Source organism: Dermochelys coriacea, chromosome 10, assembly GCF_009764565.3.
Source record: "Dermochelys coriacea isolate rDerCor1 chromosome 10, rDerCor1.pri.v4, whole genome shotgun sequence".
Classification (NCBI taxonomy): Eukaryota; Metazoa; Chordata; order Testudines; family Dermochelyidae; genus Dermochelys; species Dermochelys coriacea.
Genome location: NC_050077.1, coordinates 231,837 through 483,515, shown reverse-complemented (window position 1 = coordinate 483,515; position 251,679 = coordinate 231,837). Strand labels below are relative to the sequence as shown.

Here is a 251,679-nt window from a genome sequence, read left to right as displayed (position 1 = left end):
TCACAAACCACCCATTTAGCACCCAGTGTGGATGTTCTTAAATCCTGTTACAAGTACATAAAATCATTGTCTCTATATTTGATTTGTTACTGAATTGAGCTACACTGATTTCAAAAACTTTTAAATCAGTTTCCGAGTATCCACGCCAGAGGGTTACAGATTACACTGCACTGATTTAGTTAAATGGGTGCCATTTCTGTGGGTAGACAGAGCCGAAGGAATAGCTGTGTGACGCTAAAGAAAAGAGGTGGCTTTGCAGGACAACACACAAAATGTCGTGAAAAGGGAACAGGAAAAGAGACCAAGCCCAGCCTCACACCCGCCTTTGCAGATGAGTCACTTCCCTAAAGCCAGTCAAATTCAAGGTTAGAGCAAGATTACAAGATACAGGCTATAGAAGTCGAACAGAATAGGACATTGACTGTGTATGGCAGCAGGCAGACTAGCGGTGCTTAGACTACCGGGCACAGTGTGCACCATTTAACACCCTCTGGCTGAGAAGGGCGAATGGGAACTTGGGACTGACATTCTTGGTGTAAACTGCCTGGCACAGTTTGCACTCATTGGTTTGGCTGTTTACCTTCTCTGGGGATCAGGCCGCTCCCTGCCTCCCCCGTGGTTGTCCTGCATTGTAGTGACCAGGGATTCTCTCTGTGCTTCTGTGCCCCAGGGTAAGGGAGTGTCCCAAATGATTCTGTTAATGGCTTGGAGAGAATATCCAGCTGGTTGAAGGAGCTCTGAGGAGGATATGTAGAGGTGGGGTTTGGTTCCAGGTCCTGGGCCTGAATCAAATGGCATAACTGACCTGCAGGGAGAGGCCTGTATTTGAAAAGACAAAGAACAAAGTTGAGTGTTTCTGCCAGAGGGGTTTCAGCAAATCTACCCTTGTTAACAATAACCTTGTAACCCCCTGACCCTCTACCCTTGTGAACAAGCACAGGGCGCCTGCCCTTCTGAGCCCCACTGGAGCGTTACTCCACATTCTGCTTTACACATTTACAGTGTATTTCATTCCTGGTTTGAGAGGACATTACGGAGCAGGTGCTTGTGCCTAGTTTTGTTTCTCAGACCTATGTGTCCTTTGGACCCAGCACTAGTTCCAAAGCCATTATTCCTTGTTCACACACAGTCTGACTTTTCCTTCAGCTCCTTCCTCTCCAAATACCCCCATTCCAATTTCTCATTCTTATGTTTCAGTGAAACAGGAACATGCAAAGCTGGTTCTGGAGAAAACAGGCGAGTTTCCCCAGGTAGGCACTGCCTCTTCCCATTGCTGGGAGGCCATGGTTCTCACAAACTGCTTTGCCTTGGCAAAGGTAATACCCAGACCTTTTATTTCCATTTGATGACACTGTCTCTTCAAAAAAGGCACCTGCAGTGCCAGCTCTGCTCAGTAAACAATAAAAAAAGGAGTACTTGTGGCACCTTAGAGACTAACAAATTTATTAGAGCATAAGCTTTCGTGAGCTACAGCTCACTTCATCGGATGCATCCGATGAAGTGAGCTGTAGCTCACGAAAGCTTATGCTCTAATAAATTTGTTAGTCTCTAAGGTGCCACAAGTACTCCTTTTCTTTTTGCGAATACAGACTAACACGGCTGCTACTCTGAAATCAGTAAACAATGTTGCTTCATTAGAAATTCACACTTGTGCTGAACATCTGCCAGCAGAAGTCTCCTTAGCCTTCTCTTTGTTCCTGGACTTTGTCTGTAGAAAAACCCTTCCAGCCTGGGCTCTGCAGAATGTACAGCTGCCAGGCATCAAAGACATTTCTGAAGTGTATGTTTGGAAGGCATGGGGATTGCACAAGGGACAGGTGTTTCCAGCCTCTTCCAGGGAACGATACTCCTGCAATACACACACATACACTGAGGGACCGTTCCCCCACCTCTGCAGATTGTTCCGTTCAAATGCTGCATCATATGACCATTTACTGCCCAGAATTCTGTCTTTTATCTTGTTCTGCAGCGTCCCTAGCCAGACGGTCAGTTCCTCCCCTTGTCACATGCAGCGCAGAAGCCACAGCTCACTGCTCTGTGGTGGCAGGGAGGGAAGTGGGGTTGTGCGTGAACTTGCTGACAATAAGCGTGTGTCATGAGAACAGTCAAGCAGTCCAGATGTCAGCGGCAGGGTCTTTACTTCTCAAAGCAGATTTTGCAGAAACAAAGGAAAGAGACTCAGCAGACATGGGGAGGGATATGCCTCCATGCACTCATTGTCTCTCTTCTACCCTCAGGCTCACTTGGACCCTCACACCAGTATCCCTGTACCAGTGTTTCTCATTAAGGTGTATATACATGAGTTAGAAAGGCTGGGAAGTGTGCTCATCCGTAGTAGTGTTAATTCACTAGATGTTGACAGCTCGTACTCTGTTAGGTCTGCTGAGATAGGGACTCTGAGCTCGTAGTCTGTTTGCATATGTCTTTGCTTCTGCACTTCTGTGGGTATCAGTGCTCTGCTTCTCTGGGTGACAGGGGAGGCTCTGGTCTCCACACCTTGCCTTATCTTGCTGTGTTGGAGATTCTCTCATCCAAAAACTACATGTCAGATGAGGTCTCTAATCTGCGAGAGAGGGGGAGTGGAGAGGACAGGAGGTGATTTTCATAGCCATCAGTTGCCTGCATTGTGTGCTCTCTCCCTCCACATCAAGAGTTCACCATTACCTTCCACACACTGAAAGCAATAACCAGCCAGCCCCTGAGCCCAAGCACCCTTACTCACGCCAAACTCACTGACACCAGCAGGAGCTTAGCCTGAGGGATGCTGTCTAAAGGCATCAACATATGGCTGTACACATGAAGCACATCTGCCTCACCAGGGGCTGGCCAAGCAGGTGCTTTAACAGCATTTCTCATTTCCCCATTTCTCCACAGTCTCCAAGTAGCTTCTCTTTACAGATTGTGAAAAAGGCAGGAGCCAGGCTGAGTGGAAGAGTCTTGGAGAAAAGAAAAAGCTGTAGTTCCTGATTGTGGGGCTAACAATGGGGCTCATTAAGGAAAAGCCACAAGTTGTGCAGTAGGTGAATTAACTCCTCTCAGCTGTCCTCTCCCCCTGCTGCAAGGGGGAGCATGGCCTATGAGCCCCCCCGCTGTACAGCTGTCAATGGGCAATGGGCCTGCTGGCCAGTCTTTTAAGCTGAGAAAGGAGATTGTAACAGCACTGCATGGTGCTGCCACACTGTCTTTAAAGGGGTGCCATGGTGGCCCTATTGCAGCCCCATCTTCATGTCCCCATGTGTGACAGGCCCTGTGCTGAGCCTCACTGCACAGATCCTGCCAAGCCTTTTCAAGGCAGGGTTAGCTGCCCGATAACACATGCCCATTCCCCCCCTCCTTTCTATGCCCCCATGCACATGTGCACAGTCTCTAGGAAAGCATGTGGGGTTTGTTCCCCAGGCTGGAAGGTGACGGAACCAGTGACTAACGTGCAGCTGGGACTTTCCCACATGCTGCCATTTCGCCCGCTCTGAGGCATGGGGAATTTACTGTGGGCTGGGGGCGATGTGTGGAGGCAGCCTCTTACCACTTCAAGCACGGCTGCTTTTGTTTGTAATAAGCCACCCACCTGGCAGAGGGGGTTACAACATGCTGTAAGGAAAGCACAAAGGTGCCCATTGTGGGGAGAATTTCCGTACTTGGCTCAATATTGTAACTAAGTCCTGGACATCTGGCACGTGCTGGCTTTCACCAGGGCCGTGCAGCAATTCACCATGACAGCAGGGCGAGCCTCCGCTCCTCCTGCCACAGCACCACAAGAAGCTGAAGCCCTGGCCCTGGCCAGCTCCGATTCCTCCCAGCAGAGGGCACTAGGAGACTGCGTCTCTAGCAGGCTCAGTCTGTTGCACAAGCCTTTTGGGTGCCAGGGAGCCCGGGGGATGCACGGGGGTCTCGGTGCAGGCCACAGCCCTAGAATAACGTCAAGAGGCCCATGCTGGAGTGGGGCAAACATGTGGGGAACATGCGCCATGTTCTCTGCAGCACAGAGGGAAGGGGCCACGCTAGGGTGACAGCTTCAGTGAGCGAAGGACTTGTTTCCCCTGGGAGGGCAGGAGTTTGGGCTCCTAGTTCAACTTTGTGCTCCCCACAAACCCAGTCTGTGGCCTGATCCTGCAAGATGCCGAGTACTCATCGCGAACGCGTCTTCCCGATTCCTGCTCACTCCAGAGATGGCAGCAGCAGGCGCCCCGCCTGCCACAGTTCAGCTCCTGCAGTTACCCTGCATCACTAAATACTGTGTCTTAGCTCTTCTCCCTGAAGCTTGGAGGGCCTAGATCTTGTACCCTGTACCTGTACATACTCACCTGCAAAGGGGTCGTGCTGGCCTCTTCCTTAGCTGTATAAAACGCATGCATATACGTCACTTTTCATTTCTGTATGCTTGGATCCTGTGGGAAGGGGAAGGGGTGTGAAAGCTGTGCTGTATGGAGCCACTTTTGTCCCAACCACAAGCCAGAAAAGAGCCCATCCAGACCTCTTCCTTATTCCACTGAGGCCCTTGTTCACCGCCCATGTCAATGCTGCATATGGATCCCCAGCCCCTGATTTCTGTATGGCCAGGAGACTGACCGTATCCACTGCTGGTACTGCGGGGTAAGGACTACTTCCCCTCATGCGGGGTGGCAACTGGCGCCGTTCTACACTGTACAATGACATGAATTGTTTAGACTATTCCATCAGTTTGATAGTGCGCTCCTGTCCACCATTGTCAGAGTTTGCCCCTTACTGGTACCCACTGGGGCAGCAGCTGTGCACCCCCACCATCGCCCCGCCACTGCATCGTGCACCCAGCACAGACATAAAGGGCAGAACTGCCCCCGGCTTCCCTCAGTTTCTTCCTTCTGCCCGTGGCAGTTGTTAGAGGTCCCATTCTACAGTGTAAGTCCTTCTTTCTCCAGGAGCTACTGTAGCTAGTAGCTAGTGTTGTTACAGATGAGTCTGTGTCGTTTATTTAGCTTAGCTTAGCTTAGTTTTAAAAAGAAAGTGGTTTGTTTGTCACAAGTTCCCATCTGGGTAGCCGTGTCACTGCCAGAGTTCGGCCCCATTCTCTGGACTTCAAGCCCTGTCATTCTATGCCGGTTAGTGACCTGCACCTCAACTGTCTTATGTGCGTGGAGGAGGCTCATGTGAAGGACACATGCAGTATCTGTAAAGGGTTTAAGCCCTGATCCAGAAAGGACAGGGCATGCAGACATAAGTACCTGCTATTGGAATGGCTCTCGGCCCTCCATTGGAGCCATCTGGCTCAGTCTGGGTGCCAAGTGCCTCTGTATCATTCAGCCGTGCTCCTCTGGTCCTGGCAGTACCGAGAGGCAGACCAGTTTCACCGGTGCCAAAGAAGAGGTACCTCAAGTCATCTAAGGACTCCGTACTGGGCATATCAACATCAGAGGTGAAGATGTTAAGCTCTACCAAGGACTCAGGGATGCACTCAGAAAAGAGGCATCCCCAGAGCACACCTCAAAACCAGGGAGTTTGTTGACTCCAGACCCTACTTCAGGCCTGTTGAAACCAACTCCCAAAGGGCCAGTTCTATCACTGTCACCTCAGGTCAGATGTCACAGGAGCAGAACATTGCTCCAGCACCTTCTGCTCCTGAAGCGTCTGCAGCTGTGAGAGTGTTGCTGAATCTCTTGGTACCACATTCCCTGGAAATTCAAGATTCTCACCTGGCATCAGCACCGAAAGTAACAACGCCCACAGCTTCACCTCTGCACTGTGTGGGACTCTTGGGTTCTGCTATTAATGTACCAATTAAACCAGTACTATCCAGGGGAAAGCCACAGAAGCTCTTGCCACTACCCCTTTCTTTGGCGTTGGAGCCACCTCTCTGGTACTGACTGGGATGGCTCCTCCATGGTCTGAAGAAGCAGACTTTTCTCCTCTGCAGTCCAAAGTGGGTTTCTAGGGGTCTCAGCCTGAAGACACTTGGTAACCTGTAAACGGTGCCTGCCCATCTTGGTTTCAGCCTCAATTCCAGAATGGAGCATACCACAGGGACCCAGGGTCCATACTCAGTTGGAGACCAGGGCCATTTTAGTGGCCCTTTTGGAACCCATGAGAGTTCCCCTTCAGTCAAGAGCATCTCCACATCCTACTCCCTCTGCTGGTCATCAAGAACATCGATGCCATAAGCAGCCCACCCTTGGTATCGAGCTCAGCACCGTGCAGGATCAGGACCCATCTCACAAGCTACATACAGAGGAATTGGAACAGGATCAGCCCTGAGAACCGTTGGCATCCTCTTACTCATCCTGATGAAGCTGTCGTGGTGGTGCCTATGTCCCCGCCACCAGATGATTACAAAGCCCATCAGGAGTTCTTAGGAAGGATGGTTTTGGCTCTGGACATCCATCCAGAGGAGGGCCAGGAAATATGCCACAAGCTTGTGGACATTTTGACATCAGCAGTTCAGCTGAGGGTAGCTCTGCTTATTAACAAGGTTATTCTAGAACCTACCAAGGTTCTTTGCAGACCCCCGTGAGCCTGCTACGTCCTGTGAAAGGGACAGAAAGGAGCTACTATGTCCCTTCTCAGGGTTCAAACCTTTTTCCAACCATCCCCCTGGAGTTCCCTGATCGTATCTACAGCTAATGAAAGGGAGAGGCAGGATTACCAGGCATCAACATCGAAGAACAAAGAAGCTAGGAAACTAAACTTGTTCAGAAGGAAGTTATTCCACAAGAGGGTTACAGATTCGTATTGCAAATCAGCCAGCTCTGCTGGGGTGCCATGATTCTATCCTGTGGGATGCAATTTCAGAGTTTAAGGACAAGCTCCCAGATGACATGTTGGTTTCTCTGCATGCTGGTCTAAATGCAGCTGATTCTGCAGCTTGCTGCATGGCCTCTGCCATTGCTATGCGATGGTCTACATGGTTGCAATCTTCTGGTCTCTCTGCAGAGGTACAACAAACAATGCAAGACCTCCCCTTTGAAGGGCCATTGCTTTTCTTGGGAAAGACTGACGAGACTATGCATAGTCTAAAGGACTCTAGAGTGAGTGGGGTCTAAGCCCAGTGGAAGTGGGATGCACCCTTCAATTTCTTTCCATCTCCCACTCCCATCCCCCTTCTCTGTCCCTTTTCAGGGACACCTCTCATGAAGCTGTGTTGCTGAGAGAAATACAATCACTTCTTCTTATAGGAGCTATAGAAGAGGTCCCGCCACTGCTCAGGGAAAAGGGGTTTTATACCCGTTACTTCCTGATCCTGGGAGCAAAGGGGGATCTCAGGTCTATTTTAGATCTGAAAGAGTTAAATGGGTCCTTAAAGAAATCAAAATTCTGGATGGTCACTCTAGTTTCCATTACTCCTTCCCTGGAGCTGAGGAACTGGTATGCTGCTCTCAGCTTAACGGACACTTACTTCCACCTGGCAATTCATCAGAGCCACAGAAAGTTTCTAAGATTCACAGTCAATGGGTTCCCAATTTGCAGTTCTGCCCTTTGATCTGACAGCTGCCCCTCATGTATTCAGAAAGTGTCTGCTGGGGGTAGCAGAAGGAGGCCATATCTTCCCTTACCTGGATGACTGGCTAATAAGAGGTCCTTCCAGGGCACACGTGTTGCCCAGAGTAGACATAATCCGGTCCACATTCAATGCATTCAGCCTGCTGATCAACACAGAGAAGTCTGTCCTGTCTCTGGTAAAGAAAATGAATTTATTAGAGCCAATCCATGACAGCCAAGGCCTTCCTTCCTCCAGAAAAGTTTCAGACAATGCAAAGCATCATTCTAGACATATCACCTCACGAATCCTGAATCTTGGCAGGGAGTTAGGCGAGATGACCCTTGTGGTCCCTCCTGCCCCTGTGGTTCTGTGTTATATGATTCTATGATAAGAAGCTGTTTGAGGCTACTAGGGCACATGGCAACATGAATTTATGTAGTCTAATATGCCAGACTATGTTTCAGAGAGCTACAGGGCTGGGCAGCCAAGGTGTATTCACCAAGGAAGCACCATATGGATGTGATAGTTCAGATTATTAATCGAGTTTAGGGTGACCAGACAGCAAATATGAAAAATTGGACAGAGTAAGGGGGTTAATAGGTGCCCATATAAGAAAAAGCCCCGAATATCAGGACTGTCCCTATAAAATCGGGACATCTGGTCACCCTAATCAAGTCTTACCCTCTCTAGACTGGTGGACAGATCCTGCCACTGTTAGCAAGGAAGTTACCTTCACCCTGCCTCAACTATCTCTCATCTTAGTCACAGATGCCTCCAACTTGGGATAGGGGGCTCACTTGGGTCTCATGCAGACTCAAGGTTTCTGATCTCCCCGAGATCTCAGCCTGCAGATAAATGTCAGGGAATTGCAAGCAATTTGATTAGCTTGCATGGTGTTTTTTCCACACAGCAAGAGAAGGGGCTTGTTGAGTTCTGACTGACAATACAATGGCTGTGTTTTATGTAAACAAATGAGGAGAAGCCCAAACTTTGCTGCTGTGTCAGAAAACAATTCTAATTTGGGACTTCTGCATTGCCAATTCTATACCTCTGAAAGTGGCTTACCTTCCAGGGATCCAGAATACTCTGGCAGACTGCCTAAGCAGACTGTTTATCAATCACCATGATCGATCCCTTCAGCTTGTCATACAAGGTCCATTTTCTAGCTCTGGGAAACTCCCCAAGTGGATGTATTTGCAAGAAAACGCAACAGAAAGAGTCACCAGTTTTGTTCCCAAGCAGGCCAAAGCCCGGCTTCATTAATGGATGCTTTTCAACTGACATCGTCAGATGGTCTACTGTATGCTTTTCCTCCTATCCATCTCCTGCCCAGAGTTCTGTGCAAAATAAAGCAGGACACGGCTTAACATATATTGAGCACCTAGCTGACCCCTCAGCACTAGTTCTCAGAGTTGTTAGTCTTGTCAGTCAGCCCCCTCTATCGCTCCCACTACACACAGACTTGATTTCACAGCATCGTGGTCACCTCCTCCAGCCCAATCTACAGATCTTTCATCTGATGGCTTGGAGGTTTCATGGCTGACGTCTGCAGAGGGGCCCAGCTCTAGGGAAGTCCAGGAAGTGCTGCTGAATAGTAGAAAACCATCAACTAGAAGTATTTAGCTGGCTAAATGGAAGAGGTTCTCCATCTGATCCAGACTGAAAGGAATTTCCCTGGTCCTCGCATTTATTCAGCACATGTTGGACTATCTTATGTCCCTAAAGCATCAAGGGTTAGCAAATACTTCAATCAGAGCACACTAGTGGCTATCTTGGCCTTCTACCTGCCTACTGATAACTGCTTGCTTTTTTTCCCAACCCAATATCCATGATATTTCTGAAGGGCCTGGATAGACTTTTTCCACAGGTGTAGGATTCTGGCTCCCCATGGAACTTGAATCTAGTCTAGTCTTAGCAAAACTAATGCCCCCCCACACACACATCCTTTAAGCCTCTAGTGACCTTCTCCCTATGAAGGGGGCATTTCTGGTGGCTATTACAACAGCCAGGAGAGTGAGGAAATTGAGGGCAGTAGTATCTGAGCCACTATATATAGTTTTCTTCACAGATAAAGTTTATCTTCATCCTCACCCAAAATTCCTTGCTAAGGTGGTTTCCAGTTTTCATATTAACCAAGCAATCTCCTTACCAACCTTCTTTCCAAAGCCTCCTGGTCATAATGGTGAGGAGATGCTTCACGCTTAGACATTAAAAGAGCATTAGCTTTTTAGCTGGATTGGGGAAAGGCTTTTAAGGCTTTGACATAAGTGTTCAGCACATTTGCAGACTGAATGAAAGGCTGTGCAGTATCCACTCAAAGGATCTCAACTTATATTTTCAGTTGTATTCAGTTATGCTACCAGTTGGCTCACATCCTCATATTTGACATTTGCAAAGCGGAAGCCTGGTCTTCATATCATTTGTTTGCCTCTGACTATGCAAACCCCCAACAACCTAGAGACGATGCCAAATTTTAACCAATCAGTCTCCAATCCCTGTTCAATTAGACTCCAAGCCAACCTCCTGTTTGGATGTCACCTACACTGAAATGGAGATGTGTAATCACTCCAAGAAGAACAACAGTTACTAGTCTTTCTATAACTGTTGTTCTTTGAGAAGTGTTGCACATGCCATTCCATGACTCACTCTCCTTCCCCACTCTATCAGTGTTTATCTGGCAGGAAGGAAATGAGGGAGATCGGGGCAGCTCCCCCCTTTTTTGCCTGCATGCAGTGCACAAGGCAGTGGGGTGCCTTTGCCCCACCCCGATAGGTACCGCTAAAGGAAAAACTCACCAACAACTGTGCACACATCTCAAAGAATAATAATTACGGAAAGGTTAGTAACTGGTTTTTGGTGGTAAGAAGCAATTCCAGGAGACATAGATAGTGGTGATAATGGGCAGCAAACCCAATATCTGCTTGCAACATGATACTGGCAGAGTGGGCATCCACAGTGCTGTTATCCTAGACCTAGACATAGGAGCAGGCTAGGGCCCATCGGTGCCAGAACAAGCAGGTCTGTGCTGATCTGCATGAGTTTAGAGCTGTGCAGGGGCAGAGAAAGCAGCTTATTATTGCCACCTCCATGGGCCGAGGCAAGTACACCTGGGAATGTTCTGTGGGTTGCTGTCCTCACTTAGCATCCGAGGGGCAGTGTGAGGATGAGGGTGGGGTGAAGGCTGTGTGGGCACCAATCTAGAAATCACAAACACAAGTCGGCCTGCCTGGGCTAAGTGACACCAAGAACAGGGGCCAGTCTGAAATCAATCACTGCGGGGGCAGCGGGGGGCTGCTCGGGGGGAGCAGGAGGCACCAAGAGGACAACAGGGTTGAAGAAAATGAAGGAAAACATCAGTTGAACAGCAGGGGAAAGTTTCTGATGTTGAGTCTGTAAGGCTGTGATATAGCCCCACTGGGGAAGGGGTGGGAGCCCCTTCTCTAGGGGCAAAGCTCTAGCAGACATGCTGAAGACCAGTCCTGCTCTGTGAGACTGGGCTAGGTGGGATCCAACAGCTTTCTTCCATCCTCTGATTCAGAGTGAGTGGGCCACACAGCCTGGTTATGGGCAGTGATGAGCTGCCAAAATCTGAAGAACCAGTTCCTTCAGTCGCTCCAGGTCTTCGGCGGCACTTCAGCAGCACAAACTTCACTCACTCCGGGTCTTCGGTGGCACTGAGGGACCCGCCGCCGAAGTGCAGCCGAAGACCTGGAGCACCACTGGGTGAGTAAAAAGGGATTCTCAAGGGGAGCCTCCCCAGCCGGGAGCTCAGGCGGGTCGGACAGAACAGTCCTGCAGGCCAAATGTGGCCCATGGGCTGGAGTTTGCCCAACCCTTTAACAATTGGTTCTAAACCGGCTTCTAAATGTAACAACCGGTTCGCATGAACTGGTGCGAACCGGCTCCAGCTTACCACTGGTTGTGGGGAAGGCTGAATTAGCTTGCATCAAAAGGAGGGCGAGGTTTATCTGCTCTGAAGGAGTTGACGTGACTGGGATCAGGCAGCAGCATGGGTCACGTTTCACTGCCACAGGCTTCACTCACAGCAAAATCACAATGGGGCAGCAGCCGTATGTGTCAGACAGGGCAATAGGGATAACCCTGAGCCAGGCCGGGGGTTTCTGTTCCATATGGCCCTGGGGACACAATCGTTCAGTCATTCCTGTTTCTGTTCACTAGTTTGTGACATGGTGCTTTCCGAAGAGAAAATGAAAGTGTCTCCATGTGACCCCTCAGAAGCTGCTAGAGCGAGGCACTCACTGCTCTGCTAAGGTGCCACAAGTCCTCCTTTTCTTTTTGCTCTGCAAAGGTAAGTCCTCTTCCCTCTAGCGTGAGATGAAGTGTAATCCCCTCCCCCGCCCCCAAGATCCTGGGGTTTCAGTCAGGTTGAATTCAGGCCTAATGCACATTCAGAAAAGAAATGCATTACGCAGGGGCTGGACCCGAACTCGTAGTGTCAAGTTGGGCGCTAGCCAGAATGAGAAGGGTGGGAGGGTAGGCTGTTTGGGTTACTAAGGGGCTGGGTGGGGACACCTGCTTTACCAGTTTGAATTTTCACTTTTAAAATGGTTTTGGATGAAGAAATGCAGATTTGGTGCAGGGAAAGGAACAGGGCCTTGGTGATGGACACATCATGTTGGGTGGGCTTGGTGCTGTGCAGGGAACCGCCCTGCACTGTGGTCACCAAACAGGCTGCCTCGTCCACCTCTCGCTCTGGGACTGGAAGGGTTACTTTGAATGAAGCCCATGGTGCCAGGCTTGGTACCTGCAGTCCCTGCCCCAGTCCAAGCCTGGTTTTCAGGGATAAATCCAGGTTTCACCGTTTTCTGCGGCAGTTTTCCCAGCTGGTTGGAATCCCACAGGTGCTGTTTTCCATGAGCCATGCTGGCTGCACCTCCTCTTACCATTTGGTCTATATTAACTAGTCTCCCTGCCTGGCTTTGTTGTTTTCTTGCATGTGCTTTGCTGACTAACACCTCCACATTTTGCAAGGCTCATTCATATTTTACCTTATTTCCTGGGCTTTCAAGTGGTTTCTTCTCTTGCTGTTTCCATCCGGTGGAAGAATGTTACTTAGCTCTCAGCTGTTCTGCTGTCACTTTACCTCATTATTTTGGTAATATGCAGATTATCTTCCTCATAAATGTAAAAAGAAAAGGAGTACTTGTGGCACCTTAGAGACTAACAAATTTATTTGAGCATAAGCTTTCGTGAGCTACAGCTCACTTCATCAGATGCATATGATGAAGTGAGCTGTAGCTCACGAAAGCTTATGCTCAAATAAATTTGTTAGTTGCTAAGGTGCCACAAGTACTCCTTTTCTTTTTGCATATACAGACTAACACGGCTGCTACTCTGAAACCTCTCATAAATTTAGAGATGGTTTGACTCTAGGGAGGTAGTGCTAGGCATGTAACATTTAGGAACATGATGGTGGCTTAGCAGATTGTTTTATTTCCATTGTAACAGGCAGAAAATATGGAGAGCTATTGTTTTTCCATATCATGAGCTTAACAGTTAGAAGCATTAATTAGCAAAACACTGTAGAGCAGGAAATTGTCAAAGCCGTGATTGCACTATTTATTGTACATATTTGTGCTGGTTTTCTAATTACACACAAATAAATGCCTATCTCCCAGTTAAGAGGCCTCTGCCAAGACTCATAGAGCTAGCAACTCTACTAATACACGTCCAGCAATCATAGAATCATAGAATATAAGGGTTGGAAAGGACCTCAGGAGGTCATCTAGTCCAACCCCCAGCTCAAAGCAGGACCAAACCCCAACTAAATCATTCCAGCCAGGGCTTTGTCAAGCCTGACCTTAAAAACTTCTAAGGAAGGAGATTCCATCACCTCCCTAGGTAACGCATTCCAGTGTTTCACCACCCTCCTAGTGAAAACGTTTTTCCTAATATCCAACCTAAACCTCCTCCACTGCAACTTGAGGCCATTACACCTTATTCTGTCATCTGCTACCACTGAGAACAGTCTAGATCCATCCTCTTTGGAACCCCCTTTCAGGTAGTTGAAAGCAGCTATCAAATCCCCCCTCATTCTTCTCTTCCACAGACTAAATAATCCCAGTTCCCTCAGCCTCTCCTCATAAGTCATGTGTTCCAGTCCCCTACTCATTTTTGTTGCCCTCCGCTGGATGTTTTCCAATTTTTCCACATCCTTCTTGTAGTGTGGGGCCCAAAACTGGACACAGTACCCCAGATGAGGCCTCACCAATGTCAAATAGAGGGGAACGATTATGTCCTTCCATCTGCTGGCAATGCCCCTACTTATACATCCCAAAATGCTATTGGCCTTCTTGGCAACAAGGACACACTGTTGACTCATAGCCAGCTTCTTGTCCACTGTAACCCCTAGGTCCTTGTATGCAGAACTGCTGCCGAGCCATTCGGTCCCTAGTCTGTAGCGGTGCATGGGATTCTTCTGTCCTAAGTGCAGGACTCTGCACTTGTCCTTGTTGAACCTCATCAGATTTCTTTTGGCCCAATCCTCTAATTTGTCTAGGGCTCTCTGTATCCTATCCCTCCCCTCCAGAGTATCTATCTCTCCTCCCAGTTTAGTGTCATCTGCAAACTTGCTGAGGGTGCAATCCACACCATCCTCCAGATCATTTATGAAGATATTGAACAAAGCCAGCCCGAGGACTGATCCTTGGGGCACTCCACTTGATACCAGTTGCCAACTAGACATTGAGCCATTGATTAGTACCCGTTGAGCCCGACAATCTAGCCAACTTTCTATCCACCTTATAGTCCATTCATTCAGCCCATACTTCTTTAACTTGCTGGCAAGAATACTGTGGGACACCATGTCAAAAGCTTTGCTAAAGTCAAGGAACAACACGTCCACTGCTTTCTCCTCATCCACAGATCCAGTTATCTCATCATAGAAGGCAATTAGATTAGTCAGGCATGACTTGCCCTTGCTGAATCCATGCTGATTGTTCCTGATCACTTTCCTCTCCTCTGAGTGCTTCAGAATTGATTCCTTGAGGACCTGCTCCATGATTTTTCCAGGGACTGAGGTGACACTGACTGGCCTGTAGTTCCCAGGATCCTCCTTCTTCTCCTTTATTAAAGATGGGCACTACATTAGCCTTTTTCCAGTCATCCGGGACTTCCCCCAATCGCCATGAGTTTTCAAAGATAATGGCCAATGGCTCTGCAATCACATCCGCCAACTCCTTTAGCACTCGCAGATGCAGCGCATCCGGCCCCATGGACTTATGCTCGTCCAGCTTTTCTAAATAGTCCCGAACCACTTCTTTCTCCACAGAGGGCTGGTCACCTCCTCCCCATGCTGTGCTGCCCAGTGCAGTAGTCTGGGAGCTGACCTTGTTCGTGAAGACAAAGAGGCAAAAAAAGCATTGAGTACATTAGCTTTTTCCACATCCTCTGTCACTAGGTTGCCTCCCTCATTCAGTAAGGGGCCCACACTTTCCTTGACTTTCTTCTTGTTGCTAACATACCTGAAGAAACCCTTCTTGTTACTCTTAACATCTCTTGCTAGCTGCAACTCCAGGTGTGATTTGGCCTTCCTGATTTCACTCCTGCATGCCCAAGCAATATTTTTATACTCTTCCCTGGTCATTTGTCCAGTCTTCCACTTCTTATAAGCTTCTTTTTTGTGTTTAAGATCAGCAAGGATTTCACTGTGAAGCCAAGCTGGTCGCCTGCCATATTTACTATTCTTTCTACACATTGGGATGGTTTGTCCCTGTAACCTCAATAAGGATTCTTTAAAATACACCCAGCTCTCCTGGACTCCTTTCTCCCTCATGTTATTCTCTCAGGGGATCCTGCCCATCACTCCCTGAGGGAGTCAAAGTCTGCTTTTCTGAATACTGAACTAGAAGGTTGATTCGGCATTGCATTTCCTATTTTCTTATATTTTCTTCCTGAGTGAGGCAGTTCTTCTGTTGAAAATCACAAAGTCCATAGCTTGCATATTCATGACAGTACTCCAGTCATGTGAGTTATTCCACCAAGTCTCTTTATTCCAATCACATCATAATTCCTTGAGTGTGCCAGGACTTCCTGTTCTCCCTGCTTATTTCCCAGGCTTCTTGCATTTGTGTATAGGCACTTGAGATAAATCGCTTATTGTACCTCTTTCTCAGTATGAGAAATCCCCCAAACCTCCCCTTTCCCACGGAAATAGACACTGCAGCACAGAGATTACAGCCCAGGGTAGTTTGAGGCACAGGAATGTTTTCTTGTCTTGCATCTGAGCTGCTACAAACTGATATCAGGGAAACTGCCTGACATCCCAACCCATCACACTTGGAGGCTTAGGTCTATATTTCTGAGCCCCGTGCACCTTTTCCTCTGTTGACTGTGTTATTGAGTATGGAAACTCTGATGCCTTTGGGGCAAAAGAGTCGGCGACACCCACAGCTACAGTGAAGAGTCTCTCTAGACTGGTGTGTGCTGTGGTGACAGGCGCAGTGTTACAGACATAGAGTGGAGCTGGAACTTTAGGCTTCACAGGACTTGCCTTGTCCAAGGCGGGCGGTATCTCTGCTGACTGTTTCACACAGCACAGGCAGTGGCAGAAATAGGGGCTCTCAGAGAAGCTGTATATTTGTCCCTGATCCCAGCCCCTCATGGGCTTGGAGGGTGCAATGCTTTGTGTGGAATGCTGCAGATAGAAACTCTGCAGCATTATCGTGCCCCAGGCTGATCCTTGTGTTAAGATGCAATGATCCTGGCACTAATGGTCCATGAGGCACTCACTGGCAGCCTCAGGGCCCAGCTGCGTTTGTCCCCACTTCAGCATTCACAAGAGCTACTCCCAGATATGCAGCAGAGACACAACAGATGAGCCTCACCATGCCACAGAGATGCACAATATGCACCAAGGGCATTTCCCACTCTCTGCCCTGGGCCTGGTCCTGAAAGCTGTTTTTTCCCTGCTCCGCCCTGTTGGCAGGAAAACCCCACCATGTGAGCGTTCAACAATTGCTAAAAAACAAAATACACACAACTGTTCAGCCAGCCCCTCCTCACCCTGCCCTGCCTCAGCCACCAGCAACAACCCACCACTATCCCAACCCACTAACCAACTCCGTCCCCACCTGTCCCTGTCCTGCCCCAGCCGCCAGCAACAACCCACCACTATCCCAACCCGCTTACCAACCCCGCCCCAACCCTGCCCTGCCCTGCCCCGTCCCAGCCACCAGCAACAGCCCACCACTATCCCAACCCGCTAACCAACCCCATCCCCACCCAGTCCTGCCCCAGCCACCAGCAACAACTCATCACTATCCCAACCCGCTAACCAACCCCGCCCCGCACCCTGCCCTGCCCTGCCTCAGCCACCAGCAACAACCCGCCACTATCCCAACCCGCTAACCAACCCCGTGCCCACCCTGCCCTGCCCTGCCTCTGCCACCAGCATCAACCCACCACTATCCCAACCCGCTAACCAACTCCGCCCCCACCCGTCCCTGCCCTGCCCCAGCCACCAGCAACAGCCCACCACTATCCCAACCTGCTAACTAACCCCACCCCCACCCTGCCCTGCCCCAGCCACGAGCAACAGCCCACCACTATTCCAACCCACTACCAACCCCGCCCCCACCCAGCCCTGCCCTGCCCCAGCCACCAGCATCAACCCACCACTATCCCAACCCGCTAACCAACTCCGCCCCCACCCGTCCCTGCCCTGCCCCAGCCACCAGCAACAGCCCACCACTATCCCAACCTGCTAACTAACCCCACCCCCACCCTGCCCTGCCCCAGCCACGAGCAACAGCCCACCACTATTCCAACCCACTACCAACCCCGCCCCCACCTAGCCCTGCCCTGCCCCAGCCACCAGCAACAACCCACCACTATCCCAACCCGCTAACTCTTCACCCATCCCAGTACCTACCACCCCATCCTTCTCACATGCCAATCACTATCTCAGCCCTGGCCATACCCCATCCCCATAAGTACCCCCATCTTTCTCTACCCCATTCCTATAACTACATCCCTGCCCCACCCAACAAGTACAATGCGGCTACAGTGCAAGCAGGTGGAGGGAGGGCAATCAGGGGCTAAAGGGAAGAAATCAGTTCACACGCTTACAGTGGGACTGATGGGGACCATCAGAGCTGGTCAAAAATGGTCTGCCAGTGGCTTCAAGTCAGCAAATGTTGCTTAAAACGTTTAGCAAGATCATAGGGCTTCATTACAAGTAAGGGAGAAAGGGAATTGATCAGATAGGGGGCACACGCTCTGCTTTCCTTGCACTGCTGGGACCTGCCAGTCCCCTGCCCCCCAGAACTGAATCACAGCGCTCAAGATTCATAGAGTTTAAAGCAAGAAGGGACCATTAGCTCACCTAGTCTGACCTCCTGCATATCACAAGCCATTAAATGTCACCCAGTTCCCTTGTACTGAGCCCAGTAACTTGTGCTTGGCTAAAGCATCTCTTCCAGAAAGGCTTCCAGTCTGGATCTGAAACCCTCAAGAAATGGAGAATGCACCACTTCCCTTGGTAGCTTTTTCTAGTGGTTAATCACTCTTGCTTGCAAATCATTGTGCCTAATTTCTCTTTTCAATTTGTGTAACTTCAACTTCCATCAATTGGGGGATTTTATTCCTTTTTCTGCTAGATTAAAGCATCCTTAGTGCTCGGTATTTTCTCCCCATGAAGGTATTTATCACCTTTTCACCATCCCTTTTAAAATGTGGACAGCAGAACTGTACACGCTATCAGTCTCATCAAGGTCATATACTGAGATAAAATCACCTCCCTACTCATACCCATACTCTGGTTATCTATCCAGGGAGAATATTAATCCTTTGTGCCACAGTGTCACGCTGGGAGCTCATTTTGAGTTGTTTGTCCATTGTGACCTTGAAATCCAGAGGTGAAAGTAAGCTGGTACAGTACGGTATGGCGTACTGGTAAGAAAGTGGCTGCTGGTACACAGCCAACCGTACTGGCAGGGCCGCTGATGGGGGGGGGTGCAAAAGGGGCAGCTGCCCCAGGGCCTGGAGATTTAAAAGGGCCTGGGACTCCCAGCAGCGGCTGGAGCTCCTGGTCCTTTAAATTGCCGCCGGAGCCCCGGGGCTCCTGGCTGCCACGACCCCGGGGCTCCAGTGGTGATTGAAAGGGCCTGAGGCTCCCAGCCACCACTGCCGCTACCACACCAGCGGCTGGAGCCCCGGGCCCTTTAAATCACCGCTGGAGCCCTGGGCAACATGGGCTGGGCACCGCTGACAGGCTGGCTGGGGGAGTCTGGCCCTAGCCCTGCCCCCTCTGCCCAAGGCCCCGCCTCTGCTGGGTCCCCAGAGGAGCCCCCCCACACCTTGCCCAGGACCCTGGCCACCCTGCATACCAGTAAGTCCGTTAAGTTACTATCACCCCTGCCTAAATCGTTTTAGAGTCCCTGCTTCCCAGCATACAGGCCCCCGTTCTGTAGGTACAGTCTGCATTCCTTGTCCCCAGCTGTGTAACTTTGCATATGGCTGTATTAAAACACAAATTTTGTCAGCAGTGATTTTATATTTACTTCCAGAACATTGATGAAAATGCTGAAAGCATTAGGTCTAGAGCGGATTCCTGCACTACACCATTAGAAACCCTCCCATTAGATGATGATTTTCCATTGACAACTACTTTTTGCAATCTGTCAGACAGCCAGTTCTTAAACCATGTAACATGTGCTATATTGTTTCCCTAAAACCCAATGGACTGGCATTAATTATTTATATATCCTTTAATTCTTTATCAATTAAACCTCATATTAGCTTTTCCATTCATTTATCCAGGATTGACATCAGGCCACCTGGCCTATAATCATCCAGCTCATCTCACTTCCCTTTTGAATTTTGGCATAACTTTAGCACTCTTACAGTCTTCTGGAATTTCCTTGGGAACCTAAGATTTATTAAAAATTAACAGCACAAGTCAGAGATCTCAGCCAGCTGCTTCTTTCCAAACACAGAACAGAAATATTATTGACCACGTCTGCATCACTATTAACAATTTCACCATCTCCATCTAGTCATGGGTTGATACCATTGCTACTGATCCCAGTATATTTTAACAACTCCTTCTTATCCTTAGCCCACAAGCCAGGAATTTTTCCTGATGTCTTTAGCTTCCCTTATCAATTTTTGAGCACCCACCAGGCACCACAAGGGACCTCTTCTCCACTCCTCCCCTGTTCTCCTCAGCCCTTGCCTTTCTGTGTCTCCAAACCCTTCCCTTTTCCTTCCATTTAGCTAATCTCCTCCTAACTAAATGCATCCCCTACCCCCAAAATTTGGCACTAACTTGATGTTTGCCACATGCACTGTTACCGCTGCAGTGTGTTACAGCCCTGCCCCTTCCCTGGGTCTGTCAGTTCCTCAGAGCAGAGACTGCCTGTTACTCGGTGTTGTGCAGCATGTGGTACCACGGGCCCAAGCCATGCCGGGGCTCCTCGGTGCTGCACTAACAGAACGGGACTCATGTACAGCTGCTGGGCTGTCCAGGCCTCTGCACTTCTGCCCAGGCTCTGGGCGCCAGCGCAAGGGGCAGGGGGTGCCCCAGCGAGCCCCACGCTCAGGCCTGGAGTGGGACCCAAGGACAGAGCAGCGGGCTTGGCAGCCACCTCCCACTGCAGGTTCACACAGACAACCCTTACAGTCACCCAAAGCACCTGTCCCCGGTGAGCTGAGCTGATAGAGGATCTGAGTTGTTGGGGAGTGAGGGGTCTGGACTGATGGGGGACTGGGTGGGGGTATAATTCATTGCTGGGCAGGGGACAGGCAGATGTGGGGTAAGAGCTCCTGCTGCGAGGCCAGAATCCCCTGGCCCAATGAATATGAGAGAGTGGACAATGCTGATTGTCAGCTGTACACAGGGGTGGGCAGGAGGAGTTCAACAACCACTGGCCAGACCAAAAAACTCACTATAGGCTTTACAAAATCTCATGATTTGGGGGTCTCACTCATGATTTTTGATATGCTTGATATTGACAATACTGCTGGGATCCCCCAGCTCCCAACACCCGCCATGCTCCTGACCATATCCCACCACCCGAATACACACACCCAGGATCCAAGACCCCTCGCAACACCCTCTGGCTGCCCCAGCTCTCTTCACACCTTCCTGTCCTCAAACAACCTCCCTCCCCCACAGCCTGCCTTAACTCTCTCCAATACCGTGATCCCTCTGGCTTCTCCAGGCCTGCTCAAGCTGTCCCTGGTTCTGCTCACCCTCTCCCCCAAGTCTGCTTCTGCGGGTGTGAGGAATAGGCTCCTATCTCCCCATGTCTGCCCCTCAGCTCAGGGCACCCTGCGGGGGAATGGCCCATCTGTCGTCATGCTCCTCTGCACAAAGAAGGTCTGCCCACACCTTGGAATCTTCAGCTTGCCTCGCTGGCTACTGCCAAGCCACGGACAGGCAGAGTCAAGGCACAGCATCTCCCTGTGTGGCCAGGACCCAGCGTTCGTTCTCTGCCCTGCCCTGCACTAACCCATTGCCCTTCAGTCTCAGGCATTTCACCTCCTGCTGCTGAGTCTGTCAGGGATTTCCTGCGGTTCTGCTGCCAGCAGCCCAGCAGGTGCAGCCAGAGGCACTGAGCATAGCTGCGCTTGGCTGCAGATGGGCCCCTGCCTCTGACATGCCAGCATAGTGGTTAGCCGTGCATGGCTGTGGAATTAATTACAATGAACACTTCAAGTCTAAGGGTCCAGAGCTGATGCTTCTGCACTGCAGGTCTCTGAATCCACCATCCCCACAAAATCCCTTTAAATGACCTTTTAAAGTGTGGGTTTACTCCACTTCTCCCACCATTTTCTCACATGTGAGCATTAGAGAGCAGAAAAATACAGCCCGGAGCACTGTGTGGGTGTCGGAGTCATGAATTCATTGCGTTAATGTACTCACCACATCCTTCTATCTGCACAGTAATACTGATACAGAGCTGACGTCAGCCACCGTATATCACTGTATATTCCAATACATTACTGCTCTGTATTGCTCACAAGCAGATTTTTAGTTTTCACTCATTCGGTGCTGATGAACTTCGCCTCCTTGTCATAGCCTTTGCTTTCAGTGTCTGCAATGTCAGTAACATGTTAACCAGGCAAGTGCCCTATGGATTTTTGGGAGGCTGAAATGGACATCTGAAAGGATGAGGCAAGGTAATATCAGTGATTCTACCAATTCCCATAGAGGTTTGTTGCCAGCTTGAAGCAGTTTGTTAATGCCTCTATTGATAAGTTTGACTACATTTAAAATCTTTCCTATAGACAATACTGTACTTGCCCCTCTGGTGACATCCATATTGACTTTCATTGTACAGAATAAGGATTATTTTGCTTCCGTTCTGATTTACCTGTTGCTTTAACCCTATGGTCAGATGTTTTTTGATTATTGCTGTGTACAGTAGTTGTCAAGCTCAATGCTCAGGGAAGAGCACTTACTGTGCATTTCACTGAATTAGCTTTAACCTCTGTAGACCTTCTGGTCTTTTTCCGTCATTTTGCTGTACTAAGAAATTATTTTCTGTGTTTGGAAATTTTATATTTTATCTTTATTTCATGTTAGTTTTTATAACTGAGTTCTTAGACTTTTTGGAGAATGTTTACATAAATATATACGTATACAATTCATGTAACCATTTACAAACACAGGGTTAGACTAGGTAGACCCAGGCCCTCAGACTGCTCCATATCTCCAGATGCTTAGCACTATGTGTCTTTGAATATGCCATGTTGGTACAGGCTCCATCTCTCACACTGTAGTTTATTACAATTTTTAGCACTGCTTTCACACTTATATATATATAAATTACTAAGTCAGTACCAGACATCTTTATTTAGTGCAGTGCTTTTCATACAACCTGTCTCTTAAACTGCTGTACAGAGGTTAAAAGAATTGTGCTTAGCAATTCTATAGCACTTGACATATGAGCATTCATGAATTGAGAACTGTATCCAGTTCTGGTGCCCACAATTCAAGACAGATGTTGATAAACTGAAGAAGGTTCAGAGAAGAGCCATGAGAATGATTAAAGGATTAGAAAACAGGCCTTAAAGTGATAGACTCAAAGAGGTCAATCTATTTAACTTAACAAATATTTGATAATGGGCTCTTCAGTCTAGCAGAGAAAGGTCTAACATGATCCAATATCTGGACAAATTCAGATTGGAAATAAGGTGTACATTTTTAACAGTGAAAGTAATTATTCATTGGAGCAATTTACCAGGGGTTGTGGATTCTCCATCACTGACAATTTTAAAATCAGGATTGGAAGTTTCTCTAAAATATCTGCTCTAGGAATTATTTTGGGGCAGTTCTCTGGCCTGTGCTATACAGGAGGTCAGATCAGATCACAATGGTCCCCCCTGGCCTTGGAATGCATGAATCTACAAGCCTCCCAAATTGCCTGGGAGCTCAGTATGTATCTTTGTCCTCTTTTTACAGACAGGCAAATTGAGCCAGAGAGAAGGGACATGACTTGTCTGAGGTTACACAGTGACTCCATGGCAGATTTGAGAATAGAGCCTAGGGCTCCCAGCCTGTTGCTCATTGCTCCACACCATGTGAACTTTCCAAATTAGCAACAGACGTGAACCAACAGGGGTAGGGAAAGGGGGAGATGTGTTTTCTGATTAAAAATTATGTGGAAAGTCAATGAGGCAAAGAAGGGGATAATCTTAGTCGTACCCAGGGACTTAGGGCCTCAGCAGGCCTTGGGAATAGAAAAGGCCCTCGGCTGCATCTCGAGCCTGTTCAGGCGATGTGATCATCCAGCCGCAAAGGGCCATAGTGACACCTGCTGCTCCTTGCCCTTGCTATTCTGCTCTGGCATGTGTGTCTCAGCACAGAACCCAGGGCAGAAGCAGAAGGATCTAGGGAATAGGTGCCGGCATTCACTGGCACGCTTGTCCTGACTCTCTCAGAGCAACAGTTCCCCCTCCCTTACCACCCCATGTCAGAAAATTTGGTGGAGGAGAGAAGGTTTTGGGTGCCACGGAGAGAGAGATCTGGGGCGCCCTGGCAAGAGCAAGAGGTTGAACAACAGAAAACATGGGACATGAAAGAAACAACGAAGTCTGAGGGGAAAGAGGGTGCTTCCCAAAGAGAGAATGAGAAACGCCAGGGAACAGAGAAAACATGAAAGAGAATGAAGCAATGGAGAGATGGGATGATCACTTGGCAGGATTATCTGGGGATATCTCACTTAATCGTTTCCATGCCATTGCAGGGACATTAGGCACTGGTGCACCTCAGTCCCTCCTGTTCTCTGCCTGTGGCACATCCTCGATTCCAGTATACCTTGGTCTAATTCCAGTTGTTGGGTTAATGTGGAGGTGTTGGGTGGTTTTAGTGGCCTGGGATATTCAAGAGGTCAGACCACATGATATGGTGATCCTTCCTGGCCTTGGACTCTGATTCTAAGAGCCAAAGGGGAGAAGCAGCGAGAGACATTCACCACGCTGGGATTAGGTAAATGCATTGAGTGCATTAATTTGCCTACATTCTATTGCATCTCTTAGACAAAGACCTATATCCCGTGTTTGGGGAATGCTATGTAACTACAACAGGAATAGTGCAGGGGCCTCAGATTCACTCCTTGCAGGAGTCATGTTCTTAGTGAAAGAGATCATAAAAGCTAGAGGTGGGATTAAGTCCCATCCAGCCCACCCCACAAGTCAATTCATGATTATTCTCGTTGTGCTAATATTTCGCCCAGTTTAGTTTTAAATATCTCAGGTGAGATGGTTTCGACCCCTTCTCTTAGGAGATAATTCCAAAGCCTAACAGATATCAGTGCTGAGATATTTTTTCTGATATTCAGACTAAATTTTTCGTTTCTTAATTTCACCCCATCACTCTTAGTTCCACCCACTGTACTCCCTAAATGATTCTTTGAATATTCCTAGCACAGCAGTGGTATTAAATGCAAGGATATGATACACAAAAGGTAGAAGGCAGCTAGTTACTAGAGCAGGGGTGGGCAAACTTTTTGGCCTGAGGGCCACAACAGGGTTCCAAAAGTGTATGGAGGGCCGGATAGGGAAGGTTGTGCCTCCCCAAATAGCCTGGCCCCCACCCCCCTCAGAACCTCCCACTCATCCAACCCCCCGACTCCTTGTCCCCTGACTACCCCCTCCTGGGACCCCCTGCCCCTACCTGCCCCACCAGGACCCCCACCCCCTATCCAACGCCCCCTGTTCCCTGTCCTCTGACTGCCCCAACTCCTATCCACACCCCCAGCCCAGGAAAGGTTCCTTGGGACGCCCACACCTATCCAACCCCCCCCCCCCGCTCCCTGTCCCCTGACAGCCCCCCCAGAACCTCTGCCCCATCCAACCGCCCCCTGCTCCCTATCCCCTGACTGCCCCCCGGGACCTCCTACAACCCTCCCACCCCCTTACCATGCCACTCAGAGCAGCAGGACTGGCAGCTGTGCTACCTGGCCAGAGCCAGCCACGCTGCCACGCTGCCCAGCATGAGCCTGCAGCCCCTCCACCCAGAGCGCTGGCAGCATGGCGAGCTGAGGCTGCGGGGGAGGAGGGACAGCAGGGGAGGGGCTGGGGGCTAGCCTCCCAGGCCAGGAGCTCAAGGGCCGGGCAGGACGGTCCCATGGGCTAGATGTGGCCCGTGGGCGGTAGTTGGCCCACCTCTGTGCTAGAGAAACCAGCACAGTTATGGAGGCAGGTCTGGGAAGGTGGCTCGGTATCAAAGGGTGCGTTGGGGTCCAGGAGAAAGAGAAACAAAAGGAGCCTTCGTGATCAGAGAGGAGGAGCTTGTTCATCACATGGCCAGGGGAGAGCAGTTTCCATGCTCTGGAAACAGGCCAGGACACTGTTGTGAGAGCTGTGACTGGAGAGATGAGAGAAAGCGGCTTTTTCAGGAGCTTTGTTGAGAGCGTGAAGATTGGCAGTGGGAGGGTGGAGAAGGGAAAGTTAGGAGCTGAGGGAAGGTGTAAGAAGAAGGTTGACAGTGGCCCAAGTTTTAGAGAACTGGAGAACGTTCCAGAGGAGAGAAAGGTAGTTACAGTTATGTAAGGAGGCATCATGTCCAAGGGGTTCAAGGAAGAAAGGGAGTTTTTTTAAAGGACTGGATGACACAAAAAGATTCAGGTGCAAAAAAAGAGAGGGGAGAGAGAGAGGAGAAGAGGACTGGGGGAATGTTACCCTGGAGTCAGATATTAATGGATGTTAAGAAAGGACCGCTACAGCCATCTCGGCTGAGCCCCTGCACAGCATAGCACAGACAGTCACCCACTGATCTCTGCTCAAGCCCAGTAACTTATGGTTGAATGAGAACATATTTTATTGACAGAAAAACAGTAAAATGCTTACACCTGGAGGTCAGGTTTGGGCCTTGTATCCTACTACCACATTACTAGCTGGGATGTGGAGCTGCACATGAGAAAGACATTTCTCCTGCCTTCCGAACTGGCCTGCTAACAGTTCAGCTATGAGCATGACTTGATTATCTGACCCTGGTGCCACGGTTCAGTGAGAGTCAGTCTCTGAACTAGCTCAGGAGCCAAAGGGGCTTTTTGCTGGTTACTAAAATTATTTTGCTTTCATTATTTGAGTAAACCTGGAAAGTTTTTAAACAACAAAAATATTCCCCAGGTTAGAAGAGCTTAGTTGGTGTCCTCATCACTGAGTGATCATGTGGTGCATGTGCTTCTGGAGAATGGGGACCACTGAGCATGGAGGGACACACAGGGATTCTTTGAGCACTGAGCTGACCTCTGTTCAGGGCCATGCGGAAGACATGCTGCAGTAGCTTCATGCCCTGCACCTTTAGGCTTCACTCCTAGCATTCTTCCTACAGGTGCCACTTTGAGCCTGGGTGGCCAAAGTGTGACCCAGCCCAGCTGCCTGAGCCTGCCCCTCTCTAGCCAGCAGAGACCACAAGTCCTACCTCCTGTTGCCTCAGTTTGGCGTTTTTCACACTTTCATGACATCCGTGACAGTGTTGCAATATTGTAATGCAATGTGGTGTCTTTGCCTCCCAACATAATCTGACAACGCTGGGTAAGAGCATCCTTCCATTGTAATGCAAGCTAGCTCCCTCTGCAAAAACCATGTGCCCCTGGGACCCAGAACCTCCTGGTATATGACTCTCCCTGTTCCTTTTGGGGATCACTGGCACCTTTTGGGATGGCAGTGTTATGCAGAGGGTGAATCTGCAGTGGGTATTGATGATGGCTGGGATGATTTAACTGGGACTTGGTCCTGCTTTGAGCAGGGGGTTGGACTAGATGACCTTCTGGGGTCCCTTCCAACCCTGATATTCTATGATTCTATGATTCTATGATGGGGAGCTCCAGCCCAAACCCTGCAAGGATTTTATTTTTCACTCTTTCAATGTATACCTCTATATTGGCATAAAAATAAATGTTAGCCATTCTGCAAACACAAGCTTAAACTATGTGTGCCACATGAGTACCACAGGGGTTAGTTTCAAAGCAAGAGCCTTTGCTTTTCATGGCTGAGCAGAACAGTGACTTATCAGTGTCACTGGATTATCACGTAATGGATCTTAACCAAAGATCTGATCAACCTCCTTGTTCCTGACAATCAAAAGATTTTCGTATAAATGCTCTTCAGCCAATGGTGTCAGAACAGCTTTTCCTTGAATGAATGAATGAATGAATGAATGTGTTACCAATGTTCTGTGATGCAGGAGAGATAGGCTTTGCTTTACTTCTTTATTTTGTTCCATGAAGACAGTTCTGCTATCCTATGTCCAGGGCCACAGCCCCACATGCTTTCCTGGGGGGTCATTAACAAGATGCTAGTGTTTGTTTAAACAAAGGAGGAGGCTTTTAGGGAGACCAGATCCACTTTCTCCATAGCCGATGTCTGTCTGCTGTGTTTCTATAGGGCCTAGCACTAGAATCTACACAGGTGCAAGCACCCACATTAGGTCCAGCAATGTTTGTTGCTCGCTGTTGCATAACATTTCTAACCATAGGCACCCAGCAGTGAGCAAGGACTCTAGTTTAGCCTGAGTGCATGTGCTGTAATCTGTTTACTTATTAAACTACAATACAGTGTTGTGTGAAGCTCCCTGACATCTCTCTCTCTCTCTCACACACACGCACACACACACACACACACACGATTTGGTGGCTGGGCTGAGCTCATGTTTTGTTTTTCAGGACGGTCAACTGAAATCAACATGAGGAACAAATTGCAGCTCCAGGCAATTCCCTTCTTCCTTTTACTTCAGCACAGTAAGTTCCCAGGTTTCTTTCCCAGTTTTTCAAATTCAGAATTCTTTGGTCTAATGTTCTGCTGATGCTTCACACACCCAAGATTAGTCTGGGAGGGTTACTATGGAAGCGGAATGATTCTAATATAATATTCAGCATTTACGTAATCTTTGCTGATGATTGTTTGTACTGTGGCAGGGCTTAAGGGCCTCAGTCATGGATCAGGCCCCACTCTCGGTGCTAGGCACTGTACATACACATAACATAGAGACTGTCCCTGCCCTAGGAGCTTCCAGTCTAAGTATGAGACAATAGATAACAATAATACTGTTATCATCCCAATTTTACAAAAGGGGAAAATGAAGTGGGACAGCAACTTGTTCGAGACCACGAACTAAGTTGGTACCAGAGCCAGGATGAGAACTCAGGAGTTCCTAGTTCTCAGTCCTGGACCCAGGCTGCTTGACTATGCTGCTGCACCCTATGGTCTGATGGTTAGCCCCCTGCCCACCTGATCCCAGCTTGGTGATCCAGGGTCTCCACCCAGCTATAGGTTAATTATTAGAGATTATAAATTTTCCTTCCTGGTGGGTGTTGTGAGGATCCTCAACTGTCCTCTTTTCCAGTCAATGCCCCCACTTCTTTTTAGAGTCTTGCATACCCCTGCAGATTGGTGCCCTTAGGCTGCTCCTGGAGAGCATACTGTAACCTGATGGGAGAAAAAAACAGACTAAAGAAAGGGAAGCAGTGGAGCAAAGTCAGGGGAAAACCTTAGGTTTTCTTTCCCTTTGAGCTTCTTCTTCTCAGTCAGAATCTCCAGCCTCAATTGGACACACAAGTCAGTGCAGTGTTGCCCTAAAATAAGCACATTATCCTTGTGTGGGGGAGGGGGGTTGCATTTGATATGAAGGTGGCTGGACATGGCGGGCATTTCTGGCTGATCTGACAAGTGGATAAACCACAGTGCAGCCTGCTGCATTCTCTGTCAGTTAGCTCTGGGCAGGCAGCTTTCACTTCAGCCACACTCTGAACCCTAAATAAAACTGAATCTTGTGGCTGTTTTGAATGTTGGCTTAGGTCTTTCACACACTGCAGCTTCACAAACAACTGCCTGGATGATAAAGTGCACACAGCCACAGAGATGCAGCTAAGAAGTGCAAGGGAGAAGGGAGCACAGCTCCTGGGGGGAGGGAAGGGGAAGTACACATCTGTGCTTTTTTTAACATCAAGCACTAGCTTCACCATCAGCAAAGCTAAAATGCAGGATCCTTCCTCTCTCCCAAGAAGAACAAGCAGTGAAAGAAGCAGACCTTCCAGCTGGTGTAGTACGGACAAGACTTAGGAATTTTGCAGCAGCTGATTTAAAAATTGTATTAAAGCTAATGTTAAAATTATATAAGACACAGGTCAAGGAAAAGGACAGAAAGTCTGTACATCTGTCTGTAGTGCTTAGATTATCCAAAATGACAAAGGTTGGTTTAAAAGTCATATAATACATATGGTACATAATCAGCAATAACCCAAATTTAGATTAATAAATTTAAAGATACAGTTCAGATATTAGTATCCAAATATTTGGGTACATCACTCATGAAAAGTTATACAGCAGAGGTGGGCAAACTATGGCCCACGGGCCACATCCGGCCCACGGGACCATCCTGCCCAGCCCTTGAGCTCCCAGCTGGGGAGGCTACCCCCCGGCCCCTCCTGTGCTGTCCCCTCTCTCCCACAGCCATGCTGCTGCGCAGGCAGTGGGGCTGCGAGTTCCTGCCGCTCCGAGTGGCATGGTAAGGGACCGGTGGCGGTGCGCGCCTGGTGGTGAGGGGGTTGGGTAGGGAGTCCCGGGGGGCAGTCAGGGGACAGGGAGCAGTTGGATGGGACGGAGGTTCTGGGGTGGGGCGGTCAGGGGTCAGGGAACGGGGGAGTTGGATAGGGTGTGAGAGTCCTGGGGGACCTGTTGGGGGTTGGGGGGGTAGTCAGGTGACAGGGAGCAGGGGAGTTTGATAGGGGGTGGGATCTCGGAGGGGGCAGTTTGGGGCAGGTGGTCCTGGGAGGGGGCAGTCAGGGGACAAGAAACAGGGGGGTTGGATGGGTTGGAGGTTCTGAGGGGGGCAGTCAGGAGGCAGGAAGTGGGAGGGGGTGGATAGGGGGCAGGCGCCAGGCTGTTTGGGGGGCACAGGCTCCCTTACCTGGTGCTCCATACAGTTTTGCACCCCGATGTGGCCCTCGGGCCAAAAAGTTTGCCCACCCCTGTTATACAGAGAGTCCATAAAACTGCAGTGACAGCAGTGGCTAAACTCACCTTCTGAGTGACTGATAGTGGGACACACGACAAGAATGCCCCTAGCTCAAGTCCTGAGGCCACTGAAGGAGGAGAGGATCTTACTAGGGGCCACAGTCTCAACATCTGCCCTTGTGTAATGAGAATTTTGCTCCTTTCAAACAGGAACAGGCTGAAGGCGGAAGAGACCAAGTTAGCTTAGAGTCTTCTCCACCATCTGACTGTGGGCATGATCCTGAGGGATTTCACCATCATACACTTGTTGTGTTTCCTGCAACAGCTTCATTACTCTTTATGTTTTTTATATTTATTTATTTATTTGTTATATATTCATAATATTAATTTATTATTTGTTCTGTGGTAGCACCCAAAAGTCTTAATCAGATCAGGGCCCCCTTGAGCTGGGGGGCTATACAATGTACACGCTGGTTATTGCTAAGTTAGCACAGACTACTAAACTTTTTATCTTTCCCTTAGCACAGTTAGCAGTACACACGGCTGAGGTTCACAGCACTGCTTTACTCCTTTATTGAAATCTCTCATACCTGCATCACCCCATGGAGATATTGTCTGGGTGTCATGTTCAGGACTACTCAGGATCCAATACTCTCATAACAATACATTTCAAATGCTAACATCTGACCAGAATGCTCAGCAGAATAATGTACAGCAGCATCAAATGCTGCTATATGTCAGTTTTCAACTACAACTCAGAGCACTAACAAACCTCAGCATGTAATTTCTTGACATTTTTCTCCCCTTTGTTAGAAACTTGTTTCAGTAATCTATTTAAAGGTTTATACATCATGCCTATCATTTTGGCATCTCGACATCTTACACAGATTATAACAAATACAAAATTAAAATATCTTTGTGCCAGGATTACAGAAAAAGCTTTTTCCAAACCTCTGGAGCCAGATATGAAAAAGAACTAACAATGCAGTTGCTAAGCTGTCAAAAATCATTAACAGAGAGAACTGAAAAGAATACGTGATTAAAAGATTTTTTTCTACAAAATAAAAACCTTGGAAATGCTCTATACAAAAACCATTAAAAGAATGGTACAGTTGCAAATTAACGCGTTCATTAACGCGTTAGGTAATGCCAGAATTGTGCATGATACAGTCATTACATGGTCATAGCCAATCTGTGTACTAAGTAAGTCAGGGCTGTTGCAGAAATAATAGCATGTAACTAAAGAGTGTATCATGATGTGTACATAAAAGGGGGCAGAGTTAAGGTTGCACATTCAACCATAATTTGGGCATTTCCTGACTTTTCAGTGCTTCACTTGCAGCCTTAATGTTCTTTAATGGGATATTATTAAAAACAGTTCTGGCTTACAATGGTTTACTAGCTGGGAACCCTCAATAGACATGAAGCACTGTGTATTGAGGTGAACTAGCACCAAGAGCAATCTGTGTCATGTTGCTGTGGCACGTGCACTGTTGAGGGCTGAGTGTGATGACATGAAGTGCAGTTTGGTCTGAGCTGTTGCATTATTCTCTCTCCCTGAATTTACAGCTACATGTTGTGAAGATCTCCTTTGTTCTGTGGACTATGTACAAACTCTGACGTGTATCCGGAAAACTGACCTCAGTGAGACTTTGTATAATCTCACTGCAACTTGGTATGTATTAATGAGCAAGAGAACAACAATGAAATTAGCTGTGATTTGCCGGAGGCTAGAGTGTTGTTCTCCTTCCCAGGGCTAGGGCAGAGCTCGCTCTCTCTCTCTCTCTCAGTGCCTCGCTCACTCATGCTCTCCAGCTCTCCCACTCCGACTCCAGCTGCCGGCCAACTACCCAGTTAACAAAGAGAGGGGAGTTCATGATTCCTGGCTTCCATAACAGGGCTGTATTGCCCTCCTACCCACAGCCATACTGACACTGCTCTCTTCCTTGCTTCATTTCCTCTCCCCCACCCTGGAAGCTTCTCTGTCTCCTCAGGGCTGAGGCTGGATCTGTTGCTGTTTAACAATGGAATTACATGGATCTGGAGCAGAACGTTAGGACTCAGCCATCTTGTTCACAGACATAAATAAAGCTACTGCCCACTCCTTGCCAGCATGTGGGTTTATTTCTGGCCAGATCTGTGACCTTGTGCCTCCCCTCCTACTGTAACCCTTTACCCTTCTCTGTCTTTGCATCCTATGAGAGCTCACTTATAGAAACTTCCCTGAATGAAAGAGACTACACAGCTCATATATAGCCAGCATAGTAACCTATAACACGCTATTGACTTTGAAATGTCCTAGCTCCCCTATGTACCAACACCTCGGTGCTGTTTTATGCTCCCTGTAGTCACAAGATTTTTCTCATAACTCTGCTTAGAGCTGAGTAAATAGAAGGAAAAGTTTTTCTGCAAATATTTATTTGAATACAGAAGTCAATTTCCATTTGAAAATCTAATTGTGTCCCTTTTACTTTTCATGAACTTCTCTGCTAACTCATTTAGTTATGTGCTGTTAAACAAATCACAGACCAGCCCCATTAAAACATGAATGGATGTGTATTTGATTTTTAAAGGTTCCTTGAAGAAGGGATGAAAATTTCTGAGCACTTCTGCAATCTCCTCCAGTCGTCCAGAACTGCTACTCATACTCAGTACACGTGCTCCATGGACCTGAAGGAATTCAATTCTGATGACAAGTTCAGAGTAGATGTAACAAAGCTAGCTGATGGGCAATACACAACTTCCAAAGCATGCAGGGAATTTCTTCTGAGCAAAAATAGTAAGTACAAGAAATCATGAGCCTGGCTTTCAGTACTTAGATCCAGGTCCCTCTGGGCATATGTAGCTCTGAGTCTTCTTTGAGTGCATAAAATAGCATCAAGGGTTTGTGCATGCCTGTTGCTAGGTAGGGGGCCTGCTGCACAAGGATACTAACCCACTGTCAAGGCTGGAGTGGCATGCATGTGTGGGTCCCTAGATATCTCTTGTCCCTGGAGTATCAGGTGACTTGTTCCCACCTCAGATCTGCTCCAAATCCAAATAACTATGATGTTAATTATTTAGCCAGAATCAGACGTGACAGTGAAGGGTCACTTCCATTGAACATATCACAAACATCCCCTATACAGGACTGTAGCAGCCTTTCCAGTGGGAAATCAAAGAGCAATTTGAAGTTATTGCCCTGTCTGGTGGCATAAAATATCCCTAGAATAATGCAGGCAGGGCCTCACCCTCTTTCCTGAGTCACCTCTTGTACAGGGGAGTTAGTCTTCCTGATGGGAAGTTCAGGGTGGATTCTGGCATAGCTTATTCTGCCAGTTCACACAGCATGGTGCTGAACCCTGAATCCTCCAGTAAGCTGTGAGGTTAATGGGTGCCCAACTAGACACACAAAGGCCACAAAGGGCTGTAACCCACAGTCAGAGTCTCGGGATTCGGTTTATTCTGAAAATGAAACTTCAGGTAACAAGTGTCTAGATGAGTGTGAAAAAGATTACAGGAAAATGGACTACATTGCATGGCCATGAGTAATAAGTAATTGATGCTTTCAAAGCCAATTCCAGTCCATTGCACCCAGACTGTGCACCTCTCCTCGGGGCTGGGAGATCTCAGGATAATAAAAATCGGCACAATTTGTCTGTCTGTGTTCCCACCCACAGTTAAACCGTATCCTCCGTTCAATCTGACTGCCGTGTTTTCAGATGGATATAATATCTCCTGGAAAACCATCTATCAGAACTCTCTGTATTACTATTTGGATGATGAGCTGGAATATGAACTGCGGTATAAGAAGAAGAGTGACACCTGGGAGGTAAGAGGGAAGCAAGGATACCCATGAAATTGCATGTGCCAGCAGAACACGTGTGCAGGCATGAACCAAAGCAGGAGAAGCCCAGGAACTTGTAAAATAATAACCCCGAGCTCTGATGTGGGTGGTTGAGGAGAAGATGTCCTCAGGGTGTACATGGTGTTTTCATTTGATTGTCTTGGCTGGAAACAGAACTGAGGTGGAAGCAGGATTTGGAGATCAGGATAATTTATCCTTGTGTTTGAGAGGCTCTGTCTTTTGTAGGCAAGACTTCTAGCTCAGGCCTGTCCTACACCAGATGAATCGTACACCAGGCCAATGCTGCAGCCACCCAAGGATTAGCCTAGGGGCTATTAGATCCTATGCAGAGATCCAGACCCTGGCTGCCTGGCTCCCCATCTGCCCTAGGTACTGCTAGGTACAGACATCTCCGATAGAGTTACTGCTTAAGGCAAATTGCACTCCAGACTCTGCTCCCCCGGAGAAACGGACCGGCCGTGTGCCCCTCTCCCTCAGCCAGAGGCATAGTTTGACTACTATATTTGGGGGGGCAAGGGGTGGGGGGTGAGGCTTTGTGGGGGATCCGGGTGCATGGGGGTGGAGCTCAGCAGGGGGGCTCTGGATGCAGGGGGTGAGGCTTGGCAGAGTGGCAATTCAGGTGGGGGAGCCTGCAGTTGGGAGTTTCTGGGAGTGGGGGGGGTCTGGCTGCATGGAGATTAGGCAAATGGGGGGCAACTCCCCGTACAGGAACCCCTCCCCCTGCAGCTGAGGAGTGATGGGGGTAGAAAGCAGGGTGGTGGGTACAAAGCTTCCTGGAGCGAGGAGAAGTTCTTGGGGGTGGGTCTGACCCAGCCCTGGTGGCTCCCTGCAGGGGAAGTCCCACCGTCCTCTTCTCTTCTCCCCCCGCCTCCCCCACACAACCAGGAGTAGCAGCTGAGCACTCGTTTGGGTTGGGAAGCAGCTCAGCCACCTGAAGCTGGAGCTCTGCTGTGAGAGTTGCTGCTTTCCTGCCCTCCCCTCCCCTCACACAGCCCACATGGGGAAACTGACCAGCAGGCCCAGAGCTCCTGGCATCACCCCTCGCCCACCCAGCGTTCCTCTCTGCCCCCCTAGGGGGTCGGTGGGGCAGTAGCAATGCCAGCCTCTGTGCCTGCCGGTCAGTCTCCCCACATGGGCTGTGTGGTGAGTCATCAGGAGCTTCTCTCCTGCCCTCTCCTTCTGCAGACCCCTGTGGGGAAAACTGCTGTGCATGCACAGTGCTCCTGGTGTCACCCTTCGTGTCCCCCCCAACATTTCTCCACGGGGAGGAAGTAAGACCAACTACAAGGGAGAAATCTGGGTGCCCTCCCCCCATGCGTCGCCTCTGCATCGTATGCAGTTTGGGGGGACAATTTCCCCCATGCCTACCCCAATCTGAGCCCATGCCCTCAGCCTGCAAAGCAAAGCTCCTGCCTTGTGGCTGTAGAGAGGAGCGTGTTATGGAGTGTCTCTGCTCAGATGCTTACTTGTTTACTTACTTACTACCTTACTTGCAGCTCGCTCACTGAGGTCCCCTGCTCCCCTCTATTGTGTAAGCAGCAGGCAGCACATGGCACCACGTGCAGTGTATGTAGCGAGGCTGTGGGTGCTCTCAGTGCTTCTCTTAGCTGAGATCACAGGGACATTTTCTAGGATGTGTTCAGACCTGTCTAGCTACCAACAGTGCGACAGATCAGAGCATGGCATTTCAGAGGGAGCTGGGGGTCAAAGCATCGCCTTCTGCAAGGAACTAAGGAAGTGCTAACCCATCAGTTCTGGAATAAAGATAGATGGACTCGAAAAACCCAGACCTTGACACCCGCAAGACTTTGGATGCTTACAAGCCAGATCTGTTTTGTGGGCTTAGGCCTGTCTCTAGTGAGATGTCACTGCTTTTCAGAAGGCAAAGCAAGGGGATCAGATGGTTCTAAAAGGTTACAGTTAGTTGGTCTAATATTGAAACTGACACTTTCTTAGTCAGAAACAGAACCTTTGCAGGTGGGGAGCGAGAGGGGGCTGGGAATGAACCCTCAACTTCTGCTAAAAGCTGCTTTGGTGTTTCACTTTGCACAGCATCAGAAGAGTAAAGTGATCCCAGAGGACAAGCGAAGCGTGGTGCTCCTGCCACTGGAATTCCAGAGGGACACGGACTATGAGTTCCAGGTGCGAGCCAAGCCCCGGCCTGGCTCTGACTACATTGGGGTTTGGAGTGAATGGAGTTCCCTGCTAACCCTGAAAACTGAACCTGAGGGTAAACAGAGCATCAGCCTCTCTTTGCCTTCCTGTCCTTGCTGCATCCTCCCCTGTCTGATGTTAGTGAACAGTTCCAGAAACTGTAGTTTATTAAAACAGGAGCCAGGACCATGGCTGCAGAGTCACAGCACAAAGCTCAGCCCATTGCGTTGTTCAGCCCTGGTCTCTAAGACACACTGCCCTGGGTTTTAACATGCAGGTAGACATACCTCGGGAAGCACCATCACCTGAAGACAGAGCAGTGAGGGCTATTACCAGTTCTCTTTTAAATGTTGGCCTTCCAGGATCCTGCTGGCTGATAATTTTCAGAAATCGGGACAGTCTGGGATGAGCAGGTTCCATTACTAGTGTTCAGGGTCCCACATTCAGATCCAGGGGTTGGGTTCGAGGAGCCTGCTTTCAGATTTGAGTTCAGGGCTCTGACTTTTATGACTGAGGAGTTTATATCCAGCTTTGACACTGAGGTTTGGTACAGCGATCTTGCATTCACATTATACAGCATGTGATTCTGACTCATGCATGGAGCTCATGCATAGAGCTCATGCCAGTGCACAAAGCAACATAGGTAGCATATTTGGCCAAGTGGGTAGAGGGTGCTTCCACCAGAGGAGTATTTCCTCAAGTTGTGCAGGGGGAGGGACTAGAGCTATTGGCTATTGGCAAAGGACTTCCACCTGCCGGAGCTGGGCTGTCCCCGAGGCATATGCCAAGAGTGCTTTCTGCTCTGTGTTGTAGGTTTATGTTGTAGCTCAGTCCATATGATGTCTTTGTGTCCCTCCCCCTGCACCCCAGGCCTACCTCATCATCCAGGCCCCCTTTCCTTGCCTACTTCTGAAGTCCCAGGGAGGTGCTAATCAGACACAGCTGACCAATACCAGATCAGGGGTCCTTGGCACACGGAGCTGCACATTGAGTCCTGTGTCTCCTAATAGCAAGTGATCCAAGAAAGTGTGATGTCCGCAGGATGCAACTCTGCCAAAGCTGTGGACAAACATCCCAGACTGCAGTCAGATTCTGGGCTGCCCATACCCCTGCCATGGGAGCAATACCATCTGGGCTCCCAAGGAGGAAAAGAAATGCCTGACCCCAGCTCCAGAGAGCTGTGCTGCAGGCCAGCACCTCAGAGCCCACAGGAAAAGATTTGGGGTGTAGAGATCCCGGTGCTTTTCCACCCCTCCGTCCTTGACTTCTCCTGCTTTCTCTGGCATCTTTAGACAGAAGCTGAAATGCAGGGTAAGAACTGACTAATCCTGCTTGGTTCTCCCTCAGAGAGCCCAGGAGTGCGATGGCTGGTGTCGCTGCTCGCCTTTGCTCTGGTTGCTGTCTCCATCACAGTGTTTCTGGCCAGATACCAGAGGTAAGAGCACACAGGGGGTGCTGGGAAATACTCTGCTCGGCATCTGCTCTATGTGACTGCCCAGTCCCAAGGTTTCTGACCCTTCTCAGTCCAAGTCAGCAGTTAACCAGCGACAGTTTGCACAGCGCTGTTCCTCTTCCCAGAGAGATCTGCTGCTGCCTGTGGCCAGCTAGCTCCTGGGCCCCGTTAGCACGCTGACTCCTCAGCCCTCTCCTTTCTGAGGGGACTCTGCCCTCTAGTGGAGCCCTGCTTCCAGTGATGCTCTCGTGGGCTGGACTTTTCTCCTGCTCTGCTGAACTGGGAGCACAGCTAATTACTGCTTGTGTGAAACCCACAGCGCCGGGGCGAGGTGAGATACAGTCTCTAATGATCCAGACGGGGGCACCTGGGAGCAGAACCCAGACCAGGCAAAGTGTACCTGCTCCAAGCTCTTATGAGCTCCAACCTCAGGCTGGATGAAGGAAGGGTCCCTGGGGTTTGTAGCCTCCGAGGAGCCTGGGTACTGGGCATTTCCAGCCTAGGAGACCATGTGTAGGGTTGGGGGGCGAGGACCACAAAATTCTGGGGCAGAAGCTGGGAGCCTTTTTTCAAGACAAGCCTGGGGCCTGAGCATTTCGGGAGGGGGTGCTGAGCATTATGGGAGGCAGGGCTCCTGGCTCACATTTTTGTTGGGCAGAGCCTGGAGGTCACGCCAGTCAAAAACTCCATTAGCCTGGTCCATCCTGAGATATAGGAGGATGGAGTATTACCAAAAGGGCAGATCCGTCCATTTTCTTAGCAGAACCCACTCAAGGGGAATTAGGCTCCCAACAAGGCCTGGGCAGGCGACTCCAGCTGCTCAATCCCAGATGCTTTGGCTTTGGACTGTGAAACATGCCTGACACTGAATCCTTGCTCTTGCTTTCTCTTCCAGCATATGGAAAAAGCTGGGGGTTTTCGTCCCGGATCCTGCTCCCTTTTTCAAACCACTTTATGTGGTACACAACGGAGATTTCAAGGTATAAATGGAACAAATCACATCCATAAGCAGAGGGGCACACTGCAGAATTAAAACAAATGGCCCAGCTCCTTCACTCAGGCTGGGGCTTTCCAGAGGAAACAATGGGAGGAGGAGTCTATTGCAAGAGAATGTTAAGTGACACCTGGGTGCAGGTTTGAATTTACCAGTGTGTCTACCTGTGGAAAGAGCAGGCCTGCTGGCCAGCTTTGGGGGCTGTGGAGAGAATAATTTGGGAGAGTCTTTAGCTCTGCACTTTCATTTTCAGTCTTCAAATTCTTGGCCACTTTGTCATTGTACCCCCTTGGAGCACCTTTTACTGCAGTAGCACAGCAGATTCACTCACAACCCTTGGGGAGCTAAACCAGCTCTGCACAGCCTCTCCCTGCTGCTTTGTATTTGGGCCTCTATGTTTGCACTGCACCGGAATATGGCTCTGGTGTTGCACCTTAATATCATAAAGATGTTACACCCAGGACATAGCTGGCCAAGCACTTTCTTGTATACCCAGTAGCCATCTGAGTGCTCTATGAGGTGCAGCCTAGGACCATCCTCATTCCAGTCTTCTACTTATGCCAGGAACCCAGTGTTAGCCCTAGCAACCCCTCTAGGAAATCTTTTAATCCAGAGAGCGGTTGTAGGTAACAGCCTGGAAACATGGTTAGAGCTGGAGGGGTAAATAACCAGCCCAGTTACATCCATCAAGCTGCAGCTATCTCTGAGTTAGGCATGTATCCTTCTGAAGTCATAAGAACGTAAGAACGACCATACTGGATCAGACCAAAGGTCCATCTAGCCAATATCCTGTCTTCCGACAGTGGTCAATGCCAGGTGCCCCAGAGGGAATGAACAGAACAGGGAATCATCAAGTGATCCGTCCCCTGTCGCCCATTCCCAGCTTCTGGCAAACAGAGGCTAGGGACACCATCCCTGCCCATCCTGGCTAATAGCCATCGATGGACCTACCCTCCATGAACTTATCTAGTTCTTTTTTGAACCTTGTTGTAGTCTTGGCCTTCACAACACCTTCTGGCAAGGAGTTCCACAGGCTGACTGTGAAGAAATACTTCCTTTTGTTTGTTTTAAACCTGCTGCCTATTAATTTCATTTGTTGCCCTCTAGTTCTTGTGTTATGAGAAGGAGTAAATAACACGTCCTTGTCTACTTTCTCTGCACCAGTCATGATTGTATAGACCTCAATCATCTCCCCCCTCAGTCATCTCTTTTCCAAGCTGACAAGTCCCAGTCTTATTAATCTCTCCTCATACTGAAGCCGTTCCACACCCCTAATCATTTTTGTTGCCCTTTTCTGAACCTTTTCCAACTCCAATATATCTTTTTTTGAGATGGGGTGACCACAACTGCACACAGTATTCAAGATGTGGGTGTACCATGGATTTATATAGGGGCAATATGATATTATCTGTCTTAGTCAGTAACTTTATCTAGTTACCCTGATTCTCTTTTCACTTAAAAACAGCCAAACTCTTTTTTGCTTTAATCCTTAACGTTTCCCTCTCTGGCTAAATGGCATGCAAAGAGCAGGATTCACAATGGAATTCTGATGGACTTTAAAGTGAGGGGGAAAAACTGTAAATTCCAAGTGTGCTTTTCAGTGCATGGTTCAGAGGGGACCCTGCCATACAATGGATGAATGGGGATAATGCCAGTGTCCGAATACAGATTTCGCATTACCTCATCTTCCTTCACAAAACCTGTTGTTAAAACCAGGTCTTATTAGAGGCACTTCAAAAGCTAGTTCTTGTTTCTGTTTCTTCTCTGGCCCCCTTGGGAGAAACACCAGCTGCGCCCTAATGTAGAGACTTTAGCCAGGTGCCCAAAGAGACTGTTGGTTAAAAGGGTAAAGTTTCATATTTTCTGCTCATGGGTTCATGCAGAACAAAATAAAACATGCCTCCAATTACAGTGCCCCTCCCATCTCCTCTTCTGCTCTCTGCTCCCTTCTTCCATTTCCACCTTCTTCCCTTCTTGCACCTCCACTAAACGTAGCAAGCCTTTCACGCTCCTCTGACCTCACTTATTGCTGAGGGGTTTGAAACACGTTTCTTTATTCCTGGCTGTTTCTCCCCGAGGCTGACCAGCCATGGCATCTACGCCAGGGACTTTGCCATTTTGTTGCTCTCATTGCAGTCATTCTGATGCCTCAACATAAACTGCTTTCCCTGCACATGACCCGCCTTTACTGCATAATAGTTGAGTGGTTACCCAAGCCCCAAATCCAAGCAGCAGCTGACTCCCACAACGAGTTCCCAATTTTGCACCATGAGATGCTAGCTCAGAATTGCAGAAAATTACAATATATAAAAAATGGACTAGAATAGTATACTGAAAATATTATAATGCCATCCCATAAATGAATGGTAGGTCTCCACCTGGCACACCATGTGCTGTGTGGTCACAGCATTTCCAAAAGAACATAGTAAAAATAGAAGGTGTTAGGAGACAAAGAAGTAAATTGATTACAAGCCTTGAGACAGTGTGTATCATGAGAGACTGAAAAGACTGGTGTAATTAGTTCGGAGGAACCAAAGAAGAAGGGACTTGACAGAGGTATACAAAATACTGCCTGGTCTAGAGGAGAATCACTGCACACTCCCATTCACCCTCTCTCATAACACAAGAGCAAAGGGACCTTCAAGGACAATGAAAGGCAACACACTTAGAATTGATAAAGGAAGCAATTTTATGTAAGTCATAATAAATATGTGGAATTCACTGCCACAAGATATCATTGAGGCCAAGGGCTTAGCAGGACTCTAAAAGGACCGGCTGTGAATCTGTCTAAAAGCACATGCACAGTTACAGTAGAGAAGATAAACAATATAAATTTATATCTCCCGTTTCAGGGCATAAGCCAGCTCAGCTCTCTGACAGGGTAAAGAAGAAACTCCCTCTCAGCAGTGTGAGGCTGCTGAGGTCTCTGACTAACTCCCAGAAAGGGACCCTCAAGTGCTTCAACATCCCGCCCCTCTGGTGCTCTTAGCCCGGGGTGGGTGCCCTTAGCCCAGGGGTGGATTAAAACAGCTGGTGGGCAGATCTGGCCCACCAGCCGTTTTAATCTGGCCCTCAAGCTCCTGCTGGGGAGCGGGGTCTGGGGCTTGTTCCACTTCGGCACGCCAGCCGAAGAGCAGGGTTGAGAGCCACTCCACGCGGCTCCTGGAAGCAGTGGCATGGCCCCACTCCAGCTCCTTCACATAGGGGCAGCCATGGGGCTCTGCTCTGCATGCTTCCCCCACTCCAAGCGCTGCCCCCACAGCTCCCATGGGCTGAGAATTGTGGCCACTGGGAGCTGCAAGGGCAGTGCCTGCAGACGGGGCAGCGTTCAGAGCCACTTGGCTGTGCCTCCACGTAGGAGCTGGAGAAGGGACATGCACTGCTTCTAGGAGCTGCTTGAGGTAAGTGCTGCCCGGAGCCTGCACCTCTGAGCCTCCTTCCATGCCCCAAACCTCTGCCCCAGCCCTGATCCCCCTCCCGCCCTCTGAACCCCTTGATCCCAGCCCGGAGCACCCTCCTGCACCCCAAACTTCTCATCCCCAGCCCCACCCCAGAGCCAGGACCCCAGCTGGAGCTCTCACCCCACCACGCCCCAACCCCCTGCCCCAGCCCTGATCCTGCTCCTGCTGTCTGAACCCCTCTATCCCATCCTGGAGCATCCTCCTGCACCCCAAACCTCTCATCCCCAGCCCCACCCCAGAGCCAGGACCCCAGCTGGAGCTCTCACCCCACCACGCCCCAACCCCCTGCCCCAGCCCTGATCCTGCTCCTGCTCTCTGAACCCCTCTATCCCATCCTGGAGCACCCTCCTGCACCCCAAACCTCTCCTCCCCAGCCCCACCTCAGAGTCCGCACCCCCAGCCAGAGCCGTCACCCCCTCCTGCACCCCAACCCTAATTTTGTAAGCATTCATGGCCCGCCATACAATTTCTATTCCTAGATGTGGCCCTCAGGCCAAAAGGTTTGCCCACCCCTGTCTTAGCCAGAGGCTGAGCCAAGTCAGACGAGAGCCTGGAGCTAATCCCAGCCATGGTTCCGAGGCAACTCAGGGAGGCACTGCCAGCTGGGAGCTCAGCAAGTGCAACCAAGTCTACTTACTACTCTGAAAAGAGGGGGCAAGGCAGGGGCCGTGCTGACCAGCCACTGAGGTAGGGCCGGTTGGGGAAGTAGAGGGGCGGCCTTGGGGGAACTGTGCTTTCCTGTTCGTTGCATGGAAGGAATGTACATTTGGAGACGTTTGCTGATTTGGTGTCAGTTTGGGTTAAACCAGCATCCCTGAGATAACTCCTAGCCCCATAGGCGATAGGTGTTCAAACTGCAGTGATTCTTTCATTGTCTTCAGCAGCCTTGCCCTGAGCATTGCTCATCCCAAAGGATCTCTCAGTGCTCTGGACAGAGGTCACTTCCTGCTCTGAGGTAGAAAAGTGACAGCCATTCTCCATCAGACTGGGACAGAGGGTTTTGCCCGCTCTGTTCCTCATTAGGCTGCTGAGATGGAATGAAAGGTCATTCATTTCTAAAATGGTGAAGCTGAGAAACTTCTGGGAAATTAATAAAGTTGCAGAATAAAGCAACAGTCGCCCACACAGTTATCAGCCGCAGCACGAAATGCACAGACAAGGGTGCTACAGAGGATGTGGTGACCTTGCTAACACCTGAACAGGGACTTTATTACCAGCTGGCAAAAAACAACTGTTCTAGGACATATTCAACCACAGTCTGTCTGCACAAAACCAGGCTGCTGAGGTATTCTTCTTGCAAATAAGCTGGAAATTCTCTTCAGGTAGTACTGAGGGAAAAGGCAGTGAGAGCACAACACTCAGTAGACTTGTCCCTTCTCAAATGCTTTGGAGCCTTGGTAGCCGCTGTGGGTAGTGAGTGCTGAGGGTGTAAGGGTCAGTTGTGGCATTGTTTTCACTTACTCTTTACTTTGTGAGGATTCCTCCTTAGCTCTCTGCTCTCCCCAGGCAGGGGCTTAGCCCAGAAAGCGCTCAGGGCTGGTTATTGTCTTTTTTTAATTATTATTTTTAATTCAATAAAAATCTGGTCAGTAATTTCTGAGTTATGGAAGAATGAAAAATACCAGCTCCAAAGCGGTTCTGTTTACAGAGGGTGGTATCCCAGCACCTTTGGCTCTCTAGGCCAGGGGTTCTCAAACTGGGGGTCCGGACCCCTCAGGGAGTCGTGAGATTATTACATGGGGGGTTGCGAGCGGTCAGCCTCTACCCCAAACCCCACTTTGCCTCCAGCATTTATAATTATGCTAAATATATTTAAAAGTGTTTTTAATTCATAAGGGGGGGGTCACACTCAGAGGCTTGCTGTATGAAAGGGGTCACTAGTACAAAAGTTTGAGACCCAATGTTCTAGGCCCATTTATTCCATCATGATTCTCATACCAGCCCCGTACAGAGCTGGTGGAATGAAGGGTGTCTCCATTTTTGTCTGTGGATGTGCCTGGCATACTCTAGTCCTGGATCTGGCTGGCAGGGAATAAGTGATTCCCACTGTTAAGTGCAGACAGCATTGTTAGAGAACATATTGCAAGAAATACAGACAGAGATGAAAGCAGAGTAGTATTGCTTACTAGTTATTTCGTACAATTCTTGTTGTACTCTGAGTGGAACTGAACCCTTGGGAGAAGGAGTGAGAGATAGCAGGCAAGCAGCAAGTACATTCTGCCTGTTTAACTCTAAGAAAAGGGATTTGCGCTTTTTTTGTAAACAGCCTTTTGCACTGTCTGAGCACCTTCCCATTCCTACACTTTACAGCTCAGAGATAGCCAGGGTTAAAAAATCAATTAATCAACATAAACCTTACGATTGCAGCTTTAAATGTATGTTTTCCATGTCACGTGTGAGACGGTAACAAGCAGTATTCCAAACCTGACCCCCAACATTTCGCTGCCCTGTCTAGTTAGACTGAGAGCAATTTAGAGCAGGGACTATGTTTGTCTAGATGTCTGTAGAGCACCCAGCACAGTTTGTGCACTTCTGCAATATAAATGATTGATATTAATTAGTACAGGGCCATTGGAACAACATCTGGTTTTAGCTAGGGCTTGTCTTCACTACCGCGCCGACACTATGCTGACGGGAAAGTGCTCTTCCGTCAATGTAATTACTCCACCACAACAAGAGGCGGAAGCTATGTTGGTGGGAGAACGTTTCCCACCAGCATAGTGTGGTGTGGACACCAGTTTAAGTCATAGATTCATAGATATTAAGGTCAGAAGGGACCATTATGATCATCTAGTCCGACCTCCTGCACAACACAGGCCACAGAATCTTACCCACCCACTCCTGCAAAAAACCTCTCACCTGTGTCTGAGCTATTGAAGTCCTCAAATCATGGTTTAAAGACTTCAAGGAGCAGAGAATCCTCCAGCAAGTGACCCGTGCCCCATGCTACAGAGGAAGGCAAAAAATCTCCAGGGCCTCTTCCAATCTGCCCTGGAGGAAAATTCCTTCCCGACCCCAAATATGGCAATCAGCTAAACCCTGAGCATATGGGCAAGATTCACCAGCTAGATACCCAGAAAAGAATTTTCTGTAGTAACTCAGATCCCACCCCATCTAACATCCCATCAAATACTGGTTCTAACCAGGTTCAAGAGGCACCGTAGTGAAAGAATGGGCTTTTGGTAACAAGGGGCAGCCTGAACTGACTCAGGGTCCCTCATTTGATCCTTGAACTCGTATGAGACTATAACCGGGAGGTCAAAACACTGTTGGAAGAGTTTGAAGGACTGTGTCTCCATGTGGTAAGCTTAGCATGAGTGTAGAATATACTGGTTTGTATTTTTTTCATGTAATGCTTTTGTCCTAAATAAATGTACTACACTCTTAAAGCTGGGTGGTCACTCTCATAGTCCCTGGGAGATAGCAGAATGGCAGGAATAAGACTATGGTCAGAATTGCTGGGATAAGCACAGTAAATTGCAATAAGACTGCAAGCGTGTCCACCCCAGTCTGGAGGGATATGAGTCCCTGCCTATAGAGAACCCATGGCTGGAGGCCTGTGACCTAAGGAGGCACCCTTAAGGAGACCATGGAGGGAGAAGAGGTGCAAGTCGATGTAACATGCATCGCTCAGGGGGGTAGTTTTTTAACACCCCTGAGCGACGTAAGTTACATTGACCATAGCAGTGTAGATAAACCCCTAGAAAGAGAATTAGAGGATTCAGCCAGGAGTGACGGCTGAGAAATAAAGACAATGAAGTATTTATTCTTCTTTGGGCCGTGCCCAATGACCATGACAGATATGTCCACTTCAGACAGATATGTCCCAGCCGCTAGGGGCTTATGGGCTAAATCATAATGTACATAGGACATGACAAGAGCAGAGGGGGATGTACTGGGGCTGGGCAGGTCACACAAAGAAACTCGGATCATGTACACTCCTAACGGAGCAGAGGCCAGAGCAGTGCTGCAGCAAATGAGGTTTGGGGCGTTCTAGACATCGGGGGCAGCATGGCAAGCATGCAGAGCCGTGTGTGTGAGAGGATAACAGAGAGCACTAAGGCTGGGCTTGCTGGGTTGGATGCAGCAGGAGGCAGGGTCCGGTAAAGGGGTAGGTGTTGTGTGATGAGGGAGCAAAGGCCAGGCTAGGAGCTTGACCAGAACAATCAGAGTACAAAGACAGGGACACACTCCAAGCTTGAAGGGCAAGTACAAAACAATGAAATGAAGAGCTAGATAAAGCTACCTAATTGAATTGACTTACAGATAATTCTCCTGCAGCTGCAGGGCCTGGCAATAATGCCACTGAAATTCTTGCCATTCCTGGTCGGTTAGAGTCCGATTTCCCTCTGAAAAACAATTCAGTTCCTTGGGTAGCCGCAAGCGTCAGCCCCGCCACCACCTCATACCACCCCTGCCCATAGGCAATGCGATTTGCTAGCTGCTGGCCACCACTGAGTGCAGTTCTAATAATTTCTCTCCTTGTGTCTCTGTGCAGAAATGGGTTGGTGCATCCTGTACCAAAGCAACACTGGATTTCTTTGAGTGGGGAATTGTCCTTCCAGAAGTTTTAGAAGTTTACAGCAAACACCTTTCCCACAACACTGCAGCTGAGGAGCTGAAAGAACTCAAAGATCACCCTTGCGAGACTTTCATATCTTGCCTGGCCATGCATGGTCAGGACAGCCAGTCCCATCTGTCCAGTTTGAATAGTAGGAGTGGGACACAGGACCAGTCATATGGTCATCTCTCTATTGACACAGTAACTGTGGCTGATGAATTTACACCTTGTTACTCACAATGCAACTGTAACAATGCTCACCGGGATCATGAACATCTGGATGCTGATGGAGAAGATGGCTACCCCAAGGTTAATCTTGATGGTGACAACAGTGAAATTTCCAGCAGTTTGCCTCTGGCTGCCCTGAGTGCACAAGATAACATAATTTCCTCTGGCTCTGTGTCTATGGAACCCTCATGGAGGAGTGCAAGTCCCTCGGTGCATCGCCCAATGGCAGAGGCCCTGGGAGGAGGGATGGGGAGTATTTTAGAAGCCCTTTGCCTGCATCATGAGCAGTGGGATTTAGAAAGTCCAGTTTCTCTGCCTTCTCCAGATGGTGAAAGTGTTTCCTATAGCGATGGCCCTTATGACTTTTTCTCTCCTAATACACGAACTGGTGATGGTTACCCAGCAATTTGCCTAGATTTAGACACCATTGACAGTGGATTTGTGGACTCAGATTGTGGGAGTCCAATCGAGTGTGAATTTGAGAAAAGCAGTCAGACCAATTCAGGCTGTACTTCTGGATCCATTACACTCAAAAATGAAGGAGAGGACTTCCCGCGGAGTTATGTCAAACAGTGGGTCTCCTGTCGCTCTGCCACGCTGCCCAGTGGGACGCAGACAAACTGAGGACTCGTGCTGCACAACAGGAAGAGACCAAAATGCTGAGCGCTGAGCGCCAGCAGCCTGTATTTCATGCAACTGAAATGAGCAGCTGCCCAGAAATTTGCCTTTCCCTGCTGCTATACACCCTAGGTTCATGTCACATCCAATTTGACAGGATCAACTTTTTGACAGCTTCGCTGGTCAGAATGGTGCACACTGAGCCATGGAATTTCATTTCTTCCATGCAGGAAAAGCAGCTGCACCCTGGGAATGGACCTTGAGCTTGGGGAAATGCACAAGATTTTGAAGCCATGTTTATAAAGAGAGTATGAAACTTTCAAATGACTCGCTCTCACTAGTGGCAGTTGGCCTGAGAGTTTGGTGGCATTTAGAGCTTTTGTAAGCATCATCACCCAAATTTTAGTGTGCAAGAAACAGAACAGAACTCAAGTTTCAGGGCTAAGTTCCAGTCAGGCTTGACAGTATATTCTGCAGACCAGAATCTTACTCCCTCGTTCTTTGAACCTACATCTTAATGTAATAGTTTCTCAGCAAAGCTACAACTTCCAACTCCAGACAAATTCTCACCGCTTTCGGGGCTGCCTCTTTAAGCAACATCTTTAAAAATACCTTCTAAGCACGTTAATTATAGCATTGTAGTGGCTTGTAGATTTATGCAAGAAATGCAGGGACTATGTGTCTGTCTGTGTGTCTGTCTGTCTGTCTATAATGAAGCCCTGACCCGGGCCTTTGGGCACTACTGCAGTATAACTCTTCAACAGTACTAAACCTGGACTGTTCCTGCTTGTAATAGAGCCACTCGTGACACATGCACTGGGATCAGGAAAACATTTGCCTCCAGCTGTTTTGTGACTGCATTTTGTGTTATTTAGGATAACTGCATTGTAAAGTTAATATAATATTGTTAGTGAGTGTAAGGGCCCAGGCCTGCAGCCTGCTGCATTTCCAGTGTAATAATCCTGTTCTGTCTGTGATACAAATAAACTCCTCCTGCCCCCCCCATCCCTCCTGTTTCCTGAGATTCCTGCAGCATCAACAGTTCTCCTAGGAGAGATCAGGCATCATCCAGTGGACAGCATCACTCACCATTCACAAGCACAGAGTAAAGGATCAGTGATCCAGCGTCAGGAGGAGACCTGTTCTGGGCATGCAGAGTATCTCTGAGCCAGCAGGGAACCTCTGGCCCAGGGGCAGCATACCTGGGCCTCTGTTTGTAGGAAGTGCCCTCCCTGCAAAATCTTCAGGTTGGCTTGCTCACCAGGATGCAGAGACTGAGGAGAGCCCTGGCCGTGCTGTCTTCAGGCTCACCCCTACGATTCCTCCCTGAATTCTGGAATTGTATCAAGCCAGGCTTAGAGGCAACTTAATGTCTGCCTTATGCCCCTGGATGTAGCCCCGGACTTCCGGGCAGAGCCCCCTCCTCTCCAGCCTTAGCCCCTCTGCTGGATGCAGCCCCCTCTTGGTATAGCTCCTCTGGCCTCATCTGTCTATATCGCCGTGTGCAGCCTCCAGGGCCCCACTGCCCCCTCTGGTAGGGCGACCAGACAACAAGTGTGAAAAATTGGGACGGGGTGGGGGGTAATAGCAGCCTATATAAGAAAAAGACCCAAAAATCGGGACTGTCCCTATAAAATCGGGACATCTGGTCACCCTACCCTCTGGCCCCAACTCCCTCCCCTCTGCTGCTCTGCTCCCCTCCTTGGGTATGTCTATAATAGCCGCCGGATCGGCGGGCAGCGATTGATCTAGCGGGCTTCGATTTATCACATCTAGTCTAGATGCAATAAGTCGACCCCCGCGCGCCCTCCTGTCAACTCCTGTACTCCAGCGCTTCAAGAGTCAACAAGGGAGCGGCAGCCGTCGACTACTGCAGTGAAGACACCGCGGTGAGTAGCTCCAAGTACGTTGACTTCAGCTACGCTATTCATGGGGCTGAAGTTGCGTAACTTAGATTGAGCCCCCAGTGTAGAGCAGGGCCTTGTCTGCCTCCGTCCGTGGGGACACGTTGCAGCCTCCTCAGGTCCTGAAGGGTGTGCTAACCCCCGTGCCCTCGCGGGGGCAGCAGAGGAGCACATAGGCTTGCTCCATCTCTTGTTGCTCAGCCGGAGACTTTCAGCACCTAGTTAGCTCGAGGTATTAGACCATTCTGAACTGACCCTGCACAGGCCCCAGGGAGGGAAGTCCATGCAGAGATAAGACATTTAAGATCTGCAAAGAGGGACTTCCCACTACGGGCCCCCTCTGCCACAGCATCACCAACCCTAAGTGTCAAAAGTTACAAGCTAGGTCCCAAACAAGCATGAGATTTTTACAAACAATAAATTCCAGGTTCTTATTTCTTACCAGCTAGTTGCAAAGCCCCCAGGCTGCACTTGGGTCACATTTTTCTCCACAGCCATGAGGGCTGCCTAGAAACTTACCTTTGATTGCTTTTGAATGAAAGCTGAAAATTTTCATGTCATCACATGACTCAACGAGCCAGGGCTTTGAGAGAAATGTCTACCGCAAAGCTAATGCCAGGATCATGAGAGTTGGCAACCCTGCTACTGGCGGGAGGGGACTCCCAGCAGAGACCAGTTCAGCACGGCCGGGGGAGGGGCACTCCCAGCTGGGATCAGCTCAGCATGGCTCCTACCTGCTTGGCTGGGGAGAGACTCCCTTCCAGCTCATTTGGTAGAACTGCTGACTGCCAGTTAGGAGGGGCCTAATGGGTCTCAAGCATGGCATTGTGGCCAGGAGCTCTATTGTACCTCCCCCTCATGCCGAGAGCTTGGCTGATCTCATGAACAAAGTAGGATCAAGATGGGTTTGTATTTTGATGGGAGCCATCCAGGAAAAACCCAGGGCGTTGTGGCATTAGGGACTGAGGAAGGGGCACACGTCCCTCTGAATCAGCCCTGACCCTGGTGCCTCAGCACAGCGTTAAGGTATGCTGCGTGCATGCTCCAGGTGGGGGAGTCAATCAGGCTGCCTTGCGTTCTGGGTTAGTTGTCCCCGCAATGCTCCAGTGCGGTGCTAGGGAGTGCTGGCTTCCCATCATCATGGAACACAAAAATAAGGATGTGGTCCCAGTCTCTTGGCCAAATTGCTTCTGGCCTTCCTGCTCTCCAATTGCTGTTTCAGTTGGAAACAGGAGTCTTCTGCCTGACCTGGTGTGGCCTGGGAAGGAGCTAACATGTTCCACTCTAGCCGGGGATTGCACCGAGCTCCAGTCAGGATGGTCTGTGAAGTGTTTCGGGGCACATGTGGTTAAAAAGCAGCGGCATTCCCTTGTAGAGGACACACAATGCAGGACTGGGCCAACTCCCTGGGTGAGCCCTAGTGAAGGCAGAGCAGCAGCATAGCAAGACCAAGACAATCTGTGATCACAGCAGAGGCTAAACTGCTCCACAGCTCAATTCCCATTTGGAGAATGGCCCCATGTTTTCTAACATGAATATCAAATGAAACTAGGGAGGGTGCATCAGTCTTTTACGAGCTGGCTGCAGAGCTCCTGAGTGCTGGTGCTTCCTTTTCAGCTGCACATTGGCTTAGTCATCAGAGCTCTTGGCCTTACATGGACCCCAACACCTCCAGAGTGATTCACAAGCCACAGTGATGGGGAAAGGCCCTGAACGTAGGGTCCCAAGTCCCCTCACCAGCAGAGGAAACAAAATATGTCCAGTTTCACTTTATGAAGCTCTCTGGGGCCTCCTGCTCTGAGTTCAGCTGGCTACATTTGTCTCAGGGTGACCTTTAAGAAATAGCTCCCATTTCAGAGGCACTCTGGTTTTTCATTGTCCGATTTGGAGGGTTCATGTTTAGAAAGCAAACCTGCACAATGAGCATGAGGGTGACATTTCCCAAGGAACGTGATGGTGGCCTCACTCCCCCATTAGCAGCAATGAGAGTTTTACAAGTGACATCAATGGGAGCAGAGCTAGGCCAGTGCTGAGCATGTTGGGAAATCCCACCCTAAAGCTATGTAGAGGGTGCACACACAGAGCAACATTGGGGAGCCCACTGCTACATACAGGGCTCCCATAACTAATATTCCCAACTTCTCACACACACACTCCCTGCCTGCCTCACCCTTCTGAAGTTAATGCCGCCCAAACAGATTATTGTCACGCTAAGCCTTGCTTCACTGGCTTTAATCTCTTTCTCTCAGGCTCTCCTCTGGTTGTTGTGATGCATCTCAGATACCACTGTGTAAATGACTGTGCAGGTAGCAAAGCTAACAGTAAAACTACTCCTACCAAGCCATGGTCAAGTTCTTGACTGCTTTTCTAGGTCTCAGATAAGGGAAACCCTCAATAAGCCAGAGCTCAATGTTGGGCTCGATACTTATTATTTATGCAGTGCCCAGACTTTGCTTGGTACCTTACAGAGCACAGAATAAGATAGGTCCTGGTCCATATGCTTCAGTGCTCATGGCGTACAAATGTATCTGAGCCTGGGGCATGAGGATGACAGCAGTCTCGCCACTCACACTCAGGCAGGGCTAGGAAGTGTTTTTAGGTCACTTATAAAAAGCTCTTGTACTCATTTTTTTAAAAAAAAACTCTAAGAAGATATTTTAAGTCATTCAGCAAATAGTTCAGTCTCAGTAAAGTTAACCCCTTAACGTAAATTCAGCAATTGCTCCATCACTAATGAGTAATTGCAGATGTGGCTACTTCATATCAGTCTGATAATCTCAGAGAAACTTGTCATTGGTTATTGAGACTAGCTTTAAAACAAGGCACAGTGAACTCTGCTTTATTATACCAGAACTGTTGCTGCTTGGTGAACTAACCACACACTCTAAACTATCAAGAAACAGAGGAGGCATGAAAATTGAAGTTTGATTTGTGCTGGTAAGGAGACAAGCTATTGCTGTGCTTTGTATTTTGCTGGATAGTGGTAGGAGAAATTATTGAACTAAGATGTTAACCAATAATAAATAATACTAGGTGTTCAGCTTTATAGTGTTTCTTGTACTATAAATCTGTAATGATCCAGATCATCGCTGCAATTTTGTTCCACTAGCTCCCAGAGCACAAATCTGTAGTTTGCAGCATACTGTTGCCAATAGAAGGTCAATAGAGAGTGCAAACTGCCCACTGAGAAAGAGTTTATGCTTATGCTACACCCAGGGTTGGGGCTATGCTGGAAGGAAACATCACCCCTAACAGCACATTTCTAGGGAAAACCAGCTGAGGAAAATTAAGGCAGATTAATGAATGACTAGCTACAGCTATCCGTGAGCTGGATTCTGTATAGATACCCATCTGCAGAACATGGTGTGTAATTGCTTTGTGTTATTATTGCACTATGCTTTTCACCAGTGAAAAAAGGCTTTTCACAGCCTCCAGAGTTTAGGGCTGGCAGATTTACTGCAGGCAGCTGTCACATGCATCAAGTTCTAGGAAAATGTCCCTCTGAGGTTAACGAGAGGAACAGACTAATCATTTTGGAGGGTTTGTTACTCTGTGGATATGAGAAAATCTCTATTACTTTTCCCTTTCTCCTCCCCCTCTGCACATTCTCACCCTTTATGTATGTGTGTGTGTGCGCGCATATTATTTATATACTTCTGCTTGTCAACTGATTGTGACATGTATTTTCCTGAATGAGGGAAATGCCAAGGGTGAGTTGGCCCCAGCCCTTGATTATAGCTGAGTGCCAGCTCTGCTGTGCCTACGGATCAATGTTCTTCTCCCTTCCGCTGCTATTCAGCACTGAAATGCCTGTTGCTGGTGCATCTTGAAGAAGCTTAGAGAGGATCAGAAGGTTCTGTGCAGGGAGGAGTGACCCATTTACAGCTGGGTGTTAAAGGAATCAGAGCGTTCAATGAACTGGTGAGTCCCCACTGCCTGCTCTCACTGGATTCCACTCGTGGTGCGAATTCATAGCATAGCCCTGAGAATAGTGCAGGGGCTCCAGTGGCCTCACTTTGCAGATGCGACTCCCCCAAGTTAGAGAGGAACACAATGGCCCATGTGCAGGAATTATAATGGGGAGAAATAACACTGATATTCAACAGTCAGAGCATGGCCACACAGCCCGCAGGAGGCTGGCAGACTGGGGCTACTGCGGCTCACACTACTGCTCTAAAAACAGCTGCATAGATCGTGCTTTGAAGTGTGGCTGGGGCAGGAGCTTGGGCCTTGAAGTCCACCCTGCTCCAGTCTGTACAGTGGGGGGGCTGAGAGCCATTGATAACCCTGGATAGAACGGAATCCACTTCAAGCCAAGGGGTGCGGCAGCCCACCCAGCACCCCTCATTCCAGCATCTCTGCTCTCCTCTCTTGGCTACAGAGCCCAGGTTCTAGCCCAAGCACAACTTCAAAGCGCCGTCTACACTGCTCTTTTCAGAGTGCTAGAGCGAGCCCTCCTAACCTGAGTCTGTTGACCTAGGCTGGGAGGTGCCTTCTGTAGGCTGTGTAGACATACCCTCAGTGCCCTAGCTGGGAATAGAACCCAGGAGTCCTGGCTCCCAGTACTCTCCCCTAAACAGATATTTGATATATTGCCAGTCTGCAAGTCCCTGGACTCTGCACACAATATCCCTGTGTGCGGCAAAGGGGCCGTTAGCACTTCTAAGATCCTCACCCAAACATTGCAAAGTATCATCATCCTTCTCTTTAGCAATGACCAGTGCCTGGCAGGAAGACTGCGGCGCTAATTGACACAGCCTTGTCTTCCTCAGGGTGTGATTTCTCCCCTCACTCCTAATAACGGGCAAATCCCATGGGGATTTCTTGCCAGTCACCCAGAGGTTGGTACCATTGCAGAGATGACCTTTGCCATACTGAAAATCAGCTGAGCTGCCTTGTCACGCAGTGGCCATGTGTCCCAGCTGCCCTCGTCCCACAGCCATGCTCTGCTCTTATCGCTCTGCGCTCTTGCACGGAGCTGGATGTAACAGTGGTGTTTGTGCTTCCGCCCACTGTTCACTGTCCGGTTGTGATGTTGATGCATTTTGACTGGTTGTCTTTGATTTCTGATTGGCTGTTGCTTGCCTCTTGTTTTCCTGCTGCTCTGGGTCAAACTGCCAGTGCCACTAAGAACATGTCCCTCGGTGGAATGCAGTGACGGGAGTGCTGGAAGCTTAGCATTTCATCAGGAAGCCTGTCATTTTTAGATGCCCCTGTCCTTGCTGACTGATGTTGCTGGACAGTTGCAGGGGGTTTTGTTGCCTTCACACTTCCTCACTAGGGCCCCTCTTGATGGCTTCTCTGAGATTTCCAGAGGAGCTGGCTGGCGTGGAGGAGTGTGAGTAACTCCCATGCTGCCTGGGTCTGCCGAACAGGTAGGGAAGCTTATCAGAGCAGGAGCCTTCCCATGGGATGGCCAGGACGTCTCCCCTGCGGTCAGGCTGAAAATGCCACCAATATAACCTGCCATGGTAAGGGACTGAGCAGCCCCCACAAAAACAGAACACGAGTGAGGCAGGAAAAGCTCTGCTGGGCTTCAGTTTGTGTTCTGGGTGCCAGCCTGCCCCAAAGACCGCTGTAGAGACCAGCAGCAAGGTCTCAGTGCTGCGTTCACAATGAACTGAGAGGTCAGCACTACTTGGTGATGTAGTAAGACCTACAGGGTTACCCTGTAGAGAACCTGGCAGCACACAGCCCACTACACACCAATCCCTCTTCAGGCTTGACCACTTCGTAACAGACAGACTGGCCGAATCCAGTCAGGCATGGAGACAGCAGCTTTCGCAGGAACATTTGGGGGATGGAAAAGACTTTCAGACTCTGGGCCTAAGATACCAAGGAAGTAGAAAGCTACCCCGGGGGGCCAAATTCACCACTGGGATAAGCAGGTACTAATCCACTGACCTCCATTATTATGGCCATATGTCTGTAGCCAGACGTTCTCTCAGGAAATAAGGAGAAAGTTGCGATTCGCCTTCCTCTCAAACAGGGAGTCTTGGGAAATAGCTGAGAAGCCAAGAGGCCACCCAGGCAAGCAGTGGCTCTTGTAAGGCACTTCGGGATTAAAGTTTGTGGGGGTGGATACTGCAGGTTTAAAGGCCAGAAGGGCCCACTGTGATAATCTAGTCTGACCTAGGGTGACATATTGGGGCAGAGCATGGGGTGTGTAATTGGGTCCTATACAAGACAAAGCTCCAAAAATCGGGACATCTGGTCATCCTAGTCGGACAGCCTGCATAGCACAGAACACAGACCCTCCTTCAAGTCCCCCATCCAGCTCATAACTTCTGTTTGAGTAATAGAGACTCGTTTACCAAGACGTCCAGTCTTGATTGACAAACTGAGAGTGCTGGAGAATCTCCCTCAGCCCTAGGTGAGCTGTTCCAGTGGCTAATTCCCCTAACTGTAAAAAATCTGCACCTCATGCGCTCCCCGACTCCGCCAGCCTCTGGCAGCACCAACATGGCCAGGCCTTCACAGGCCCCGCTCTCTGGGCAGGTTAGTAATAGGCACACACCAGTCCCTGAGCATGCCGAGCATCTTTGCCACTGGACACCCAGAATTCACAGACCTGCTATTCTCAAGGAACACGCCAACTTACCAGTTACACTGCAGGCTCACCGCTCCACTCAGTGCACAGCATTTAGCTGGGGTTAGAGAGAAAAACAAGACATTTATTTAACAAAGAATAAAGATTGAGAAGAAGCAAATTGAATTAAGGGAAACAAATGGTGACACATAAAATCATAACACTCTTTCTAACGCTTAAACTTAACTAACAAGACATTCTGCTGTCTCACAAAGGTTATTTTGCTCCAAATTTCTTTCCCAGCATCAAACAACCTAAACCAGCTGTGATCTTCTGTTGATACGACAAGTTTATCTGCTTGGAAGTGTAACTGGGTGTACCCTGCACTAACCCCTCCCCTATCCCCCAGCTATAGGTCCAAAGATCCATTGTCTTCACTCGCAAAAAGGATGTCCTCCTGCTGGTTTATTTCTTCTTATAAATTCCCTCCCTGGAAGGTTTCACAATCCCTTGTTAGCAATCAGCTCAGACTGTAACTGGGTGGCCAGTGTGACCTGTACAATACTCAGTTTACATGTAGCTAGACAGATAAACAGCTTTTGCCTGAAAGAATCTTGTTGAACACCTTTTGGTCACAGACCTGAAGAACATAACTTGCAGTCTATATACATAACTCCTTCCATATTATCCATACATACATTTCACAATGATGATGAGGACCAGGCTTTCAGTAGAGACCTTGTATGACACTCTTTGGTGAACTAGTATTTAGATACCAGACCCACAGGATCCCCTCAACCCTATGCACCCCACTGCCAGTTGGCACCAAGTGATCCTTGGGTCACAGCCTTTTCTGGGACGAGCTAAATAGATTGATCTTCTTTGTCTCTTGCTGCAAGGCAGGTTTTCCAGGACTCATACATTCTTTTAGTTGTTTTTTTTTGTTTGTTTGTTTGTTTTTTTAACATTTTCCAATGTTTTAACCATCTTTTTGCAATGTCGACACCAGAACTGGACACAGTATTCCACTAATGTCACATGCAGGAGTTATAACACATCCCTACTTTGGCTCAATATTCCCCACATTATCTATCCAAGGTTTACATTAGTCATCTTAGCTACAGCATTGCATTGTGAGCTCACGGTCAGTTGGTTACTTGCCTTTACCACAAGTCCATTTCTGAGTCTCTGCCTTCCAGAACAGAGGCCCCGCCACCCCAGGTGTGACCTATGGTCTTGATTTCTAGATGTGTGATCTTACTATAGCTAAATGCAAAACTCATGGTTTTTAAGTGAGCCCCACATACCCTGTGATATCTGATACAGCTAATACATTATAGAACTGACTTGAGAAGTTTTCTGACAGTAACCTAGAAATCACAGGTTTCAGAGTAGCAGCCGTGTTAGTCTGTATTCGCAAAAAGAAAAGGAGTACTTGTGGCACCTTAGAGACTAACAAATTTATTAGAGCATAAGCTTTCGTGAGCTACAGCTCACTTCATCGGATGAAGTGAGCTGTAGCTCACGAAAGCTTATGCTCTAATAAATTTGTTAGTCTCTAAGGTGCCACAAGTACTCCTTTTCTTTTTAACCTAGAAATGGGTCTCTTAATTATTCTGATCTGTGTTTGCCAGTTGGTGTGTGTGTTCAGATATGCACATGTATGTGCCAGAGTGTGTGTGCATTCCTGCAGCTTTCTGTATTTCATATTTAGTCAATCTTACAGCATTTATCACAGAGAGTCAGCACCCTGATTAGAATGATAAGGAAGAGATACTTAATCCTACTTAGCCGCCCTCGGCTGATGTCAGTTAATTATGAATTTCCTCTTGTCAGCCCCAGCTCAGAATAAGATCTGCAGCAATATATAGGGTGGTAGTGAGACATCCTCTCCCTGCCCAGGGGATGAAGCCTGATCCATTTCTTAGCATCTGCCTGTTTTATTTTCAGTGTTTCATTAAAGATAAGGGAAGCTGCAGGCAGGCAAAGGTGTAGGAAAGCGAGATTATTAGGTACACTGGCAGGTGCTGAGCTCTCTTCAGCTGTTTGCTTGATAACAGGTCCTTTAATAGCTATTTGATTTTTTTAATTAATTGGGTTTGGCTGAGTTTGCACCTTATGCTCCATTTCTCCAACACTCTGGTTACTGCACACCTTCTGGTCTTCAGACTGGTTCTCTGCCCCCTTAGAGCAGCACATGGGCTACACTAGACAATGGGCTTGTTTCCAAAGACAGGGTGACACCCACCCTGTGAGAGTTGGAAGCATCTCACAGGACACCACTAACTGCTGACTTCAGACCTGTAACCACAGATCAGGCCAATACCAACTGAGCTGAAGGACAAGGTCCTGCAAACATCGGCCTGAGCTAATGAGATGAATAGGGGGCTTAGATGGCTAAGAGAAGGGACAAATAGGAAAGAGGCATTTAAGGTGCCAAAGGAGGGTTCAGGTGAGTATGTTCACAGCAACAGAGGCTGTAGTGCTTACAGGCAGAAATGAGAAGAGGGAGAGGGAAGACAGTTGTTAGGCACTCGAGAGAAGAAGAGCCACCATTAAAGACAGACCAGTGCCTACAATGTGCGTGGTTCTTTACAGGTATCACTGTACATGGAGGGAGGTCCAGGAAGGAGGGGGGAGGAAGGAATTAAAAGCATCATAGAAATTAGAGCTGGAGAAGATTTAACTGGGACTTGGTCCTGCTTTGAGCAGGGGGTTGGACTAGATGACCTTCTGGGGTCCCTTCCAACCCTGATATTCTATGATTCTAAGATGTCGTAGGCCGTGTAATTCCTGCAGTGCAGCCTGTGCTCTCAATTCCTTTGGCTGCAGCATGTTAGCTGCAGGGAGGAGGGCAGTTCCGGGGCTATGCCATGCCTTTCAGGGGCAGGGGTTGGGCCAGTCCCAGCTCCAGCATGGAAAGATGATTGACACACTCTGCATGTTGCCATAGAGACACCCAAAGCCCTTTCTACTCGTAACATACTTTGTATTTCAGACACATTTACAATGGGAAAGGACATCTGGCGAGTGTGCCTCCAACTCTGCTTTATTGCCATTGTGTTCTCCAGAAGAGAGGAAGGAAGAGGTAAGGGGGAGAGGAGATTGGGGGCCTCTCTCTTACACTCACTCACTCTCTCTCTCTCTCTCCCTCCCTCCTCCCCACTCCAGGAACTGAACAAGTCAGAGGGCAATATGGGGCCCAGGGATCAGGGAGTTATTATTTCCCATCCCCAACAATATGCTGGGCAGCTAAGAGAGCAGGTAAACTGCACACATGCGCCCTGCTCCCAAGAGTTTACAGTCTCATTTCATACAATAAAGGGCCAGCTAAACAGTGTGGTGGGGCTGGGGGGAAGCTAGATCTGTCCCAGTAATAAATGGCAAGGCTAGTGCACAGCATCGCTGATGTATCGGGGTTTGGAGCCCAAAGGGAGGCTGTTGGCATTAAATAACAAATGGAGTTAATTTCTGAAAATCTCGGATCTCCTTCCTCAGCAGAATTTCCTGGCAACCTGAGCTGCCTGAATAACTACCTCTACCGAGTAGACTGTACATGGGAGACAGACGGGAGAGTGGGGGATGGACCCTTTCACGTGCATTTCACAAAGTAAGCTCAATGCATGCTCACTGTCTGCCACACTGGGGCTCTGGGTCAGACAGGAGGGCAAGCAGAGTAACAGGGCAGGCAGAGCTCTCTGGATTCCTTGGCTCTGAACTCTCCCCAACAGTCAAATCCTAGTGGTGTCCTCCACATCCTCACTTGTTGGCTTGGCTTTCACCTGCCATCCCTTTTCAGGGCAGACATATAAGGCACTTGCTGGAGCCCAGGACTGCATTTCTTGCATTTACACACTGGGAAGACCCCAGTTCTATGAGCCCTGTGCAAAGTGACTCTCCTGTGTGGTGACTGGCACTCCCACAAATAACTAAGGCTGAACTCTTAAAGTAATTAAACCCATTATTCTCTCCAGTATAAGACAAAATTTCAGCCCCTTGGTTATTCTAGCGCCGTCATGCTGGATGAGAATTACAGCTGCACACTGACTGCCAGAGACGAGCTGCACAGCCAGCATCACTGCACAATGAACATGGCGGAGAGGTTCACGCAGCAGGACAATTACAGCATCTCGCTACAAGGCGGTTTCTCTGGGAGGAATCGTACATACATTGCTTTCCCAGAATATGAACCCAGTCTGAACAGTGAGTACCACCCATTGCAGCTATGGGACAGGGGCCAGCTGATCCCTTTGGAATGAGAGTGTTTGGCCTGTGAAGCTCATTGAAGAGTGAGACTTGAGTGGCAGCAAGTGAGACTGATGGGGATGCAGAGCCCCCACCCTTGGGCAGCATGGCCTGTACTTGTTATATAGGGGGGCAGCCCATCATGCCCCTCAGGACTCTCTCTAGGTCTCTTATTCTTCCACATGCACCCCAGCCCATCCTTAGGGGTCATTCTGCCACCATCCTCCCTTGCTTTGCTATCTGCCTTGGGCAACATCCATCAAGCCATCACTGCAGTTTGAGCCCTGGGGGCTCCCCCTGCTGACAGCAGCACTGTTTGCTGGGATAGAGGAAGGACTGGGGAGCCTTGGGAAAGGTGAACAATGGGCCTGATTCTCAGCCCCACTAAGACCACTTCACAATGCACAGTGTCACAGAGGGGTCAAAGCTCCCTAAAGGGGATAAAGAGGATTTTCTCAGTTGGAAGGAAGCCTGTTTTGCAGTGGCCCCTCTGGTCTCTGTCCCCAGCACAGAGCATGTCCGTGCGTGTTCCTGGTAGGGAGGGCTAGAGCATAATCTGTTTTGTGATCCCTTGCTGGCATAGCAGTCCCTCAGGGTCCGTTATAGTTGGTGTTACATTACAGAAGCCCTGTGGCTGCTTTAACTTGCACTGGGGGCTTATTTGGTCTCCTGCTGACCCCAGGATCATGGGATTGGTAGAACCACATTTATGTCCCCTAGCTGTGAGCAGCCTAGAACTATGCTCTGTGTTCTGCACGTCTCTCAAAGCCAAGTGTTTGGAATAATTCCTCTCTCTGTTTCCAGTTAAGTGTGATCCCCCCTTCAACCTGCAGAGCAACATCAGTGCCAGTAAGTGCCAGCTCTGGTGGAGTGTGCCATGGAGTCTAGAGAATATTCTTCAGTATGAATTGGAGTATAAGGAACACAACACATCCTGGGAGGTAACTATACCTGCTCTCAGCCTGGAGGAGCTATACACAGATGCCTGCTACCACAGTTCAGAGCAACTCCACTTGTGTTCCCCATCCGTGGCCCACCAAGGGCACCCAGACTAGGCTGCCAGCTCCTTAGGCATCACCTCTCTTGGGCAGAGACCTGTGTCTCTCTCCCTACTGACCAGGGGTTTTCTAGTGAGTCTGCATTGTTTCCTGCTAGCACTGTGATACTCCCAATAAGCCATTCTTCCTAAACAAACCAGCATCTACACTTTGCTTTTTCTCCAGAAGCTATGAACAGCTGTAATTGCCCACAGTCCTTACAAAGCAAGCACATTTATTCTTCAGGTAAAAGCATTACAGAGAAAACATATTAAAACGATCAAAGAACCTATATGCATGCTAAAATGCTTACCAGAGATCACCGCCCTCCACCCCCAACTCAAGAAGGACTCTGGTAAGAGCCTGTTCTTCCAGCCCCACCAAGGGGTTTTTCTGTGGTTACTAAGTCACAACAGCTTTAGCACAGAACTAGCCTCCCCATGAATGGGTCTGTCCTTCATTTATACAGCTTGGGCCATTGATCCAGAAACTTCAGGAACAGGTGATCACCCTTCTTAGGGTGCAGCCAGAGGCAAGAAATTTGCATTCAGCTCCTCCTAGAGATTCCCAAGGCAAATCACTTGACACTGTCTGTCCCCAAAGTCCATTCTTGTCTGGCAGGTTCAGTAAAGTCAGTGGCATGTCCCCCCTCCGGCTCTTACACAGAGGTGCGGCCAGGTGGGTCTGCATGTTGCCCTGTCCGCAGGCACTGCCCCTGCGGCGCCCATTGGCTGTGGTTCCCAGCCAATGGGAGCTACGGGGGTGGCGCCTGGGGCAAGGGCAACATGCGGAGCCCCCTGGCTGCCCCTAAGCTTAGGAGCCGGAGGGAGGACATGCCACTGCTTCTGGGAGCCAGAGCACACGCAGAGCAGGGCAAGCCCCCAACCCCGCTCAAGGGCCAGATTAAAATGTCTGAAGGGCCGGATGCAGCCCCCCCAGGCCATAGTTTGCCCACCTCTGGATTAGCACCTAAGAATGTAGAGTCAGGATTGGGGAGCTGTCAAATTGTTCAGAGTACCAGCCCTTTATTGTATGTTGCTAATAAGAGTTATTTCTTAATAATTTTCAGCAGGCACAGCACAAACAGCTGTTCAACTCAGTGACAAAGGTAGAAATCGAGGCCCTGGAGTTTGAAGCAGGCATCATTTATACTGCGAGAGTTCGCTGCAAAACTTCCCAAGCAGAGGAAGGTTATAAAAGTCAGTGGAGTGAGTGGAGCCAGACAACTGAATTTCAAAGAGCAGCCCCCCCAGGTGCAAAGAACGTTGTTTTGTCCCATTTTGTTTCATATGAGCCCTAAAGTCACTTTTTAAAAAAGAGAGAGAGAGAGAAAAAGAGACACTCTGGGAAATGGAGGGGCTGTCAGGAACAGGTTCATGGATCAAGAACAATGTCTTCCAGCCTTTTATAGTCAAGTCACTTTCTTTCAAGGTTTTAATAGCTTCTGCTTGGTTCATTTGCATTGCTTGTTTGTTTAAGAATTTGGATAGAATTCCACTCTTTATACGTAAAAGCGGCAAAGAGTCCTGTGGCACCTTATAGATGAACAGCCATATTGGAACATGAACTTTTGTGGGTGAAGTGGGTATCTGACGAAGTGGGTATTCACCCACAAAAACTCATGTTCCAATACGGCTGTTCGTCTATAAGGTGCCACAGGACTCCTTGCCGATTTTACAGATACAGACTAACACAGCTACTCCTCTGATACTCTTTATATGGTCATTTGTGAGTTGATTCTGTTAATGGAATAATTCTTTTTATAGGTTTTTTACAGGTGCCCAAAAAGTTCTTTCACAGAAGCATGATACAGATTTTGTTCATTCCTCTATGTCTTGGTGTCATACTCTACATAATTTTGAACTTCAAGCTTTCCTCAAGGTACGTTATTATCCTTTGCACAAGCCCTGGCTGCCTTTTCTAGTTTAATGTAGCTTCTAGTTTTAAAGTTTAATGAGTGTGTATATCATGTGTCCACACATCAGGGCTGCTTCTTGCCTCTGCACCAGAGTCAGGTCTTTGAATGGTATGGGCTCAGAGGAATGTGCTCTGCAAACATTCCCGAACATGCTGTCTCCACCTGCTTGCAATAGTTAGTGAACCAAAACTCAGAGTAGAGGGCGCAGGGTGCACTGCTGGGATCCTAAACTCAATCAAGGAGCATAGCTGAGACTATGCAGAGTATTTACGGTTAAAAGAATTTAAAACTTTGTGCCAATTTGCCTAGATGTAAAATAAGGGTGACTGGTATGGAGCATTGGCTATTGATGATCAATCTGCAATCAACATTTAGATCTTCCCTGGCTGGACTCCTGCCAAGGGGAACTACACTAGCCAGTGTGTGAAGTGCCCTTGTGACTAAGTTTCTGTGTTTCTTAAGTTCTGAGCAGAGCAAAGGACCGGGGGTAACAGGGAAAAAATGGCTCAAACTTCCAGCTGTCACAGCCCAACACATGGGAGCTCTGAGATGGAGCTCTATGCAGGGACGGGGGATCTACCTGGGCAATGTCCAGAGTTGCATGAAGGTGCTGGAATGCAGGGCTGAATCTGGCCTGGGTTAGTAGCAGTGGGGAAAGGTGTAAGGACCCAAGCACTAGAACATACATCTAAAGAACCTGGGGCAGCTGCTATTCCCACAGTGCCACCAGGAGGCCCTGTAGAGGTACAGCAAGGGAGCACTGTGGAGAGTAGGTGCCACAGGACGTATCGCCCATGAGACCTAGAGAGACAGTACTCTGCTGCCCTCTGATTGGCCAAGTGCACCTGCTTAACCCCAGGGTTTTTCCCAGGAATTTGTCTGGGCAGCCACACAGACTTTGGCTTGCTGCAAGGCCAGACTTTGCCTCATCTTCTGGTCTCTGAGTCCAGTCTGACTCCGATATTGATTCCCGCCCTCAATTCTAACCCAGTACTGCCTCTGATCTTTGACCCCTGCCTGACTCTGGTCCTGACTCTTTTTTATGGGGCCTGTCCTTGCAATTTCTCCAACTCCGGCCTGATGACTCCCATCCTGGGTGGGCAGACTTCAGCACAGCTGTGATCACTAGGAAAACCTCCTACACACAGCTGTGCTGAGGTCTGCCCACCCAGGAAGCCTTTTTCTAACGGCTTTTCAGATGGCAAAAGGAATAGTGCAGGATTATGCACTTTAAATTTAATAAGACTAGTACTTCTGTAAGATGCTTCATTCCTGGAAAGGTTATGAGGTGATTTAGATCAAACAGTTGCTGTAAAATGCCCTGCCAGCTGAATTCATACAAAGGGAACAGTTCAGACAATTCTCTAATACTGTTATATTGCAACATATATTAAGACTAAGAAACCTCGAAGGAGTCTGCATTGAGGACTTGCAAACATACATTTTATCCTTCTGGACTTCAGTTGTCTTCAGATAGTCTGCACTGTTGATATTAAATGCACATACATAGCTGTGTAGCCATGCACAGACAGATGGCAGGAGCCATATGAAATGTGCCTTTCCTGGAGTCTTTCCAGAAGAAAGTTAAGTGTTTTGGTTTAATCTTTCGCAGTGTGCTGCGGGGTTGCGATAGAAGATGGAACATTTATCTAGATTTGATAGCAGTGTCATTGTTTTTCCACAGGGCAAAGAACATCTTCTGCCTGAATGTTCCCACCCCAGCTGCTTTCTTCCAGCCTCTCTACACCTTACACAATGGGAATTTTAAGGTATCCTTCCCCTCAATGTGGGAAGGTGGCTTGTGGGTTCTCATCGCTGCTTCCACTAACTGGCCTCACCAGGCCCATTCTGACACAGGGTTTTAGTCTGCCTGGAAGTTCCTCATTCTCCACTCAAACACCTGCCTCCATATTCCTCCTGCTCCATCACCAACCTCCTCTCCATCTAGGAACGAAGCCCTCCCATCCTGAGCATCTTCCAGTCACTACCTCCCTTCCTTTATACACCACCAAGCTTGCCCAATCCCCACTGGACCTTCCAGATCAAACCCACAAATGCTGCTATCAGGCTTTTCCTTGCCGAGCCAAAGAACTGCAGGAGAATCAGTCAGACCAGACTATCCGGGGACAGCCCACCCATACTGTCCTGTTAAATCCAGCTGCTCCTACTCCATGCACTGAGGGGGCATAAGCAGGGAGAGACACTACCCCTTTATGGTCAGAAGTACAGGATCCTTTTCCTTTTACCTGAAATCTGGTCACCCTAGCCCAGGGGAACTGAAGTCCTGATTTTATAGGGACAGTCCCAATTTTAGGGTCTTTCATATATAGGTTCCTATTACCCCCCCACCCCCATCCTGATTTTTCACACTTGCTGTCTGGTCACCCTACCCTGAGCCAGCATCAGCCTTGTCTCCTTCCTCCATTCTCTCTCCATCCCTGCCTGTGCTGGGGGCTGGCTGGTTTTGGGTGAGCTTTGTTGCTACCTCATAGGATGTCAAGTCCCTTGTCCCCCTATGTTGAGGCCCTCTGGGTAAATTAGAACTTACTCTGACAGCCAAAAGTTGCAACAGGATCCAGTGCCTGGCAGGTGCAAAATCAAAGCCTAGGAGCATTTCCCGCCTCAGTAGTGCAGTTGCCTTTTTCCTTATCCCTTCCCTGCTTCCCTTTCTACATACCAACTGGAGATGCTGCTTGCTCCCTGTCCCCCAGGGAGCCAAGATAGCAGAGGCTGCTCAGGGTCTGGCTCAGGAATGAAAGCTTGAAGGTCATCAAAACTTCCATCAGAGAAAGCAGGGGCCTTATTCTCCACTCCATTACTTGAGGTTCACTCAGTGGAGTTGCACTGATGTAGAACTGAATCTAGCCCCTGGTCTGCACTGCAAATTTTCCTTTCCTTTGCAAATTCTGCCTCTCCCCACTAAACAGTATTTACTATTCCTTGCTTCAGGACTGGATTGGACCTAAGGAGACATGTGGCCAGCTCAGAAGAGATGACGATAACAACCCAAGCAAAGTGACTATGGATGGAGTTCCTGGTCTAAGTGCTCATGATGTCATTTCCCAGCTCTCCTTCAAGTCATTGTCAAAGACCAAAATGATTCCTCAGGAGGACCCTTGTGGCCCTGCCTCTAGGCCCGACCAGCAGTACCTCCGGAGCAGGTATGTGAGTGTGGAAGAGGTGGAAGCCAGGCTGCCATCATTGTTCCTACAAAACCACACCGATGACGCAGGTGCCCTGGACTTCTCTGAAAGAAGCGAAACCAACCTTGGCAGCCCAGACATGAGTGGGAACCATCCTCCATATTTACGGGACGGTCAGGGTGACTTCTTTATGCCACAGGAGTCTCTGGAGCTGGAAAGTTTGTCCTTCTGTAGTAATGACTATTGCACCTTGTGTGGCAGTTACTCCGCAGGTGGTCCAATTCCTGCTGCACTGCTACAGCTCACCGAGGAGGATGGTCAGGTCAAGCATTAGAATGATGGGAATGACAGACTCTCACTGAAAGCTGTTGCATATACAAATCACCAGGTCTGCCACATCCACCAGCTGGACCATCTGAACCTCTTGTGCAGTTACAGGCTCTATTAAATTTTGGGCCAGATCTGGAGATCCTTTCTTAAAAGCAAGTTATGTCTAGTCCCGGCACAGTTGGCCCAAAGAGGGCAGGCACAAGCAGCCCCCTTCTCTTGCTGCCCCCCTCAGTGCGGGGGCTGAGCACAATCACAGTTTCTGTGACCAGGTGAGCTAGGTCTGTACCAACCTAGCAACATGCTAGGCTCCCCAAGAGAGGCTGGACCATGTCTTTCCCCCACACCAGCCATGGAGCTGACTGGTAGCAGAACTCCTCATGCACCCTCTGGAGGGATGTAACAGAAGGCACACCCTCCCTTTGTGCCTCCCTGAGGTCCAGTGGTTCCCAGATATCCCCTGGGGCAGAGAAGCGCTGCACTGCCCCCAAAGCACCTCCCTAACTGCAGCTCTTACTAATCAACCACCCAGTGGCTTCATATTCGTACCCCAGACAGAGCTCCTGCTGTCCTGAGATCAGGGTGAAGTCAAACATTAACAGCAAACCCTGCACCAGGCTTACACACATTTCAAATATGGTGTCACTCTTAGAACCACGTACAATGCTTGATGAAAAACAATGCTCTTTCAGTGATGGACACTAGTGAGATGCTGCATTTTCTGCTCATTTTAAACTGCACCTGAGTTCACAGGCATGCCTGGGTCCAATACTTTAATGTCTTTATTATACTGTGTTTTGCTGTTTATGAGCCTGGTAACTTTCTAGCTTACATTAAACCCAGTGCGTTGCTTATGACTTGAAAAGATTTATTTAAAAACACACTATGAGCCACTGGGCTGATTCACCATCTGGGGAGGGTGGAATCACACCCCAAACAATGGGGCTCAGGCTTTTCTTAGGTAATCCCATTATCCAGGCACTGCTGCTAAACAAGGATTCTGCTTTGGGAGACCTTCATTTTGTAGGGAAAAGCAGCCCTGGAGTCCAGACTCCATGGCCCATTTACTCCTTGGTGCCTTTTCTGAGACAGCCACTGATGGTGCCAACTGGGGCCTGTTTTTTAAATGCTCTAATCAGGAGGTTTTTCTTAAACCCTGTCTCAGATTAGGAGATTAGCATGGCCCACGGGCCTCCTGCTGTCAATTAGATTTTTTAATCTTAATTTTAAATAGCACAAGGGGGGCCCAGGCATGCCTTTTACAGTTCACAGCTGTTCATCGTCCAGGGAGAGGGTGGGAATTTGATGCAGTCCTAACACTCTTTTTATCATTTCTCCAAACTCAGAAGTGGTAGGTAAGGTCCCACAGGAAGAAAAGCTAAGGGGTAAAAGAGTTCAGGAGCACTGGCAATATTAAAGACAAAACAGCAAGCTACCCCAGGGTGAAGGAAGGATAGGAAGAGGCCAATATGGCTCCATGAGGAGCACTTTAATGAACTGAAAATCAAAAGGAAATCCCACAAAAGTGAAAACTTGGACAAATTGCTAAGGAGGAGGACAAAAGAACAGCACAAGCACATGGGAACAAAATCAGAAAGGCAAAGGCATAAATGAGTTACATCTAGCAAGGGACATAAAAGGTAATAAGAAGGGGTTCTTTAAACTCAGGAGCAAGAGAAACTAGGAGGTGTATCTACAGGGTGCATCTATTGGGGTTCCATGGGGGTCAGTCCTGAGTCTGGTACTATTCACCATTTTAATTAATGACTTAGATAATTGAGTGGAGAATCATACAATCGTGGGACTTGAAGGGACCTTGAGAGATCATCTAGACCAGTCCATGCTCTCACATCTTTTGGGATGCTTGGTTGTGCCATAGGTCTGGTTGCTAGACCATAATCATGGAAAAAAGAGGAAGCAACAGTAATACCCAGCCAACTTGAGGAAAGATTTTTATTTGATGCTTTGTGGTGGGCAGTGGCATTCGACCAGGGTCTTTCCTTATTTATCAATGGTTTGATCCTCCCCTGCCTCAGAATATAGCCAAGGTACTTCATCTCTATGCAACTGAGCCAGCAGTTGGTCATGAGTCCCAAAGCCCTAAGGGACTGGAGTATCACTTGGACACCTTGGAGGTGGGGTAGACCGCTCCATCATCGAGGCATGTGGCAGCATATGCTCAGTGGGGCAGAAGTGTCTGAAATGTCACAGGAGTGCCATGGAGCCTAAATGGAAGGGTCCGGAAGTGGTACAGACCGGAGGGCATGGCACATGTAGTTAACTCCTTGGACTCAGATGCTAAGGGGTTCTAACCCTAACCCTGGTCACTTGCCCACCAATCAAACCTCATGGGCCACCTCTGACTCCTATGAGCATCTCAAAAGGCCCTTGCCACTTTGCCAGCAGTTTGCTATCTGCAGAGGGGAGCAGCAAGAGACTCCTACCTCCTAACGGGATAGGGTTCTCCTGGACACTTCTATTCTACTGTTGTTCCTGGGTGTGCTGTGCTATTCACAGGTTCTCCCTGACAAAGCCCCCTACCAAATCCAGTCTCTCTCTCTCTCATCTTGAGACCATAGTGGATCATTTTCTGGCTAGTGATGCCTTGTTCCTGCCAAGACTCCTGTAAAAGATCCAGTGTCCCCCGGGTTTGTTGGACATCCAGCAATTCATAGGGTGAAAAGCCAGTGGAGGATTGTGGAACCTCCTAGATTGCAAACAACAAATACAGGAGCATTTTATCCCAATTCCAGGCTTCCCTAGTTACGAATTTTCACAACAGCTGCCTTAATGTGCTGTGAAACCCACGCTACTAGATCATCTGTTTGTGGGCATTAGACAGGAGATTTTTACCGAGAGAGAGTTTTCAGGAGAGCCAAACTCTCTCATATTAACTGGGATGTGAAGGCTGTGCCCTGACCAGTCAGGAGAACTTGTGGAAAGCCCACTCCAGCAAATACTTCCATTCACTTGGTTATTGTCTGTGATGTTGCTGAGTGCAGGGGCTTCAGCTTCAGGTACTGAGTGGCATAATCTTCAATCATCAAAATAAATAGATACTGCTTGAGCTCGGTTCCCGGGGCCCTATGAGGTCTTCCCCAATCCTACCAAAAGGGGTGCTCACCAAAGGAAGAGGGCCTAAGGAGGTCCTGTGGTCCAGCTGGGGGCCCATCAGTTTGGCATTGCAGACAGGATTCACAATAATCTTTAATGTCAGGATAAACTGTGGGCTAAAAGAACTGGGCCATTATCCTCTTTTGGATTTGTTCCACTCCCAAGTGACCAGACCATGGCACATCATGGGCAAATTTTCACACCTGGTTTTGATACAACTTGGGGTCCAAGAGTTGGGTTTGGCAGGCTCTGGTTTGTTTATCCTGGACCACTCACACCCAGAAATCCCTTTTTCACTCAAAATGGGGGTAGTCAGTGTTTTGGGCAGGATTAACCAGCACTTCATTTCCACCAGCCATATAGTGGCCTGAAAACTGGTCCTCTTTCTGTCTTGGGATGAAGTTCAGACCCTGTGTAAGAGCAGTGGGTTGCCCCAAGGGGGAGGCTGTTCATATGGCCATTCCTCAGGAGGCTCCAAACTACACGGCACTCTGTGTACCTTTCCCAGTCTCTTTTCACAGACCCTTTGGGCCTTGAGTGCCTCCCTTCAGACCCAACACTGTTCCTGGCATGACTTTGCTTTGGGGCCAACCAGCTTGCAGTTGGAAGAGAAGAAAATTTCTTTCGGCCTAACTTTTCCTTGGGTCTCTAAATTGAGTGCCAACCTCCTGGCCACCCTCAGAAGGCTGGTTATAAGTCCCCAGTCCTGGTTCAATACAACTGGGTAAGCAGGTGTCAGGTTACAGCAATTGACATTTCACCCTATCAACACCCCCACAGTTAATCTGACTTTAGCCAGAGGGTAGGGCAGATTGTCCCTATGAATACGTGCTACATATATCCATTTGGCCCCTTTTAGAGCTTGGGAGCTATCGATTGCTCTTGTATGAATGTCTACCTTGAACCCGAGTCAATCAGGTCCAGCACCTCAGTCCCCGCCATTGTAACCAGGACTACTTAGGCCTTCAGCACAAGGTTTCTAAGCAACAGTCATAGGCATAGTTGCATTGTATATTGGGGCAATCTTTGTACCATTTACCTTCCTCCCCCAAATAAAACCAATTAGGGACCTCCCTTTCTTCTCAGCTGGGACTCTGTCAGCTGGCCCACAGCCAGGTGCAGGTTCCAATCCCAGGGAGCACCATGAGTTCATCCTATGGTCCAAAGCAGCCCTTCCCAAGGGGTCTCTTGGAGCTTGGGCCCCCTTCCCTATTGGAGCTGAGCCATGCACATTCGAGTTCCCCAGTTTTCCTGGAGTCTCACACTCTATTTCAGCCTCCAGGAAATTCACTATGAGGTGTACTGCCTCCTCCAGGTGAGACTCTTGGTGGCAGCAGACCCACTCCTTGGACCTCACTGGGAGAATTTGGTAAAATCGTTCTGACATCACAAATTGCACAATTTCCAGTGGAGAACAAGTCTCTGGTTTCAGCCAGTGAGAACAAAAATTTAAAAGTCCTGGGGGCTACAGCCCTTAGCCAGGACTCTAGAGTGAATGGTTCACATTGGAATAACCGACAACAGCCCTCTTCACTAAGTCCCAGGTGGTCTAGTACGGTGGTTTTGAGTGTCCCATCATCCTTTGCCTCCTCTACTCCAGGGCATGATACTTAGCCTGGGCCTCTCCTGGCAGATAGGGGCCACTAAGATCACACCCTTTGACCCGAAGCCACAGGTATACCCCAGCCACTTGCTATAAAGTCTCTAGGAAGGCCTCAAGAGCATCTTCTGGCCCCATTTTTGAGAAGACTCCTCCATCACCCATAGTGAACTGAAGCACCCCCACCTACCTGAGGGCTCCGATTCTCTGAGGTTAATAGATGAAGTATAAACTGCTGCCATTCCTCCTGCTGCTTTTGTTGGAACTGTTGTTGTAACTAGAGTTGCTGCTGCGTCAGAATCTGCTGTTGCGGTGGTCCTCTCATTGCTGTTCTAGATGCTGTTGTTCTCCCATCCATTTCAACACAGCTTCAGGAGCCATTCTTTTTCTAGGCAGTGGTAAACTCTGCTCGTGTTCTTCACCTGATATAATTTGGTGGGGCTGTCGACTGGCTTGGTAACAAAACAGTCAGCCACACCCAGCTCTGGTTTAGCCTTCAGCATAGGCTCTTTTATTCCTCTACCACACAGAGGCAAGAAATATCGACAAGTAACAAAAACAATAGTCGTAATCTGGACTAGTACTACAGGGTACGCTACCCACAGTGGCTCAAGGGTCACAGCCCTCCCTTAGCCTCAGGGGGACCACAAGATCTACCTGCCCTGTTACAGCCTTTCACTACTACTGCTGCTGCTCAGAAAAGTGTTTGTTTGCCTCTCCTACTTCCCTGCTTATATAGATGAGTCTTTCCTTATATTCTGCAGCTGAGAATCAGAGCCACTCATTAGCTGCTGCTTATCTGTATTAGCTGGTTCCCGACACATACCTGCTGGGCTTCTCCTGGCCTTAGGCCCCTGAAGGAGCAGACTGCCCTGCTACAGTTATGGAGCAGACAGCAGCAGAATTTATACATCATCTGCCTCTTTGGAGCAAAGGAGGAGTTGAAGATGACCCCCAGTTTACAGGACTGAGTGGCAGACAGGTTGGTGATGTTGTCAGCAGTGACAAAGAATGGGATGAGCATAATGGAATCCAGAGTAAAGGATTCACACACAAACACACACACAAAGTTCCTCTGAAAAAGAAAAATGCCAGGAACAAGGACAGGCCACTAATGCGTTTGCACAAGGGCCTGGCTCAGGGATCTGAGGGGAAACAAGAGGCTGAACCCAGAATGGAAAACTGCTGTGGTTCTTTTACAAATTAGCCTGAAAGTGGCATTAACAGTGTTGTCTGCCACAAAGTGCTGAAATACCAGGGCAGCCAGCGAGACTATCAGCACAGAAGGTCTATTTTTTAAAATATGCGTGAATAATTCTTGTGATTTGCAGTGATATCCAGCATCAAACATTGAGATTCTGGGAAACAAAATGGAAAATGTTCTTGCTCGGACATGGGCACAGACACACACACACACACACACGCATGTGCGTGCACACATACTCCACAGACCTGAAGAAAAATCCTAGCAGATTTTACCAACATTTCCCATATATTTTTGTCCCTCATCTCAGTCCAGTATAATCCCCCAAATCTCTGCTAATGATGTCACTTCAGTTAAAGCTCTTTGGCAACAGAATCAAGCTGACCTTTAACAGGTGCTATTGTGAAATAGGTTTCAGAGTGGTAGCCGTGTTAGTCTGTATCAGAAGAAAGAACAAGGAGTACTTGTGGCACCTTAGAGACTAACAAATTTATTTGAGCATAAGCTTTCATGGGCTAAAGCGCACTTCATCAGATGCATGCAGTGGAAAATACAGTAGGAATATATATATATGTGTGTGTGTGTGTGTGTGTGTGTGTGTGTGTGTGTGTATATGTATATATATATATATATATATATATATATATATATATATATATATATATATATATATATATATGTGTGTGTGTATATTCAGAGAACATGAAATATATACAGAGAACATGAAAAAATGGGGGTTGCCATACCAACTCTTAATGAGACCAATCAGCAGGAGAAAAAAAAACTTTTGTAGTGATAATCACTTGATTTCTGATTTGAGATTGCTGGTGAGTATATGCTTTATTCACCAGCAACCACACAACAAAAACACTAACCCAGGAACCTATCCTTTCAACAAAGCCCATTGCCAACTCTGTTCACATATCTATTCAATGAACACCATCATAGGACCTAATCACATCAGCCACACTATCAGAGGCTCGTTCACCTACACATCTACCAATGTGATATATGCCATCATGTGCCAGCAACGCCCCTCTGCCATGTACATTGGCCAAACCGGACAGTCTCTATGCAAAAGAATAAATGGACACAAATCAGATGTCAAGAATTACAACATTCAAAAACCATTCTGAGAATACTTCAACCTCCCTGGACATTCAATTACGGACCTAAAAGTTGCAATTATTCAACAAAAAAATCTTCAAAAACAGACTCCAACGAGAAACAGCAGAACTGGAATTAAACAGCAAACTGGACACCATTAAATTAGGCTTGAATAAAGACTGGGAGTGGATGAGTCATTACATTAACTAAGGTTTCAGAGTAGCAGCCGTGTTAGTCTGTATTCGCAAAAAGAAAAGGAGTACTTGTGGCACCTTAGAGACTAACAAATTTATTTGAGCATAAGCTAAAAACTATTTCCCCATGCTAATTTTCCCTCTACTGTTACTCACACCTTCTTGTCAACTATTTGAAATGGGCCATCCTGATTATCACTACAAAAGGTTTCTTTTTCTTCTGCTGATAATATCCCATCTTAATCGATTGGTCTCGTTAAGAGCTGGTATGGCAAACCCCATTTTTTCATGTTCTTTCTGTGTGTGTGTGTGTGTGTATATATATATATATATATATATATATATATATATATATATATATATATATATATATATAATCTTCCTACTGTATTTTCCATTGCATGCATCTGATGAAGTGGGCTTTAGCCCATGAAAGCTTATGCTCAAATAAATTTGTTAAGTCTCTAAGGTGCCACAAGCACTCCTCGTTCTTTCATTGTGAAATAGCATTCTCTCCAGTACTGTGCAGCAGCAAGAAAAGCTGCCTTGGTATCTTCACCAAATAATGTGCTGTTTAGTCATCTGTTTATTCATTTCAGGAGAGGGTGATCAGAAGATTAGTCTCTGCACATTTTTCTGCAATGTAAGTAATGTGACGAAAATGCAAACTAATTTTAAAAGAAATAAAAACTTGTTCCTTACATTGAGACAGAGGGGTTCAGCCCAGACTAAATCCTCTGAGTTAGAAGTTGGATTCTCTTTACAACATGGCTTCTATCTATTATCTAAGAATTCAAAGCACAATTTGTTTTAAGTGTCAAATGTGGGTGCACAACTGGAACACAGAGCTGGAGCTGCAGAGCACATAGGTCATTGCTTGGCAAACTCCATCTCAAAGCAGCAGAAGCCCAGCCTGCAATAATGACTATTTCGTTTTCCCTTGTTGTTGCTATTAGCTGGTGGCTGAGGGCACAGCCCATTCAGGCAGTGCTACTGGCTAACAAAAGTACCAGTTGTTTCATGGTTTAGTAAGGACACAGGATGACAGTCATTCTGGAAACAGAAAAGGTTTAATTTTTGGTGAAACTGTTGAGTCTAAAAGTGAAAGACAGAGAATACAGTTAGACAAGTGGGTAAGCGCTAGACAAGCTCCTCTTATGCAGCTCTGTCAGTGAGCCTCAGTTCCAACACCCATCTCCCCTGCCACTCGTGTTCCAAGGTCTCTACAATTCTGCCCTGGCAACTAAATAATCCTGGCCTGCAGAAGCCTTTTTCTCCATCCCTCACTATTCCAACTTTGCTCAACTCTGCAGCTTTTGCAATGTACCTCAGACTTGACCTGAAGTACCCTATGCTGTTCTTGCTCTAGGCCTCCACATTGCTCACATCCCTCCAACTCAACCCCACGTACCCCCTTCCAGGCAGTAAAATCACCAGAGGTTAAAAATAGCCAATCTAATCTTCAGCAATTAAATCTAATCTAAAGATCTGTTCCTGCCAGGGTTTCTAGAGCATTTCTGAAGAGATAAACACTAATCAAATAGAGAGATCTCAGCTATCAATTTTGAAAGTGCAAACCATGATATCTGATGATATGTAGATTCCCATACTAGCAGCAGTTAACAAATGATCTCCTTCCAGTAGCAAAGAGGGTGAATGCAGACTTTTTTAACAATAGGGCAGCCAGGGTTAAAGCTGCAACACCAGCCCCCAGCATTTTGAATTGTTTTCTCTTTGGTGGTCATACCCAGGATAACGGCATTAATCGGGAAAATTCACAAGGCCCCCAGTCTCAAAGCTGCAGAAAGATAATTCTAGGGCAGGGGCGGGCAAACTACGGCCCGCGGGCTGGATCCAGCCCCTTGTGGCTTTGGATCCGGCCTGCGGGATTGCCACCCCAGTGGTGCCGCAGCCAATGGGAGCTTTGGGGGAGGTACCCACAGGCGAGGGAAACACACAGAGCCCTCTGTGCCCCCTCCCCATCCCCAGGGGCTGCGCAGGGACGTGGTGCCAGCCGCTTCCCGGAGCGGCGCCGCGTGGGGCCAGGGCAGGTAGGCAGGGAGCCTGCCCTGGCCCCGGTGCATGCCGCTGCCACCCTGGAGCTGTTCTAGGTAAGCCTGCACCCCAACTCCCTGCCCTGAGCCCCCTGCCACATCTTGCATCCCTCCTGCACCCCAAGCCCCTGCCCTGAGCCCCCTCCTGCACCCCGCACCCCAACTCCCTGCCGCATACTGCACCCCTCCTGCACGCCAACCCCCTGACCTGAGCACTCTCCTGAACTCCACACCCCAACCCCCTTCCGTGAGCCCCCTCATACACCCCACACCCCTCCTCTGCCCCAACCCCTTGCCCTGAGTCCCTTCCTGCACACCGCACCCCCTCCCACACACCCCACTCTGCACCCCAACCTCTTGCCCCGGCCCTGCAAGCAATTTCCCCACCCAGATGTGGCCCTCGGGCCAAAAAGTTTGCCCACCCCTGTTCTAGGGTCTCCTGCTTTAGCTGTTCCCCATAGATTCCGCCTCAAGGTGCTCAGGAGAGATGATCACACAGGGATAATTCCCAAGGCAGATTCCTCATGGGGAACCCAAAGGTGGAGCATACACAGACAATTCCTGGAGACTAGGGCACTTTAAAATCTTGCTCTGGACTCCCCACCACGACTCTAGTGGCACACAGTTTTAATGCCTTTATACTGCTTCAGTGCGCCCCAATGAATTATGGAAAGATAAAGTAGGGAGAGAGAGGCTGATTATCAACACATACCAGAGTTCACATGGGGGTGAGGGGGTGAATCAGCTGCTCTGTCACCACCTCTTCTCACCCATTGGCTTTCTGGAACTACTTACCACACTCTGAAAGAGGAAATGTGCAGGCCCAGCTCTCCTCCCTCTCTCTTAGCTGCTGCATTGCAGACCTTCTTCGTTCCTTATCGCAGTAAGGCGTATCTTCTTGAGCTGCCTCCCAGCTGCTTATACTCTCCTCAGAGCAAATGCTCCCACTGCCATATCTGCTATGTTGGTTACAAAATCTGCCCCAGGCCCTGGCCACTCTACCCATAAAATACAGAAGCCACCCTCGAGAGAGGGAAATAGAGAACTTGGACAAGAAGGGACAGACCTCTAGAGGGATGAGAAGGGGAGACAGAGAGCAAAGGGAATGTGTGGGGCAGTAGGAATGCCCAGAAATTCTCTCTCAGTCTCAGTCATAGCTAATGTCCTCTGCAGATAAAGTGGCCATCTGATGCAGAACAGACACAGAAGCCAGGCATCTGAGACTCCCCTAACTTACAGCCATAGAACTCAGTGTTGCTTTATTCCTGAATCTCATGAGTTTGGTGTTTTTCCTAAAGCTCCAGGCCCAGTCATGTGACTATGTGAGAATCTCAACTTTCATTAAAATAAAAATTAAGTTTTTGGCACTCCTGGTTTTGGAGAAAAGCTGGACATTGATTCCTCCCAATTGACGGAAGGCTCAAAAACCAAACAAAAAAAAACCCCAAACAAACCACAAGGCAAATACAAAGACCCAGAATGTGTTACTTTTTAAAAATCTCATGGTTGGTTTGTTTGTTTGTTTGTTTTGGGGGGGGGAATAGACTCATGAATGTTTAATACTTGGGGTTGGCACAAGAACATAAGAATTGACACACGGACCTGTGGGCCACAGATTCATAGATCTGTAAGGCCAGAAGGGACCATTATGATCATCTAGTCTGACCTCCTGCATAGCACAGACCGGAGAATTTTATCCAATGAGTCCTGCTTCATGCCATATTTTGTGGTTGGGCAATAGCATATCTTTTAAAAAGATATCCAGTCTCAGTTTAAAGGGTTCAAGTGACAGCAAATCTACCACAATCATTGGTAAATTGTTCCAATGTTTAATTACCCTCTCTGTTAAAAATGTGCATTTTATTCCTTGTCTCAATTTTAATAGCTTCAGCTTCCAGGCATTGGATCATGTTATGTCTTTGTCCGGAGATTAAAAATCTCCCTAGTCCAGTCTCCTGCCTGTGACACTGGTCAGCATCAGAGGAAGTGCTAGAAATCCCATACTAGAGAGCTGTGGAATAATCCGCCCACCATGAAGGTCTGACACTAACCTCTAATAGAGATTGGTTTGAACCCTGGAGCATGAGGTTTTATATTGCTGCAAAATTTTTGTTAGTTTTTCCAAACATATGACATCATCCTGCAATAACCTGGCCAAATTAAGTGGAAGTACTTTAGGAGTTCATTGTAATAAAAATGCAAATGTTTCTGTACTATTGATGGATTTTATGTATTTCCCTGGGGGAGGGGACCACAGGAGTTATGAACAATGTGAGGTGGGTAGGCTAATTCACTCAGGTTGAAATACCTCCAGAGAGCTACCACCACCTAGTGAGAGGCTCACATATACTGGTTCAAACTGTATTCTCTGAGTCTAGGGACCAATAGACAAAAAAAGGATTTTAGTTTAAATACCCTGAGTTAAAACTGATTCAGGACCTTCTTTCTGATCCAGCAAGCGGACAGGACATCTGATCCAAGGGGGTCCCCACTCCTTAGGGAAGGGTTGAACGTCTTTGACCCACTGACACACCATAATGGGTGCTGGTTCTGAGCTGAAGCTGTGATGAACGTGTGAGCACAGGAAAAAAAACACTGTGTGAGATTTGAAGGCCTAATCACCAGCCAGAGCCTTTGTTGGAGAGAGGGGTGATGTACGGTAAGTGTATTGGCGTGCATGTAGGTTCTGGTTTGAATATGTTTTCTCTGTAATGCTTTTACCTTAAGAATAAATATGATTGCTGAGAAAGAACTGTGAGTAACTTAACGGTGGCAATTACACCGTGTACCATCTCTGAGTAGAGAAGCAAAGCAGGCAGATTGTCATTTGCTGGGGACATCACAGTATAGTCAGGGAACTGTGCAGCCTAGAAATATCTCAGTCAGAAGGGAGAGAGAGACACGTGTCTCCATGCAAGTGAGGTGATGGCTGAGGCGCTTGGAGTGGATGCCCTTGCTTGACCACAGAATGGGAACACAGGTGCAGTTGCCCTGAACTGTGACAAGCATTATCTATCATAACTGGATATTATTGTTATCCATATGAATATTAAATCCTTCTTTGAATTTGCTATGTTCTTGGTCACAACAACATCCTGTGGCAAAAAGTGCCACAATCTAACTATGCAAAGCTCTTCCTTTTATAAGTTTTGAATTTACCAACTTCAAATGAATTAAATATCTGTTTATTCCTGAGTTATGAGAAAGGAAGGAGAGAAGTTTCCAATCAACTTTACCTACACCATTCATTAATGTATATCATTTGTATACTCTTTGGGGAGACCTGTATAAAGGAGGACCTCACTGCAGCGACGGAAAGAGCCATCGCTTGTGCGTGGTTCTGGAAAAACATCTAGTTTGTGACAAGGGCACAAGAAAAAAAATAATTTGTATACTTTAATAGTGTGTCTTATTCACCTCCTTTCTAAGTTAAAAATCTAAATCATTTGAATCTATCTAGATGAGAGTTTTTCCAAACCCCTAAATACTCTTAAAAAGAATAGGAGTACTTGTGGCACCTTAGAGACTAACAAATTTATTTGAGCATAAGCTTTCGTAAAGCTTATGCTCAAATAAATGCATCCAATGAAGTGAGCTGTAGCTCACGAAAGCTTATGCTCAAATAAATTTGTTAGTCTCTAAGGTGCCAAAAGTACTCCTTTTCTTTTTGCGGATACAGACTAACACGGCTGCTACTCTGAAACCTAAATATTCTTGTTACCCTTCTCTTAATTTCCTCTAATTCTACAATTTTGATCTGGGGTCACCAGTATTGCACACAGTATTCCAGATGAGGCTGTACCATTTATATACATATGGACATTATAATATTTTCCTCTATTATTTTGTGTCTCATTCCTTATGCAACCTAATATCTGGTTTGTTTGTTTTTTTTACCATAGTTGCACATTGAGCTGTCCACAGTGATGCCTAGGTCCACTTCCAAAGTGGACACAGTTAATTTAGAACCTTGTAAAGGTGTATCAGTAGTTCAATTTTTGCCTCCAGCGTGCATTAGTTTGCATTTCTGAACACTGAATTTCATTTGCCATCATGTTGCCCATTTGCTTACTTTGATTAAGTGTCTCTGAAGTTCCCCAGAGTCTTCTCTGGATTTGATTAACCTAAAAACTTTGTATGCAGTGGATCTGTAGCCATGGATATTAGAGAGACAAGGTGGGTGAGGTATTATCTTTTATTGAACCAACTTCTGTTGGCGAGAGAGACAGAAGTTGGTCCAATTAAAGATATTACCTCACCCACCTTGTCTATCTAAAAATATTGTCATTTGGAGATTGTTACCTCACTGCTCACCCCCCTTTCCAGATCATTAATAAATACTTTAAACAATATAGAACCTAGTACAGAACCTTGAGACCAGTGCTGTTAACCTTTTGCCATGATTAAAATCGACCACTTAATCCTAGTCTTTATTTCCTGGCTTTTAGCCAGTTTTTGGTCCTCAACAATACTTTGCTTCTAACCCCAAGACTACTAAGCTTCTTTAATAGCCTCTGATAAGTTACCTTGTCAAAGGCCTTTTGAAAGTCTAAATAAATGATGTCAACTGGTTATCCTTGATCGACTTCTTTACTGATATGTTCCAGGAATTCTAATAGATTAGTGAGATATGATTTTTCTTTGCAGAAACCATGCTGGTTAGGCCCTATCAGATCATGATCTTCCAGCTGTTTTTTTATTCTACTTTTAACTATTGTTTTAACCAGTTTACTAGGTACAGATTTATGGCTGAGTGGTGTGTAATTCCCTGGATCTCCCCTAGAGCCTTTTTAAATCTAAGGGTATGTCTACACTACCCGCCGGATCGGCGACAGCGATCAATCCAGTGGGGATTGATTTATCGCCTCTAGTCTAGACGTGATAAATTGACCCCTGAGCGCTCTCCCATCGACTCCTGTACTATATCGCCGTGAAAGGCACAGGCAGAGTTGACGGGAGAGCAGCAGCAGTCGACTCACCGCGGTGAAGACACCACCGTAAGTCGATCCAAGTACGTCCACTTCAGCTACGTTATTCACGTAGGTTAAGTTGCATAACTTAGATCGATTTCCCCCCCTCCAGTGTAGACCAGGGGTAAATAAAACATTTGCTACCCTCCAGTCCTCTAGTGTAGTAGCTGTTTTTAATGAGAGATTACATATTTCTACTAACAGCTCAGTCACTTCATACTCTAGGTCCTTCAGAACTCTTAGATTGTATGTCCTCCAGGTCTGATGACTTATTGTTTTTTAAATTATCAATTTGCCACAGCACCTCTTCTTCTGACACCTCAACCTCTTGTAGTACCTCATCTTTGTTACCAATGAAGAACATGTCCAGGATAGGTATTATAATCCTCTTCTCTGGCAATACTAAAAATTAAACTGATCATCTTTGCCCTCCCTAGATATTCACAGGGTCCTGAGGAAACTTCTAAAGCCTCTCCCAGTATGCACTGGGTTTACTATAAAACATGGGATGAATTATTTGAGAGAAATCTCTTTGGGCTTAAGTTGAGGCTATAGGTTCATAGATTCCCAGGCCAGAAGGGACCATTGTGACCATCTAGTCTGAGTAAATCAAATCTGTTAAAATAAGACTTTTAGACATTTCAAAAAAGTAAATCTCAGCCTACAATTTCCTTTTTCCTGGTTCAAAATACATAATTTTGGTTAGATGCATTGTATCTCCTGAATAAACCTGCACATGCAAGGCTCCCACAGAACAGTGATCCTGGCTGTGACTTGCTGTGATGTGGAGTACAGTTCTTAATGGTGAATACTAAACTCAGAACTCACAAGTGCAGATAGTTTCATGAAGTGCTTGGGCCTCTTCATTTCCACAGACACACACATTTCACACTGACTTCAATGGGACTTGTGCATGGTCTAGGGTGACCAGATGTCCTGATTTTATAGGGACAGTCCCGATATTTGGGGCTTTTTTTATATGGGCTCCTATTACTCCCCCCATCCTGATTTTTCACACTTGGTATCTGGTCACCCTAGCATGGTCCTGGTAGAGAAAATCTGGGCTCGTTTGTAACATGGGCTGTCTACAAATTTCCACTGGACTTTTCTCAGTTTGTCACAACCAAGGCTTTCCCGTTATCATAGCATAGTTGTTTGCATTTTAAATGTGTGTAATAAAACTTCATTTTATTTGGCTATGTCAGAGGGTACCTGGCCCTCTGAAGAGGTCAGAGGCCCAGCCTACCTGTGACAGGCTCCACAAGGGGGAACAAGACAACTCAGGTTCACCTGGAGCTACTTAACTCACTGAGTTACAGGGAGGCAGTTAATTAGGCAGGGGACCACCTGATCAAGGAAAAAAGGCAGCTACTTGCAGTGGGGCCTGGCCAGGAGTACACAGGCTCCTAGGGAAAGGAACAGTCCCCAGAGTACAGAAAGAGAAAGGTCCTACAGAGATGGCTTCTCAGAGGATTGCTGGTGAAGGGGGCTCACCAGGAAAGGATACTCGGGAAGAATGATCCTGTGTGGGAGCACTTCCAAAAGGAAGAGACTATGAATGCTAAGTCTCAGAGAAACCTGGCTCCCATGAAAGACTTCACCACGTGAAAACAGATGCTGTAGGTCAAAGGAATCATGCCGTCCTGAGGAACAGTCCTTTTGGTTTGGCCTCTGTGGGGGATCTTGACCCAAGAGGAGAGACCCTTCCCCAGCTAGTGCCAAGAGGCCCCTGACTCCCAAAGAGTATTCTGGGTCATGAAGGCTTCACAGATAAAGGACTTTTGATATAATTGGTGTTGATGGACTAAGGTTGACTCAGGCCCTCCTCCCTCCAGCTAGAGAGCGACATTGTGGGGAGGCCTATTTCTGTGATGATCTGCCTTTGGGCTGAATAATCTAGTGCCCTCAAGGGATACTGTTCAATACACAGGCCTCAGTAGACTTATTAAACCCGTATTCATGGAAACTAAGGCACAGCTACAATGGCGATGCTACATTGGGCTGCCAAGAGGTACTCCAGGGGTGAGGGCCCCTATTACAGGCTATAATAGCTAGACACTTGATTTTTGCCTCTGCACGCCCTACTGTACTATTTTTCCCCCCTAGGTATTAGTCCTGGAGGCTTGAGAGGAAGCATAGATTTAGCATAGCTCTGAGTAAACAGACTGCACTGCACAATTCCACTATCTTACTATAATTCACATTCAGAAGATGGTTCCGTTTCTTGATGGCACATTATTGCCCTCTGCTGGAAGAGCCCCCCATTGTCACAGATTTAAAGTGCATAAGAGATCATTAAGATTACACAGGCTCTTCTTAAAAAATACGGTTTGTGTTCTATCTAATCTATCATCTTGGTATCTAAAAGTTTGTCATCACTGGTACACACTGAAAAAAATAGGGTGGAATTAATCTTTTAAAATAGAAGTCATTCACTCATTAGGGTCTGGAATATACAGTTCTAAAATATCCATATACTAGTATGGAAATAAAAGGCAATATTTTTGTCTTACCCGCCATCAGCTAATACATTATTTGTTCCAGGGAAAGATATTCTTTAATAAGAACAAGGTAGGTTTGTAGGACATGAATAGTCCCAACACTGCAAAGAAGTAAGATGCCCTTTTTTGCAAGCATTAATAGAAAGATTATGCTTCTCATCAGAGAGTTGGACAAATTTAAGCCCAGGTTGATGCTTAGGACTCCGGTGTTTGGACCATAGCAATATGTTTTGAATGCTGCATCGATTTTCCTGATGGAATCTCTCTGTGAACATGACCGGAGAGAGTGAAAAGGGGAAAGGAATGCCTGGGAAATGATTGTTTTAATCCTGCCTAGTTTGCTTTACAAGTGCAAAAACAGTCTCTCTCACGTTATTGTTAACCATAAATTCATAGAAAGAAAAGGACTACTTGTGGCACCTTAGAGACTAACAAATTTATTAGAGCATAAGCTTTCGTGAGCTACAGCTCACTTCATCGAGGTTATTTGCAGGGCTGCTGTCTTTGTGAACTGGGTTGACACATCTTTTGCTGATTATAATATTGTCAGGACAGGAATTGGCTTCCTTTTTTAATTCTCATGTAGATCACTTCATCTCCTTTTTTTATTCTATGAAGGTGCCTTGCACCATCTTCACTAATGTCCCAGTTTAAAGACATTGTCTCACGGTAGCTTTCTGGATGAAACTGTCAGCAATCTTATTTACATCTAGGTTCCCCAGTACTATTTTGCTGCACATAAAGGACAGCTACATTATTCAGTTGTGTCTGTCCCTTTGATGACTAGAGATAATTTTTAAGTCTTCTGAAGCAGGAGAAAAGCAGTACTTGTGGCACCTTAGAGACTAACAAATTTATTAGAGCATAAGCTTTCGTGCATCCGATGAAGTGAGCTGTAGCTCACGAAAGCTTATGCTCTAATAAATTTGTTAGTCTCTAAGGTGCCACAAGTACTGCTTTTCTTTTTGCGAATACAGACTAACACGGCTGCTACTCTGAAACCTGAAGCAGGAGAATGAGCATTCCATAGTTCAGAATGATACAGGCACAGTGAGAAGAAGTCTTATGAATTTGCAGTACTCTGGAAACATAGTGCTTCCAGAGTACCGCAAATGACTCCAAGATATTTTTCTTGATAGGTAACAGCTAATTTGGGCACCATCATTGTGTATGTATTGTTGAGATTATATTTTGCCATGTGCATAGAGTGACCAGACAACAAATTTGAAAAATCAGGACAAGGGGTGGGAGTTAATAGGAGCCTATATAAGAAAAAGACCCAAAAATAAGGACTGTCCCCATAAAATCGGGACATCTGGTCACCCTACATGTACATTACTTTTCATTTAACATACAATTTCATCTGCCATTTTGTTGCAAGTCACCCAGTTTTGTGAGATCCCTTTGTAACTCTTTGCAGTCTGTTTTGGACTTAATCTTGAATAATTTGTATCATTTTGTAATTTTGTATCATCTGCAATCTTTGCCACCTCACTGTTTATCCCTTTTTGCAGATCTTTTATGAATATGTTGAACAGCACCAATCCAAGACCAGTACAAGCCTTTCAGGGGACACCTATATTTACTTCTCTCCATTCTGAAAATGGACCATTTATTCCTACTCCTTGTTTCCTGTCTTTTAATTGGAGTGCCTGGGACTGCTTTCAGGATCATTTAACGATCCTTAATTTAATTTAATGACAAGACTTTTATCTTAATCACCCTCCCTCTGTTTATAAACAAACTCCCTGTCTCAAGGGCAGAAGTTGTTAGTAGCACGGAACTTATCACATTACACAATCAAGCTCTGACTTCTGGGTGCTAAGCACCCACTATTTTTTTTCTGTGGATATTTGAGCCCCAGAGCACCCATGGAGTTGGCGCCTATGCTTCCGAAGGAAATCAAAATGCAGAAGTACTAACTATGATATCAGGTTTCAGAGTGGTAGACGTGTTAGTCTGTATCAGCAAAAACAATGAGGAGTCCTTGTGGTACCTTAGAGACTAACAAATTTATTTGGGCATAAGCTTTCGTGGGCTAAAACCCACTTCATCAGATGCATGGAGTGGAAAATACAGTAGGAAGATATATATAACAGTACATGAAAAGATGGGAGTTGCCTTAGCAAGGTGGGGGGTCAGTTCTAATGAGACAATTCAATTAAAGTGGGCTATTATCAACAGGACATTAGAGCTCAGATAAATGTGTTAGTCTCTAAGATGCCACAAGTACTCCTCTTTGTTTTAACTATGGCATGTAACCTATTGCTTGAATCAGCATCTGCAACAGATGACTGGAGGATAGCTAAAAGAGGCTGCAGAGATCATCCTGCTGATTACTAGTGGTAAGTCTAACTTCAGTACCAGGCAAATAGGTTGAAATTAGACTAAGGAAGAGAACTGCCAGACACACAGATGAAGAAGATACGTTGGCGAAGAGTCAACAAGGCTTTTGTAAAGGGAAATCATGCCTCGCCAACCTATTAAAATTCTTTGAAGGGGCTCAACATGCATGTGGACAAGGGTGATCCAGTGGATATAGGTTTCAGAGTAGCAGCCGTGTTAGTCTGTATTCGCAAAAAGAAAAGGAGTACTTGTGGCACCTTAGAGACTAACAAATTTATTAGAGCATAAGCTTTCGTGAGCTACAGCTCACTTCATCGGATGCATTTGGTGGAAAAAACAGAGGAGAGATTTATATACACACACACAGAGAACATGAAACAATGGGTTTATCATACACACTGTAAGGAGAGTGATCACTTAAGATAAGCCATCACCAACAGCAGGGGGGGGAAGGAGGAAAACCTTTTTGAAAGGTTTTCCTCCTTCCCCCCCCTGCTGTTGGTGATGGCTTATCTTAAGTGATCACTCTCCTTACAGTGTGTATGATAAACCCATTGTTTCATGTTCTCTGTGTGTGTGTATATAAATCTCTCCTCTGTTTTTTCCACCAAATGCATCCGATGAAGTGAGCTGTAGCTCACGAAAGCTTATGCTCTAATAAATTTGTTAGTCTCTAAGGTGCCACAAGTACTCCTTTTCCAGTGGATATAGTGTATGTGGACTCTTAGAAAGCTTTTGACAAGGACCTTCACTAAAGGCTCTTAAGCAAAGTAGGTAGTCATGGTATAATAGGTAAGGTCCTCTCATGGATCAGTAACTGATGAAAACATAGGAAACAAAGGGCAAGATTAAATGATAAATTTTCATGTTGGAAAGAGATAAATAGCAGTGTCCCCCAAGTATCTGTACTGGGACCAGGGCTGTTCAACATATTCATAAGTGATCTGGAAAAAGGGGTAAAACAGTGAAGTGGAAAAGCTTGCAGACAATACAAAATCACTCAAGACAGTTAAGTCCAAAGCTTACTGCAATGCATTACAAAGGAATCTCACAAAACTGGGTGGCTGGGTAACAAAATGGCAGATGAAATTCAATGTTGATAAATGCAGAGTAATGCACATTGGATAACGTAACTATACATACAAAATTATGGGGTCTAAATTAGTGTAGCAAGATCTTGAAGTCGCGGATAGTTTTCTGAAAACATCTGCTCAATGTGCAGTGGCAGTCAAAAAAGCTAACGGAATGTTAGGAACCATTAGGAAAGGGACAGATGAGACAGAAAATATCATAATGACACTAATAAATCCATGGTACACCTCCACCTACAATACTGCATGCAGTTCTGGTTGCCCCATATCCAAAAAGTTGTATTAGAATTAGAAAAGATTCAGAAGAGAGCAACAAATATTAGTATGGGTATGGAACAGATTCCATTTGAGGAGAGATGAGAGACTCAGACTGCTCAGTTTAGAAAAAAGATGAGTAAAGAGGGATATGATAGAGGTCTATAAAATCATGAATGATGTGCCAAAAACGAATAGGGAAGTGCTATTTACTCCTTCCTATAACACAAAAACTATGCCACGCTCAATTAAATTAATAGACAGCAGGTATAAAATCAACATGAGGAAATCTTCAAACAATGCAGTCAGCCTGCGGAACTTTTTTCCAGGGGATGTTGTGAAGGCCAAAAATATAAAAAAGGTTAAAAAAACAATTAGGTAAGTTCATGGAGGCTAGGTCCCTCAAAGGTTATTAGCGAAGATGGTCAGGCATGTGACCCCATGATCTGGGCGAGCCTAAACCTCTGACTGCCAGAAACTGGGACTGGATGACAGGGGTAGATCATTTGAAAATTGCCCTGTTTTGTTCATTCCATGTGACACATCTGGCTTTGGCCACTGTCGGAAGACCACATACTGGTGTAGATGGACCATTGATCTGACTCAGCATGGCCATTCTTAGGATCTTAAATCCCAGTCAGTCTCACTTTAAGGATATGAAAAGAAATCGGTAAAGCCCTATACAGATACAAAATTTATATCTGCAGATATGAAGTAGAAATCCATGGAGCTGCAGGTCTCTACCAGGAACCGCAGCGGTGAAAGCAGCAGTATGTCAGACCACCACTTCCAGGAGCCAGCACCCCATGTGGCCAGCTTCTCTGGCGTGCCTGTGCCGCTCCCATCTCCGCCCACTGGGGTGGGCATCAGGTTCACTGGCAGCTGTCCCTGGTTGTGCTAGTGCATGTAAGCAGCTTGCATGCTCCCAAACAGGAAATGCAGACGGCTTCACGGAAGGGACTCCTTGCTGGGAGCTCCTGCGAACAGCAGCCCAACATGCTGCTACTTTCGCTACTGCAATGCCTGGTGGAACTCTGCAGCTCCTTGGATATCTGCTTTATACCCACGGATATAAATTTTGTATCTGCACAGGGCTCTAGAAATAGGTGTGGGTGAGGGCAGAATTTGGTGGTTTCATTATTAGCGATGTTATCAGGCTGATTTACAAATCTCGGATTCCAACAAATTCATTTGAGCATAAGCTTTCGTGAGCTATAGCTCACGTCATCGGATGCATTCAGTTTTGCACTGAATGCATCCGATGAAGTGAGCCGTAGCTCATGAAAGCTTATGCTCAAATAAATTTGTTAGTCTCTAAGGTGCCACAAGTACTCCTTTTTTTTTTTTTTTTGCAAATACAGACTAACATGGCTGCTACTGTGAAATCTCAGATTGAGTGTGTAGGCCTGATAGTTGGAAAAGTGTGTACATAAAAATTGAACTGTAGAATCAGGGCTCCCCTTTCAGTTGTGCACAGTAAAATATTTTCTACTGAGTAGAATCACACTTGAAAGTTGTAAAACAAACATGATTAAAGAAATTAATGCAACCACAGCTGATTGCAATGTCTGGGAACTGAATTGCCACTATTGCACGTTACCTAGCCATCACAGAAAAGGGTGGCAATCTCAGGGCCACAAGAGGATAGGTATCAAGTTTGTACTATGGGAGTAACTATGGTAATTCCAGTGTTAAACCTCTCAATATACTCAGGGTGTCTACATGTGTCCAGAAACCTGAGCAGATTCAGACAGAGCTGAGGCCTCAGGAAGTTAATTAAAAGTGAAAATAGGCACACAGAAATTACTATACCGAATCAGACCATGCTCCATCTACCTCAGTATCCGGTCTCTCTCAGACCATGGCCAGACTAATCCCTAGTACTTAAAATGATCTCTAAGACTTGAAGCATGAAGTTTAATATTTCTTCAAAAAGTTATGTTAGCAACTATTATAACTGGATATTCTTGTTATATAAATGTTCATATTCTTTTTTTGAATCTTGCTAAGTATTTGGCTTCAACAACATTATGTGGCAATGATTTCCGTAAGTGTAATTACATCCCGAGGGGAAAAGTATTTCCATTTACTGGTTTTGAATTTGCCACCTTTTAATTTCATTGCTTATCACCTTGGTCTTATGTTATGAGACAGGGAAAACAGAAGTTCCCAATATACCTTCTCCTTACCATTAATTATTTTATATGCTTTTATTGGGTCCCTGCTTCTTCATCTCCTTTGTAAAATACTCTCAATCTCTTCAGTCTCTCTTCATAGGAAAGATTTTTCCAGGTATTTGATCATTCTCATGGACCTGCTCTGAATCCCCCCTAATTCTGCATTATTAATATTAAAGTGCTCATTGAATATGACAGCACTCAGTAGCGGACCAAAGGATAGGGGGTGAGTAAAGATAGCTTTATTCCATCTTTGCAGCTGATTGTGGAACTGGCTGGAGGCTTGTTTGGCAGCTCTTGTTATTGACTGCTCCAATTTAGTTCTGGGTATCCACGGTTCCAAGAAGCAGCTGGAAATCACAAGTGTATACAGCTGTTTTAGCAATGCCATCTTTCCCCTGGCCATGGCAGGGGCTGCAAATATGGTAGTGAAGAGACTGCGCACCAGTTCTGTACCTGGGGATTCCCAAGCTCTGTGGGCGTTACAAAGCAGCGGTATCATTGTCTTTGTGGGCCTCTTCCTCGTTAGAGACGCAAAGAGCCTGTCACACACGAGAGGCAAGGTTCAGAAAACCAGTGGGCCTCTGGGTGGCACAGCCCCTGAGGTGCCAGTGGTGTGCAAGGGGTGACACAGCCCCGGTGCATGCTGGGCCCAGCCCTGAGGAGCCCCCAGTGCAAGGGCTGGCGCAGCGCCCCTGACGGCGCAGCCCCGGGGCATGCTGGGCCCGGCCGCGGAGACGGGGGTGGCACTGCCCCGGGGCATGCTGGGCCCGGCCGCGGAGACGGGGGTGGCACTGCCCCGGGGCATGCTGAGCAGCCAGGCTGTGCGTGGTGGAAGGTGGATGGGGGGGGACGTTGTACGTGGAGACCAGGTGCATTGTGGGTGGAGCTGGTCACTGCGGGACAGGTGAACGGCGGGTGGCGATCAGCGGGCTAGGCTGAGGAAATAGGACTGGTGCATCATGGGTATCCGCGCGGTGGAGTCTGGGCTGAGGGCCAATAGGTGTGCGACTACGCCAAGCTGCTTCCCGTGATCTTTTTACTGGCTCGGAGCCAACCCGGAAGTGGGTGTGAGAGGAGGCTGGAGCCCAGCGCTGCTCAGGGCAGGGTCGGAGCGGATCCTGAGGCCAGACGAGGGCAGTGGCGTCGCCGTTTTAAATGAGCATGCGCAGAGCTTGCGCTTCAGTTTATTCGCTGCAAGGAGCGGAATCGGCAAGAAGTAGAGTCTGACACTACACCTGGGCCTGCCCGTGAGTAGCAGGCGACTGAGCCAATGGGAGTGTGGAAGCATGGAAGTCCCGCCCTTGCCAGAGGTGGGGGCATTGTTGTGGGTGACGTCACGGGCGGAGGATGCGGGTGCCCTATTGGCTCGGGTTCCTCCACCGTGAGCTGGGCTCTTAAAGGGCGACTCGAGGGGAGGCCGGGCCGGCCGGGCGGGCCCATGGCCAGCACCAGCAGCCACCTCGTGAGTACGCGGCGTGCCGGGCCCCCTGCGCAGGGGCTGCGTCGGGCTCGGCCGCTCTTGCGGCCCGCGGGTGCCCTCTGGGAGGAGGGACTAGGCCGCAGCGCCAGGGCCGGCGGGGCTGGCTGGCCCCAGGCCGCGAGCTGCGGGCGGCCCTTCCGCGCGCTGGGATGCGCCCCAACAAGACGCTCGAACTTTTTCCGCAGACTCGGTGTGGTTCGCCCCTCACAGCAGCCCCCACGCGGCCAGTGCGAGGGGCTCTGAGGGAGCGGGAGGGCTCTGGGTGTGATGGGGCTGTGCGGAGCCCTCCCTCAACTCCCGGGCGGGGCCCCCTGTCAGGACTAGCTGTGTGGGGAGCTCCAGATGCGATGCATAATGACAGGTTTCAGAGTAGCAGCCGTGTTAGTCTGTATTCGCAAAAAGAAAAGGAGGACTTGTGGCACCTTAGAGACTAACAAATTTATTAGAGCATAAGCTTTCGTGAGCTACAGCTCACTTGAACCCCAGGACGGGTGGGGGGATCTGGGCACGATGGGCTCCGCAGGAACTCCCCCAAGCGGGACCAGAGAGGAATTGAGTGCATTGGGCTCTGTGGGAACCCTGCTGGTCAGGAGCGGGGGGGGGGGGGTGTCTGGGTGTGATGGAATCTACGGGAATGCTATGAAACAGCGGCTCGGAACCTTTCCAGACTACTTTTCAGAGTAGCAGCCGTGTTGGTCTGTATTTGCAAAAAAGAAAAGGAGGACTTGTGGCACCTTAGAGACTAACAAATTTATTTGAGCTACAGCTTTCCTGAGCTACAGCTTTCAGGAGTCTGATTTGTCTTGTGTATCCCCAAGTTTCACTTCACTAAAAAAAAACTACTTGCTTACAAAATCAGACATAAAAATACAAAAGTGTCACAGAACACTGTTATTGAAAAATGCTTACTTTCTCATTTTTACCATATAATTATAAAATTAGTCAATTGGAATATAAATATTGTACTTACATTTCAGCGTATAGTATAAGTAGTCCATTGTCTGTATAAAATTTTATTTTGTACTGACTTTGCTAGTGCATTTTATGTACCCTTTTGTAAAGCTAGGCAAATAACTAGATGAGTTGATGTACTCCCTAGAAGACTGCTGCGTACCCCTGGTTGATAACAGCTGGTATAAAATACTTGAAATTGCCTTCAACTACTGCACAGTTTTTGTACACTAAAGAGGTTTTTTGGCTGCCTTTGTACAGAGTGAACCTGATTAAGATGGTCATTAGGTTAGGAAACTAAAATTTCTACTTTTCATCCAGAGAAGATGAAAAGCCCATCTTCTATGAATCATCTGGCTCAACATATGCCCCCAAACTGAGCTTGTCTCCATAATTTTAACTCTGACATTGAAAGGAAAACAGCTGCTTCTTTGGGCTTGTGTTTTGGAGGAGCAAAGATTGAACCATGCTGTTGAAAGTAGACTTCTAGTTTCATTATGCTTGGGTGTTGAGGTTGCTTTTAATGGAAACTTCCACTGAAAGGATATTAGAACTTTCTTGTCTTGGAAGGAACCACCTGTTACTCTGTAACCTGCTTTTTTTTTTCCATTAGCACCGATTGTCTGAACTCAAATCATAGGCAGTTGTAGTGAGGAAGATAGTTGTCACAGGTGATTGTACTAAAATAAGCCTTTCAGATATAGCTGCTGACTTGCATTCTGCTCATGAATGCTGATTGATAGAAGGGAAGTAGCTGACTGAAGTGGTTCTTATAGTTTGCATTCATGGGATATGTAGCAAAATTTATTATAGTGCAGTTTTTAAGATTTAATAACTATCAACTTTTGTTGCTCCCGGGAGGTGGAAAAACACCCTTGGAACCCTCAGGCTAGGGGTGATGGCTGAGCCCCATTCCACAACATATCCTCTGCTCCTGTCTCCCTGCTTCTATGTGCTACCTTCAGTTTTTAGATTTTATACATAGTGATTTTTATAAACTTAATCAGCCCAGTGGGAGGTGATGGGGGAGGAGAGAGGAAGTGGGGATTCAGCCAAGAAGGGTTTTGGGGGTAGCGTGAAATGGAAGGGAGAGGAACTCAAGCTTTACTTTTCCCCATGCTGTCCTCACATGGTATATCTTCACCTCCACATTTCCCTTCCACTCCAAAGTGGTCCCCCAGCACAACTTCTCTCTGGAACACAGATAGTTTGTCAGTGTAGCTCCTCCTTGGGCCCCTCTCAGTTGAAGCCCACTTTCACTTACATCCCTGTTCCCAACCCATGCTAATTCCCCCATCTTCCCAGGACCCCCTTCATGGCACCCTCCTCCTGTGTTTCAGCTGTCCCCCAAAGCCCACTCCAGCAGTCATGCTGACCATTCTTACTGAGGAATATGTGCAGAGCAAGGCTGATGCCAGTCAGTGCTCATTTTCGCTGAAAATGACACTTCTGCCTCCCCCAAAGATGTCTTCTGACTGTCTGTCTGTTTGTTTATTTAGTAATTGTTAGGGAATCAGATTGACAGTAAGAGAAGACTGATGTCATGAATGAACCTGTGAATTTCTGTAGGCTAACCTTAGTATAACTTTCAGGTTATGCCAAATAAGGGAAAATAACGGTTTAATTTTTAAGTTCTTTTGAACTTAAATTTGATAGCACGTGAGATGTTATCAAAGTTTGTGTGAGAGAAATGTGGCATTTATGGAAAGGGTGGCTGTTTAGCTATAGGAACCTAAAGAAATGAGAGGAAAACAGGATAATTTTTTTAGAGGTCTATTTTAAAGCATTTCCCCTACAATTAGAGATAATGTTTGGGAAACAACCCCTTCCCCACCTCCAAAAAAATAAAAAAATTGTCCTCTGAAGAGTTATAGTGCTGTTGTTGGAGAATGAATTCTATTATTAAAATGTGAAAGTTATTTTAGTCCTGTTTTAAATACCAATCTCAATACTGATAAATGGGATCTCTATTAATAATTAATTAGTAGCTGAAAGCCTGTTCTGTTGCACAAGTGTGATTTGTAAAACCATGTTTATAAAAAAAGAAAAGAAAAGAAAATACGGGACAGTAACAGGCTGCAAATCCCACTGATGACTGACCTTGGTAATATTCAGATCAAACAGCTCTCAACCATGCTTGTAGCTGTTCCTATTGCTTTTCACTGACTCAGACATTCTAGGGTTCATGGTAGTGCTTCAGTTGTTGTGTGGGTGGTTGTGTTGATTTGTGTCTGACAAGGTATGCTGGGAGATTTGTGCAGATGGTGGGTGTCGCCATTGGGCCAAGTAATCTACCATCTGTGCAGTATCCCTCAAACAACCCATGAAATTGGTCCAAGCAGATTAGCTGTAGAGTAAGGGTGGTGATCAGTGGTCTAGTACTGATGACATGGGAAATGTGCATGTCTGTACGCCACACAGGTATAATTAGTAAAGTCAGAATGTCTGAGAACTTAAAAATTGGATATCAGACCATCCGTCCCATTGATGATTCAACATGGTGATATTCTGAACAGTGAGCCCTCAGTCATGCTTGTAGCTGTTTCTATCGCTTCACATCGACTCTACAGATGTAACTGGCTTCTGAGTGACACACAAAATGATGATCCTGGAATTTTATTATTTTTATATATATATAAAAACTGGAAAAAATGATTTCGGTTAATTTTGTGTTAACATAAAAGTGCTTTTGCTGCATAGTTTATTTTATTTGGGTATAAGCTATACCAGCAAAAGCACTTTTATATAACCGGAGTGGCCAAACAGCTGGATGTGGCTCATGAGCTGCACTTTTACAGTTAAAATGCGGCTTACAGAGCACACCCCCTCCCCCACACTATTTTCCTCCTACTAGATGGGTAGAGGGGACGGCAGCTAGGGCCTTCTGCCCTGTGGAGGGTTGGTGGGGCTAGGAGCTTCAGCCCTGCAGGAGGCACCTGCCGGGGTTCGGGACTTCAGCTCCACTCTTGCTGAAGCCTCAAGCACCTCCCATGAGGCTAAAGTCCCGAGCCCCATCACCCAGCCGCAAGGTAGAAGCTCTGAGCTCTGGAAGGTGTGCCTGGCTCTCAACTTCTGAAGAATATCAGATGTGGCTCAGAGGATCTGTAAGTTTCGCTGCCTCGCTATAAAATCTGCATCTACATTAGAAGTGTTTACTAGTATAGTTATCCTGGCAATTTTTTTTCTAGTGTAGATGAAGCTCTTTTAATCTTAAATACTTATAACTGTTTTACATACAAAACTTTTCAGAAAAATGTGAGATTTTTTTGTTTTGTTTTTGAGTTCATAGTGTCTGTTTAAAATCCCTCATTCTTCATTTATCTGTAGACAGTTTTGTCTGCATCACTGAAACGTAGGCTGTCAACTTTTTGATTGGTAAAAGATTTAGAGAAAACTGATCGCAAACCAGGCTAGAGTTGAAAGATGGAGTAAAATCATGAACACTGTTTTCAACATTCTAGGTTTACAAGGTCAGATAACTAGTTTAATATGGCTAGGTACATACCCATATGTGTTAGAAATCTCTGGTCAGAGAGTAGTGATACAGGCAGTTGTGTGTGGTATAGCTTTCGAACTAAATGTGCATCCACAGCATGGTGGGGTTTTTTTAAGCAAACCCTATTCTTGAGTGGACATGGAAATTACTTTCTATGTCTTACAAGAAATAACACATTTTCTCAGTTTTTGCAACTGTGACTGGATCACTGTGCTTGTTCCTCCCTCAACTCTCTCTGTATAAGAGACATTGATAAAGTATCCAAAGGAAGTAACAAAAACAGACTCCATAGGTATTAGGAGAGAGATTGCAGGCACTAGATAGTTATGTACTGCTTGGAAGATGTTAGCTGTCTAAATGCTCAAATAAATGTAGCACCTTTTTTATTAAACCCACTTAAGGTAATCAAAGGTTTTAAATTTCTACTTTTTTCACCTTAATAACTCAAAACTTTCTTGGAAGGACTCTCTGAATAACTCTAGAACTCACAGATTTATGACATCAAAAAAACCATGCAAGTGAGACCTGATTTAAATGTGTTGTGATTGGTTTTTATATACAGACTGTTTAACACAAACACTAAGAAGAAAAGCTCTCTGTTAAGGAGCTTATTCACAGTTATCCTCCACAAAGAACTTCCCTGATTCTACTCTAGTAAAGTTTTGGTATTTCTGATATTTTGAAAGTTTAAAAACAGGAAACACTTTTTGAGGTGGGAATCTTGCTATTTTTTATACATAAAAAGCAAAAACAGCACAACCAATTTTGTTTACCTTCACATTCTCCTCTACATATCTTTTAGGCAAGTAAGCATACTTGAAAAAGCTGAGACCCAATAATTGGGTATGTGCAAAAGAACTGGATAAAACAGCATAATGTAGAGAAATGTTGAAGCTTGTGCTAAAGCCCATTTCAGCCTTACTGACCAATGAATGCTGTATGCAATAAATGGCTTTGGTGGGGGAAAGGCTGAGACTTGCAGCATGGTTAAAAGACTAATATACTTATTTAACAGTGTTTTCATATATTTATGGTTAGACATTGCAAGGATTAACTTGCTTATCACATTCTTTTCCCAAGATTTTATTAAATTTGGTATTAAGATTCTAAACAGGAATATAATGTAACAGTTATTTTGGTTCTTTTCTGGTTTGCGTTGGATTGGATCAGTTTACAAAAGATCCAGATGAACAAGAGTTGAAGAAATGATAGTGACTTGTTTACATATATCTAGTTAATTGGGTTAGAGGCTGAATATAGGTGCTTGGAGATTCCTGTGGCTTCCTGCTTCAGATCAGTTTGACCGTTATTAAATAATAAAACAGGCCCTTTAAAGATTGGCTCTGGCCCCAGAAGGTTCTGGAAACTGAAGTTCTTTGCTTAGTAATGGAAGAGGTTAGAGGATAAGTAGTTGGTATACATGTTCCTACAAGTTCCCTCATTAGCAAAAATCTTTACCTGAACTGGAAGCTGGAATCCTAGAAATTAACAGAAAATAGCATACCAAGTATCAGAGGGGTAGCCATGTTAGTCTGTATCCACAAAAATAACGAGGAGTCCGGTGGCACCTTAAAGACTAACATTTATTTGGACGTAAGCTTTCGTGGGTAAAAAACCCACTTCTCCATGCATCTGAAGAAGTGGGGTTTTTTACCCACGAAAGCTTATGCCTAAATAAATCTGTTAGTCTTTAAGGTGCCACCAGACTCCTCGTTATTTTTTTAGAAAACAGCATAGCTATCTGTAATGTGGTTCAGTTCAGAAATATGCAGTTGTACTGTATGGTTTGGGTTTCATGACTTTAAATGTTGTTGTACTCTCTTAATAAAGAACTAAGTTAATTTTGGTAGGAACAAAACATCAGTCTTTAAAAATCAGTTTCTTCTAATTTGGCACCACAAGTGCTAATATGCAATAATCCTAATTATATGGATATTGCATGATATCACTGAAAACTTAACTTTAACTCTGAATTTCCTGTTGTTAATGCTTGTTTTTGGAATAATTATTATATCTTGTAATGTGTGTGATCCAATATTACTGATATGTATACTCAGCCTTCACTTCACATTAACATAGTTTTTATCTAGTGTTGGGCATACCATACAAAACATAATCAATGAGCTATATGGATGCAGAAAGGATTTAGAGATAGAAAAACTAAAACAAAATGAAGATCCAGACTTTTAAGTAAAGCAGTGATGTTCCCATTTCTGTGATAGTGAATGGATTTCATTTAAGTGCTTTTTAATACCTTTGCTTTCCCCCATCTTCCTACGAAGCTCCCAATTAATTTAATAATAGCAGTATCTCTTAGAAGTGTCTGCTTCAGATTTCCTATTTTCATTGATATTTCTAATCTTCAGGGTTAAAGTGCAATAGCGTCAGTGCCTTAGTAACTTCTTCTTAGGCTATGTCTACACTGCCACTTATGTTGATGTAACTTGTCACTCGGGGGTGTGAACAAGCCATAAGTTACACCAACCTAAGTGCTGGTTTGGACAGTGCTATCGCCACTCATTGGAGGTGGATTAATTAAATGACAGGAGAACTCTCTCCTGTCATCTTCGAGTGGCTACACTAGAGAGCTTACAGTGGTGCAGCTGCATTAATACAACTGTGCCATTTTAAGCTCTGTAGTAGTGTAGCCATAGCCTTAGTGGAACATGCTCTGGTCACTCTAAGGTTTCAGAGTAGCAGCCGTGTTAGTCTGTATTCGCAAAAAGAAAAGGAGTACTTGTGGCACCTTAGAGACTAACAAATTTATTAGAGCATAAGCTGTAGCTCACGAAAGCTTATGCTCTAATAAATTTGTTAGTCTCTAAGGTGCCACAAGTACTCCTTTTCTTTTTGCGAATACAGACTAACACGGCTGCTACTCTGAAACCTGTGATTATGCAAGGCACTGAATTTAGCCGTATAGAGTGGGCATCCGATGAAGTGAGCTGTAGCTCACAAAAGCTTATGCTCTAATAAATTTGTTAGTCTCTAAGGTGCCACAAGTACTCCTTTTCTTTTTGGTCACTCTAAATGATGCTTGCTTTATCCCTATATTTTTGATAGGGATTGTGTGGGCTTGTGGCAAAGTGATTTACCACCTGGTGTGCTGCCTTTTAGCTAAATGCAGCATTGCAAGGTTTTTTCTTTGTAGTTCTATGACCAGGTCCACTGTCGCCTTGTGACTTGGCCCTACAGCTGGGTCATCTTTGGTCTCACCCCTTTCGGAATGAATCGGGGTTTTCACCCAGTAGTCCCAGGGTATCACACAGGCTGACAGCCCTGGTCCAAGGCTAAAGTAGTCCTTGTGGAACCTTGGATCTTCACACTAGTCTTCCTGGTGAGGTTATAGGGGAACCCAGTCCTTCCATCTACCCTCGGTTCCAGCTCAGAGACCTGTGGAAGAAGCGGATAAGGTGTCTCTGGTCAGATCTCTTGCTGCTGCTTCAGGGTTCCTTCCTGTGTTGGCCCACCTTCCCCTCACAGGGCTTGGATGACTGCTTTGTTCCTTTCTGGGAGCTAAAGATAAGAGGCCTGTCTGCCTCCCTAGCCTGAGCCTTTTGAGTTGAGCTTCTCCCATTCGAAGGCGGCTACTCCAAGATTGGTATGCCAGGTGCAGCAGGGTGGGACTGCCTGAATCCATAGCTGCTCTTTAACACATCACAGGGCCCCAACGCAACAAATGCTTCAGTATGTGCTTAACTTTGGAGCATATGTGTAGTTTCAGTGAAATCGATGAGACTGCTCACATGTCTGCATAATCTGCAGGGCTGGGCTGGGCTGGTGCCTGTGAGAATCCATTTTTACCAGTTGCCTATTGTGACATTCTATACAAATACAATTTTGAATTTTATTTAATTAAGGTCCTCAGAGGATCTCTAGTTTTAGAGATTGGCTGAAGGATGACAATTCCATTTTATGACTACTTCCAAGGTTTCAAAATTCTGTTTTCCTAATGCATTGGAACAAAACCAAAATCTTTGAGATAGATAGGTTCATGAAGTGGAATTGTGTTGAAACAGCAGTTTTTAGATCAAAAAGCTCAAGTTTTTATTTTCTCTCCCATCCGAAGTGACCACAGAGCCTTGGATTTCAAAAACTTTCCCAATGAAAACTTTGTTGAAACAGATATCTCTGCAGAACATTTTGGTTTCACCTAAATTAATGTTATAACCAGCTCTGTTGTTCATACTTCTGTTAGCTTCCATTGTGTTGGGAAGTAAGTTCTTGAGTTCTTAAATCACTGCCATATGGAATTAAAAAACTGTTGATGTACCATCGGCTGATGTAGAACTTCACAAGACCACTCAAACACAACTCTATCTTACATAAATACAAACATTCATATAGTTTTCTGTAACCAGAGGCCACTTGCATAAATACTGTTTTATATGCTTGATACAGAGTTCATATCTCAAACATATCAGAATGGGTTTTGAATATATTTACTACAGCTTGAGGAACTCTATTAAATAACTGAACTTGAACCTTCATTAAACTTGTCTGAAAACTAGGGTCAGTTAATTCATTAACATTTCTTCTATGTTGCTTATGAAATAGAATGATGAAGTTAAGGGCAAATAGTTAATTGTGTAGGCCAATAGTTTGGTAAGCCAGATTCCTTTGTTCTGTGAAATGCTTGTCAATTTTATATTATCACCTTTCTATGTTAATCATTTGTCAGGATTTTCTGCCTTCAGGAAATTGAGGTGCCTTCATTTCTAAACTTGACTCCTTGTAATAAGATAAAGATTGACTGCTCGATTTAGACCAAATTCACATCTTGAAGACATTCTTTCAAAGCAGAATCTTTTTTTCATGTTTCCTTCTACCTGGGTCCCTGATAAATGTTTGATCCATCAATTTTTGAGCCCTTTACTACACATACAGACAGATGGCTACTGTAAAAGTCTACCTTCCCTTTTAAGAAAAATTCTAGTTTGTCAAAATGCACTACTCAATATATTAGTTGTTCAGATATTATTTCCTCTCCTAAAGCTATAAATGCTGACAAGGCGTACTTCATTAGGGCCTTTTGCCTTTGGAATTTGTCTGAAATAACCAGAGTTTGCTGAACTTTAGGGCATTTCCATTCACCCTGCTTTTAGAGATGGGGAGATTGTGTGAGGGGTTTGTGAGACTGGAATTTAGAGGCTTACATTATGTTTTAAAATTTTGCAGTTACCAGTGTGTTTTGTATCCATTCAAATGCATAATTGAATATTTTGAGTGTCAAAAGTGCCCAGGGCCTGGAACAGATGATTTTTTAGGTAACAGTATGGACCTAAATAAAGCATTGCTGCAGTTTAGCCTTATCACTCATGGTTTTGTGATATTTATCAGATGTTTAGGTTTACTCATAATCCCAGGATTTCCAGGTCTGCAGTTGTTAATGACATCAAATGGAGTAGAAGAAGAATAGAGAAATAGGTCTTATTTAGGCAGCAGTTGGACTGACTTAATTGTTTTAGTCTACTTCCTAATGAGAATGCTAGTGTCAACATATCAGTGTACCCATATTAAATTAATAAAAAACTGGTTAACTGATAGATCTCTAAGACCTTGTAAATGGAGAATTATGATCGAAAGGGGGTGTTTTTAGTAGGCTGCTTCAGGGATCTGTTCTTGGCTATTCAAGGTGCTCGATTAAGTTCAAATGCTATTCAGTAGTGTTAATGCAATATACTTAGACTTCTGTAAGGCATTTATCTTGGTACTGCATGACACTTGATTAAATAAACTAATGTGATACAACATTAACGTGGCATACTGTCTCAAACTGTAATTATAAATGGGGAATTATCATTGGGTGGGTATGTTGCTAGTGGATGCAAGCAGGATGCTGAACAGAGACAGATTTATAGTTCACTTCTGCTCAGGTCAAAGGATATGTAGATGGTGAGAGAGTACACAGGAATTGGTGCCAAGGGGGCTTATGGGAAAGGATTGGAGGACCATCGCATCTCAACTGTTGTGATTGTTCATGGCTGCATGTTTTCACTGCTGTTACCTCAGGATAACGGTACATGTTAATAGCTACCACAGGATTTGCTTTATAGCTCATGGTGTGCTCCCTGTCTCACCACGTGGCACTGATAGTCATGTGGATGTGTGATCATGGAATGTGTGAAGGGGAAAACCCACAGCTGAGCCAGTTAGTTCTGCAGTGATGAAATCTGCGCTAGCAGGATTTGTCATGGGAGTCACCAGAGTCCCAGCCAATCACTGTCAGACTCTGGATCTGGATGCCTGGACTGATAACAAGCACCACCACCATTGAGTGGCTCTGCTCCAGGAAGTAAGGAGCATTGCTTGATTTAGTTATTTTTAGTTACTATTGCCATAAGTTTCTTTTCTGTTTTGTATTTAAAGCAAGTTTCCTTTTCTTGGATTTTCCCTGTAAGTGTCAGATGGGATTAGTCTGAGCCCATATACATGGGGAGGACATCCATCTTGAGCCCTGGTTAGTGGCTTAACAAGTCCTTTCTTCTTCTGGAACATATTGGGGTCCCCAATGGCTGTATTGCTCCATAGCGCAGGGTGTGGTGATGGGGAGGTATTGAATCGCCTTGTGGAGGTATGTGTGTTTGCCTTGCGGTAATGGGGACCAAGATGATAGCCTTGCTGTGCCTCTATTAATTGATCCCTTTCTGTGTTCTCTTTCACATATAAATAGTGTAGAAGATGATTCTGAGGAAGCTTTTGGATTTTTGTGGCAACTCCCAGTGAAGTCCTTGTGCTTTGGGAAGGAGTTGTCTGTGTTTTGTCTGTAACTTTAGATCTTTCACCTTTTTGTATTTTGCAAGTGAATACCTATGGGATGAAAAAGTTAGAATGTTTAACTTATAAATAATGATAAAGTTTTATTTTTTCACTTCATTTGTATCCATTGGGTGTAGGGATTAGTGTGGGGGATGGAAGTGACCAGATAGAATGGAGAACAGCAAAAGTACCTCTTAGGCCTATCCTCACTAGGAGTTTGGGGGCTTTGTAGCATTTGATTTCTGTTGACTATTACTTTAGCTATTGCTAGGCCTATAATCTGGTAGGTTAGTGTCTTAACACACTACAGAACCAATTATCTGATCTGTCACAGCTGCCACTGAAATAGCATTCAGGAGAACTGTGGGATTGTACTGGGAGGGACTGCGTGGTTTTGTTTTTTTTTTTTCAGTATAGGATTATTTTGGTATATTTTAGCTCACTCTAAATGCCTTTATCATGCATTAAACTCAATTGCATAATAAAAAACAGACAGCTTTTCACCCCAAACCAGAAAATAACTAATCAACAAAAACAAATGCACCTCCTCCTCCTGAAATGGTATCCTTATCAGACCTTTCCCTTCCCAAGTGCATGGATAAATAGATGGGGCCTTACATTGTGCCCTGACAGTCAACAGATTGGACAAAGTAGAGGAGAAAAGCTCCAAAATTTGAGTACACCTTATGGGGAAAGATCTACCAGCAACTTCTCTTTTTTGTATTGACAAGACTTCAGCTCAAGTATGTGTGCTAATGTTGTAGTGGAAACGTGGCGGAGGGAGAAGAGCAGTCTGAAGTAGGCAAATCCCAAAATGTTTTGGATTGAATTAGGTCCAAAACAGTACCTTAAACTCCACCTGGAAATGAAAAGGCAGCCAATGCAGATGCCAGAGCACTGATGTTCTGGGCTCCAAGTGAGCCACACTGCTTGGTAAACAAGCTGCCATGTTCTACACAGCTTCAGTTTCTGGGTTCATTTAACAAATTCATATATTCTAAAGCCAGAAAGGACAAATCATTTTTCATTCTGACCTGCATAACACAGGCCATAAAATTTCATCTGTAAATCCTGTAAGCACAGCGATTTGTGGTTTAAAGTATAATCCTGTTGTGCCTTTGTTATATTAGAGCCCTGTACTATCAAATATATTCTTGTGAAGGTACACAGATTGTGATTTATAACCTTCTATTTGATAAGTTCAATAGAATGATCTCAAGCCTCGTTGTAAGACACGTTTTCCAGTTCTGATATCTATCTTGTGATTTTGCTCTAAACCTTCTGTAGTTTACCTCCTTTTGGAAGTCAGCGCCAGTATTCCAGGAGTGATGTCCACAGTGCTATATACAGTGGCAATAAACTTGCCTATCATACTTGGTGATCCTCTGATCATACATCCAGAGATCTCACTAATCCACTTAATCAGCCATGTTTCCACCATGACCCCTAAATTATTTTCAGAGGCATGGCTTTGAAGGATACATTCCCTACATTTTTTTTGTAATGTGACATACATTCTCTGTTCATAGATATAGGACTTTACTTTTGGCCATATTAAACCATGTATTTGCACCCAGTTTACCAAGCAATCCAGATTGCTCTATGTAAGTGACCTTCCCGTATCATTATTAGCCATTCCACCAGTCTTTGTCCACAATGATCTTTTCTGCCGTCACTGATAAAACTTTTATAGCTTTTGATTGAGAATGAATCCCTATGGGAGTCTGCTAGTAACATCCGCGTTTGATGATTTCCCTTTGAGATTTTAGCCATCTTATCTGTTTCGTATGTGCTATATTGATTGATGCTAACTCTAATTAGAATTTCGTGCAGTACTAAGTCAAATGCCTTGTAGATGTAACTGCATTAACATAATGTAGACTTTTAATAACCAGATTTGTAATATCAAAAAATAATATCCAGTTCATAGAATCATAGAATCATAGAATATCAGGGTTGGAAGGGACCCCAGAAGGTCATCTAGTCCAACCCCCTGCTCAAAGCAGGACCAAGTCCCAGTTAAATCATCCCAGCCAGGGCTTTGTCAAGCCTGACCTTAAAAACCTCTAAGGAAGGAGATTCTACCACCTCCCTAGGTAACGCATTCCAGTGTTTCACCACCCTCTTAGTGAAAAAGTTTTTCCTAATATCCAATCTAAACCTCCCCCATTGCAACTTGAGACCATTACTCCTCGTTCTGTCATCTGCTACCATTGAGAACAGTCTAGAGCCATCCTCTTTGAAACCCCCTTTCAGGTAGTTGAAAGCAGCTATCAAATCCCCCCTCATTCTTCTCTTCTGCAGACTAAACAATCCCAGCTCCCTCAGCCTCTCCTCATAAGTCATGTGCTCTAGACCCCTAATCATTTTCGTTGCCCTTCGTTGTACTCTTTCCAATTTATCCACATCCTTCCTGTAGTGTGGGGCCCAAAACTGGACACAGTACTCCAGATGAGGCCTCACCAGTGTCGAATAGAGGGGAACGATCACGTCCCTCGATCTGCTCGCTATGCCCCTACTTATACATCCCAAAATGCCATTGGCCTTCTTGGCAACAAGGGCACACTGCTGACTCATATCCAGCTTCTCGTCCACTGTCACCCCTAGGTCCTTTTCCGCAGAACTGCTGCCGAGCCATTCGGTCCCTAGTCTGTAGCGGTGCATTGGATTCTTCCATCCTAAGTGCAGGACCCTGCACTTATCCTTATTGAACCTCATTAGATTTCTTTTGGCCCAATCCTCCAATTTGTCTAGGTCCTTCTGTATCCTATCCCTCCCCTCCAGCGTATCTACCACTCCTCCCAGTTTAGTATCATCCGCAAATTTGCTGAGAGTGCAATCCACACCATCTTCCAGATCATTTATGAAGATATTGAACAAAACGGGCCCCAGGACCGACCCCTGGGGCACTCCACTTGACACCGGCTGCCAACTAGACATGGAGCCATTGATCACTACCCGTTGAGCCCGACAATCTAGCCAGCTTTCTACCCACCTTATAGTGCATTCATCCAGCCCATACTTCCTTAACTTGCTGACAAGAATGCTGTGGGAGACCGTGTCAAAAGCTTTGCTAAAGTCAAGAAACAATACATCCACTGCTTTCCCTTCATCCACAGAACCAGTAATCTCATCATAAAAGGCGATTAGATTAGTCAGGCATGACCTTCCCTGGTGAATCCATGCTGACTGTTCCTGATCACTTTCCTCTCCTCTAAGTGCTTCAGGATTGATTCTTTGAGGACCTGCTCCATGATTTTTCCAGGGACTGAGGTGAGGCTGACCGGCCTGTAGTTCCCAGGATCCTCCTTCTTCCCTTTTTTAAAGATGGGCACTACATTAGCCTTTTTCCAGTCATCCGGGACTTCCCCCGTTCGCCACGAGTTTTCAAAGATAATGGCCAAGGGCTCTGCAATCACAGCCGCCAATTCCTTCAGCACTCTCGGATGCAATTCGTCCGGCCCCATGGACTTGTGCACGTCCAGCTTTTCTAAATAGTCCCTAACCACCTCTATCTCTACAGAGGGCTGGCCATCTCTTCCCCATTTTGTGTTGCCCAGCACAGCAGTCTGGGAGCTGACCTTGTTAGTGAAAACAGAGGCAAAAAAAGCATTGAGTACATTAGCTTTTTCCACATCCTCTGTCACTAGCTTGCCTCCCTCATTCAGTAAGGGGCCCACACTTTCCTTGGCTTTCTTCTTGTTGCCAACATACCTGAAGAAACCCTTCTTGTTACTCTTGACATCTCTTGCTAGCTGCAGCTCCAGGTGCGATTTGGCCCTCCTGATATCTTTCCTACATGCCCGAGCAATATTTTTATACTCTTCCCTGGTCATATGTCCAACCTTCCACTTCTTGTAAGCTTCTTTTTTATGTTTAAGATCCGCTAGGATTTCACCATTAAAGAAATTGACAATTTCAATTCTTTGAGATTGATGCCATTCAATCTCATTCAATTTGTAGGGTGAGGACACTTATGGTGCATGAGCAGCCACAGGAGACACTGGTGTCCAAAAGACTCCTATGGGGTGCATGCACCCCATATGTTAAACAAGCATATAGACAATACATCTTGAAGAAATCCAGTTACTGTACAGTTAAGTAACTTTCCTTTTCTTTTGTAGCCCTTGGTTCACATTTGGAAAGTGGCTTACAACTATAATGAATAAGCCTCCTTAGTAAAGACAGGTTGTATTCTGCAGAAGTTGATGGGCCTCACACAAATGCCACCTATTTGCCATGAATGAGTAGAGCTTTTTTCAAGCCCTCGGATATGGGTGAGGCACAGCCTGCACTTCCTGAAAAACAGACATGGTATAGTCTCTGTAGTCTAGAAAACATCTGTGTTTATCATTCCTTTCCATAATTCTGCCGCTTTGGTGAACAGACAAAGAACGTCTCTTAGTTTTAGTTATATTTTGTGTGTTGAATATTTATCTCAAAAAGTGAACTTGTTTAACTGGGTGGGAGGTGGGGATGGGGGGAGAATTCCTGTACTTTGTAGAATACCAATAGGTGAATAGTTGTTTTAAAATCTACATTTTGAAATGGAACCTTTTAAACCTAAACAGGTGCGTGAGTACAGGTTGGATTCCCTTCCAAAGAGCCTTCCTACTTAAATCCAGAAAATTTTGAACCCTGTAGAAATAGGGCATTTTCAGTGTAATCACAGACTGAAACTTGTGAAATGCAAAATCATTTTTAAGCTTCAACAGGAAAGATTGTGATATCAAATTTGTGAGGGGTGTGTGTGTGTACTGTGCCTGTCTTTTGCTTCACGGTAAGTTTTATGCATTGTTTTGCCAACTGTCTTTTGAGGAACTCTAAACCACTGAGTTTAAAACAATGTTTAAACCTAGGGCAGTGTTTTATTTTTAGAAAAATAATTTCCCAATACAGTGCAGCCAGGTTTTAATTTCAGAAAGGTTTGGCAATACTTTCATATTGCCTGCATTGCATTCTCTGCTTGGTTGCACAGCCACAAGCATCTACAGCAAATATGTGACAAACTAATGGCAGTATGTCACTGACAGGAAAGCCAGCTTGAGAATAGTCTGTGCTCACAGTTATGATTTTGGGGAATTGGATATCAAAGTACCTAAAATGATCTAGTAGTTTTCACTGATTATTTTTCCTATGGAGATTACAAAAGTTAGGGTTCAGTAGGCTTTTCTTTTCTCTGTTCCTTTGAGTGCTATATTTGGCTATTGCTTTGGTTTGGCATTAGGATATCTCTTTGTGACCATATTTGGCATTTAAATATTGAAACCTTCCTTCTGGTGGGAAAGGACTACAAGGCAGGGCATGGATTAAAAAACAAAAAACCTGTCAAACATGGATGGGAGTGTACAGAACAGCAGGAGCAGAGTTCATCTTTTTGTGACCCCCTGCCTCTGCACCTTGCCCCCTCAGCTCAAAAATACCTTTTCAAAAGAAATACCACTGAAAAGTTGGGGGTTCCATGAATATCTTAAAATGATAAAATTAGTCTCTCCTTTGTTGTCAGCAAATGTAGAAATTTGTCCCTTGTGTATGACCATGGTTTTTAGACTTCATTTAATTTTTCCTTGTTTCACTGTAGTTTAGAAAATTAATCCATGTGATTTACAAGCTTCAATTTATTTAGTGCCCAGCTGTACAAGGCTGCTGTTTGTTGAAAGTATACAACACTTATTCACAAGATGGACTGATTTCTCTAAGGTTTCAGAGTAGCAGCCGTGTTAGTCTGTATTCGCAAAAAGAAAAGGAGTACTTGTGGCACCTTAGAGACTAACAAATTTATTAAAGCATAAGCTTTCTGATGAAGTGAGCTGTAGCTCACGAAAGCTTATGCTCTAATAAATTTGTTAGTCTCTAAGGTGCCACAAGTACTCCTTTTCTTTTTGATTTCTCTAAGGCTCTAGTAGTTTGAAGTAAGCTTAAAGTTCAGGTTAATTCATAGTAGATACCACTTTGACATTTTGATCCACAGGTATTAGGCAATTCTTAAAGGAGAGCCCTGAAAAGACTGCATTCTTGAGATGAATGCTTTCTGGTTACGTGTCTGAGTCTGTGCTGTTATAGATAACATTGAGGCATATTTCAGTCAAGCTAATGATTCATTTGACAAGTTAAGAGCTGCTATCTCCGGGATGAGTTCTCAGGCATTGACAGGCCAAAGGATTTCAAGTTTTGGGGAAAATTCAGGCTTGATTTGGCAATCTGTACCATAAAGGAGGGATCTTTAGAGCTAAACTGGGTAAAATTACTGTTTTGAAGAAGAAAAGGGAGTACTTGTTGCACCTTAGACTAACCAATTTATTTGACCATAAGCTTTCATGAGCTACAGCTCACTTCATCGGATGCATTAGCTCACAAAAGCTTATGCTCAAATAAACTTGTTAGTCTCTAAGGTGCCACAAGTACTCCCTTTTCTTTTTGCGAATACAGACTAAACATGGCTGCTACTCTGAAACCTGTTTTTGAAGAGTGTAACTACATTAATGGTCCTTAAACCAATTTCCCAGCTTTTTTGTTTATTTAATTAAACAATTGCTCTTAGTTGTAGGCTATGTCTACACTACAGACCTTACAGCAGTACAACTGTACCACTGCAGCTGTATCACTGTAAGGTCTCCTGTGTAGCCACTCTATGCTGACGGGAGAGCTCTCCTGCCAGCATAATTAAACTACCCCCAACAAGCGGTGGTAGCTTTTGATGGGAGAGTGTCTCCCTCTGACATAGTGCTATCCACACTGGTGCTTTTGTCGATGAAACTTTTGTCAGTCAGGGATGTGGGTTTTTTGTTTGTTTTTTCCCCACACCCCTGACCAACAAAAGTGCTAGTGCAGACATAGCCTCATGTGAATATTCCACCCCTCTAAGCGACATAGGTTACACCCGTCATACGCACTAGTGTGCACAGTGCTATGTTGGTGGGAGAGCTGCAACTGCCGATCATTGAAGGTGGATTAATTATGTTGACAGGAGAGCTCTCTCCCATTGTTACAGAGTGACTATACGAGACATCTTATACCAGCGCAGTTATAGTCTACTACTCTAGTGTAGACATAGCCTTAGAAGTTCAGGCTACATATTTTTAAGGAGATGGGGATTGTAAATAAGATGTTTGGGGATTGGTAAATGAAGTGTGTGTGGGGGGGTACCAATTATTTGATTTGCTGGCCATGTGGTGATCTATGGAGATCAGATACTGTGATGATGGTGCAGGGGCATGTAAGTACTTAGATGTCGGAGGACTCACAAATCACTTTTTCAGCCTGACTTTTATTACCTAGCATATGATAATATCTGTGCACTTATTGGGGCAGATCCCATGGGTATGGTGCTGAAACATACTGGCTATAGTGGTGGAGCACATTACTTCTAGACATGTGCACGCTGTGTGATTTTTTTGTTTTGTTTTTTGTTTGTTTTTGCTAGCCATGCGATTGTGAAACATCTAATTTCCTTCATTGGTAGGGTAACTGGCTTAGTGGGTGAGGGGAAGCAATAGACTTCATTGATCTTAACTTTAGTATGGCTCTTGATACAGTCCTGCACGATATTTTCATAAACTAGAAAAATATGGTCTAGATGAAATTACTATAAAAGGAGTGCACGACTGGTTGAAAAAACGTACTCCAAAAGTAGTTATCAATAGTTTGCTGCCAAACTGGGAAGGACGTATCAAGTAGTGTTCCAAGGGGGTTTTTTCTTTGTCCAATACTAGTCGATATTTTTATTAATGACTTGGAAAAGGGAGTAGTGTGCTTGCAAAATTTGCAGATGACTTCAAGCTGGAAAAGATTGCAAGCACTTTGAAAGAAAAGATTAGAATTGAAAATGATCTTGATAAATTGGACAATTGGTCTGAAATCAGTAAGATGAAAATCAATAAAGATGTGTAAATACTATCTTAAGAAAAAGTCAACTGCACAAATACAAAATAACTGGCTAGGCAGCGTTACTACAATAAAAGCTCTAGGGGTTATAGTGGATCCCAAATTGAAACTGAGTCAAAAGACAGGTTTCAGAGTAGCAGCCATGTTAGTCTGTATCTGCAAAAAGAAAAGGAGTACTTATTGCAATTTAGAGATTAACAAATTTATTTGAGCATAAGCTTTCGTGAGCTACAGCTCACTTCATCAGATGCATGTAGTGGAAAATACAGTGGGGAGATTTATATACACAGAACATGAAACAATGGGTGTTGCCATATACGCTGTAATGAGAGTGATCAGGTAAGGAGAGCTATTACCAGCAGGAGAGCGGGGGGAGGGGAAACCTTTTGTAGTGATAATTAAGGTGGGCCGTTGCCAGCAGTTGACAAGAACATCTGAGGAACAGGAGTGGGGGAGAAGAGAATAAACTTTGGGAAATAGTTTTACTTTGTGTAATGACCCATCCACTCCCAGTCTTTATTCAAGCCTAAGTTAATTGTATCCAGTTTGCAAATTAATTCCAATTCAGCAGTCTCTCATTGCAGTCTGTTTTTGAAGTTTTTTTTGTTGAAGAATTGCCACTTTTAGGTCTGTAATTGGGTGACCAAAGAGATTGAAGTGTTCTCCGATAGGTTTCTGAATGTTATAATTCTGATGTCTGATTTGTGTCCATTTATTCTTTTACGTAGAGACTGACCAGTTTGGCCAATGTACATGGCAGAGGGGCATTGCTGGCACATGATGGCATATATCACATTGGTAGATGCGCAGGTGAATGAGCCTCTGATAGTGTGGCTGATGTGATTAGGCCCTATGATGGTGTCCCCTGAATAGATATGTGGACAGAGTTGGCAACGGGCTTTGTTGCAAGGAGAGGTTCCTGGGTTAGTGGTTCTGTTGTGTGGTGTGTGGTTGCTGGTGAGTATTTGCTTCAGATTGGGGGGCTGTCTGTAAGCAAGGACTGGCCTGTCTCCCAAGATCTGTGAGAGTGATGGCTCGTCCTTCAGGATAGGTTGTAGATCCTTGATGATGCGTTGGAGAGGATTTAGTTGGGGGCTGAAGGTGATGGCTAGTGGCGTTCTGTTTATTTTCTTTGTGGGGTCTGTCCTGTAGTAGGTAACTTCTGGGTACTCTTCTGGCTCTGTCAGTCTATTTCTTCACTTCAGCAGGTGGGCATTGTAGATGTAAGAATGCTTGATAGAGATTGTGTAAGTGTTTGTTTGTCTCTGAGGGATTGGAGCAAATGCGGTTGTATCATAGGGCTTGGCTGTAGACAATGGATCATGTGGTTTGGTCTGGATGAAAGCTGGAGGCATGTAGGTAGGCATAGCAGTCAGTAGGTTTCCGGTATAAGGTGGTGGTTATGTGACCATCGCTTATTAGCACCATAGTGTCCAGGAAGTGGATCTCTTGTGTGGACTGGTCCAGGCTGAGGTTGATGGTGGGATGGAAATTGTTGAAATCATGGTGGAATTCCTCAAGGGCTTCTTTTCCATGGGTCCAGATGATGAAGATGTCATCAGTGTAGCACAAGTAGAGTAGGGGCATTAGGGGACGAGAGCTGAGGAAGCGTTGTTCTAAGTCAGCCATAAAAATGTTGGCATACTGTGGGGCCATGCAGGTACCCATCGCAGTGCCACTGATTTGAAGGTATACGTTGTCTCCAAATGTGAAATAGTTATGAGCGAGGACAAAGTCACGAAGATCAGCCACCAGGTTTGCCGTGACATTATCGGGGATACTGTTCCTGACGGCTTGTAGTCCATCTTTGTATGGAATGTTGGTGTAGAGGGCTTCTACATCCATAGTGGCTAGGATGGTGTTTTTAGGAAGATCACCGATGGATTGTAGTTTCTTCAGGAAGTCAGTGGTGTCTCAAAGGTGGCTAGGAGTGCTGGTAGCGTAGGGCCTGAGGAGGGAGTCTACATAGCTAGACAATCCTGCTGTCAGGGTGCCAATGCCTGAGATGATGGGGCATCCAGGTTTTCCTGGTTTATGGATCTTGGGTAGCAGATAGAATACTCTGGTCGGGGTTCCAGGGGTGTATCTGTGCAGATTTGTTAATGACACTGTTGTGTGAAAAAGACAAATGTAATTTTGGGATGTGTTAACGGCCATGTCCTGTGTAAGACATGGGTGGTAATTGCTCCACTCACTGGTGAGGGCTCAGCTGGAGTACAGTGTCCAGTTTTGGACTCCACACTTAAAGATTTGGACAAACTGGAGAGAATCCAGAGGAGAGCAACAAAAATAAAGAGATTTAGCAAACATGACCTGTGAGGAAAGGTTGAAAGAATTGGGCATGTTTAGTCTAGAGAAAAGAAGTCGAGGGTGGTGGGTGGTACACAGCATAGTCTTCGAATATGCAAAAGGTTGTTATAAAGAGGATGGTGACAGGATGTCAGTTATCAATTGTTCTCCACACCCACCAAGGCTGGGACAAGAATTATATGGCTTAATTTGCAGCAAGGGAGATTTAGGTTAGCTACAAGGAAAAAGTTCTCCCATAGTTACCCCTGTCATTGGAGATTTCTAAGAACAGTTTAGACTGACATCTGTCAGGGTTGGTCTACTTGACCTCTTGAGGTCCATTCCATCCCTACACTTTCATGATTCTGTGATTTAGCTGTTGTTGCAGCATAAAGTTACATTCCTACAATAATTACATTCCTACAATAATTAGATTTCAAACCAAGAGGATATACAAAACTTGGATCAGATAAAATTTCTAAAACTACCTGTCTAACACCAAAGTGTTCAGAATACTGTACCTTCCCCAGACATGGCTGGAGAGAATTCCCAGAGTCAGAGGAATTACAGCAAAGCAGTATCACCAGGCACAGGCTTCGATAAATTACATTTGCAAGTGATTTTTAATATTGTAAAATTTCATTTAAATGTGCATCTATAGGATACTGCTGTTCTGGAGATTGGGATTGGCTCTCAGTAGAGTGCCACCGACTAACCTTGTAGTTCTACTGGGGGAGTTCAACGCTTATGTGGGGAATGAAGGAGCTACCTGGAGGGTAGTGATTGGGAAGAATGGCCTCCCTGGTCTGTGCTAGTCATGGATTGTCCATAACTAATACCATGTTCAAACACAAGGTTGCTCATAAATGTACTTGGTACCAGAGAACCTTGGGTCGAAGATCAGTGATCGACTTCATGGTTGTCTCGTCAGACCTAAGGCTGTATGCTCTGGAAAGTCAGGTGAAGAGAGAGGCAGAGTTGGCAACCCGATGGCCGCTTGCTAGTGAGTTGGATCCGATACATGGGACTCCAGCTGGATAGACAGGAGACCCTGTGCGGAAAGACTTCAATTCCCACCTCTGGAAGAACTTCTGCTGCATTCTGGGTGAGATCTTAGACGTTGAGTCTGAGTGGACCATGTTCAGGGCCTCAATTGTTGAGGCAGCCACAAAAAGCTGTGGCCTGAAGGCAGTTGGTTCCTGTCATGGTGGCAATCCTAGGATCTGCTAGTGGACTCCAGTGGTGAGGGAGGCTGTAAAGGCAGTGAAGGAGGCCTTCTGAGCAATGCTCTTGAACCGGACTCCTGATACAGCTCAGAGGTACCCGCTGGCTAAGAGAGCTGCGGTTGTGGCGGTTGTTGAAGTGAAAGCACCGGCTTGGGAAGTGTTTGGAGAGACCGTGGAGAATGAGTACCAGACAGCCTCAAAGGTGTTCTGGTAAACCATTTGTTGCCTTAGGAGGGTCAGCGAGATGTTGCCCAAGCTGTACTCAGTAAGGATGGTGAAACGCTGACCTCGACTGAGGAGATTGTCGAGAGCTGGAAGGAGCACTTTGAGGAACTCCTCAACCTGATGGACATGGCCCGCTTCCAGGAGGCAGCACCAGAAACCTCCATGAGATCAGATCTGTTTCTGCTGCTGAGGTCAACAGGGTAATAAGTGCCTTCATAGTGGTAAGGCAGCAGGGGTGGACGAGATTTGCCCGGAGATGTTGAAAGCACTGGATGATGTTGGGATGTGGTGGTTTAATGCGCATCTTTAATGTTGCGTGGAAGGCGGGTGCAGTATCTCTGGACTGGCAAACCAAGATGGTGGTCCCAATCTTTAAGAAAGGAGACCAGAGGATGTGTTCCAATTATGGGGGGGGGGGGAAATCACATTCCTCAGCCTCCCCAGCAAAGCCTATGCCAAGGTGCTGGAGAGGAGGTTACACCCATTAGTCGAACCTCAGATTCGGGAGAGACCATGCGGATTCCATCCCAGCCATTGAACAATGGACCATTTGCTCTCTCATAGATACTTGAGGGATCGTGGGAGTTTGCTAATCCAGTCTACCTTTTTTTGGAGACCTAGAGAAGGCATATGACCACTTCTTATGGGAAATGTTGTGGGAGCATGAGGTGCTGGTGCCACTTTTGCATGCCATCTAGTCCCTCTATTCTCAGCGTGAGAGTTGCGTTTTGTATTCTTGGTATTAAGTCGAGTTTGTTCAAGGTGGGCATTGGACTCTGCCATCTGTGCATCTTGTTCCCCCTCCTGTTTGTGATTTTCATGGACAGGATATCAAGGGACAGCTGAGCTGTGGAGTGCATCAAGTATGGGGACTCTCTGCTGTTTGCAGATGATGATGTCCTGGCTTCTTCAGACTTTGATTTCCGATGTGCACTCTAATGTTTTGCTGCAGAGCGTGAAGCGGCTGGGGCGAGAATCAGCACTTCCAAATCAGAGGCCATGGTCTTTGCTCAGAAGAAAGTGGACTGCTCTCTCCAGATGAGGAGGAAGCAGCTGTCCTAAGTGGACAAGTTCAAGTATCTAGGGGTCTTGTTCACGAGTGATGGCAAGCGGGAACATGAGATCAATTGACAGATTGGTATGGTGGTGACAGTGATGCAGTTGCTGTACTGATCTATGGTGTTGAAGCAGGAGCTGAGTTCTCTGATGAAGCTCTCTGTTTACAGGTAATGCTACATCCCCATCCTCACCTATGGTCATGAACTTTGGATAATGACCAAAAGGACGAGACTGTGGGTCCAAGTGGTGCAAATGAAGTTTCTCTGCAGAGTGGCTGGGATTACTGTTTGAGAGAGGGTGAGGAGCTTGGCTATATGGGAGGGCCTCAGAGTAGAACTGCTACTCCTCCAGATCAAGAGGAGCCAGTTGAGGTGATTTGGGCACCTGACAAGGATGCCCCCAGGAGGCTTCCATTAGAACTATACTGGGCATGTCCCACAGGGTGGAGGCTCCGAGGCTGACCCATGACACACTGGAGGGATTATATCGCTGGGTTGGCCTGGGAACACTGAGGGAAATCCCCCAGGAGGAGCTGGAACCTGTTGTGGAGGAAAAGGAGGTCTGGTCCTCCCTACTCTCCATGCTGCCGCCACGGCCCTCACCAGGAAAAGTGACATAAAGGAAAAAGACCACCACCAGTCAAGCTGGAAAGTAAGGTTTTATGTAACATACATTCCACAAAACTCCAATAGTTTTTAGATTTTGGTGAGATCTACATTCTCGGCCAGGTTTGAAGGAAATTTTGTTTAGTAGCTTTCACGTTTTAAACATTTTAAAATCCTGCAGGTAAGTGGAGGGTCCCCTAAACGCAGTGTTCTTATCAAGAAAAAGAAAGGTACAAACAGTTTTTAGGCAGGGTGTCTCTTTGCTGTGCCCTGAAGGTGCTTGAGCAAGTGGTTTTCACATCAGTGTGACTTGAAGAATTTCTGTCTGTCTGTCAAAAAGTATGTTACTGTGTCAGAACTGAAAAACTTTTAGATGCTAGGCAATGCTGCATAATCCAACCGTTTTTCATATCTTCATCTTGATAATCCAATCCCCTCTTTCTCTCAAATTTTGGATTTGAAGCTACATTAACTATATTATTTCCTATTCAGAGGGTAAATAAAAAACCTCTTTTGATACTTGTGATTAAAAATCCCATAACCGCCATTAATACCATAGCTTCACAACAGTATCGTATAGATGCTCATTTAAAATATCTTTTACAATAGATTCTCACTTACAAATACAATTTGTATAAACCTGTGCATGGTGTTGATTTGTTGAAATTCCTCTGACTCTAGCAATTCTCTCCAGCCATGTTTGGGGAAGGTACAGTATTCTGAACACCTTGGTGTTAGATGAGTTGTCTTAGAAATTTTACTTGATCTGAGCTTTGTATAACCTCTTGGTTTCCAATCTAATTATTGTAGGAATGTAACTTTATGCTCTTTACAGCTAAGAAATACCGTACTAATTAACACTAATTACTTGTATGATATAGTTCATGGACAGAAAATAGAGAAGCATATTGGCTTCATATGACTGTTTGTTCTGCTTTACTGAAACAGGATTTAAAAGTGGGAAACACTCTACTTTGTTAATGTTTTTTGTAATTTGGAAGCTGGCAGCTGAGCATATGCAGTAAATAGCTGGTAAGTATAACTTTCATGTCTAATACAATCCCTTTTCCCCACTTATCACTAGGTTGACTGTCTCGTATGCTTCTGTGCTGCCATAAACAAATTTGACATTGAATATTTAATTCAGTTCATACTACAAACCGCTCCTGAGCTTTCACATTGTCGTCTTCTTGCACAGTTGTACTCTTTCAGTGACAGTAGGCAGTAAGCATTCTGCTTCCTTGGTTAGGACAGGTTTCAGAGTAGCAGCCGTGTTAGTCTGTATGCGCAAAAAGAAAAGGAGTACTTGTGGCACCTTGGAGACTAACAAATTTATTAGAGCATAAGCTTTCGTGAGCTACAGCTCACTTCATCGGATGCATCCAATGAAGTGAGCTGTAGCTCACGAAAGCTTATGCTCTAATAAATTTGTTAGTCTCTAAGGTGCCACAAGTACTCCTTTTTCTTTTTGGTTAGGACAGAATACTTGGATTTGGAATTTTTGGTTCTGTTCCTAGCTTTCTTTGCTGAATTGCATTGCTCTTTTTTTACTCTGATGTAAATCTGGAGTAATTTTGTTGAAGACAGCAGAGTTACTTCAGACTACATCAGTATAACAGTGTCGAATTTGACACTTTATGTGCTTGGGAAAATCACTTAAGGAAACTGTGGTGCAGAATTTATCTCCTTAATTGAGGACAGTACCTCACAAAGCTGTTTTTGAAGCTTAATGTTTATAAAGCACTTGGAGATCCACCAACAGGTGCTGTTCATAATAGCAGAAGGTATAAAATGGAGGACTTGCCTGGATAGAGGTGTCAGGCCATCAGCCTGTGGGGAAAATAACAATGTTGACGGTCAGTGACAATTCAGTAATTTTCTCGTTAGACATTAAAAATAGATTGGCAGCCATCTTTCGGAATTTTTAGTGTTTGTGATTGCCATTATACTGAGACGAGTGGATGAAAATGTGTCTGAGATGAATGTAATGGATGGCACCTGTTAATAAATGTAAATTAAACTGTTGTTTGCCTCTTAATCCTGTTTTGGGATTCAAGCAGGGCTGCGTCATTGCTCCAACACTCTTCTCCATTTATCTTGTCATGATCCTGATTCTCATCTGTGACCACCTTCCTGATGGAATCGGGATTGAGTATCCTATGGATGGTCAACTCCTCAATCTCCAACATCTCCAAACAAAATCTAAGATTATGAGAATTGGCATCACTGACCTTCAATATGCAGATGGCTGCGTCATTCTCACACATATAGAGGCTGACCTCCAAAGTACCCTAAATCTTTTTGCAGATGCCTATCACAGCCTGGGTCTTTCTCTCAACATTAGGAAATCCAAGATACTATACCAACCCTCACCTGCACAAACTACTCTTCGTACTCCGCAAATCACAACCAGTGGAGACCCCCTGGAAAATGTGGACCATTTTCCATACCTTGGCAGTCACCTCTCCCAAACAGCTGGCATTGACACAGAAATTGAATACAGGATCCACTGTGCCAGCACATCCTTCGAAGACTCGTTTGAGTAGCCTTCCAAGGATAGGGATCTGCAAACAGGCACCAAGATCTTGGTTTACAAGGCAGTTGTCATCCCCATCCTTCTCTATGGATGTGACACCTGGGTAATCCATAGATGACATCTCAGATGACTGTAGTGGTTCCAACAGTGCTGCCGCAGGAGGATTCTCAGGATCAGCTAGGAAGACCGATGCACTAACATCAGCATTCTCTCTGCAGCCAACATAAACCGTATAGAAGCACAGGTCATGAAACACCAACTCTGCTGGGCTGGCTACAGTGTAGGTATGCCTGACACTCGTCTCCTGAAGCAAGTACTCTTCTCTCTGCTAAATTAGGGAAGAAGGGTTCTCAGAGGGCAGCGGAAGTGCTTCAAAGATGTACTGAAAGTACACCTTTAAAAGGGAGGCATCAATCCAGCAAACTGGGAGGTCGATGGCACGGAACAGAACACAGTGACACCACACCATTATACCAAGCCACAGCTCGCTTTGAGGAGAACAGACATGCTCATGAGTAGTGCTCCCTCTAATTTTCCCCATGCATGTGCAGAATGAATTTTATGTGCACCAATATGGAGGGGATGTGTGACACATCACCTGCATATTGGTGCACATAACAAAATTCATGTGGTGGGGATGGGGCTGAGGGGTTTGGAGTGTGTGTGGGGGGGGCGCAGGGCTGAGGCAGAGAATTGGGGAGCAGGTGAGAGCTCTGGAGTAGGGCTGGGGATAAGGGGCTCAAGGTTGGGGTGCAGGGGGCTCAGGGCTCTGGATGGGGGTGAGGGGCTTGGGGTGCAGGCTGCTCGGGACTTGGGGGTGATGGTGAGTAGAGATGAGTGTGTCTCCCTCCCACCTCCTTCCAACAGCAGCACCTGGGCTCGGGGCAAGGAGGTGCCTCTTCCCTGGCTGCAGCACGTCTGTGCTGGGGCCAGTGGGGAGAGAAGTTTCTCCCCGCTGCAGTCCTGAGCCCCTGTGTGGGGCTTAATAGGTAGCTGCACAGACGTGCAGCTTAGAGGGAACGTTGCTCATGTGTGAGAGAGAGAGAGAAGCGACAAAGGAGGAAAGAAAGGGCACAACAGTCCAGCCAACAACCGTCTCCTCCAAGATTACACCTGTCACTTCTGTGGGAAAATCTGCAGGGCATAAATTGGGTTCTTCAGCCACTTAAAAACCCATCAATGAACCCCCTTGGCAGGCATCATCCGCACACTGAGGGATAGCTGAAGAAGAGGAGTTTTGGGAGTAATGCCCCAACCTAGCAGAGAGTAGCCACTATGGCAACCAAGCTGTAAATCTCAAGGAAGAGTAGATGTTTAAATGGCAAGTTCTGATCTGATAGAGAAACTTAGAGACTTGTCTCAGCTTCTAGAAGAGTAGATAAATGTTTTGACAGAGAGGGATTTCTGCTAGCAAAACACATCCCTGCAGTAGTTATAAAGTTGCAAAATGGGTTCCAGTTATATGCCTAGACATGTACACAAAAAACCTGTTAAGATTGAGAGTATGTATCAGTTACTAAAGGATAAAAAGCATAGTAAAATTATTCCAAAACGAAGCATTACAAATTCACAGAAATTCGGAGTTGAAAGAAACTTACACTTAACAGAAATCCCCATGTGTTAATGTGTGTAAATGCAGTTAAGGCAACCAAAAATCCTTAATTCTGTCCTGTAGTGACACCAAGCAATAACTGGATAAAACACTTTATGTTCATAAGCATGTTTCTATCGTAGGTAATTATGGTGGCAACGGTCCATCTCAGAAGACAATGGTGTAAGTGCCAAAGCAGTTCACTTACTCAGTGTCAGGCTGCAGCATTGCAAGTGATTAAAATGTCCAGTGCTCAAGTTACGCAGAGCTCTTCTTCAGCGCCGGGAAATGTGTTTAGCTGTGGCACTCTGGGTACAAGGTGGAACAGATTGTTTAGCATGAATACACATTTCAAGAGACAATTTAAGGTGAAGTGGCCCATTAAAACCCCTCCGGTCAAAGGGAGGAAAGGAGGGCAGGAGGGGGGAGATCCAGTGTCTCTATTCAGTCCATGATTTTGTGTTTAGCAAAGTTATGAATTTAAGCTCCCAGGCTCATCTTTTGAAAATGTTGTGCGGGTTTCCTTTGAGGATGAGGACTGATAGGTCAGATATAGAATGATCACTTTGTGAAAAGTGTTCACCCCCAGGTTATAGTGTGTTTTTTGTCTTATTTTCCTGTGTGAGTTCATTTGAGAGCATAGTGATTGTCTGGTTTCACTTTTCAGCCAGCACAGAGCAGTACTGATCCATATTGGCATTCAATTCCCAGTTCTCTACTCAAAACTAGCACCGTGCTGGAACTTCAAAAAAAGCAGACTGGGCCACTTTCACTGACCGTGGACAATATCTCCTGCATACCCCCACTGCCAAAGACATTTTACCGTTTTACTGCACTATTAATCTCTGCCGCAAAGAACAACATTCCTGGGGACTCGGGCCATCCTACACTCCTTGCTGGACTGCAAAGACCCAAGAGTGCCTTCACAATTATGGAGAGCATAGAGACCCAGAAATTGGAGAAGCCCTCCTGGCATCATTGGAAGCAACAAGGCAGAAATGGTCGCTTGAATGTGTAGAAGGTCTAAACTTCACACTCTTTAGCAAATCTGCCTGGAACCTGCTGAAACTGAAAGACTTAGGGGCTGCAAATCCCAAGCACGTCACTAAGCCACAAGTGAAAGGCAGCGCCATCACTGCTAAATTTTTGAGGACATCAAAACAGCCAGGGTACAAATGATATCACAGACAAGTCCAGCATCCATTCTGTCAGGTGATGTCCACATGAACTCCATTGTCCCAATGGTCTGGACTATTCACAAGTAAGGACATTGATGCAGCTATTGCAGTCATGAAATTGGGAAAAGTAGTGGGTGGAGAGACGCCAGTGTCTAAAGCCTGGAAAACCTGGATATCACCCTTCTTAGTTATAGGCCAGTCTTCCTCTTGAGCACTATCTACAAAGTGATGAAGCGTATGATTCTGAATCAGATCAGTCCTAGTGTGGATGCCAACCTACCCTACAAGATCAAGCTGGTTTTCAATTGCACAGAAATTGTTGCAGCCAGGTCCTGGCCCTCACTACAAACATAGAGGCTGGATTCCAATGAAACTCAAGACGAGTAGTGCTGCTTTCATCAATCTGTCAGCAGCATATGACAGTTTTGTCTGCCACTGAAGCTAGCCAAAGTGATCCTCTGTGTGCTGATTCTCAGACTGCTGATGAACACCATGCTTAGTGACCAAAAGATGCTCATATACCTCGAAGGTCAAACTAGCAACCTGCGTGCTTTGAATAATGGGCTCCTGCAAGGCTCTGTCCTTGGTCTAACACTCTTCAGTTTATACACAAGCAATATGACTGAAACAATAGCTCACAAGTTGGCATATGCTGATGATTTGGCACTTGCAGTTCAGGCCTGTAGCTTTAAAGAACTTGAAGTGACCCTTGTATCTGACCTTAAGATCATGGAGGAGTACTTCCAAAAGTGGCAGCTGAGACCAGATCTGAGCAAATTGGTGGTCTCTACTTTCCAACTTTGACAATAGAATCACACAAAACACACTGTCGAGTTTTGTGATGAAACTGTTATGACCCAAAGCCAACATATCTCAGTCTCAAGAATGACATTCTTGACTGCACACTGAGCTTTCATGATCGCCTCAAGGAAGTGGCCTCTAAAACGAAGACTCCCATCCGTGTTGTTCAGAAGTTGTCAGGAACAACTGCCCCGGTGCTACGAACATCAGCCTTGGCCCTGGTGTACTTAGTTGCAGAGTGAACTGTGCATCGGTGTAAACAAGAAGCTGTCATACACCACTTGTGGCTAGGCAGCTGAATCTGAGCATGCAAATAACCAAGGAACTTTAAAATCAACATATCTACCGTGACTTTCTGTATTAGCAAACATCGAACCCCCAGCTATCTGTTGAGATATAGCAACAGCATGAAAACTTAAACGCACCAAAGACTACCCAGAACTTCCCATCCAGCAGGTTATGGATAACATACCCCAGCAACACCTGAAATGGCGAAAACCCTTATGGACCACACTTGAACACCTCATGTCTCTGGATCCAGCCAGGGAATGGCCAAGTGTTTGGAATTTTAGAGGAAGTGCACACAAGCACACTATACTGACCCAACAAGCTTCTCTCCTGTTTTCAATGTGCCATGCAGATTTTGGACCACACTGAGTGCATCTGAACACACCATGATAGATGCGGCTACTCGATGGACAAGTGGAAAATCAAAGACTCCCCTACATGTGACTGCAGTGAGGACATCCAAGCCATTGAACATATAACACAGTGGCATAAATATGGATTCAGAGGTGAGTGAGTGATATCCACCACATCACAGAAGAGACATAGAAATGGTTTATGGACCTACTACTACATCTGTAGAATGTCGCTCTGCAGATGCGGGGTGTATGTGTGCGAGACAGTGGCAGAAAAAAAGCAGTTGAAGTGAAGTGTACTGATGGGTCTCGCCTCTAATTTGGGATTGATTTACTGGTTTAGAGGATTGTTGAGGTCTAGTATGATGTAAAAAAAGGGGCAGGAGAGAGCTCATCTCCCACCTCCCTTCCCCCCGTGCTCTTGTGTCTTTACTTCAAGGGTTCCCCTTATGCTCCTGTCTCCTTCCCAAGCAGTGGGGCCTAGGTACTCAGTGGAGCAAAAGCAGTAATGCACTGGGGAGTCTTTCAAGCACTGTCTCTCTTGTCTTCCTCAGACCACTGATTCATTGCAGCCAGTAGATTTGTTCCATACTAATTAGCTATGAAGAATGTTTGTAATTGGTTGTTTCATCTGTCAGTGGCCCCCCTCACTCATAGATTTCAGGGCTAGAAGGGACCATTTGTGATAGTCTAGTCTGAGCTCCCATATAACACAGACTATAGAACTTCCCTAAAATAATTCCTAGAGCAGATCTTTTAGGAAAAAATCCAGTCTTAATTTTAAAATTGGCAGTGATGGAGAATCCACCATGACCCTTGGTAAATAGTTACAATGGTTAATTACCCTCATTTAAAAAAAATTATGCACAACTTCCAGTATGAGTTTTTTGTCAGCATCAACTTCCAATCATTGGATTGTGTTATACCTTTGTCTGCTTGATTGAAGAGCCCATTATCAAATATTTGTTCCCTGTGTAGGTAGATATAATCTGTGATCAAGTCACCCTTTAACCTTCAGTTCGTTAGATTCAAAGAGCTCAATCTATTTAGTTTATCAGTATAAGGCATGAATTTCTAATCCTGTAATCCTTCTTGTGGCTGTTCTCTGAACTCTCTGCAATTTATCAACTTCTTGAAGTATGGACCCAAGAACTGGACATAGTAAATCAGTAGCAGTTACACCAGTGTCAAATACCGAGGTAAAATAGTCTCAAATTGGAGTAGAGAGGTTTTCCTCTCTATACATCCAGGGATCTCATTAGCCCTTTTGACCACTGCATCACACTGCAAGCTTGTGTACAGTTGGTTATGTTCCACAATCCACAAATCTTTTTGAGAGTCACTGCTTCTCAGGATAGAGTTCCCCATTCTGTAAGTATACTCTGTTCTTTGTTCCTAGATGTTTATATTTACATTTAGCTCTATTAAAATGCATATTTGCATCTGCCCATTTTACCAAGCGGTCCAGATCATTCTTTATCAATGACCAGTCCCCTTTTTAGCACTTCCCCCAATCTTTGTGTCATCTACAGACTTTTTTGGTGGTGATTTTGTTTTATTGCTGGTCATTGATAAAACTGTTTAAATGGTGTAGGGCCAAGAACCAATCCCTTCAGGACCCCAATAGAAATATACCTATTTGATGACAATTCCCCATTTAAAGTTACATTTTGAGACCTATCAGTTGGCCAGTTTTTAATCCATTTAATGTTTGCCATGTTAGTTTTGTATCTTTCTAGGTTTTTAATCAAAATGTTGTGTGGTACCAAGTCAAATGTCTTGCAGAAATCTAAGTATATTACATCAACACTATTACCTTCAACCAAGCTTGTGATCTCATTTAAAAAAAAATAAAAATCGAGTTTGGCAGGATCTATTTGCTATAGTCCGATGTTGATTGGTATTAATTACATTACCCTCCTTTTAATTCTTTGAGTCCCTCATCGATGACTCCATTATCTTGCCTGCGATTGATGTTAGTCTGACAGGACTATAATTACACAGCTCATCCCGTTAACTGCCAATATAAAGACAGGTGAAATTACCTGAGCTGTTGACCTGACCCTGTCTGCAACCTATATAATCATAGCAGGTCAAATTCAAGGATTGATAATTTAAGCTATATTTGAAGAAATTAGATTGTAATAAAGATATACCCAAGAGTTTATTGAATATTATCAATATAAAAAGTTTGTGGTGGGCAGTTAAGGTCATTTTATGATGAATAAAAGACTGATAGATATTTTTTTAATTTTTTTTTTAAGGACCCTGTTTTTAATTAATTCTTAAACCAATAGATTTACTTGTAAATAATTCTCAAAATACATTCTAGGCTCAAAATGTGTTAAATTTGGAGAAGATGCATTGTATTCTCATTCATAAGAGGTTGAATCTCTGCTCTAAGTGCAAAACAAAACTAAAATTTACAAGTGAAACCATGACTGATGCTTCCATATAATTAATATAATTCCATTTCACATCTGAGTGACCTCCTGTCCCACTGTAGTATGTATTCAGTATCTTAGATACCTTCTACATTTAGCAAATAACTGTAAAGGACACACATACTGAAAGCAGTATCTGTCTTTTGAAAACCAGCTGCTCTGGGACTTGTGTGTAAAAACACTACATCTCAGCAAAAATGGCTGAAGTTTGCTCAGTTCTCAGACAACTGTCTGAATCTCTCTCTCCATTTCCCGTCTCACTGTTGCCTTTGTGTCTTCAGGTTGTAATCTACGCTGCTTTGTGTACATGGGCCAGCTTCCCAACCAACATAGGCAGACTTCCCTTAGTTCTGCTCTAGAGGATTCTGCAAGCCTTCCCCCTGCCCCCCCCCACCTTGTTTTCTGATGCATTCTGTCTACATTTGGCTCCCTCATCACTGTCTTAGTATAGTTCTGTTTCAGTTTGTGCTCTTAGACTGTACTCCTGTAGTAGCAGAGGACCAGTTTTGCTCTTCTATTGTAGAGCTGTATAATAATGAAACATTTGAAATTTGGCCTGAACTTCTCTAATAAGTTCAGGGACAATGTACAAATAAAGCTGGTTGATGTCTTCCTTGTGAACATCTAAGGTTTAACAGAGTTTAATGCAGAGCCTGCTCTGACATGCCAGTTCTCCTTGCCCACTCTGACAGGTCCAGGGGCTGCTACTCTTAAGCAGCTGCTGTGAGAGGTAGTTGGTGAGGTAAGTTGTAGAAGCCTCATTGGAACATGGAAGTAGAAATACTCAAAACAAAATAAAACATGTCTTAGCCTCCTGGACAGAAGAAAACCATGGGTGTATAATATCACGGCTATGTGACTTTGTGTGTCTGCTGCTTGGTTAGTTTTTGGAATTTGCAGAAAGCACTAGCATTTTTGTCCTTTGAGAAGACAATTGCAGCAGCCGTAAAGATGAGATCTAGCCCCTTCCTCATAATTTAATTCTATAAGGTATGAATTTCAGTGTTGGTGGTGGAGAGTGTCATTCAAGAGGGAATGCATGCCCACAGGTGTGGTGATGAAATAAAAATGCTGATAACTAATAAACCAAAATCTGTCATTTGGCAAGCATTAAATGGGACTCTAGTCATCAATCTCTCTCATCTCTTAGATGATTTAAAGTGACATGACATATATATTGGAGACAAGGTGGGTGAGGTAGTATCTTTTATTGGACTAACTTCTATTGAGGAGAGAGACAAGCTTACACAGAACTCTTCTTCAGGTCAAAATGTTTCTCTAATATCCTGGGACTAACATGGCTACAACAACACTGCATATGAAAGAAATAGAGTATTTAAACTAAGCAAAGGTATTATTATAAAACTAAATTTAATGGTTTAAGTCTGTTGGCCAGAGCAAACTAGGAAATGTGTGAACTCTTGTAAGAAATGAAGGAAACTGTTTTGAATGGTGAGTAGCAGGCATACTAATTATTTCAGGAAAAATTGGATGATTCCAATGGTGAGTTTAAAAGGTCATTATTTTATGCTTGAGCTGTCAGTTGCCTTTTTGGAAGTCTGAAGGGAAACTTTCTCTAATGCTTCCCTCATCCAGAGTGGTGACATTTGTTTTTTGTGTGTGCAAGTTTGTAGTGTCGTCCTCTGGCAAAAAGACAAAAACACACATGCAAGAGCGCAAGTTTTTTAACTGCTTGAAAAGGTACTTTTTTTTTTTTTTGAAGTCCCATTGACTTCAGTGCAGCTGATCAGTTTAGTAAAGTTACATAAGTGTTTTCAGGATCTGGCCCTAATTACAGAGTAGGACCAAAGGACTTAGCACAGAGAAGGAATGAAGAAGTAGTAAGGCAGAGGAGGAAGACAATAAGATTAAATGTTTACATGGGAGGCTAACATTCATGTCTTGGTAACCAGAACTTTTGGGGTTTAGTTACTGGTAAAGCCTGTCCACCCAGCTCAATAACTACTAGGTAGTGATTGGAAAATACTTATTGAAGTATTTGTATCATAACTTCTGTGTGAAGAATGCAACAAAGTATATAACTAAAAGCCACCAAATTATATTTAAATTCTGTTATATTTCAGTCCAATTTTGTTGGTTCTTTGGAATAAAAAGACTCTGGATTTTTTATCTTTGTAGTTGCTTGTTAAGTAAATACCTGGATGTGTCATCCTTGCTTTCAAATTTAATTTCTGAAGTGAATAGAAAAATATAGACTCTCTCCATGACTTTCAGATGAGTGTGGTTGTTGCACGATATCACTACAGGGCAGAGTTAAAGTTTCTGCTAAAGGACAAACTTTTAGCCACAAAGAATGACGAGCTGGGTCTAAAAGACAGTTCATCCTTTACATTTTTATTTTTTAAGTCTTCACAAGATTTCAGTGAATCCTTAACTATATGGGAAATTTGAAATCTGACAGGGAACAGTTAAGGTTGTTTTGGCAGGACTGCACAGATTGTTTTTGGCACTTTGGGCAAAATCAGAAACTGAGGCCCTCTGCCTTTCCAAAAAAGTTACCACTGAGGTGAGGCCCAGCAGGAGGGGTTTGGAGACTGAGCCCACACTTAACCCGCTGCTGTGGCTTCTGTCTTGCGGAGCTGCTCTTGGTTCCCCACTCTAAGCATTATGACCTAGCATGTGGGGTTGCAGCGCTGCTCAGGTTTGGTCTGACCTCCCCTCCATAATGATGGGGTGCTCTGGCCAAATCTGAGTCAGTGGTGCTGCGACCTTGCGTCAGATCCCAAAGCCACTCCGTTTGGGGGCCCTCTCAAACGGAACAAGAGGAAATCTGCCCCTTTTTAGCCCATCCCAGATGGCTCTGTTGGGTGCCCTTACTGTGCATTGACAAACTTTAACATACTTGGATTTTTAAAATTTAAATTTGTTTGAAAAATACCTCTTGTTCTGCATCATGCCCTACAGGTACAGATCTAGAATGACCTTCCTTAAGCTCAAGAGTAAAGGGTCTTCTACTGAAACTGTCCCTGCCGCCAGTTCGGCATCGGGAACTGGAGTGCCACAGCACACTGAAGCTACCAAAGTGAGGCATAGAGGATACCTATTTGCATGGAGAGTAACCATTTGACTTGTATCCAAAAGCAAATGGACAACTAATGCAGAACACTGAGAACAGAACTTATATACTCATTCTGTCTGAGACAAGTAGCAACATTCTGCACTAGCTACAGCTTCTGAATAGTCTCCCAGAGTAGGCCCCTAGAGTACACTGCAGCACTCCATCCTGTGATTTCAAGAAAGTATGATGACTTTCGTAATGTCTGTCTCCTGGCCAGCTGAAGATAGAAAAAGGAGCTTTGAGTCACACTTATTAACTGGGAATACAGAACAGTGATAAATCCTATCAGGTACTGTAACTGCAGACACCCAAAACGGAGGTTGCAGACATTGTGCGCCTGTCAACTGCTAGAGGTGCTTCCCTCGGTAAGATAACTTCACCAGAGTTTGGTTTGTACTGAGCCTCAGCTAAGTCACTGTTGTACTAGAAGCAGGGAGAGTAGGTCATGAAGCTCCAAAAAAGTTAAGATTGGTCTGGTAATATTAACTCAACTGCATTGCACATCCTGTGCATTGGATGGAATTCAGTAACATGCAAGTAAAGCAGTTTTATTTAGCTTGGGAAAGAAGAGAAATTACAAAGGTAGCCATAGTAATAATGTTGGAACAAATTAAACATTTGGCTTTAATTCTCTCAAATGTAGCTTTGCATTAACTCCAGTAATTATTTTAATTTCCTAGTTTTGAAAAGGAAAAAGTAGGAGGGGAGGAAAAGAGAAACTAAAGGAAGTTTGCTCGCAAATACAAACTCTACCCTGGTGTCCCTGGCAGATCTTAAATTCTCTTAATCAACCAGTTCACACTTAGCTCTGTATCTGAGTATTGGGAGGGGAAGTGAAGAATAATCTTCCCTTAAAGTATGATTTGTATAAAATGAGTGAGTGCAGATAGAATATCTGCATCTTCATTCCTTTTGTATAAATCTTTGTATTAAAGTACCAATTCATTGAGCTACACTTCCAGTAGCTCTGACCCAGCCTATACCTATTCTCAGTCTCCTACACCACTCCCACTTCCTATGCTCTACCCTAGTTTGTTTTGACTGCTTCCTTTGCTCATTCCTGGCTCCTGCTTCCTTCCGTGCAGCCCTCTACACTTCAAATAGTCTCTCGATAAATATTTACACTCCTGGAGACCCACTAATTCTGTGAAGCATTGCAGATCTGTTTTTGTTGTGTACAGCTGTGTATTGTACCTTGTAAGTTTATACTGTAGTTCTTCAGAGGAAGGACTCTGCTATATGGCATACTTACACTTTGTACATTTTCATGCATTTATGTTGCTTAGCCCCTCCAGTTATACATTTAGATAAATGAATATGTTCAACCCTCTCTTTTCAGTATGATGCTGTTCCAATCCAGTCGAGTGTGGTTATATGTTCCTGCCCATCCCCATCAATGGTGAGGAACCAGACAGATTCCAGCACTCCATCTGTCATTACCACCTGTGGCAGCAGACAGGGGTCTAACATGGAGGGAACTGCAGCTGAATCAAGGTCTAGTTCAAACTCCCTGCAGCAACATTCAGGACAACAGCCTCCACAGCCTCGAAAAAAACGACGTGAGGATTTCAAATTTGGGAAAATTCTGGGTGAAGGATCTTTCTCAACAGTGAGTAATACAGTTATTTTTCAGCTCCTTGCTATATTGGTTCAATAAAAACATAACCATAGAGTCATAGAAAGGAAGTGGTGGAAGGGACCTCAAGACGTCATCTAGTCCAACCCCCACACTGAGGCAGAACCAACTGTACTTAGACCATCCCCAACAGGTGTTTGTCTAACCTCCTTCTTAAAAACCTGATGAGTGGGATTCTACCACCTCCTCTGGTAACATATTCCACTACTAAACAATCCATATAGTTAGTTTAGCTATTAGGAAATACTTTCTAACTATCCCTTGATGCAGATGACACTGATTATTTCTTGTCCTACCATCATGGACATGGAGAACAGTTGATCACTGTCCTCTTCATAACAGCCCTTAACCTATTTAAAGACTGCTTTCAGGTCCCCCACAACTCTTCTTTTCTCAAAATTCAAACATACACAGTTTTTGTTTTTTGTTTTTTGTTTTTTTTAAACCTTTCCACAAAGGTCAGGTTTTATAAATCTCTTACCATTTTTGTTGCTGTCCTCAGCATGCTCTCCAGTTTGTCCACATCTTTCTTAAAACGTGGAATCCAAAACTGGACAGATTCCTCTAGCCGAGGCCTCACCGTTCCTGTGTAGAATGAAAGTTACTTCCCATGTCTTACATATAAAACTCAAGTTAATACACACCAGAATATTAGCCTTTTTTCACAACTGCTTCACATTGTTGGCTTATGTTATATGTGTTCTGCTATATACCCTCAGATCCTCTTCTGCAGTGCTATTGGTTAGCCAGTTATTTCCCATTTTGTATTTATACATTTACTTTTTCCTTCTAAAGTGTTGTACTTTTTACTTGTCTTTACTGAATTTCATCTTGTTGATTTCAGACCAATTCTTCAGTTTGTCAAGATCATTTTGAATTCTAATCCTGTTCTTCAAAGTCCTTATTACCCCTTCCAGCTTGGTGTCATTCACAAATTTAATTAACTTACTCTCCTCTCCATTATCCAAGTCATCAATAAAAATGTTTAATACTGGACCCAGGACAGGCCCCTGCGGTGTCCCACTAGATATGTCCTCCCAGTTAGACAGTGAACCATTGATAACTACTCTGAGTACACTTTTTTGACCAGTTTTGCACCCATGTTACAGCAATTTTGACCACATTTCCCTGGTTTGTTTTTCAGACTATCATATGGGACTGGCAAAATCCCTATTAAAATCAAGCTATATCACGTCTACTGCTTCCTCCCAGTGCACTAGGCCAGTAACCCTGTCAGAGGAAATTAGGTTGGTCTGGCATGATTTGTTCTTGACAAATCATTGTTGGCTACTACTTTATCTTCCTATTATCCTCTTTGTGCTTACAAACTGATTTAATAATTTTTTCCAGTATCTTTGCAAATAATGAAGTTAGGCTGACTGGTCTATAATTCTCTGGTCCTCATCCCCTATTTAAAGATAGGTACTATGTTGGCCCTTTTTCAGTCTTCTGGAACCTCATGTATTCTCAAAGATAATGGTTCTGAGATTGTTTCAGCTAGTTCCTTTTAGTACCCAAGAGTGAATTTTGTCAGATCGTGCCAACTTGAATACATCTAATTTAGCTAAATATTCTTTAACCTGTTCTTTTCCTAGTGGCTTGTTTTTTTCTTCCCCCTTGTTGTCAGTAGTAATTGTATTAAGCAGCGGGTCACAATTGACTTTTTTAATGAAGACTAATGGATATTTTGTGTCAAACACCTAGTATGACTTCCTAGATCTGCAAAAAGAAAGAGTACTTGTGGCACCTTAGAGACTAACAAATTTATTTGAACATAAGCTTTCGTGAGCTACAGCTCGCATCCGATGAAGTGAGCTGTAGCTCGCGAAAGCTTATACTCAAATTTGTTAGTCTCTAAGGTGCCACAAGTACTCCTTTTCTTTTTGCAAATACAGACTAACATGGCTACTACTCTGATTCCTAGATCTGGACTCTTTCTACATTAGTAATGATAATGAGTAACATTTCGTTCGTTGATTTTTCTTTCCTTTTTATATTTGAATAAAGATCACTTCTGACAGCATTTGAGTTACTGAGCAATTTGCTTAATTATTGCAGGAACTAAATACTGGGTATTACAATGGAAATAGGCTGTCAAACTATCTACTTGCATTCTTGTATTGCACCCATCGCTGCCTCCAGCACTCTGGTCAGGCCACATGTGCAGACCAATAGATGTTCATATGCTCATAATTTCAATTTTGTGAGACTGAAGCAACACTTCGTCCATTTTTGGTTTTTGTAAAGTTACTACCCTTTTTAGTTTCCACAGAAACTCCTTGGGTGAGCTTTGAAACTTCAAATTTCGCATTTGAATAAAGTAATTGAGAAATTTATCCTCAACCAAGTTTGGAAAAAATATTGAATAATTGTTGAGTGTTAATGAGGGCCAGTTTTCAGTGTGCAGTAGAAAATGTCATTAAGTTTACACTTCAAGATGTTGTGTTTATGCATGCTGCATCCACTTTGTGCATCCACTCTTCAACTCCCATAAAAAACACCCTTCTGCCTTAAAAGACTTGAATTTTAAGTTTTCAGAAGACATTATATCCCAATGTGTGTTTTTAGTGGCTTAAGCGCTTATAGTGCCATAAGGTAGTGGAGTTTCTCATGCTCTTTAAAATATTCAAGATTTACTTTAATCTAATCTGAAGGATTTGAACTGGGTTAGAGGTTTATGCCATTGTAAGAACTTAATGCACCTCAGAACATGATGCCACTGTAAGGGTTTCAGCTAAAGTTCTTGTTCTATCTTAATTTTATTTTATTTTATTTTATTTTTTTTTTAAAACCAAGTTCACCTACACAGGAAATGAATGGTTGCATAGATACTCACTAAAATCTGGAAATCCTAATATAAGAGTTCAACAGTAAATTAACTTGGCAGGATTACAAACAACAATTTGTTTCCTGATTTTAAATGAGTAGTTTACTGTATTACTGACTTCTAGTAAAATGTGTAGGAAGTGCAATGTGGCAGAATTACTGTTGCAGTTAGGACCTTAGCTTTGTGACATGTTTTCCAGCGACTTCAACAAAGCAGTGTTAAAGTTCCATTAAAGTGCCTTTTTCATTATATAGATCTAATATTACTATAAGCAAGTAAGTGTCAATTTGGCTACACAATAGCTAAAGTGTTTTTTAAATTGTTTTGATTTATAGCAATCTGTTGGCTTTTCTCAGTCATTGTAAACTTCTCATATTTTTTGTTATCAAGGTGGAATTGGCTACAATGCAGAGATTGAGGGATCAATGTAAATCCCCAATTCTGCAAGCATTTATGCATGTGCGAGTAGTTCCAGTCATCTCGGTGGGACTATTCACATGTGTAAAGTTATTAAAGTGCATTTTTGCAAGATGGAGGCTTATGTTCTATATTGTTTCTTGACTATTGGCTAACTTGACTATGCTAATACAAATATAAATATTTGCATTCCCCAAAATGCAAAAAGTTAGCTCTATACATCTGGGCATGTTGATATTTAAGTATTAAGTAATAGATCTTGAAAAGAGCTGATTCAGTAGATTTCAGAAATGTTGAAATTATGATAGAGCTGGGGTAGGGGAAGAAATTTTGCAAAAAAAAGAAACAAAACACCCCACTTTCTGACCAAATCTGATCATAAATATTGTAGTCTGAGGGATATATGTTTTAAAGATTGTTGTATGTTAATCCTATGCACAGAAATAATATCTTTTTGAAATTTTTTTTATTATAAATGCATAATTTTTTAAACCTTGAGTGTTTCTAATCTGACTTCTCATTGATCTGCTTCTGTCAACTTCAGACCTCTTACACTCGGAAAATACAAAAGTGAACAACCCTCCTACAGTTTTATTGAGAAGTAAACTTTCAACAAAATGCCCACTTCTGGAGCAGTGTAACTCTGTTTACATAAACCTATTCAGGGGGAGTAAGACTGCTACCTTTTTTTTTTTTTTTTAAAGTATAATACTTAATAGCATGTATTTGAAATAAGTTAAGATGTTGGAGTATTCTACTCTAACTAAAAAAAAAAATTTGGCATATGAACAAGCATGGTACGATGGTAGAAAATAATTTGGTGTAGATTATGTAAGAACTAGATATAGATTTTATTCCTCCTAATGCATTGTTAGAAACCTAATATGAAAACTAGTTACTGGAACATTCTAGATATTCTGATGTAGCAGAGACATTCTTGCTTGTATTCAGGCAAGGAGACATTGTGCATTCTAGCTGTTGTGTTTTATGTGTATCTGATCAAAACTCTCCTTTTAGGAAACTACTTCTTCCACACAGACTGTAAATTCACTTGCATTTCACTAACACATTCCCTCTGAAACTTTTTTCTTTTCAAAAATTTGGAACCATTGTCTTAAAAGCCTCTTCTCTCCCCCTCCCCACCCTTCATCTCTGCTGTTTGGAACTCTTCCACTCTTCATCAGTGAACTGTTTTATCTTGTCAAATTGTAGGCTACGCTGAAAGCCTTTCTGTTGCTTTTAACTCTTAATCTTATGGATAAATTGATTAAAGTGCTCAGGGATACCATGCAGGACATGGAAACGTACCATGGCAGTCTTTTTATACACTTAATAAATAAATAAATAACCTCAGGAAATATTTTTACCTGAAACACAAAGCAGAGACGCATGTCGTCTTGTAGAAAGATCATCAATGATTTTCTGTAGCATATTATGTTGTAACCCATATGATTTCCTGAAGAGGAGAATAAAATCTAGTTTGATTACCCGATGGTGTTATCGGCCCTGGTTCAGCAAAACACTTAAGCGTGTACTGAACTTTAAATACATTGACTTCAATGGGACTCAAGAACATCCTTAATTGATTTGCTGATTTAGGGCCATGATGTGGAATGTATATGGAAAGGGGTGCATTAAACATCTATTGGCATAGGGATTGAGGTTAATACAAAATTCAAACTGTGACTGGGAATGAAGACCAAGCTGGCATCCTTGTATATCTTTTTAATGAACCAGTTACATTGTGGGTTTTTTCCCCCTAAACCAGGTTGTCTTGGCCCGAGAATTGGCAACTTCCAGAGAATATGCCAGTAAGTAATGATTCCTTCAAGCTAAATGTTTTAGGCATAACATTGAAATAGGTATCTTTAACTATATTCACTTTAAATTATTCTGTTACCTCCTTCCTCTCTAATGATGGGAGAAAGAGTGGGAGCAACTATTAATCAGGGAAGTTTGGCATTTTTTAGAGTGTCAATGTTATCTAACCAATCAGTTGGCAAAACTACTTAGTTTACAACATGCCTTGTTCGGGCTCAAGTCCTCTGCATTTTCATTGTTCTTCTTCTTCGTCTTCAAGTTAAAATTCTAGAAAAACGTCATATCATAAAAGAAAATAAGGTCCCCTATGTGACCAGAGAGAGAGATGTAATGTCCCGTCTGGATCACCCTTTCTTTGTGAAACTCTACTTCACATTTCAGGATGATGAAAAGCTGTGTATCCTTTTGAATTAAATATTTATTACAAAATGTTTGAAAGTAGCAAGTGAATTATTTCATTAAAACCTATAGATCTTTACTGGAATAAGAAAAACATGGAAAGAAACTGAGCAGCACTTTCTTTGGTGTGATAAACTCTTTAGCATCTAATCATTATTGAAATAGCTACTTGAATTCTTGAGTAGATATTTAAACCACAGATATGCCAAGTATTTTCAAACAGGAGGTCTCATACATTTACGTAACACTATTTATACATACCAGTTTAAATAGACCTAGTAATATAGCCTACACCCAAAATTTCATGTCCCTTTAAATTAACACCACACGGCAGAAACTATATATTTTAAAGCCAGCAGTGTTTTTCCAAGAAACTATTTTTGTGGCTCCTTTTTTATATAGGAGCTACCATATTGTGTTCTGCTGCAAAACTATCAAGAGGCAGAACAGAAATAACAAATGTAGCCAACTTCCTATTGGCTGAAAACCAGACCCTGAGGCCCTGCTCTACCTCTTTCCCACCCAAAGGTCCCGTCCCCTACTCTGCCTCCTCTCCCAAGGCTCTGCATCCTCCCTCTTCTGGCTGGATCATCTCCACCTCAGTTCCCCCACCAGGTCCAGAACAGGACAGGAGCTGCCGCAGTCTGATGCGAAGTCTGCCTCCGGGTGGGAGGCAGCCCTGGCTGTGCAGGAGCAGGCGTGTGTTGATGATACTCCTCCCCCGCGTTAACGGGACTTTTGGAGACTGCCCAGTCTCCTTTTCAACCTGACTTTCTGGTTGAAAACCAGGCACCTGGCAACTCTATCCTGAACTCTACTAATATCATTAGTGCTAGAATAAAAATTAAAAAATTAAACTGACTATATCTGTTCTTTAGAAGAGATGAACAGAGAAAACTCAGTACTAACCGTATTGGCAGTGTCAAAATTAGTAGGAGAAAAGATTTGTTTTTAAGTTGATTTGTTTAAAATTTGTTTTCTTGCAATGTTTTACTTTCAATACAGGAGGTAAAACAAAAACTGAATTAAAAAAAAAAAAAGCTTGGCCATGTTCCTTTCTTATATTCAGTAATTTGTGTCCATTAAATAATCAGAGTTGTTAAGCTTCTCTCGTCTAAAATGGCATGTAGAGTAATCTGAATAATGGGGCTAAGGCATTGAAGAGGTTCTGGTTGGGCCTTTTAATAGCAGTTCTTAGAATTACTGTGCAAGAGACCTGGCTGGTCGTCTGCTCCAGTATGAAGAGGAGATCCTCAGTGTCCCAACAGGAACGTGTAGTTTTTATTCTCCATGGCATCTCTCTCCAACCATTCTTAAAAGTTTATTTCAAGTTCCTTTTATATTGGTAAGTATTCTCTCTTCAGAGCTCTGGAGTCTGAGGTCCCCTTTTTATTCATAGAATAATTACAATACCAAGCTATGGCAAACTTCCCTTTGAGCATTCTGCTCTGTAGTGGTGCTTTCTAGGGGTGAAAGGATAGATCTAGTCTCCTTTCAGGACTCATTTAATCATTCGTGATATACTTGCTGAGGCTGCCTACAATAGGCAGGATGTAGTAGTCTCTTTTTGTAATGTGAACACCTGCTCACTACAAACTGGACTGAGACCAGTGCATTTTGTATAACTCTCCAAATGGCAGTCGGACAGTTTCAGCCTGGCCATAACTGGGTCTCTATTTTTGCAGGACCTAATAACTGAAGGTGAAGTTTTAATCAATTATTTAAGTGATTTAGACATGTCATTAACTATGTCTCAAAACAGAGGATTTAAGCATTTAAATTACCTTAATTGTGTGCTATAAAAATGGAGAGCAGTGTCGAAAAATGTTGCCTTGGATTAGTACCAAAACAGTTTTGGAATTAGGCTCCATATGCCTTCCCTAGTTCTTATTCAATCTTATTTTTACTTTAGTCCTCAAAATAAGTTGGTTTGTTTTAAAATGTCCTAGTGATAATCCTTAACTTTATATTCAGATTTTGGACTTAGCTATGCCAAAAATGGAGAGCTTTTAAAATATATTCGCAAAATTGGCTCATTTGATGAGACCTGTACCAGGTTTTATGCTGCTGAAATTGTATCAGCATTAGAGTACTTGCATGGAAAGGGAATAATTCACAGGTAAGGTACTTAATTGGGATCAACATATTTGCAATGGTATGTAATTAGAGTAATTTTTTTTTTAAAGGCTCACTTGTGATATTGTTTAAATATGACTAAATATGTAAGTTTTTTTTTTTTTTTACAAAAACAATATCAATGTTTTTTTGTGAATATAAGTATTCGCTTGCTGTACTATGAATCAAAATCAAACTAGTGCTTATGAATAGAGCCTTGCAGCGGGACTGGGATTCTGTGGGTCCTGCAGTACCTGCTGCCATAATAGCAGGAGTGGATAAAATGTACTTTGTTGCAGGGAGGATTGGGTGGGCAAAAATACCAGATTGTAGTAATTTGCAGGAAAACATTAAATCTGTTGTCAGTTTGTCATAAATAGAATTTCAGCAATGTAAAGTAAGTTTTTTTTTTTTCTTTTTTTAAATAAAGGTTATAATACTTAAATTTAAGCAAGGGATAGAAAGAAGTTTGATTTCCATAACAGGAGTTAAAGTATTTTTTGGTTTAAGCAAGATTAGTTTTATTCTTTTAGCAGTAAAAATTGTCTGAATTCCATTTATATTATTTATATAAATAAATAAATAAATAAAAATGGAATTCAGTCTTTTATATTTATATAAATAAAATATAAAAGAGAGAGAGGCTGAATGAAAATATATATATAGTTAACATGCGGGAATCTCTCTGTCTTGCGGGATTTGTGGGATCCAAGGTTTTTGTGGGTGGGATAAAAATGCAAAAAACAAAGTGGGAATGGAAGTAGATATTGCAGGGCAGGAGCGGGATTTAAGAAACAGTCCTGAGCAGGGATCTGCTTGTGAATTACAGTGTGCAGGAGACTATATAAACAAAAGTAAAACTGACTTAGTTCAGTTTTTACATTTTGCATTTCTACTCCACTTGGACAAAGAGCAGAAATGGTGAAAAGACAATTTAGGGTATGTCTACACAGCAACTGGACACCCATGACTGGCCAACCAACTCCAGTTTTCAGGGTTCGGGCTGCGGGGCTGTTTCATTGGTGTGTAGACTTCTAGGCTCGGGCTGGAGCCCGAGCTTTGGGGGACGCAGACAGAGAGAGAGACAGAAGACACAGAGAAAGAGATGCCCTCAGAGGGCTTTAGAGCCCGGGCTCCAGCTCAAGCCCAGAAATCTATACGGCAATGAAGCAGCCTCGCAGCCCGAGCCCTGCGAGCCCAAGTCATCTGACACAGGCCAGTCATTGGTTTTTCTTTGCTGTGTAGACATACCCTTAAAGTCTCTAGTTTAGATAATCTAAAGTGGTGATGAGAACACAGCTAAGGGTGCACTTAATATTTATCTTGAGTTCCTTTTTAAAACTAAAACTAATTTTGGTTATTATAGGAAAATGTTGAAACTTCCTAAAAGCTTTTAATTGGATCTCTGAAGAGCCCCAAGAGAAGAATTACAATCTTGTTGTTTGGATGAGAATATTCTACCATGTATACAAAATTGGTTTGCTAACTATAAATAGATTGTACCCCTATTTGACACAATAACCAAATGGGCAGGAGTGGTTGGGAGTAGAGATTGTACCGTAGAATCTAAAGTTGAGAAGAGACCTATTAGGTCATCTATTCCAAAAGTTCCCGAAACACTTGCTCAGTCTTTGGAGAGCTGTCTGATCATGTGATGCTGGCTCTTCTTGTTTCCAGTTATGTTAAAAACGCTAAAAATACATTTTCTAATATTTTTGCATAGAAACAATTGTGAATGGGAAGAGAGAGGAAATTGATCCATCCATTCTGACAGAGAGAAGGTGTCCATGAAACACTAGGATGGAATAAACGTTATAAGAGTTCAGGGGTTCAGTTTCCCTGCCAGTAATATATGTTGTATGGAAGGGAGATTCCAGAAAGGTCAAACAATGCTATTTAATATTTTAATTATGTATAGGGAAGAGGGGCACTGTTTCCTGTATTGTTTTCTTTGTCTTTTATGTAATCACAAGAGTTTTTAAAAAGTGTATAAATTTATCTTTATTTATGTATTTCTTTTAGTAGGGCTTTATTAGAAATCTGGCATTATAGGAGAATTGCTTGTAGATGTCTTAAGTTTAGAATGCTATGAAGGTAATTATGGGCAGCTCAGTATTGGGTGGTGAGATCGAGTTTCTGCTGATGTCACAATCGTACAGTTGACTTTTTTACGAAACCATAGTCTATTAAAATGCTTAGAACTCTCTTGGTTTTCTTGAACACTTAGAAATATGACCGCAGATAACCAGACATCTTAAAGTGGTCCTACTTTGAAAAATAACTCTGTAGAAATGGCACTTTCTGTTCTTTGAGCTTTTGTCCACATGGGTTCCACTGTAGGTTCCACTGTATTCTCACCCTTTGCCTGAGAATCTGGAATCTTTTAACCAGCAGTGACTATAAAAGTCTGTGCCCCACCCTGAGTGTGTAAAGGGCAGAACAGCCCCAAGTACCACTGTTTCCTTCTCCGTGCCTATGGCAGTGAGTTAGAGCAGCACAGAGTCCTTCTACTTCCCCGCTATGTCACAGATATTTGTAGTTTGATAGGTAGTTAGGATTATTCTTAGTACCCTCTGTAGTTCTAAAAGTTCAAGTTGTTGGAGCCCATTGGCCAAAAGAACACCCCTCCCCCCAAAACACACACACAAATAACTTTTTTGTTTTTCCCTTGATACTGTGATTCACACATGGCTGAGTCTTGGTCCCAGGGTTTTAAAATCTGCCTAGCTTGTGACTCACCCATGCCTGCAAGCAATGCTCATGCAAAATGTGTATTCTGCTTGAGGGAGTCTCACATAACTGACAAATATGCACTTTGCACATCATTTTCAAAGCATACTCAAAGAGCTTATGATGCCTGTCTGAAAGTTTTCTTTGCAGAGAAATCTACAAGGAACATATCAGACTCTGAAACTCCTTCTCTAGAGAATGCTATTCCATTAAAGCCATTGTCTAGCAGTTCCCTGGCTACCAGGGATACCATTCTAGGTGTTAACAGGTCTTCTGCATCCAAGGCTATGCCTTCACTGCATGCTAAGCATGGGGGTAAGCAATTACTGGGTAAGTTAACCGGTGATAGCATGACCACATTTCCGTGTTGTCATCACTCACATCCATACTGGTACTGTGTCTGGCTGCGCCAAGCAATACTTCTGTCTGGGTACTTATCCTAAGATTTATAGCACCACTATTTACTATGCCTCTGTTTGCATTCACAGATGTTGTAAGACAACTTGTCTGCCTGCTCTGGTGGTTATACATTGGTACAAGGGCTTGTTAATGGGCATTGTTGTGTTGTATGAAACACAAGAGATGTGTGAAGCTGGAGAAATTGTCATCAGGCAAACTGCAAGATGAATGCTGAGCAGAGGCAGATTGATAGTCTACTTCCAGTTGGGGGTTTATGGGAAGGGATTGGAGGACCATTGTGTCCCAACTGTTGTGACTGCTCATCTGCACTGTGGTTACCTCAAGATAACAGTACACATTAAAACCTACCTCTTTGTCTCCTCTGTAGCTCAGGAAGTGGTGGCTATTATGCTGTGTAGCACTGATAGAAGTGTGTGGCTGTGTGCACTTGGAGAATGCTATGGGCAAAACTCACCGTTGAGCTCAAGTTAAGTCTTCAGTGAAGACAAGCCCCCAAAGACCTCATGCTGCTCTGAAACATTCTGGACTTATCCTTTTTCCTTCTTAGGTCAGTCAGAAAAATCCCACCTGCCGAAGGCAGAGACACCTTGTATTGGTCAAAGTCTCCAGTACCAACAAAGAAAAAAAAAACCCAAATTATATTACACTGAGGCTTTCAAGTTGATTTCCTTCAAATCAGACTGGCACAGTGTACCACCAGACCCTTCAAGGGTTTGTTCCTCTACCTCACAATCACACTAGCAATCTTCTACTGTCCCTACCAGTTCATTGGTACTAATGGCTGCAGAACCATCTATCACTGATTCCTCGGAACTGTGCTTACAGCTGTGTCAGCCACTTCAGTACCAGCAAGCTTGGTGCTGATTTACATTGGTACCAGTCCCTATTATTTTGCAGTGATCTTTTATAGCTCCAGTGGACTTAATGATCACTCCAGAACTGGAGTCTCCTCTGATGGACTTTCCTCTGTTTTCTATGGGTTCGAGGATAGTTTCTATAGTGGAACCAAAGGTACTAGACATGAAGATGTCCCTTGACCTTCACCACTGGTACCAATGGCTGTCTCTTAGGAGATGCAGGGATTATGTGGAGAAGTTCTACTATTCTGACTCCTCCTCTCTGTTTTATCCTCCATTCTCCAAATATGATCTTGGAAAGGGAGGTGAGGAGGAAACTTTCTCATCGGAGGTACCAGCTTCTGACAGGACTCAAATTCCATTGTTTCCACTACTTTGGTATCCCAGGCCTTATCATTATGGGACACAGTTGTGGCCTTACTGGCCAGGATTGAACCCTCAGCAATTTCCGGGTCCTGACTCTTCTATGTTAAGGTGAAGGAATCAATCGCTTCATAAGGAACCATCCAAGCCTGTACATTCTGCAGATCAGCCTATCATGCAAGAGGTTGAACAGGGTCCTCATTTTTGGAGAGGATGAAGGGGAGCATTTGGAGGAATATGACTTTCAGCCCTTTCTGCTTGCAGTATCCTCTTAATCTCTGAATGAAGCAGTTGTTCTGTCATCATCTGCTACAATAGATTTCAGTGCTTTTCAAGACTTGCTTAAGAGGAAGGCCAAGGCTTTTTAGAAATTGAACCATCTCAAGAGGATTCTCAATCTCAGGGCCATTTGGCCATGCCATTCAATAAGGTAATACTCACTGCAGCTAAAGAACTGTGGCAAACCCCTGCCTCACTTGTGGCAACATCTAAGAAAGCAGATCATAAATGTCAAATACTTCCAAAAAGGTTTGAATATTTCTTTGCACATCTAATCCCACGGTCTCTTATGGTTACAAGTACCCACAAATGTCCAAGCAGTGTAGCCCACCCCCCCCAAGTTGACTCCCAGGAAGAAAGAACCCAAGAAAATGGACCTGTTAGGAAAGTATATTCTTCAGCTAGTCCTCGGATGCAGATAAGCAGTTATCAAGCTCTGTTGGCCAAGTACAATTTTCTCCAGAAGAACAGGGTTATGCAGCTGAACAAAAAACTCCTACATGATATTAAGAAAGAGCTAAGTAATGTGGCCGTAGGAAGGTGCACTTCATGGCAAAGACAGCTCTTCAAGCATCATTAGATTATTCTGATCCTGCAGCTAGGGCTATAGCTTCAGCGGTATTAACTATCCACAGATCACTGTTACAATTGTCTGGATTCCCAAAAGATGTCCAAACTATGATCAGGGACTTACCTTTCAGTTTAAGGACAGATGAGGCACTTCATACTTGAAGGACTCAAGAGGCCCTCCATTCTTTAGAGCTCTGTGCACTTACCAGAAGAGGAAGCAGAGTCTGAGCCACTATATTTTTCTAGACAAAGGCCTGAGATGCCCTCACTGTTATCGGAGACCTTTTGGATGCTTGTAAGAGCCCTTTTATCTGAAAAAGAGAGGCCCTACCCTAAGTTCCCTCTAAGCTGCATGGCCAGGTGGCCACCCAGCAAGCTATCAAGTGCTGTGCACTTCAGGTGTGCCTCTGCCCACCGTCACACTGCTCCTGCCCTCTGCCTTGGAGCTGCTCCCGGGAGCCTCCCATTTGTTATGCAGCACAGTGGGGAAGGAGGGTGCTGACATCAGGGTGTCCCGCTCCTCCCGCCCCATACCCCATCTCTGCTGAGCCAGGGAGGGAGGAGTGACAGGGCTCAGGAGTGGGACTGAGGGAGCCTGCTGGTGGCTGCTGCTCTGTGTCCGCTTTGAGTGCCTATCTACTTAAAAGAGCAACATACAGCAGCAAATCATAGGGCTGAAAAGAAACAGTAGCGTTTCCTCAGAAAGAAAGAAACCTCAGGATTTTAGTGAGGCTCCACCATTTGGGCTGCATTTTGCCATCATCTGAAATTCTGCGCTTTAATTAAAACAATCCCTGAGTTTCTATCTTTTTCCATTGTGAATATAGTCATAACACTGTAAATTGATGTGTAAACACTAAAGTGACAGTAACTTCCTCAGAGGCGCTGCCTCTGGTGAAGAGAGATGGCTGGGTCCTCTGTAGAAAAAAATGGGAGGGGCCTTTCAGTGAGGAATGTGGTCTGGGAGATGTGTTCTCCCATCCTGGATCCATGTTGCCCAGGACTGGGGCAGTGGCCTGACTATCGGTGCACAGCTGCATGTCAGAGCTGTCAGCACAGGACACACAGGACTCCACGCTTCGGGCATACAGATACTTTAAGTTTTAGTCCTCTGACTATATAACTCAGCATGAGAGGAAGCTGCTCCACTTCTCCCAGAACTCAAGGGCATGCTGTTACGCATACTTGTGTGCCAGTGTATACACACTGGGGCTTTAAGGAAAAGCACTATATAGCATGAGAGTAAGCAATATTGATTACCTGAAGGATTCCCCAAAGCAGTTGCTGTCTTCTTGGAGTCTTGCCAGGCTGTGAACGTGCACATATTCTCTGTAATTTTATTCTTTCAACGTGCTGTTTGAGTTTTTTGAATGGTCTATACATTTCATAATTTTTATTTCTCTTATGCTTAAATTTAATTCTTTGAGTAGTGAGTTCTAAAATGCCTAACCTGTCCTGGCTGAAGTAATTATCCCTATGGTAACTTTAAAAATATATTGTATCCTAGGTTTTTTGTTTCTACTAGTGGTGCACATCTGCACCTTACCTCAATAATTTGTGCACATAACAAAATTCATTCCACTCATGGATGGAAATAATTAGAGGGAACATTGCAATTGACTAGACAGTTTTAGAAATGATTCAACATGAGTACTTTGTTTAATTTTTGTCTATGCCAATTCCCTTTTCAGGGACCCCTGTCACAACAAACTACTGCTGGTTGAAATAGGTAGTCATCTTCACTGATGTGTGATTGTGTGTGTGTGCGCGCCAAGGGGTTCTACTTCCATTTTTCTTAGAGAAAAAGAGGGGGAAAAAAGGTTAGCATCCCTTTTTAGATCTGATGTCTCTACAGGTTCATCCGTTTATTGGTCAGACACACACTGGAACTGCCAATGCATGTGACCCTGAAAATTCTGGAATCTCTGAATTGGTAGATAAAGACCCCCTTCAGGTCTGTCAGAGTTCCCATTCTACCAATCCTTCCCACAAGACTATTGTAAGAGATGCATCTAAGCAGGGTTTGGTGGTCCCAAGCAGAGTGGCGGTTACGTATAAATGCATTAGAGTAGACGGCCCATTCATCTAGTTTGCAAAATATTCCTGCTCATGCTTCAGAACTCCACCATCCAAATCGTGATGGACAATATGATGGTGTTGTACTATATAAACAGGCCCGTGGGGTGCAAGATCATTCTGTCTATCAAGAAATAATCCTCTTATGGGAATGATGCATTTGTCATCACATCCAGCTCTTCGTCTTTCAGGCATTCAAAATGCTGATTTCTTCATCTGGAAAGGCTCCATCTCCAACAAATGGGAGGTAAAAGTCTCAGTCCTGAGTCTATTTCAGGACTGCAGGAGTGGGGGATCTGTTGATATTTATAGCCAATAGGTTCACCAAGAAATTACCTATATTTTGCTCCTGGAGAGGAATGAGTCCAGGATCTCTAGCAGTGGGATCAATAACTGCTGCACACTTTTCCACCTGTCCCATTAATCCCCATACTGCTCAGGAAAATATGTCTGGATAAAGCTCAAAAATGCTAATAGCGCCTACTTGGGCTTGTCAGTTTTGGTTTCAGATGTTCATCTTTCACTCCAGCTGACTCCTGATAATTCCTGACATCAGTTCTTAGACTGCAGTCCAGTCTTCCACCCAAACCCAGAGACTTTACACTTGCCAGCATAGACACTCGCTGGTTAACCTTGCTTGAGAAGAATTGTTCATCAGCTGTTCAAGAGGTCTTGTCATAGTAGAAGAGCCTCTACTAGGCTCGGATGTTTAACTAAATGGAGACGTTTTCACTATGTTCTGACCAGAGACTTATCCAACCATGGGACTCTTCTGTCCCATTTATTCTGAGCTATCAGTTTTTTTTGAAGCACTCTGGACTGTCAGTCAATTCTGTCAAAGTACATTTACAACTATATCTGCATTTCACCCTCAGATAAAGGGTTATATAAGCTTTTTTTGTCACCCGTTTCCAGATTTTTAAAGGGTGTGACTGTTTCCACCAGTTAGCGATCCCTTTCTGGTTTGGGATTTGTATGTAGTTTTGAGGTCATCAATGGATCTTCCTTTTGAGCCTTCATTTTTTGTATCCTATTCCCATAAAAACTTCATTTTTAGTGAAGTGTCGCTTCAGTTTATAGTGAGTGTGTTGCGGACTTCAATGGCTGGACCCCCTTACACAATATTCCATAAGCAGAAAGCTACACTCGGGACAGGTCACACAGTTCTGCTGAAAGTGGTTTCGGACTATCATTTTAACTGTTTTATACATTTACCTGTACTTTTTATTTTCCCCTAAGCACCCCAGCTGAAATTAAGCTCTATATTCTAGATTAATTTAGAGCCATATCTTTTTATCTCTCTAAAATGAAGGTCTTTAGGATGTGTCTCAGACTTTTCATAGCTTTTGGCAGTAAATCTAAAGGACAGGCAGTGTCTTTAGAGACTAGCAAAATTTGATTCTTGATTGTGTTAAGATTTCTTATACTATAAGTTTCCCCTTCTGCATTCAGTTAGGGCGCTTTCTACCAGGGCTCAGGCTCCTCAGTAGCATGTCTTAGGAGAGTTCATATCGGAAATTTATAGGGCAGCTACATGGTGTTCAGCTCATACATTTATTAAACACTTTTTTCTATTGTGGCAGCTTTTAAGTCAAATACTCAGTTTTACAGAGCTGTCTTGGACGTTATTTAGGTAGGACTCATATTACCTACATCCTTGAAAGGTAACAGCTAGTTAGTCACCTACAACGGGATCCATGTGGACAAATGCTGAAAAAAGAGAGGTTACTTACAGTAACTGGAGTTCTTCGAGTAGTGGCCCTATGGGTGCTCCACTGTAGGGGTGCTTGCGTCCCTGCACTGCTAATTGGAGAACTTGGGTATCAGTGTCCGTTAGGCCTTCACATGCACTCTCTCTCCTCGTGCTGTGCTACGAGGCTAGTCGGCGCAAGCGGGCTAACCCCCCTCAGTTCCTTCTCCTCTGCCCCTGGCTACAGACCGAGCTGTTTGCAGTCTATTAGGACCATCATTTTAAGCTTCATTTCTATAGTTAATTAGCCTCATAGTTGTAATTCTAGCTGGTTCTCCTTCTTTTCTTATATGTTTTTAAAAAAGACTACTTCAATTTCTTTCCTGCCTTTTCCCTCTTTGGGGACTCCTTCCCCAGCAGGGTATGCCAGGCTCAGCGGGCTTCAAGAAATGCCTCCCTTGCAAAGAGGCAATCCCCGTCACAGATAAGCACTTCAAATGCCTTTAGACCACACTCTCCCCCCAATTGACACAGCTGACCATCATTCCACGACCATTTGGCCACTGATTTGGCAACATTCCAAAGTGTCTGGGAATGCATAACAGATCAATGGGTCCTACAGATCCTTCAAAATGGGTACTTCCATCCATTTTACCTCCCTACACCATCCACAACACCTTCCACATCCCTCTTCAGGGACCCTTCTCATGAGAGTTTACTACGACTAAACATAGATTGCCTTCTCCAGTTAGGAGCCATAGAATCAGTACCTTGACATCTACGAGGCAAAGGGTTCTACTCTCATTATTTCCTAATACCCAAAAGGAAGGGAGGTTGGAAACCTGTATTAATCCTCTGGGCTCTCAAAATTTTTTCAAGGCTCAAAAATTCAAGATGGTCACTTTATCAACAATCATTCCAAGGTTGGAACAGGGAGACTGTTTGTTTGGCACTCGATCGCCAGGACACCTATTTTAATATCTCAATCCTACTGGCTCACAGATGTTTTCTCAGATTGACTTTGGGACATGACCATTACCAATATAGAGTGCTAATCTTTGGGCTATAATCGGCCCCAAAAGTATTTTAAATGTTCTCTCGGTGGTTGCTTGCTTACATTCTCAAGGGATAATGATCTACCCTTAACTGGACAATTGTCTCCTCAGAGCCTGATCTCTCCAAGAGGCTCACCAAGTCACTGAAGTTACAATACACTTGTTTACAGAAGTGGGTCTACAGATCAACACCTAAAAGTCAACAGTCACTCCACTGCAACACCTGAAATTCATAGAGGCTGACAGTAATTCATTACAGGCCAAAGCCCTCTTACCTCAACACAGGTTCCTATCCTTAGTAACTCTCATAGACGCTGTTCAGAACAGCCCACAAATACCAGCCAGACTCTGCCCCCAACTCTTGGGGCATATGGCAGCGTGCATGGCAGTAATACAACATGCCATGCTTCACGTGTGATGCCTCCAAATGTGATTCAGCTTGGTTTACAGATCAAAAAAGGACAGGCTGGACAAATCCCTGTCACCACCCACCAGGATCAAAAACTGCTTAGACAGGTGGAAGGACCCAGCCAACATTTGCAAAGGGGTTTCCTTCTAGCGGACAGCACCATCATTGCTCCTCACCACTGAAGCATCATTCATAGGGTGGGGTGCACATCTAAAGAGCCTCACAACACAAGGCAAATGGTTGCTGGCGGAGATATCCCTTCATGTCAATCTCCTCGAGCTAAGAGCAGTCAGGAATGCCTGCTCCCATTTCCTCCTGCTGATCACAGGATCTCAGACAAAGATTCTAACAGGCAACATAACCTATATGTACTACATCAATTGGCAAGGGAAACCAGTCACCTCTCTATGCGCAGAAGCAATGGTGCATCTCCCACAATGTTACACTGTCTGTGGCTTACCTCCCAGGTGCACAAAACTCAATAGCGAACAATCTCAGTTGCAAATTCCCACATGACCCATGAGGGGGAGATACATCTGACAATGCTTCAAAGCCTATTCAGACGATGGGGGATGCCATCCACAGACCTTCTCGCCTGAACAAGAAATGTCCACACTGTTGCTCCAGAACGGGGATGGGACAGCACTCCCTGGGTGATGCTGCTCTCCTCCCCTGGAACAAGGACCTTCTCTCTGCCTTTACTCTATTTCCCCTACCTTTGAAGTCCTGCTGAAAATAAAAAGGGATGGTGCTCATGTCATTTTGATTACTCCTACTTGGCAGAGACAGACCTGGTACAGCTTGTGGTGTTCCTGCTGATTCCTCTTATGGCCATCTCGCACCTTCTCTCGCAGAATGGAGGATGTACCAAACATCCAAACTTGGGGGATTTTCTGCATCAAGGCATGGCTTCTGCTTGGTTCCAACACCGAGAAAGGTTCTGTTCAAGGGAGGTACAAGAGGTACTATTACACAATAGGAATGACATGACATACTTACCTGCAGAAATGGTCCAGGTTTCAGACTTGGTGCATGTACTAAAAAATCTCCCCAACATTCACAACTCTTCCACATATCCTAGACTATGCTTTGACCCTAAAATGGTCAGGACTATCTCTAAGCCCTCTTAGGGGTCACTTAGTGGCTATAACAACTTTCCACCAACCTGTAGAAGGCTACTCAGTGCTGCCAGACCTAAGTACTAAAAGGTTCCTTAGAGGTATAGTAAACCTTTTCCCACAGCCTCCGCTTCCTATCCCTACCTGGGACCTAAACCTGGTGCTGAAAGAACTGACTAGGCCTCCTTTTGAACCCATAGCCATCTGTTTGTTGATGTACTTGTCAATGAAAATGGCCTTCCTGGTAGCAATTATCTCAGTCGAGAACAGGAGAGAGAGAGCAGCTCTGATAGCTCAACTCCCCCCTCACTGTGATGTTTTTTCTTTTCTGAACAAGGTTACACTCAGGCCACGTCCAAAATTCATCCCAAAGGTAATCTCTCTGTTTCACATGAGTCAATTGATTCACCTTCCAGTCTTCTACCTCAAGGCTTACCAGGACAAGAGGGAGGCTATACTACATGCTCCAGATGTCAGGAGAACCCTGGCCTTCTACCTGCATAGGACGAAGGCCTTCAAGAAGTCCCCTAGGCTTTTCCTCTCCATTGCAAAAAGATCCACGGTCTCCGCAATATTAGCCCTATGGTGCTCCAAGTGAGTCTTGAATTGCATCAGACAGTTTTACCAAGTTCGCAGCATGACCCCTCCAGACTATTCATGCACACTCCACCAAGTCTATCTCTTCTTCCGTCACCTTCAAGAACATCTCCATCTCCGAGATATGTAGCGTTGCAACATGGGCGACAATCGAAACTTTCGCAGAACACTATGCAATTACTGGGGACTCCACCTTCAGTGCCATCTTCAGCTCCACGGCGCTGTCACTGACAGTAGAACACCCAGAGGGACACTACTTGAAGCAGAGGAGGAAGTTACTCACCTTGTGCAGTGTGACAGGGAGCTAGCAGGAACACGTGAGGCAGCCCTATGTCACGCCAGCTTCAGTTAAGGAAATTGGAGCTGACTAGAGAAACCTGAACCTGATTGACAAAAGGGAAATAGCTGCCAGCCTAATTAGCCCAGAGCTCCATAAAAGTCTCAGAGGAAGGAAGCCGGGGAGCAGACAAAGGGGGAAGGCAGAGAGTGGAAGGAGAGTGGTAGCTCTTCTCTCCTGGCTGCAGAGGTTGGAAAGTCCTTCAGACTGAAACCCCCAAGCTGTACGTGTTGAGAAGGTGGTGGGAATTGCACCCTGTAAATAAACTGCACTGGTGATTGCTGAGCCAGAAGGTCTCTGAGTGAGTGGTTTTTGGAACAGAGCAGAGGCAAGAGCAAAGGGGGCCCTATTACATGCAGTAACAGTGGTTCTTTGAGATGCATGCCCCTATAGGTGCTCCACAACTCGAACTCCTACCCTCTACTTTAGAGTTCTTGTCTATAACTCTGCGGTGGAGAAGGAACAGACGGGGGTTAGCCCATGCATGCTGACAAGACTCGTGGCACAGCACAAGGAGAGAGAGTGCATATTCAGGTACATATGCTGGAGGGTAGGGATAGGATACAGAGGGACCTAGACAAATTAGAGGATTGGGCCAAAAGAAATCTGATGAGGTTCAACAAGGACAAGTGCAGAGTCCTGCACTTAGGACGGAAGAATCCCATGCACCGCTACAGACAAGGGACCAAATGGCTAGGCAGCAGTTCTGCAGAAAAGGACCTAGGGGTTACAGTGGACGAGAAGCTGGATATGAGTCAACAGTGTGCCCTTGTTGCCAAGAAAGCCAATGGCATTTTGGGATGTATAAGTAGGGGCATTGCCAGCAGATGAAGGGATGTGATCGTTCCCCTCTATTCGACATTGGTGAGGCCTCATCTGGAGTAGTGTCCAGTTTTGGGCCCCACACTACAAGAAGGATGTGGTAAAATTGGAAAACTTCCAACGGAGGGCAACAAAAATGAGTAGGGGACTGGAACACATGACTTATGAGGAGAGGCTGAGGGAACTGGGATTGTTTAGTCTGCGGAAGAGAAGAATGAGGGGGGGATTTGATAGCTGCTTTCAACTACCTGAAAGGGGGTTCCAAAGAGGATGGATCTAGACTGTTCTCAGTGGTAGCAGATGACAGAACGAGGAATAATGGTCTCAAGTTGCAGCGTGGGAGGTTTAGGTTGGATATTAGGAAAACCTTTTTGACTAGGAGGGTGGTGAAACACTGGAATGGGTTACCTAGGGAGGTGGAGAATCTCCTTCCTTAGAAGTTTTTAAGGTCAGGCTTGACAAAGCCCTGGCTGGGATGATTTAGTTGGGGATTGGTTTGAGGCTTTGAGCAGGGGGTTGGACTAGATGACCTCCTGAGGTCCCTTCCAACCCTGATATTCTAATGGACACTGTTCCTGAAGTTCTCAGATCAGCAGTGCAGGGATGCACACACACCTACGGTGGTGCACCCATAGGGGGACACATCTTGAAGACCCATCGTTATTGCACAAGGTGAGAAATTTCTTCAAGATGCTTTCGTTCATATGGATCCTATGACCTGCCATCCTTCCCTACTAACAGTCGTCATCCTAGATATCAATATTACTGAAGGAACTGTGCGGTAGTTGGGACTGCTCCGGCCTTTATGCACTTGTAAGTGGGGGAAAAGACATGCATGTGCCCTGCACACCCTAATGCCAATCTTCCAGTGGCCACTGCTGGCTAAAAGATTGTGGACTTGCATGCATGGAGAGGCACACACAAACAGTGGGATCTGTATGGACAAAGACATCTTGAATAACTTGAGTTACTGTAACATAAGTAACCTTACTTTTTCAGAAGATCTGTTTCCTGTGTGTATTCAATCAGTTTTCACTTCTGTCAGCTCTGCAGAGTTGAAATGGCTGTGGGAGAATGAACTGGACTACCTTCTGGTTGTTTTATCATTAACAGAATTATTCAGGTGCATTGCCACCAAATTCTGCTCTTGGTTGAAATCTGCCATTAAAAATAATTTTGTTGCACAGATGTAACTGGCATGATCTGAAGAAAATCATATTGCACAAGGATTACTGAAAGCAGCATTGGTCTTGCAAAGTTTTTACTGATGAAGCACGAGCCAGAAAGACCCCAGCTTGACTTTTGGATCTCAGTCTGAGTTTTAAGGGCTAGCACTTGGAAGAAAGCTTGCTTTTTTTAAAAAAAAAAAAAAAAATCTTGTAAACTGGGGAAATTTTGATACAACAATGACACAATAAATGTGAAACCCTACAATGCTGTTTTTCATGTTTACTGTTAAGTAGAAAGAAAAGGAGTACTTGTGGCACCTTAGAGACTAACACATTTATTAGAGCATAAGCTTTCGTGAGCTACAGCTCACTTCGTCGGATGAAGTGAGCTGTAGCTCACGAAAGCTTATGCTCTAATAAATTTGTTAGTAGTGAGCTGTAGCTCACGAAAGCTTATGCTCTAATAAATTTGTTAGTCTCTAAGGTGCCACAAGTACTCCTTTTCTTTTTGCGAATACAGACTAACACGGCTGCTACTCTGAAAACTGTTAAGTAGAGCCACTTCGTAAGTTTTAACTACAGAATCCTGCTGCAGCTAGATGTTGGTTGGTTGACATGGTCTTGTTTTTTATCGCAACTGGAGGCCTGCAGAAGTCCATGTGTGAAGTTAAGCATGTGCATAAGTCTTTGCACAATTATGGCCTTAGTATAGTTTTCATTTGTCCCATTCATTTAGTTTTGTGGGATGATCATTTTTGGGCCAATGATATTTCATACTTAGTGATGTTTTGTGTTATAGTCAAGTAGTGTAAATTTCACATCCGTATTACCATATCAGTCTGTCATATGTTCTTTAAATGTAAGGTTTACAGTTGTCCTACTCTTTTTGGTGGATTTTTTTGAACAAGTGAGATGCCTGTTGACTTCCATTTTGTGATTAACTCCTTTTAACTTATAGAAAAATTAGTGGGTTTTATGAAATCTGCTATCCCCGCTATGAATGTTGATTTCTCCAGGTCAAATAAAAATTGCCACAGTAATATTTACACAGTTCCTGTGGTTTCTTGATGGATTAATTATATGTACAAAGGTTTGTATATACAGTGTTATGACCTGCAGAATTCATTTTAAGGATATTGTTAACTTCAGAATTGAAATGTAATATCTGGTTTTCACATGTTTAATTTTAAATTTGAGACTCCCTTTTTCAGGGACCTTAAGCCAGAGAACATTTTGTTAAATGAAGAGATGCACATTCAAATAACAGACTTTGGAACAGCAAAAGTATTATCTGCAGATAGTAGACAAGGTATGCAATTGTTCATATCTCTGATCCTGTATCCCAGTGAACAACTCAAGAAAAAGTAGTTCCCTGAAATGTAAATCTCTTGAATTTAAGTTAAACTGTCCTCGACTTTGAACACTGCATGTGATTATACCATAGTCTAGATATAGTTTTGTTGTCCTAAAACAATTCTGACTCTAAACTTCTGCTTAGGTGGATCGGCTCATAAAGTGTGAATTTAGAACTAGTAGAGTTTGTTTTGAATAAAGCCAATTTTCTCTCCAGTTTAAAATATAGGAAAGGGAGCTTAATTATTTCTTCTGTGTTTCTGAAGAAAAGAAACAAAACAGTATATCCTTCTGGCTGTCCAGAAAAACCTCTTGTCTTTTCTGATTATATGTGCTAGGATGTCTCCCATGGCAGTGATTTAAATTAAAATGTGAGAGAGGCAGATATTTTGTGCAATTAATGATGGTAGATTATTACTGAAAACACAAGGTATTAAACTCACTGAGGTCTTGTTTTGGTATCTTTTAAAACAATATAACTAGCATTAAGCTGGCTTTTGCTGATGACTACTATGTTACTGAGATAACATACTGGGAAATGTCCACCATTTGGGGATTTAATTTGTAATAGTTTTTTTTTAAAAACAATCTTCTGTATAATGGCAGGGTCTGTGAGATTGTACTGTAGTGTGTTTTTAAACATTTCAGACAAAGAAATGATCAATATATGATGGCTGGCGTGCACACATATATATGTGTGTGTGTAGTGTGTGTATATATAGCACATAAGTATATGTAGTTACCTATATAAATATACTTTTTATACCCTATCTGTTACAAGTACAAGGTACTTGTGAACATCGTCACAAACTACATTTAACCAATCAGCTTTCTGCTTTGTTTTTTTGGTAGTATGGTGTACCTCCTGTCTTGTTTGTCCTGATCCTGGCAACTTTCCTATGATTTTTTTTTTTTTTTTTTAACCAGGGCAGGTAGAGAGTTACTCTCACAAGCCAGTATTGGAATGTCCCAAAGAAAGAGGATAAGATAGAGGATTGTTGTATCCTAGTACAAACCTATGAGATGCTGTTACACTCTTGGTATTTCAAATGCCTGTGTTTAGAACCCAAAGATAAGTACACCATACTACCAGAAAAATCAGGTAGAAAGCTGATTGGTTAAATTTAGTTTGTGATGTACATAGTACCTTGTATTTGTAAATAAGTAGGGTAGAAAAAAATGGCTTTGGGGCGTAACTTCGGGAGCACACCTTCTGTTTAAGGTGAATGTAACAACACTGGATGGGACTGCTTCCTGGAGACTGGTATCATATAAAACTTTTTACTGTACTATATTTTGTGTCACAGCAAAAAACCTGATTGACATTAGTTATTTGATCTCAAATATATTTCATAATAAACTAAAATGTGGTCAAACGACTATACAATTTATCAACAAAAAGTCTTGGATAAGAGTTATTAATAAATGACCATCTTAAAGGTTGCCTTGAAACTGCTGCGCACTGTAACAACTTGCAGATTTGCCTTGCTCTTCAATAGACTGAAAAGTAAGAATAGCATGAGGTGAACACAAAGCCATCGTGTTGTTTTATGCAATATACATCCTTCATTTAGGTAAAGGAGCATAGAATATAGTACTGATTATAACAAGGCACTGTCCTGAGGAAGAATTTTGAGTAACTATTTGAACTTAAGCTCATGGCTTTTTCAGTACTTCTCGGAGAGGAGGGGGCAGAAAGGAGTAATTCCCAAGTCTTGTGTGTTCAGGGCCAAGATTCTCCAAATTACTGCCAAGAGTTGCTAAATGTAAATGGAAATGGGGGTTCCTTGCTTCCAGTAGCACTTTCTCTTCCTCCCTCAATACAAATCTTGGTAGCCTGATGCCACCACAATATATGCCCTCCAGTGACACCAGACAGTCTTGCCGTTCATCCAACAGGTTTGTTTTCTGGTGAGTGATGCATGTGCTACGAGTGAAGCAATGGATTAGTTGCAGCACAAGCTAGCAACATCAGAGGAGCCCAGCAGGTGTGGTTTATACTATGCTGGGCGCCAGGAGTGTGGCTTATAAAGTGCTAGGCACTGGGAAGAGGCAGGAAACACAAAGTAACAGAACACAAGCTGAATGAGCTCCTTTTTAAGAGATGTGATAACTCCAACATATTTGAACTGTAATATCCTGTAGCACAGTCTGGCAAAACTGTTAAAATCTACTAGCCCAGTCAAAATGCCTATTTGCCTATCCTTTACCAAGAATAAAAGTGGAGGGAAAAATTTTTGTAATTGCCTATCCAAACACTTACTGTAGACACAGAATTTGGGTAGGTTCTGTAGCCTTACATACTATTCAATAGATTAAAATTTTGGTTTATCTAATTAAGGGTTTACTTATCTCTTTTTCCCTTTTCTCCCAGCACGGGCAAACTCATTTGTAGGGACAGCGCAATACGTTTCTCCGGAATTATTGACAGAAAAATCTGCCTGCAAAAGGTAAGTAGTCTTTGTGTTTGTAGAGAATTTTATGGACTTAGCTTACAAATTTTTCCTCTTTTAAAATATTTATTTAAAATATCTTCTACTTTTAAAAAATGTTGCTTTAGCATCTCTTGGTTATTTTAAATCAAGATACATTTCCTTCTTGGCAAATGTTGCTCCATGTGTAGCACTGGCTTACTGGATTGTTCATGAGTTCTGGGTTCTACAGACTTAGTGACTTACTACAGTACTGAGATTGTGTCATGAGAAGGAAGTTGATGGTGAAAAGGATATATGTCATGAAAATATAGTAATAAACCAAAAAGTTTTAGACATGGTATTGCATCCAAATAGCCACCATCCTTTCTCAGTCCATTTTGAACATAAGTCAGCTCCAACGTGAGCAACTTCTGTTGTAAATTCAACGAAATGTGTTGCCTTTCCTATAGGTAGGAGAGTCATGACTCCCCCCTCCCCCCCTTGCAATTAAGTTTAGTCCACTGGTCTGGCCCTTCAGTCCACTTGTTTTCACTGAGCTCCACATGAGCTCTTGTATAGTTCAGGAGTTAGCTTTGTGTCCTTCACAATTTCACCCTTAAGATCTTTTTCACATAGGAATCCCATGTAGCTTGGTCTCTGTCCACCCTGCATAGTCAGTTTTAGGCTGTGGTATGTGGCTATTCCTTCACCACAACAGAAAATTAGTGATTAGAAATAGGTATATATTACAGCTTTTAAAATTAATGCAGCTAATACCGTCTGTATTCACTGCTTTAGAGAGTTTGGCTAGTGAAGGACTTTTTAGCAGGTTAGCCATCTCCTTTTAGAAGTGACCTTATCCACTCTGTCTTTATAAGGAGCTTGTACTTTCTGAGTTGGGGTAGGCTCTTTAGATAGCCTTATCCTGAAAAAGAAAAGTTAATGTTAAGTCTTTCACCAAAGTAGGTGCAATGTATGTTGCGTTAAAGTGATTAATCATCTTTTCAAGCCAGCATATCAAAAAGATCTTGCTACAGAGTGATTCTCCTAAAAAATGCCTCAAATGCTGTTTAGTCTCATTAACCTTTTGGAGATAAATGAAAGTCTTCAATGAAAGATTTGTTTTGTGATGGTAGGAGTTTTGTATAAAGACATGGGGAAGTGGGAAGTAGTTCTTGAGGAGCACACACAGCTGTATCCAAGTCAGTGCCTTAGATTGCAACAGTAGTTGCTTTCCTGTTCCTTTGGTTGATCTGTCAGGTATGCTGGCTGGCAGTGTTTTAGGAACAAGCAAGCTCAGATGTATACTTGGGTTATGTATTATGAAGTGGTTACTGTTTTCCTTTGTCATATCTATATTTCTTTATAGCCAGTTTTGCTAGCTGCTTTTCTTGCCAAATAGTGTAGTAAGAAGAATGTGTGGATCGTGCTGAATTCAAGTCTCTTCCATTGGCTGTATGTGTTACTGGTGTCCTGACTGACAGAAGTTGAGAATAAGAAATGCCGTCTAACTTAAATTATAAAGGCTTATTGTAGGAGGACAGTAACTAGTATGTGGTTTTTTTTGTTTTTTTTCCTCTTTTTCCCCCTTTAAAGTTCTGACCTCTGGGCTCTTGGATGTATAATTTACCAGCTTGTAGCCGGATTGCCACCATTTAGAGCTGGGTAAGAGACTTCAGATCATATCTTGTATGTAAACTACAGTTTTGTTTTTTGTTTCAGTTTTCACTAAATTGCAATTTTCAAGGGAAATTAACTACAGTATTTCCTGAATGTTTTCATTAATGATTTTAACCATTGTTCAATATATCTACTACTTTAATAATTTTGGGCTAGATTGTGCTCTTGCTGCAACCAGGAGTCCCCAGGGGCTAGTCAAAATACTCTAGGGGCTTCCATGCAGTTCGCATCACCATGGTGGCTATCAAATCCATGAAAGGTTATAGCACACTCCCATCTCTCTACTGAGTCAGTTGTGCTCACTTCAGAATTCCTGCCCCCATTCAGGCATCTAGTACCCAAATGGGTACAAAAAGTAGGGAATTATTCTCCCTTTATGAATTTTGTCTATCCCTTGCTCAGGGCTGTTAAGGTGAGAGAAAGCTTCTTGGGGTCTCCCTCTGATAGTCTTTGAGCATCCTCACAGGGGCAGGCTGGAATCTGGCCCTTAACATTTAAAGAACAATGGATTTAAAAAAAAAAAAAAATTCTATATACTATTTGGCTTGTGTAATGCCAGGATAAAAGTATCCTAGGTAACATCTGATGACTAAATATTATACTTGTTTTCTTGCAGCAATGAATATCTTATATTTCAGAAGATAATTAAGTTGGAATATGACTTCCCAGAGAAATTCTTCCCCAAAGCAAAAGACCTAGTGGAAAAGCTTTTGGTAAATATTCGTTATATTATTGTCAGACGAATAAATTACATAGGAACTGCATAATGTCCTGAATGTATGAAGTTTTCTTACATTTGTATCCAAACTACTATAAACACTCAAACCCCCTTTAAACTAACAAGAAACCTAAAGTTCTTGGCCATATAGGGAGAAAACTTGTCATATTGAAAGTAAGCATCAGTTATTAAACGGCATTTTAAATTTACTTTCTTCTGAATTGTGAAGAAAGTGTGTGTACTGGGAACACATCTATTAGTCAAGTTGAAACAAATTATTCTAGATAATCACACAAAACAACACATCAGACTTGTAGCACAAATTTACAGACTTTTTATACTCTTAATGCATCATACAATTTGCCAAGAGATAAACTATTTGTCTGAAAAATCTCTTTAGCTATTAGACAGAACTAGCTTTATTATTGGTAAAATTAGAGTTAATTTGCATTGCATTTCAGAGTACTTAGCCCATATCGCACACCATTGTAAGTATACCTTCTATAGAATTATGGTAGGATGTTTATAGTGTGAGGATTAAAAAAATGCAGTCTTATCAATGAGGATTAGAAGCAAAAGTGAAATGAACCTGCAGAAAATATTTACCTTTTTAGTCAGTGCATATTTGTTAAAGCTGGCCAGACTAATAGTCACAGGGTTCAGCATGTTAATGTGCCGGTTAAAACGCAGAAGGGATTGCCATTGTGCTGTTATAAAGTTAAAATTTGTTTTGAAACTACTTTCTATTATTTTAAAGAAGTACTAACTTCATTTTAACTTGTCCAGGTTCTGGATGCTACAAAGAGATTAGGCTGTGAAGAAATGGGAGGGTATGGACCTCTTAAGGCTCATCCATTCTTTGAATCCATTACATGGGAGAATCTGCATCATCAGATACCCCCAAAGCTCACAGCGTATTTACCCGCTATGTCCGAAGATGATGAGGATTGCTATGGAAATGTAAGTGTCAATTTTGCTACATTGCAACTTGAGACCTTTACATACAGCAGATTAATTCTTGCCAAGATAATATTTTTATTAAAACTATTCCGTCATGAGGCCATCCCCATGAGCGACGGTCACTCACGGTACATATGCTGTCTCGTGAGGGACACGTCTCACAAAAGTGTACCCAGTGCTTCAAATTGAAGGCTCAGTCCAGAAGCTAAAACTTTTTTACTAATGGAGAGCTCTCTGGCCAACCTCAGACCCTGGCCCCAATGCCTCTCACGTGACGATCGCTATCAGCATGATCATCAGCCAACCCTCATTCGCCACATACCACCAAGAGAAAGTCTACTCTTTTTCACCCAGATGAAAAGAAATGGGCCACTAGTTCACCCTCTAAGGAACTGCCTCAGAGAAAGGCATTCCCTGCAAGGTCAGTAGCCTCAACATCTTCAGGGGTGAGACTTTGCTCCCACATCCATCTGCGCACCTCCAGTATCGGTGCTAAGGAGAGGTCCAAGGACCACAGACGGAAACACTGTCACTTGGAACCAAGAAAGACAGTGCAAGAATTTTGACCAAGCCCCCAGTACTGATCAAGTCCTCTGCACCAACATGACCTTAGGCACCATCTACTGGCCACTTGGCAACGACAATGCCCCCAGTTTCTACACAGCCACTGGTGCTGAGGATGCTCCTGCAGCTACCACAGGAGTTTTGATACCCACGGGACCTGTTCATCTCGCACCCAAGTTGCCTCTTCTCCATAACAAGCTTCCTGCAGCTCATGCCTCTTCCCTGGAGACACAACCCTACTCCCCTTCACCACTGAGGACAGCACCACTCTTCTCTAGGAGGAAGAGGAGGAGTACTCCATTGCATTGCACACTCCACCATCATATCAAGGGCATCCACACAGAGAATCATCTTCTCATCCTCAATACCTGGAGACTAGCAGCGAACCAGGTCTCTGGTATGATCCACCATGGATGAAACCCCATATGCCAGTTCCCTCACATTGGCCCTATGGGCTGCATGTATGGCGCACTTTCCCAAACTGTCAACAGACCAGAGACTAATACGTTCTCCATCTTCATCAGTCTCTAGACTGCCTGACTCTGAACCAGAAGCACTAGAGGTGCAGAAGGAAGAAACTGAGGAAGAGGTTACACCACCAATCCACTTCTCATTGTCCCCCAATGAGGGCATCATGCCACCACCTCCAGCATCGGCGGATGATTTTAAACTGTTCCAAGAACTGTTCCACAGGATTGTGGATTTTTCTTCCGATCTCTCTGAAGAAGTTGTTGAGCAACTTGTGCTGTTGCTCTCAAAGATAGCACTCCCGATCAATGAGTACCCATTGGACCCCGCCAAAGTGATCTGGCAGACCCCAGTGTCAATATCCACTTACAAACAAGTGGACAAGAAATAGTGTGTCCCCACTAAGGACATGGAATATTTTTCCCCACCCTACTCCAAACTCCCTTGTTGTCAATTCGGTACGAAAGAAGGGGTGACAACACCACTCTAGAACAACCCCCTGTAACGGGCTGAAAGAGGTTAGACCTCTTTTTGGTTGTAAAGCATATTCTTCAGCTATACTCTAGTTCAGTATCACTAACGGTGAGGCACTTCTAGCCAAATATAATCACAAACTATTCCAAATTCCAGAAATTCTTTCCACACCTCCAAGACGAGAAAAAGGAGCAGTTCCAGGCAGTGATGATAGAAGGACAACTTCTGGCTTGTACACACTGCAAAACTCTCTGGACTCAGCAGAAACAGCTGCTCACACTATTGCAACATCGGTTGTGATGAGATGAGCATCATGGCTTCATCTCTCCGGGCTCTCCAGAGAAGTGCAGACCACTGTCAAGGATCTACCCTTTGAAGGATATAAACTCTTCGCTGAGCTCACGGACAAGTCCTTATGTTTTGTAAAGGACTCCAGAGCTACACTCCATTCACTCCGCATATATAAGCCAGCGCCAAAGAGAAGACTGGGTAGATACCAGCCTACCCCAAGGTCTTGCACTCCACACATTTCACCCCTCAGTGGCAGTTGTGACACACAATGCAGGTGACAGAGGCATCCTCCGAAGTGCAGGCAGATGCCAGCACAAGGGGCTATGCCTCACTCATCCACCTCAAAACAATAATTTTGAAGCTTTGGTTGAAGTCCCGAGGTGCCTCCCTTTGGTCCAGTTTCTGCAACCATCTTTAATAGCCCATCAGTTTGGCAACTGCTTGGCCCCTTTCTACCCATCATGGCAACAAATCACCTCAGAAAAGTGGGTCTTAATCTTCAACAAAAAGTACTCTATTCCATTCCCCCTCTCTCCCATTCACCTAGCCCCCACCCCATCCCTCTTCTTACGAACACTTCTTACAAGAAGAAACAAACCACCTTTTGTGACTGGGATCTGTAGAACTGGTCCCTTTCCAATATAGAGAGAGGTTTTTATTCCCACTATTTTCTGATCCAAAAGAAATCCGGCAAGTGGAGATATATCCTAGACTTGAGGAACCTCAACAAGTTTGTCAAACTACAACACTTCAGGATGGTCACACTATGAACAATTATCCCAACACTGGAACAGGATGGTTTCTTGGCCCTCGACCTCCAAGATGTGTGCTTCCATATCACCATAAACGCTTCCCCCAGGTGATTCGTCAGATTCGTCCTGTGGTCCTACCATTGCCAATGCAAGGTACTACCCTTTGGCCTTTCTGCAGTGCCCAAACTATTTTCCAAAGTCCTTGAGGTGGTGGCAGCACTTGAGGGCAAACAAGGAATTGTAATATTCCCATACATGGATGACTGCCTCCTCAAAGCTCTGACCAGAATTGACACTGTTGAAGCCATAAGAAAAATTATGAACCTGTTCTCGAACCTCGACCACCAGATAAACATACAAAAATCAGTATTGACGCTAGTACAGCATCTGGAATTTATTGGGGCCCAGCTGGTTGCTAAACGAACCCGAGCCTTCCTCCCAGCTCACAGATTTTCAGCCATAGTCTCATCTCCACCGTGAAAACCAGCCTACAGATCTTTGCCAGAATGTGCTTACAACTGCTTGGCCATATGGCAGCAGCCATGTTTGTGGTAAAACACACCAGATTACACATGCACTGTCTCCAGGCATGCTATGGACAGCGTACATACCCCACAGACACAGCCTAAACTCCTATCTATACCAGTCAAGATCAAGTCTTCATTAGACTGGTGTACACAACCCCAAAATGTCTGGATGCGGGGGGTACCCTTTCTCCAACCCACACAGTTCTTGATATTGCCAACTGATGCTTCCCTAATTGGTTGGGGAGCACATCTGCAGACGGTCCCCATCAGAATCCACATTGCACATCAACCTCTTAGAACTACGGGCAGTCTGCAACGTATGCCAACTCTTTCTACTATTGATCAGATGAAAGACCATGAGAGTAATGACGGACAACATTGCCTGCATGTTTCCCATCAATAGACACGGGGAAGTGAGGTCACAATGCCTATGCTCAAAAGCACTAAAATTGTAGAATTAGTGTATCCAACACAACGATGACATCTCAACCACATACCTACCTGGACACCAGAACGTCACTGCAGACTCATTGCACAGGAGATTCTCAGAAGACCACAGTGCTAGTTAGACAAGAGTCCTACAGCACATATTCAACCACTGGGGATTCCCAAACATAGATCACAAGAATAGTCATAGTGGGTCAGACCAAAGGTCTGTCTAGCCCAGTATCTTGTCTTCCAACAGTGGCCAATGCCGAGTGCCCCAGAAGGAATGAACAGAACAGGTAATCACCAAGTGATCCATCCCCTGTTGCCCCTTCCCACCTTCTGGCAAATAGTCTAGGAACACCATCCCTGCACATCCTGGCTAATAGCCATTGATGGACCTATCCTCCATGAATTTATCTAGCTCTTTTTTGAACCCTGTTATAGTCTTGGCCTTCACAACATCCTCTGGCAAAGAGTTCCACAGGTTGCCTGTGCGTTGTGTGAAGAAATGCTATTCGGGGTAAAAAACTCAGCTACCCGTGTAGCTTCAGAGGAGTGAGTAGAACTTTTCCAAAAAGGGCCAGGAGTTTGAGGAAAAAGTTAGAATGGAGTCAGCCTTATGCACAGGGGGCAGGCGAGAAAACTTGCTGTTGACAGAGTGTGACTGGCTGCCAGCCTAAGATCGCTGGACAGCTATAAATCGAACCATGGTGAGTTGTTGGATCGAACCAGGGAGTTGGATTTGCAATGTGTTAGAGATAAGGCAAATTGGCACACAGCATTTTCCATTCCATGCATCTGATGAAGAAGTGGGTTCTAGCCCATGAAAGCTTATGCCCAAATAAATGTGTTAGTCTCTAAGGTGCCACAAGGACTCCTCGTTGTTTTTGCTGATATAGACTAACACGGCTACCACTCTGAAACCTGTGATTGTACAGGGATAGAAGATGCTGTGTCACAAATGATGTAGGTAATCTCCAGACACAGAGAGAGAGACGACAGCCCAGAGATGCCAGAAATACTCTAGTACAAATCTATATATCTTACAATAAAACAAACAGACCCATAAGAAAAGATATATAAGCAAGCTAGCCCTATGGGCTACAGTACTCTTCATCTCCCCATTGGTACCTAAAAATGACCAAGATCAATGTAAAAACAAGGACTTTGTAATACATTACTTTGGGATTGTAATTAATTATGTTGTGTAACTGTGCATACTGTTTGTGCATGGATTCCAGTAATTTCTGACTAGATGCTGATGTCTTAACCGGTGCCTCATTATAACCCTTTTGTTATAATAAACAAAGCTAATGATCAACACCACTGAACTGCTTTTTTGACAATGATAGCAAATCGACTGAAAGCACTCCTTCCATTTATAGTAATCTGTAACATTAAACAAATTACTCAGGTATCCTGTTCCGAGTTTAACCTGATATCACATTAGTCAGTTGAGGGTTAGAATTTAACTTGGTGAGGGCTGCATGTTTGTCATACTGGTGTTTAAAGTATAGTTGGAAAAAATGTTGATATTTAAGTGTTCTCTTAAATATCTATCTACATGATTCTTCTAGGTTTGTCATGTTTGGTACTGTAGTGCTTGTGGGAGGAAAGGGCTTTTGAATTATACCCAACTCGACCCATTTCCAATGACGTATTATCAGCATTTCCACCAGATAGAGCAGAGGCGTGCGCAAGAGATGGGGGCAAGCAAGGCAGGGCCCCCCCAATCAGTGGGGGCACAGAGCTCCTCTGGAGGTGGGGAGAGCGAGCTCCTCCAGCCATTGAGGGCACAGAAAGTGCCTCTCTAAAGCAGCCAAATCTTTATTCTATGCCCCTGAGCCAGAAGACCTGGAGCTGAGAACTTGGGGGGCAGTGAGTCCCCCCCGGCACGCTGCAGAGGGTGACATAATTGAAATCATGATTTTGTAGATATTTTACAAATCAGATGACACCTGTGTCCCCTCTCAGCTGCGCGGTCAGGCGGACTCCCAAGAGTGATCAAGTGCTGTGCACTTGATTAGCAGAGCCAGGCAGCACACACAGCATGTGTTCAGGTGCCCCTCCCTCCTGCAGCTGCTCCCAGGACCCTCCTGCAAGCTGTGCAGAGTGGGGCAGGGAGAGGGGGTGCTGATGTCAGGGTGTCTCCCAGCCCCTGTACCCGATCTCCACAGAGCAGGTGAGAGAGGACAGGGCTCGGGACTCGAAGCAGCTCTGAGGTCTGAACCAGCCTTCCGGTGAGTGAGAGCCTTAAAGAGACAGCGCATGGCGACTCTCTCAAACTTCACACACACACAGACATGCTTGTGATGGTGTTACTTCTTGGTATTTCCTGCAATGCACATATATTCTCTGTAATTTTATTCTTTCGAAGTGCTGCTGTTTGAGTTTTTTGACTGGTCTATGCATTTCATAATTTTTGTTGCTCTCTTGCACTTAAATTTAATTCTTTGAGTAGTGAGTTCTAAAACTCCTAACCTGTCCTGTCTGGAGTAATTATCCCTATTGGTAACTTTTATTTAAAAAATATATTTAAGTTTTCTGTTCTTCTGGTGGTGCACAGCCGCACATTACCTCAGAGCACATAACAAAATGTATTCCGCACATGGGTGGAAAAAATAAGAGGAAACATTGGATGACACCTCTCTTACTTTTCTATCATTAACTTGACTACGGAATTATATGTACTCCCACAGTGTACCTGTTGGAGTGTCTTGCTTTGTATGCAAAGAAACCAAACTACTAGCAACATCATTATCTCGGCAATAAGTTAAGTCTTCCAATCTAAAACTAAACCACGTGAGATAGTAACTGTTCAGGATGCCTTGATTAGAAGTTCTATAAACAGTTCTATCAGGGGACAGAGTAATATCTATACCTACTTGCAAGATTTTACTAAAATAGCAGTAGATTATTTACATATAACAATTTTTTTAGTCAAAAGCACACCAAAATGTAAAATCGGCTCCCTTTCGGTTGCTGGGAAGATATCCCTGATAACACCAGGGCAACTGACTTAATAAAGAAAAGACCCCAGAAACAAGAATAGGCTGAAGTTTGTCACACTGCAGTGAGACCACTTTTTGCAAGAGATAACAGGAAATCAGCATTAAAAAGATTCACTACCAATTAAGGTGTGTTCAGAGTTCACCAGGAAAAAAAATTGGGATTTGTGCTTGTTTAAGAATGGTACCTGTTTACTTGAGAAACTGTATTCTAAGACGAGGAGAAAAATTAGTAAGATTAACCCTTCTACTCCTAGGTTTAATAGTTTCTCTAATTGTTGTAACCTCCAATTTTCACATGCACTCACCTATTTCTGTTAAACAAGTGCAAACCTTGACTGCAATCGTTAGGAGTTGAGGAACTAATGCAATTTCCATATATTGGTGACATTTGCTTATAAACAGCAATTCAAATGCATTCAGCTGAGTCCTCAGAAATGTGCAGGAATTAGTAGCAATCAGTAAAAGCACATCAATCTTTCTTGAGAAGTTTTATGCAGTGTTGTTGTTGCCCTGTTGGTCCCAGGATAGCAGAGACAAGATGGGTGAGGTAGTATTTTTTTTTTTTTTATTGGGCTCACTTCTGTTGGTGAGAGAGAGACATGCTTTTGAGCTACAGAGAACCCAGACCTGACGAGGAGCTCTCTGTAGCCTGAAAGTTAAGCTTTGCTCTCTCACCAACAGAAATTGGTCCAATAAAAGGTATTGCCTCACCAAGCTTGTCTCTCTTGAGAAGTTTATGGCATTGAATGGGTGGGTCCCTTTATTTCTAAGATGTTATCATAGTTTCCTTGTTCCTTCTGAATCTCCAAACAGAAGTTATTGATTGATCCATTGTGTCATTGGAATTCCTTCCAAAGCTTTCTCATTGTGCTCCCCACTTGTGGAACTTTTGACCTTTTACTAGTAGACAGGGTGTGAGATTTTTACTGAAAGCAGATTGGATTGAAATTACAGGCTTAGATATGCAGCTGTATGAGGAGTGGTGTGGACACTGCTCATCAGGAGCATCAAAAGACAGTGGGTGAAATCCACAAAGGGATTTAGGCATTATTATGATGAGCATCATGGTGCCTAACAATTGGGCTCTTAGAAAATCACAGAAACAACACTCTGATCCACACAGTGGAGTTAGATGCCTAAATTCCCTATACAGTGAACGGAGAGAGAGAAGCACCTTAAAATGCAATCAACAAAAACCAGCACACTAGGCAACTTCTTGCCTGGTCTAGCCAGTGGGAGAGGCTGTTGTTCTAAACCCCTTCCCTTTCTCAGAGACAGGCACTTGCATCCAGGCTTTGGGGAGACACCCAGATCTACTAGAGATCTATGAACAGGAATCTGATTCCTAGTTTAGGCACCTGCCTCATTCCGTGCAACCACTGCCACCAGCCGTTTTGCAGATGCTGGCGCAACTGCCTACCTTATAATGTTTATCCCATTGGTTACAGTACCTCAGTCTCTCCTGTTAAGATGGTCCACAGTGGATAAAGAGCATTTAGGCCAGAGAGAGAGAGTGTAGGAAGGGCTTTGTAGTCCAGTGGTCAGAGCGCTCATTCAGGGGCAGTAAACCCTGGTTCGAGTCTCCCTGCTCCAATCACTTTCTTTATCCGCAGTGGCAAAGCTTCAACAAGAGAGACTGAGAGAGCCCCCACATCAGAATATCCCATAGTTCAAATCCTTTCCTGCTCTGGCAGAGAGCCAAATTGAAGCTGGGTCTCCCACATCCCAGGCAAGTGCTGTAATCACTGGGCTAAAAGTTATGAGGTGGGCCATGGCAGCAACAGCAGCCAACCACCTCCTCAATTTTTATTTTTATTTATTTATTTTTTTTAGGGGGCCTGATCCAGCAGGCACCCTCTGAGTGTGGCTATCAAATCGGGCATGTTAGGAATCTGAGTGCCTGTCTTCCCCTGGGGCTCAGGTGAGAGATGGGTGTACAACGCCTAGAGCGAGGCAGCAGTGCATATGCCTAAAGACACAAACTTAGGTGCCAAGTGAGTTTAGGCACCAACAGAATTCAGTGGGAGTTTTGTGGATCACAATGGGGAATCTAGGCATCTAAAAATGGGATTTAGGTACCTAAATCTGTGTAGGTACCTAAGTAGTGTTGTGGATTCTACTCTTTGTACCTCCCAGAGTTCCATGGTATGCAAGAGAACATACCTGTTGTTACACCTCTTATGGGGTGTTCTTAGCTCATCTCTTATGGTGCATGCTGCTTAACAAATAATAAGACCAAATAACTAGGAGTAGTAAAATGAAACTGGCAAATGAAAATTCCTAATAAGATGTGTTTGGATATGGAATAGTTTTAGAGATTATGTAAGTATCATTTCTGGAGACAAATCAAAATTGAAGTGGATGACTTCATATTTATTCTCCTTTGTAAAGTACTTTGAGATCTGTGGATGAAAATCTATACAAGAGATAAATATTATTATTAGTATTAGATTGTGACAAACAGAACACAACCATAAAAGCTAGCAGTGGGAAAAACAATGTGTGACGTCGAAACATGACTGGCTTTCTGTCGTGTGTAGGCAAGTAATAAATTACCTGATTTGTTTTATAGCTTTTGCTTAACATACTGATATCTATAACTCAACTTTTGTGACAGTGATGTTCGCTGTTACAAACCAAGTAATTTATTGGTTATTTTTTTAGAGCATGTCATTGTAGCAAATCAGCAGTAAAACTTTAGAGTTAAAAGCAGCTTTTCAGTGTTTTATATAAAAATGTAGAATATAGCTTTTTATTTAAAATAAGTGACTAAAATTTGTTTTAATAATTTTTCCTTCTTTAGTATGACAATCTCCTGAGTCAATTTGGTTGCATGCAAGTTTCTGGTTCGGCATCCTCCCATTCACTGACTGCCCCAGAGACAAGTCACCCACAAACATCAGGGAACATAGAACAGTACATTCACGATCTTGACAATAATTCCTTTGAGTTGGACTTGCAGTTTTCTGAAGATGAGAAGAAGCTACTACTGGCAAAACAGGCTGGTGGAAATCCATGGTAAGATGTTTAAAGTGATTGATCTGTGATTTTTGTGCTGTAATAAGGAATCTACAAAACAGTAAACCATCCATTCTTGCTTTGGTTCATATTCATCTTTATCAGAATCTTAGTAGCTGAACAGTTAATGATTTCATTAGTAATTATGCTTTTCTTGACTCAAGATTTTTGCTAGTACCACTTTAAGAATAATGTGCAATGATGATCTGAAAAATGATGTGTGTCATATATACTGGCAGTGGGGTTGTATTTTTCTCTTGGACTCCATATCAAATGAACTCAGCTAACCAATAAAGAGAGGCTTTTTTTTAATCTGCTACTTCTGTAAAATCAATCTGGGGTCTGAAAAACAGTATGATTCTTTGCTTCTCATATATGGGCACCAATAATAGAAGCTCTTCAAGCCAAATTAAGATAAGTTACACCTCCATAACCCCACTGTCTTCAGATTATTCCATCAATAACGGTTAGGTGCAATCCATCAGTCTTGTCACAGCAGGAATTAAGTTGCAAATAAATTATAACCTACTGATATCTAGCAAATAGTTTTGGGGTAGGAAAGAAGAGGTTGAAATTCATCTAATAATTAAAGTTATAGCCATGGCTCATGGAACAGAGATGGGAAGACCTATAGAGAGAGATGGGAACTTTTTAAAGATTCCAAGACAATGGATCTTGAGATATATCTCAGATAGATTTGAAAGAAAAAGAAAATAACAAGGGTAGTTGTGGTTACTGGGGGAGGGGTGCTTCTGTAATGACAATAATTCTTTTTTTTTCTTGTTAGGCACCAGTTTGTAGAAAACAACTTAATACTAAAAATGGGTCCAGTAGATAAAAGAAAGGTAAGTCTCATTATCCTATCTAACACGATGTAAAATGTCATTGTTCTTGCAATTGCACCTCTGAGAGCTGTATTGCTAAGGAACCTGTCTTTGGAGTTCCCTGATTTATATGGGTTTGTTAGCTCTGTCTCAAATCTATCTTTCCTTTTTGTAAAAGATGTCAGAACATTTCCTAGCAAACAGCTTTTCACAAATTTGATATCCTTCCTTTTTTAAAACAAAAGTTATGGTACACTCTTAGTTGGACGAAAGCTGCAGTCAGATTAGCTGATGGTGCTTCCAATTTGTAATCAGCTGTGAATGGAGATGTCTTCTCTCCTCTTTGATCAATCTGATTAGTCCAGCATGATGCTCGGTTTTCAGTTGTTCTTGATATGGATGTTTGCTGTGTGTGTCGTTGGGCTGCTAATGTCTGAAACTAGAATACAGGCCGTTATTGTCCTAAATGTAGTATTTAATCCTTCTGAGGTAGGATGAAACAGTCTCTCATTCTAAGAGCAACTCCACTTTCCTTCCCTCTATCCTCCTTCCAACTTATGGCTACTCTGTAGAGGGCAGCAGAGGTGGCATTAAAATCAATTTTAAATATTTTAAATATAAGGCTGTTGTCACTTAACTGGCCTTTAGTTGTCATGGTCTGCTGCCTACAAATGCAGCGTCTTCACCCCAGTCATTATCTGTTTGCATGTCACTCTGCATTTTCTCTTCAGAAGTCCATTGTTATGGCTGCTCGTTTCTGTGCAGGGAGCAAAAATCTCTGAAAAGGATGTTGCTCTGCTACAATGTTTATGTAACCAGCAGTTTTATTTTTAAAGTCCTCTTGGAATTTTGATAGATGAGGTTTCTGATGGGCTCCCCCACCCCCACCTAGGGTGCTACCTGGAACTGAGGTACCACTGAGCCCCCCCAACCCACCAGCCTGGGTTCCCTTTACACTGTACTGCTGTGACCAGCCTGCATTTTCACCAGCACACATACAGGTAGGGACACACCCAGCTGCAGTTATATGCAGATGCTGTGATCAGCCCTGCATGGGAAGGCTCCAGCTAGGGAACTTCCTATCTACTCAAAGCAAATAAACAAAACACACAAACTAAGCTTAATATACTACACAGATTGGATATGAATAGCAAATTCTCACCCTAGGTGATACTAGCAGGCTGCAGATTCTTAAGGGGCAAGCTAGGCTTGGATTGCAGCTTGGAATCCCCACGTGTTCCATTCACAAGCTAAAAATCCCTTTAGCCTGGATCCAGCGCTTTCCTCAGTTCAGTCTTTGTTCCTCAGGTGTTTCCAGGAGCCTCTTTGGGTGGGGAGTCAGTGAAGAACCAAGATGTCACTCCCGTGCCTTATATAGCTTTTCCATGTGGGGGGAACCCTTTGTTTCAGTGTTTGGTTCCCATGCCAGTCATTGGAAAAAATACTGATATTCCAAGATGGAGTCCAGCACCAAGTGACCTGGTCACATGTCCCTGTAGTGTGTCAGCAGCCAAGACTCGGAGGCTGTCTGCAGCATCCTCAGGAAGCCCCCCAGGTGGGAGATAAGCTTTTTTTTTTTTTAAGGCCTATTGTTTTCTATAATGACCTTCACCACCCAGCTTTTCAGAATGAAACCATCTCATCTAGTGCGCATTCCCCAAATGTAAACACATTTGTAATACAGATACATAGTCAATATTCTTAACTTCAGATACAAAAATGGTACATGCATACAAATGATGATGATCTTATTCAGTAAATCATAATCTTTCCAATGACATGACTTATTTTGCATAATTATGATGTATTTTATGTCATAATCATATCCTAATATCACTATGAAGAATACAAGTACAGTGTCACAAGGTTAACTATTTAAAATGCTGGTTATATTGACACTACAGCAGAGATGCACTGAGACGCATTCAAGAATATAGTCAAGAAGCAGAAATTGTTTATACAGTTCTATGTGAGCTTCACAGAGAGACTCAGTCCCTGCCCAGATTACTTACCATGCAAGTTACATATGATGTAGGCAAAGACAAAGCGGAGAGAGTGGACAAGAAGGGGAACAGGTGAGGAAGGGGCAAACTTTACATGAAAAGTTAGTGATGTTTTAGTCTAGTCATTTTTAACTTATTTTAAAACATTTTATATTCATTGTACAGGACTTGGTCTCAGTCCCACAAAGAAACATTTAAGTGTCTTGTCAGTATTACCTTCCAAATATGTTAGTTTAAAAAGGGTGTGTGTGTAATATTTAAAAAAAAAAAAAAAAAACCCACACAAACCAAACAAGGGTAAGTAATGTAACACTGAGTTTTTTATAAAAGGCTCCAAAGGCAAGCCTGGCAAATACAGGCCTAACTTCAGTATCAGGCAAATTAGTTGAAACTATAGTAAAAAAAAAAAAAAACAGAACTATCTCACACACATGAACACAATATGTTGGGGAAGAGTCAACAGGGCTTTGGTAAAGGGAAATCATGCCTCACCAATCTGTTAGAATTCTTTGAGAGAGTCGGCAAGCATGTGGGCTAGGGTGATCACCTAACACCATGACTAGGGGTCACCTGATAAAATTAATAGGCAGCAGGTTTAAAAGAAACATAAGGAAGTGCTTCTTCACACAACACACAGTCAACTGGTGGAACTCTTTGCCAGGGGAGGTTGTGAAGCCCAAAAGTATAAATTTGTTCAAAAGAGAATTAGATAAATTTGTGGAGAACAGGTCCAACAGCTATTGGCCAAGATGGTCAGGGGTGCAGCCCCATGCTCCACATGTCCCTAAACTTTCAACTGCCCAAAGCAACTGGCACTGACCACTGTCACAGACAGAATATTTGGCTAGATGGATCATTAGTTTGACCCTGTATGGCCATTCTTATGTTCTAACATTTTGAAACTGTAGTAAATTCAGAAACTTACTAGAAGCCCAACTGTGAAATTAGTCAACCTATATTAACTCTGTTTCCATAACGATGCCCTGAGAGAATAAGCATCCCATATTACTTTATCCATCTATAATAAAAATATTAGTTTTATTAGTCAGCACAAATACTAGAATGTATACATTATATAGTGATTGTGCTGCCTGCCAGTACACCTACAAGGATTTGACAGCTTCCTGATAAGATAGATAAATACTGAAGGCAGTTGTTCCCTGCTCTTTATTAAGGCTGTGATTCAGGAAAGCATATAAGTGCTGAATTCCACTGACATCACTGTGACTTAAGCACATGCTTTAAGAGGGTTTTCAGGCGGGGGGGAGTGAGAAAAACAACACACAGAGCTCTGAGAGAATAGATCTAATAGTAATATTCAGTTCTTCCTTTGCCTTGATACACTGTGTTGCTGCTACTGTTCTCCTTGTCAGGGATTGTTTGCTCGTCGGCGCCAGTTATTGCTCACTGAAGGGCCCCATCTCTATTATGTGGATCCTGTCAACAAAGTTCTGAAAGGAGAAATTCCATGGTCACTAGAGCTGCGACCAGAAGCCAAGAATTTTAAGACCTTTTTTGTTCATACAGTAAGTGACTATCTTTAGGGTTTTTCCCAAAAGTCTTAATATAATTTTAATCAATTTTCTTTCAAATTCATTTCCAATAATTTGTTAAACTTTTTGTTGATAGAAATGTTTTCATTGCCTGTGTACTACAAAGATTTTAACAGTTATTCATGAATGCTAGGCTGCTGATATTAGTGTATTTTTACGAAGAGAAGATTGAATTTTTTTTTATACAAAGAAATACAAACTTTAAATGGATTGTGTGGTATAGAAAGAAATGCTTCAAGAGTTTGATTTTCATCTTCGTCTCTTCAAAATAGAGTCAAAGCACTCTTGCATATTGCAGCTGACTGAAATTGTGCCAATGACTTACTGTATCAGTTAATCAGTCTACATATCTTAAATGGAAATGTCATTTACCAACTGTACAGTTATCCAATAATAATGTACATTGCTCTATTACTACAATTGATATTAATTAATAGGTTCCTGAACAGATTTTTAATCATTTAATTCTGAATTAGTTTTCTTGCTACCAGTAGAATATTTATTGGGCTTTTTTCTGATTCTTATCTTTTTATCTGTTCTTGAAAGTGTCATTAAACTATTATTTACTTGTAGCCTAACAGGACATATTACCTGATGGACCCAAGTGGGAATGCTCATAAATGGTGCAAAAAGATACATGAAGTTTGGCGGCACAGATACCATCAGAATGCTGCTAAATAGTAAAGCTCATCCAAAATGTCCCAGTCTCCCTACTTGCTGCTAGAACTCCAGGTGCAGCCGATCAGAGGAATCTTCCCAACCCACCTATTATCCATCTCAAGGGGAAGCATATGTCTGAAATATTTTGTTTTTTTTTTTTTAAAAAACAACAAACATAAATGGAATTCAGGGTCGCTTTGCTTGCTCTTTGTGCTTCTGTTGAGGCTTCCACATGCATATCGTTGAAGTGAGGATCTTGCTTTTGTGCACTTCAGCTCTATTTCTGCTGCAAACTAATGGATAGACCTTGCATTACCAGCTTCACTTAAGATCAGTTAAAACTGATCTACACGCACACACCCCAGATCATGTACCGGTCCTGCACTTTATGGGGCTGGGATTATTTCTGTGACTCTCAGATTATCATTAAACTGTATTTCATCAGGGAGCTTTTAAATGCTTCTGCTGAGGTGTAACCAGCACCTCCTCTCTTTACTTTATTTCCCCCCCCTCCTTTTTTTTTTTTTTTTTTTTTTCTTTTTTCTAACTGGTATCTGGCATTTGCAGTCTGGTCAGTTGCACTCTTGCATAATTCCTAATATATAGTTCTGGTTGCAGGATTTCCATGGTACTTATTATAATTATGTGAGTAAATCAGATGTATGTGTCTGGCAGTCAGACGCTGATGATAAAGGTTGTAAGAAAGTAAAATGCTGAACGTGGCACTGAAAATTTTCTAAAATAGAAATTTTGGCTTTTGAAGTTCATAAAGTTTTAAACATGGAATTTTAATTTGATGCATTTACAAGTTTAATCAAGGGACAATAAATTACCAGCATGCTTTTAATTAATACTAACTAAATTTAAATTAACCAGTTAGTATAAAATGTTACTATTGAAGTAGTAATTAGACTCTTCAGCTTTTCAGGAGATGAGGGCAAGTAGCTTTCTTTCCAGGGTATGCATGTATTGTGCATTTTAGCGGGGCCAACCTATTTACTTGGGTAGAGAAGGAAGAATGAAAACTTTGATGTACAATTGATGACTTGATTTGTCTCTTTGTATAATGAGATGTACAAATATTCTTGTCCTGGTCATTGGCCAAACAACTTGCAGACCTTTTAGCAATTCTGAAAATATTTTAAATGATTTAAATATAATAAGCTTATACACTAATCTGAATAGTTGAAAGTTCAAATGAAAATGTTTGATACAAAGAAGAAAATGTATGGTACTTTAGTCATATCTATAAATGTTTGTTTCATATCGGTCTGCTTCATCCTTTTCAAATTTAAATTGTTGTGGTCAAACATTTCCTGTGACACAGCAAAGACTTTGCTTTGTACATGTTAAAAGTAACTTCTCTAATAGTGTTTTCCATATATCTGTGCTTCTGGGTAACCAGATCCCCTGGAAAGAGCATGCCCGTGCCTGGACAAAGACATTCCTCCCTCATGTTTAAAGCAGTATAAATACCACACCTATTCACTCATCCATTTTCAGAAATATCTCATCTTTGCTCCTTTTGCCCTTGAATTGTTTCTGTACAAAGTACTTCTTCCCCCAGAAGTAACCAAGCAGTGCTAGATTTTCCATATGTGCCTAAAGAAGCCTGTTGTGTAACAGTTCAATATGACAGTATTTTCAGATCCGTAAAGGAGAGTCTGATGAAGTTGCTGCTACTCCTCCTAATTCATTTTGAAGAAGTACCAGTGTGCAGTTAGATTCTGTAGTAAAGAATCCACACCAAATCCACACTCTATAACAAAATCACTAACATGCATGGTCATTTTGTTGGGAAGGATGAGGGGGTACAGTGCCTAATAGGCTCGTGGCATAAAGGGAAAAGTAGAGGATATTCCTCCTGTTAAAATCAGATGCTAGTCTGAAAGTGACTTCACCCCTACTCCAAAGGCAAACCACTTGGCACTAAGTACTTGGAGTAACACAGGACTCCTGCAACTATATTAACTCCATAGCCAACATCACAGCTAAGATAACCTGCTATTGTGTTTGGGTTTTTTTAGTTTGTGGCAATGGATACCTGTTAGTACCAAAGCTATCCACTTCACCTGTATGTCAACTCTGAGGCAGTGCAGCAGGTTCTGGATTACAAGTCCATACCACTCTGCTATAGGCAGGTACTATTCTTGCCTTCTGTAGAAGAGCCTGGTCGTAGTGGAGCTGTACAGCAGCTCAAACATATTTACTGCTGTTACTTTAAGTGCAGCATCTCCAAGCATAATACACAGTTTTGCAAAGTGGTGGCTTGTTATGGGGTCTAGCAATGACTCCACTAATTTGAACAGAGGCTAGAGTAGCATCAATAAACCTATTCATTTCAGCAGATTACATGATCCTGTTCTTTCTCTAAATACATTTTCTGTAACATTAAATAGTTTAGCAACCCCCTCTTGTCATTCAGAAATATCTTCTCCTTTCTGCCCACTGCTTTTTTAAAAACAGTCCCTATAACATCTGATCCTGCATACACCAACTTTGGGTGAAAGTAGTGTCTCTTGAGAAAGAAAGCAAGAATGATTGTAGTCATTGTTGTGTAGATAGTAAATGTGAGAGCCTGAAAAGTTGGGTGTTTGCATTGTGGGGTACTTTGCTCTTTTAAAAATGACAGTATTGCAATTAGAAACTTCTCCAGGCGGACTCCTGCACTAAGCTCCCTCTCCTCTGCATATTCATGTTCCTCGTTATTAAGCCATACACGGCAGGTAGGGTTATGTCCCATGAAAAAAGTTGAGTACTTTAAGCTATTATTCTCTATCTAGAACAAGTTACAATATTGAGCAGTAATGTCTATAGTAGGCGAAACCTCACAAATAACAATCAGCTTCCAAAAAATGTTTTTTTATTCTACTTTTTTTCCTCTCAGATTACTTGGACTCAGTCCAAAATGTAATTCACAAACCTTCCCTGAGGAATGGACCCTTTTTGCTGTGGAAGGGGGCAAAAGCTGAGCCAGAGGCTTGCCATCCTTCATCTCTGCTTTATTGGAGGAGGGCAAGTCAAGTGAAACTACTTCTCACCCCTATGTTTTCCCTCCAGTGAAGAGGAGAATAGGCTAGAAAAGGCTGCTCCTTCCTGTTCCACTTATAATAGGGGACCAAAACTATTCTGGGAGAGGCTTCCCGGAGTCCCTTTCCTAGGGATAGGGGTATAGTAGTGGAAGAGTCAGACTATGGGAGGATAAGGCAAAGGCTCTCATGTGGAATGGGTAGAGTCCACATGTTTGCAGCCTTTTTAGGGACATGTCAGTGCTCTGTACTATGGTGGAGTGATTCCTGCATTGGATAGGAATATCTCTGTGTAGGGATGTCCTTATGGACAAAGCAGTTGAGTGCCTTGTGCAGGAGCATGCTCAGTCGTTCATGAGAATGCCTGGAGAAGAGTACTAGAGAAGTGCTAAATGGCCTGCTCTAGGGCTGAGAGCAGGTCATTTAGAAGTTTCCATATTGTAATCATATGATTTCCAGAGGGGAGCGTGTAGCTGGCCACAAGCAGCCTCTTTGTTCTTGAAGATATTTGGGAAAAGGAGTACAGAGCCTGATTCATTCACTTCCCTTTCCCAGCTACAATTACCAAGATTTCCAGAAAGATTGTGAATCAGTGTGGCTGTGTTTCAGATTAGGAGACATTTAGTTTGAGATCAGACTCCCAGAAGGATACTCAACTCTGGTGATGGGCCTGCTTTCCATTGAATGAAATCTTGTTGAGGAAAAGGTAGTGGGATTAGTGCTAGAAGGGATACTTAACCCACCTTCCTGTCCCCTGGGGCCATTGACCCAGTCTTGTCTCCTATACAGCTTAAAAAATATCAGGACGTGTTCAAGATTCCTGGGCTAGGCTGAGAGTTTGCTTTATCACCATTTGCCTCAATGTCCTAAGCCCTCTTCTGAGCAGGGTTTATTTTAAGGACAATTAAGTTATAGCTCACATAAGCATTGTTTTTCAGCTTTAGAGAATCTATTGTCTATCACGAGCAGCGTAGCACAACAGTCTTAAGAGGTGCTGTACTATCGAAGTTGGAGTGTCTAAGGCATCTTCAGAACTATGCAGCATTGCTATTGTCCCATAATGCTGTTGAACTGTCTAGCAATTGTGCTAGATACAGCCCCAGAAAACTTCCTGAGGGATGGGTAAAAAGTATTATATCCATGCTTCAGCTTTTGTGATGCGATATATGAGGGACGGTATGTTGGACACTGACGCCTTCTGTATTGGGCATTTTCAAAGGATCCTGTGGACTTAGCCCTCACAAACTGAAGAGAAATCATTTGTTAGGTTGACTTTGGAAATCCAAGTTTAATTATCAGTGATAAATTTTCCCAATTTTAAAATAATATAGACAATAGATGTATGTCTCCTGCAACCTAGACAACAAACACTGAAAATGTGTGTGCACGTGTGTTTGTATGTATGTGTGAAGTGGGGGAATATTACATGATGCAAATGCTGTGAACTGTGGCTGGATGGGCAATATTATATTCATCCCACTTCCAACTTTTCACTATTTATGCTGGACCGAGGAGTGTCTTTGTGAAGGACCATATAAATATTTTGGAGATATAGGTCCTGTTGGCTCAAAAACGAGTCCATAAAGAAGGCAGTAGCTTAAATAATGAAGTTCTTTCACCCCCCAGATCCTGACTGGGAGCGGAGTATTCCAACTGGACCATATAGCTGTAATTCTTCCTATCTATGCTGAGATTCTTTGTTAGTCTTGGTAGTTTCCTGTGGGAATAAGATATTCATTAATAATGTCTTAGCTGCAGAAAGGAGGTACATGATTTACTAAAGCTGGGCTTTGGGGATGCTGCACACAACTCTTTCTTCCTCGACCTAGTGTTTTAAAAAGAACTGATTTGTGTACAAATGGGTATGGTATTTATACTACTTGAAGCATTTGGTGAATACTTCAACCATGTTGTCTTTGGGCCAATATTTTACTAATTAAACTATGAATCACTTCTGCAATGACTCATGGCCCAGAAAATGTCTGTCTATAGATACTTCCTTCAGTCATCTTGCAGGTAAGTAATTCTCTTTGACCTAGAGCAGTGTATTTTCAGCTAAAATGGGAAATTTTATAATCAAATTGGTAAACTGCATTTCCCCATAATGTGTTTGCACTGTCTTGGAAGAAACACAGCTATAAACAGTGAACAATTTAGAAATGGAAAACCATTTCTTAAACTGAATGAAGCATGCAAATCCAGTCCATCTGAATGACCGTGAATGGGGATAGTTGCTGTTTGAAAAGCTTATGTACTGAGTTTGATTGAATATGGCAGTCTCCTCCTAAATTGTGGCAGAACTCACAACTGCTCTATCTAACAAAAAACAAACAAACAAGGAACTATAATCAATTTTGATAGATGTTAGCTGTCTTTCAGGGTGGCAGTCGCTTATGATGTGTGTAATATCCTCTACCTGGTTTGTAGCTGTAACTGTGATGTACAGGAAAAGCAAAAAATAAAGAAGCAAACAAAAACAGAAGCAAATAATGTGGTGATATTAGGATAAACATTTTTGTATTTTTATTCTTCTAAGGTTATTTGCTGGTGCGCATTGGCCTCTAGTTCAGTCTGTGTTATTTAAATTCTAATATATGAATTATTTGGATTGAATTCATGTTCGGGGCCATGGTGTTGTATGTATTGATGTACAGCCTTGAATGTGAATAATTATTGTAAACTATATTTTACACCTTTCTCTGGCTTTATTATATAAATTTTCTATTGGTCGATGATTTAATCATGTCTCATAATTTAATGACTGTTTTGTTCTCCGCCCGACAGCTCTCTGTGCTGTAGATGTAGCTAGTGACTGGATGATGAATTTTCACTTATGCTCGATAGTCTTGTAATAAAAGCATGTAGGGTCCTAGGCCCTAGGCTCCCGCCTCTTTTTCTGCGCCGCTCGGCACGGGGAGTGCGGCAGCCGGAGGGCTGCTACCTGCCGCCCTCGGTTGAGGGGCCGCGGCGCGTGCGGGACAAACGCGCCCGCGGCGGGTACTTCCGGCGGATATCACGTCAGTGTAAGAGACGGGGGAACGCCCCTTCTGCCACGGGAGAAGAGATCCGAGCGGACACTTCCTGTCTCGGGGGGAGGGGGTGTGTGGCGTGGATGCCAGGGGGCAGCCGCCTGCGTCGCCCGGCCGGGCTCGGTGCTCGCGGGGAGAGGGGCGTGGGAACGGTGAGTCTCCAGGCCGTGCACGTCCAGTTGCGGAGTTACGGGTCCCCCAAAGGCAGGGCAAGGGGGTTGGTATCTGCCGGACCGCTTCCGGCAGAGAAGGGCCTGGGGAGTCGGTATTACGAACGGATACTTCCGCTAGGAGGGTGCGCGCGGGAGGGGGTCGGGGACCGACGTCCGGGTTGGACCTTTCCGGCGCTGGAGTGAGGATGGCGGCGGAGAATCACTGCGAGTTCCCGGTTCCCTCCATGGGCGTCCTTGGCCTAGCGGGGACAGGCGGGCTCTGCCGCCGCTGTAGCTCGGGGGCCTCCCCTAGTGCGGTCCTAGGTAAATGGGTCCGGCTGAACGTGGGGGGCACCTGCTTCCTCACCACCCGGCAGACGCTCTGCAGGGACCCCAAGTCCTTCCTCTTCCGCCTCTGCCAAGCCGACCCCGATCTGGACTCGGACAAGGTGAGACCGACGGAGGGAACCCCGTGATCTGGGCCAACCCGCGCGGGTCCCTCTCTCCTCGCTGCATGGGCTCTGCTTCCAGCTGCATTCGGGTAGGGTTAGGCCGGGGCCCCTCGCTAGACTAGCCAAAGCGAGGCTGGGACCTGCTTGTGCTGCGGGGGAATCCGGCCCCACTTTTCTTTTTACCACTATCGCCATATCTTGGGTCCAGGGCGAGAGAGGCACCTAAGATCCAAGCTTGCCCTGGAGTCCAGTCAGGTGAGTGAATGGTTCCACATGCCCCCTTTTTCTCCCAAGACATTCACACGCTTCCCTGTTCTAGCACACTGACCCATCTCTGTTCTCACGATCTCACTACCCCAATTAAAATCCTATAAGGAGAAACAGCAGACTTTGAACACGGGAAATCCTGAGGTAAAGGTGTCTAGGGGGTGTGGGCCAGAAGGGGTAGGCAGGGCTGGGGATAACCCTGCCAACTTAGAAACATGCCAGGCTTTTTAGTGGTATTTACTAGTTGTATTCAGAGAAGCTCTGTGTTAATTTTGCTTTGTAATTTACCAATCGAGCCTTTAGTATCATAAGAGTAAATTAACAATGGGGGACAAAACTCCTTTTTTTTTTTTTTCTTTGCTGTATAATACTTTAAATTGAAGAGAATCCCGTATAGGTTAGAAGGAAGTGTGAAGTTTCATTTCTTGGGAACAGATATACATTTATTTTCTTTTTTTCTCCTTTTCTTTGTTAGTCTTAAAAATGGTAATAGAACATTTAGGGGTGTTTGCAGTACCATAATCAGAGGAGTCCTTTAAGATTATGTAATATGAATATACTGTTATGAAGCTGTTCAGTTGATCAAGTTGATCCTGGGGATTGGAACAGGCCAATTCCTACAGACTACCCATATAGTTAATTGGTGTTTGGTTCTTGTATCACATGCATGACCATTTGAAGTGCCCTATAAATCTCTTAAAAGGAGCACAAGGTCTGTGTTTGTGTGAATTTCTAGGTCGCTTTTATTTGTCATGGTGCATAGATATTTTATTTAAATTCTGTCAGGTCAATTTTGCATTGTCGTGTCCCCCATAGTTTACAATTTGTCAATTCTGAAACTGAGCTATGCCATTGCTGTACAAAAGAGTACATTAAATACAAAAGAAAAGCGTATTGGAGGCAAAATCCAAAAGGCTAAGGCACTGAATGAGTAAGGGGAAAAAAAGGCAAGAAGAGGTTGTATAAATATATTAGGAGAAAAAGGAAAACGTAGATCCATTTACTTAATGGGGAAGGAGAGGAAATAATGAATGACACCCAGAATGCTGAGTTGCTCAGTGCTTTTTTTTTTTTTTTTTTTTTGTGGTTTCCGTCTTCACTGAAAATCTTGATTGTGACCAGATACTTAACAATGTGGGAAGGATCTCAGATCAAAATAGGGAAAGAACAAGTTTAAAGAATCTTTAGATGTTTAAAGAATATTTAAATGTATGTAACTTGACAGAGCCAGATGAAATTCACCTTTGAGTACTTAAGAAACTAGCCAAAGCAATCTCTGAACTTTTAGCAATTGTCTTTGGGAGCTAATGGAGGAAGGGTGAGGTACCATGGGGCCGGAGAATGGCAAACGTAGCTAACTTCAAAAAGGGGGAAAATCAGAGCTGGGCAATTATAGACACGTCAGCTTAACTTTGATACCCAGAAAGATACTGGGACAATCAGTTTATCGTAACCTAAAAGATAATAAGGAGATGAGTAGTAGCCAACATGGATTTATCAAGAACAAATAATGTCAAACCAAACTTATTTTCTTCTTTGATAAGTTAACTGACCTAGTGGATAGAGAGGAAGCAATAAATAGGACATATACAGTCTTTAGTAAGGCATTTGACCCTGTCCCATATGACAGTCTCATAAACAAATTACGGAACTTTAAATTTAGATGGAAATATTATAAGATAGGTGCATAACTGGTTCAAAGGCTGTTTCCAAAGAGTAGATATCAATGGCTTTCTGTCAAACTGGGGGATATATGTTTCTCTTGGGTCTACGCTGTTCAGTATTTTCATTAACTACTTTGATAGAGTGGAGAGTATACTTATGAATCTGTTGTTGTGATGTTTAAACCGTTTCTTTGCCTGAAATGTTGCAAATTAGTAATTTGTGTGTAGTTCATGACAAGATAACAGGGTGCTGCTAATCAAACTATTATGTAAGAGCACAGGCTATCAGATCTCGGTGTGTTAATCTCTAATAACAAACACGTGTTGTTTCATTGCTGTATATGTTGGTACCACTCACCATTCCTGGGGGAATTCTGCACCACTGCGCACGTGCATAATTAATGAGCCAGACATTTTTAATTTTTTTTGCATAGAAAAAAAGCTTCTGTCGGAAAGTTGCTTCAGTCCCGCCTTTTGCACACCAGAGAGTGCTATGGCTCTAGAACAGGGGGAAGGGATAGCTCAGTGATTTTGAGCATTGGCCTGCTAAACCCAGGGTTATGAGTTCAATCCCTGAAGGGGCCATTTAGGAATTTGGGGCAAAAATTGGGGATTGGTCCTGCTTTGAGCAGGGGGTTGGACTAGATGAGGTCCCTTCCAACCCTGATATTCTATGAACAGAGTAGCCTCGTCTGGAAAGTTGCTGCAGTTCTGCCTTTTGCCCACCAGAGGGCACAATGGTGATAAAACAGCAGCAGCAGCTCCTGGCCTGCTAGGGAAGAGAGAGAGCCTGCCTTCTTCACAGCGATTGTTAGACCAGGTCGGGAGACAGACATTCTTTGGTGCTGCTGGGGGCTCAGATGGGAAACGTAAGGGCTAGTGGGGGAGGATAGACTGGGGCAGCGGCTGAACGGAAGTGGAGGTGCAGGGCTATATGGGAATGGGGGAGGGGATGCAGGGCTGGATGAGGATGCCAGACTGAATGGGAAAAGCTAAGAGTCAGCCAGGGTCTGCATGGGGGAAGCTTCCTAACAATTCCCCGTCCAAAAAACCCTGTTCCACACTTTTCCCATCCATACCAACACCATCCAAGTTCACACCCAGGCTCCTTCCTAGCAGTTACTTCCCTCTCCCTCAGCTCCTCTGTTACCCCTGACTCCCCCAAGCCTTTGCATTGCTTCTGAGGGGTGTGGGAAATACAGTTCGGTATTATACTTTAAATGAATTACTCAGAGTTCTGTATTAACATGCAGCGTAAGGAATCTGTCAAAAAACATTGCCTGAATCTTTTTTGTTTTCTGTGTGGTTACAGACAAGCTTACTGACAGGTATTTTGAAATAAATTACCAAAAATAATTGAAACTGGTGTGATTTGTATTGTTATTTTGACAAATAAAATAGGCAGAATTTTGCAGAATTTGAAAATACTGTGTACAGAATTTATTTTTTGATTTTTTGGCACAGAATTCTCCCAGGAGTAACTTACTATTTAAAGAAGGTTGAAGTCGGGCTGAAATTGAAGATGAGAATGTAGGTCTGAAAGGCCTTTTGCAGTGACTGGGCAGTTTGTAAAATGGATGTAAAATAGACACTAGTTATCTTGTACTTTAGCATTAAATTGTACACTCAAATAGGACATTCTCAAGATCAGAAAAATTTAGAGTATTTTGTACATATGTAAGGGATGAACATTTTTAGTAAAGGACGGGAAATATGAGGAAAAATTACAATAGTTGTGAAAATCCATCTTTGAGAAGATTCTGCTCTTAGGATATGCTTGTAGATAGCACCACAGCCCAGAAATCTATGGAAATTGACTATAAGTCTCTACAAATCTGTAAGTATTTACATGGGGAACAAATATTTAGTAATGGGCTCTTCAATCTAGCAGGCAAAGGTATAGCATAATCCAGTAGCTGAAACCTGAAGCTAGACAAATTCAGATGGGAAATAAGGTGTAAATTTTTAATGATGAGAGTAATTACTGAAAGAGTTTACCAAGGGTCACAGTGGATTCTCCATCACTGGCAATTTTAAAATCAGGATTGGATGTTTTTGTAAAAGATCTGCTCTAGGAATTATTTTGGGGAAATTCTATGGCCTTTGTCATACAGGAGATCAGACTAGATGATCACAGTGATCCCTTCTTACCCTGGAATCTGTGACTGTGGGTGGGGTGGATTTCATCTTACTTCGGAACAGTTTGTGTGTGTGTCAGAAGGATGGACCCATGTACCCTCACAACAGTGAGGCAGCACATCTTCTGATTATCTGCTTCCAATTGGTCAGAAATGTCTTTTCAGTACTACCAATGGAGTGATTGAGAGCAAATAGTTTTTTATACAGTGATAGTTAAAGTTAGTATTTTACATACATTTTTATGCTGTGAAGAGTTGTTTACATGGGCTGATATTTAACCAGTTGATATGTAAATAGTTAAAGGCAGCCATTATTACCATTTTATTAAACTTAGTTGTGTCTTTGGTCTCCTGCTGCATAAACAGTCCATATTCTTTCCAGACAAGGAGGCCATTAGTACAACTGGAGGACTCTATTTTGCTCTCTCCATGTCCGGATCCATCTCCAGGTCAGCCGAACCCAAGACCAATACGATCTCTCCCCTGCTTCCCCATGCTGAGGATCCCTGTAGTGAAGTGATGACTTACCGGTGCGGCGCCTCTTGCAGGTCATCTGGGAATTAGCTCTTTTCCAGCATACGGTGCGTCCTCTGCAGGCTGGTGTCTCGCCTGCTACTAGCGCCCATGTCCCTCCCAGACCCTGGTGTCTCTTTACCTCGGGGTTCTGCTCCCAGCAGTACCCCCTTACTCTGGGTTTTCCCTCCCAGGGGAATCCCCAACCCTCTAAACCCACCTTGCCTCAGTGGTTACTGCCAGGCATCATCTAGCCCCCTTTCACTGGCGCAGACTGCAGTCAGTAATGGCCACTCATCATTGGCAGGGGGGTTGGACCAGCTGCCTCTGCCTATCCCCAGGCTGTACCTCTGTAGGCCTTCAACATGGCCTGCAGCCTAGGGTTTTACCATGCTGGAACTCCCCAGCACTGCTACAGTTCAGGTACCTTTATCTCAGGCAGCTAGCCCTTCTCCCTCCATGGCTAGAGTGAGACTCCTCCATCTCTTGGCCCCACAACACTCTTGTCGGGGCCAGATGGGCCCTAATTGAGCTGGCCACAGCTGTGGCTGCTTCCCCAATCAGCCTAGTTTGGCTGCTTTTAATCCCTGTTCTCCAGGAGTGGGGCAGCTGCCCCACTACAATCCCCCTGGAGCAAAGAATTCCCCTCTGAATGCTACAGAGTTGTAGGTTCTGGAGAGCCCTCAGTTCCCTACTCCTAAAACTATGCCTTCCTTTGTTCCCCTTCAACACAGATTACTTGGGTATAACCTTTTTTGTCAGGGTTTCAAGCTCCACCTTCTTTGCATTCTTAATGGGAACCATTGATATTCACTTTGTCCTTTCAGCACCTGTCCTCTATAGCCAACTAACCTTCCTGGGCAAATTTCAAAGTGGTATCCATGTTCTTCCTGGGCAACACAGACCTGTGGTCTGCAATCTAAGAGGCAAGTTCTTAGTGTTTCCCCACCATATTGTACTAACCTCAGTGAGATCAGCTTCTAAGCCTACCAAAGCACATCTGCTCCTTAGAAGCTGATTCCAAATTCTCAGGTAATTAAGGCATGTTCCTGAGGAAGAGGCTATAAGCTACAATCCAAACAACTCCTCTTTTTCCCCAGAGGGTGTGGTAACACACATCATTGGTGTCACCCTGGAAAAGCTAAATCCTTCCCAGACTTGCTCACCAGAGTTGTGAATGCACTCAGTTTGATGCTTCCAGATGTCAAGAAAAGACTTATAGATTATTTGGCATCTTGGAACTGAATTTATTAGTCAGAGTGGCTGCAGTCTGTGGCTGCAGTGCTAAACAACCGGTGGGGCCCCTGGACGATCGAGATACAAAAGGAGCACTTAAAGACGATAAAGTAATCGAGGAGAAACTAAATGAATTCTTTGCTTCAGTCTTCACGGCTGAAGATGTTAGGGAGATTCCCAAACCTGACCGGTCTTTTGTAAGTGACAAATCTGAGGAATTGTCACCGATTGAAGTGACAGTAGAGGAGGCTTTGAAATTAATTGAGAAACTTAACAGTAACAAGTCACCGGTACCAGATGGCATTCACCCAAGAGTTCTGAAAGAACTCAAATGTGAAATTGCAGAACTGTTAACTCTGGTTTGTAACCTGTCCTTTAAATCAGCTACGGTACCCAGTGACTGGAAGATAGCTAATATAAAGCCAATATTTAAGAAGGGCTCTAGAGGTGATCAATTACAGACCAGTAAGTCTAACATCAGTACCTAGCAAATTAGTTGAAACAATAGTAAAGAATAAAATTGTCAGACACATAGAAGAGCATAAATTGTTGTGCAGGGAGATCATGTCTTACCAATCTATTAGAGTTCTTTGAGGGGGTCAACAAACGTGGACAAGGGGGATCCAGTGGACATAGTGTACGTAGATTTCCAGAAAGCCTTTGACAAGGCCCCTCATCACAGGCTCTTATGTAAATTAAGTTGTCATGGGATTAAGTTGTCATGGGATAAGAGGGGAGATTTCATGGATTGAGAACTGGTTAAAAGACAAGGAACAAAGGGTAGGAATAAATGGTAAATTTTCAGAATGGAGAGGGGTAACTAGTGGTGTTCCCCAAGGGTCAGTCCTAGGACCAATCCTATTCAACTTACTCATAAATGATCTGGAGAAAGAGGTAAACAGTGAGGTGGCAAAGTTTGCAAACGATACTAAACTGCTCAAGATAGTTAAGACCAAAGCAGACTGTAAAGAACTTCAAAAAGATCTCACAAAACTAAGTGATTGGGCAACAAAATGGCAAATGAAATTTAATGTGGATAAATGTAAAATAATGCACATTGGAAAAAATAACCCCAACTATACCTACAAGATGATGGGGGGCTAAGTTAGCTACAACTAATCAGGAGAAAGATCTTGGAGTCATCGTGCATAGTACTCTGAAGACATCCATGAAGTGTGCAGCGGCAGTCAAAAAAGCAAACGGGATGTTAGGCATCGTTAAAAAAGGAACAGAGAATAAGACGGAGAATATCTTATTGCCCTTATATAAATTCATGGTACGCCCACAACTTGAATACTGTGTACAGAAGTGGTCCCCTTATTTCAAAAAAATATATACTGGCATTAGAAAAGGTTCAGAAAACGGCAACTAAAATGATTAGGGGTTTGGAACGGGTCCCGTGTGAGGAGAGATTAAAGAGGCTAGGACTTTTCAGCTTGGAAGAGAGGAGACTAAGGGGGGATATGATAGAGGTCTATAAAATCATGAGTGGTGTGGAGAAAGTGTATAAGGAAAAGTTATTTACTTGTTCCCATAATACAAGAACTAGGGACCACCAAATGAAATTAATGAGTAGCAGGTTTAAAACAAATAAAAGGACGTTCTTCTTCACTCAGTGCATAGTCAACCTGTGGAACTCCTTGCCTGAGGAGTTTGTGAAGGCTAGGACTATAACAGGGTTTAAAAGAGAACTGGATAAATTCATGGAGGTTAAGTCCATTAATGGCTATTATCCAGGATGGGTAAGGAATGGTGTCCCTAGCCTCTATTTGTCAGAGGGTGGAGATGGGTGGCAGGAGAGAGATCACTTGATCGTTACCTGTTAAGTTCACTCCCTCGGGGGCACTGGCATTGGCCGCTGTCGGTAGACAGGATGCTGGGATGGATGGATCTTTGGTCTGACCCAGTATGGCCATTCTTATGTTCTTAGTCATCAATGAAGGCTTTATGGACATTGGACAAGGATTTACAAGTAGCACTAGTCTCAATCACGACAGCTTGTTAGAAGGCAGATGGATTACACTAAATCTCTGCTGAAGGGCTTGCTTTTCTTTTCTGCAACAAATGAAAAACTGGCAGTTGGAAAATTGCATAAAACGACCCCAAGCAATAGATGAATAAGAGTGAAAAATCACCCTGGGAAGATGGATCTTCTGCACCAGACATCAGATTCCTCTGTCACCTCTGCTGGCTCTCTATTTTACTAACCAGTTGGAGACAGAGGAGTTCATAAAATCAAAAAGTTCATGAAATTGAACATTTCAAAATTACAGGAGGTAGAATGCATAAGTTGCAGTATGGGGCCCTGCATCGCTTTCTTCTTCTTCTTCAAACTAGTGCAGATTTATTTCCAGTGCATTGAAGATATTGAATGAGAAATAAATGTCAACTTTTTCTTCATCACTTTTGTTATGTGATTTTCCCAAACCCCTGATGGATATTTGTATAACTTTGATTGTTTGTAAGACTGGTGTCCATCATATCGAGGTTGGACTGTAATATTCTGAAGACAAGATCCCCTTTTATTGAACCATCTTCCTGGCGAGTTTAAGGAAGTGGGTGGAAGACTCGATGCCTGATTTATAAAAAGCAGAGGCATTCATTAAAATCTGCTTGTGATGCCTCAGGCACAATCACTTGGGGACAGTAGTGGCTGCAGACCAACAGATGAGCTGGCTGTCTAAAGTATTCTGATTTGTCCAAAGGTGCAAGATAACCCATTTGAAGTGGCCTAGATCTCTTTAGTGTCTGCACAGATGAGACACGGGAGAAATTAAAGAATTCTAAGTCAATGTTGAGATCCCAGGCTCTTTATCAACAGCCCTTCAAAAAAAAAAAAAAAGCACCATTCAAATACCAGAAGTTATCTCAGCCTTCTTATTTCAGTGGGCAGACATCCAGATCCTGTAGGCAGAAGCACAGATCATAATCTATGACCTCATGGCCCTCTTTCTTTTCCAAACAGAATGTTTAAAGGTGAAGTTGATCCCTGAACCAATTATTGGTTGGTTTTTTTCCTCAACTTCCACTTCCCTATTTGGAGACCACTGTTCCTCTTTGAGGTGACGTGGAGTTGATAGTTTCTCCAGTACAGTACCACTCCATGCCCCCAAACCACCGACTTCCCTGTCCATCTCACAGGATCAGTAAAAGGTGTTTTCATCTTTTTGCAGTTTGGATCAATAGAATAGGTTTCTCAATATGTTGAGATTCGATTCCCATTTATTTTTTATCCCAGAGATGACAAGGGTTTTACCACCTTTCTTGACTTGAGAGCACTCAGCATATTTATCCATGAGTTCATGTTCAGCTTGAGGACCTTAGCCCCAGTAACTGCATTTTTAAAGCCATGAGGTTGATTTATATCTCTAAACCTCAATTTTTACTCCCATATATCTATCAGGCCAGCCTGCAGGAAGAATCTTTGCTTCTCTGTCAAAGGATCAGCAGCAGCGCAAAGTTCTACTATTTGGCTTTTCTATCGCATCCTGTGCCTAGGGCATTTATCAAGTGCAGCTCACTTGAGAACAGGGAAAATGCAGATGTGATCAAGGTGCAGTCCTCTCTGTAATCCAGTCCTTATGTCTAAGGATAAACCAAGATCCACTTTCACTCTATTTGCTGTTTGGGGGGGTGGTTATTTGTAATGTGGTAACCAGCGTGCTAAGTGCCATACAAACACACATGAGGACATAGTTCCTTTCCTGAGGAGCCATAAGATCCCAGTTATATAGGGTAGCTGTTGTACAACTTCAAAAATACTGAGTGCTAGCAATTCCCAGGGAGGTCATTGACTTCAAAAGGAACTGCTGGGTAACCAGGCCACTCATTTAGCCCTCGTAATAAAAAATCTTCATATGTAAAGCAACCTTATGAATATAGCTGTTATCTTTAACTCTTGCATTTCCTGACTTTCATTTTACTCCACAACTTTGTTGCATTAAGCTTTTTATTATCATTAATAATGGATCTCTTTTGGCACTAGTACAGTACAGTCAGGATCAGAACCCCATTGTGCTGGGCAGTGTATAAACTCTAGGATGACATAGGGAAGGTTAAGAGGTGACTTGGTCATAATCTAAAAATCTACACGAGGAACAAAATTTAGAAATGAAATTCCTTCAATCTATCAGAGAAAGGTATAACACGATCCAGTGGCTGAAAGCTGAAGCTAGGCAAATTATGACTGGAAATAAGGCATACATCTTTGACAGCGAGGGTAATTAAACATTAGAACAATTTATCAAGGGCTATGTTGGATTATCCATCACTGACCATTTTTAAATCAGCACTGTATATTTTCCTAAAAGATGTACTCTAATTGAAACAGGAATAACTCAGGGAAGTCTTCTGGCCTGTGTTACACAGGAGGACAGACTAGACATCACAGTGATCCCTTTTGGCTTTTTAGTTCATGAAGAATGACTATCATCAATTTTAATCATTATTTAAATCAGCAAGCAGAAAACCTCTGTTAAATCACTGATTTTAAACATGTTCTGCATTTGTACCTTTTAGTTACTTTCCTAAAGAAAAGTTGAGCCTCATAACCATTAAAACAACCTGATTTGAAATAAATATAGCTTTTCATAGAATCATAGAATATAAGAGTAGGAAGGGACCTCAGGAGGTCATCTAGTCCAATCCCCAGCTCAAAGCAGGACCAATCCCCAACTAAATCATCCCAGCCAGGCCTTCGTCAAGCCTGACCTTAAAAACTTCTAAGGAAGGAGATTCCATCACCTCCCTAGATAACGCATTCCAGTGTTTCACCACCCTCTGAGGGAAAAAGTTTTTCCTAATATCCAACCTAAACCTCCCACACTGCAACTTGAGACCATTACTCCTTGTTCTGTCATCTGCTACCACTGAGAACAGTCTAGATCCATCCTCTTTGGAGCCCCCTTTCAGGTAGTTGAAAGCAGCTATCAAATCCCCCCCTCATTCTTCTCTTCCGCAAACTAAACAATCCCAGTTCCCTCAGCCTCTCCTCATAAGTCATGTGTTCCAGTCTCCTACTCATTTTTGTTGCCCTCCGCTGGATGTTTTCCAATTTTTCCACATCCTCCTTGTAGTGTGGGGCCCAAAACTGGACACTACTCCAGATGAGGCCTCACCAATGTCGAATAGAGGGGAACGCTCACATCCTTCCATCTGCTGGCAATGCCCCTACTTATACATCCCAAAATGCCATTGGCCTTCTTGGCAACAAGGACACACTGTTGACTCGTATCCAGCTTCTCGTTCACTGTAACCCCTAGGTCCTTTTCTGCAGAACTGCTGCCTAGCCATTCGGTACCTAGTCTGTAGCAGTGCATGGGATTCTTCCGTCCTAAGTGCAGGACTCTGCACTTGTCCTTGTTGAACCTCATCAGATTTCTTTTGGCCCAATCCTCTATTTTGTCTAGGTCCATCTATATCCTATCCCTACCCTCCAGCGTATCTACCTCTCCTCCCAGTTTAGTGTCATCTGCAAACTTGCTGAGGGTGCAATCCACGCCATCCTCCAGATCATTTATGAAGATATTGAACAAAGCCGGCCCGAGGACCGACCCTTGGGACACTCCACTTGATACCAACTGCCAACTAGACATGGAGTCTTTGATCACTACCCGTTGAGCCCGACAATCTAGCGAACTTTCTATCCACCTTATAGTCCATTCATCCAGCCCATACTTCTTTAACTTGCTGGCAAGAATACTGTGGGAGACCTTGTCAAAAGCTTTGCTAAAGTCAAGAAACAACACGTCCACTGCTTTCCCCTTATCTACAGAGCCAGTTATCTCGTCATAGAAGGCAATTGGATTAGTTAGGCATGACTTGCCCTTGCTGAATCCATGCTGACTGTTCCTGATCACTTTCCTCTCCTCTAAGTGCTTCAGAATTGATTCCTTGAGGACCTGCTCCATGATTTTTCCAGGGAGTGAGGTGACGCTGACTGGCCTGTAGTTCCCAGGATCCTCTTCCTTCCCTTTTTTAAAGATGGGCACTACATTAGCCTTTTTCCAGTCATCTGGAACTTCCCCCAATCGCCATGAGTTTTCAAAGATAATGGCCAATGGCTCTGCAGTCACATCCACCAACTTCTTTAGCACTCTCGGATGCAGCGCATCTGGCCCCATGGACCTGTGCTCATCCAGCTTTTCTAAATAGTCCCGAACCACTTCTTTCTCCACAGAGGGCTGGTCACCTCCTCCCCATGCTGTGCTGCCCAGTGCAGTAGTCTGGGAGCTGACTTTGTTTGTGAAGACAGAGGCAAAAAAAGCATTAAGTACATTAGCTTTTTCCACATCCTCTGTCACTAGGTTGCCTCCCTCATTCAGTAAGGGGCCCACACTTTCCTTGACTTTCTTCTTGTTGCTAACATACCTGAAGAAACCCTTCTTGTTACTCTTAACATCTCTTGCTAGCTGCAACTCCAGATGTGATTTGGCCTTCCTAATTTCACTCCTGCATGCCCGAGCAATATTTTTATACTCTTCCCTGGTCATTTGTCCAATCTTCCACTTCTTGTAAGCTTCTTTTTTGTGTTTAAGATCAGCAAGGATTTCACTGTGAAGCCAAGCTGGTTGCCTGCCATATTTACTATTCTTTCTACACATCAGGATAGTTTGTCCCTGTAACCTCAATAAGGATTCTTTAAAATACACCCAGCTCTCCTGGACTCCTTTCCCCCCTCATGTTGTTCTCCCAGAGGATCCTGCCCATCAGTTCTCTCAGGGAGTCAAAGTCTACTTTTCTGAAGTCCAGGGTCCGTATTCTGCTGCTCTCCTTTCTTCCCTGTGTCAGGATCCTGAACTCAACCATCTCATGGTCACTGTCTCCCAGGTTCCCATCCACTTTTGCTTCCCCTACTAAGTCTTCCCGGTTTGTGAGCAGCAGGTCAAGAAGAGCTCTGCCCCTAGTTGGTTCCTCCAGCACTTGCACCAGGAAATTGTCCCCTACACTTTCCAAAAACTTCCTGGATTGTCTGTGCACCGCTGTGTTGCTCTCCCAGCAGATATCAGGGTGATTGAAGTCTCCCATGAGAACCAGGGCCTGCGATCTAGTAACTTCCATGAGTTGCCAGAAGAGCGCCCTGTCCTCCTCATCCCCCTGGTCCGGTGGTCTATAGCAGATTCCCACCATGACATCACCCTTGTTGCTCACACTTCTAAACTTAATCCAGAGACTCTCAGGTTTTTCTGCATTTTCATACTTGAGCTCTGAGCAGTCATACTGCTCCCTTACATACAATTCAACTCCCCCACCTTTTCTGCCCTGCCTGTCCTTCCTGAACAGTTTATATCCATCCATGACAGTATTCCAGTTATGTGAGTTATCCCACCAAGTCTCTGTTATTTCAATCGCATCATAATTCCTTGAGTGTGCCAGGAATTCCAGTTCTCCCTGCTTGTTACCCAGGCTTCTCTTCTGCTGAGGTGGAGGTCATCCAAGCTATGCAGCACCCTAGTCAGTGATGTATTATGGCAATGAGTTCTAAAGACTTGCATTGTGTAGGTTTTTTTTAAAAGTGCTCCCTCTTATCATTTTAAAACTTGCTCTCTATTGGTTTCATGCCCCCCTCCACCCCCATATTGAGTGAGAGTGAATATTTACCTGCTCTGCCTTCTATATACCATCTATAACACATGGCATGATCATGTCCTCTTTTAGTCAATTTAATTTGTATTGGGCATGTTTATAGCTTGCTGTTACTCATTCATCAGATGTTTTTCTTGGATTTTATCAGTATGGATAAGTTTTATCTAAATGCATATATTTTATAAATGTGCTATTTTTGACATACCTATCCATAATATATCTGTAACTATAAAGAATTAACAAAAAAAAAAACTTTCTTATGAGCTTGGCTCACAGAGGTGAGTATGGCTAGAGTTTATCAAACATTACCTGGTCTCTGCATGGCTTAACTATGGTTCATTGACAGCATAGTTTTTTTTTTTTTTTCTGTAATGTAGTAATGGTCATATCCTGAGCAATATGGTATTTAAAAAAAAAAATCAGATATTCTGTACAAAATAGTTACCCCTTCATTTAATTCCTTTTTGAAGACCGTATACGTTTTTTCCATCATGTATAATCATTTGTTCTCCGTTTCGTTATGGAGAGCTGTTGTCATTTTTTGTAGTCAAGGTTGTGTCTAGTTTTCCATTAAACCCAAAGTACACCTGCAGCTTCACCAGAACAAAATCAATCTGCCTGAAAATTCACCTGCATAAACTTCTGCCTTGTGAGACTCCTTCTTTAAAAAAAAAAAAAAAAAAAAAGCAGCTTAGGTGTAATTAGGCAATTCATCATATGTTAGTTTGAATAATCACAGCTTTACAAGCCTACAAGGAGTATATGCTTGGACTCCTATGAAGGTTGCCTGCCCTTGACCCTAATTGGAGGCTCCATCTTCCATATCGTGCTGGACTGTAAGCAGTTTGGGGCAGTTACTGTTGTTTGTTCGTGTGTGTGTGTGTGTGTGTGTGTGTGTGGAACACCTACTACAATAGGGCCCTTATCCCATATTGAGCCCCCAGCCATTACAAATAATAAATAAAAATAGTCTGACTATTTGGTGTCTTGATAGCTCCATCATAGCCCTTCCTCTGTGCCTGCATTCCCCTCCCTTAGTCTCTTGCTGGCTTGAAGAAGGAGAGGTCATTATATGGTATTTTAGATCTTTGTCAGGGCCTGGATGGTTATGGGGAAAGGTATCTGCTAATCTATTCCCTCCTTCATCCTCTCTTCCCCCCCCCCCTTTTTTTTTTGGCAAGGTCCTACGCTACAAATAGCTCCAGTGCCTATCTGTTCTGCAGTTTACAGCATTCCTGAGCAGAAGAATGAAATTCATTTGATTCTTGAATTTCTTGCAGCCTACAAAGTACTGAATAGCATTAGTGAAACTGACCAGTTTTGTAAACTTTACCATGCTGCTTAAAACATTGGAGCTGTCTGCTGTCTTGGGAAAGCAACACTGCATTGATCACATGGATTCACATTTGGAATGCTATCTTTTAAAATGGAAACTTAAATTCTGGAAGTATTGATTCAGGTCTCCTTAGTCCTCTGACTGGGAGTAAGAACGACCAAACTGAGTCAGATCAAAGGTCCATCTAGCCCAGTATCCTGTCTTCCAACAGTGGCCATGTACACCAGAGGGAATGAACAGAACAGGTAATCATCAAGTGATCCATTCTCTGCTGCCCATTCCCAGTTTCTGGCAAACAGAGGCTAGGGACACCATCCCTGCCCATCCTGGCTAATAGCCATTGATGGACCTATCCTCCATGAATTTATTTAGTTCTTTTTTGAACCCTGTTATAGTCAATGTTTCCTAATGTCTCTTCAAGTGAAATTCTCAATCTTTGTTCGCTATCCCACGGAACACTACAGACCATACTGTAAACATTCAATCCAAACATTAATACCTGATCCTCATGTGTCTACATGGATCGTAGGCCACATCTTTCAGATTGCTCTCTGAAAGTAGTTCACAAGCAACTTTCCTCAGTCCACTACCATACTCCACTCCATGATGTCACCTTGTACCCGAAACAGGCTGGAAGGAGGGGTTTTAGGTATATCAACCTACAACAAAAGATTAAACTACTGTGTTGTAAATTATATATGCAGTTGAAGGCCTTGCGAGTGGGGGGTTGTTTCTTTTTGTTTTTCATTCCCACTATACTTCTGGGGGAATTCTGCACCTAAAAATTATGTGCACAATATTTTAAAATTCTGCATTTTTTATTTGTCAAAATAACACAATATAATCATGCCATTTTCAATTATTTTGGTAATTTATTACAAAATATTGTCAGCAAGAATGTCTGTGACAATACAGATGACAAAAAAGATTCAGGAAATGTTTCTTGACAAATAGAGTCCTTACTAGGCATATTAACACAGGACTCTGAGTAATAATTTATTTAAATTACAAAACAAAAATGTATTTCTGGCACCCCCTCAGAAGTAGTGCAAAGGCTTGTGGGAGAGTCAGGGGTAACAGAGGAGCTAAGGCACAGGGAAATAATTCCTGGGAAGGAGCCTGAGAGTGAACTGGAGGGTTGTTGGGGGTGGGTTGGAGAAGTATGGAAGAGTTTTTTGGGATGGTGGCGCAGGGGAAGTGTTAGGGAATTGGGGAGCCTCCCCTATCCAGTCCCTGGCTGTCCCTAAGCCTCTCCCATTCAGTCAGGTGCATCTGTCCTTGTCCCCTTTTGTCCCTTCATCCTCCTCCCTTTCAACCCCTGGCTCAAGTTGTCAGCTACTTTGCCCCTACCCCAGTCTGTCATCCCCCTCCCCCCAACCCCTTGCACTAGTCCTGAACCCCAGACTCTAGCCGTGGGGCCACATGATCCAGCCCCAGTGACTACCGGCCCCAAGCTCACCTCCCTCCATTCCCACACACACAGTGCCCCTGGCTCCACTGTGTCTTCCAGGCCCAGTCCCTGGCTGCACAGCTGCAGGGCTCCAGTCTCCAGACTCACCCTCCCCACCCCCCCATCACCTCTGGCTCCCAGCTGCCTCCATACCCACCTCCCCATCCATGGCTTAATCTGTCCCCCAGCTTGCAAGGGCTGAGTAAGTCTGTTGTGAAAAGTGATATTTGTATGTTTGTTAATATCACTTTTTACTGCCTCCCTGCTAGCTAGCAAGTCTGCTGCTGTGAAAAGTAATATTAACAAAATACAAATATTACCTTTCACAGAAATACACTAACTAGCAAGTCTTTTAAAAAAAAAAAAAAAAAGCAAAAGAGACAACAACAAAAAGGGACAAGAACATGCAAAACACATTATTTGTTTCAATTCTGTTTAAGTCCAGTAAGGAACAGAGAAAACTGTACATAATTTTTATTATTAAGTCTGTGAAAAAACCCTACATAAATAAAGTACAATAATATGGATGTGTATGTGCAATTTATTTTTTTTCCTTAAGTAATTGAGTATTTTAGGAAAAAATGTCAGTGCAGCCAACAGCACTAGTTGGTGGCCACACTCTGAGGCCACAAAAACATTTCTTGTGAGAACCCGTGCCCTAATGTAACTTAACTGGTTAACTGTAGATTTTTAACTCTGTGTGTGTGTGTGTATGTGTATGTATATGTATATGATGTATAAAAAACTGAGCACACCAGTTGATTGGGCATTTAATCCACTGAGATTTCTTGGCAGCTGCTGTTTTTTTTGTTTTTTTTTAACAGGATGAAACAGGTGCCTATTTAATAGACAGAGACCCAACCTACTTTGGGCCAGTGCTGAACTATCTCAGACATGGAAAACTCGTTATTAACAAGGACCTAGCAGAGGAAGGTAGGACTTAAACCAAATCCCTTGTTTACTTTATTCTTTCACAGTATTGTAATTGCTGTGAAAACCACAAAAGAGAAGTGGGCTTGCCTGTAGAAAGAAGGTCTTATTAAATCAATTTCCATTTTCATTTTTGAGTTACACTGCAGACAGATCTCTACAGCATTCTACCCTGCCTCAGACAAAACTGAGTAGCTTAAGACTGGTTAGTGCTGTCCATAGACCTGAGTTTGATTCTTGACCTTGCTCCATGAGCTGGAAATACTGTTAGGAGGCACACATTCAGTCATGGTAATTAGGTGCTTTGTATCTTTTAACGTTGACAGCCCTACCTCTTTCTTACAGTACTGATGGTCTTGAAAGAAAGACCCTTCCAGTATTCTTAAGGATAGCTGTGAAATGAGGTGTTGAAGATGTAAAGCAAGAAAAAACAAGTGAGGGCTGGGATCTTCTGAGATGCGGACTATACCAGTTAGAGGACACTCTTTCTGAATCAACTCCTTCATGGGCCCCAATTCATATCCATGTGATTGGGTGCAACGTGGACTGTGGCACTGCTGAGCCCTCTGTCCCCCCAGCTTGAGGTATCCCTCTCACACCGATGCTGTATCAAACCACAAACCTCTGATTGGCACTGCAATTACACAGACATCCACAGGCAGGGGCACTCCCAACTGTGTTACATCAATGATCTCCCCGCCGCTAATGTACCATCAATATGGAGGCTCCAGTCAATTCTCCCCAGTCTTGCACACCAGAACTGTACGGTTTTGCACTGGTCAGAAATAATCACAGAAGTTAGAAAATGTATATCTTCTGTCTATCCCCGAGAGGGGGCCACTGCAGAATTCTGCAGTCTCCCTTCTAGGAATTTGTCCCAGTCTAATGTTAAATATCCTAAGCAATGGGATTCCCACCACCTCCTTTGAAAGACTATTCTACTTTTCATCCCATTACTTTTAATTACCTGATAATAGTATTTTCACTTGCCAGAAATTAAGTCCTTCACCAGTAGGAGCAATTCTAGGCTTCCCTGTAAATTTTCTGGTATCATCCAGATTAACCATTTGTTTGTGCATTGATTGAATCTTATGTTGTTGAAAATAAATTGAGAAGAGATGGGAGGACTGAGAGATGATACAAAAGGGATCTAGAGAAGTTAGAAACATGAGTAGGAAATAACCAAATTTAAAATTGGGAAAATATTGTGAAACACACATGCTCAATATGAGGCAGAAAGCAGGGAATGCTGAAAGTGAGAATGGACAGCACTCTGTACATGAGCCTGCAATGTGGTGTTGGCAGTCAAGAAAAAAGGCCTCTGTAAGCAACGCTGGGGCATAAGACAATCTCTAAATAATGGCTGTTAGGAAGAAGCTTTTCCTGTGGCCTGGTTATTCCATAGCTGCCTTCTGCAGAATGTTTTGGACCTTTCTCTGAAGCAACTGGGACTGTTCACAGACTGGATTTAGATGAACCCTGGTCTGATCTGGAATGACATTTATTATGTTTCTGTGTTTAAGGGATACTCTATTAGAAAATCAATTTTCTTTTATTGGGCCATTTCTAAAAGTGTGTGTGTCCCTTTAAAAACACTTCATTAATTCTGTTTGTACTTCAAGCCAAGAATAAGTTTCCTGAAATGGCCTTGTAAAGTTTTTCTGGGTTTGGTTCTAGACAGTTCTTCAGAATAAACTAAGCGATGAATTACATGTGAGTGAAGGAAGTCAGACCCATTCATCTTGTTCAAGCAGCTGGTCATGAGGCAAACTGTTTCCCATGTAGTGAAAGAGATCCTCCCAGAAACTGGCTAGGAGTCCTTGGCCTGCACTCTTTGTTTACACTGTCTTTTCAAACATAATTGTTTCTTCTCGTAGGTGTACTAGAAGAAGCTGAATTCTACAACATCACATCACTAATAAAATTGGTAAAGGACAAAATAAGAGAGAGAGACAGCAAAATCTCACAGGTGAGGCCATTTCCTAACGCACCTTCCTAATTCTGACATAAGAGGTGAGACTGGTGCTCATTTGTCACCCCCCTGCTGATGTTGAGTAGGTGCTTTTTTCACTCACCATTTCCCTAACAAGATTTGTGATTGTGGCTTCAGCTCTGCTGACTAAGGACAGAAAACTGAACGCTAGTGCCCTCCAGTGCCTGGTGACCTGCATAATGCCAAAGGGCATGACCAAATGTTGCCAAACTCTTGTTCATTAGAATGCTTTCAGATTTTGAATAACTGAAAACATGACTGGATATTGGTTTGTGAGAAACCTGCTTGTCATGGTATTTAAATTCTGGGGGGATAGTTAGTGTAGAAAATACGGAGAGCTGTGACAGCAGATTCTCTCTGCTTTTGGATTTAAATCTTCTACATATGAGGTGATGGGAGACCCTCTCCCTATGGGATAATTACTGTTTAAATTCTTATCCTTGGTAGGACTGGATAAGCACAATAACCAGAGCATTCTCATCTAATCTAAAATAATCTGCTTTCCATTAAAGGAATAAGCCTTTGTGATTGAACCATATCCTAGTGGCTTCCCAAGAGAAGCAAGTATATTTTAAAGTGTGAGGCCACGTCTACACTGCACTTTTGTTGGTAAAACTTTTGTCAGCCCCGGGTGTGAAAAAACACACCCCATGATCAACAAACATTTTACTGACACAAAGTGCCAGTGTGGGCAGTGCTTTGTTAGCGGGAGATGCTGTCCCGCCAACAAAGCTACTGCCGCTTGTTAGGGGTGGTTTTATTTTGCCAGCAGGAGAGCGCTCTCCTGCCAGCAGAGAGCAGCTACACAGAAGACCTTGCACTGTCCCAGCTGGAGCAGCACAGCTATACCACTGTAAGATATGCAGTATAGACATATCCTTAGACTGTCATTGAGCCAGAAGCTGATTAAAGGTTGAAACATAATTGATAAGTTCCTGTGTGACTGGTTCAGTCCCTATTTTTTGTAAGGGTGATGCTAAATACACTGTCACAGACCAAAACTTTCCATCTCTAACAGTTTATTTCCTTAAGCCACTCCTGTTAGAGTATGAACAGTTTCCCTTCTAATCCTTTCTTGCAGCCTATTCGTTGCATCCTCTAGCTCCTGTCATATACTTCTGTAGTCGGGTTACCTTCCGCATCTGCAGCACTATGAATATTCAGGAAAGGATTCTAGTCTTTCTCAGATCAATCTGTGAATCTTTCTTCATAAAAATGAACATGCAGTAAATGTGACAGAGAAACTCTATTAAGTGGGGAAAATATATTCAAGATTTGTTGTTAGTGTGATATATCCCTGGAGCTGATATTGGGATATGCTCTGATAGCTGGGTTTCCTTGCAGCTAGTCAAAGAGCGTCAGGGTTCTTCTGTTGATGCACTCTTAGCTGGAACCCTTCAGGGAAATCCTGATAGACTCCTACTGAATTGTTGCAGTAGATAAGGCCTGCCCTGGATGTAAAGGCGGTAAGAAGGGCTCTCTGGGCAGAGAGGGGCTAGGATCTGGTTTGAACATTCCTTAGAGTGAAAGCCTAGGTGCAGATAGGCCTGGGGAGAAACCTTGGCCTCTATTATATTTTATTTATGTATTTAAAAGCTAAACCTTGGAAAAAGGATGAGATATGATCCTGTACAGACAGTATGTATGTACTGTTTGGAGCAATGTGGAAAAGCCAGCTTCTCCCAGCCTAGTATTAGGACTTTCCTAGGATTACAGCCAGATTTCCAGAGGGCTATGTAATACTCCTGGGGGAGTTCTGTGCCAAAACATTAAAAAGTCTGCGCACAATATTTTAAAATTCTGCAAATTTTATCTGTCAAAATAACACTACATAATCACACCAGTTTCAATTATTTTGGTAATTGATTTCAAAATATCTGTCAGCAAATATAGCTGTAACAATACAAATGCACACAAAAATTCCCCCAGGAGTACAGAGTTAAAGAAACCCCTATGACAACCCAGTTCCTGTTTCTCTGCCCCCTCACCCTCCAGAGCCCAGCCTGGGGGCCAGACACTCACACCCTCTCCCACTCAGAGCCTAGCCATTGGCCCCACCCAGCCCAGGCACTCACTACCTCCCCTCCAGAGCCCGGCCCCCGCCCCCCCCAGCTCAGGCACTCACATCCCTTCTCCTCCCCCACCCTCCCCTTGCCCTGTCAGTCCCCCTCCTCCCAGCCCCCGGCCTAGACACTCTCACCCTTTACCCCCCAGAGGCCAGCTGCAGGGCTCCCTCCGGCTCAGGCGCTCACACTCTCTGCCCTCCAGAGCCCAGGGATCCAAAGGGAGAAACACCCTGATGCTGGGTCCTGGACTTGCACCTCCACCTCCTTCCTTCAGGGTGTGCTGGGAACTCACCAGTTCCCTCCCTCTTCTCCCCAGCCTTGTCTTCTACTTGTGAGCTGGGCTCTGCCGGGTCCAGCAACATCTCTGCAGCCCATTTCTGGGGTGAGGGAGGAAATTCTGTACACACAAGATTAATTTCTGCAAAATTCCGCATTGCACAGTAACACAGTATTCCCCCAGGAGTAGTTACTTTCAAAGGAGTATCGTTCTCTAGGATACCCACTGATTTGTGTAGTGTCAGGAGTTTTAATGCCTGAAATGTTTGTGAAATGTTTCAAGTCTTAATAAGATTATTCTGAAAAGGTAATGAATGGACAGAATCTGAACAAACAAAAGAAAAACAAGAAAATGCATCCCTTCCAAAAAGTGTTCCTGTATGTACATTATGTTGGGCCATGTAACTGGAATGCTGTTGGCTGGAGACTCTGGTCCCAGTTAAGAACTGAGAGGAAGAGCATTGCAATCACTTCATTAGATGCCAAAAGTACCAAACCCAGTGACTTAGCTAGAGCCCCCACTGATCCTCTGATGTTCAGAATGTCTTTGTTGCTTAGTATCTTTTTAAAGGAATGAGGAAATCCCAGCAATAGTACACACTGTTGAATACTCCATGCTGTATTGAGTGTCTGATGTTTCTTCCTTAAGGTGCCAGTCAAGCACGTGTACAGGGTGCTGCAGTGTCAAGAGGAGGAGCTCACTCAAATGGTCTCCACTATGTCCGATGGCTGGAAATTTGAACAGGTAACAAGATAAACAGAAGACTTCATTGATTTGTCTTGATATAAACTGCTGAGTCACGTTCATGATGAGAAATTTTAAAGTTTTATGTATTAGAAACTATTTTCTGTATACATGCCTTAAATAAATTTAATGATTATTGAGAAGTGAATGGCTCAAGGGATTGGGAATGGAATTGATATTGACATCTGCGAGCCAATTTGTAACTAAAAATTAATGTTCTTGTTCTACAGTCATCTCAATCCAATTCTTGTATATGTAGATATCTTCATCACACAGCTCTTATGAGTTTATACTGTGATGAGCATGGTACGAAGGCTTCTGGTGAAAGGGATTAGATGTTTCTTGTGCCCTATAGATGGCCCTTCCAGAACAGGGCTGAGACACACTTGAGGGAACAATATGGGGGAACCTTTTAATGCAGCTGCCTTGGCAGTGTTAACTTCTATGGATAAAATGGCATCTTTGGAAACCAGAGCTCTAATAATGCACTTTTCATAAGTATTAAAACAATCTACCTAGTTAATCTGCTAAAAATTATTAGTACTGTACATTGTAGGAACAGTTCTGGACATCAAAATGCCAGATAAGATACGAGTCTGTTCCTTGTTTTGAAATCTGAACTGCTTCTATGTTTGTACTAAGCACACTGTTCGCACCTAATAAATCAAAACAGTTGTGCAAAGGAATGCAGGTGAACTCCATGAATGTTTTCAGTTTTTGTTCTGCTTAGGACAAATAAGCTTAATTTGCACAGCCTACAGATAACTTTCTGTAGTGCACTTTAGATTCAATAACACATTTTAAAGGTTGCAGTGACCTTTCTCTGAGGAAACTTGGCAATTAAGAAATTACCTGAGGAGCTGCCTCAACCTGCAGGACCATAACTGGTCACTACATCTACCAGCAGCGGAGCAATGTAACTCAACCCCAGAGTGAGACTTGTGTGCTTAGGAAACAGCTTTCTTGGTGACTGGTCTACAGTTCTGGGAATTCACTTCTGGAAGAGCTCCAGATGACTACAAAGCTTAGTGCCATTTAAGTAAATGTAAAACCTATTTTAACTCAGCCTTCCCTCAATAACAGTCATATTTAAAAAACAAAATGAGCCCTAAAAACAGTAGGAAGATGAGAGGGGACATTTTGTGTTCACTCTTAGAAATTTGCAAGGTGTTCAGATCACCCAGTTTGGTGGCCATGGTGAAAGAAATCTAGGTGCATAGATGACTTTTCATGGTTCAGTTCTCCAGTTCAAGTGATAAAGATCCTCTCTGCAGCCCAGATATTGATATCTGTTTTGGGCAGATACCTGAGAATACCTGCTAGATTTCACTTGATCCATGTGACAATTGAATAAGTTCCCTGGATGTTCTTCTTTGTAGGAAGTTGGTTTCTGGTTTCTTGCAGAAAGAGTCTTTCCTGTTTGAAGGAGATGAGGATATTAGAGCTTCCACTTTACCTGCCCATTCTTTAGGACTAGCATGCTTGAACACTGGTGAACTTTGCAGTTATGTTGTCAAAGAGTTAATATTGCCTTCTGAATTAGGCATTCTTTGGAAAATGCCATTGGTTTTAAATTTTTTGCTTTTTTAATTCATTTTTTCTCTTCTCCACAATGCTCTGTTTTGGATATATGGTTTAAGGTTGATTGACACAACAGCTGTGCAATCTGTCATCCAATTTCCCACCAGCACGTAGTTGGCCCCTGGCAGGATTCTTTGTTGTTTGCATTGCAGATTTTCTGTTAGCAGACACCCTCCAGCTGCAGTGTGATTCTAACATTCTGAGTCTCCCTTTGAACTTTTTAACAGTGGTAACAGTGTGATCTTTTTCTGAGAAATCCCTTTGACCCTTCAGTGCAATCTCTCTCTCCTCTGAGATGGTACCCAGCCCAATATGGAGTATGCCCTGTGGTGTACAGTAAGAACCATGCACAGTTAGTTATCTACTTCTCCAGGGCCATACTCTTCCTGTGGGTTGAGATCCCAGCTAGCCTTGCACCTGTCTTAACATGGTTTAAAGGGCTATACTTGATCAATAGGTCAAAGATGTTTCCTCTTCACTTAACATGCTTGAAAAGGTATCTTAAAATACCATCCTAATGGTGATAATCAAAGGGGGAGAGAGAATGATCAGACTTCTGGACAAGTTGCAGGGTCTGTTGGATCTAAAGAAGCTCAACAACTATTGAGCGAAAGCAATGTTGGCAAACCACATTTCTACATTAGTTCACATTCCACAAACTACCTCTAGGAATTGTTTTCCAGTAAAGTACTTGGAAATGTCTGTTGGTGCATTTCTTTGTGACCTGTCCTTTGATGGAGATTCATTCTCCATGCTGAAACTTTTATCCATTAGACAAGCTGTGAATTTGTCCCAGTCTGTTGGGTTTTAAAAATCTCTCTGAATGTTGAGTTTTTCTTGTGACTTGTACTACTGAAGGATCGGTTTCTTTAAAAGCAAAATGCACATATTAATTAACTTCCAACCCTTTCTTTAGCACAGAAATAATGTGGTTTTGTACTGCTGAATTATCTTCCTGTTTCTTTAAACATACAAGTGGAGAGAACGATTTGGAGAGAGTGATTTAATTACCACCTCTGGAAGAACACAGAAACCAAATATTTATCATCCAGTGCAAAATGAGAAACTATATAAATAATTTTGCATTGTCCATACTCTTTCTGTTTAAACTGTGTCCATCATACAAATTAGCAATGAATATAGTCTGAAATCTGGTCCAACAATGCCTTGTTAAGTAGATTGACTATACAAAGTCAGTACTTAACTGTTGACCTCAAAATTATTAACGTAATATGAACTGTAAAGTAAATTACATCCTTTATCGTTGCTTTGGACCAGCACCTCTCATTGGTATTATCTTAAATGAGTATGTAATCTGAATAGTCAGCTGCTTGTCCCACAGTAGCTTGTATATCTAGCTCTTCAAATTTAATCTAAAGCCATAATCCTTGTCAGGTGCACTGGCATGCATATGCTTTCACATGGATTAGGTGTTGAACATAATTAGAACATTATGAAGACAATTCATCCAAAGAGAAACTACAAAATTTAACTGAAAACATCCTGAACTTTAGCATTATTAAATTCTTGCTATTTATGGGCCTAGTATTTTGAGTGACTTAATGGAAGCAAGCTTGGCCCCACTGTGTAAGAGAGTTCCTTCTTGATGCTTTGTAAAATTAACCTTTTAAAAATTGACTCATATTCTTATATATGTACTCTCTTTCCTTTTAACTTGTTTTATATATTTCCTCGGGAATATATATTGGGTTACCAATGCTGTTTCCTTGTAATAAGAAGAATTTCTCCCATAACTTTTCCATCGCCACATCCAGTAAGTATTTACTGACTTATTGCAATCAGACTTTGATAAGAAATTGGCATTTGCCTTCAAATCATAACTGGCTTTGTAACCATCTGCAAGAATTTTAAATATATTACATAGGATTGTTTTCTGGGGACTAAAAAAAACTGTAGCTTTCATTTTTACACACTAAAAATAATTACACTGTGTTTGAGTAGCAAGTGAATACACAAGAGCCAATCTGTTGTTTATACAGTTCAGATGATAGTGTTATGCTCCAGCATTACAAAGGTTTTGTTTTGTTTTTTGCTCTGATTGATTGTTGCAGCTTGTCAGTATAGGTTCCCCGTATGGCTATGGCCGGGCCCAACAGTCTGAGTTTCTGCTGATAGTGTCACGGGAAGTGAAAGGGGAGGAGAGAGACTTCCAGAAATGCTGCAGTGAGGTGTGTCATACCATTCCTTTCACCCTCACATCAATATGCATGGCCACCTTGCATTTCTGCTGCTTTCAGATCATTCTGCTTTCTTCCTGGGTGTGCAGCACTTGGTAGTTCTGTGTGTGTAGTTGTCGTGACTAGCTTTTATTGTATACTCATGACACTTCATTACACATGTTCATCTTGTAAAAAGCTGTAAATACTGCTTAACTGTCCAGACTTTTGATTCAGATAATTTTCTTGGCAAACATTTTAGGGACAGATATCACTTTGATTTTCTTCTCTTCCTCCAAGTTAACAGCCCCTCTCCTGTAATTGCATTTTTATATATTTAGGTCAAAGAATCATGTAATCTTTGAACACCATGAACTATATCAGAACACAGTTTCATTACAGTGTTCGCAGGGACACTTTTATGTTGTTGATTTGTTCTTAGTCTTTCAACTTGAATTTATCACCCGCGAAATAGCGAGTTGAGTTTTGACTCGAGAGCCTCATATTGGTGGTTGATGTACAAACCAGAAAAAATATTGCTTGTTTTTCAAGTGAGTAGATAAGCATTCAGTGCGAGAAGCTGGAAACATCTCTTTATGTTGATGATTTTATATATGTGTGTATATGTGTATATATAGTCTACATAGAATCATAGAATATCAGGGTTGGAAGGGACCTCAGGAGGTCATCTAGTCCAACCCCCTGCTCAAAGCAGGACCAATCCCCAATTTTTGGCCCAGATCCCTAAATGACCCCCTCAAGGATTGAACTCACAATCCTGGGTTTAGCAGGCCAATGCTCAAACCACTAAGCTATCTCCCCCCCTGCTGCCCTCCGATGTATTAGATGGAGATAATACAGAATAATAATCAATAATTTCACTGTTCTAAATTCCCTCTGTTTTTTCTATGCAAAACACATCCCCCCAGAATGTAGCTTCATTTTACAATATTTCCTCACAAGTAAGCAGTTGAGAACGGTTTGGTTCTTTATCCAAGTACACAACCTGTATCAAGTCCAACAACCTGCTGTTGAGCTACAGCTTATCTTTGAGGCACATCCAACCTTGATTTAAAGACACTGTGATGAGAAATTTCCCACATCCCGACCAGTGGTTAATCAAAAACAAACTATTTATCTTTGTTTTTAAGGTCCTGCCTATCGTCCTGCCTATCGTCTCTTATGTGTTATATCTATCTCCACCTTTCCTCTGTCAACAGTACTGGACTTCATCAGAGATTTGTTAACATTTTCAGATGAGCACCTTTGTACTTTCTCCTTGCCTCCTTCAGGAATGGGGAAAGCTTCCCATAAACATTCTCAAAGCTATCTCATTGTTATCCTTAAATTCTCTTCTTAACTGTCCTCTACCGTGATGCCTAAAAGAAAATTGACAATGATTAAGCATCTGGTGTGCTATGACTACTGCTTTCCATGCTGAACAGTTTTGTTTCATTGTTAGCTTGTTCTTCCCCCCATCTGTATCTTCTATCTGTTTGCTGACCTTTGTTGTATACTTCGATGCTAAGCCCCTTGAGGCATGGACTGTCTGTGATTTGTTTCTAAAGTGCCCAGGCCACTGAAGCCCTGCTCTGTGACTGGGGCTCCTGCACACTACAGCAATGTAAATAATAATCATCTGTTTTAAACATTTGCAAAATATTTCCATTTTGACCTTCACTAACATCAGTTTCTAGCCATTGGGGATCTTGTGTTTGTCTGCTCCTATTAGATCTCTTCTCTCCAAGCAGGTGCTTAATGAAGCCTAATCAAGTCATCTCTTTTTAAAAGCTAAATAGATTGAACTCCTTTGTCATTGGAACAAATTTTTTCCAGACTTTAAATAGTTCTTATAGCTTTTTTTCTGTTCTCCTCCAATTTTTCAGCATCCTTTTTAAGTGTAGATACCAGAACTGGGCACAGCATTCTAGTAGTAGTTTCAACAGTGTTGTAATATTACTTTTCTGCTCCGGCTTGATATGTTCTGCCATCACATTTCAATTCTGACCTTGTACCTGGTTCCCACTGTTTTGGGCTCTCCACATATTACTGTTGATGCACCTCAATCTTGACCTGTATTTTTCCACTCCAGGGTGTCTCTCAGGCAAGAGATCTGCACAAGTGCACCCTTGCTTATTCTTACCAGCTTAGGTTAAAAACTTCCCCAAGGTACAAACTTTGCCTTATCCTTGAACCGTATGCTGCCTCCACCAAGCGTTTTAAACAAAGAACAGGAAAAGAGCCCACTTGGAAATGTCGTTTCCCCCCAAAATCCCCCCAAGCCCTACACTCCCTTTCCTGGGGAAGGCTTGGTAAGAATCCTCACCAATTTGCATAGGTGAACACAGACCCAAACCCTTGGATCTTAAGAACAATGAAAAATCAATCAGGTTCTTAAAAGAAGAATTTTAATTAAAGAAAAGATAAAAGAATCACCTCCTGTAAAATCAGGATGGTAAATATCTTACAGGGTAATCAGATTCAAAACATAGAGAATCCCTCTAGGCAAAACCTTAAGTTACAAAAAGACACAGGAATATACATTCCATCCAGCACAGCTTATTTTACCAGCCATTAAACAAAAGGAAATCTAACGCATTTCTAGCTAGAATACTTACTAACGTAACAGGAGTTGTAAGACTGCATTCTTGATATGCAAAAGCATCACACAGACAGACAAACCCTTTGTTTCCCCCCTCCAGATTTGAAAGTATCTTGTCCCCTCATTGGTCATTTTGGGTCAGGTGCCAGTGAGATTATCTTAGCTTCTTAACCCTTTACAGGTGAAAGGGTTTTGCCTCTGGCCAGGAGGCATTTTATAGCACTATATACAGAAAGTGATTACTCTTCCCTTTATATTTATGACACACACCCCCAAATCACAGATAGGGTGAAACATTGGCTGTGATTTCTTCCTGGAGCTCTAGGAGAAAATAGAGTTAATAAGACACATGCACCTCTAAATATACTACTAACTCTATAAAGACTAACAATATTTTCCACATCTCAAGGACTATTTTAACCAGTTGATTCTGGGAAACTTTCATGGGAGAGTACATCAGCCACTTTGTTAGAAGCTCCTGAGATGTGTTGGATGTCGAAATCAAAATCTTGGAGACCTAAACTCCACCGAATAAGTTTTTTGTTATTTCTCTTGGCAGTATGAAGCCACTGTAGTGCAGCATGGTTGGTTTGCAGGTGGAAACGCTGTCCCCAAATATATGGGCGTAGCTTTTCCAGAGTGTAGACAATGGTGTAACATTCCTTTTCGCTGATTGACCAGTGGCTTTCCCTCTCAGACAGCTTCTTGCTGAGAAACACAACAGGATGGAATTCTTCATTTGATCCTTCCTGCATTAAGGCTGCTCCCACACCACACTCGACACATCTGTGGTTACTAGGAATGGTTTGTCAAAGTCTGGGGCCCTTACCACAGGGTCAGACATAAGTGTCGCTTTAAGCTGGTTAAAGGCCTTCTGACACTCTTCAGTCCACTGAACGGCATTTGGCTGTTTGTTTTTTGGTTAGGTCTGTCAGTGGGGCGGCGATTTGGCTGTATTGCAATACAAATCGCCTGTAATATCCGGCCAAGCCTCAGAAGGATTGGACCTGTTTCTTTGACTTTGGGACAGGCCACTTTTGGATAGTATCCACTTTGGCCTGTAGAGGGTTGATAGTTCCTTGAGCCACCTGGTGTCCAAGGTAAGTCACTCTGTTTAGGCCTATTTGATACGTCTTAGCCTTAACAGTTAGTCCTGCCTCCCTTATGCGCTCCAAGACTTTTTGTAGATGTTCCAGGTGTTCTGCCCAGGAATCCAAAAATATGGCCACGTTGTCAAGGTAGGCGACTGCATATTCTCCCAATCCCGCTAGGTGAGCACCTACAAGTTTTTGGAAGGTGGCGGGTGCATTCCACAGCCCGAAAGGGAGCACATTAAATTCATACAGCCTGACGTGTGATGAAGGCTGACCTTTCCTTGGTGGATTCATCTAGCGGTACTTGCCAGTACCCATTGGTTAAGTCAAAGGTAGAGATGAACTGGACCCGTCCCAGTTTCTCCAATAGTTCATCTGTGCGTGGCATTGGATAATTGTCTGGGCGAGTTACAGCATTTAGTTTATGGTAGTCCACGCATCTCCCCATCAGATCTCCCCATCTGGTTTGGGAACTAGAACCACTGGAGATGCCCTTGCATAGCTCCTTGATCTGCTGTCACTGCATACGCCCAAAGGTCATGGAGAGGTTCACCTCTTCCACACCACCAGCACTTTTCCCTTCATAGTAGACACCTTCAGGCCACTTGGCGTCATCTCCTCCTTGGGCTGTAAATAGACAAACCTTTAATTATCTGGAATAAAAGGGCTTTAGAGAATTAATATGGTACACCTTAGGCTTTTGGTTGGAGGTGGGGAATGCTATGAGATAATTAACAGCTCCCAGGCGCTCTTGGACCGTGAATGGCCCTTCCCATGATGCTTCCATTTTATGAGCCTGGAGCGCCTTTAAGATCATGACCTGGTCCCCTACTTTGAAGGAATGCTCTCTGGCATGTTTATCATACCAGGCTTTTTGGTCTTTTTTAGCATCCTTTAGGTTTTCTTTAGCAAGGGCTAAAGAGGTTCGGAGGGTGTTTTTTTTTTGTAGGTTGGTTACAAAGTCCAGAATGTTAGTTCCTGGAGAAGGTATAAACCCCTCCCATTGCTGCTTCACCAACTGTAATGGCCCCTTAACCTCACGGCCATATACAAGTTCAAATGGTGAAAACCCTAAACTGGGATGTGGTACAGCTCTGTAGGCAAAGATCAACTGCTGCAATACTAGGTCCCAATCATTGGAGTGCTCATTTACGAATTTACATATCATGGCCCCCAAAGTTCCATTACATTTCTCCACTGGGCCATTTGTTTGATGATGGTAAGGGGTGGCAACTACGTGGTTCATCCCATGAGCTTCCCAAAGGCTTTCCATAGTTCCTGCCAGGAAATTAGTTCCTGCATGGTAGTAGTTAATTTCATAAAGGGGATCTACTCAAAAATGAGGGAGTTAGTTAAACAGAAATAAAAAGGTACAGTGCCAAAAGTGAAATCTCTGCAAGCTGCATGGAAACTTTTTAAAGACACCATAATAGAGGCTCAATTTAAACGTATACCCCAAATTAAAAAACATAGTAAGAGGACCAAAAAAGTGCCACTGTGGCTGAACAGCAAAGTAAGAAGCAGCTAGAGGCAAAAAGGCATCCTTACAAAGTGAAAGTTAAATCCTATTGAGGAAAACGGAAGCATAAACTCTGGCAAGTGAAGTGTAAAAATATAATTAGGAAGGCCAAAAAAAAATTTGAAGAACAGTTAGCCAAAGACTCAAAAAGTAACAGCAAAAAAATTAAGCACATCAGAAGCAGGAAGCCTGCTAAGCAACCAATGGGGCCGCTAGACGAACGAGATGCTAAAGGAGCATTCAAGGATAAGGCCATTATGGAGAAACTAAATTAATTCTTTGCATTAATTCCTTCATGGCTAAAGATGTGAAGGAGATTCCCAAACCTAAGCCATTCTTTTTAGCCGACAGATCTGAGGAACTGTCCCAGATTGAGGTGGTGTTAGAGGAGGTTTTGGAATAAATTGATAAATTAAATTGTAATAAGTCACCAGAATCGGATGGTATTCACCCAAGAGTTCTGAAGGAACTCGTGTGAAATTGCAGAACTACCAATTGTGGTATGTAAGCTTTCATTTAAATCAGCTTCTGTACCTGATGACTGGAGGATAGCTAATGTGACACCAATTTTTAAAAAAGACTGTAGAGGTGATCCTGGCAATTACAGGCCATTAAGCCTAACTTCAGTACCAGGCAAACTGGTTGAAACTATAGTAAAGAACAGAATGGTCAGACATACAGATGAACATGCTTTGTTGTGGAAGTGTCAACATGATTTTTATAAAGGGAAATCACGCCTCACCAATCTACTAGAATTCCTTGATAGCATCAACCAGCATGTGGACAAGGGGGAGCCAATGGATATAGTGTACTTAGATTTTCACAAAGCCTTTGACAAGGTCCCTTACCACAGGCTCTTAAGCAAAGTAAGTTGTCATGGGATAAGAGGGAAGGTCCACTTCATGAATCAGTAGCTGGTTAAAAGATAAGAAACAAAAGGTAGGAATAAATGGTCAGTTTTCAGAATGGAGAGAATAGTGGTCTTTCCCAGAGGTCTGTACTGGGACCAGTGCTGGTCAACGTATTCATAAATTATCTGGAAAAAGGCGTAAACAGTGAGGAGGCAAAATTTGAAGTCATTATCGATAGTTCTCTGAAAACGTCCACTCAATGTGCAATGGCAGTCAAAAAAAAAAAAAAAAAAACTAACTGAATGTTGGGACTCATTAAGAAAGGAGTAGATAATAAGACAGAAAATATCATATTGCCTCTGTATAAATCCGTGGTACGTCCACATCTTGAATACTGTGCGTGGATCTGGTTGTCCCATCTCAAAAAAGATGTATTGGAATTGGAAAAGATTCAGAAAAGGGCAACAAAAATTATAAGGGGTATGGAACGGCTTCCGTATGAGGAGAGATCAGTAAGACTTGGACTTTTCATGCTAAAAAAGAGACAATGAAGGGGTGATATGATAGAGGTCTATGAAATCATGTCTGGTGTGGAGAAAGTAAAGAAGTGTTATTTACTCTTTCTCAAAAAGAAAAGGAGTACTTGTGGCACCTTAGAGACTAACAAATTTATTAGAGCATAAGCTTTCGTGAGCTACAGCTCACTTCATCGGATGCATTTGGTGGAAAAAACAGAGGAGAGATTTATATACACACACACAGAGAGAACATGAAACAATGGGTTTATCATACACACTGTAAGGAGAGTGATCACTTAAGATAAGCCATCACCAGCAGCAGGGGGGGGAAAGGAGGAAAACCTTTCATGGTGACAAGCAAGGTAGGCTAATTCCAGCAGTTAACAAGAATATCAGAGGAACAGTGGGGGGTGGGGTGGGAGGGAGAAATACCATGGGGAAATAGTTTTACTTTGTGTAATGACTCATCCATTCCCAGTCTCTATTCAAGCCTAAGTTAATTGTATCCAGTTTGCAAATTAATTCCAATTCAGCAGTCTCTCGTTGGAGTCTGTTTTTGAAGCTTTTTTGTTGAAGTATAGCCACTCTTAGGTCTGTGATCGAGTGGCCAGAGAGATTGAAGTGTTCTCCAACTGGTTTTTGAATGTTATAATTCTTGACGTCTGATTTGTGTCCATTCATTCTTTTGCGTAGAGACTGTCCAGTTTGGCCAATGTACATGGCAGAGGGGCATTGCTGGCACATGATGGCATATATCACATTGGTAGATGCGCAGGTGAACGAGCCTCTGATTGTGTGGCTGATGTGATTAGGCCCTATGATGGTATCCCCTGAATAGATATGTGGACAGAGTTGGCAACGGGCTTTGTTGCAAGGATAGGTTCCTGGGTTAGTGGTTCTGTTAGTGTGGTGTGTGGTTGCTGGTGAGTATTTGCTTCAGATTGGGGGGCTGTCTGTAAGCAAGGACTGGTCTGTCTCCCAAGATCTGTGAGAGTGATGGCTCGTCCTTCAGGATAGGTGAAGGACTATTTCCCCATTGTATTTCTCCCTCCCACTCCACCCCCCACTGTTCCTCTGATATTCTTGTTAACTGCTGGAATTAGCCTACCTTGCTTGTCACCATGAAAGGTTTTCCTCCTTTCCCCCCCTGCTGCTGGTGATGGCTTATCTTAAGTGATCACTCTCCTTACAGTGTGTATGATAAACCCATTGTTTCATGTTCTCTGTGTGTGTGTGTGTGTGTGTGTGTGTGTGTGTGTATATAAATCTCTCCTCTGTTTTTTCCACCAAATGCATCCGATGAAGTGAGCTGTAGCTCACGAAAGCTTATGCTCTAATAAATTTGTTAGTCTCTAAGGTGCCACAAGTACTCCTTTTCTTTATGCGAATACAGACTAACACGGCTGCTACTCTGAAACCTGTCATTACTCTTTCTCATAACACAAGAATGAAATTAATAGTCAGCAGGTTTAAAACAAACAAAAGGAAGTATTTCTTCACACAAACACAGTCAACCTGTGGAATTCTTTTCCAGAGGAGGTTGTGAAGGCCAAGACCATGACAGAGTTCAAAAAAGAACTAGATAAATTCACGGAGGATAGGTCCATTAGTGGCTATTAGCCAGGATGGGCAGGGACGCAAAACCATGCTCTGAATTGTCCCTAGTCTCCGTTTGACAGAAGGTGGGAATGGGTCACAGGGGATGATCACTTGATGATTACTTGTTCCGTTCATTCCCTCTAAAGCACCTGGCATTGGCCATTGTCAGAAGACAGGATACTGGGCTAGATGGACCATTGCTCTGATCCAGTATAGCCATTCTTGTGTTCTTTTTTTAAATAGTCCTAATACAAATGCTTGTGAGATAGCAACAGCTATGAATTTTCAGTTTTCATGCTTCTTTCCATAGAAGATTTTAGTGTCATAGTCTTGTCTTAGAATCATAGAATATCAGGATTGCAAGGGACCTTAGGAGGTCATCTAGTCCAACCCCTTGCTCAAAGCAGGACCAATCCCCAACTAAATCTTGCACTGCTAGAAATCCATTTTTTTTAATCCCAAATGTTGTCATTTTAACAATTGTCATTGAACAACTTGCCAAGGGATGCTGGGGATTCTCCATCACTTGAAACCTTTAAATCAAGATTTAAATCAAGATTAGATGTCTTTTTAAAGTATATGCTGTAGCTCAGACAAAAAGTTATGGGCTTAATGCAGGAACCATTTGGTAAATAGTCCATGTCTGTGTAATGCAGAGTGTCAGACTAGATGATCATTTTAGTCTTTTTTGCCCTTAAAATCCATTAATCAGTCTCTCTCCTTAACTGATTTCCCAGAATCACAATTGTGTCACAGTGCATGGGCATATCGAATCTACCCTAATGTCTACTGTTTAAATGTTGATAGGCAAAACCCTGGGGAGCTTTCTTCTATAAATTAATCTTGGTGTATACAACAATTCATGACAGTTTGGGGAGCAACCTGTGCAATGCAACTTTCTAGGGCTACTGTAGATCAATCTGACTGAAAAGAGTTGGTTAAAGCAGGGGTGGGCAAACTACAGGCCGCATGTGGCCCGTCAGATGTTTTAATCCGGACCTCGAGTTCCCGCTGAGGAGTAGGGTCTGGGGCTTGCTCTGCTCTGGCGCTCCAGCCATAGAGCAGGGTCAGGGGCTTACCCCGATCGCTCCCAGAAGCAGTGGCATGTCCCCCTTCTGCCTCCTACATGTAGGAACAGCCAGAGGGCTCTGCACGCTGCCCCAGCAGCTCCCATTGGCCGGGAACTGCGGCCAATGAGAGCTGCAGACAGGGCAGCATGCAGAGCCGCCTGGCCGTGCCTCCACGTAGAAGCCGAAGCGGGGACGTACCTCTGCTTCTGGGAGCTGCTTGAGGTAAACACTGCCCGGAGGTGGCACCCTGACCACCTCCCATGCCCCAACCCCCTGCCCTGATCCCCCTCGCACTCTCGGTCCAAGCCCAGAGCCCCCTTCTGCACCCCAGGGCCCGCACCCCCAGCTGGAGCCTGTACCCCAACTCCCTGGTCCAGCACGGAGCCCCCTCTCTCATCCTGAGTTCCTCATTTCTGGACCCACCCCGGAGCCCGCACCCCAACCCCAATTTCTTGAGCATTCATGGCCCGCCATACAATTTCCATACACAGATGTGTCCCTCGGGCCAAAAAGTTTGCCCATCCCTGGGTTAAAGGTTGTATATATGCAGCTATTCCATGCAATAAAATAGTATGACTTTAAAATTGTAAGTACTGACAGAGATTAAAGGATTGGTGGGGGAAACATCTTTCCCTACTGCATGCATGCACATGTACAATCTGAGCCCTGCTTTGAAACTATAAATAGGAGCAGGGGTTCTTGCTCTTGGTTGGGGATGTTTGTGTTCCTACCTAGTATCTAATCAAAAGGTCTCTTGTGATGGCAGTGGTTTGGGATTGAGCTATTCTAGCAATGGATGGAAACCTCTCATTAATACAAGTTCATGTCCATAAGCAGCACAGTGCATAAGTCTACACCAGAAAAGGCACAAGCAGAAGGAAAATTCCTTTTGAGAAAGATAGGGCTTTGAAATCAATGAGTTCCCAAGACCAAACAACTCCTTGTGGAGTTAAGTTTTTAGCACGCTCTTGGTGCTATACAAACAATGCATTCTCAGCAGCAAACATATGCACAGGTTTTCTTGTTTCAGAGTAGCAGCCGTGTTAGTCTGTATTCGCAAAAAGAAAAGCGGTACTTGTGGCACCTTAGAGACTAACAAATTTATTAGAGCATAGCTTTCGTGAGCTACAGCTCACTTCCGAGTGAGCTGTAGCTCACGAAAGCTTATGCTCTAATAAATTTGTTAGTCTCTAAGGTGCCACAAGTACTGCTTTTCTTTTTAGGTTTTCTTGTATAAGCACTTTACAAGGATTTAACACAGGCCAACTTCAAAGAACCCATGTTTAATAAACATTACAAACAGCATGTATCTTGAAGCTCTAGAAATATACAAACTAATCAGTAATATAGAATCATAGAATCATAGAATATCAGGGTTGGAAGGGACCCCAGAAGGTCATCTAGTCCAACCCCCTGCTCAAAGCAGGACCAAGTCCCAGTTAAATCATCCTAGCCAGGGCTTTGTCAAGCCTGACCTTAAAAACCTCTAAGGAAGGAGATTCTACCACCTCCCTAGGTAACGCATTCCAGTGTTTCACCACCCTCTTAGTGAAAAAGTTTTTCCTAATATCCAATCTAAACCTCCCCCATTGCAACTTGAGACCATTACTCCTCGTTCTGTCATCTGCTACCATTGAGAACAGTCTAGAGCCATCCTCTTTGAAACCCCCTTTCAGGTAGTTGAAAGCAGCTATCAAATCCCCCCTCATTCTTCTCTTCTGCAGACTAAACAATCCCAGCTCCCTCAGCCTCTCCTCATAAGTCATGTGCTCTAGACCCCTAATCATTTTTGTTGCCCTTCGCTGTACTCTTTCCAATTTATCCACATCCTTCTTGTAGTGTGGGGCCCAAAACTGGACACAGTACTCCAGATGAGGCCTCACCAGTGTCGAATAGAGGGGAACGATCTCGTCCCTCGATCTGCTCGCTATGCCCCTACTTATACATCCCAAAATGCCATTGGCCTTCTTGGCAACAAGGGCACACTGCTGACTCATATCCAGCTTCTCGTCCACTGTCACCCCTAGGTCCTTTTCCGCAGAACTGCTGCCGAGCCATTCGGTCCCTAGTCTGTAGCGGTGCATTGGATTCTTCCATCCTAAGTGCAGGACCCTGCACTTATCCTTATTGAACCTCATTAGATTTCTTTTGGCCCAATCTTCCAATTTGTCTAGGTCCTTCTGTATCCTATCCCTCCCCTCCAGCGTATCTACCACTCCTCCCAGTTTAGTATCATCCGCGAATTTGCTGAGAGTGCAATCCACACCATCCTCCAGATCATTTATGAAGATATTGAACAAAACGGACCCCAGGACCGACCCCTGGGGCACTCCACTTGACACCGGCTGCCAACTAGACATGATGATTCCCATCCAGACTTACCACAACCAACAAAATAAAAACTACTGTCCTGCTGGTTAATATCCCCCTGACCAACCATCAGCCTACCTTTTCACTAAAAGCAGCATGCCCAGAAGGTCAGCAAATTTAGGCTGTTTCAAAGCATGAGGGGAAGCAAAACTGACTTAAAAATCCTCCTAGAGAACTCACTGTCACCATTCCATATTAAACCAGGGGCCTGGTGGTTGAGGCATCTCTGATAATTGGCACATCTATTTTCAGAGAGTACATTTATTTTTGCTGACCCTCTGCAATGAGGTATTTCTCCCTTTACTGGCAGAATAATTGCTGCAGTTGTAAACCTAGGTGATCTGACAGCTGGTCCTTCTTATTCTGGGGATTGTGAAGTCTTTTTGCAAGAAAACAATTGGCTATCGGACTAAATGGAAGTTCCTTCTATCGGACTAAATTCCTTGGGAAGTTGGGATATCTCTAATCTTGTTTTAATGTGCATCAAGCCACTTAATGCCTTTGTGCTTTCAAAGTAAAGTTGTTTAAGTTAATTTAAAATAAAGGGTTGTTTAAATATTCTTTCTGGTTTGAGAAAGTGGTTACTCTGTGTGTTATACGGTATTCGTTTTGGATCAGTTTAACTGTTCTTATTGCTCAGTTTTGAGGTTTGGGCCAAAAACTCTTTACAGTTCAAAGACTCGTGCACAGTGCCTTCTTTTGACTGGAAACAGAATTAACTGGTCACTAATGTGTATGGAATTCTTTCTTCTCCTTAATGCTCAATTGTCTTGCGAGTGGACTATGTAATTTCATCTCTTAATCTTGGCGGCCTCTTTCCAAGGCAAGATAGGGCAGACTTTTTTTAGTTCATTCTATATGGCTGAAAAATCAAGGTGCCTTATGTTTTACTGTGTGATTCCCTGTCAGTCACTTAGACATTCTTGATATAAGTAGCAGAGTATTCACTGGGGAAAGTGGCATGCCTGGACATGTTGAGATAAATTAACACTGTTAAATGCTCCAGGAATGTGTTTAAATTACTTGTTTACTGTAACTTCATTAGAAATGTTTTGGTGGAAAAGGTAACACTGTATTTTTAGCAGGTTTAATTTTATTCATGCTCTGGTCAACTGGATATTCTCTGACTACATATGCATAGTTTTCAGAGTAGCAGCCGTGTTAGTCTGTATTCGCAAAAAGAAAAGGAGTACTTGTGGCACCTTAGAGACTAACAAATTTATTAGAGCATAAGCTTTCGTGAGCTACAGCTCACTTCATCGGATGCATTTGGTGGAAAAAAAAAATTTTTTTTTTCCACCAAATGCATCCAATGAAGTGAGCTGTAGCTCACGAAAGCTTATGCTCTAATAAATTTTAGTCTCTAAGGTGCCACAAGTGCTCCTTTTCTATATGCATAGTTGAGATGTATGAAGGCACCAGGAGTGTGTGGTGGCGGGATGGTTACTGACAAGCACTCCTGGCACGTGACAGTTATAAAAGGGTTAATTTTGAGGCAGTGGTGAATCCATATCCGATATCTTTGCTGTTTAAATGTAGTTGACCTTTTGCAAACAATGTCCCAGGTAAAAGATTTTGCAAGCCCTGGTTATGTTTGTCTATCTAGGTACCTACACAGCCCCTTTACCATAGTATCATAGCTCCTGGATATTTCTGTTCTGCCACTCCACATGGGTACAAGGAAGCTTTATTTTTTAGCATTAATACTGTGTTGGTTCTGCTTTCAGCTCCGTTATCTCCTCCTCCTGCCTGTACGGGTAAACAGCCTAATTCCCGATGCCCGAAATTCCATTGTTACGTATCTCAAACTGGGTGCAGGAGCATCCATCAGGTCCTTTAATATCTCTGTGGCTCCCCTGAGCTAATGGAAATAAACAGTTTGTTTTTTAGACTAGTAGTTTTTTGGCTGTTTCAAATGATGTTGCTCTGAACAGCAGGAAATCTGAACCTTTGCTCCTGATCATATACTAGGAGCACTTTAATAATGAAATGGAAATTGATCAATGGTACCTTATAGCTAAACTACTGGCATATTGGGATTGAAAATAGGGATACTGCAAACTGGGGACAGAGGACTGTTAGTACATGTCTGTGGCAGTTTGGCTGATGAATTTGTTGACATTTATGACTGCATAGGGTGAATATAGAGCAGGGGTGAGCAAATTACAGCCCGGGGGCTGTTGTCGGTAGCTACCGGTGTGGTGCTCTGCTCTTGTTCAATAACAGTCGGTTGTGTGCATGTTCCCTCTGTGTGCTGCCCCAGCGTTGGGCAGATAGCCGACACAGCAGACCCTGAAAGAACCCCCAAAGACCGCAGACTCTAGTAAGGTACGAAGGCACCTGGCCAGCTTTATTGTCAAATGAAGCACAGTAATAGTTTCCTGCAGCCTCTACAGGACATACTACGAAAATGTGCCCCTGTCAATGGACACAGCTCAGTCAGTGGCGGGACACTCCACTGCCGCCTAGGGTGGACAAAGATATGTGCTCCGGGACCAGTTTTTATACAGTTGCAAGACAGATTACTCATCCCCACTAACATACTGAGGTACAGCCCCTTGACTCATTAGGGTGCTGTCTCCCACTTTGATCATGTTGGTTCAAACAAACAGATCTGTCCATGTTGTCCTTTTGACCCTGTCTCTGGCTGTTTTTTATTTCTGTGAAGTGTCCTCATATTGGGATGTCCAGGTGCCATCTTGGCACATGTTCCTCGTATTATTACTTACATCATTAGCGTATGCTTTCTAGGGGTCCTTTTCTTTCCAAGTTCTGCAATTAGGGCCTGCCTCTGGCTCACAGGCTTAGCAATGCCTCGAAGTACTTTGGTTCAGGCTTTAGCCCTCAGACTAAGCCTCTGATACAAGGGTTTATGTTTCAGGGCCTCTTACTACAGGGGCCTCATCCGGTCCTTCAGACTTAATCCAGTCCTCGAGCTCCTGGCAGGGTCTGGGGTTTGCCCCACTCTGGCGCTCTGGCTGGGGAGCGGGGTCAGGGGTTTGCCCCATTCTTCATGTGCCGTGGCTCCACACGGCTCCCGGAAGCAGCAGCATGTCCCCACTCTGGCTCCTAGGCATAGGGGCAGCCAGGGGGTTCCGCATGCAGCACCCATAGCTCCCATGGGCTGGGACCTGCAGCCAATGGGAGCTGCAGGGGCAGCACCTGTGGATGGGGCAGTGTGCAGAGCCTCCTGGCCGTGTCTCCGCTTAGGAGCCAGAGGGGGGGACATGCTGCTGCTTCCGGGAGCTGCCATGAGGTGAGCACTGCCCAGAGCCTGTCCCTCTGAACCCCTCCCCTTCCTCAGCCTTGATCCCCCTCCCACCCTCCAAACCCCTCGGTCCCAGCCTGGAGCACCCTCCTGCACTCCCAATCCACAGCCCCACCCCAGAGCCCACATGCCCAGCCAGAGCCTGCACTCCAGTCTGGAGTTCCCTCCCACACCCGGAATTCCTCATTTCTGGCCCCACCCCAGAGCCCGCACCTCCAGTAGGAGTCCTCACCCCCTCCACCACCCCAACCCCCAATTTCATGAGCATTCATGGCCTGCCATACAATTTCCATACCCAGATGTGGCCCTCAGGCCAAAAAGTTTGCCCACCTCTGATATAGAGGGTCTGTGCACCACACAGCTTTGCTGGTCTTATTTTTGTCAGCAGTAGCCACATAAAAGTAGCACACGTGTCATTTTATCTGTAATTTAGAAATGTACTTTACAAAAAAAAAATACCTGCATCTGATTTCATTCAGCAGCTGGTTAAGGCTTGCTGAGTAAATCCTTTTACCTTAGGTAGTTACACAGTGCAGAAGAAAATGTCACCACCAGAGCAGACTGCACTTTGAGATAAATTGTCCTCATTCAGTTTTAAGGCTTCTAGCAGTTTATAAATAAGCAACATTTCATTTCAAGCATATAACTTCCACATGTAATGCTACCTTAACCAACTTCCCTGTAACAATACATATGAATTTGGAAAGTTGGTCCTTGAGTCCCACCATGCTGTTTGTCTTGTTTTTTCAGTCAAATGCTAACTTTTGCCTCCTGCTCTAAATACCTCTCTAAATTCCAAATAGAAGCATAGGGTCATTCTGTGAGTAAATAGTAGGTATCTCTTCAGGGCAGAGTGTTCTCTGCATGCCGTTCCTTGCTTGTCTAAATCCCACCCACACTATCACGCCACATGCAGATTTTTTTTAAATAACTTCTGGAGGAAAGGGGGTAGTGTTCAGGTGTCTGAAATGCAATGGGAGCAGACAACTTCTCCCCATTGACTGCCTCTGTAGGATTTTGCCTAAGCACTCAGGGTACTATTGGCAATGCCACCCTTACACTAGTAGACTCATAGACCTTTAAATGGAACAGCTACATTAACCCTGACATCAGAAGTTGGCATCTATTTGCATTAAATTGAGAGCTCATGCTCAAAATACAGCCAACACCTTAAGGAGTGATAAAGCCAAAGTTGAGGAAAAATTATACCAATTGTTTTGTGCGGAAATACCCCTAAGCCTTTCTCTCCTCTTTCAGTTGGTCAGTATTGGTTCTTCCTATAACTATGGAAATGAAGATCAGGCTGAATTTCTATGTGTTGTCTCGAAGGAGCTACATAATACCCCCTACGGCACAACCAGCGAGCCCAGTGAAAAAGCAAAGGTAAGATGCTGGGCATGGGAGGGAGGAAATGAAAGATGTCAGTCAAAGCAATTAGACTTAGATATTATTCAAAAGAAGGTTGAGCATAGTATGTACTCTGCTTGCCATCTCTCCTCAGCGTCGGTAATGGTTTCCTTTTCGTTGTGCATGAGAATATAAACTGTACCAGTTAAAGTAACTCTAATTGTCAGTATGATTCTCACACATTACAAAACAAGAACTTTAAATGTGCTGCTTCGTATTCTTCATGTCTTCCATACTCTTATCTGACTTCTTAGTGAGTGCTTCATTTGAGAATATGCATATTTGGGTTATAAAACAGTAGATAGACTTTGATTCTGCAACCAGTGCAGATGATGGATGTTTTTCATGCTTATCTGAGTCAGGATACAGAATTCTCACAACCAGGAATGTGACTGACACATTCTGTCTGAAAAGTATTGTCATATGCAATAAGCCCATAAAAGTCTTCCCATTAGATTAAGTCCCTTACTTGCAATGTATTGTGCTAGCTTGCAGCTTTCAGGGTTCCGTCTAATTCTTGCTCTTCTGCATGACCGAATTGACAGAGACGTTATAGGCATGAGATCTTGCTTGTGTGATCTGTTGACTTGCAGGGATAATAGTTAGGGAAGACAGTGTGTGACATGACTGAATCATAGTTGGCCCTGACCAAATGGAAAATGAATTGCACTGTTCCTCCACTCAGCGTGCACTGTACATTTTACACTATGGTTGGTGGGGAAATGGAAACTTTAGTAATTGGTTAGTAGTAAAACTAGTCATCTTTATACAAAAAAGTTTACCACTCATTTATCATTTTTATTGGTTTAAATTGAAAACAAGCAAAGTAAAACTTAGCACAGCTTTTCAAGAGTCAGCTTTAAAAAATAAACACTGAAAAAAGCCCCCTAAGACCGATCTGTAACTTCTGGGGTCAGTTGTATCCTGCTCTCGTTGTTTACAGTAAACTACTTACTGCTGCTGGTTACTACTGCTTTTCATGCTGTCCACAGCTCATTTCTTGGTTGGGCACAGCAGCAGTTTGGAAAGCAGCATTTTTGTGTATGGATACCTACAGTAGGTATGTAAGGTACAAGTAATCAGGCTTATTTCATAAAGCTTTAGAGTATTTTAAAACTTTTTTTGTTTCATTATTAGTGAAATGGCTAATTTCTGTTGAAATGTATTTTATCGCAATTCAGAGAAACATATTTTAAACCTTATAAGAAGTTAATGCAGCCAAAAATAAAAAGTGAACATGTAAAACTATAAAATCCTACATATGGATCACTGTTCCTGAACACATGTGTAAGCCCACTGCCCTCCCCTCTTCAAAACTCACTTTTGCCGTGCTGCCTGAAAGAAATGGAAAAGTTGATAAGATATATGTCGGCGTGGTATTTAAGCAACAAGTATGTGTGTGGTATCTAAGCAGTGTGTGTGTGTGTGTGTATTTTAATTGCATCCTTATCCCTCATTATTCTTCATTTGCTTGTTGTCTTAGTTTGTAAGCTCTTCAGGGCTGGGATATGTGCACCACCAAGATAAAAATTATAAAGCGCAAACTAGAATTACTGACCATAATGCATATCTTTACAAGGGACTTCAGTGACCCTTCTGCAATAACATGCTTCAGAAGGGCCCAGAGTTTGACTGGATACTAGGCTAATAGAAAATGTGTAGAATACCAAACCAAACAGTGTGGGCGTCTAAAGAGGAGGGACTAGTCCAGAACAAGTACAGTGCAACTCTTGGTGGTTCAGACATTTGAGAGATGCCAGCATTTAAACTCTTTGCAGTGAAATTCACAGGCTTGGTAGAGGGACTCTGAAGAATGCTGCTGTGTCTCAAGTGCTCACCTGGAGTCTTGATGCACAGAAGGGAGTTGTGTACTAGAAAGAATGAGCACAGTGGGAAGTAGCATGAGATTAGAACAGTAAGAGTTAGTTAAAAACCAAGACTAAGTGTAGTCCTTTTGCGTGGCTGAAAATACACAGTTGGAAGCTCTCTCTGATGCCAAGTAAAGTCATTTTGAAAGGAAAGTGAGTGAAAGAATCCCCAGAAATTAGCAGAGTTTTGTTCCACTGTGCATTGACCAGTGGAGGTTTGGGATGGGAGAGTTGTCTTTACCAGACTTGGGCTAACCTCAAAATGCAGGAATAAGGCCTGGTCTACACTGGGGAGGGGAATCGATCTAAGTTACGCAGCTTCAGCTATGTAAATAACATAGCTGAAGTCGACATACTTAGATCTACTTACCGCGGTGTCTTTGCTGCAGTAAGTCAATGGCTGACGCTCTCCTGTCGACTCTGCCTGCGCCTCTCGCCCTGCTGGAATACCGGAGTCGAGGGAGAGTGCTCGGCGGTCTATTTATCACGTCTAGACTAGATGCGATAAATCAACCCCTGCTGGATCGATCGCTGCCCATTGATCCAGCGGGCAATGTAGACAAGCCCTTAGTTTTGAGAGAAGATTTATTGGATTTATAACTACATAAACTTGCCTGTTGGTGCAACAGTTGGACAGGGGTGTTCTAAACTAAAGAGCATGTCAGGGAAGAGGATGTGAGTAGTGGGGTAGGGACTGTGCACAGTTGCAACAGGAGAGCTTTTTGAAGTTTTCATTTAATATACATACTGTTAACAGAGTATTGGGGGCATGAGGGTTGTGGGTTGTTGTTTTTTTAAATCCTTTTAGGTTGAAAAGTACTAGAATGTTGAGTCAGAACTCTTTCTTGGGGTCTGTCCTCTCGACAGATGGATTTTTCAAGCCAGGTTAGCCTCAAATCCATAATCTGCTAAACTGTGTCTGATTTAACCTTCAACAACTTGTTATTCCATCGAAACAATAATGAAGGTCACCCAGAATTACATATTGACAAATATTTAGGTGGCTCTGATCCATGCTGCTGTGAAGGGGAAAGCACAAGAATCCTTGTATCATGACATCTAAAAAAAACAAAAACAAAAACACTTCTATCAGTACAGATATGAAAGAGCCATTGCATTTAATTCTGCTTTACCCACCAGATTACCAGAATCTTTATTAATAGTGGTGGGTTTACAAACCAGGAAAAAACATGTGTTGGGAGCAGCCCCAGCTGATCTGACTTTTCCATTTTTTCTTTCTTTTCTGGTGGGTTTTTTTTATCTAGTGTCCTCTTCATGGAGGACGAAATTTGCCTAAATAGGATAGAACAAGAAACAATAGCAACTAAAACTTGAAAGTAGTTTTTCCAAAAGTACTAAAATCTTCCCCAGTGACAGGTATTCTACATTATTGACTTCCTCCAAAAGTGACATGCTAGTAAAAATACTGAACTATGGCAGTAAAGTGTGATAAATGAAGATTTTGCTGCCATGTAAATCACAGCTGTAAAATAGCATAAAATGTGCTCCTCTATGAGACAGCATTACACAGTGATAAGTATATAGACTGACTCTTGAATCTTGTACTATGAGATATTTCCCATGAAGTGAACTTAGCATATACCCTGCTTTGTAATTATTTCCTACTTTGGAAGAAACAACTCTGAGCATTTTGAAAGGCCATCTGTTTCAGAAAACCCCTCAAATGCAACTAACCTATCACCCTTGTGTTTGCAAAGTTCATACAGGAACCTTCCCAAAATAAGGCCTACACTGAATGTACATAGTCCAGGACTTGGACTACATCATGGGGAATTAGTAAGGAAAACAGCCTTACCTTAGTCAGGCTTCCAAGGGCTGTGGGCATGAGTGTTGTGTAAAGTATTTAGATTCCTTTCTGAACAGTTTATTCATTTTTTGCCATTTCGTTGCTGATTTGGATTTCTGTTCAAGTTCATTTCCATTCTGGCTTCTGCAGATTCTAATTGTAGTTTACTAAACTCTTCAACTTTTGTTTTAAGTAAAACTTAAAATGGGCCAGGTTCAGTAGAACAATAACAGTTACAACCTGAAGAAGAGCTCTGTGTAAACTCAGAAGCGTCTCTCTCTCACCAACAGAAGTAGGTCCATTAAAGATATTACCACACCCATCTTGTCTCTCTAGTATCCTGGGATGAACATAGCTACATCACCACTGCATAGGCACAACCTAAACAGTATACCTACCAGCTTGCCCAAAAGTTGGATCTCTTGTGGCATTTGAGGAAGCAATGCCACTCAGCCATTGTCTTTCCCTGAGTCCTATTATTGATAGCTGGAATGGACGTGTAACTTTCTAATGTAGCTGGGAGGAGTAAACTAACCCCTTTGAGGCAAATTACTTAAACTGTTTCAATGGCGCTTGTGGGGCAGCTTGTGATTCTCTGAGCTCTCCATTCCCAAATCCACTTGGTTTCCCTGCCCACTTTCTTCAGTTGCTCTGTTAGGAGGGGATGCCCCAATGTTCCTCCTGATGTCTGCCTCCAAAGCTAAGTTTCCTAAGTTAAGAGTCCACAGACACATGGAGCCAGTTGCAGAGCTCACAAGTTTCAGGTAGCATATATAGCATCAGCTGTCTCATTACATAGTGTTCCCTTTCATTGTGTCAAGTGAATGCTGAACTGAATGGAACCATTAGCAGTAATCTGCTGATACTTGGGACAGTGGGGAAAACTAGTTTTCCTGCTATTTATAATGTTCCTGCTTTTAAATTGTCTGGTATCTTATTGCCTTATGAAGAATTGGATTAAGAAAAATAACCTCACATACCTCAAGTGTAAGTGGATTGTACTTTGCGTTGGCTCTGACTCACTTGCAATCTTTTCTTTTCCCTCCCTTTCTTTACACTTGCTGCATGCCATTCAGAGCGAGGATGAAGACACGGATTACGATATGAATGACTCAGATTAAGTGTAAATGTCATGGTGAGCATTAGCTGCCCTAGGACTTCACCCACGTGCTTTCCTCTGCCCCATCTACCACCTACCCCTCACCAGTACCATCCTCTGGCTAGTCCTAGTGGAGTATTTGTTCTGTAGTCATAGTTGCCTTTATTCCTAGTGTCAGGTGAAAATCACAGTGGTAGACATAGTAATAGACTTTATAGTATGATCTGTTGCACAGATGGTGATGACATGACAAGACCTGTACTGGCTCTTGTGCTTTTTTACGTAAGTAACACTGGGATAATCAGTCCTTTTAAAGCTATGCTGGGAGAGGGGAAATGCTTTATACAGATTCTAGGGGAAAACATTTTTAGACAGAAATGGTTCTGGTTTTTTTTGTTGTTGTTGTTACATGGCCTGTTTTTTCTCGTCATATATTTTGTGTATAATGGCAGCTAATAAAAATCTTCAGTAAATGTCTGATTTGGCAACATATTAAGAGGCTTGTCCATCTGAAGTATGTTTGCCAAGGATGGTCCTCTTAAAGCACAATATAGGGAGTCCACAGGTCTGCATTCTTTTCTCCACTCTGCCTCGGTCTCTCTTTATGAATATAGACAAGTCACTTAACTTCCGTGCTCTAGTTTCCACGAGTCTAAAATGGAAAAAACCTCACTGGGAAGAGGACAAGTCCTAATTTACAGAGTGTAAAGTGCTTTGAGGTCCCTAAATGAACAGTGCAATTGAAATTCAAATTATTATGAAGAATTACCAAGGAGTGGCCTTACAATGCTTGAAGCAGTGCATGGAGCATAATTAATGTTTTTGTTGACAATCATTTCTATTTTAAGTCTGCTGTTGCTTATATCTGTTACTTACTGCTCATCAGGACTCCGCAATACTGCAAAGCCCAGGTGAAATCACTGGAATCTGGTGGCAGCCTTTTTAAAAACAACTTCAGTGCAGCTTGCATATGGGTTAAAAAAGATACATTTATCTTGCAGTAATAAAATGTTTGAAAAGCGTGCATGGGGAAGGTTGCCTACCTTTGCAAAATCTAAGCTTTCATTTTTTAAAAAAAATTAAATGATTAGTCCTTATGGTCAGTATGAAACTTTCATATATCACATGAGTATAAACTCAGGGACTCTACAAACAGGCAGCTCAGAGTTTCCCTAAGTGACACAGTGAATACTGACCAGCATCTGTCAGTTCTTATTCCTGTTCAGAATCCTGTGGGCAGTAATGAAAATAAGAACTAAATATATTTTACTTCCCAGCCATGGTTAGGGACAGGAGACATTCAAATGTGTCGGCAGCTACTAGCCAGAGGCTAGTATGAAAGTAAAGCCACTGAGCAGAGTCCAGACTAACACGGCTGCTACTCTGAAACGAGTCCAAGGACAGCATCCCTATCCCAACACCTTCCTCTAGCCCAGGGGACAGCAACTTTTCAGAAGTGGTGTGCCAAGTCTTCATTTATTCACTCTAATTTTAAGGTTTCGCATGCCAGTAATACATTTTAATGTTTTTAGAAGGTCTCTTTCTATAAGTCTATAATGTATAACTAAACTATTGTTTGTATGTAAAGTATACAAGGTTTTTAAAATAAAAGGAGTACTTGTGGCACCTTAGAGACTAACAAATTTATTTGAGCATAAGCTTTCATGAGCTACAGCTCACTAACACGGCTGCTACTCTGAAAGGTTTTTAAAATGTTTAAGAAATTTCATTAAAAATTTAAATTAAAATGCAGAGCCCCCTGGACCGGTGGCCAGGACCCGGGCAGTGTGAGTACCACTGAAAATCAGCTTGCATGCTGCAGGTTGTCTACCCCTGCTCTAGCCAAACAGATTGGCATGGGAGAAGCAGTTGCTTTCTCATCAGGCTGTTGCCCTGGACCGTTCTCCCTATATCCCCCGCCCCTTATCTCGTATAGGTCTGTGGAATTAATTCTATACGTAATGGCCACCTTGTAAAATTTTAATACCATTTTTGTGAGGGGGTATGGGATGTGGTCAGGCAAATGAATGACATAGGGAAAGAGTGGGAGATTGATGGGATAAGCTAGGAAAGAGAATTACAGGGTGTGCATATAAAATATGAGAGAGAAACAGATTTGTGGGGTATATGGAAGAAAAGAAACCAAAATGTACAGGGCAGGAGGTAGAGCTCTCAGTGAAGAGAAAGAGAGGTTAGGAGATGGAGAATGGGAGAAGGTAAACAGGAAACGCTTTGAAAATGACCTGAGAAACGTCACCCTGATCTGTTACAGGAAAGAGAAGGTAAAGTGAAGCCATGTAGGAAAATGCCTAACCAAAAGCAAGAAAAGGGTGGGGGAGTATGCATGTGCTGTTGATTGTGATCTGCTTTACACAGAATTAAATGTTGTGCTAAAGTTACAAGTGACATGCAACTCACTCACTCCTATTATCTCCCTGTGGCACATCATAATAGCTTAGTTTCCTGTGGGATGTGATACTTATGTCTGTGTTTGAGTTTAGCATGCAGGAGCTCGGTGCTGTCAGTGGTTTGACTAGATTATCTGGTGATCCCTTCTTCCCTGAACTGTAGGACTCTTCGGGTGCAAGCTAAAGCGAGATGAGCCATGTTGAATCTGATATGAATGTCTGCATATGCTGGTTTAACACGGCTGCTACTCTGAAACATGTTAAACTCAATTAGTTAATCAGTTCAGGTTTCAGAGTAGCAGCCATGTTAGTCTGTATTCGCAAAAAGAAAAGGAGTACTTGTGGCACCTTAGAGACTAACAAATTTATTAGAGCATAAGCTTTCGTGAGCTACAGCTCACTTCATCGGATGCATTCATCAAATGCATCCGATGAAGTGAGCTGTAGCTCACAAAAGCTTATGCTCTAATAAATTTGTTAGTCTCTAAGGTGCCACAAGTACTCCTTTTCTTTTTGTTAATCAGTTCAGCATCACATCTTTAGGTGAATTGGTATAACTTCTTTGTGTAGCCTGTAGCTCATGAAAGCTTATGCTCTAATAAATTTGTTAGTTTCTGAGGTGCCACAAGTACTCCTTTTTTTTTTTTTTTACGGATACAGACTAACACAGCTGCTACTCTGTAACCCACTGGAGTTCATCAATTGATATTCAACTGATAGTTTTCTTTGTGGTATTCAGTCATGGTGGTCACATTCTGCTTGGTGACTATCATATGGTGGAATGTATTGAATAACATAGCCAATGTCTTTTTCCTGCCAGTTGACCAGCCCTAGTAGTAAGATGTGTGCTTTTAAAGTTTGATAGTTAATTTGATTGTATTCTGCTCAGGGTAGGGAGTGCCCTCTTCTGTGTTTTGGAAAACACCATACACGGGTGCTGTTGCAATATATAATAAAGATTGATTGATGATAATACAATTACAGTATCTAACTGGTTTCAGAGTAGCAGCCGTGTTAGTCTGTATTCGCAAAAAAGAAAAGGAGTACTTGTGGCACCTTAGAGACTGACAAATTTATTTGAGCATAAGCTTTCATGAGCTACAGCTCACTTCATCAGATGCATTCAGTTCCTCTAACTTTAAGTTGCAAGAGGCGCAGTAGCATGTATTTTCACCACGGCAAATCCCTTTACTAGCAGTTGTCAAGTAAATTTTCAAGGCCTGACTTACTCACTGAAATCACTTGTGTTTGCCATGCAGTTTCTTATAGAATGCTTTTAATTAACTAGAAGCACAGGTGGAAATTTTCTTAATGCTGAAATATGTAGCATTTGCTTTTGATACATACTTTGAAACTTTTCACACTCCATCTAGAAAACCTTTCATAGGAACTTCATAGCAATACAAGTTGTGATCTCATCTGCTCATCTCATCAAGCAGGAACAGTATACAGTGTGAATAGGAACCCTCCAACTACAAAGTAAAATCCACGTGCTGCAGGAAGTACTGTTGGTGAATCAATAGATGGCACTTTTCCCTCCAAGATATGTCTACACTGCATTTAGATACCTACAGCTGATGTGGGCTAAGGGGCTGTTTAATTGTGATGTAGACATTCGGGCTCCTAGCAGAGTCCTAGAGCCTGGGCTCCAGCCCAAACGGCTACATCGCAATTAAATAGCCCCTTAGCCTGAGTCAGCTGGCACGGACCAGCCATGGGTTTTTAATTGTAGTGTAGACAGACCCTAAGTCATTACTTAACCAAGATCTCCACTGTAGTGCTAGACAGCAGTCTGCTGTGAAGTTACCTTTTTTAGGAGAAATCATACAACTGAGGGGTCTCACTAATTGTAATCCTTGAAGATCCCAAAGCATTATATATATCAGGAAAGACTATCCTAATTGGCTGTAATTGATGTGAAAGGCTTATCCACTGTTGGCCAGTTTTGAAACTAGAAAAGTTATTTACTTGCGATATGAAATTCAACTGTAAGTTTAAACTTTTCAAATTTTTTGGTGTATTCATTAATATGGAGGTTTTGTGCCCTATTAAGTAGCTGCCATGTTCCTCCCTGCAAGTATGGAGGGACAGGTGTTTGTATGTGTATTGTAAAGGCCTGTGAAATCCTTTGGGAGGGAAGGTGCTACTGGGTATCAGTGTAAGATGTTCATGGTTTTAACATTCTATTCCACTGCAAGTACCAGAGAAGGAAATTCTGCATGACACCAGTGGTGCCTCTGCTGGGGAATGTGCCTGGCCTGTCATATACCTTCTCCTTGTGGTTGGATCAGAAAGCCTTTTCAGCACCATGAAGGCAGCCACATGCCAAAGAGTAAAGCGTCAGGTGGTGCTAATTTCACTGACTAGCAAACAATGCTTTGTACTTGTTGCTGGCACAGTCAAAGCTTTGCTTAGTTTGTCTGACTACTATCAAGACTTGCTCCTTAGTTTATTTGTAGGCTTCCCTGTGGTGCTAATCACCATCATAACTGAGCTCATCATTACTAGTCACCTATTCCATGAAAAAACTGAGGTTAGTAATGTGAGACGCTAATCTAAGGTGCTTGGATACCATCATACAAGAATTTAGAGCCCATACTGTGGGGTTGAGATGAAGGGGGTGGTGACAGGAAAGCCAAAACCACTAGAGGGAACAGAGGAAAAGTGGTGAGCAGATGCCAAGAAGAGACCCTGGATACTTCAGTGGCAAATACTTAAACTCAATTATCTTCAGAAAATATTTTAAAGTCCCAATTTTCAGAATGTGATTTCTGCAGTAGCAAACGGGCTGTTCTTGGCAAAATGAGTACATCCTCTTCCCCCATGCCAGGAAAGGCTCTGCTCACTCTTCACTTCAGGAGAGTGGAATCCTTCAAACAGGATTTCTGTCTTTTGAGATGCATGCTACAAAATGGTAGAGTTTTAGTATGAATTTAGGGTTCGTGTGCACAAGTTTGGGCCACTTTATGTGGGTTATAGGCTGGTTTTTGAATGGTGTCTTAAGGGCAGAGGAGGTCTCCAATTCAGTGTAGTCTCCTCTTACAAACCTAAGGTCGCACAACTGCAGTAGGATGGGCAACATGAATCCTGTCAAAGTGTGATTCTTAACACCACCTCTCTATCCACTGAATTAAACTCACTTCCTTATAAAATGTAACCAGTATGCTTCAAAAAAAACTGTCTTAATTGTCTGTCTTCCACTTCACAAAGCGTAACAGTATTGGGCAGAATAGTACTTGGAAAAGTGAACTCCACAAAGTGTCCCATCCCACCAAAAGAAAGGTTTGCATATGAACTGTGACTCTTCACATATGCAAGAGAAATTGTGCAAGGCAATATATTGCATGAAAATCTATTAAATACTATTGATCAAACATGAAGATATATGTAAAACATTAACTTAATACATCAAGCTAATAGCTTTCACGTATTAGTAGCCTAACAAATAGTCCCATGAGGTCAAGAATCTGGCTGTTTGTATTTACCATATAATGAATACCGAGAACTGCTTTAAGAGGTCAGGGCAGATACTGTAGGGTTAATGGATCAGCCTACTCTGTATAGGAGTTGATCTAGCACTCCTGACGTTCAAACACTGCTTGTTTTTTCAGACTATAATTGTGTCCCTGCCAAGGTTTCATTGGCACATCTTATGCTACTTATGCACATTTCATTGCTACTCTAAGTGACACAGGTCATAAATAAAACAAGGGAGAGCACAGGAGATGTTACTGAAGCAAGTACAATTTAAAAAATCCCAAGTTTGAAAAAAGCAGTTGTTCTCCATTTTCCCTGATAACCCACAAACTAGGCAGCCTTGCTACTAGGATCAGAGAAACTGGCCTAACCCATACACTTACTATCCTTGCAGCTCCCTCTACCTTCTTGTGACTTTTAGGAACTCTGTGTTAGCTCTGTGTGCTGTGAACTTTATTGATGACCAATTGTGCTCATTTGTCTGATTGATCTGTACTCTTACTGCCCCCTGAAAATATTAAATGCTCATCTTTCCTCTTATTAGTCTGACTTAAATACGCTAATGGTGATCTATTGTACAGTTAATGATATTTCGTAAGTGACATATAGCCTATTCTCTGTTTTTCTATATTAAGGCATCAGTTTCAGGAAAGTCCTTAAGCCAGCCCTTTGGGCTTTATCACATGATTGAAATACAGTGATTTCTTTTTGCTCTCTGCCCCCCAGGCTTTAGGTCTGATACTGGGAAATTTTAACTTGTGTAATTTTTAACTGTCTCTTTCAGATTTTGCAAGAGCGAGGTTCCAGGATGTGAAGAACACATTGAACATTGAAGAATATTTCTTTTATTCCAAGATGCAGTGAATTGTCACATTGAAGAGGCTTGGCTGTGAGAGGAAGAAATCTGCTTTAGATAATTTTCTATTGATCTGGGTTGAACCATTTTTGCCTATAAGCTGGTATAGACTGAATTTGCTGGCTGAAAACATCACAAGATTATTGAATGGGAATAGATGATGTGAGAGAGTGTGTTAATCTTGGTTCTAGTGCACGGTTGTAGTCTCTCATGGGCTGAATTATATTGGTCACATAGAAAGAAACAATCATACACTCATATTTTCCTCTGAGACATGTAGCACTTACTCATGGTGCTGGATGATCCAATGTTGATCAGTTTGAAATGATTTTGGTATTAATAATTGCAAACAGTTAAAGGACACTGTATTTGGTGCTACATATATATTACAGCCCATAAATGCAAATATTTGGGTCTACGTGCTTGGTTTTTGAATCAATGGCAGCGCCAGTTTACTGTCTTATACTGCACATTCCTTATGGCTCAGTGACACATTTTCTATTAGGTAAGAATGGTGTAGGAGATCAAGTGAAACTACCTTGTTAAAAGTTACACCCCAGACAAAAGATTCACATAAAGAATGGGTGTAAAATACTAACTGGGATGATGGCTTATTTTAATAGTCAAAGGGAATACTAAACTTGGAGATAATGTCTTTTGTCTGAATCATCTCTGATGTTTCTCCTATCAAAATAACTTCCTCCTGGAAAAGATAAGCTCCAGTCTTAGCCAAATGTTTGAAAGGAAAATCAAAATTTCTTAAATTATTGTCACAACTGAACATCTTGTCTCTTTTGAAATGTTTGTTGTTAACCAAATGTTTAGTTGTACATTTTAGAAATGCCTACAAGTGTCAAGCTACTCTTGGATTTTGTTGGGTATTTTTACGAGCTGGAGTTTGTGTAGCTACATGGCTGGATAGTGTTAGATTCTGATCTCAGTGAATGGGTTTAAAGTTACCCTAAGAGCGAACACAAACTCACCAAATTAGAAATCTGAATTAATTGCTTTGAATTTTCACGATGTTTACAGTCCATCTCTCTACATTTTCAGCTATGCAGTTCTTTATGATGTTTATAAGAATGCTGCCTGAAAACATTTTCACACAACTGTATTAGGACAGGCTTGTGGTAAATGTTAACACACGAGACTGGAGCTTTTTAGTGCATTGTGTTTTAAACAAAACCGGTAGAGTGACTTTTTTTTGAAACAGATGTAACTAAATTGATTGCGTAAAACGCTCAATTCTTGCAGCTTCATTGGCTTGCATAGCTCTAGGTGGAGCAGTAGATGGGAGTTTAAACAGGATTATCCAAGATGGTCTGGAATTCTAAAAGCCTTTTAAACTGTTTCATTAAATAACTTCAGAATTTTTGCATATACCATATCCTCTACCAGTAAAATGTGTAATCCTCCACATGAAAACCAGTTTCTCAAGCATCTTGGGTCTATCTGTATTTTTTAAGACTTATTGTACAATGATAAGTTTGGCATAAACAGTTTGTAAAACCATTTCTACAAAGCAGGTTATGCAGTGGGCTAAACGTTTTGTCCGTGCATCTACTGCTTGAAAGGGTTTGTAAAGCATTTTGCCACTTGGATGCGGTCTGCTGGCACCTCCACAATACCACGTTCATATGTTTCTTTTTTTAAGATGTTAGGACCTAACTGAATTTACTAAAATGTAATTATTCTGTAGGGGAAAATGTTTATACTTTTATACTTTTTTTTTTAAGGCATCCATATTTTATCAGCCTGAAGTTAATGCCTAAATTTCCTCTAAATAGTAGCAGATAATCTTGTGTATCTAAAGATAAGCATAGCAGTTGTTTGTCTTAAAATGAATTCTATAGCATTTCCTCTTCTGAAAAAGTCACTGTGTTTAAGCATCTTGACACGACCCATGTTCTTCAGGTTCTGTGGCTCATGGAATTGTGGCCTTTAAGGCTTCCTATTTTCCTGCTGTGCTCTACAGAGTAAATTCAGCATTGGATTAAATGGCTTTTAATGCCTTATAATAATGTATATTGATATCATTCCAAAATCTGCATTTTTGTGTGTTGTCTTCTGTTGTTAAACAAAAGAAGGCAGAAGACTGGATTTTCATAAACTACCTGAGATCCTTAAGGATTGCAGAAGCAAAACATGAGTAAGAAACTGAGCAAATTGAAACAATTTGGAGGATACATATGAAAAGGACCACTTTTAGAGAGTGGCATTTTCACTGGAATACTTTATGGTTTAATAAATTTGCTTTTTATTTTTTTTGGTGGGATTATCTGCACCCTGGTTTACATTGTCCCTTGTAGTAGCAAAAATGATTTTGGGGAAGTGTTTGAATCATTAACATTTTGCACTTACTCTGTCTCATACCTCACAGAGCTATTGTCTCTCACTTCAGCAAAAAAAAAAAAAAAAAAAAAATTAGGCTAATATCTGGTAAATGATTTTGCAAGCTGCTGTAACAGACTTTGTCAACTAATCTTCTGTTCTTGCTGTTACCCTTATTAATTTCATATTTCTTTAACATCTGAGACATTCACTTAGGTGCATGTACAGTAGAACCTCAGAGTTAAGAAAACCTTGGGAATGGAGGTTGTTCATAACTCTGAAATGTTCGAACTCTGAACAAAACATAATGGTTGTTCTTTCAGAAGTTTACAACTGAACATTGACTTAATACAGCTTTGAAACTTTACTATGCAGAAGAAAAATGCTACTTTTATCCATCTTAATTTAAATGAAACAAGCACAGAGACAGTATCTTTACCTTGTCAAATCTTTTTTAAACCTTCCCTTTATTTTTTTAATAGTTTACATTTAACACTGTACTGTCTTGTTTTTGCTTTGTTTTTTGTCTCTGCTGTTGCCTGATTGCATGCTTCCATTCCAAATGTGGAGTGTGGTTGACAGATCAGTTTGTAACTCTGGTGTTCATAACTCTGAGGTTCTACTGTACTATCAAATTCTTTTCCTAAAGCCCCAGGAGTTTCCCTCTACTAAAATTTGGGGGTTTTTTTGTATTGAAATCTGGTAACTTAGAATAAGGTTAGCTACACTAGCAAGAGGTAGACAGGATGGTCAGGTCAGACTCTTTGACTTAGTAAGCTACTTTATCAATAGATGAAAACAGTATTACAGCCTAAGATTTTAAATCATGAGCATGGGTAGGTTATAGCAGAAGAGAATGAGGGTACACTAGATCAAGGCAGACAAACAATTAAAGTGGTTTTTATACAAGAGATAATTTGTCTTGAGTCAGTTATTACAGTTTTGTGAAACAGTCTGGTGTTTGGGGGCACAGCTTCCTGAGGAGTGGGGGAGAATGTTAGTAAGGGTATGTATTCACTAGCAACGTTAAAGCGCTGCCGCGGTATCGCTTTAACATGGCTGTGTAGTTGCAGCACCAGTGAGGGGAATAGCTCCCAGCACTGGTGCACTATCTACACTGCCACTTTACAGCGCTGAAACTTACAGCGCTCGGGAGGAGTTTTTTCAAACCCCTGAGCAAGAAAGTTGGAGCGCTGTAAAATGGCATTGTAGACGAGGCCTACGAGATGGGCCTTTTCCTGCAAGTAGAAACCAAACAAAAGAGCCAGCAAGTAGAAACCCAACAAAAGAGCCATTCATGGAGGTGGGGTCGAGAGAATCTCTTTGATTTTCATTTGCACCTATTTGATTTACTCCCTCCATATCAAACCTTCCCCTTCCCAGGAGACGTGAATGCAGCTCTTTCAAATTACTGCTGTTCTTCAGTCCGCCCTTGCATATGGGGTCTTAGGAAAGAGGGTTTCTTTTCTTGAGCAGCATCCCGGTTGGCTCAAGAGCCTGGGACTAGAACTGCTGATGAGCAGCAGCTGAAAGTGTCCGATTGCTTAGCAAAAAGCAATTTTGAAATATGTAAGTCCCAAAGTTGCTCCCTGTTTGTTTTTGTGTATTTTATATTGCATCTGTTTCCTGCTTTAGGGACCATCTCAGGATCCCGGTTAGATCTATGTGTGTAAAATAGGGGACTAAGGAACAGAGAGAATCCCATCAGTATTCACTTAAATGTGCAGGAGACTCTTCAAACTCCCTTGGAAGGTAACTGGTAGTATCTTGTGGCTCACCGCAAAAGGCAACTGTCTTTAAAGGTTTATTGCCAAATAGATGCTTTAAAGGGCTAAATCTTCCACACTTTATTGTTCAGTTTGCCTAAGGTAACTATCCCAGACAGAAAACATGTCTGAATTCAAAGCATTGAGAATTCCAAGGGCTAATACACCTCCCAGGGCTAATTTGAAGTTCCAGTTAAACGTGCATAAATGTTTTTAAAGACCAGCTATTGCATTTTTCTTGTGTCTTGCAAACTCTGAACATCCATATTTGAAACATTATGAGCCAATCACAAATAGCAGATCTTTGATTTTTGTTACACTCCAGCCTCCATCTTGGTAGGACAGCAAGTACAGAAGACAGTACAATTGTCTGTCACTCTCTTGTGTAAATATTGAAACCTAACAGCTTCTGTTAATAGAACTGGGAATAAGGAGACTTTGGGAACGTTCTCCTTCCTCAGGAAATAGTCGTAGGTTATTCCATTGCAAATTAGCTTCCTTTTACTTTAGCCAAGTCTAACAAGGAATACACTCTTCTAAAACTCAGCTAGTAACACTGTTGCAAATGCAGCTGTCAGTGAATATTCAAAGGGCTCTTATTAGGATATTAGTGATAGTTACATTGACTGCAATGGAGAGAGAGAGATCTACATTATAGTGTAGAAAGCTACCTTATTACTTCTGGGTGATGTCACGCTTTTACTGTAACACTTCTATAAACAGTATTCTCCCTCAGAAGTTAAAGGACTAAAGGCTATTGATCTTAAATTTTGACCCACCTTAACAATGGTCTCATCTCCAAGGTTTAGCCTTCTGGAATCTAGTGGCTGATGTATTTGTGTGCCTGGCTCATGCTCCATTTGCAGATTTTTTTTTTTTCCAAAAGCTTATGCGCACTTAACCGAAAGTAAACTTGGCCCACGTGTGTTTGCTAGGAAAGAGCAAATGCCTATGCACTATAGGCCAAATAGTGCCAACCTCACTACTAGGAACTGAATCAAGACCACAGAACCATTTTCTTTATCACTGAACAGATATCAGAGGGCAACTACTTTCAGCCACTGCTGACTTGAGCCCGATTTGAACCTAGGTTTGAAAATCTTCATTTCCAATGGGCTGTCCAGGTCTCCTTTACCCAATTCACCAGTTTTATTGGTGGTCTGACAGTAAGTTGTGCATCAGCTGTTTGTGTTAGGGCCCAGGAGGACATACTTGCAATGTTTTATTTCCTGGATAGTGGATTAGCAATAACAGTTTCCTTTTGTGCCAGTTCATTATCTCTGAAGTGTTCTTATTGCAGCAAAGTTTGAATTCTGACATGGCTTTAATGCTTTTGCATGAGCCAAGATGATTAGCATAGAAATTGACATGGAGCTGAATCCAGAAAGTTCCCTGGGTAAACTTCTAGTAGGGCTTCCCAACTTGTTTTAAGGTAGATTTAGTTACCCATAATTTTTTGAACAAATATACAACTAAAACGTGAATGGGTATTTTTAACCTCCTTTTCGTAATACTAGTTTATGTAAAATGCATGAAATAAACCTGTTTTTCTCTTTTAAGGTATTGTCTGATGTTTGAAATCTTTTTCCCAAACCCCTATGACTGCTGACATTTTTTGAGTATATCATAGCTGGTAAACCCAGAGTTAAATACTACTGACCCAGTTTTCTACGCTTTCTACACTGCCTGGAAAATTCTTGGTCACTAAAGGCTATCAATACCCTTTTAGTAGTCATTGGGGACATAAGAAACTCATGTTTTATTCACTGTCAGATTTTAAAAATGTTTGCTGCTAACTGCTATTGTGGGTATAATCTTCTCCTATAATGTGTGTACTATCAGAAAGTGAGTACTTGTGGCACCTTAGAGACTAACAAATTTATTAGAGCATCTCTAAGTCTCTAAGGTGCCACAAGTACTCCTTTTCTTTTTGCGAATACAGACTAACACGGCTGCTACTCTGAAACCTATCAGAAAGTGCTCTACCATATACCAAAACGGGGGTAGAGTGGGAGGGTGAACATAGTCCAAGATCCAAAAAGGGATGGAGCTGTTGCACCAAGGATGTCACTGCCTAACTTTTAGTTGCTTAGAAAAACCCTGCAATCCACAAGGCGTAGTTAGGTGCTCTGGGCTCCTATACAATGAATGGGGAGAGATAAGCACCTTAGAATGTAATCCACGGAAGCCAGCATACTAGGTAGGAACCACCTAAAATAGCCAATTGGAGAGGCTGACAGGATGGGTGTGTGCAGAGCCCTACCCCTGGAGATAGGTGCCTAAATCCAGGTTGCAGGGAGGGGGCCTAGCTCTCCTTAGCAATCCTCAAATGGGAACCATACATCTGATGTCAGGCAGTGGCATAGCCAGGTGGAAAAAACGGGGAGCAGCGATTAAAAAAGGCACCACCCGCTAGTACTCACCTGGCGGCGCTCTGGGTCTTCGGCGGCAGGTCAGGCGGCTGCCCCACTCCCCCCTAGCTAAGGTACTGATGTCGGGGAGATTAAGCACCTAAGTAGTGTCTTGTGGGAATTATTAGACTCCTTCCTTGCTTGGAGGAGGAAGTGCTGCTGCTGCTGCCCTTACAACTTTTAGCCAGTGGTTAGAGTACTTGTCTGGGATCAGAGACACCCAGATTCAATTCTTCCCTTTTCCAGGGGGCAGGGGAGAGTAGAGAGAATTTGAACAGGGGTCTCCCATCTCTCCAGAGAGTGCTCTAACCACTGAGCTATGCAATAATCTGATGTGGACTCCCTCAGTTTGTCCTCTTGAAGCTGTTCCGTTCTAGATAAATAATGAAAGAGGGACTGAAGCAAGGAGATTGGACCCAGGGTGTCTCACTTCCTGTGACATTTTAGGGATCAGTGAGACTAATACGGGGTTCTCACACTGCCTGCCCTATAACTTTGGGTGCCTTAATGCTATGCTGCTATGAGCCTTACCACCAGTAGCCAGCCTGTGAGCATAAAGGTCTCATCCTGGCTTCCTCCAGCCTAGTTACTCCTTACTCTGGGCCCGAGTCACCCCAAATCCATCTACCCTGAGCTCTTTACTACCAGACACTCTGACTGTTCTCCTTGCCTTTGAGACTGTCCCTCAGTTCTGGACAGCATTCACTTAAACCCCTTTCCTTGTAACAAGGATATGGTGCAGAGTGGCTGGGTGGGGGGGGGGTCTTTCAGATTGGTGATTTGTGGTGGGGAAAATTCCTTTCAAGACTGGAGTTTTTCTTTTCAATTTCAGATTGTTTCAGTGTTTCCCATTAACTTTAATGGCTCATCACTTATCTTTTCCTATGTTGTACAATGCTAGGTGCTTGGAGATAATCACCTCTATTTGGGGAGGCAGCCCCTACCTGCTTGGCTGACCATCTCCCTATTAGAGAGACAAGGTGGGGGAGGTAATATCTTTTATTGGACCAACTTCTGTTGGTGAGAGAGACAAGCTTTCAAAGTACACAGCTCTTCTTCAAGTCTGGGAAAGGTACTAGGAGTGGCACAAGAGCAAACAGATAGTTTAGCATAAGTAGTTAGTATATATTCTAAGGGACATTCAAGGTGAAGTGGCCCATTAACGCCCCTGTAGACATAGGACAAAAAGGTGGGGGGTGGGAGTTAGTGAGATTACAGAGTGTTGTAATAAGACACAAATCCAGTGTCTTTATTAAACCCATAATTTTTAGTGTAGATCAAAGTTATTAATTTAAGCTTCTAAACTCATCTTTTGAAAGTGTTGTGTCAGTTTCCTTTGAGGCTTAGAACTGAAAGGGCGGATACAGAGGGAGCACTTTGTGAAAAGTTTCAGAGTAGCAGCCGTGTTAGTCTGTATTCGCAAAAAGAAAAGCAGTACTTGTGGCACCTTAGAGACTAACAAATTTATTAGAGCATAAGCTTTCGTGAGCTACAGCTCACTTCATCGGATGCATTTGGTGGAAAAAACCAAATGCATCCGATGAAGTGAGCTGTAGCTCACGAAAGCTTATGCTCTAATAAATTTGTTAGTCTCTAAGGTGCCACAAGTACTGCTTTTCTTTTTGTGAAAAGTGTTTATCATTTTCCTGTGTGAGTTCATTCCCGAGCATAGTGATTATCTTGTTTGACCCACACTGTTGTTTTGGGGGCATTTAGTGCACTGGATGAGGTATATCACATGTTGTGCAAGATGTGTCAGACCCGTGGATCCTGAAAGGTGTTTGTGTTGGGGATGGGGGGTGATCATTGTAGCAGTGGAGAAATGTCTGCAAATTTTGTGCATCTTCTGGCAGGATCTGGTGCTGCTTTGAGTTGGTGTGTCCTGGTCTTTGGAGAGCTTGCTTCTGATTATGAGATGGAGAGGTTGTTTGAAGGCTAGAAGAGGACATTCAAAAAAAGATTTCTTTCAGGATGGGAGTCCCATCAAGTATGAGTTGTAATAGTTTGATGATATCCCCCATGTGGGTTTCAGTGTTAGTGATAAGTGACAAGTAGGGTATGCAGTCAGAGGGGTTTTATTTCTGAATTGAAGCAGGTTCTCTCAGGGTATTTTGGTGGCCTGTTCCACGATGCAACCTATTTCTCTGGTGGAGTGTCCTTGTTTGGTGAATGTGGTTTTGAGTGTGTTATGGTGTATATGTTGGACTGTCTCCTCAGAGCACATTCTGTGGCATCTGCATGCCTGGCTGTAGATAACAAATTTCTTGGTATATTTGGGGTGGTTACTGGATCTGTGAAGGTAGGTAGGGTGATCCAATGGTTTCTAGTATATGTTTGTCTGTAAGGTTCCATTGTTAAAGTTAATCATAGTGTCCAGGAAGTTGATGCTAATGTGGGAGTGTTCCAGGGAGAGTTTAATGGATGGGGGGGCGGGCCGGGCTGGGCGTGGGGGGAGTTGTGGTGGAAATCAATGAGAGTTTGAGCTGTCTGTCCAGAGGATGAAAATATCATTGATGTATGTCAAGAATATCACTGGTTTTGTGGTGCATTTGTCCAAAAATTATTCAAGTTGGCCCATAAAGAGGTTGGAATACTGGGGAGCCATCCTAGTAGCCATGGCTATTCCCATGGTTTGGACAAAGTGTTTGTTGTTGAATGTAAAATTGTTATGGGTGAGGATGAAATGGGTGAGTTTAGTAAGTTACAGGTAAGTAACTTCCTCTTGGAACTTGCTGCAGCAAGATGTTAGTGATGCAAATAGCCTTGAATAGGTTTTAAGAAAGGATTAGCTGTTTAGGAACAAACATAAGTAACGAGCATCTGCAGTGTCACCAACAAGGACAACATTTTTAAAAGATCTGTGTTATAGGATATAAATCTGATGCCCTGCTAGTGTGACAGTTCCCCCCAGAGTGCCACCTGGAACTGGGGTACCACTGAGCCCTCTGACCCACCAGCCTGGGCTCCCTCTCTCACTGTGCTGCTGTGACAAGCTGCAGACCTAGTCCTACACTTCCTCCAGCATTCACATAGGTAGGGGGACACTCAGCTGCAGTTATATGCAGGCTCTCTGACCAGCTACTGCATGATCCAACAATAGAGAGGCTACAGCCAAGATAACCACCAGCTCCACAAGCACGCATCCCCCTCCCAGTGGAGTATAAACCCAAAATTATACCTTCTTGCGCTGCACAGGGAAACTGTACAGTGTAAGCTCATAGAGTTCACCGCTCCGTCAATGTGGAGAGGAAATGCAACAGCCTCTCTGAGCTAAGATTCCCACTCACTTCACTCCAAACTCACTGGTTTAGATTAAAACATAAACTAAATTTATTAACTACAAAAGATAGATTTTAAGTGACAGCATACAGATCAAAGTGGATTACCTAGCAAATAAACAAAAATGCAAACTAATCTTAACATACTGGAAGATAGGATTTGAATTAACAATCTCTCACCCTGACAGATGGTACAAGCAGGCTGCGGATTCTTAAGGCACAAACTACACTTGCTTTGCAGTTTGGAAGCCCCAGGTTTTCCATACACAGGCTAGAAATACCTTTAGCCTGGGTCCAGCGCTTCCCCCAGTTCACTCCTTATTCCTCAGGTGTTTTCAGGAGTCTTCTTTTGTGGGGAGTGAAGAACAAGCAATGACATCACTCCCTGCCTTATATAACTTTAGCATATGGTGGGAACTCTTTGTCCCAAACTAAGTTTGTGGAAAAACATGGACATCCCAAGATGGAGTCCAGGGTCATGTTGCCTGGTCACATGCCCTTGCATACTTTGAGTCATAGCAGCCATTACTTACAGGCTGTCTGGGTTCACAGGAAGGTTAAGTTCTTCCAGGGTCCATTGTCTTTGCTGATGGGGCATCAGCACTGTCTGGCTTCTTCATTGTTGTACCAGAAAGGCTAGTTGTGGGTGTCACCCAGAGTAAGCACATTTGAAATAGATACATATTCAATATTCCTAACTTCAGATACAAAAATGATGCATGCATACAAATAGGATAATCATGTTCAGCAAATCATAACTTTTCCAATGAATCATAGAATCATAGAATCATAGAATATCAGGGTTGGAAGGGACCCCAGAAGGTCATCTAGTCCAACCCCCTGCTCAAAGCAGGACCAAGTCCCAGTTAAATCATCCTAGCCAGGGCTTTGTCAAGCCTGACCTTAAAAACCTCTAAGGAAGGAGATTCTACCACCTCCCTAGGTAACGCATTCCAGTGTTTCACCACCCTCTTAGTGAAAAAGTTTTTCCTAATATCCAATCTAAACCTCCCCCATTGCAACTTGAGACCATTACTCCTCGTTCTGTCATCTGCTACCATTGAGAACAGTCTAGAGCCATCCTCTTTGAAACCCCCTTTCAGGTAGTTGAAAGCAGCTATCAAATCCCCCCTCATTCTTCTCTTCTGCAGACTAAACAATCCCAGCTCCCTCAGCCTCTCCTCATAAGTCATGTGCTCTAGACCCCTAATCATTTTTGTTGCCCTTCGCTGTACTCTTTCCAATTTATCCACATCCTTCTTGTAGTGTGGGGCCCAAAACTGGACACAGTACTCCAGATGAGGCCTCACCAGTGTCGAATAGAGGGGAACGATCACGTCCCTCGATCTGCTCGCTATGCCCCTACTTATACATCCCAAAATGCCATTGGCCTTCTTGGCAACAAGGGCACACTGCTGACTCATATCCAGCTTCTCGTCCACTGTCACCCCTAGGTCCTTTTCCGCAGAACTGCTGCCGAGCCATTCGGTCCCTAGTCTGTAGCGGTGCATTGGATTCTTCCATCCTAAGTGCAGGACCCTGCACTTATCCTTATTGAACCTCATTAGATTTCTTTTGGCCCAATCTTCCAATTTGTCTAGGTCCTTCTGTATCCTATCCCTCCCCTCCAGCGTATCTACCACTCCTCCCAGTTTAGTATCATCCGCAAATTTGCTGAGAGTGCAATCCACACCATCCTCCAGATCATTTATGAAGATATTGAACAAAACGGGCCCCAGGACCGACCCCTGGGGCACTCCACTTGACACCGGCTGCCAACTAGACATGGAGCCATTGATCACTACCCGTTGAGCCCGACAATCTAGCCAGCTTTCTACCCACCTTATAGTGCATTCATCCAGCCCATACTTCCTTAACTTGCTGACAAGAATGCTGTGGGAGACCGTGTCAAAAGCTTTGCTAAAGTCAAGAAACAATACATCCACTGCTTTCCCTTCATCCACAGAACCAGTAATCTCATCATAAAAGGCGATTAGATTAGTCAGGCATGACCTTCCCTTGGTGAATCCATGCTGACTGTTCCTGATCACTTTCCTCTCCTCTAAGTGCTTCAGGATTGATTCTTTGAGGACCTGCTCCATGATTTTTCCAGTGACACCTTACATGACCCATTTGTACAAAATGCATCATAATTATGCCATAATCATATCATTATAATATCACTGAAGAATATGGGGTGCAGTGTCACAGCTAGGAAGAAAGCATCCATCTCACCTTGTAAATATTATTAGCTACATGAGTATGGAGGGTTTACACCTCCTGAAACATCCAACATTGACTATATAATGGAGAAAGGATACTAGACTACATGGGCTTTTGGTCTGGGCTAATACAACACTTTGTGTGTTCTGAAGATCACAGAGTCCAAAAAAAGAAACAAAACCCACCAACCTCAAGAGCATAACCCAAATCATGAAGTCTTGGTCTTGATTTTCATAGGTGCTGAGCATTCACAGCTTCCACTGATTTCAGGTGGACTTCTGGGTGCTCAGCACTTCTGAAAATCAGGCCCATCATATCACAGTATTGTCCAAATCCCATTAGAGTTAGTCATATGGCTTAAAACCACATACAGTCCAGCATGCAAGAAACTATTGTAATAGTCACCCTCAGTTTAATGGGAGTTTATGGAACTACTTTGATGCATTGTTTGCCCTATTGGACCTCTTAAGCTTTAGCATGAATTTCATGCCACATTATCACAAAATAATCCATTCCACTTTCCCATATGGAGAACCTGTGAGTATCTACATCCTACAGCCGTAACTGCTTATTTAGATGGCTGATAAGCCCATTGGAAGCAATCTGTAGCACAAACAAGAATTTGATTTGTTTACATCAGTGCAGACTGATATTTCGTCCCTGCAGTCTGCTCCAGATGCAACTGCTCTTGTCACCCAGTGGCTACTTTAGTGGAAATTTGTAACTACTGCCTGTTTGAATGCTAATCTGCATTGAGAGGGTTACCATCCTACCAAAAATACTGAGCTGTTTCACACAAGAAGTTCCTATATTTAGGTGGCTTACATTTTCTTATTTTGCTAGGACTGTGCCCAAATTGCCAGGCTGCTGGGATTGATGAAATTCACAACTGTGGAGAGCAGGTCTCTATGACACTGTTAAAACGTTCCTCGCATATGCTAATGCTCCTATTTACCGTCAGTGGAAAATAATGTGACATTAAGAATCGTATTTTCCCTCATTGGCTCTGTGTAAGCAAGCTCCTGGTGATTGTAACCTGATTGTTTGTTTGCTTCTGCACCCTAATAACTACCCACTGGATCTGTAGGCTCTTTCCTTTAGTTATGACTCCCAGAATTTGGAATTTTCCCCTTCAGCATTGAGGCAAACTTATATCCAGCCTCCCATCCCCATAGTCAGCGATTCCCAAATTGTGGCGAGTCTCTCCCCCCCCACTAGGGGGGTGGGGAGGAACATTCAGGGGAGCATGATGGGGCCTCAGCCAGCCCCCACGGGTGGTGGAGAGGGAGCATCACCCCGCCCCCAACTGTGGTCTCCGTTCCAAGACCTTAGGTCTCGGCCACGGCTCTGCTCCCAACCCTAGCTTCACCCCCAGCCTCAGCCCCCAGCTACGGTTCTGCTTTCCGCCCCCAAACACCTGTCTGCACCCCTCCCCCCTCCCAGCCACACTCCCGATCCTGGCCCAGCTCCCGGGGTAGCGGGGCACAACTATGAAAAGTTTGGGGACCATTGCCCTAAGTAAAACAACCCCTTTTTCCATATTTCTGACAGTAGTTCACTTCATTAGCTCTCCTGTAACTGTTTTCTCACAATTTTGACAATAATGCCATGGTAAATAGCTGCTATAATTATTTTTTACTTTCACGAACCTTTTGACAGTTCAAATGCATTTCCCTGAATCCTGATTTGTTCTCACAATTAGAAGGGTCTGAATTTTACATCTTTTCCACTGAGCAGATAATTTGTGAAAGTCTCATTTTAAAAATGTGCCCAACACTTAGCTCTGGGCCATGCTACTTAATATATAAACAAAATTAACCAATGTCAAGCTGACCATAACACTCCATCCCTAGAATTCAAGATAAGTGTGCCCCATGTTCACCCCTTCACACAAAAGCCTGGACAGACTGATGGACAGGTTTCATCATAGGGCCTGGCTACACTTGCAGATGTAGAGCGCTGTGAGTTAAACAAGCTCTGGAAGATTGCAGTAGGGAAAGCGCTGAAGTCTGTCCACACTGTCAGCTTCAAGCACACCGGCGTGGCTACATTTGCAGCAGTTGCAGTGGCATTGGGAGCGGTGCATTATGGGCAGCTATCCCACAGAGCATCTCTCCCCATTCTGGTGCTGTGGTTTGTGGGAAGGGGGCAGGGGATGTGAGGCATTCTGGGTCCTGTCCCAATGCCCTGTGATGCATCGCTTGGCATCCCAGCAATCCCTGTGCTTCCAGCCACATTTGGCATCATCTGTCAACGGTTTCTGAACTGCGCGCTCTGTCTTCCCTTTCAGTCTGTGAGGATGGATCCTGAACTGCTGAGGAATATGCTGATGGGTCTCACCAGCATGTCATGAATTGCAGTCAAGTTACTCCTTAAAGTACTAACTGACAGTGAGGGCTCTGACGATGATGTCGACTCGCATAATGCATACGACACGAGATTGCTTGTGGCATTCACGGACATGCTCACCACCGTGGAACGGTACTTTTGGGCTCAGGAAACAAGCACTGATTGGTGAGATCATGCAAGTCTGGATGATGAGCAGTGGCTGAGAACTTTTCGGATGAAAAAGCCACTTTCATGGGACTGTGTGAGGAGCTCTCCCCCCACCCTGCGGCACAAGGACACAAGATTGAGAGCTGCCCTGACAGAGAAGCAGGTGGCTATTGCACTCTGGAAGCCAGCAACTCCAGACAGCTACCGATTGGTCACTAACCAGTTTGGAGTGGGAAAGTCAACAGTTGGAATCGTCTTGATGCAAGTTTGCAGGGCCATTAATCGCATCTTGCTCAGAAGAACCATGATTCTGGGTAATGTGCATGACATTGTGGCTGGCTTTACACAAATAAGTTTCCCTAACTGAGATGGGGCAATAGATGGGATGCATATTCCAATTCTGGCACCAGCCCACTTGGCCTCCAAGTACGTTAATCAAAAGGGGTATTTCTCTGTGGTTCTCCAGGCATTTGTGGATCACCGTGGGCATTTCACTGACATTAACGCAGGCTGGTCCAGAAAGGTGCATGATGCACACATCTTTCGGAACACTGGCCAGAAAGCCGGGACTTTCCTCCCAGACCAGAAGATCACCGCAGGGGAAGTCGAAATGTCCATTGTGATCCTTGGAGACCCCGCTTACCCTTTAATGCTGTGGCTCATGAAACCCTACACATGGAGCCTTGACAGCAGCAAGGAGCAGTTCAACAGCAGGCTGAGTCGGTGCACAATGACTGTGGAGTGTGCTTTTGGCTGTTTAAAGGGCCACTGGTGCTGTCTGTATGGGAAGCTGGACCTGGCCGATGACAGCATCCCCGCGGTTATATCTGTGTGCTGTACCCTCCATAAAATTTGTGAAGGGAAGGGTGAAAGATTCACTCAGGCATGAACCTCAGAGGTTCAACACCTGGAGGCTAAATTTGAACAGCCAGAGAGCAGGACTATTGGAGGGGCCCAGCGTGGGGCTGTGAGGATTAGGGATGCCTAGAGGGAGCAATTTGAGGTGGAAAGCCCCCAGTAATGTTTGGTGTCCTGGATGGGAGTGAAGTGCAGTGGTTCCAATGTTGGTAGGAATCTGTGCTTGCTACGCTGACTTGCAGTGCCTGTTTCTTTCCTGGGCTAAGGTATCTTTTACTTTATGCAATAATAAAGAATGTTTTCAAAGCCAAAAAATTAATTTATTGAAAAGAAAAACTGCTTGGGAAACAGAAAGGGCAAGGGGGTGGGGTGGGGAACGGTACAATAACAGATTTGCATATGTCCTGTTCTCATACTCGGCCTTCCTGTCTGGAGTGCTGTGCAATGAGTGCTGCACTTCAGGATGGCTATGCTGCATGGTGATGGGGCTTGAGTGCAGTGGGTAAGGGTCATAGTTTGCAGGGCTGGGTGGTAAAGCCACAGGTGTTGGAGGCAGTTGGTGGTGATGAGAACCCGGATGTCGGGGAAAGTGAGTTGGAGGTGACATGGAGGCACAAGAGCTGCAGGCTGGGGATGGGGGGGGGCACGGAAGTGCTCCGCCTGCATTGCTATGAGCGCCTGGATCGAGTCCGCTTGGCGCTCCATGATGCTTATCAGCTGCTCTGTGCTTTGGTGCTCCGCATTCTGCCGGCGGAGCCTCCTTTCACTCTCCTGCCACTCCTGTGTTTTTTTATTTTCATTAAGGGACTGCTGCATTACTTCATGCAGCAGGTCCTCTTTGCTTCTACGTGGCCGCTTCCTAATACTTTGGAGTCTTTCGGCCGGTGATAACACAGATGGCTGAGATCTCAAAGTTGTATCTGTAAAGGCAAAATGCAACACTGAACAGAGGCAGCATTGCTCACACCAGACAGAGCAATGATTCCCCCGTACATAAGGGCAAGCACAGTCTACACAATAGCATAATTTGCCAGTCCCAAACCGAGCGCACATAACCCACTGGAGCCCCAAAATGGTGAGTAAGCTCAAGGGCAAGGGGGACTGATTGTTTCACAACCGTACTGTCCTCTGGGGTTCTGTGCCTTGGGGAGAGCCAACAGCTGCAGGGGGCCCCTATACTGAACACTCCCCACATTTTCCACAGGAGTTCGTCCTGGAAGAGATCTCGCTGCTGAGGCAGTAGAATAGCTAGGGGGGAGTGGGGCAGTGGCCGCTCCCCCACTGAGCACAAGTGGTGCCTTGTCAATGTCTTGGTGCCTTTTAAATTTTCCCCCGTTGAGGGAACAGAGGGAGCGATCCCAAACAAAGGCGCCACCTGCTGCGGCACTTTTACTCACCCAGCGGCGCTCCGGGTCTTCAGTGGCACCTCGGCGGCAGGACCTTCAGTGCCACTGAAGACACCCGGAGCAAGTGAGGGCCGGCCGCCGGGTGAGTAAAAGCGCCGCAGCGGGTGGCACCTTTTTTTTTTTTTTTTTTTGGATTGCTCCCCCTGTTCTCTCCACCTGGTTATGCAGCTGTGCTGAGGGTGACCTGGGAAGCAAGGGAGGATCTTCTACAATATGGCTTCCACCCTGGCCCATATGCAGCTTGCCTATGTGCAGCAATGGTCCCCCCGCCCATCACGGCACAGTGGCGCAGACGTTAGCCTTACTGGGACGAGGAGCACAGTAGGTCTGCCAAGGAACCTGTGCAAGCGCATTGCCCAGCTTCTGCATGAGACCTTTGAAGAGATCACTGAGGCCGATTACCACGATGTGAGAGAGCACATCAACACCCTATTCCGCATCTAGGCATGCATGCAGCCTAACCCTCCTTGCCCCAAGAGCCCACACCGAATAACTTCCTTCCCAAAATACAAGCCACTTACCAGGCACCTCCCCTGGTGTTTGTTCTTCCACAAGCACCGGCCACAGCAACTGGCTACCTTCCTCTTGGCTTAAGAACAGCTCCTGGCTGCATGCATCTAGGGATGCCGGGCTGTCCCCCTTCTCCTCAGCACCCTCGCTTCCGCTTTTCTCCTCCTCCTGCCTTGTTGAACTGGGCTCTGAAGCATCCTTGGTGTTCTTCGGAGTGGAGGTGGGATTGCCCCCAAGTATCATGTCCAGCTCTTTGTAGAAATGGCAGGTCATGGGGGCAGCACCAGAGCGGCAGTTTGCCTTGCGGGCTTTGTGGTAGGCGTTCCACAGCTCCTTCATTTTAACCCTGCACTGCAGTGCACCTCGGTCATGACCCCTGTCATAAATATAAAGGGAAGGGTAAACACCTTTAAATCCCTCCTGGCCAGAGGAAAAACCCTTTCACCTGCAAAGGGTTAAGAAGCTAGGATAACCTTGCTGGCACCTGACCACAATGACCAATGAGGAGACAAGCTACTTTCAAAGCTGGCGGGGGGGAGAAACAAAGGTTCTCTCTGTCTGTGTTGCCTTTGCCGGAATCAGAGCAGGAATGCAGGTCAGAACTCCTGTAAAGGGTTAATAAGCAATCTAGTTAGATATGCGTTGGATTCTGTTTTGTTTAAGTGGCTGATAAAATAAGTTGTGCTGAATGGAATGTATATTCCTGTTTTTGTGTCTTTTTGTAACTTAAGGTTTTGCCTAGAGGGATTATCTATGTTTTGAGTCTGATTACCCTGTAAGGTATTTAGCATCCTGATTTTACAGAGGTGATTCTTTTACTGTTTCTTCAATTAAAATTCTTCTTTTAAGAACCTGATTGCTTTTTCATTGTTCTTAAGATCCAAGGGTTTGGGTCTGTGTTCACCTATGCAAATTTGTGAGGATTTTTATCAAGCCTTCCCCAGGAAAGGGGGTATAGGGTTTGAGAGAATTTGGGGCGGGGGAAGACATTTCCAAGCGGGCTCTTTCCCTGTTATATATTTGTTAGACGCTTGGTGGTGGCAGCAATAAAGTCCAGGGGCAAAAGGTAAAATAGTTTGTACCTTGGGGAAGTTTTAACCTAAGCTGGTAAAAATAAGCTTAAGGGGTTTTTCATGCAGGTCCCCACATCTGTACTCTAGAGTTCAGAGTGGGGAAGGAACCTTGACAGCCCCTTTCCAAAATGTCCCTTGATATCTGTCTGAAGGTATCGTAATCCTACAGCTGGAGCGCAGCTGGGACTGGACACCTTTCTCCCCCCAGACACTGATGAGGTCCAGCACCTCGCTATTGCTCCATACTTGGGATTGCCTGGTGCGTGGAGGCATAGTTACCTGGAAAGATTCACTGAGAGCACTCTGTGCCTTGCTGAGCAAAGAAGAAGGGGATTT

General features: G+C 44.0%; 4 protein-coding genes and 1 long non-coding RNA gene across 21 annotated transcripts; all 5 read left to right on the top strand.

Moving 5' to 3' along the window:
• The first annotated feature begins 11,606 nt into the window (after nucleotides 1-11,606).
• IL21R (interleukin 21 receptor) lies at nucleotides 11,607-65,521 on the top strand. Of its 6 annotated transcripts, XM_043493705.1 has the most exons (10): nucleotides 26,263-26,455; nucleotides 27,586-27,660; nucleotides 31,445-31,550; nucleotides 32,449-32,654; nucleotides 33,535-33,686; nucleotides 35,775-35,952; nucleotides 37,224-37,311; nucleotides 38,225-38,309; nucleotides 46,283-47,203; nucleotides 65,511-65,521. In XM_043493705.1, exons 1-9 carry the CDS (start codon nucleotides 26,410-26,412, stop codon nucleotides 47,195-47,197), a joined length of 1,851 nt encoding a protein of 616 aa, XP_043349640.1. In that variant the 5' UTR covers nucleotides 26,263-26,409; the 3' UTR covers nucleotides 47,198-47,203; nucleotides 65,511-65,521. The 6 variants fall into 6 exon arrangements, with proteins under 6 accessions (XP_043349641.1, XP_043349643.1, XP_038276577.1 ...); XM_043493706.1 differs by lacking the exons at nucleotides 26,263-26,455; nucleotides 65,511-65,521 and adding an exon at nucleotides 11,607-11,756 and having other exon boundaries at nucleotides 46,283-48,192; XM_038420649.2 differs by lacking the exons at nucleotides 26,263-26,455; nucleotides 65,511-65,521 and adding an exon at nucleotides 21,402-21,592 and having other exon boundaries at nucleotides 46,283-48,192.
• Nucleotides 51,237-66,724, top strand: LOC119862999 (interleukin-9 receptor-like). 4 transcript variants are annotated; one of them, XM_038420657.2, is made up of 9 exons: nucleotides 51,237-52,032; nucleotides 58,623-58,712; nucleotides 59,126-59,234; nucleotides 59,634-59,827; nucleotides 60,674-60,810; nucleotides 61,976-62,159; nucleotides 62,673-62,787; nucleotides 64,509-64,593; nucleotides 65,774-66,724. In XM_038420657.2, exons 2-9 carry the CDS (start codon nucleotides 58,634-58,636, stop codon nucleotides 66,299-66,301), a joined length of 1,431 nt encoding a protein of 476 aa, XP_038276585.1. In that variant the 5' UTR covers nucleotides 51,237-52,032; nucleotides 58,623-58,633; the 3' UTR covers nucleotides 66,302-66,724. The 4 variants fall into 4 exon arrangements, with proteins under 4 accessions (XP_038276585.1, XP_038276581.1, XP_038276582.1 ...); XM_038420653.2 differs by having other exon boundaries at nucleotides 51,238-52,032; nucleotides 59,123-59,234; XM_038420654.2 differs by lacking the exon at nucleotides 51,237-52,032 and adding an exon at nucleotides 52,541-53,016 and having other exon boundaries at nucleotides 59,123-59,234.
• A 23,219-nt stretch (nucleotides 66,725-89,943) lies between these two features.
• PDPK1 (3-phosphoinositide dependent protein kinase 1) lies at nucleotides 89,944-178,463 on the top strand. Of its 9 annotated transcripts, XM_043494175.1 has the most exons (15): nucleotides 90,241-90,372; nucleotides 114,173-114,258; nucleotides 128,494-128,763; nucleotides 133,803-133,845; nucleotides 134,115-134,252; nucleotides 136,229-136,373; nucleotides 152,073-152,170; nucleotides 154,589-154,664; nucleotides 156,225-156,293; nucleotides 156,925-157,021; nucleotides 157,813-157,986; nucleotides 167,306-167,520; nucleotides 168,308-168,365; nucleotides 171,721-171,873; nucleotides 172,474-178,463. In XM_043494175.1, the coding sequence occupies exons 2-15, from the start codon at nucleotides 114,220-114,222 to the stop codon at nucleotides 172,579-172,581; spliced, it is 1,683 nt and encodes a 560-aa protein (XP_043350110.1). In that variant the 5' UTR covers nucleotides 90,241-90,372; nucleotides 114,173-114,219; the 3' UTR covers nucleotides 172,582-178,463. The 9 variants fall into 9 exon arrangements, with proteins under 9 accessions (XP_038276605.1, XP_038276606.1, XP_038276604.1 ...); XM_038420677.2 differs by lacking the exons at nucleotides 90,241-90,372; nucleotides 114,173-114,258 and adding an exon at nucleotides 89,944-90,220; XM_038420678.2 differs by lacking the exons at nucleotides 90,241-90,372; nucleotides 114,173-114,258 and adding an exon at nucleotides 89,951-90,157.
• Nucleotides 178,464-178,725: 262 nt separating this feature from the next.
• On the top strand, nucleotides 178,726-238,647 carry LOC119863007 (BTB/POZ domain-containing protein KCTD5). The gene is made up of 6 exons (XM_038420670.2): nucleotides 178,726-179,219; nucleotides 196,235-196,343; nucleotides 198,218-198,309; nucleotides 201,325-201,420; nucleotides 221,327-221,452; nucleotides 232,920-238,647. Exons 1-6 carry the CDS (start codon nucleotides 178,977-178,979, stop codon nucleotides 232,947-232,949), a joined length of 696 nt encoding a protein of 231 aa, XP_038276598.1. The 5' UTR covers nucleotides 178,726-178,976; the 3' UTR covers nucleotides 232,950-238,647.
• LOC122456160 lies at nucleotides 227,976-232,913 on the top strand. Its single transcript, XR_006274855.1, has 3 exons — nucleotides 227,976-228,945; nucleotides 229,188-229,652; nucleotides 229,786-232,913. It is a non-coding gene; the product is annotated as an uncharacterized LOC122456160 (long non-coding RNA).
• Nucleotides 238,648-251,679: the final 13,032 nt, after the last annotated feature.

Bases quoted from the DNA above. Each gene is read 5' to 3' on its own strand.
- LOC119863007 (XM_038420670.2), top strand. From the start codon at position 178,977: ATGGCGGCGGAGAATCACTGCGAGTTCCCGGTTCCCTCCATGGGCGTC. The intron at 198,310-201,324 runs GTGAGGCCATTT...TTCTTCCTTAAG, and splicing joins GAGACAGCAAAATCTCACAG to GTGCCAGTCAAGCACGTGTA. The intron at 201,421-221,326 runs GTAACAAGATAA...CTCCTCTTTCAG, and splicing joins ATGGCTGGAAATTTGAACAG to TTGGTCAGTATTGGTTCTTC.
- IL21R (XM_043493705.1), top strand. From the start codon at position 26,410: ATGCAATGTGGTGTCTTTGCCTCCCAACATAATCTGACAACGCTGG. The intron at 31,551-32,448 runs GTATGTATTAAT...TGATTTTTAAAG, and splicing joins TATAATCTCACTGCAACTTG to GTTCCTTGAAGAAGGGATGA. The intron at 37,312-38,224 runs GTAAGAGCACAC...TTTCTCTTCCAG, and splicing joins TTTCTGGCCAGATACCAGAG to CATATGGAAAAAGCTGGGGG.
- PDPK1 (XM_043494174.1), top strand. From the start codon at position 122,940: ATGTTCCACAATCCACAAATCTTTTTGAGAGTCACTGCTTCTCAGGAT. The intron at 123,003-128,493 runs GTAAGTATACTC...CTCTCTTTTCAG, and splicing joins AGGATAGAGTTCCCCATTCT to TATGATGCTGTTCCAATCCA. The intron at 167,521-168,307 runs GTAAGATGTTTA...TTTTCTTGTTAG, and splicing joins CAGGCTGGTGGAAATCCATG to GCACCAGTTTGTAGAAAACA.
- LOC119862999 (XM_038420653.2), top strand. From the start codon at position 58,634: ATGGGAAAGGACATCTGGCGAGTGTGCCTCCAACTCTGCTTTATTGCC. The intron at 62,160-62,672 runs GTGCAAAGAACG...TTCTTTTTATAG, and splicing joins TCAAAGAGCAGCCCCCCCAG to GTTTTTTACAGGTGCCCAAA. The intron at 64,594-65,773 runs GTATCCTTCCCC...TCCTTGCTTCAG, and splicing joins TACACAATGGGAATTTTAAG to GACTGGATTGGACCTAAGGA.